This window comes from Macaca thibetana, chromosome X, assembly GCF_024542745.1.
Source record: "Macaca thibetana thibetana isolate TM-01 chromosome X, ASM2454274v1, whole genome shotgun sequence".
NCBI lineage: Eukaryota > Metazoa > Chordata > Mammalia > Primates > Cercopithecidae > Macaca > Macaca thibetana.
The window spans coordinates 86,860,418-87,148,775 of record NC_065598.1 but is presented as its reverse complement, the minus strand read 5'-3'; the positions used below and the strand labels follow the sequence as shown (position 1 = coordinate 87,148,775).

Here is a 288,358-nt window from a genome sequence, read left to right as displayed (position 1 = left end):
GGAGATCAGTGAGCCAGCTGCAGAAGAAACATAAACAAGCTTTCAGATTGTGCTCCACAGTACTTCAAAGTTTCAATAGCCCTTAAAGGGGAAGGTCTTTGAAGGCAGCATCCTCACAGAGGAGAGGTTTAATACCTTTTCCTCTATGTTCCGGAGTATCACATTCTGGCTCTAGAAAAATAACACAAATCGTAAGTTGTAAATCAAGGCAAGAAAGACAAATGATTTCAGGATTTAGACAAAATTAAAAAAAGAACGAACCTGGCAGGTTATAAAACATTAAGTAGTACTGAAGAATTTTGCATGCACTATGTAAAGATATGCCAATTCTAGAGATGCGTATCTTTTTTAAAACACTGTGGGAGCCAAATAAAAATCACTTGAATGTAGTTCCTTATCTGACAGTAGCAGCCTCTGTCAACTAAACAAAGTTATGGCTTGATTATCAAATATGATTTAGTCTAAACTTTTCCTGTATGAATATAAGGATTTTGAGAAATGTCAAATTTTTTATTATTTTTTTTTAGAAACAGGGCCTCGCTGTGTTGCCTAGACTGATCTTGAACTCCTGGGCTCAAGCGATCCTCCCCTGCCTTGGCCTTCCGAAGTTCTGAGATTACAGGTGTGAGCAACTGTGCCTAGACTATCTTCTTAAAAAAAAAAAATAGCTATTGCTATATTATAAATGTACATATTTGTGGAGTAGATATGATATTTCAACAACTGTATACAACATGTAATGATCAAATCGGGGTAACTGGGATACCCATTACTTCGAGTATTTATCTATTCTTTGTGTTGGGAACATTACAATTATGTTCTTCCAGCTATTTTGAAATATACAATAAATTGTCATTAACTAAAATTTTCCTACTACACTATTGAATACTATAACTTATGCCAGTTTCTTTTTATCTCTTCCTTCTCTCATGTTTTCCCAGCTTCTGGTAACAATCTTCTACTCTCTACCTCCGTGAAATCCACTTTTTTAGCTCCCACATATGAGTGAGAACATGCAGTATTTGTCTTTCTGTGCTTGGCTTATTTCACTTAGTTCCATCTATGTTGCTGCAAATAAGAGTGTTTCATTCATTTTTACAGCTGAATAATATTCCATTGTGTTTATATATTACATTTTTATTACCCATTCATCTGTTGATGGACACAGGCTGATTTCATATATTGGCTATTGTGAATAGTGCTGCAATAAACATGGGAATGCAGATATCCCTTTGATATACTGATTTCACCAGCCTATTTAACAAGGCAGCCTCCATATCCACTTCTTTTTGTCTCTCTTCCATCTTATTCAAACTCTTAGAATCCTTTAAGGGTGTTTGGCTAGTTGGTATACAAATAATATTCATTTTATAACCCAAATTACTGATGTTTTAGGCAAGAAGAGTGAGTAATGTGAAAAAACCAAGGGCCATTGGAGCAGACATATTTAGTTAGGGGAGTGCTTTTTAAGTGTTTTACAAAGGTCATATAGTTTGTCTGTCACGGTGGCTAGAATGTCACAGGAGGGTGGGGAAAATTGAAAAGGTATTCTTGTCACATTACATAATATGTTCTGTATTATTTAAAAAAATCATCTACTAATTATCATTTCCAAAACTAGTAAACCTTAAGAGAAAAATGGAGAAGGTTTTATTACACAATGCATTTGAAATTTGGGAAAAGAACATTTAATTTTATGTAACTAATTTTATGTGACTTTTTTTTTTTTTTACAGTAGTCTACCACCCTCCCCACATTGATAAACTAAAGAATAGTTTTCCTGTCATATGTAGCAGGGTCAGATCAAATTTCTTTAGTGAGGAAAATACAATTGATAAGATTTTTGTATAAAAGAAAAGTAAGGAAAAGTAAATAGAAGATCCAAATACATAATGTGTGAAGTACAACTAGCAATTTGTGACCAAGTGATCAATATCATAAAATCTGTCTATAGATATAGGTAACATTTTGATACAGTCTTTATAAGCGTTCATACTCTATTTCTCACATCATGTACCCAACGAAACATATTATGTCTGTAATGTCTTCAGTTGATTTTGTAATATCTGAATATGTAAGACGTTTGAAGCAGTTTTAACTTAAACAGACCAATTCTCAAGAAAATATTTTCTTTATGTATTTTATCTCTCTATTGAAATATATATTTGAAAGTAAAAGATATTGTATTAGTCCGTTTTCACACTGCTTATAAAGATACCACTTTCACACTGCTTATAATACACTAGGCTGGGCCATTTACAAGAGAAAGAGGTTTCTTGGACTTACAGTTCCACATAGATGGGGAGGCCTTGCACTCATGGTGGAAGGCAAGGTAGAGCAAGTCACATCTTACATGGATGGCAGCAGGCAAAGAGAGAGCTTGTGCAGAGAAACTCCCATTTTAAAAACCATCAGATCTCATGAGACCCACTCACTATCACAAGAACAGCACAGGAAAGACCAACCCTATGATTCAATCATCTCCAACTGGGTCCCTCCCACAACACATGGGAATTATGGGAGCTACAAGAAGAGATTTGGATGGGGACACAGAGCCAAACCATATCATTCCACCCCCGTCCCTCCCAAATCTCATATCTTCACATTTTAAAACCAATTATGCCTTCCCAACAGTCCCCCAAAGTCTCAAAAGTTCAAAGTCTTAACTGAGACAAGGTAAGTCCCTTCTGCCTATGAGCCTGTAAAATCAAAAGCAAGTTAGTAACTTCCCACATACAATGGGGGTACAGGCATTGGGTAAATGCATTCATTCAAAATGGAAGAAATTGGACGAAAGAAGGAGCTACAGGCCCCATGAAAGACCAAAATCCAGTGGGGCAGTCAAATCTTGAAGCTCCAAAATTATGTCCTTTGACTCCGTGTCTCACATCGAGGTCACACTGATGCCAAAGGTAGGTTCTCATATTCTTGGGCAGCTATACCCCTGTGCCTTTGCAGGGTGTAGCCTCTCTCCCAGCTGCCTTCACAGGCTTTTCCATGTGGATGATGCAAGCTGTCAGTGAATCTACCATTCTGGGGTCTGGAGGACAGTGGCCCTCTTCTCACAGCTCCACTAGGCAGTGCCCAGTAGGGACTCTGTGAGGTGACTCTCACCTGACATTTCCCTCTGCACTGCTCTAGCAGAGGTTCTCCATGAGGACCCCACCCCTACATCAAACTTCTGCCTAGGCATTTAGGCATTTCCATACATCTTCTGAAATATAGGTAGAGGTTCCCAATACCTAATTCTTGACTTCTGTGCACCCAGAGGCTCAATACCATGTGGAAGCTGCCAAGGCTTGAGGCTTACACCCTTTGAAGTCATGGCCCAATCTCTACATTTTACCCTTTCAGCCACGGCTGGAGTGGCTGGAACTCAGTGCCTAGGCTGCACACAGCATGGGAACACTGGGACAGGTTCACAAAATCACTTTTTCCTCCTAGGCCACCAGGCCTGTGATGGGAGGGTCTGCCACAAAGGTCTTTAATATGCCCTGGAGAAATTCTTCCCCATTGTCTTGGTAATTAACATTCTGCTCCTTGTTACTTATGAAATTTCTGAAGCTGGCTTGAATTTCTCATCAGAAAATGGGATTTACTTTTCTATCACATTGTCTGGCTGCAAATTTTCCAAACTTTTATTCTCTGCTTCCCTTATAAAATTGAATGCCTTTAATTGCACCCAAGTCACTTCTTGAATACTTTACTGCTTAGAAATTTCTTCTGTCAGATACCCTAAATCGTCTCTCTATAGTTCAAAGTTCCACAGATCTCTAGGGTAGGGGCAAAATGCCACCAGTCTCTTTACTACGTAACATAGCAAGAGTCACCTTTACTCCAGTTCCCAACAAGTTCCTCATCTCCATTTGAGACCACTTCAGCCTGGACTTTATTGTCCATATCACTATCAGCATTTTGAGCAAAGCCATTCAACAAGTCTCTAGGAAGTTCCAAATTTTCCCACATTTTCCTGCCTTCCTGAGCCCTCCAAACTGTTCCAACCTCTGCCTGTTACACAGTTCCAAAGTTGCTTCAACATTTTCGGGTATTTTTTCAGCAGCACCCCACTCTACTGGTACCAATTTACTGTATTAGTGCGTTTTCGTTGTGCTGATAAAGACATATCCGAGACCGGGCAATTTACAAAAGGAAGAAGTTTAATGGACTTACAGTTCCACGTGGCTGGGGGAGCCTTGCAATCATGGTGGAAGGCAAGGAGGAGCAAGTCACATCTTATGTGGATGGCAGCAGGCAAAGAGAGCGCTTGTGCAGAAAAACTTCCATTTTTAAGACCATCAGATCTCGTGAAACCCATTCACCATCACGAGAACAGCACAGTAAAGACCCACTCCCTTGAATCAGTCATCTCCCACTGGCTCCCTCCCACAACACGTAGGAATTATGGGAGCTACAAGATGAGATTTGAGTGGGGACACAGAGCCAAACCATATCAGATACTTTGTTTTCAGAATGGTCTGAAACAGTTGACAGACTTTTTGTTATAATAAAATTAATATTAGAAATTTTTCTTAAATAATTCTATTTTATATCTAAGTAATACCTAATAGCAAATTTTCATAAAAAGATAACATCTGATAGAAAACATTTATTATAAGGCAACATAATAGACTCTTTAGAATGGCTGAATATGCAGCTATTGTGTACTAAGTAGATTTGTAAAATATAGCGTAAATGTATACACACACAATTGTATGTGGAGTAAATTAGGTGGGAGAGAGAGCAGTTTTAATACAAATTAATTAGTCTTTTTGAAAAATAACTGAAATCTCTGAACTATAGACTTATTTATGTACTATATAGCCATCATGTTTTTAATGCTTATATGTGTAAGCAAATAGTTTAGAGAGAAAACAATTACTAGATGAGATTTTGTTGTGTATTTCTGCAGGCAACTTTCCAACAGACAAAGAAACTTCCTTCAAAGGAACTGAAAACCTTCAGGTCTCCTATATTTGTTTTTATACATGGTCTGCAAGGTGATTAGAGGCAGATGTTGTAATAATATTCTGTATCTATTATAATTTAATTTCATAGGTACAATGTATTAGTCCGTATTTATGCTGCTAATAAAGACATATCTGAGACTGGGCAATTTACAAAAGAAAGAGGTTTAATGGATTCACAGTTCCCCATGGCTGGGGAGGCCTCACAATTATGATGGCAGGCAAGGAGGAGCAAGTCAAATCTTAAGTGGATGGTGGTGAGCAAAGAAAGAGTTTTTGCAGGGGAACTCCTCTTTATTAAACCATCCGATCTCGTGAGGCTTATTCACTATCACGAGAACAGCATAGGAAAGAACTGCCCCTATGATTCAATTACCTCCCAATGAGTCCCTCCCATGACACGTTAGAATTGTGGGAGCTACAGTTCAAGATGAGATTTGGGTGGGGACACAGCCAAACCATATCATACAATAAAAAGTCATAGGCTGAAATAACCTGGACTTGGATAACAAGATTGTGTAAACATCAGATGGAGCTTTAAATCGGCCTAAATGATTGGCTTCATGGATCTTGAATCTAGGAAGTTTTCCAAGTGACACAGATGAACATGGAAATCAACATATAAGATTTGCTAAACAGCAAGGTTTGGATGGGAACATAGGTCACAGGTTGCCTCAAACTAAATCCTAGCTTCTAACTGAAAGGTTCTTCGAAGTCTAAAGCAAAGAAATTGTTTTAGCAAATTAGAAAGTCTTGTCAAGTGCGCATTTTATTGTAATCCAAAATAATGTCATGAAGAGCATGGCTTTAAGTAAATTAAACACTTCAGAAGTTTTAAGGAAAAGAAGCCTGACTTTTGTCCTCCTCCACAGTGTCTGTCATTGCCATCTTCATGTTCGTGGGTATCCAATGTTCAGCTCCTACTTATAAGTGAGAACAAGTAATATTTGGTTTTCTGTTCCTGCATTAATTCACTTAGCATAATGGCTTCCAGCTACATCCATGTTGCTGGAAAGGACATGAGTTTGGTATTTATTTATGGCTGTGTAGTATTCCACTGTGTATACATATTGCATTTTCTTTATCTAATCCACTGTTAATAAGCAGCTAGATTGATTCCATTCATTTGCTATTATAAACAGTGCTGTGATGAACATAGAAGCACAGGTATCTTTTTGGTATAATGTAATGGGATTGTTGGATCAAATGGTAGTTTTAAGTTCTTTGAGAAATATCCAAACTACTTTTCACTGTGGCTGCAATAATTTACATTCTCTCCAATAGTGTATAATTCCCTTTTCTCCTCAACTTGGCCAGTATTTGCTGTTTTTGACTTTTTATAGTAGCCATTCTGCCTGGTGTGAGATAGTATCTCATTATGGTTTTGATTTGCATCTCCCTGATGATTAGTGATGTTGAGCATTTTACATTTGTTTGCTGGACACGTGTATGTCTTATTTTGAGAAGGGTTTCTTCATGTTTTTTGCCTACTTTTAAAAAATTTTTAACTTTAATTTTAGATACAGAGAGTACATGTGCAGTTTAGTAATATGCATATATTGTACTCAGGTAGTGAGCATAGTGTCCAATAATTAGTTTTTCAACTCATTTTCCCTCTCTCTCCCATCTAGTTGTGATATGGTTTGGCTCTGTGTCCCCACCCACACCTCATCTTGAATTTTGCTCCCATAATTCTCACATACTATGAGAGGGAGCTGGTGGGAGATAATTTGAAACATGCAGACAGTTTTCCCCACATTGTTCTTGTGGTAGTGAGTAAGTCTCATGAGATCTGATGGTTTTATCATGGATTTCCACTTTTGCATCCTTCTCATCTTTCTGTTGCCACCACCAGGTAAGAAGTACCTTTTGCCTCTTGCCATAATTGTGAGGCCTCCCCAGCCATGTGAAACTGCAAATCAAATTAAACCCCTTTTTGTTCTGAGTTTCGGGTATGTCTTTATCAGCAGCATGAAAACGAACTAATACAGTAAATTGGTACCAGTGCAGTGGGGTGTTGCTGAAAAGATACCCAAAAATGTGGGAGCGATTTTGGAACTGGTAACAGGCAGAGGTTAGAACAATTCGGAGGGTTCAGAAGAAGACAGAAAAATGTAGGAAAGTTTGGAACTTCCTAAAGACTTGTTGAATGGCTTTGACAAAAATGCTGATAATAATATGAACAATAAGGTCCAGGCTGAGGTGGTCTCAGACAGAGCTGAGGAACTTGTTGGCAACTGGAGCAAAGGTGGCTCCTGTTATGTTTTAGTAAAGAGACCAGTGGCATTTTGCCCCTGCCCTAGAGATTTGTGGAACTTTGAACTTCAGAGAGATGATTTAGGGTATCTGGTGGAAGAAATTTCTAAACAGCAAAGCATTCGAAAGGTGACTTGGGTACTGTTAAAAGCATTCCATTTTAAAAGGGAAACAGATCATAAAAGTTAAGAAAATTTGCAGCCTGATGATGCAGTAGAAAAGAAAAAAAAAACATTTTTTAATGAAAAATTCAAGCCAGCTGCAGAAATTTGCATAAACAGCAAGGAGCCTAATGTTAATCCTCAAGACCATGGGGAAAATGTCTCCAGGCCATGTCAGATACCTTCATGGCAGCCCCTCCCATCACAGGCCCAGAGGCCTAGGAGGAAAAAGTGGTTTCATGGGTCGGGTCCAGGGTCCCCGTGCAGTGTGCAGCCTAAGGACTCGTTGCCCTGTGTCCCAGCCACTTGAGCCGTGGCTGAAAGAGGCCGATATAGAGCTTGGGCTGTGGCTTTAGAGGGTGGAAGTCCCATGTCCTGGTAGCTTCCACATGGTGTTGAGCCTGAGGGTGCAGAGAAGTCAAGAATTGAAGTTTGGGGACCTCTGCCTAGATTTCAAAAGATGGATGGAAATGCCTGGATGTGGAGGCAAATGTTTGTTACAGGGGCAAGGCCCTCATGGAGAACCTCTGTTAGGGCAGTGTGGAAGGGAAATGTGGGTTTGCAGCCTTCACATATAGTCCCTACTGGACACTGCCTAGTGAAGCTGTGAGAAGAGAGCCACCATCCTCCAGACTCCAGAATGGTAGATCCACTGACAGCTTGCACCATGCACCTGGAAAAGCTGCAGGCACTAAATGTCAGCCCATGCAAGCAGCCAGGAGGGAGGCTATACCCTGCAAAGCCACAGTGGCAGAGCTGCCAAAGACCATGGAAACCTACTTCTTGCATCAGTGTGACTTGGGTGTGAGACTTGGAGTCAAAAGAGATCATTTTGGAGCTTTAAAATTTGACTACTCCACTAGATTTTGGACTTGCATGGGCCCTGTAACCCCTTTGTTTGGTCAATTTCTCCTATATGGAACAGCCGTATTTACCCAATACCTGTACCCTCATTGTATCCATTAGCTTGCTTTTGACTTTACAGGCTCATAGGCAGAAGGGACTTGCCTTGTCTCAGATCAGACTTTGGACTGTGGACTTTCAGGTTAATGCTGAAATGAGTTAAGACTTTGACAGACTGTTGGGAAGGTATGATTGGTTTTGAAATATGAGGACATGAGATTTGGAGGGCCAGGGGTAGAATGATACGGTTTGGCTATGCCCCCACCCAAATCTCAACTTGAATTGTATCTCCCACAGTTCCCACAGGTTTTGGGAGGGACACAGCAGGAGATAATAGAATCATGGGAGCCAGTCTTTTCCGTGCTATTTTCATGATTGTGAATAAGTATCATGAGATGTGATGGGTTTATCAGGGGTTTCTGCTTTTGCTTCTTCCTCATTTTTCTCTTGCCACCACCATGTAAGAAGTGTCTTTCACCTCCTGCCATGATTCTGAGGCCTCCCCAGCCATATGGAACTGTAAGTCCAATTAATCCTCTTTTTCTTCCAAGTCTCAGGTATGTCTTTATCAGCAGCATGAAAACAGATTAATACAAGTAGTCTGCAGTGTCTATTGTTCCTATGTTTATGTCCATGTGTGCTCAACATTTAGCTCCCACTTATAAGTGAGAATATGTCGTTTTTGGTTTACTGTTCCTTCATTAATTTGCTGAGGAGCATGGCCTCCAATTCTATCCATGTTGCTGCAATGGACATGGTTTCAGTATTTTCGGGGCTACATGGTATTCCACGATGTATATGTACCACATTTTCTTTGTGAAATCCTTTGATGGGCACCTAAGATGATTTTCATGTTTTTGCTGTTGTCCACTTTTTAATTGGGTCGTGTGTTTTCTCTAGTGTCTTTCTTAACATTTCATGTCTCTGGATTTCACTAGCACTTGAATTATGAACTTCAAATCCTAGCAGTAAATAAAATATTGCCTTCCAGAACATATTATTTTAAACAATTATGCTTGTTTTACTGTCTTACATATTCTCAAGAAAAGTTATTTGTATATGTTTTTCCCATTCACCCAGCATCTACCATGGCAATCAGTTTATAAATCTTAAATGTTCTTAAATTGCATTTAAGAATTAAATGCTGAATTCAGCATTTGCTTTATCAAATATAAGTAATGTTTGGGGGGATTGACATTAACTCAGGAATCAAAAAGCTCATGCACAATATTTGTTCATTATGCTGTTACCATGACAATCCAGTTGGAATGTGCAAACTTATAAGACAAATCTCTTCTATACAGATCAATGTTCATTACTTCTCAAGGTTGGACAAGATTTTATGTAGTCTGTGCAGCCCGTTAGTAATAAAGAAAGCAGCAAAAGCAGTAGTCAGCAATTTGGGCCAACTATTTTACTTTTCTGATCTCTTTCAACAGCTCTGCTAGATACAGGTGACAGAAAATTGATGAACTCTTGCAGGAATTCTATCCCAACCTCTGGAATTCAAGAATGCCCTCTGTTTTGGCTAGTTAGAATTGTTAGTCATTCTCCATGGAAAATGACTTGATTCATAGTTATTCTATTATTGAGAAAAGAATGACTATGATAGAACACACTATTCTGACTGCTTATTTTTTTCTGGAATGGATTTAAAAGGGTGTTAAACTTACTTCTTATTTTTAATTTGCCTTAAGACTTCAAGTAAAGAGAACAAAGGAAGTCACAATAAGAAGGGAATTTGTGACTAAACTAGCAGAATGTGAAAGTATGTCAAAATTAAGAGTATAATCATTTGAAAAATGTTTTTTGTAAGATTAATGTGTAGAAAAAAAAATGATATTAAAGTAGAGATACCAGAGATATTGGAACATTTCAACTTAAAAAATAATCAATGAATAATTGAAAAGATGAATTAAGTAGGTGAAGCATATGGAGTGGTGTATATTTGGTAAACTTTAAATGCTTCTCAAACACACTGCAAACAGATTAAATGGATGAAACAGGAACTTTTTTTACAAAGCAGAAAAAAGCAAGAAGGGAATCATACCCATAGAAACAAAATGGTTTGTTTGGAATGTGGCCTGAGCTGTGAGGTTATATCTGCTTTTGTGTAAAGTACTAGAGGTAATTTAATGCCTAAAAGTAGGAGCTGTGAAAATATTTTGACTTATTTTCCAGACTCTAAGTAGTTAGATAGGAGACTAAACCACAGGAAAGGGTAATCTGTTAGATGTAGTCCTTTCAACAACTAGAAAAAATATTTTGTGTTAACTGACGACATTTTATAAACTCATATAGTTTTATGTTATAGGAAATTAGATTGAGAAATTACTGATGGTTGCACATTATAAATTTAATTCTTAAAAATAAAAAAAAGAAATTAAGCATTGCAATTTTATAGTGAAAAATAACCATGGGATACAAAGAAGTTATTAAACTCAGGTTTTCAAGATGAAAAAGTCCTAGAAATCTATTGCACAACAATGTGAATACACTGAGCACTACCTAACAGTACATGTAAAAATAATTAAGATGGTAAATTTGATGCTGTATTTTTTACCATAATTGTATATATTATTTTAATATATTACTAAGACTATAGATTATATTTCATGTATTATGTAATATATATCAAATTTGTTAAAGGTATTGGAAAACTAAAAACACAAGAAAAACTATTTTGACTGAACACAGCTTAGAGTAAACTCAGGTAAGGTCTTTCCCATTGGAGTCAAAAATTTCAAAACAAATCATGTACAATAAATTATGAAAGACATGAAACTTTAATAATAATAAATTAACCTTTTAAAGACATTTTTGTTCTTCTGCACTTAAGAATGCATGTTTCCAAGGTCTGAGTCTATATTACTAAGACTACAAATATAAACATCCATGTGTATTTATTCCATAATGTTCTTTCTTAAGCCAAGAAAATACATATTAAAACCATAAACTTTATGTAGGTTGCCAAAATTCTTAAAATTATATAATTAATTTTAATGTACTTTAGCCTTGCTTAAAAGAGGGTATAATATATATTTTTGATGTTTTTAACAAAGTAATGACAATATGGAACTTTTCCACAGGAATTCCATGAATATTTTATTGTAGTAATTTGTTGGTAATACTATTTGTTTCCATAAAATTGAAAATGTACTACAAACACAGGTGAGTGCTGTTTTCCAATAACATATGTAAATGATCTTTTAGATAAACTTTCACACTGTTAGCAGTGGAAGGTATCTGAGTTACATTGCCCCAAAATATGTTACTGGCAGAAAATCTATACAGGCCTGCAGCAACCTCACTTCTTGCCCCCTCCGAAGAAAGAATTCAACTGAGTGGCATTAGGCAGACCGAGGCAAGTTTTAGAGCAGGAATGAAAGTTTATTACAAAGCTTTAGAGCAGAAACAAAAGGAAGGAAATACACCTGGAAGAGGGCTAAGTGGGCAACTTGAAAGATAAGTGCACTATTTGACCTATTGACTTGGGGTTTTATATGTTGGCATACTTCTTCCAACTTCTGAGTCTTTACTGAGAAGCTGCTGATCAGTTTCAGGTGTTTTCCATCGAGTACGAGCCAGCCTTTCCCTTGTGTCAGCTGTGACCAATTATTAGTTTAGCGAGCCCGTTAACAACTGCCTGACCATCACCTGGTTGACTGACACTCCTGGCATTTGTCGGGGAAGGGTAGGGGTAGCCCTCTCCCGTCCTGCTCATACAAGACTAGCTAACTTCTGTAACGTTTCTTCCCTCAAGAGTCCAAGACACCAATTCTTTGGCGAAAATGGATGAAGGTCAGTCTTCTGTAACTGCTTCCTGCTGATAGAGGGGTGGCAGTCATGGTGATTTCTGTGGGTCTTATCCTCTTGCTGTTAGGACAGGGTTGGCTCTCTGGGTTGGTGAAAGTGGTATGCGGTGAAGTCCAAGGGGTACAGGAGCAGGATTTCACCTCTGTCATGTCCCACTGATGGGAAGTCTAGAGGTCCCTTGTAGAAGGGTGACTCTTGAATATTGAAAGAACGGTATCCCTCACTGAGGATAATCTGCAAATTGATGGCCCATCCCTCTTGTTTCTTCTGAGCTGCAGCCAGAGATCACTAGTTGGTTCACAGGAATAAGCAGGGTTAGTCTAAATTGAAGTCTGTGAAGGTGGAACAGAAAAGGAAGTTAACTAAGTAGTGTAGATGCTCTCCCCCATCAAGAGATTGCTTGGTTGCATTTTTATTAAGGCTTTTCCAAATAAATGCGAGATATTTCTAAACCCCTGAGGTGGGACTGACTAGATTTAAGTTGTCAGTTATAGATTTTGGTAGCTTCCTGAGGAGAAATAGGGATATTAAATGGAAAGATGATTTCAGAGGTTGGGTAAATATGAAGCAGACACCCATATTGGAAAGTGTATTTTTGCCCCAAAGATGTGTCAGGTATTTAGACACTACCAGGGACTAGTGGGAGAATGGTAACCGGTACCTTAAGTGATATAAAGAGGTGTGAATCTTTTCTTTTTTGACGGGGGATACCATTTGCCTCAATTATCCAACAGGATTTGGAGGAGAGTTGCTTAGAGAAGATTAGCACAGAGTAGGCAGCTTTTGAACCCGAAAGGGCAACTTTTAATTTTGTTTGCTGCCTCCAGAGTTACCCTTGACTTTGTCTTGTTGATGATGATGATGTCTGATTTGGAATCCAGCTGGAGCAGAGAGCCCTTCAGCTCAAAGCCATCAGGGGTTGGGATTCTGTCCTGGGGACCCTTCAGCCCTCAGGGCCGTTCTATTCCAGTGGCCGAGCTTGTGACAAAGGGGGCAAGCTGTGTGGGGCTTTTTCCTATTTATCTCTTTTGGGCAGTTTGCCTTCCAGTTGCCTGGCTACCCACAAAAATGATGGTTACCTGAAGGAGTGTCCTTAGGGCAACCTGAAGAGAGCTGGAGAGCTTGGAAAGCAGCCAACAGTTGAATCTGCCTCTTGCCCCTGCATTTCTTCTTTTTTCTTAGCCCGGTTCTTATTCTACTCTCTGTTATAAGAGACTGAGGCGGCTAATCTGAGAACCTCCTGCACAGGGGCACTGGGTTCTAAGGCTGACTTTTGTAGTATCCTCCTAGTTCATTTTTAGGCCAAACAGTATTACAAAGTAAAACTAATTTTTTTGTTGTTGTTTTAAAGTTTGGGGAAATCAAAGTTTTCCTGGTTTTGGAGGATGCATCCAAGGGACATGTCCTGTAGTATGGAGACAGGATTACCCATCTATGAAGAGAGAACAGAGGAGAAAAAGGATAAAGGAAAAATAAGGTGTTCCCTCTATTTTTCTATTATACTGAATGGACATCCTCAATCGTCCTGTGAGTTCCAGAATTTACCGATCTTACTGTGTACCGTCTATCCCATCACATCACAATTACTCACTTGAGAACAGAGGAGATATTAAAGTGAACAGCAGGCCCCTTGTCTATCCTTGGGATTCTGGAATGAACTGGTCTTATTGTGTACCCCTGACCTTTCTTCTCTGTTCTAATGATAATCTGTTAGCCTGAGACTAACTTTTATCTCTGTCCTATAGTTCTCTTGCACCTGTGGCTTTAGTCCAGCCTAAATCCTTGTCTCCATGACCTTTTGGTGATTCTCTGAGTATTTTAGCAAAAAATATTATCTCTTTTCTTAGATTCCCATTTCCCATGTTCTTTCAGTAGACAAAAAGCCTCTTTTACAGCTAACTGCTGCAGGGGGCTACACTTTCTTCCCTATTTCTTTCAGATATGACCTTGAAGGTCTTGATACATGTTAATGAGGGTGTAGAAGTAATTAGAGAAATGGAGGCTGCAGGAGGAAGTTGGAGGAAGGGAGATGAATACTCTGCTCGCAAAAACAGCAGCCCTTGAATTCAAGAGGGCATCATTTATTTGCCCTTTTGATGCAAATAAGAAACTCCAGTGGACTTGGGGCTTGGGGATAGAACTCACAAATGTCAAAGGAAGAATTTTCTCTCCTCCAAAAGTGTTGCTCACTCAAAAAATCCAGGAGCTGGGGTCCTTAAAGGGACAGAGTAAGACCCTATGAAGGCAGACAAACTGCTTCATAAACCACTGCAAAACTTGGCCCTGGCGTGCGACAGGAACAAAAAGTGTATGATAAGTAATAAGGAGCTGGCAGAGCTGAAGTTCCAGTTAGTGTCCTGGCAATGGGCCAACAGACATCCAAAAGGGAGCCCACTTCTCTGCTGCTGAGTAAACACAGCAAAAGCCATGGGCGCATGAATAACAGGGGGTGTGTATTTTCAGGCAGGGTACAAAGTCAAGCAGCACGCGGAGTGAAACCAGAGAAAAGGCAGACTTGCCCCTGAGGTGAACCATCTGGCAGGTGCGCAAAGCCGCTTCAGAACATACAGAGAGAAAACAGGAGAATAAATGGTGTGGGATTTGGGGGAGAGTTGATTTTAGTTGAAAAAGCCGAGAAAGCCCCAGATGTCGCACAGTTTTAGGCTTTAGCCCTACCACTCTCATGAGCCTCCTGTCCAGGAGGGCCATTAGTACCTCAGTTCTACTTGGTGTGGACTTCAAGTTCCTTTCTACCTCCATGAGACGCCCCTCAGGGTGAGCTGAGAGATCAGCTGCGGGGAGCAGAATCGCTTATGGCTGAGAAGACTTGTTCTGGGGGTTGGTTAGTAAGCAGGAGAGAGAAAAGGAGAAGAAAACCATGTACAGGGGTTGAAAGCCTCCAGCCAAAGAAGGTCTGTTACCACTAGGGAATATATCTGAGTCATGCAGCATCAGAGTATGTTAGTGGTGGAAGTTATACAAGTCACAAGGTACCAAAGTATGTTGGCGGTGATGGCTGTCCTAGTCACACACCACCAAAATATGTTAGTGGTGGAAACACTGTACCGGTCTATAGCAACTTCAATTCTTGCCTCCTCTGAAGAAAAATTCAACTGAGGGGCAGAAGGCAGAAGGAGAGACCGAGGCAAAGTTTAAAGCAGGAGTGAAAGTTGATTACAAAGCTTTAGAGCAGGAAGGAAAGGAAGGAAATGTACCTGGAAGAGGGCCACGTGGACAACTTGAAAGATATTGCGCTATTTGACCTTTTGACTTGGGGTTTTATACTTTGACATAATTCCAGGGTCTTGCATCACTTCTTCCAACTTCTGCAATCTTATTGGAAAGCTGCTGATCAGTTTCAGGTGTTTTCTATCTATCATGAGACTGCGTTTCCCTGGTGCCGGCTGTGACTAATTATTACTTTAGAGAGACAGTTAACAACTGCCTGACCACTACCTGATGGTCGACTGACACTCCTGGTGTGTGTGCGCGTTCAGGGGAGCCCTCTTCCTCCCTGCTCGTACCAGACTAGCTACATACTGTAACAACACTACTTCTCCTGGAAATAGATGAGTAGATTGTATCACTGAGCCACAACTGATATTTTTATCAAGAAGAATGGCAGCAGTTTTTTTCATCTACTAAAATTTTTAAATAACAAGTTGCAATAATGGTAATAATTTAGGACACAAAAACTAGAATTCTGATGTTTCTTTCTGATTAGAGTAGATGTGTATTAACCTGAAACATAGCTCTCACTTTCTAAATATTTGCAGAGGTAAACAAGTCTATTTCTATAGGCTAAAATTATAGAAGCCTATGCTTTAGACCAGTGCAATTCAGAGTGACAAAGAAGCAAAGCTGTATGTTTTGAAATCACAGTAGGCACTAATTGTTCTGGAAAAATTGCCTGGGGTTAGCATGTTTCAACCCATCTTGTGGTATTTAGATAGGAACCTTTCAGCAGCATGTGGCATGGTCGAATATCATAGCAACACATTAGGGAGGACTACTTTTAGCACTTCTGCATTAATCAAAAGCGTTCTGAATTGTTCAACTTCACTGGGGAAAAAAAAAAACAGGATTCAGTGATCTGCTTTCCATTGAGCATGAACAAAGGCTTTTTTTCATCTTGGTCAAGGAAAGTAGAATCAGTATATGAGAGCCTGGAATAGAAATGGCTTTAAGGAATTTTACAAGCTCATAAATCTGGAACTGACCTTCAGAGGTCAACTGCACATTTAGACCACACCTAAGTCAATCCTGAAGAGAAGAGACTCTGCCCAGACAAATGAGTTCTTAAAATTCTTTGGCAATAGAAATGAAATGTATTGTGGGATCTTTCTCTCCAAGAATAATCTCTTCTTTTGAGCTTGGATTCCTTATTCCTTCCTGTGAAATCAATGAAAATTCCACATGTGGTAAGATTTTATCAAACACAAAGTGGAAAAAAAATATTACTTTCCTTTAAAGCATCATTTGTTGTAAAGAGACTCACTTTAAATAGTAGGGTGTAAAATATTGGGGGCAGTGAAGAAAATGCAAGATTGCTTTTATCTTTCCTCTGTTTTGTTATTAATTGCTTGATGCTATTTTATAAATTGAATTTACACTGGGAATAGTGGATTTTGTTGTATTTTTTTCTTCACTATTGAAGCATTTCCTAATTTTATTGTTATTATAGCACTAAAGAAAACTTTCACTTTAAGTGTATTTGTAAAAACACAGTGCTGTCATTATCTCTTAAAAATACAAATTATATCTTCCATGTATCAGTAGAAACAGTGGTTTGGGGCCAGTATTTCTTTCTTTTTTTTTTTTTTTTTTTTTTTTAATAGCAAGCCTGTCATAATGCTTTGTTTGACTCATTATTTTCTTTTATACCACATGAAGTGGGAATTATTTTCTATGTGTTAATGTCTTAGGAATCAAAGATTTATTTAACTTAAGTGGCAAGGGTTACAATATTAAAAGATTGTTTTTATATTCTTTACAATGAATGTCCTCCTTCAGTGACCATTTTTTTAATTAAAAAATATTAAGTCAGAATAAATTTGCTATCTTATTTGAAAATTATCTGATAAATTATTAAGATAATGTAACACTTTTACATGTTCCGGCCAGGTTGGAAGAAGCTAGCATATGTGCATTTGTCATGAAATTTCTAGAAATCTCTCACCATTGTAGTGCTATATTTATACTTTAACTTGTACCTAATTAAAGTAATTTTAATATTGCAATGGTCAGTCATTTTCTTGACCTAGCAATTCAAAATAAATTGATGCTCCCAAAGAAGCCACAAATACATAGTATATCTCTTTTAATGTAAGGAGAAATAACAAGAGAAAGTAATTAGACATATGTTGGCATTTAATATTATTTACATAGCAGAACTTATCCATATTGCAAAAGTGAGTTTAAATTGTGTGTGTGTGTGTGTGTTAATATTTTTATTACTTGAAATAGGTAGATTTCCATTTTACCAGGCAGAAGAGAAGAATAATCCCATGACACAGTGTGGATACTATCTTTATTGATCATAACTTACTAAAAGAAAATCATATTAACATCTAATCTCATATCTATAATCTTTCATCTATATCTTGTAACTGGTGTATATATGTATGTGTGTGTATCTATATATATGATTTTATAATTATACAAAATATATATATATAATTATAACAAATACATGTATTATATATAAGTGTATATTATAATTTATATATATTTGACTTTATAATTATACCAGATAGATAGATAGATAGATAGATAGATAGATAGATAGATAGATAGATAGATTTGGTATAATTTATGGACTGTTGCCACCATGGAAAGAAAATGAATAATTTATCTCATATTTATCTCCTTGAACATGTAGAGTGGCAACATACTAACACAGATGTTTTAGAGTAAATAGTTCTTCAGGGAGAGTCTTTGTTCACTTAAGAAAAATTCAATTACTCCTAATGCCTATCCATTGCAGAATTTTTGCTTATTTCAATGAGCTAGCTCCCCATAAGGGTTAGGTAACCTGAGGCCATGATGCTAAGAAAATGACAGAACACCGAACTTATCAAGACATACAGCATAAATTTTAAAAACTACAAGCATTTAAAAATGTTTCCAATGTTTTAAGAAATTGTATAGTAGTAAAATATCACCCAAGACAAATAAGGGAGCTGATTAAAAGGCATTGTAATCTAAAAATGCCACATTAATCTCATAACATTAGTGTAATGTAATTAAGCATAGCACTAAAATATTATGAATATGTTTTATATACATGTAAATAACTACAAAATTAGCTGGTGTATATGGATGAATAATAGTATCAATTTTGAAAATATTGGACCAGTCTCATATCTTCCAATTATCAGGCAATTTATATTATCCTATGCTGTAAGTCACTTTCTTTTAATAATTTGTCATGAATTAAATATCAAATAATTTCTTTACTATTAATAGAAGAGGGTTAGTAAATAAGATTGCGTTTTTAAATTCATCATATTGTTCAGCTTTGTCATTTTGGCAAGACATGACCTTAATTTAAAAATTGTCATCAGAGAGAGTCAAGTGACCAGTTTCCTTTATCACCATCAATATTGATTTTCAGAATATTAAATAATTCTATTTTTCATTAGATGAAGTTTAATTGAGGACAGCATCAATTGTGAACTGATTTCAAAAGACAGTTGCTCAGAGGAAACTTGTAACCAAGGGAAGATGAGATCATATCAGAAATGTTTACAAAAATCTATAGATACGGAGATAAAGAACATTATCCAACTTACCTAGACTCTATGAAATGCTTGCAAGTTTCCAAGAAAATTTATTGGAAAAAAGCTCTCCTGTTTGCTACATAAAGAAGAAATTGTAAATGAAATGCACTGTGACGTTGTTTTTGTAAGTCAACAAAACATTTTGCTTCTTTTCTTGTTCTTTTGGCCTCAAGTAGTATATAAGGAAATCTTGCCCCCCACCCTTCCTTTTCAGCATACTTTAAAGGCTCAAGCATAATAAAGCCTGACAAATTGAATATCGGTTCACTTGCTATATTTTACTGGTTGAGTTGTGTGGCCTGTAATTTTTTGCTTATGCAAAAATGTAATATAATAGGTTTTTGCCATTAATAAAAGGAAATATGTTTAATTGAATGAGCAGCAATGTCTAGATAATTCCTGTCATGTATAGCAATGCAGATCAGATCATTATAAAGCATATATTATAAAGTAAAACATTGTTTTGATACATTAACAAGCAACATAGTTGCAAGCATTTTTTCTCCTATTTTTATTAAGTTTTCACTAACAAACCAACCTGCCAACATTTTTGACCTGTGGGTTTTATGGAGGTTTTTGATGATACTCATTTCTACCAGAAATATATATATATATATATATATATATATAAAATTAGCCTGGTTATAAAGCTCATTCACTTCCTATAAATTTTGGTGAAGTGGTAGCAGGTTGCCTCAAGTACAGGGGCAACTACATGTTTATTAAAAAATTTCCAGACCCCTTAATCTTGAAAAACTTCCTTTCAAAAGCACTATTGATACTGTTATCAAATAAATTCTGGTGAAGGACATCTGGATTGTTTCCAAATCTTAACTGTTGTAAATAGTGATGCAACAGACATAGAAGTACATCTCATGTACTCCATAAATATACACACTTACTATACACCCACAAAAACAATAAATAAAAATAAAAAAGGAAAAAAGTAATTCTGGTGAAAATTAAGTGTACTTTATACATAAATACCTATTTATACACATGGCAATAACAAGAGTCTTAAAAGTATCTTTCTCTTTCTAGGTTTTTACTCCCTTGTTTAAGTGGAACATAAACACCCTAGAACAGGTTACATAGTAATTCTCCTATTTAAAGCTTAAAAATCTAAATCTGTTTCAGTTATCCCTTCACATTTGAGTAACAGACTCTTTGAACGTAGGTTTCTAAGTGGGAACATATTTTCTTCACTATTACGAAAGCACTGATTAACTGTCTTATATCACCCACGCCCTCTTTGAGAATATCAAGGCCATTCTACTATTCTTCTTAATCTTTCCTTGAAGCCTTTCTTTTTTTTCTCCATTCTATAGGAAATGCAGAGTCATTTATTTTTCTCCAGTATTATGAGATTTTATAGTAATGTGCCTTGATAAAGGTTAATTTTTATTTTATCCTCTGGCCATTTGATGGCCTCTGCCAATATAAAAGCTATAAATATCAGTTCTATGACATTCTCTCAATTTTTCTTTTCATTTATTCTCTTACATTTCTTCTTATACTCTTTCTGTAACTTACAATTTAGTAAAATTAGGGGACAGATGCTGGAATCTGTCCCCTAATTTTACTCTATTGTATCATTATCTATTTTTATCTGTCTTTTAGTTCTGCTTCCTGAAAAATATTTTTATCTTTCAAACCTTCCATTGAGTTTTACATATTTGCAATAACATTTTTTTCATTACCATGAGTAATATTTGGTCCTCTGAATATTATTATTGTAGCTATTTTGTTTAATAAAATAATATATTTTTATCACAGTGAGAATATTATTTGCAGTTTTAAAATATTTTTCCCTGCATATTCTTTGTGTCCTAAATACTCTTTTCTCTGTTTTTGCTTGTCTTTTGTATTGAATATTTCCCAAACTTCTAATGATATATGGCTACATTTCCTTCAAAAGTGGGCACTGAAAATCTTCACAGAAGCTCTGTGCACATGAGTGGGACATGTTCACTGTAGTTTTCACATTAGAGTCATCTGCTAGGGCCATTTCCTTAAGGGATCAATAATATAAATACATTTAAAGTATTTTTGTCTTGGAGTAGTCAGTTTTCTCAGAAAGGATTGTTTCCAAATCTTGCCAAGATAATATATTCCTAAATGCTAAGTTTCTAGGAACTGAATGGGGGAAAAAGTTGAATACATAATTTAGTATGTAAATTTTCACTTAACCCACTAGTTTTCAGTATGAACCTACTGTGTTCTATTCTGCTTTGTGTCCCCAAATTCAGAAAATCTGTTTTATTCTTTTCAGCAAATAAACTATTAGTGTTCTACTGAGGAGGGAAGGAGTGTTTGTTGGGAAGAGAAAGTTGCCAGGTTAATTGAGAATCGAAGATCTGGGGATGCAACTCCTTCTTCGAATTTGTTTTTGTTTTGTTTGTTTACCATTTTTTAAAATTTTATTTTAAAAAGATTTAAAATCAATGTACTTTACTAAGATTTACATTGTCAAAATAGTGCTGTTTAGGGATCACTATAAAACATCTATTAACTTTCCAAAGTCAAAATGAAACAATTATACAAAATTAGTACAGATAAAAAATCTACAGATAAAACGTCTACATTGAAAATCATAATTTAATTTTTAATTTTTTATTTAGCTTTTAGGTTCAGGAATCCATGTACAGGTTTGTTACATAGGTAAATTGTTTGTCACGGGTATTTGGTGTACAGATTATTTCATCACCCAGGTAATATGCATAGTACTGTATAGGTTGTTTTTCAGTCTTCCCCTCCAGTCACCCTCCACCTTTAAGCAGACCCCAGTGTCTGTCACTCCCTACTTTGTATCCATGTGTACTCAATATTTAGCTGCCACTTATAAGTGAGAACATATGGTATTTGGCTTTCTGTTCCCGCATCAATTTGCTTAGGATAACAGCTCCATCCATGTTGTTGCAAATGACATGATCTCATTTCTTTTTATGTCTGCATATTATTTTATTGGGTATATGCACCACATATTCTTTATTCAGTCTACCATTAATGGGCATTTAGGTTGATTCTATGTCTTCGCTCTTGTGATTTGCTTCTTCTAATTAATCCATCTGTTTTTACATTGACCTTTCCCCAGTCTGAATGGTATCTGGTGACACCAATTCCCAAGCCTTTTTGGGATTTGCGAATGAAAATGGATTGTTTTTAAGTGTTTCCTTTTGCAAATTTAGGATTTAGCTTACTTGCTCTGTGAAAACAGTGACTGCTTTTGTGCATCCTTCTGCTTTTCTGTAAAATGTTTCTTCTGCTACCTCTGATCCCATTCTCTGTGCTATTGTTGGATTTACACCTTAAACACTTCTTTACTCTCTTGGAGTAAGTTGTCAGAATTTCATTAACAAAGTCTCATTCTTAGCTTTAACATAAAAATGGGAAAATATTGGATTGAGCATTATTTTGAACCACGATTAAAATGATACATTATATCACACTTTATAGTGTGATTTTTCAGGCATATTCTATGTTGTTGATATTGATAAAAATTTCAGTTTTTAGGAAGCACCCACTAATAAGTTATTTCATTAATATGCTACAGATACTGTGCTTTATACTGGAGCCTATTGGAAGAAAAACTTCCAAAGATATTTCTTAGTTTTAAGGCAGATGTGTCACATTAATATCATTAACTGGAAACCCAAATTAATTATGACAAATTTGAATTACAAAAAACTCTGACTTGTTTTATGAGCATTGATATTACTCTGTGGGTTAGGATTCATTAACAATTTATTACAGAAATAATGGAAAGAATATTTTAAGAAGGGATAACACTTCAAAAAATGTTGCTTTATTTGAGAGGGAGTAAAGCCTAGAAGATGATGTATAAAAGTAGGAATAAATATCATGAATTTTATAGCTTTTAATCCACTGATTCTGTAATTAGTGGTTATTTGGCATATTTTTCTCTATTTTGTTTATTGAGGTTTTATTTACATATAACATGTATTAGTTTTAATAATTTGAGGACATTTTATAATTTTATACAATCATGTAACCTTCAACATAATCAGTATATACAATTTTTATTTCCCCTCTAAGAAGTTTCCTTTTGCCCTTTCACATTTAATAGCCTCCTCTATTTTTGATTCTATACAAGCAGTGATTGGCTTTCTGTTATAATACTTTTTGCCTTTTCTAGAATTTCATTAATAGAAGCATGCTATGCTTAGTCTTGTATTTAATTTCTTTCTTGAGATTATATATGTTGTATGTATTTACATTTTCATTTTTTCTGCATAGTAATACGTGGTATTGATATACCACACTTTTCTTTCCTATTCTCTGGTTGACGTTTGGATTGCTTTTAGATTTTGTCATTCTAGAGAATGAGTATTGGTTTCTTATTGTGGCTTTAATTTGTATTTCTCAAAATGTTATTGACCATCTTTTCATCGGCTCATTGGCTGTCTTGTTTTGAAGGGTCTATTAAAATTATTTTGCCTATTTTATATTGAATTTTCTCTGTTTTTACAGAATTGTAGGTTTCTTTATACATTTTGGATGTAAGCACTTTATGAGACATATAATTTGCAAACATTTTACTTCCAGTCTGTAGCTGAAGTTTTCTTAAAATTCAGTCATTTTAATACTAGTGATATACATTTCATCAACTTTGATCAACTTAGTTATTTTATAATCTGTGCTTTTGCTGTCTACTTTAAGAAATTCTTGCTTACTCCAATGATACTTTATTGATTTCTATTACTAGCAAAAACTTAGGGTCTTAAGACAACACGAATATATTATCTTACAGATTTGTAGGTCAGAAATCTGACACACATTTCACCGAATTAAAACCACTATGTTGATAGGACTCTTTTGGTTTTTAGAGCTTGTACGATAGAATTTGTTTCCTTGCTTTGTTCAGCTTCTTCAGACTGCCCATATTCCTTTGCTCATGGCTTCCTTTTTGGATCTTCAAAGACAGCAGTGCAGTCTCTCTGATCATACGTTCACAGTCACATTTCCCCTGACTTTGACCTCAACTGGGAAAGTTCTTTGCTTTTAAGGACTCATTTAATTAGTTTCGGCTCACTTGGGTAATCCAGGAGGATCTCCTTATCTCTAAGACATAAACTTAATTACAACCTCATAGTGTGTTTGGCCACTTTAAACCAGCATATTATCAGGTCCAGAAATTAGGATTTAAACATCTTTTGGGGGCATCAGGGAGGTGGATTAGTCTGCCTATCACAGTCGGAAAAAATTTCTTCTGTTTTCTTTGTGAAGTTTAATACATTTAGTTGTTTTATGTTAAGGTATTTGAGCGACTTTCAATTAATGTTTATTTATGGTGTGAGATAAAAGTAGAAGTTAATTTTTGTCCATATAGTCATCTAGTTGTTCCAACAATATTTCTTGAAAAGACTACTTACTTTTCACTAAATTACCTTTATTGAGAATCAATTGAACATGTAAGTTTGAGTCTATGTATAGACTCTATTCTGCTCTATTGATCTATGTTGACTCTCACGTCATTTAATTTTATACTCTCTTGATTGGTGTGGCTTTATAGTAAGTCTTAAACAAGAGATTGTGTAATTTTTTCTATTCTTAACAGCTTTATTGAGGTGTAATTTATATACAAAACAATTCACTCATTTTTAGACATAAAATTCAATGATTTTTGATAAATTAGCTATTGTAGGTCATTTAACTTTCCATATAAATTTCTGAACCAGCTTGTTAATTTCTTTTAAAAGTCCAATAGTGTCCTGATTGGTATTAAAAGTCTCTGTAGATCAATTTGGATAAATACCATTTTAATAATATTGTCTTCCAATTCACGAGCGTATCTGTTTAGTTGTTTAGATGTTCTTTAATTTACTTCTGCAATGTTTTGTAGTTTACAGTGTACATTTTTATTAAAATTTATTTCTAATTATATCATTTTAATGCTATTTTTCATAATTTTAATTTTTATTATGGATTAAATGGTACTCATGCAGTTTTGCTACATGGGTAAAGTGTATAACACTGAGGCTTGAGATCCCAATGATGCTATTGCCCAGGAAGTAAGCATGGTACCCAACAGCTGGTTCTTAGTCCCATGACCCCCTCCCTCCCTTCCCTATCTAGAGGTCCCCAGTGTCTGTTGTTCCTATCTTTACATCGATGTGTATTCAATGTTTAGCTCCAATTTATAAGAACCTACAGTGTTTGGTTTTCTGATCTTGTGTTAGTTCACTTAGGATAATGCCTCCAGCTCCATCCATGTTACTGCACAGGCCATGATTTCATTCTTTTTTATGGCTGTGTGGTATTCCATGGTGTATATGCAGCATATTTTCTTTATTCAATCCACCATTGATTGCCACCTAGGTTGATTTCATATCCTTGCTATTGTGAATAGTGCTGCAATGAACATATGAGTGCATGTGTCTTTTTGACAGGACGAATTGTTTTCTTTGAATGTGTGCCCTGTAGTGGGATGGCTGTGTCAAACCATAGTTCTATTTTAAGTTCTTTGAGAAATCACTAAACTGCTTTCCACAGTGGTTGACTGGTTTGCACTCCCACCAACAGTGTATAAGCATTCCCTTTTCTCTGTAGCCTCATCAGTATCATGTTTGATGCTTTTTTGAAAGAATTTTTAAATTATGATTTCTAATTGTTTATTGTTAATATTTAAATGTGGAGTTGATTTTTATATTGGCCTTTCAGAATACCAAGTTGGTAAATCAGTATTTTAGTTCTAGTAGATTTCTGTGAATTCCATACAATCAAATTATGTTCAAATAATGGAAGTCTTTCTACCTCCCAATCCAATCAGTGCATTCTTTATTTCTTTCTCTTGCACTGGTTAGGATATCCAGCACAATGTTAAAGGTATTCAGAGGGGATATCCTTGATATTTTCTTAAACGTAGGTAGAAAATATTGACACTTTAATCACTGCGTATCATGCTACTTGTAGATTTTTCATACAAATACTTAATCAATTTGAGAATGTCCCCATCTATTTGTAGTTGGCTGAGAAATTTTTATCATAAAAAGAGATTAATTTTGTCAAATACTTTTTGTGCATCTTCTGAAATGGTAATATGATATTTTTCTTAATTCTATCAATGTGATGTATCTCCTTGAGTGTTTTTCAAATGCAAAACCAACCTTACATTCTCAAGATAAATCCCACATGACCGTGATGTAGTGCTATTTTTTAAATTATTATTTGATTTGATTTGATATTTAATTTTTTGTATCCATGTTCACAAGGGATATTGGTCTGTAGTTTTCTTATGATGTTTTCAACTGGTTTTAGAATCAAGGTAATGCTGCCTTCATAAAATGAGGTGAGAAATGTTTCTTGATTCTCTATATTCTGAAAGGGTTTAAGTAAGATTGATATTATGTCTTCCTTAAATAGTTGATAAAATTCACCAGTGAAACCATCAGGACACAAATTTATATTGAAAATATTTTTAATAAAATTTGATTTTATTAATTGATGTAAGGCTTAAAAATTGAGACAGATTTGATAATTTGTGTCTCTCAATTATTTATTCCATTTAATGTAGGTTGTCAAAATTATCTGCATAAACTTATTCATAATAAGTCCTTTACAATGTCTGAAAGTCTGCAGTGATATTCCACCCTTAATTTCTTATATTGGCTGATTAAATTTCCATTCTGTTTTTCCTGAAGTTACTAACAAGTATTTTGAACACTTTTACTGATTTTTCCAAAAAATCCCCCTGGGAACATAACTCTATTGGCCTGAGAACCACTCTCCCAAAACCCACAGTGACTGCCGCAAGTCCCACCAAAAGGACAGTCTGAGCTCCAACCTGCCTAACCCTGGCCCCATCTAATGGATTTTTTTCTATTAGCCCTGTTAAGCAAAGACAAAAGACACAAACTCTTGGGAGCTGTGGGGCCCCATCCATCACCTGAGTACTTACCTTGTTCAAAATAGGGCATGCTTACCTCTGTCTTCTACTACCGCAGATGGTGCTCTCTTAAAACTGCCACCTCCTGGCTGGAGGCCAACTAACTCAAGCCATTACAGAAATTCATAACAGAACAATCCTGTTCCAAAGGAGAAAATAACAGATAATTCCACCGCCTACAACACCTTGGCTAATCAGAGGTCCTTTATCTGTCCAAGTGACAAATTCACTGCTAGCATAACCAGCATTAAAAAACAAAAAACAAAAAACAAAAAAACAATGCACTAAACAAAACTTCAATCAAGGACTCCTACAGAATCCTCTTCACTGCCCTGCCACCTCCATCAGAGCAGGTGTTATTATCCATGGTTGGGAGACCTGTAGATAAATCATATCACAGGACTCTTTGTAGACATTCCCCAACACCAGCCCAGAGGCCGATAGTCCCTCTGAGTGGCTAGACCCAGAAGTGCAATAACACTCACTGCAGTCTGGCTCTCAGGATCCCCACTCCTAGGGGAAGGGGGAGAGCACCACATCAAGGGATAACCTCATGGAACCAAAGAATCTGAACAGCAGCTCTTGAGTTCCAGATACTTCCACTGAAACAGTTGACCCAAATGAGAAAAAAAAAAAAAAAAAAGAAAAGAAAAGAAAAATAATTCAGGTAATACGACCAAACTGGGTTCTATAACATCCCCAAAAGATCACAGTAGCTATCAGCAGTGAATCCAAACAAAAGAAGAAATCTCTGAATTGCCAGAAAAAAATTCAGAGTGTTGATTATTAGACCTATTCAAGGAGGTACCAGAGAAAGGTGCAAACCAACTTAAATAAAATTTTTAAAAATACAAGATATTAATTTTAAAAATCTCCAGAGAAATAAATATCATAAAGAAAAGACAATCACAACTTCTAGAAATGAAAGACAAACCTAGAAATATGCAAAATACACTGGAAAGTTTCAACAATAGAATCAAATAAGGATAATAAATAGATTCAGCACTAAAAGACAAGGGCTGAATCAACCCAATCCAACAATGACAAAGATAAAAGAATTTTAAAAAAATGAACACAGCCTCCAAGAAATTTGGTATTATGTTAAAACACTGAATATAAGAATAATTGGTGTTCTTGAGTAAGAAGAGAAATCTAAACGTTTGGAAGTTTTATTTGAGAAAATAATCAAGACAAACCTCCCTGGTCTTGCAAGAGATCTAGGTATTCAAATACAAGAAGCTCAAAGAATTGAGCCCGGGAAATTCATTGCAAAAAAAATCATCACCTAGGCACATAGTTATCAGGTTATCTAAAGTCAAGACAAGGAAAAGAATCTTAAGAGATGTGTTGCAAAAGCATCAGGTGATGTGTAAAGAAAAACCATTCAGATTAACAGCAGAATTTTAGCAGAAATCCTAAACACCAGAAGGGATTGGGGTTCTATCCTTAGCCACCTTAAACAAAATAATTATCAGCCAAGAATTTTGTATCCAGCAAAACTAAACTTCATAAATAAAGGAGAAATAGTGCATTTTTCAGACAAACAAATGCTGAGAGAATTTGCCACTACCATCTCAGTGAGGGAGAATGGAAAGGAAAAATCAGTTAGGCAGACAGGAAAGGCCAGTCCTTGGAAAAGCAGCCTGCCTTAAAATTCACGACTACAAGCAAAAAATAGAACAGCCTGGAGAAAACTTAGACTGCAGCTGCACAGATAAGTGGGTACCCAACATAGAAGCCTTTTGTTCTTTGTGTGATTAGAGAGCTCCCAGGAAAAGTTTCTTCCTCATGTCAGGCATGTACATGATGGGCTCCATGGGAATTTGCACAGGGATGGAGGAGGCTTGCCTAAAACACACCCACTGTTATACAAACAAGGGAAGCTGTGCTTTGTATGCCCACAACTACAAAGATAAGGAGAGTTACACAGACAGCTTTACAGATAAGAGAATTTACTCAAACTGTTACAGAGATGAAAGGAGTTTCATATAAAAGCTCTTGAATTCAGCTGTAAAAATGGTAACCCACTTGGGCTCCCCTCACCACTATAGAGGGCTTTCTACTTTTGCTTATTAAACTTTTGCTAAACCTCACCCTTTGTGTCCATACTCCTTACATTTCTTGGCAGTGAGACAACAAGCTCAGATAACACCTCAGACAACGAGACCATGGACCATCTACCTGTTTAATTAGTACTACTAGAAATGCGAAATTGGGTTCTAAATCTTGAAACAAAGTGTCTAAATACACACACATAGAACCTCCTTAAACCATAAATCTCACAGGGCCTGTAAAACAATAACACAACAAAAGTTATTCAGGCAACAACTAGCATAATATATAGAATGGTATATCACATCTCAATATTAATGTTAAATGTTAATAGCCTAAATGATCTCACATAAAAGTTACAGAATGGCAGAATGGATAGAAATTCACCAACCAACCAAGCATCTTCAGTCTTCAAGAGACTCACTTAACACATAAAATTCTGTTCACATAAATGTAAGGTAAAGAGGTGGAAAAAGACCTTCTATACAAATGGAAAACAAAAGCAAGCAGGAGTAGGTATTCTCATATCAAGCAAAACACAATTTAAAGCAACAACAGTTAAAAAAGACAGAGGGGCCAGGCTCACACCTGTAATCCCAGCACTTTGGGAGGCCGAGGCGGGTGGATCACAAAGTCAGGAGATTGAGACCATCCTGGCTAACACAATGAAACCCCGTGTCTATTAAAAATACAAAAAATTATCCGGGTGTGGTGCCAGGCACCTGTAGTCCCAGCTACTCGGGAGGCTGAGGCAGGAGAATGGCGTGAATCCCAGAGATGGAGCTTGCAGTGAGCCTAGATTGCGCCACTGCACTCCAGCCTGGGTGACAGAGCGAGACTCCGTTTCAAAAAAAAAAAAAAAAAAAAAAAAAGAAAAGAAGTCATTATTTGAGAAGGATACTTGCATATGCCTGTTTGTAGCAGTATAATTTGCAATTGCAGAAATATGGAACTATGCTCAATGTCCATCAACCAACGAGTTGATAAAAATGGTATACATACACACACCATGGAATACTACTCAACCATAAAAAGGAATGAAATAAATACATTCACAGGAACCTGGATGGAGTTAGAGACCATTGTTCTAAGTGAAATAACTCAGGAATGGAAAAGCAAGCATATGTTCTCACTTATCAGTGGAAGCTAAGTTATGAGGATACAAAGGCATATAAATGATACAATGAACTCATGGGGAATGATGAGAGAGGGTGAGGGAAAAAGTGTATACACTGAGTACAGTGTATACTGCCTGGGTAATGAGTGTACCAAAATCTCAGAAATCACCACTAAATAACTTATCCATGTAACCAAACAACACCCGTTACCCCAAAACTATTGAAATAATAAAAAAAGAATACATGAAGATTTTTATGTTTTAGCAAATCCCATATATACAAATATTAAAATAAAAATTGACATTAAAGTAGCTACTTATCACTTAGTGCTAAAAAACAAATAAAATGAACAAAACATTAAAAAAGTATAAATAACATAAAGCATGATACATGACATATGGCAAAATAATTAGTAAAATTAATTCTTACTGAACTAAAATAAAATTGACAAATAAGCACATCGTATTATTTTATTTTATTTAAATATTGTACTTTCATCTGCTTCAGATCTGTTTTGGAAATGCGAAATAGATAAAATGCAAATATATTGACTTATTTTAATTATTTATAATATCCAGTGAATAAGAATTTTAAAAAAATGTAATTGTAACATCATGTTTTTAGTTCTATTACTCCATTATTTTTCACCAGCCTTACATTTTATAAAGTTAAAAACTGCACTTTGATGGACAAATTCAAAATTTAATTCTCGTCTTGGAGTGGTCAAATACATGTTACTTAATTTTACTGAGACAAATTCTACTGACTTAATATGTCAGGTTTATATGTTGCTTCATCAACTCTCTATAGGTATAATACATTCAAGTGGACAGATACCTTCTTGGTCAAATATTTAAAAATATACAAACTGCAAGTTGTGGAGAAGGAGAAAGTTTAGTTATATTGTATATTTGAAAAATACAATACTTTCTCTTCTCACTGTTAAACAGTCATACTAACAAATTCAAGATTATTTAAATAGTATCAATTCTAGATTTTTACTTAGTTATTTGAAGAATTTGGTTTTATAATAATAAGGTAAATAAATAGATCCTTGATTCCTCAAAAATATTTTAAAAGGCTAAATTATCAACTTATATTGTATTTTTATTAAATATATTTATACACAATGTCAAATTTAAAGAAAGTAAATTATTGGTCTCAAAAAAATGCTTGGATTCACTTGAAATATGTAAGTGAAAAATGTCTAATTATTGAATAGCTATATATGATAAAGCTAATAAGTTTGGTATATCTTCCACTTTCTAACTTAAAAGTTTAACTTAGACACCTGAGATGTCCTAATGCTATTGTATTGCTAGGGTGCATACGATATTAAATAGAAGATTTATGTTAACTTTTAACTCGATCAGGAGACACAAATGGAAGTGTTCATAAAATTTAAAAATGAAATTAAAGAAATTCATTTGCATATACCATAAAACTAAGTTTTAATCAGATCATACAATGTCAAGTTTAGTATTCTAGCTGCATTCCGATGAACTAACTAGGTGACTCAAACATATTAATCAAGTAAATCCTGATTCAAATAGGTGGGCCTTGCATTCATATATGATGGCCAAAACCCTAGGATGTTACTTAACTCTTTTAAGAAGGAAAGAATGATGTTCTACAGAAAACAGTGCTTGTTCTCTGAACCTCAACATTATTTCATTTTAATTTGTGCCAGTATGTATTGTGTGAAACTTAACTTGTAGCTATTAGATTCTAATGACTTTAAAATATGCCACCCAAATCTCTGTAGAAAGAAAACTTAATTGGCTTCAGCTATGATTGTTGCTTTATGTGAGTAGGTTGGACGTGTGTATGTTGAGGATATGTGTGTGTTTATGGGGGTGTGTTATGCCACCCTGGCTTTGGCGCTGTTACAGTTCTATTTCATTAGAATGATGTTATCTTATAGGAGGACTTCTTCAATGGAAAATATTATGCCCAATGATGACTTCTTCCGAAACTACAGAATTTGAGGAAAGACAAGTGATTTTGTTAAATGCAATACATTTGGTTTGTAGTTATTGCTATAAATCTGACCTTCAATTCACAAATATTAACTCATTAATAAAATACACAAAAAAAGTAAGAGTATTTTAGATCATACAAATGCACAATCTGGATTGAAAAGACTAGGACACAAATGGTTTTTCTTCCTTCTGCCTTCTGATTTTGGTTTTCTTATATTTATTGGCACACATTAAAAGTAATTATTTAATATCTGATGCAGTTCTCAGCTAGTATACATATTACTTAATCTCATGAACAAATGCTTTATTTTATATTCCTATCTTCTTTCATCTTTCTCAGGATTGTTGTGAAGAATGTATAAAATAATGAAAGTTAAATAAGTATCATAGTTTCTGGCACAGAATAATCTATTAAGAAATGGTATACATTTGACCCAGCAATCCCATTACTGGGTATATACCCAAAGGAATATAAATGATTCTTTTCAAAGATACATGCACACATATGTTCATCGTAACACTATTCACAATAGCAAAAACATGGAATCAATCCAAATGTCCATCAATGATACACTGGACAAGGAAAATATGGAACACTACGCATCCATAAAAAGGAACAAGACCATGTTCTTTACAGGGATATGGATGGAGCTGGATGCCATTATCCTCAGCAAACAATTGCAGGAAAGGAAAACCAATCACTGCATGTAGTCAATTATAAGTGGAAGCTTAACAATAAGAACACATGGACACGAGGAGGGGAACAACACACACTTGGGCTTGTTGCGGGGGTGGGATGTGGAGATGGAGAGCATTTGGAAAAATAGCTAATGCATGCTGGTCTTGATAGCTAGATGATGGGTTGATAGGTGCAGCAAACAGCCATGACACACAAACCTGTACATACTGAACATCCTTTGTAACAAACCTGAACATCCTGAACATGTACCCTGGAAGGTAAAATAAAAATTAAAATTAATAAAAGAAGTGGTATATACTATTATTAAAATCTCCCTCCCCTATTCCTTCTTTTCATTCCTTTATATGAATGTTTATTAACTGCCTACTCCATGCATGCCACTGTATTAACCTGTGGAGCATGCAAAGATGAAAAGGCATAGCTCTTAACTTCCATGGTATGTATCTCATTAATTCTTATCTATGTTTACAAAAGGTTTAGTTTGAATTTCATATCAAGTGTATTCTAAATGAAGTTCATATCTCATAAGAATAACTTTTTTTACAGTGTGTTTTTCATTTCTCTTGTAATTTTAGTCACATGAGGAGTAGAGGAAATACATTGGTAATTGAGCACAGCGTTGACAAGTATGAAGCACTCTCTCCTTCCCAAACTATTTCTGGGCATTGATTCTTAATTAAGAGCTCTTTTTAATGAAGCATAGAATGGGCTTACAGCTGTTCTCAGAGCAAATCTTTAAGGAGTAGCTATGCTTCAATAAAGCTAATACATCTCATTAGGATTATTTTTGCAAAACCTTCATAATATTCTCTATTCCCTGAATCCCTGAGAAATTGGGGGCAATGAAAAATATAGTGTAGATCATTTTTCTATTAATTCAGTGATGATTTTAGAGCTAGCTATTCAGCCATGGGGAACTTTCTTAAATCCAGTAAAATTCACTGATGTATTCAAAAATTATCTTCTAGGAGATGTGTAAGTCTGCAATTTTTGCCCATATTTCCATACAAACTTGAAAGATGGGTTAATATAAAGCAATACTTACATAGCACTTCTACATCATTGTAAGGCACATACACATATATAAAAACCAAATATGGCCAGCCATGGTGGCTCATGCCTATAATCCCAGCACTTTGGGAGGCCAAGGTGGGAGAATTGCTTGAGGCCAAGAGAGTTGCAGACCAGCCTGAACAACATAGCAAGACACTGTCTCTGCTAAAAATAATAATTAAAAATAAAACTAGCTCGGATTGTGGCACATACCTGTAGTCTAAGCTACTCTGAATGCTGTGGCGGGAGAATTGCTTGAGCCCAGGAGGTTGAGGCTGCAGTGAGCCGTGATCATGCCACTGCACTGCAATCTGGGCAACAGAATAAAACCTTGTCTCAAAAAAGAAAAATGTATGTATAATTATTGTGAATCTTTACTGACTTTGCAGTACATTTAACTGACTATGAATTGCCTCTGATGTTCAGCAAAATTCACTTATTAGAGAAGCTCCAAAATAGTCTTTTGAACATAAATGCCACGTTTTCTTATTGGTACTCTTGTAAACAAATCTAAAAAGTAAATATAAAATATCTTAATACACACATCTTACTCCGGGCCGTTTTTGGGTTAATATTTTATTTAATGAAGAAGTTGAAGATGTTTTTGGGTAGATAATCCTGCCTGCTTTCTTCTTCATGAAAGTTCTTAGTTGATATTGGGTATATGCGTATGTTAGACACTGGTGCTCTTATTTTAGCTTTAAGGAAGCTGCAGAGTCAGAGCTCCAATAATTTTTGTTCTTAGTCTAGGTTTGTTATTGTTTTTGGAGGCAACTTGGGCCTTAAAACCTCCTAACCCACTAAGTGGAAAGATAAGATTATTTGGAGATTGACGCAAAAGTAATTGCGATATTTGCATTGTTGAATTTTGCCATTTGATGTTGGAGTATAATATTAAATAATTTGGTTACATTATACACCATTTTAATGTGCATTTCGCATTTTATTTTTCTGCTAATGACATTACTTGCTATTTATTTTAGACTATGAAAATGATGTTAGACAAAAAGCAAATTTGAAGCTGTATGCGATGGCTCACACCTATAATCCCAGCACTTTGGAAGGCTGAGGCAGGCAGATCATCTGAGGTCAGGAGTTCGAGACCAGTCTGGCCAATATGGCAAAACCCTGTCTCCACTAAAAAATACAAAAAATAGCCAAGCGTGTTGGCATGTGCCTGTAATCCCAGCTACTCGGGAAGCTGAGGCAGGAGAATTGCTTGAGTCCAGGAGACAGAGGTTGGAGTGAGCCTAGAACAGGCCACTGCACTCCATCCTGGGTGACAGAGTGAGACTGTCTCAAAAAATATAATAAAAAAGCAAATTTGAGCAATTTTCTTATTTGAGTTCAAAATAGGTCATAAAGTAGCAGAGACAACTCACAATATAACTGCTAAGGAGCATACGGTGCACTGGTGATTCAAGATGTTTTGCAGACTGGGCGGGGTGGCTCAAGACAGTAATCCCAGCACTTTGGGAGGCTGAGGTGGATGGATCACCTGAGGTCAGGAGTTTGAGACCAGGCTGGCCAACATGGTGAAACTCCGTCTCTAGTAAAAATACAAAAAAGTTAGCCAGGTGTGGTGGCACACAACTGTAATCCCAGCTACTTAGGAGGCTGAGGCAGGAGAATCGCTTGAACCCAGGAGGCGGAGGTTACAGTGAGGCGAGGTCACACCTCTGCACTCCAGCATGGGTGACAGAGGGAGACTCTGTCTCAAAAATAAAATAAAGATGAGAGCCTTGAAGTTTAGGAGCCTAGTGTCTGGCCATTGGAAGTTGACAATGACCAACTGAGAGCAATCATTGAAGCTTATCCTCTTACAAGTATACAAGACCTTGCCAAAAAACCTATTGTCTACCATTCTATGATTATTCAGCATATGAAGCATATTGGAAAAGTGAAAAAACTCGATAAGTGGGGGCCTCATGAGCTGAGCAAAAATTTTAAAAAAAATGTTTGAAGAGTTGTCTTCTCTTATTTATGCAACAATGAACCATTTCTCAATCTGATTGTGATGTAGGAAGAAAAGTGGATTTTATATGACAACCATCAATGACCAGCTCAGTGGTTAGACTGAGAAGAAGCTTCAAATCCCTTCCCAAAGCCAAACTTGCACCAAAAAAATGTCATGGTCATGGTTTCGTGGTCTGCTGCTGATCTGATCCACTACAGCTTTCTGAATCCCACTGAAACCATTATATCTAAGAAGTATGTTTAACAAATCAATGAGATGTATGGAAAACAGCAATGCCTGCAGCTGGCATTGGTCAATAGAACGGGCCCAATCCTTCATGGCAATGCCTGATTGCACATTGCATGACCAATGCTTCGAAAATTGAACAAATTGGGCTATAGTTTTGCCTCATCTGTCATATTCACCTGACCTCTTGCCAACTGAATACAACTTCTTCCAGCATCTCCACAATGTTTTGTCTAGAAAATGCTTCCACAAACAGCAAGATGCAGAAAATGTTTTCCAGGTGTTCATAGAATTCTGAAGCATGGATTTTTATGCTACAAAAATAAGCAAACTTATTTCTTGTTGGTAAAAATGGACTGATTGTAATGGTTCCTATTTGGATTAATAAATATGTGTTTGAGCCTAGTTTTAATGATTTAAAATTCATGATCTAAAACTGCAATTACTTTTGCACCAACCTTGGAAGAACACTAAAAAAGAAACCATTGAAAATGTTTTAGCTTTCCTGCTGTGACACAATATAGTTATTTCACTGCTGATGCATGATGCTCTTTTTCATAAATATAAACATAAAATTATAAAACAAAGTAATTACACATTTTCCCTGGGAATCATGCAAGACTTGGGAATGAGAATAAAAGTGTCTAAAATATGGGCATCACTGTAGATATCTGGTACTCTGGAGCAACATGTGGTGGTAGCCAAGGCTAGGGTACATTAGAAACTATGAAACCTTTATAATGGTCAGAATTTTAATGTGAATCTGCTAGTGGTGAGCTTTCAGGCTCTACTAGACAGGTGCATGCATCTCCAATATAACCAATGACATGTACAATACATAAATAGGACAATTTGCTTTCTGAAGTGGTCCACTTGAAACAGGTTGATGTACAATTACTACAGGACAGTACATAAGCTCATACCTGATAAACTATGAATAAATAGATGTGAATAAATAAAACTAGATTCTGGAGAATCTCAGCCCAATATTGTATAAATGGTTATTTTCTGTTATGTGACATCTTTTGACTCTATACAGTCATTTTTCTGGGTCATCAAGGTATTTGAAGCATCTGCCATGTGTCAAAAGATTAGACAGTGAAGATATGAAAACAACTAAGATACATTTTGTGCTCCTGGAAAGCATATACACTAGTCACTGAGAATGTGCATATAACTGATTTATAACATTAGGAAGAGATGAAGACATCTATTTAAAAAGTGTATAATGAAAGTGAAGTATAGATTCATTCCAATTGTGAGGATAATAAAAAAGCTCATCAAAGAGGTATCCATTAATTTGGATCTTTAAGGATGAGTAAAGTATTAAGAAGTGTGGATGAGGACATTACTTTTGGATGAGGTACTTTGATAAAATGACAAAAGTATAAAAGTGTATGCATAAAATGTTCCAGGAATAGTAAAAGTTATAGTGTACCAGAAGAGTACTGGGCATTGAGTGGAGATGGTGGTTTGTTCAAGGTAAGTCTGTAAAAGAATGTGTGTGAAGGGTAGCGTATTATACAGTTTTTTAGAATGCTACAATAAATGTTTTCTTCTGGGTTCAGTACAGAAAAAAAGGAAATGCTAAATGGAGCAGTAATTTTGACAGACTTGTGTGTTATAAAAGAATAATTTGAAACTATTTGAAGAGCATGTTGAAGTCATAGTGTCTGGATAGAAGATCAGTCTAGAAGGCGTAAGACAATGAGGGCTTGAACAAAGTCAAACTTCTCCCAGAGTTCCGTGTCCACTACCTTCTCAATATGTCTGTTTTTAAAATCCGTTTGTTTTCAAATGAGTCCGATTATGCAGATTCTGCTTCTGAAAATCTTTCAAACCTAAAGAAAGACTTTTAATTAGATGTTGTATGTATGTCTCATTGGAATATAAGGCCGCAATAACAATGCTCATTGGAGGTTATACAAACAAACAGTTGCAAATGCTATTTACTTATAGGGTGTTTCTTATAGTTTGATCAATCTACAGTCTAATGCAAATTTTAATTAGAAGATTAAATAAATGCCTAGAAAATGAAACTCACCAAAATGGAACCAGTTTTTTCCTGCTCTCTTAAGAGCATGGCTTCTTCAGTTGAGCATCTTAGCATTGGAAGCCTGTCGTTGTGGTTTCTTTGCCTACTGGCCAAAAGTACAGTCTTAAAAATGACATATAATTTTTATAGTGAGAAAACATGCCAGACAATGCTTTAATTAAGTGGCTGAATTTAACATCACCAGTACTGGGGCAAACCAACTCTCTTTGCCTAATAATACCATACACTGAAAAGAACATGTAATTTATCCAGTATTCCTGCTAAAACTGCATAACTTGAATCTAATCATAAACAGCAAATAAATACAATTGCAAGAAAAGTCTACAAAATAAGCAGCCTGTAATTTTTAAAAATATCAAGGTTATGAAAACTTTCCACCTTTCTACCTCCCCTGCAAAATAGACTAATGAACTATTCCAGATTAAAGGAGAGCAAAAGGACATTATAGTTAAATGCAGTGCAACTAATATTGGATCAGGATTAATCTGTTTTCTAAAGTATATAATTGAAAATTTGAAAAATATCCTAATTATGATAATTTGTACTGATGTGAGACAATTCTCTGTTTTTAGGAAATAAATGCTTACGTATTTATGGCTAAAGAAGCATCATGTCTTCAGTGTATTTACAAACGATTTTGAAAATAATGTGTATGTGTATGAATAAAGACAAAAAAGAAAGCAAACAGAAAATAGTTACAAATGGAGAATCTAAGGCAAGAGTAAATGGGAATTAATGCAGCTTTTCTAGGTTTGAAGCTATTTAGAAATAAAAAGTTACAAAAAGGAAAAAAAAAATCACATCAAGTGACAGATAATGTCCTTATTCCAATGGAAATTTCAACCAAAGCTTATTGTGCTTATAAACCTTAAAGGTGTTTCAGAAGTGGAATTAATTAGTGGGTGAATACTATTTCTCTTCTACTAGCTTTAGTAAATTTAAGTAAGCTTATAAGCACAACAGAAATAGACCCAGTTCTATGTAATCAATGCTGGTATTTTTTTTCTAGTGGTATAGTAGCTGTTTCTTACAATTCAGAAGATCATGGAAGACTGTACATAAAAAGAAAAAAATGAAATTATTAAAGATATTTTTATAAATCTTCATATCAGGTGGAACACTACAAAGGCAAAGAGAAGAGTCAGTTGAGCCATATATGCATGAGACTTTAAGAAAGTGTTAGGATTGTGGAAAACTAAAAGCTAATGCAGTGTTTACAGCATAGCTGATCCTGAAGGAACCCACTCTGTTACTCTGGCCCAGCATACATCAGACACTCTTTGAACCTTTAGCTTGAAAGCTGGGGTTGGTGACTTTCAAGGAGGCAGGGCTGGCTCAGTGAAGGGGATTTATATATTTCTTGTAGGTGCTTCTTTGCAAAGGGCCCACATTTTAAAGTTTTTGGCATGAGCCATCCACTGCACAACTATCTGCCTCAAATCAACCCAGAGCATTATTTAAAAATTAAAGCATTATTTTATAAACATGTTTAAGTTACTAGAGTTCTTTCTTATTAGCTGTGCCTGTGTATTTTTAGGGCAATCATACTGAGCAAAAGATTTCTATAATATTAAATATTACTCACAGAGTAGACAATGCTCAAAAGATTGGCCAGAGATATTCAGGACGTGGAGGGAGAGAGGGAACTTAACTATTTATTGGCCATGATCTTCTTCTCTCCCATTAAAAAAATATAATTATACAGTAATTAAAGCCCTGCTATTTTAAAAATGATGTTTTAAGAGCTGTTTACTGAAAACACTAAATCTTAAGAAAAAGAAAATCGATGTCTATGAGGTATACAGATTTGTCAGGTAAATCACTACTCTGATGAAGACTATGAAGATGAAATTACATAAGTGATTTCACTTCATTCATAGTAGTTTAGTAGTAGTAGTAGTCATGTAACTTTATTATATTAATAGTTCAATGGGTCTGAAAAGATTTTCATGCTGATAGATTAAAATACATATGACATATATATTACCGTGTGTATAACTAAGTTTTTCAAGTACTTTCCTTCTCATATAATACTGAATTGAATTTTATGCAAATAGAAAGTTATAGAAACAAAATGCTATGCACTGTTTTAAATATGTACCTTCAACTCATTCAGAGATTACATGAGCACAGTCTTCTGGGAATTTATTTTGCCAAAATATATTGGAACATGTCATAAATCAATCTAATATAACAGGATGTGTACTGAAATACCATGGCCTGTGACAAAGACCATGGAAGCTGTACGATAGATGCAGTCATCATAATGACTTTTCAATTTAAAACATTGTGTTATATTCTTGCAGAAATATCATTTTGTAAAATAGTCATAAAATTGAAGATAATTATTAATTGATATAAATTCTGGGAATTGTTGACATGTTTCACATTCTTATTGCTTCAACATTATGACAATATCAATATAAAAAAATCTATGATAATAGAAAATGAGTTAACAGACTGAATACTTATTATCCAATATGTAGTAATAATCAATTTCATAAATCCTTATTCCAAATCTGTGTTAATAGTTGGAAACAGACCTCCCAACTGGGGCCTCCAGCTACTTATTACAGGTGCCTTTGGGCCAGCAACAGGTCTGTGCTTCCCTGGGACAAAGCTCCCAGAGAAAGAGACAGGCTGCCATCTTTGCCATTTTACAGCCTCCACTAGTGAGCCCCAAGCATACTGTAGCAGCCCTACAAAAGAGTGTCCAGATGGTTACATGTACAGTCTACTCAAGAAGAAGAGGCCAGTTTGTCTCCCACAGGTCCCACACACCCCTGATGGCTTATCTCCAGACAGGGAACCCTTGGTGTGCACTCACAATACAAACCCTCCATCTTGGGCTGACAACACTGAGCAATTGCTGGCCTGCATTTCTCTGGGGTGGAGCCCCCAGGAATCAAACAAACAACCCTTGGCTACTACCACTACTAAGATCTCTTGCTCTACTGTCTCTAAGCTGGGGAAGAAACATAAACACTGAGATCACCCAAATCTACAGTGGGCAGCCCAGGAGTGCCAAATTGTGAACTACAGCCTGCACTAAAGTGGGGAGAAGAACCCACAGTTTCAGAACACTGGGAGGTAACACGGCTGCAGCTGTGAGAAAACATAGGATTGCCACACAGGAGTCTATCAACTGACGAGTAAACCTAAGTGTCACCTGCTGGATTAAAACCCAAAACTTCAACACCAAAAATACCTCACCAACATACCCCACTCTGAAGCCAGAGACAAAAAGTCAACTTCAAATACAGATACTACACAAAGCTTTGGCCCAGTGAAAACATCCAGAAAAGTATATTGACTGTACTCAATCTACATTTCAGTTAAAGGAACACACACATGCAGAGGTAAGAAAGAACCAATGCAAGAACTCTGGTAACTCAAATGGCCAGAGTGTCATATGTCCTCCAAATGACCACATCAGTTCTACAACAAGAGTTTTTAACAAGGCCAAACTAACTGGAATGACAGAAATAGAATTTAGAATATGGCTAGACACGAAGATCAAGATTCAGGTGGATAACAAAACCCAATCCAAGGAAAATAAGAATTACATTGAAGTGATACAGGAGCTGAATGACAAAATAGCCAGTATGAAAAAGTACCTAATGGGACTGACAGAGCTGAATAACATAATACAAAATGTTTGCAATGCAATCACAAGTGTTAACATCAGAATAAGCCAAGAGGAGAAATGAATCTCAGAACTTGAAGACAGATTTAATGAAATAAGACAGTCAGAAAAAAAAAAGCATGAAAAAAACCTCTGAGCAGTATGGAATTTTGTAAAGAGGCCAAATCTATGATTCATTGGCATCCCTGAAAGGGAGGGGGAGAAAGCAAACAACTTGGAAAATAGATTGCAGGATATTATCCATGAAAACTTTCCCAACCTTGCTAGAGAGGTCAACAGTCAAATTCAGGAAATACAGAAAACTCCTGCAAGATTGACAAAGAAGATCATCTCCAAGACACATCATCATCAGATTTTCCAAGGTCAAAATGAAAGAATGTTAAAGGCCACTAGAGACAAAAGGCAGGACACCTACAAAAAGATCCCCATCAGGCTAACAACAGACCTCTCAGCTGAAACCCTACAAGTCAGGAAAGATTGGTAGCCTATAATCAACATTCTTAAAAAAAAAAAATCAACCAGAATTTCATATCCAGCCAAACTAAGCTTCTTAAGTGAAGGAGAGATAAGGCCCTTTTCAGATAAACAAACGTTGAGGGAGTTCTTTACCATCAGACCTGCCAGACGAGATCATGAAAGGTACACTAAATATAGAAAGAAAGAACCACTAACAGCTAATACAAAAACACACTTAAACACACAGATCAGTGCCACTGTAAAAGCAACCACACAAACAAGCCAACATAATAACAAACTAACAGTATAATGACAGGATCAAATTCACATATATTAATACTAACCTTGAATGTAAATAGGCTAAATGCCCCACTTAAAAGGCACAGAGTGGCAAGCTGGATATAAAAGCAAGACCCAATGGTATACTGTCTTCAAGAGACCCATATCACGTGTAATGACACTCATAGACTCAAATACAAGGATCAACAAAAATCTACCAAGCAAATGGAAAAAGAAAACAAACAAACAAACAAACAAAAAAACAGGAGTTGCAATTCTAATTTCAGACAAAACAGATTTCAAACCAAAAGAGATTTTTTTAAAAAAAGAACAGGAAGGAGGGCATTACATAATGGTAAAGGATTCAATTCAACAAGAAGACCTAACTATTCTAAATACATATACACCCAACACAGGAGCACCCAGATTCATTACGCAAGTTCTTAGAGACCTACAAAGAGACAGACTCCCACACAATAATAGTGAAAAATTTGAACATTCCACTGACAGTATTAGATCATCAAGGATGAAAATTAACAAAGATATTCAGGACATAAACTAAGCATTTAACCAAATGGAACTGATGGGCCTTTACAGAAGCCTCCACCCCAAAACCACAGACTAAACATTCTCCTAATAGTCACGTGAAACATACTATAAAATCAACCACATAATTGGACATAAAATAATCTTCAACAAATATAAAAGAACTGAAATTATGCCAAACACATTCTTGACTACAGTGAAATAAAAGTAAAAGTCAACACAATAAAAATCATTCAAAACCATACAATTACATGGAACTTAAACATGATCCTGAATGACTTTTAGGTAAATAATGAAATCAAGGCAGAAATCCAAGAATTTTTTTGAAAATGATGAGAACAAAGATACAACATACCAGAATCTCTGGGACATAACTAAGACAGTGTTAAGAGAGAAATTTGTAAAGCTAAATGCCAACTTCAAAAAGTGAGACCTCAAATGAACAATCTAACTTCACAACTGAAAATATTAGATAAGCAAGAATAAATCAACCCCAAAGCTAGCAGAAGAAAAATACAAAAATCAGAGCTGAACTGAGGAAAATTGAGACATGAAAAATAATTCAAATGATCAATAAATCTAGGAGTTGGTTTTTTGAAAAAATTAAGAAAATATGCCACTAGCTATACTAATTAAGAAGAGAGAGATAAAATCCAAATAAACAGAATTAGAAGTGATGAAGGAAATGTTACTACTGACCCCACAGAAATAAAAGATATATCAGAAACTACTATGAACACCTCTATGCACACAAACTAGGAAACATAGAAGAGATGGATACATTTTTCAATAAAGCTGACAAAAAATGGCAATGAGCAAAAGACTCCCTATTCAATAAGTGGTGCTTGGATAACTGACTAGCCATATGAAGAAGATTGAAGCTGGACTCCTTCCTTACACAATATACAAAATCAACTCTAGATGGTTTAACAACTTAAATGTAAAACCCAGAATTATGGCCGGGCATGGTGGCTCATTCCTGTAATCCCAGCACTTTGAGAGGCTGAAGCCGGCAGATCACCTGAGGTCAGGAGTTCAAGACCAGCCTGGCCAATATGGTGAAACCCTATCTCTACTAAAAAAAATACAAAAATTAACCAGCATGATGGCATGCACCTATAAGCCTAGCTACATGAGAGGCTGAGGCAGGAGAATCACTTGAACCCAGGAGGCAGAGGTTGCAGTGAACCAATATCACACCACTGCACTCCAGCCTGGGTGACAGAGTGAGACTCCATCTCAAAAAAAAAAAAAAAAAAAAAAAAAATTATAAAAACCCTGGAAAATAACCTAGGCAACACCATCCTGGACATAGTAACAGGCAAAGATTTCAAGACAAAGACACCAAAAGCAATTGCAACAAAAGCAAAAATTGACAAATGGGATCTAATTAAACTTAAACAGAAAAAGAAACTATCAACAGAGTAAACAGACAACCCACAGAAATAAAATAAAATAGTTGCAAACTATGCATCTGAGAAAGGTCTAATATCCAGAATCTACAAGGAACATAAATTTACAAGAGGAATACAATCCCATTAAAAAGTGTGCAAAGTTGGGAGGCCGAAGTGGGTGGATTACATGGTCAGAAGTTTGAGACCAGCCTGGCCAACATGGTGAAACCCTGTCTCTACTAAAAAATAAATAAATAAATAAATAAATTAGCCAGACATGGTGGTGTGCACCTGTAATCCCATCTACTTGGGAGGCTAAGGCAGGACAATTGCTTGAACCTAGGAGGCAGAGGTTGCAGTAAGCTGATGTCGCGCCACTGCACTCCAGCCTGGGTGACAGAGCAAGACTCTATCTCAAAAAAAAAAAAAAAAAAAAAAATGTGGGCAAAGGACATAAACAGAAACTTCTCAAAAGAAGATGTACATGTGGCCAACAAGCATGTGAAAAAAGGCTCAAAAAAAAGCCACTGATCATTAGAGAAATGCAAATAAAAACCACAGTGAGATACCATCTTATACCAGTCAGAAGGGCTATTAAAAAGTAAAAAAATAGACTAGGCACGGTGGCTCACGCCTGTAATCCCAGCACTTTGGGAGGCTGAGATGGGCAGATCACTTGAGGTCAGGAGTTTGAGGCCAGACTGGCCAACATGGTGAAAGCCCATCTCTACTAAAAATACCAAAATAAATAAATAAATAAATATATATATATATATATATATATATATAAGCCAGGCATGGTGGCGCATGCCTGTAATCCCAGCTATTCAGGAGGCTAAGGCAGAAGAATCGCTTGAAACCAGGAGGCGGAGGTTGCAGTGAGCCAAGACCATGCCATTGTGCTCCAGCTTGGGCTACAAGAGGGAAACTCAGACTCAAAAAAAAAAAAAAAAAAAAAAAAAAAAAAAGGTCAAAAAATAATAGATGCCAGCAAGGTTGCAGAAAAGGAGGAATATTTCTACACTGTTAGTGGGAGTGTAAATGAGTTCAACATTTGTGGAAAACAGTATGGTGATTCCTCAAAGAGCTAAAAGAACTACCATTCAACCTAGAAGTTCCGTTACTGAGTATATACCCAAAGGAATATAAAGCATTCCACCATAAAGACACATTCATGCAAATGTTCATTGCAGTACTGCTTACAATAACAAAGACATGGATTCAACCTAAAAGCACATCAATAACAGACTGCATAAAGAAATGTGGCACGTATACACCATGAAATAATATAGCCACAAAAAAAGGAATGAGATTATGTCTTTTGCAGGAACATGGATGGAGCTGGAGGCTATTATCCTTACCATACTAATGCAGAAACAGAAAACAAGTTACCACAGGTTCTCACTTATAAGTGGGAGCTAAATGATAAGAACTTGTGAACCCAAAGAAGGAAACAACAGATACTGGGGTCTACTTGAGGTGAGAGGGTGGGAGGAGAGAGAGAAGCAGAAAAGAGAACTACTGGGTACTGAGCTTAATATCTGGGTGATGTAATAATATGTGCAACAACCCCCCATAACACATGCTTATCTAGATTATCGACATTCACATGTACCCCCAAACCTAAAATACAAATTTAAAATAAAATTTTGAAACGTAAATATTAGATGCAACTTCTATTTTAAGTGTTGATTTTGAATGCATAGCAAGCTTAGGTCAACATACACATAAAGGACTTCTAAATAGGGTAGTGTGTAGTTTATTTAATTTGTATTTTATTTGTATACAGATTTATATGTATTGTCTAAAATAAAACTATCAATTGACTATTTGTTTATCCTCATTTTTTGTAATGTGGGTATTTCTAAGGGAATCAGAGATCTTTCAGAAATGTCTTCCATTGGCTCTTTGTTTGATCTCAAACTACTGGTCTGAAAGACATAAGGATGAATATCTAACTCAAGGTAACAAAGATTCTGATTTGCTAACATAAATTTTAGTTTGACTTAGATTTCTTGGGATTACTAAAAGAAAGAACCTGAAGCAGTTGGATGCATAGGCAAGGATTCCAAAGAGAGAACTATAAATATATTATCTGCTTCCCCCCTAAGCAAAAATATTGGGTAAATTTGGAGACAGAGTATGTATTTGATGGACTTATTCATAGAGATTCAAACACCCCATTAGTGTTAAACTATTACCTAGAGTCTCAAAGATCATGCAGATAGGGAAAAAAAAAATGGGAAAATAAATGCTCGCTAGCATTAGTGAGGAATACACAATAGGTAACATATGTCCCTTTACATTGCATTATTAATATTATAACTAAGTAATATTCCACATTTGTATATCTCTAAGTCTGGATACTTTTGAGAATAAAAAGACAGAGACCATTCCAGGCAAATCCAGACATATGGTCCTACTATGTATTAGGTTCTTTATTTATGCCTTTCACTGATGCTAGGCTTACTAAATACATTTTGTATTTATATCTTCACAGTAACTATTCAAAATGGTTACTGTTATTAACATTTCAATTTTTAAAAAAACACCTGAGGTTCAGGAGTGTTTGTAATCCACTTATTTTCTCACAGATAGCATGTGTCAGAGCTGAGATTTTTTCACAATCCTCACAATCCCTCTTACTATCCACCATTTTTTGTGCTGGTCTGATTCACCCATTTCTTTGTACATGGCCTGAGTTCTAGAGACCATTTGAATTTATGACCTCTGCTCCAAGTTGTAATAAACATTTCAACAAAGATACTAGCTATTTACTTTATACAAACAAAATGGAAAACATAATCATTGTTTTCCTACAAAAAAATATGTTTTAATGCAGTGATACAATGGAATATCTGAGTTTTGGAAAATTCCAATAGAATCATATTTATATTTTAGTCAGATATTAATATTCTTGGAATAGGACATTTGGATGGATAATTCTTTCATCTTGTTATTGTAACTTTTGATATGAGAAAAATTTTCCAGCTAATACATGGTGAGAATGTCTTTAATTTAATGGGAAATGATAGCATATTGAGTTATATAAATATTGATTTTCCATGTCAACCTTATTTTGTCTGAAGCATAGAATAAGGCAATCAAATAATTCTTTTAGCCAGGATTATGCTTAGTCAGAAAAGTCTCATTTTAACTCTGCTGGATAAGGAAGCAGTGAGTTGAATATCGATGAAAGCAAAATTCCTATGATGTTACTGAGGTCAATAAGAAAATGGGTTTCGATTCTTATTAAGTGGCATTAATTAATGCTGCAACTTTGTGTTACTAACTTGGCATGGTACTTGAAATCCTATCAAAATGAATACTAATATGCCTTCTTGTACTTTTAAATATATAAATAATAATATATTCAATTCTATATATAAAATGTAGATCCTTGTTATTATGGTACAGTGTAAAATGGTGAGTTCCTTGTATATTTGAAAAGACAACTTGATAATCTAAACTTTAGTTCATTGTTAAAATCAGTAACATCTTCTTAATAGACATTAAATATAATATTATTTTTGAAAGTTAATATTAACATTTAAGATATAAAACTCCTCACTAATCTTAGATTTCATATAATTTTTAACATGAAGAAAGCACCAGCCAATCATGGGTAACAATCTGTTTTAAGGCTTGAGCCATCCTGAGAAACATTCTATCACAATCGGGATTCTTGGAATAAGATCAAATTTATAATTAGACCATATACTTCTGAAATTACATATTTATCTGAGAATACAGGGTAAGATATATGATTAATTATGCAATGAATCAACTAACACTGAAGCACAGAGAGTTCTTAGCAACTTGTTTTTCTTCTTTTCCTAGTTACTAGTGTCACTTGTCCTCATACATAAAATAAATAAAAAGAAAACTTGGCATACTGCTTCAGGCCCATAGTTTATTCTGACCATTGTTTTGTTTCTGATAATGACCCTAAGGATTAAGAAAAATAGAATAAATGAAATCAAGTGCTATACTGACTTATCTGACATTGGAAGTTGTTGTGTGAATGTAGTTAACATAACACAGAAAGCTAGAGACACAGAGGGTGAATCTATGGATTGATTATCTAATTTACTTAATTAGGTGGCTTTGGGCAATTACATAGATTTTCTGAGCATCAGTTTCGTCCTATATAAATGGGAAGTAATTATATCACTCATGTATTTTGTAGAAGGATTAAACATACAATGTACAAGAATAGGTCTTCAAACTTTAAGGTTTCACACAAATGACAGTTATGTCACTCCCATCTTTTTTTTCTCAAGTATTTGAATGTGGCATAAGAAAACTAAGGATGTTTGAATTTTCTTTGCATGTAGAAGAAGAAAAGAAAAAGGGGGAAGCTCTAGTTTGTATATGGGAGAGTGAGATTATGAGGCTCAAATTATAGCAGTTTATCTGCCTGTCCCCAGCATTATTTTACTTCGCTTTTTGGAATTGGAATGTAATATAGTTTGGATTTGTGTCCCCATCCAAATCTCGTGTTGAATTGTAATCCCCAGTGTTGGAAGATGAGCCTGGTAGGAGGTGATTGGATCATGGAGAAGGATTTCCCCTTTGCTGTACTGGTAATAGTGAGTTCTCACAAGATCTGGTTGTTTAGAAGTGTGTAGCACTTCTCCCTGTTCTCTCTTCCTCCTGCTCCAGGCATATAAAATGAACTTGCTTTCCCATCCACCATGAGGCCTCCTCAGCCATGCTCCCCATACAGCCTGTGGAACTGTGAGCCAATTAAACCTCTTTTATTTGTAAATTACTTAGTCTCGGAGTTGTTCTTTATAGCAATGTGAGAATGGACCAATACAAAAAATTGGTACCTTGGAGTGGGGCATTGCTATAAAGATATCTGAAACTGTGGAAGTGACTTTGGAACTGGGTGATGGGAAGATGTTGAAACACTTTGGAGGGCTAAGAAGAAGACAAGAAGATGAGGGAAAGTTTGGAACTTCCTAAAACTTCATAAATTATTGTGACCAAAATGCTACTAGTGATATAGACAATGAAGTCCCGGCTGAGGTAAGTTTCAGATGGAGATAAGAAACTTATAGGGAACTGGAGTAAAGTTCACTCTTGCTATTCTTTAGCAAAGATATCAGTGGCATTGCGCCCCTGCTGTAAAGTTCTTTGGAACTTTGAACTTGAGAGAGATTATTTAGGTTATCTAGCAGACAAAAATTCTAAGCAGCAAAGCATCCAAGAGGTGTCCTGGCTGATTCTGCTGAACTATGCTCACATTCATGAGCAAAAAACAAAACAAAACAAAACAAAAAAATCCCATAAAACTGGAACTTATATTTAGGTGGAAGCAGAACACAGAGAAAAAACAAACAAACAAACAAACAAAAAAAAAAAAAAACATAAAACTGGAATTATATTTAAATAGAAGCAGAACATAAAAGTTTGTAAAATTTGCAGCCTGGCCATGTGATAGAAAAAAAAAATATCAAGGGAGGAATTCAAGCATGCTGCATAAATTTGCATAAGTAAAAAGGAGCTGAATATTAATAGTCAAGAAAATGAGGAAAATGCCTTGAAGGTATTTTAGAGACCTTTGCCGCAGCCTCTCCCATCACAGGTCCAGAGGCCTAGGAGGGAAGAATGGTTTCAAGGGCCAGGCCCAAGGCCTTTCTGCCCTGTGCAACCTTAGGACACTGTGCCATGGGATCCTTGGAGTATCTCTTTGCCAGCTGGAAACCTCTGTGGCTAGTGGCATCTTCTGTCTGAGTATTACTTACACCCACTGGGTTTCTTCCACCCACTCAGCCTGGCAGGCTGTGCTTGGCTTGTGCTCCCAACGTGGATCCCACACCTGTGAAGGGCAAGGCAGGTGTGGAGCAGTGAGGTATGTGTGGGGGAGTGAGTGCAGGATCCAGCCACAGTGCACAGCCAGGCATCCTGGCTGCTGTGGTGGAACAGGCAGCTCCAGGCACAGGCACAGATGCCAGCTCCATGCAAGTTTGCAGCTGGACCAGATGTACTGCATGTGGCTTTCACTGTGGGTACCTGTGTCTGGATGAGGAGAACACAGTGGTGCCTGGAAGCCTGGAGACATCAAGAACCACAGAACCCCAAAGAGGATGTTACAGCCTTGGCTCAGGGAGTCCCTAGGTCTGGGCTCCCTGAAGGTCAATATCTCTTCTCTCCTTCTGACTGCTCACAATGTGGCAAGTAGGGGGGCATGTTTTAGCCCTGTTTGTGTTACTGCTCTTTTAGTCATGCCATTCAGCAGGTCCTGAGTTTTGGTCCCATGTCTGGGAAGGATGATGTATGTGGAAAACTAGAGGGTGAGCAAGGCATAGCAGAGCTTCATTGAGCAGCAGAACAGTTCTCAGGAGACCCAAAGTGGGTAGCTCCTTTCTGCAGGCAGGTCATTCCAATGAGTGTCCAGCTCTCAGCAGAGAGGAAAATTACAGTGGGTAGCTCCTTTCCACAGGTAGGTCATCCCAATATCTGCAGCCCTCATCAAAGAGGAGACCCAGGTTGGATAGCTACTAACTGCAGGCAGGTCGTCCCGTCATCTGCCCAAGTCTGGCTGAGTCCAGGGTATTTATGAGTTTCAGAGGAGAGAAAGTGTGTGCTGATTGGTCCATGGGTAGCCATGGGCAGGTCTGGAAAAAGCACCTTAAGTTCTCAATCCAGTCTGCCGAAGTGGCAGCCAAGCCCCCAGGCTTCAGACATTCCCTGGTTTGAAGGTAAGGTTTCACCAGGGACCCGCCCCTTTCCACCTAGGAGACTGTCCTGCCTTCTCCACCATCAACCTGTCATCCATGGTGCCCAAGCAGTTCATGCCAAGGGGTGCCTGCATGCCCATGCTGAACCACCCTTAGCCACCCCTTGGCATCTCTCCCATGCTTATCAGCACCCAGAATCTGAAGGGGGCCGAGGCAGCAGGGGGCTGCTGTGTCAGCTCTGCCCCAAGCATGCACACACCCAGCCAGGTTGCAAGAGTACCAGGGCTCAGCCTCAACTTTGCTCCAAAATTGGAGTGGGTGGCAAGAGCAGGGAGACGCCAGTCAGCAAAAGTAGGCACTTCTAAGCCTGCAGGGACAGGGGGCCTTCTCAGGCCCCCAAGAGCACAGGGATGTCCGGGTCTGCAGCCACAGCTGGGCAGCTGCAGATGTGCCCACGAGGGCAGGGCTCTCCTCTCCCCCAACCCCCACATCCCACAACTCAGAAAGGGGCGGGACTCCTTCCTGTTCCTGGCCCGCGGCTGTCTCTGTGGAGCCCATGGCCCTGCCTGCGCCTCAGGCACTATAGCCGGCCTCATGAGGGCGGTGGCTCCAGATGTGCTGCCACTGCCGTCACCTGCATCCTAGTTGCTCCTGCTCCAGCTGTATCTAAAAAGGCCCCAGGTACATCTCAGGCCACTGCTCCAGAGAGTGCAAGCTATAAACCTTGGTGGCTTCCACGTGGTGTTAAGCCTGTGCATGTACACAGGGCAAGAGTTGCCGCTTGTGAACCTCTGCCTGAATTTCAGATAATGTATGGGAATGTGTGGATGTTCAAGCAAAAGCCTGCTGCAGGGTGTGGAGTCCTCATGTAGAAGCTCTACTAGGGCAGGACAGAGTGGAAATGTGGGGATGGAGCCCCCACACAGAGTCCCCACGGGGCACTGCCTAGTGAAGCTGTGAGAAGAGGGCCACCATCCTCCAGACCCGGGAATGGTAGATCCACTGACAGTTTGCACCATGTGCCTGCAAAAGCCACAGACACTCAAAGCCAGTCCTTGAGGGCAGCCACGGAAGCTGAGCCCTGCAAAGCCACAGGGGCAGAGCTGCCCAAGGCCTTGGGAGCCCACCCCTTGCATCAGTGTGGCCAGGATGTTAGACATGGAGTCAAAGGAGATTATTTAGGAGCTTTATGATTTCATGGCTGCACTGCTGAGTTTCCTATTTGCATGGGGTCTGCAGCCTTTTTTTTTTTTTTTGAAGCTCATAGGTGAAAGGGACTTGCCTTGTCTCATGTGACAGTTGGGGCTGTGGACTTTTGAGTTAATGCTAAAATGAGTTAAAACTTGAAGGACTTGAGAAGGGATTGTATTTTGCAATGTGAGAAGGACATAAAATTTGTGAGGGGCTAGGAGCAAGATGATTTAATTTGAATTTGTGTCCCTGAACAAATCTCATGTCAAATTGTAATGCCCAGTGTTGGAGGAGAGGTGTGTTGTGATGTTATTGCATCATGGGGGTGGATTTTCCCCCTTGCTATCTGCATGATAGTGAATGAGTTCTCATGAAATCTGATTGTTTAAAAGTCTGTAGCACCTCCCCCTCTATTCTCTTCCTCCTGCACTGACTGTGTTAAGACATGCCTTCTTCCCTTCACCTTCTGCCATGATTAAAAGTTTCCCGAGGCCTCCCCAGCCATGCTTCCTGTATAGGTTGTGCAACTATAAGACAATTAAACCTCCTTTCTTTATAAATTACCCAATCTCAGATAGCTCTCTGTAGAAATGCGAGAACAGACTATTATAGAACACATAAGCTTTGATGAGTGGGCCTTCTGAGCCAATACCCACTAATGACTATTTTACTTCAGTTTGCTGAAAATTCACTACAACAAAAACAAAATTTTAATGCTCTTATAAATTGTTAAGAGTTGATTAACAGAACATTGTAACAGAATCTTGTACTGTACCAAATGTCAGATTTCCTAATGAGATTATGAGGATAATGGCAGTTTTTGTTTGACACAATGAAATATGGATAACCTTTATATGGACAGTTGACAACCTACACTATATTTCTGAGAATAAAACTGCAGTAACTTGACAAATTAGAAAGCTAAATCAAAGAAACCAATGGACTTGCTCATACTGTGACCTAAGTGATAATTCCAACAGAAGCAACTATATGCTTTAAACTAAATTATACTACTCAAACCGTAGCTATTGTGAGTCACCTAACCTTAAATTTCTAAAACTTCTTGCTTAATGTAAAAATTGTGCTGAGTGTTGTAGATTCTGTATGAAGACAAAAATGAATCATAGAACCAGAATGATAGATAACTTTTTTAAAAACTATAAGGCAATAACTGGCCTTTCCGCCTCATTTTGCTATTTTACTTTGTTGATTTGTATTTTGATTATGTTTTCTTAGCCTGTACCACACCAAGAGGTGGAACAATACTGAAAAGTGAATAATAACTCAAGGGTAGAGAAAACACATTTATGTTCCCTCATATTCACCACACATCTCTATGATGGAAAGTGAGTATTCAGAGGCAGGAATGAACTAGTGCTCACGGGTGAGGGCAGCAGTGTCTTAATGTGCAAACCCGATCCATCCCACAGGCGGACATACTTCATGAAAATGTTTCTTTCAAACCTAGTATTCTGTCATTCAGGAAGGGTTTCCAGCCAAAACATTTGCTGGCTGTCAAGAGAAAATGAAAAGCATTCTGTCAGTTCACTGCCTTTGGCATTAAAGGGGAAAAAAAAAAACAGCTGTAAGTCTTTGTATAGTTCTTGTCCCATGGCTGCTAGAAGGGGTGACAATGCTCAGTTCCCAGAGAGAGAAAGAGACAAAGGCTATGAAACTGTGTGATTGCTTGCTGCTTCCATGCCACTTTGTCAGGTCTTATGGATATGAGCTGAAACAGCAGCTACTAAAATTGTTGCCCCATTCTCCAATTCTCTTCCAACCTGCTCCACTTTTTCTAGTAATTAAAAGCCTCAAAGGCATATGACTCACTTCGTAACCACAGGAGGCTAGATCAAAACATGAGTAAAGTAAGCAGTGGCACGTGTGGTATAACCTGCAGGAGTATCAGAGTCCCTTGTTTTACATTTTCTGAAATTTCAACATTAGACATTCTTTTTAAATTAATAATTAAATGTCTCAACAGAGAAGGAAGCCCATTAAACATATTCAGACCACATTTTTACATGTCCTGACAAGAGCATCCTCAGCAAATAAGAAAATGACAAGCCTCCAGCAGGAGAAAAAGTATTGATGAGAGGGAGTAGTGGAAGGGGTCAAGGCAGAAATGGCAACTGAATGAGAAAACGAGCATGCCTAAGACAAAAAATAACCGTATGTCTAGTTCTGTTAGAATCGTTTGTAAGTCAAAGGCACCTTTACTAACAGGTGGAAAGGAAAAAATCCTAAGAGTTCTCTGGAATAGTAAAAATAACGACCTTAATAAAAAATTTGTACCACACTTTGAATTTCTTAAAACATATGCATTTATTGACAAGGCAATAAATATGAATAAGATTAGCATTTTATTTGCTTTCACATATGCAATTGTGTGTTACATCTTGCCTCAACTACTGGTAGTTAATGCTCTTGCTCTCCACAGGCAAAAAATTAAGAAGTTTGTGTGTGTGTGTGTGTGTGTGTGTGTGTGTGTGTGTGTGAATGTATGGGAGGAGATGAAGTGGTGATTAAGCACATTCTCTTAACTACAAGAGAGTTAGGTAAAGCGCATGTTGTTCAATATTTAATCAACTTCATACTCTTGGAGAAATCTTTGCATATGTATTTTTTCTACATTATTGTGATATTTTGCTAAGAGATTCAGCATTTGTTTTTACTTTCAGGTAATGACTCAATAATTATAAAATAATTTGTAGTTTCTGCATAGATCTAAATGTTACTCAGAACTTTTAAAATATTTTTATCATAATCGTAATTCACAATTCACTAATGATGATTTATTATTATAGAAGCATACATAGCCATAGTCTGTGAATGATGACAGTTTTATTTTTTCTTTTTAAACTTTGTACCTCTTATTATTTAATTTCTTGCTTTCTTACAGTAGCTGAAAACTCCAGTACAACATCGAGTAAATATTATGATAGTAAATATCTTCCTATCATTCCTGATTTCAACAGGAAATTTTTCACTAGTTCACCATTAAGCATCACAATTGCTATAGATTTTTTTGTTGATACTTTCTTTGGTGATTTAAGTGTTTTATTTTTCAGTAGTTGTGTTCACAGCATATACATTTCTCCTTCAACAAGCAAATATTTTTAAATTTTTGGAGACTCTTTCTCTCACTAGGTAAGAGGAAGGAGATCCCTTGCTATAAAAGCAGTTGTTGAGACCTAACAACCTGTTACCATAACCAATGGGCCATCTGCTTGTTGCCACAGTAGTGTGATTTCTGAGGCTGAGGTTAATATTTTAAATGATAATATTATTATATTAATTTTATAAGGTTATCTTGTAAAACATACTGTTAGTTAATTTTATGTGTCAGCTTGACTGGGCTAAGAAATTTCCAGGTAACTGGTTACACATTATTTCTGGGCATGTGTGTTAGGGCATTTCCAGAGAGATTGCCTTTTGAATCAGTTGATAATTTTGATTGACTAAAAGCATTTAAAAGTACCAAGTCATTGGTTTTTTAACGTTAAAACGTTTATTCTATTTAACTTTATTTTAGAATAAAGGGGTACGTGGGCAGGTTGTTAAATGGGTATATTGTATAATGTTGGGGCTTAGGCTATTAAATGATATTGACATGATCATATGATGTTTTTCTCCTTCTCTTTGTTAATTTGGTAAATTAACCTCATTGATATTTAAATGTTTAACTAATCCTGCATTCCTGCAATAAATCAATGAAGTTATGTATTTCATAGTTCATGGTAGAGATCTGTTATATCAAATTACTTTCTCTTATATAACCTTGTGTTCTAGTTCTCTTGATCTAGCAACCTCACGTACTCCCATACGTAGTAGTCCAGTTATTGTATAGGTTGCCTAGGTGCTACAGCTCCTTGATGTCATTTTCTCTTTTAGTTTATCAGGGACTTTCCTAACAGGATTATGTTATGATTTAATCTTAATTATCTGGTAACCAGAAGGAGAAATGAGGCTAGATCTTAAAGGACTGCATGTATTGTCTTGCAAGACAGAGGACTTTGATTCATGTTAAGGCAGGAATAGAGTTCTAGCCTTTAACAGAGAACAGGGAGCAAATATTGCAGATCCACAAAGTTTCAGAAAATAGAGAGATTTAAGATTGTCTAATGCATCAACCCTGATGCACACATCCAATCCCTCAAAGTCCCAATCTTCCCAATCCTGTTTCCAAATTGAGCATAGCAGACTTGCTACTGTTGCTGGGAATTCAACTTCCTCTAAAGTTCTGCAATTATAATTTTTACAAGTAAGTTTTTGCTTTGCTTTTTTGTTCTTTCTAATGCCTGTAAGAGATGAGAAGCTCGTGATATGCAACAAGGGAAATTCGCTCATTTTCAAAATTAGCCAAAAACACAGTCAGTCTTTCATTATCTTCAAGGCATCAATTGCTTTAGTAAGAGCCATATAATTACCAGTCCCTGTGTACAGCTCAATTTACCAGTGCATCCTCTTACACCATGAAACTACCACATGCTGGGGCCTACCCTCTCACTGCCAGTGATGGGATTCACATTGATTACTGGCCAGTGAGTGATCCAACTGCAAATATATATTTTATGGTCTGCTTCCTCCAGCCACTCCTCGCACCAAGTGTCATAGGTTATGTTCCCCAGAAAAGAAATTCGAAAAGGAACTTTGCATGCTGACATTTTATTGAGATGTGACCCCCATAATCCGCAACTGTGCAGATGTGAATTAGGCTAGATAGGGCAATAAGGGAAGTTGAATTGTGATAAAAAGGTTTCAGTCAATTTCACAGGAAGCTGTGAAGCTGGGATGGCTCTACAGACTTGTCTCAAATTGCAGCAAAAGTATTCTGGCCTCTGTATCCCTTCATTTTACAGTCATTGGATGCAGGTTGCCCCAAGGACGTGCATATGACCTTGAAAGAAATGTTTTCTGTCCACTGAAAGCAATTCCTGAAGCTGCAGCAATCAAGAATCCCATCAGCTGCGGAAATGAGTGTTTTAGTCCTGAAAGAATGGTGTCTGGGAGGCACATCACAGCATCCTCTTCTTTAAGTATACATTTTCCTACTGTTCTAGTGTTTACCCTAGAATTCAAACATGCCTTGACCTATTAATGCCTATTTTAAAATAGTATCTTTACTGCTTCCCAGACAATGTGAGGACTTTAAAACCCTTTAACATCATTTACTTTTTCTACATTTTTGGTATTGTTGCCATGTATTTAGAATCTAACTGTATTTTAAACTCTATAAGATGTTTGTATTATTGTTTTAAACAGTCAATGATCATTTCTACTTATAGAGATTTTAATTTTTACTGGTGCTTTTAAATTTCTATTAAAAACATTAGTATTTTTCCATCTGTGATTAGTTTTATCCTGTTTGAAAAAAAAATCTAGTATTGCAGTTCTGAAGATAACAAATTCTCTTAGTTTTTGTATATATTTTTCTGAAAACACGTTATTTCACCTTGTACTTTTAATTGACATTTTTGAAGTACCACTTACATGTGATTAAAAAAATCACATATTTTAAACAGAATGATAATTTTTGACAAATATATACCCTTGCTTATCCACCAACCAAATACTGATGTAGAATATTTCAATTGCTTCAGAAAGTTTTCCTCTCTTCCCTTTCAGTCAATCCCCTCTCCTACTTTTACTCAGGTGAACAGATTATTACTGTCACTATTAATTATATCACTGTTAGGTAGTTTTGTAAGCTATATAATATAATTTGAATGAAGTCATACCCTATTGAGACTGGTTTCATTCATTCAGCACTGATGCCTTTGAGATTTATCTAAGTTAATGTGTGGATCAATGTTTGTTCATTTTAAATTTGAATGAGATTCGCCTGTAGACGTACACAATTTATTTATCCATTCACTTATGGATGGACATGTATGTTGTTTCCAGTTTGGGGTTGTTATGAATTAAGTTGCCATAATTATTTATATACAGGTCATATGGATATATCCTTTCATTTCTGTTGATAAATGCCTAGAGATGGAATTGCTGGGTCACATGATGTTTATGATTTTTTTTTTTTTTTTTTTTTTTTTTATGAAAAGCAGCCAAAATATTTCCCAAAGCATCTCTACCATTTACTTTTCCAATTGGCTGTGAGTGAAAGCTTCTTTGGTCCATATTATCCCCAACATTAGGTATTGTCAGTCTTTTACATTTTGTCATTCTAGTAGCTGTGAAGAGGCGTGTCTTGCTAATTTTAATGTACATTTCGCTACTAACTACACTGAGCATATTTTCATGTGCTTATTGATTATTAGTGTATTTTATTTAGCGAAATGTTTGTCCAGGCTTTGGTTTATATTTTGTTGGATTGCTTGCACTTTTATTATTACATTGTAAAAGTTTGCCGAATATTCTATGCGTAAGATATTTGACATGTAAATGCTTTGTAACTATTTTTCCCCTGGTTCAGCTTACATTTTCATTTTCTGAATGAAGTCTTTTGAAGAGAAGTTTTAAGCTTGAAGTCCAATTTGTCAATTTTTACTTTTCCAGTTAGTGCTTTTTGTATGTGTTTAAGTAACATTGCCTGTTGTAAGGTTACAAAAGTTTCTCTTCTGTTTGCTTTTAGGTGTTTACTAGATTTAGTTTTTAGGTTTGAGTTAGTGATCTATTTTTTGATAGTTTTCATTTTTTAGTTATATTTTTAAATTAACATATAGTAAAATGGAATTTTGTGGTAGACATTACATAAATTTTAACACGTGTAAGGATTTATGTAACCACCACCACAGACAGAATACAAAACAATTGCATCATAGCCAAAATTTCCTCCTGTTGTGCCTTTGTAGTTATTTTCTCCCACCGTTTACCCCTAACAACTAATAATCTGTTATCTATCACTCTAGTTTTCTATTTTTGAGGATATCACACAACAGCCCATGTCATGACTATGCAACCTGTACAGTTCCATATCTAGATGGTCCTTACTCTTGTTCTGCAGCTAAAATGTTTTTGAATTTTTAATAGTTTATGAACAAAGGGACTTGCATCTTTTTGTTGCACAGGAATGCATAAAGAATATAGCCAGTCTTTATGTCATATAAGTAGAATCATATAGATTATCACTACTTGTGATTAACTTTCCTCACTTAGAATAATTCCCCAGAGACTTATGCAAATTATTGTATGTATAAATAATTTGTTCCTTTTAAATGCTTTGGAACATTCCATTTTGTGGATATACAAGTTTGTTTATTCATTCATCCATTGAAGAACATTAGGGTGGTTTCCAGTTATTGGCAATTATAAACAGAGCTGCTCAAAACATTTATTTACAGATATCTTTGTGAGGAAAATTCTTCAATTAACTTTTGTAAGTACCTAGGAATGAGATCAATGAGTCATATAGCAAGCACATGTTTAACTTTTTAAGAACCTACATTTTTTTTCAATGTGGGTATATTATTGTACATTCCCATCAGCAAGGTATGTGAATTCCAGTTGCTATGCACTATCATTAGCACTTGGTATTGTCAGTATATTTTGTTTTAGCCTTTCCAATAGATGTACAATGTTACTGCATGGTCTTTTCATATGTTTATTCACCATTTATAGGTTTTCATTGGTGAAGTGTACAAGTATTTTGCCCACTTTAAAATAGGGATATTTGCTTCCTTACTGTTGAGTTTTGACTTATGGATACAGTCTGGATACAAATCTTTTGTCACATAAGTGATGTTTTGAAAACATTTTATTCAAGTCTCCAACCTATATTTTATTCTCTTAGAGGTGTGTTTTGCCAAACTCATGTTTTTAATTTGATGATGTCGAATTTATTATTTTATACATTTCTTGATTGTGTTTTTGGTTTCATGGCTAAGAACACCCTGTCTAACTCTTGGTCACAAAGGTTTTCTCCAGTGTTTTCTTCTAATAGTTTTATAATTTTACATATTACATTTAAATCTGTGACTCATTCTTTGTTAATTTTTTAAAAAGGTATGAGGTTTTCCTCAAAGCTAACTTATTTGCATATGAATGTCCGATGTCCCAAAACCATTGCTTTTGCACCTTTGTCAAAAATATATTGGCCATGTTAGTGTCAGCCTATTTCAATCTCTTTCTTGACTATCTCTTCTGTCCATTTATCTATGTTCCTATCTCTTAGCCAGTACCATACCATCTTGTATATTGCAGCTCTAAATTAAGTCTTAAAACAAAGTAATGTTATTCCTACAAATTTAATCATTTCTTTTTTTTTTATTTTTTGCTATTATAATTTTTGGGGTCTTTCTATATAAATTTAAAAATAGCTCGTCTATATCTGTAAAAATTTTTGCAAGTTTTTTCTTTGGATTGATGTCCAGCATGTAGCTCAAACTTGGGAGAAGTAATATTTTTACTGTGTTGAGTGTTCCAATCCAAGGAGATGATATGTCACTCCAATTATTTAGCACTTTGGTTTCTTTTCTAAACTTTTACTTTAAGGGAGTACATGTCCAAGAATGTTACAGAGGTATATTGCATGATGCTGAGGTTTGGGGAATTGACACAGAAGTGGGGAAGGGAAGGGTGTGGTACTTTTAAATGATATTGAATAGGGGAAGGGAAGTGCTGGATAGAGAAGGGCATGGTCTCCAGCTAGGGCTCCACCCCTGAGCCTGTATCCACAGACCTAGGTGAAAACAGGCATTTTTGTTTTCCTGTCCAAATGTTGCATTTCCCAAGACAACCCTGGCCTGCAACGCCGCCATCCTGTGCCTATAAAAATCCTGACACCCTAGCAGGCAGACATACAGGTGGCTGGATGGCGAGAGGAGCATATCAGCAGAGGAACACACAAGCAGCTAGATGTCAAGAGGAACATATCAGTAGAAGACCGAAGCGGCTAGATGTGGAGAGGACGTTGAGGGGAGCATGCCAGCTTGCTGGCAGGCCATAAACCGGTGGAACGAGGCAGAGTTTGGCAAGATCAGTTGGCGGAGAGCCCGGGCCACTGAGCAGCCGAACTCCAATGGAAAACCATCTCCCTTCGGGCTCCCCCATCTGCTGAGAGCTACTTCCATTCATAAAACCTTGTACTCATTCTCCAAGCGCACGTGTGATCTGATTCTTCTGGTACACTCAAGGCAAGAACCCTGGGATACAGAATGCCCTCTGTCCTTGAGATAAGGCAGTGGTCTAATTGAGCTAACACAGCCACCTATGGATAGCTTAAACTAAAAGAACACCCTGTAACACACACCCACTGGGGCTTCAGCTGTAAACATTCACCCCTAGACACTGCCATAGGTTCAGAGTCCCACAGCCTACCCATCTGTATTCTCCCCTAGAGGTCTGAGCAGTGGGGCACTGAAGAAATGAGCCACACCCCCACTGCATGCCGTGTGAGGGGCACAAGAGAACTTATCCTGTTTCAGTATGATTGAACCTATTACATTGGTATCAAGCATAGTATACATTAGGTAGTTTTCCATCCCTTGCAGCCATCTTATCCTTGCCCCTCTACTAGTCACAAGTGTCTGTTGTTCCCATATTTATGTCCATGTGTACCCAATATTTAGCTCCTACTTGTAAGTGAAAGCATGAGGTATTCCGTTTTCTGTTCCTGCATTAGTTCTCTTAGGATAATGTGCTTCAGCTGAATCTATGTTGATGCAAAGGACATGATTTTTTTTTTTCATGGCTGCATAGCATTTCATGGTGTATACGTACATTTTCTTTATCCAGTTCACTGCTGATGGGCACCTGGGTTGATTCCATGTTTTTGCTGTTGTGAATAGTGCTGCAATGGACATACAGGTGCATGTGTGTCTTTGGTAGAAAATTTTCTTTTCATTTAGATATATACCCCGTATTGAGATCACTAGGTTGTATGGTAGTTCAACTTTTGTTCATTGAGAAATCTCCAAACTGTTTCCCACAGTAGCTGGATGAATTTACATTCCCACAAACAGTGCATGTGTCCCATTTTTCTGAAGCCTTGCCAACATCTGTTATTTTTTGACTTTGTATCAAAAGCCATCCTGAATGGTGTGAGATGGTGCTACATTCTGGTTTTGGTTCACACTTCTCTAATGATTAGTGATGATGAGCATTTTCTTCATGTGTGTTGACCAGTTGTATGTCTTCTTTTAAGAAATGTTTATTTACGTCCTTTGCTCACTTTTTAATGGGGTTAGTTGTTTTTTGCTTGTTCTTTTGTTTGAGGTCCTTACAGATTCTGGATATTGATCCTTTGTCAGATGCATAGTTTGTTAATATTTTCTCCCATTCAATAGATTACCTGTTTAATTCTTTGATAGTTCCTCTTGCTGTGAAAAAGCTGTTTAGTTCAATTACATCTCACTTATACATTTTTTTTTTTTTGTTACAGTGCCTTTTGAGACCTTAGCTATAAATTATTTGCTAAGACTGATATTGAGAAAGGTATTTCCTGTGTATCCTTCAAAGATTTTTATAGTTTTAGGTCTTATATTTAAGACTTTAAACCATCTTCAGTTATGTTTTATATGGTGATAATTAGGGATCCAATTTTATTCTTCTGTATATGAATATCCAATTATCCCAGCAACATTTATTGAATAGGGAGCCTTTTCCCCATTGCTTACTTTCTTGAGTTTGTCAAAGATCACATAGTTGTCAGTGAACAGCTTTATTTCTATATTCTTTATTCTATTCCTTTGGTCTTTGTGTGTTTTTGTAACAGCACCATGCTGTTTTGGTTACTGTAGACTTCTAGCATAGTTTAAAATCAGGTAACGTGATGCCTCTGTTTTGTTCCTTTTGCTTATGATTACTATGATTATTCAGGCTCCTTTTTTATTCTATATAAATTATGGTATATGTTTTTCTAATTCTGCACAAAATGACATTGGTAATTTTCGAGGAATAGCAATGAATCTGTACATTTCTTTGGGCAGTATGTGCACTTTAACAATATTGATTCTTTTAATTGTTGAGCATAGAATTTTTTCCATTTATTTGTGTTGTCTCTGATTTCTTTCAGCAGTGTTTTGTAATTCTCCTTGTAGAGATATTTCACCTCCTTGGTTAGATGAATGCTTAGGTATTTCATTTTTGGTGGTTATTAAAAATGGAATTGGGTTTTGTTTCGGCTCAATTGTTACGTTATTCATGTATATAAATGTTACTGGTTTTTGTGCATTGATGTTTTATACTGACATTTTACTGAAGTCTTTTTATCAGTTCTAGGAGCATTTTGGCAGAATCTTTAGGGTATAGAATCATCTCATCAGTGAAGAGAGATATTTTGACTTCTCCTTTTTTCTATTTTGATACTTTTTATTTATTTCTCTTGCTTGATCCTCTGACTAGGACTTCCAGTATTAGGTTGAATAAGAGTGGTGAGAGTGGGCATTCTTTTCTTCTTCCAATTCTCAAAAATAATGGTTCCAGCTTTTACCTGTTCAGTATGATGTTGGCTGTGTGTTTGTCATATATAGCTGTTACTATTTTGAGGTATGTTCTTTCAATGCCTGGTTTGTTGAGTGCTTTTATAATGAAGGAATGTTAGATTTTATTGAAAATGTTTTCTGCATCTATTCAGATGATTATATGGTTATGTTTTAATTTTGTTAATGTGATGAATCACATTTATTGATTTGCATATGTTGAACCAGTCTTGCATAACAGAAATACAGCTTACTTTATCATGGTGAGTTAACTTTTTGATGTGCTGCTGGATATGGTTTGCGGATATTGTGTTGATGATTTTTGCATCTACATTTAGCAGGAATATTGGCCTGAAGTGTTTTTGTTTTTGTTTTTCCATTGTTGCTTTGCCAGATTTTGGTATCAGGATGAGGCTGGCTTCATAGAATGATTTAGAGAGGAGTCCTTTCTGTTCAATATTTTGGAATAGTTTCACTATATAGCTGGTAGATTTAGGCTGTAAATCCATCTGGTCCAGGGCTTTTGTTGGGTAATAGGTTTTTAAAAATTATTATTGCTTATTCAGTTTCGGAACTCATTACTGGTCTGTTTAGATTTTCACTTTCTTTCTGGTTCAGTCTTGGCAGGTTGTGTTTTTCCAGGAATTTATTCATTTACTGTAGACTTTCTAATTTTTGCACATGGAATTTTTCACAGTAGTCTCTTGAGTATCTTTTGTATTTCTCTGGTATCAGTTGTAATGTCGTCTTTTAAATTTCTGACTGTGTTTATTTGGATATTTTCTCTTTTGTCTCTGTTAATCTAGGTAGTAGTCAATCAATCTTATTTATTCTTTTGCAAAACCAACTTTTGGTTTCATTGATCTTTTTATGTATTTTTGCATCTCAATTTTATTCAGTTCTTCTCTGATTTTATTTATTTGTTTTCTGCTGCTGGCTTTCTGGTTGGTTTGTTATTTTAAGTTCAAGGTGCAATGATAAGTTGTTAAAATTGAGATTTTTCTGATTTTTTCATGTAGGCATTTATGGCTATAAACTTTCCTCTTAACACTGTTTTAACATTATCTCAAATATTTTCATAAGTTTTGTCTTTATATTAGTTTTAAAGAATGTTTTGATTTCTGCCTTAATTTTGTGGTTGTTTCAAGAGTCATTCAAGAGCAAGTTGTTTCATATCCACGTAGTAGTGGGATTTTGAGAGGTCTTCTTGGTATTGATTTGTATTTTCATTGCACTGTTATTGGAGAGTGTACTTCATATAATTTTAATTTTTTTAAATTTATTGAGATTTGTTTTATGGCCAAACATGTATTCATTCATTCTTAGAATATGTTCTGTGTGGGGATGAGTAGAACATGTTTGTATAGTGTTAGATGAAGGATTCTGAACATGTCTCTTAGTTCCAGTTGGTCAAGTGGTGATTTTAAGTCCACAATTTCTTAGTCAGTTTCCTGCCACAATGATCTGTCTAACACCATCAGTGGAGTGTTAACGTGTCCAACTATTATTATGTGCCTAGCTAAGTCTTTTTGTAGACCAAGGAGAAGGTGTTTTATGAATCTGGGCGTTTCAATGTTGTGTACATATATATTTAGAATAGTTAAGTCTTCTTGTTGTATTGAGTCATTTATCATTATGTAGTTCCCACCTTTGTCCTTCTTAATTTTTACTGGTTTAAAGTCTGTTTCATCTGACATAGGAATAATGACTCCTGCTCTTTTTTCTGTTTGCATTATAGATCTTTCTCCATCTCTTTACTTTGAGATTGTGGGTGTCATTACATGTAAGGAAGTCTCTTAAAGACAATTGGTTCTTTTTTTTTTTTTAATGTATAGATTTTTTTTTTTATTATACTTTAAGTTCTAGGGTACATGTGCATAACGTGCAGGTTTGTTACATATGTATAATTGTGCCATGTTGCTGTGCTGCACCCATCAACTCGTCAGCACCCATCAACTCGTCATTTACATCAGGTATAACTCCCAATGCAATCTCTCCCCCCTCCCCCCTCCCCATGATAGGCCCCGGTGTGTGATGTTCCCCTTCCCGAGTCCAAGTGATCTCAGACAATTGGTTCTTATATTGTAATCCAATTTGCCACTCTGTGCCTTTTAATGGAGACATTTATACTGTTTACATTCATTGATGTGTTCGATTTTGATCCTGTCATCATGTTATTAGCTGAGTGTTTTGTAGACTTGATCGTATAGTTGCTTTATAGTACCTGTGGGCTATATGCTTACGTGTTTTTGTGGTAGCATATATCTTTCTGTCATTTCTGTGTTCAGCACCCCCTTAAGGACTTCTTATAAAGCTGATTTAGTGGTGATAAATTCCCCTAGTATTTCCTTGTCTGAAAAGGACTTTATTTCTCCTTTGCTTATGAAGCTTGGTTTGTTGGGATTTTGACTTTCTGGTTGGAATTTCTTTTCTTTAAGGATGCTGAATAAAAATCCCTAATTGCTTCTGCCTTGTAAGGTTTCTGCTGGATGTTTGCTTGCTAGCCTGATGGAATTTCCTCAGTAAGTGACCTGATCCTTATCTCTAGCTGCCTTTGAGAGTTTTAAATTTCTCATTGACCTTGGTGACTCCGATAACATGTGCCTTGGATTGTCATCTTTTATAGTAGTCTTACAAGGGTTTTCTGTATTTATTGAAATTTCATATCAACCTATTTAGTAAGATAGCAGATATTTTTATAGAGTATATTCTCAAATATATTTTCCAAGTTGCTTACTCTCTCTCCTTCTCTCTGAGAAATGCCAGTATAAAATAGGTTTGGTCTTGTTACATAACATTTTGTGGAGGTTTCGTCTTTTTTTTAAAATTTTTTTGTTCATTTTTGTCTGACTGAGTTAATTTGATGAACTGGTCTTGGAACTCTGAGATTCTTTCCTCAGCTTGGTCTACTGTGTGATTAATGCTTTCAACTATACTATAAAATTCTTGTAGTGAATATGTCCATTCCCAAAGGTCAGATTGGTTCTCTCTTAACATGGCTATTTCATCTTTCAAACATTTCACCATTTTACTGGATTCTTTGGATTCTTTGGATTGGGTTTTTGCCTTCTCCTGTATCTTGATAAGATTCTTTGCTATCCAGATTTTGAATTCTATGTCTGTCATTTCAGTCATTTCAATCTGCTTAAGTATCATTGCTGGGGAGCTAGGGTGCTAGTTTAAACATAAGGGGCACTCTGACTTTTTTAATCATCAAAGTTCTTGAAGTTCCTCATCTGAGATTTCTGGTGTTTTATGTTTTTGACTTTTTGATTTTTAGTCTTTACTTCTGTGGAGGGTTTAGCTTAAGTGTAAGTTGAGTATCATCAATTGTCTTCATTTCTCGATGCTTTCTGAGGGCCAAGGCTCTGTACCAGATCTTTATTTGTAGTCAGATTCTTACCCTGAGTTTCACAGGTGCGGTAGGTATACTAGCAGAATATTTTGGTGTTGTCATTTTGGCCACAATCCAATAGATGGGCTTAAGATCAATGGACTGCAGACAGGCTCTTAGTCACTTGGCTCTTTTATATTTCAGCATATTCACAGTGGTGCTCTGTGTTGGGAGAAGGGAGAGAAAAGACCATCTCTCCAGGTCTACTCCAGGGCCTTAGGAGAGCCCCTTCCAATCACTGGTGCCATCTCCACATTTTCTTTCTCATGTTTTCTGGGCTGTGGGACTCCTTCAGGCAGGGGCCATGGTTGGCATATAGGCTACATCCTTCTGGGTCTGACCCTGAGGAGGGAGGCACGCCCCACTCCCATGCAGGCCCACAAACCTGCATTTCATCCCTTTCCAATATTCTGAGAACGGGGACTCCTCCTCAACTTGAGCACTGACCACATATTTCAGCTTGGTACTCCCCATCTGTGTGCTGAAACCCTAGGGCATTAGGACCAGGCCTGCAGCTCTATCTTCTATTCCCTTTGGGTTAGGCACTAGCTGTCCTGGGGGATCTGAAGTGCTCCCAGGCCACCAAAAAAGCACTCAGTGGGGACCAATGGCAAAGCACCCAGGCTGGGCATCAGAGGCTGTGCTGTGCACATGTTCCTGCTAGAGTGGCTAGGGAGGGGAATTTGGAGGGGCTGGCAGGCAGGGGGCACCTCTAGGACAGAGGCACCACAATCCTGTGGGAAAGATGGCTCTACTCTCTTTGGCTCACCAGTCAGCTGGAGTTAGAGCTACTCAGACGAAAATGGGGAGCCTTGGGGGACGGGTGCCTATGACTATGCTATGCTACCTTGGCCTGGCTACCTTGGCCTATGCTACTCCCCTGGTCTCCATGCAACTCGGAGCTCTGTCTCTGCCTACTCTTCAGACAGATATCCCTTACAATTCAAATGCCCTATGGTGGTGGGGAGCATAGGATCTTTGTAGCTAGGAGTCCAGAAGTCCACAGCAAGTGTGGGCTGCCCTGCATCATCTCACTCATCTCTTCCCTAGGAGCCATTCAGGGCCAGGAACTCATCCTGGTCCTATGCAGTTCTATGCAGGGTTCCCTACTTCCTCCCTCTTTGGCCTCAGTATCTATATTGTCTCCCTATAGATTATCAGTGTTTTCTCTCTGAAGATGTGTTTGAAGCATGTTGGTTTACTCCATATTTTGGCCTCTTGGTGGGAGCAGTACTTCCTGGCTGTCTAGTCAGATATCTTGTATGCCTTACATTTATTTCATCAGCATTTCGTAGTTTTAACGTATAGGCCCTGCATATATTTTGGTAGATTTATACCTAAATATTTCTCTTTGAACTGTTGTAAGTGGTATAAGTTATTTTTAAATTCTGATTTTCAATTGTCCACTGAATATGAACATATTAGGAATATGATTAATTTTTGTGTTTTGGCCTTATATTCTATTACATTATTAAAGTCACTGATTAATTCTAAAAGTTTTTTTGTAGATATCTCTGCATTTTTTGCAGATAATCATGTCATCTGTGAATAGCAGAAATTTTATTTCATTTTTTTTCTAATTAGTATGTCTTTTTTTCTCACTTTTTTTTTTTTTTTGGTAGTAGTTGAACTTCCAGCATAATGTTGAATAAGAGTAGTGAGAACAGGCATTCTTGCCTTTTTCCTGATGTTAGGAAGAAAGTATTAAGTTTTCACCATTTACTATTGTGGTGCCTGTACATATTTTGCAGATTCACCATTTACTATTGTACCTGTACATATTTTACAGATAGATTGAGGAAGTTTCTTTCTACTCTTTGCAGAGAGTTTTTATGATGAGTATTTTAGTCAGGGTTCCCTTAGAGGGACAGAACTAATAGGATCTCTCTCTCTCTCTCTTTCTATATATATATATATATATATATATATATACACACACATATATATATATATAATATATATATAATATATACACACACACACACACATATATGTATGTTTATAAAGGGGAGTTTATTAAGTATTAACTTACATGACCACAAGGTCCCACAATAGGTTGTCTGCAAGCTGAGAAGCAAGGAGAGTCAGTACGTGTCCCAAAACTAAAGAACTTGGAGTACAATGTCCTAGGGCAGGAAGCATCCAGCATGGGAGAAAGTTGTAGGCTGGAAGGCTAAGCCCGTAGTCTCCTTTTCACATTTTTCTGCCTGCTTTATATTCGCTGGAAGCTGATTAGATCGTGCTCAGTATATTACAGGTGGATCTGCCTTCCCCAGCCCACCGACTCAAATGTTAATCTCTTTTGGCAACACCTACACAGACACACCCAGGACTAATACTTTGTATCCCTCAATCAAATCCAGTTGACATTCAGTATTAACCATCACAAGTCCACCCCTTGTCAACTTGAACCCATACACATCTCCTGAGATCATATGTAATCTTCAAATAAAGACAATACTGAAGTTGTAATTACACCTAACATAATACAACTGTCCTTTGTATAACCAGAAATGCACCAATTCCAAACCCAAATACTATTACATAAAGTTAACAATACTTAAATGCTGATATGAAGTCAATAAATCTTATGTCATATGATAAAATAAAAAGAAATGAAGATATTTTCTTAGTACAAGTATATACATGCACAAACATGTTTTTAACAAAAGAAAGAGGAAATATTCATGAGAATTACAGTCCTCATTTCTGCAGTTGGTCTTGTGGTTGTAGCCAGAATTGATGACTACCTTCTTCTACTGCCCATTCTGTATTCCCTTTGCCTTCAGCAAGCACCTCAGCAGGTCATGTCTTTTTTTTTTTTCCTGTGGAGTGACCCAAACTTTCATTCCTGAAGGGTCTGGGACATTTGTAGTCCTGCTTGGATTAGGCTGTTGTAGTTTCTCATTGACCTGAATCACAGGGCATGGTAATATTAAGAGACATCCTAATGAATCTCCTGTATTCCATACGTACTCTTCCTTACCTCCATTGTAGAGTTGTAGACTGATTTCATCTGATAGTCCAGGTCAATCACCCCAGACAGCACTGTAATTCCTTTCTTAGCCTGTTGACTTAAAGGTAGGAGGAGCCCAAAGTGTCCAAGTGGCAATCTTAACTTGCAATTAATGGAATCATTGATGTGTCTCCTGGTGGCTATGTTCCTCCCTCTGGAACTAAGACCTCTAGGGCAGCAGAATGTAATGTCACAGGAACAGGAAGCAAAAATTTTGGTAGTGGATCACTAGGGGTGATGGTGAGTGGTGCCACTTCCTTTCCACCCCTTGATTCCTGGACCCATCAATCCTGGCTATGGGAGAAACAGTACCATATGTCAGATGCTGATTCAGAGCATATGCGGCCTTCTGGAGAACGTTGCCCCAGCCCTGCAAAGTATTGTCACCTAGTTGGTGTTGTAATTGTGACTTCAAAAGGCCATGCCACCCTTCTGCCAACCCACCTGCTTCAGGATGATGGGGAACATGATAAGACCAGTGTCCATGAGCATGAGCCCGCTGCCACACCTCTTTAGCCATAAAATGAGTGCCTTGGTCAGAAGCAATGCTGTGTGGAATACTATGATGATGGATAAGACATTCCTTGAGTCCACGGGTGGTAGCCTTGGCAGAAGCATTGCGTGAAGGATAGGCAGACCCATATCCGGAATAAGTGCCTATTCCAGTCAGGACAAAACTCTGCCCTTTCCATGATGGAAGAGGTCCAATATAATTAACCTGCCACCAGATGGCTGGCTGATCACCCCAAGGAATGGGGCCATATTGAGGGCTCAGTGTTGGTCTCTGCTGCTGGCAATTTGGGCACTCAACAGTGACCACAGTCAAGTCAGCCTTGTTGAGTGGAAGTCGATGTTGCTGAGCCCATGCGTAACCTCCACCCCTGCCACTATGGCCACTTCGTTTCTGGGCCCATTGGGTGATGACAGGGGTGGCTGAGGAAATAGGTTGAGTGGTGTCCTCAGAACGGGTCATCTTATCCACTTGATTATTAAACTCCTCATCCGCTGAGGTCATCCATTGGTGAGTACTCACATGGTATACAAATATCTTCACAGTTTTTGAGCACTCAGAGAGATCCATCCACATACCTCTTCCCCACATTTCTTTGTCACCAAATTTCCAATCATGTGTTTTTCAAGTCCCTGACCATCCAGCCAAACCATTGGCTAAAGCCCATGAATCAGTATATAATCGTACATCTGGCCATTTCTCTTTCCATGCAAAGTGCACAACCAGGTGCACTGCTCAAAGTTCTGCCCACTGGGAAGATTTCCCTTCACCACTGTCATTCAGGGATGTCCTAGAAAGGGGTTGTAGTGCCGCAGCTGTCCACTTTCAGGTGGTGCCTGCATATCGTGCAGAACCATCTGTGAACCAGACCCTAGTTTTCTCTTCCTCTGTCAACTGATCGTGGGGAACTCCCCATGAGAGCATTGGTTCCGGATGGGGTAGAGAAGGCAGGATGTCAGGAGTGGATACCATAGGTATTTGGGCTACTTACTCATGTAACTTATGTGTACCTTCAAGACCTACTCGAGCCCGATCACATATATACCACTTCAATTTCATGATGCTGCTGTGCATGGCCTACTTCGTGACCTGATGGGTCAGAAAGTATCCAGTTCATGATAGGCAGTTCAGGTCACATGATGACTTGATGACCCATAGTCAAACGTTCAGTTTCCATGAAAGCACAGTAACAGGCCAAGAGCAGTCTCTCAAAAGGAGAGTAGTTATCTGCAGAAGATGGCAGGGCCTTACTCCAAAATCCTAGAGGCCTCTGCTGTGATTCACCTATGGGTGCCTGCCAAAGGATCCAAACAGCATCCCTATCTGCCACTAACACCTCAAGCACCATTGAATCTGCTGGGTCATATGGCCTAAGTGGCAGAGCAGTTTGCACAACCTGGTCCTGTTGCAGAGCCTTCTCCTGTTCTGGACCCCACACAAAACTGGCAGCCTTTCAGGTCACTTGATAAATGGGCCATAGTAACACACCCAAATGAAGAATGTGTTACCTCCAAAGTCTTAATAGGCCCACTAGGCGTTGTGCCTCTTTCTTGGATGTAGGAGGAGCCAAATGCAGCAACTTATCCTTTACCTTAGAAGGAATATTTCAACATGTCCCACACCACTGGATCCGTAGAAGTTTCCCTGAATTGTAGTTGTATTTATTTTCCATCCTCTAGCATGCCAATGTCTCACCAATAAGTCCAGTGTGTTTGTCACTTCTTGTCACTGGATCCAATCAGCATAATGTCATCAATGTAATATACCAGTGTGATATCTTGCAGAAGCAAAAAGCAATCAAAGTCTCTCTCAATAAGATTATGATACAAAGCTGGAAAGTTGATATACACCTGAAGTAGGACAGCAAAGATATATTGCTGGCCTTGCCAGCTGAAGGCAAATTGCTTCTGGTGGGTGTTATGGACAGGGATGGAGAAAAAAACATTTCCCAAGTCAAAGGCTGCCTACCAGGTAGCAGGAAATGTGTTAATTTGCTCAAGCAATGAAACCACATCTGGTACAGCACCTGCAAATGGAGTACAGCACCTGCAAATGGAGTAACCACTTGGTTAAGGTTATGATAATCTACTGTCATTCTCCAAGATCCATCGGTCCTCCGCACAGGCCAAATGGGAGTGTTGAACGGGGATGTGGCATCCCCTCCAGGGATGTCATATTGTTTTTGAATTACTATATTTCTAGGTAGGGGCAGCTGTAATGGCTTCTATTTGGCCTTTCCCACCGTAGTAGCCCCCACCCTACCAGTCAGGGAGCCAACGTGGGGGTTCTGCCAGTTGCTAAGTATGTCTCTATGCCAATTATGCATTCTGGCACTGGGAAAATGACCACAGGATAAGATTGGGAACTCACTGGACCCACTGTCAGTCAGACCTGAGCTAAAACTCCATTAATTATCTGACCTCCATAAGCCCCTACTTTAACTGGAGGACCAAAATGACATTTTGGGTCCGCTGGAATCAATATCAGCTCAAAGCCAGTGTACAATAGTCTCCAAAATATCTGATCATTTCCCTTTCCTCAATGCACAGTTACCCTGGTTAAAGGCCAGAGGTCTGCTTGGGGAAGGATGGGAGAAAGTCTCACTGCTTACATTGTTGGTAATATAATGGGGACCTTCCTCAAAGGGATCTCGCCTCCCCTTCATTCAAGAGGTCCTGGGTCTGTAAACTGGTTCAAGTCTGGAAATTGATTGAGGGGCTATGATTCTCTGTTTGTATAACTAAAATTAGTATTTTGTCCATTCAACCTAGAAGTTTTCTGTTTGTATAATTGAAGTAGAAATGCAGTAGGCTTCCTATTAATTTCACTTCTAGGAACACCATGATTAATTAGCCAATGCCAGAGCTCTACACGAGTCAGACAATTCTGATTGTGGCTTTGCCTCTGCTGCCCATTGTGGTAGCTATGCCCACCTTGACTTTGACAGATGAGTGCTGCCACGTGGCCCCTAACACCTCAGAATCCAATTATTCCCATTGTATTTAAATTTTGTAGTTGAGTGACTGCAGTTCCCACCATTAGATCTGACATACAGAGAAGAGCAATTATAAAGCTCTTCAAAGACGCAGGTGCAGCCCTCACAAATCTGTTTCACAAGGCATTAGTCAAGGACCTCCCCTCAAGCTGGGATGAGTAGGTATAAAGTGACTAATCCACTCCACCATCCCAATCTCTGTAAGCCTTTAGATCCCTTCCCCTACATTAACCCAAGAGAGATCAGGCGTTTCCAGCTCACTCACAGTGGGCCATCTTTTAATCCATATTTCAGCTAACCAAGCAAGCAAATAAACTATTAGAACCCTTTTAAACTCCATGAGCTGCAACATTAAATGCAGAGTTTCAACTTAGTGGACCCAAATCAATAAGTTCAGCCTGATCCAACTATGTTCCTTCCACCATTATCCCATACCCTTAATATCCATTCCCATAACTGTTCTCCAGATTGGCTGTTTATATAAATTAGAGAACTCAAACAGTTGGTTTTTTTTTTTTTTTGAGTGTAGCGTACCTCCTCATGGGTCACACTCTCAACCTCACCTCTAGGGGCTTGCAGGGATTTTAGTCCAGTTATACATCTAGAAGTAAACACAGGTGTTGGGGTTGGCTTCTCTGGATAATCAACATTATCTTGCCTGGCAACTGCCTCAGGTAGTGCAGGGTTTATCTCCTCAGACAAAGATGGGAAGGCTGATGGTAATATGGGTTGGGGTGCGGGGGATGTTGCTAGTACTGGAGATGGGGTAGCTGTTCCTTATGGCAAAAAAGGTTCATCAGAATTTACAAACTCAGTGCCGTCAGCTTCATCAGGGTCCTCCCACACATCCCTGTGCCAAGTTGCAGGGTCCCATTCTTTTCCAATCAATGTCCTCACTTTAATGGAAAGCAGCTGGCATACACCTTTTATTGCAGGTCAGCCACTTGCATGATAAGAGCTTGTGTCTGTTTTTCCACAATTTTAGTCCTTTCTCTATAGGGGATAAAACTCTCACTCAGGGAAATCTTAGCAGATTTGAGGCTTATTATTTGCTTCTGAAGCTGGAAGACAGAATCCCTGAGTTCATCACTTTCTTTCATTACTTTGTCTACTGAACTTAGGAGCAATCAACCAGCTTCACTACGTTCCTTAGTTCTCCACATCTGGTCAAAGGTATTATATATAGAGCTACTAAACTCCTTGCCTCTCACAAGCAGTGAATCAGGAGTGTCAAATTCATTTATTTTGCATAACTCTCTATACAGTTCATGCCAAGGACTATCAGTGTTCATACTATTAGAAGTTGAGTCCAACTTACACACTCACAAGATTCCACAACAGGCTGTCTGCAAGCTGGGGAGCTAGGAGAGCCAGTCCAAACTCCAAAACTGAAGAACTTGGAGCCTGATGTTTGAGGGCAGGAAGCATCCAGCACAGTAGAAAGATGTAGGCTGGGAGACTAGGCCTGTCATTTCCTTTTCACGTTTTTCTGCCTGCTTCATATTTCCCGGCAGCTATTTAGATTATGTCCACCAGATTAAGCGTGGATCTGCCTTCCCCAGCCTACTGACTCAAATGTTAATTTATTTTGGCAACATCCACACAGACACACCCAGAATAAATACTTTGTATCTCTCAATGCAATCAAGTTGACCCTCAATATTAACTTTCACAATTAGTAAATGTTCAATTTTGTCAAAAATGTTATTGATCTCTTGATATGTTCACATGATTGCTATCTGGGCTTAGAGATTTTATTTCTGTAAATTTTTGACTACAAGTTTAGGTTTTTTGATGTTTATGACTACTCAGATTATCCATTTTATTTTAGTGGAGTTTTGGTATTATGTGTTTTTCAAGGAATTGGCCTGTTTTATTTAGTTTGCCAAATATATGTGGTTAGAGTTGTCTGCGGTATTTCTTTTTTATTCTTTTCCTTTTTTTTTTTTTTTTTTGAGATGGAGTCTCGCTCTGTCACCCAGGCTGGAGTGCAGTGGCACCATCTCAGCTCACTGCAACCTCCACCTCCTGGGTTCAAGCAGTTCTCTGCCTCAACCTCCTGAGTAACTGGGATTACAGGCACCCACCACCACACCCAGCTAATTTTTGTGTTTTTAGTAGAAACAGGGTTTCACCATCTTGGCCAGGCTGGTCTTGAACTCCTGACCTTGTGATCCACCCTCCTTGGCCTCCAAAAGTGCTGGGATTACAGGCGTGAGCCACTGCACCCAGCCTGCAGTATTTCTTTATTATCCTTTTAATGTCTGCATCATCTGTAATGGTATTCATCATTTCATTCAATATATTTGTTATCCATGTACTGTTTCATTTTAGTCTCATTAATAAAATAAAATAAAAATTGGTTAGCCAATTTATGAATATTTTTACAGAAACATGCCTGATTATATTGCTTTTCTGCATTATTTGTTTTCAAATATGTTGCTTTCTGATCTCAAATTTGTAAATTTCTTCATTCTTTTGGATTGTGTTTATTTTTCTTTTTCTAGTTTCTGGAGGTGACAGCTTAGATTTGTAATTGACAGCTTAGATCGCTGATTACAGTCTTTTACTCTTTAACTTTTTTGCCATACGTTTTCACTCTGCATTGTTTTAGCTATATTGTTCAAATTTGACATGTTGAGTTTCCATTATCATTGAGCTAAAATATAATTTTTAATTTTTTTGAGACTTCTCTGACACATAGATTATTTATATTTGTACTAATTTTGCAGTGTTTGGAGGTTTTTGTATTATCATTCCTTTTCTAATTTCTAGTCTAATTCCATTATGGATATATAGCAGAGTTTAACTCATAAATTTGTTAAAGTATGTTTTATAACCCAACGCATTGGTTAATATATATTTTTGTTGTTCACTAAGCTTCTGAAATCTATATATTTATATATTTGATTTAAATGTTTTTGATGTACTTTATTTTTCTCTTTTTTGGCAACTTCAATTACATAAATGTTAGACCTTTTAATATTATGCCAGTTGGTGTTGGGGCTCTGCTTGTTTTTTATCAGCCTTTTTCTGTTTGCTCACATGGGATAATTTGTATTAACCTTTCTTTAAGTTTACTGATTTTTCTGTCATCTTTTTCTACTGTGTAGCCTATCTAATAAGTTTTTATTTTGATTATTCTGTAAGTCTGTAATTCACATTTTTTATGTCTTTTATATTTTGTCGAGCTTTTTAACAGCATTTTTCTATTTAAATAATATTTTAATTTCTGTTGGTGCATTATTAAATAGTTGCTTAAAATATTTTTCGGCTAATTCCAACATCTTTGTCATCTTAGCTTTACCATTCATTGAGTGTCTTTTCCCATTTGAATTTGTGATTTCCCTAGTTTTTGTATCAAGTAATTTTTTTAAATTTTACTTTAAATTCCAGGGTACATGTGCAGAATGTGCAGGTTTGTTACATAGGTATACATGTGCCCTGGTGGTTTGCTGCACCTATCAACCTGTCATCTAGGTTTTAAGCCCCGCATGCATTAGATATTTGTCCTAACACTTTCCCTCCCCTTGCCCCTCACCCCCCAACAGACCCCAGTGTTTGTTGTTTCCCTCTCTGTGTCCATGTGTTCTCATGGTTCAACTCCCACTTATGAGTTAGAACATGCAGTGTTTGGTTTTCTGTTCCTGCGTTTCTTTGCTGAGGATGATGACTTCCAACTTCATCCATGTCCCTCTAAAGGAATGATCTCATTTTTTTAACGACTGCATAGTATTCCATGGTGTATATGTGCCGCATTTTCCTTATCCAGTATATCATTGATGGGCATTTGGGTTGGTTTCATGTCTTTGCTATTGTAAATAGTGCTGCAATAAACATACATATGCATGTGTCTTTATAGCAGAATAATTTATATTCCTTTGGGTATATACCCCGTAATGGGACTGCTGGGTCAAATGGTATTTCTTGGTCTAGACCCTTGAGGAATTGCCATACTGTCTTACACAATGGTTAAACTAATTTAGATTCCCACCAACAGTATAAAAGCATTCCTATTTCTCCACAGCCTCAACAGCATCTATTGTTTCTTGACTTTTTAATAACCACCATTCTGACTGGCATGAGATGGTATCTCATTGTGGTTTTGATTCGCATTTCTCTAATGATCAGTGATGATGAGCTTTTTTTCATATGTTTGTTGGCCACATAATGAGAAGTGTCTTTTCATGTCCTTTGCCCACTTTTTGATGGGTTTGCTATTTTCTTGTAAATTTATTTAAGTTCCTTGTGGATTCTGGATACTAGACCTTGTTCAGATGCGTAGATTGCAAAAAATTTCTCCCATTCTGTAGGTTGTCTGTTTACTCTGATGCTAGTTTCTTTTGCTGTGCAGAAGCTCTTAAGTTTAATTAAATTCCATTTGTTAATTTTGGCTTTTGTTCCCATTGCTTTTGGTGTTTTCATCATGAAGTCTTTGCCCATGCCTATGTCCTGAATGGTATTGCCAAAGTTTTCTTTTAGGGATTTTATGGTTTTGAGTTTTAAATTTAAGTCTTTAATCTATCTTGAGTTAATTTTTATTTAAGGTGTAAGAAAGGGGTTCAGTTTTAGTTTTCTACATATTGTGCCAAGTAAGTTTGAATTGTATTCTGGGTATTGTTAGAATATGAAGTCTTCTTTAGCTGATGGAGAAGACTTATCCAGTGATTACTTTTGTTATAGCAAGCAATCTCCCCTGTTGTGTTCAGGACACAAGTTCTGAAGTCATTTGTGGGTTGTGCTTTTAATGCAAGTACAGTGGTATTTGCTTTTGTTTTAAAATAGTTTATAAAGGTATGATTAACACAAAAAGCTGTACATATTTAATGTATACAATGTAGTGAGTTTGGAGATATACACCCATAAAACTATCACTAAAATTAATGCCATAAACATATACATCACCTACAAAAGTTTTTTCTTGCCTTTTTCCTTTCTTTTTTTGTGGTGAAGAGACATACAATTAGATTCACCCTCTTAGTAAATTTTTAAGTGTATAATTCCGTATTGCTAATTATAGGCACTATGCTGTACAGTAGCTCTCCAGGATCTATTCATATTGAATAACTGAAATTTTGTAAACTTTGAAAAATACATCTCTGTTTTCACCTCCCCCAAGCCCCTGGAAACCATCATTCCACAATCTCTTTTTTCAATGAAACCGAAAATAGACAAATGGATTGGATCAAACTAAAAAGCTTCTGCAATGAAAGAAGTTCAGTGTTATTTTGATCTCTTCCGCATGTGTATCATTCACTTAGATCTTAGCAGTGATCTGTGTTTAGAATAAAATCTGTGGGTGTACAGCTTTGAGGTAAATTTAGAACTTCATAAACAACTTTTTGGGTTCACTTGTTTGGCCATTTCCCCCTCCAAAATATCCCCAATACTTTCCATTTTCTTGGTATTCCTCATTTTAATCCTCTGGCCGTGTATATATATACAGGGCCATATTTACCCTGCTCTGCTGCATACTTTTTGTGTCTAGGCCGAGTACAGGTGCAAAGAGCAGGAAGAGAGAAAAAAAAATGTTTACATAAAGTTTTTCCTGTCTTTGGGTTTCAGTCTCCTTGAAGACCCTGTTTCGCTATTGGCATCATATATAATAATAATAATATGATATAATATAACATAATATAAATCTTTAATATTTTTTCAATTATTTTGTTATTTTGTCCATATAAATCCTGTCTCCTACCACCACCAATGCCAACTCCTTTGTATAGATGCACTAATCAGTGTGTTCAACTCTGATTCCACACACCAGACTATTTTTCTGCATTGATGTTGTCCTCACGCTTCTCAGGCTATTTTGCAGATATATTTTAAGCCCACAGTGTTTCCTTGGCTCCTCTAATCAGATGGATTCAGTCTTCAAACCTTATTTCTTCTGAATATTCTATCAGTGTTGGGTTTCAGGCTTTGTTAGCATACATCTAGGTTAACTGTTAACCTAGGGCATTTTTCAAACTCGTCAATTGTGGCATTTCTGGGGTCACATGCTTGGGAGTTAATCAGAATATAAGATAGTCCCTGAACTCAACAAGGTCTGGCTTTTCAACATTCCTAAAGACTGTTTGACCTTTGTTATCTCTCTTCCATTCTTATGATCATAGAAGTTGTTCCGACATAAGCCTCATATCATCTCACCCAGAGCATGAAAAGTCTAGTTCTTGGCCAAGGACTTATACAGAATACAGATTTCCGGGTCACCACTGGGTAGCTTCCTCCCTTTCATTGTTCTGTTCCACAGATTGTAATCCCTTTAGCTGATCTGAATCTGTGATCAGAACCACTATGTTCAGCTATGGCTAATGTTACTATCACTAAATAGTTTGTCATATTTAAAAACAGTCTTTCGACTTAGTATCTGCATATCTATGACAAAAAAATTCAGAAAATAGTTAAGGAAAAGCTCATTTTTACAGAAAGTGGCTTCTCAAATGTCTAATTCCTTAACATTCTTATCTGGAAGAATTTTGTCACTTTATGGTCTTTATTATTCTCTCCTATCAAACACAATAAAGTCAGATTTCTGTTTTGGACTATGAGAGTGTAGCTGGCATCAGCATAACCGTTTCTGCTGAGAACAAATATGAAAGTTGGATACACTTTTAAGAAGAATTATATTGGAATATAATTCATATACCAAAAGCGTCACTCATTTAAAGTGTATAAATCAATGATTTTTTAGTAATTTACAGATGTGTAAAACCTTTACCACAGTCAATTTTAGAATATTTTTATTACCCCAAAGAAATAGCAGCTCTGTACCTTTTATCTATTGCTTCTATTCACCCATATCCCAACCCTAGGAAACCACTAATTTACTTTATCTACTGAATTGTCTATTCTTGACATTTTATATAAATTAATCATATAATATATGGTCTTGTGACTGACTTCTTTCACTTTACATAATATTTTTAAGATTAATCCTTGTTGTATCATGTTCCAGTAAGTATATCATTCCTTTTTACGTTTGAGTGATATATACCACATTTGGTTTATCATTTCAACAGTCAAAGAACATTTGAATTTCTATTTTTTGTCTAATATGAATAATGCTGCTATGAACATTTATGTGTAAGTTTGTATCTTTATGTATGTTTTTATTTCTATTGGGTAGACACCTAGGAGTGAAATAATTGCTGGATCGTATGGTATTACTCTATTTACTTATTTGTGGAATTGACATCCTATTTTACAAAAGGCCTGTGCTATTTTTCATTCTCACCAGAAATGTATGAATGTTCAAATTTCTCCACATCTTCAACATTTCTTATTACCTGACTTTTTGATTAAAGCCATCCTAGTGCATGTGAGATGTTTTATCATGACCATTTTGCTCCACATTACCATGATTAGTAATGATTTTGAACAATTTTTTCACATGCTTATTGGCTATTTGTATATCTTTTTGGAGAAATCTCTATTCAACTCTGTTGCCCATCTTTTGGTTGGGTCATATTTTTTATTGTTAAATTGTGAGTGTTCTTTATATATTTTAGTTTTAAGTTCATTAACAAAAATATGATTTGCAAATATTTTATCCCATACTTTGGGTACCGTTTTCACATTCTTGATAGTGTCACTTGAATTATAAAAGTTTTTCATTTTGATAAAGTCCTATTCATTTTTTTCTTGTGTTACTTATGCTTCTGGTGTCGTATCTAATAATTCATTTCAAAATTCAAGTTCAAAAATTTTTCTCTTGTTTTCTTCTATGAGTTTTATAGATTTAGCACTTATACTTACATATTCGATCCATTTAAAGTTAATTTTTGATATGTTGTCATGTAAGACTCCAAGTTCACTCTTTTGCATGTGGTTCTTTTGTTGTCTCAAACAATTTGTTGAGGACTATTTACAAATTGAATGATCTTGCCACCCTTGTCAAAAATTGATACATTATAAAAAGTTGACTGAAGGTATTAGAGAATAACTAAGGAAAGCAGAAGATGAGAAACCAACACTTTGAGGAAAGATCTGCATTGTCCTTTTTACTCTTGGTACATTTGTCAATTCCCCATTCAATGTATAAATGCTAAACAGAATGCAGCAGCCTGTATGTTACAGCAGGCTCCTTGGGCTGGAGCAACAAAATTGGAATTTACTGCTACAAAGTAGTTTGGAGACACAGGGTCAAAATCTCAGAGAAAAGGAAGTTTCAGAGAACTGACCCTGATTTTGTGCATGAAATTCTCTCTTGAGTTGGTATTGGACCGATGACATGGGTTAGAGGCAGATAAGTAAAGGAGATGTTATAATAGCTTTATAGAACCAGAATGTATAGAAAAGAATTCACGAAATATGTTATCCTGGGGAAACAAGAATTTAGATTCAGGGTTTTTTTTTCTTTTCTTCTGAGGTCCAGGAAGGGCTTTATCCTATGTATAAAGTCAAACCATATATAGACCAATATTTTATGCATCAAAATTATCCATTCCTACTCTACTTGCCAGAGAGAAAAAATATATAAATCTTCGTGGAGAAAAATGAAATGATATAAAGCTTTTACGATTTTTGATACAGCATGTCCAGCATCAAAAAAACATTGCCAGGAAATAGGGCCATGATATGGTAGGCTTTGTGTCCCCACCCAAATCTCATTTAAATTGTAATCCCCAGGTGTTTAGGGAGAGACCTGGAGGGAAGTGATTGGATTAAGGGGGCATTTCCCCCCATGTTGTTCTCCTAATAGTGAGTGAGTTCTCATGAAATCTGATGGTTTTATAAGGCAATTTCCCCTGCTCTTGCTGGCACTCTCTCTGCTGCCTCCATGTGAAAAGGTCCAAGTTTGCAACCCCTTCACCTTCCACCATGATTGCAAGTTTCCTAGGCCTCTCTGCAGACATGTGGAACTGTGAGTCAATTATACCTCTTTGTTTTTTATAAATTACCCAGTCTCTGGTGGTATCTTTATACGAGTGTGAGAATAGACTAATACAGGCCACATGGTTGAAAACCAGTAGAAAAAAAACAGGATATAATATACAAAGATATCACAGAATACCAAAGTTATCAGGGTCATCTGACCCAGGCATGAAAAGAACTACATGGAATATTTTCAAGAAAATTGATTAAAAGATAGAGACTTTTAATAGAAATATGAAATGTATAGCAAAAAATCAAATATAAACACTAAAACTTAAACATACAAAAATTGATATTAAGAAGTAAATATTAAGATGTAAATAGTAGGGTACACATAACAAAAGAAATATCAGTGCAGTTGAAATAAAATGAAGAGATTTCTGATTCCTTGCAGCTGCAAGTTTGCCAGGCTTAGCACACAAAAGTACAGGATACTCAGTCAAATTTGAACTTTATACAAACAATGAATAATTTTAGTAGAAAAATCACTTAAATATTATTTAGAAGCTTACTTATTGTGAATTTGAATTTCAAATTTATTTGGACCTCCCTCATTTTATCTCAGAATCCTAATCTATTTAACTTTTCATTACATGAATTTGCAATATTCTTGCGTTTTGAAATATATAGGTTCATGGGTGCCTTAAAATATATTCACTGTGTGACTCATTTGAAATATTATTTTCCTGTTTCTCAAAATATATAAAATATTTTCTAACAAGATCTAGGCATAATTACCTTAAGGTATTTGCTGTTGTTTATATTTTCTGTAAACACAATATTTTCCCAGTAACTGCAATGTTTTCCCATTGTTTCTAGAGCATTTTACTTCATCATATAACTTATCTTCTCACGAATTTCTTCTGGCACTGCTTTAAAAATACATATAAACAATCAAGTTAATATTGACCGTGTCCTCCTACCTCATGACTATCTTCTACCACAGTATCCAATTTAATAATTTCATAATTGCACCAAGCTGTTAATTTTTGTAAAGTTGTTGATTCTCATTTTGTAATACATATATGCACATTAATGGTTTGTGCATGTGTTCCTTTTACATATATATGTGTGTGGGTGTGTTTCTTTTATCTATTTGTTGATTATGTCATTTGCAAATTTGTGCAACTGTCTACCCATCAGAAAGATTCATTTGCTTTCTCAACCAGTCTGTTGATTCTGACTTCAGAGGATAAGGCTAAACAAACTATTCATATAATGGGGACTCATTCTGACAAGTGTATCTCTGACATTTTGAACTTATAAAAATCAGGTTTATGATAACTACGTGTCTGACAAATTACTTCCAATGACTTTCATTTTATTTTTCTCTTCCTTATGCCTGTACCACTACCACTTTTTAAAATGTGCATTGATATTTTAGTGGATTCCAAATGACTTTTTATTTCTTTTTTGGCAATTTTTATGGAGCACCTACCTGAAAAATATTTCCTCTTTTCAAAATTTGGCTGTAAAATATGCACAGAGGTACCATAAGGACACACTCTGAATTTAACTACTCATCTTCCAAGTTGTAGTTACAGATATAGGAAAATATTAAAAATGTATATTTCTTTAGAGCTAGTGATTAGTATGTTATTCTGACACAATATATATTTATAACAGCTGTGTTCTGTCTATAGCTTTTCTGTTGCATGCTAACCAACATGTACTGGAATAACTTGAAAAGCATTAAGAGATTTGCAGTCTTTCCAGGTATGAAAATTCAGTAAGTAAATATTTTGATTCATAGAATTCATGTGAATGAAAATGATTATTCCCTAAAAAGTATTTGCCTATTTCTGAGGTATTTCTTGGTACTGATGAAAATCTTCCAAAACCGTTAAGCCAAGGAAAGATCAGATTTATATAATCACATTTGCACATTATATACTAGGCTTTAATTCAAAAACTGTAAATTACTGAAGCATGCAACATTTCCAACAGCTCTCTGTAGAAGTATTGAATAGGATTTTCCAAATCGTAGAAGTCTGGTAAACAAATGAACACTATGAGCTGTACTCATCTTCCTAAAGAAAGAGCCAATTTATATATCAAATAATGTGACCTTGTGTATGCTATTTCAATAACATGTTTTTAGTCCAATGCTATATAAACGTTTGTAATAGTTAAAATCATACTGACTAAATGATTTATAGTTTCCAAAACAAAACCAGATGTATTTCTAGGCTTTTGACAGAAAAAAAAGTTTAAATGAATTATGTTGTATATAGAAGTGTGAGTACATATATTTATAAATATATATGATATATATATATACATGTATGCATATTTGCAATAATATGTATATATACACAAAAATGTAATGTTTCCTTATACATCATCTTCTTATCTTGAAAATTCAAGGTCTGAGACATTGGGGCATGGAATATGTATTTAATTTCTAGTTACCTAAAATTAAAGAACTTTCCTGAATAAGATTTACTTTGTATGAGGGACAGGCTCTGGAAATTTTTAGACTATGCAGATAATTTATGATACATTTACATAATAGTAGATAATGAAATCTATTATACTCCTAGTGCAATTGGTTTTTATACAAATGTTATATAATTCTGCTTGTTATGTTTTTATGTGCATTATTGTTAAACAAATTATGAATTAAACAAGTTGATCAACATATTTTAATTCCATGTGATATTGGTACATACATCAGCTATTTATTTTTAACTAAAGTTTTTATTATTAAAAGCACGTTCTCAAGGTAAAAATGCAAAAGCACGGGAATGTCTAGAATGAAAAATCTTATATTCCCTCACTACTATCATTCCAATCTACAAAGATAGTATTAAAAATTTTGCGTGTCTATCCTTCAAGAAATGGTTTACAGAGGTACAAATCTATGCACACAGATAATAGGTTGAGAGAGAGGGAGAAAGTAGATAGGTAGTTATACAGCTATATATAAATACACATGTGTACACACACACACTACAACAAATAGTATAATGGTCTCTAGGCCAGTATATGAGTACATGCATAAATAAATTCCCAGATGTAGAATAAAATATGTATTTTAAATTCTAATAGGTATAGTGAGGTCCTCCTTCCCCTCACATAAGTAACAACTTACTTTTCTACTACAAATGTCAAAATATTAGTTTTTCATTCTACTCCACAGTGAACTTTATCAAAATTAACTCATTACTGCTTTGATAGATAAAATATAATACCTCTTTGGTACTATTTCAACAGTTGTGTTTTTTTCAAGTCCACATAGCACTTGTGATAATGAAATAAATTGCAGATTGGATAAAGATATAAACATGGATAAATTATTTTTATAATTTTGGAAGTCTTGGATCTTCCTAAGAATAACTAAAATCCTACAAATCATATTAAAAGTTTATTCAATTGGATATCATTTATATTGAAGTCCAATATATATTCGAGAGTATTTCTAAAATGCCTGTGCTCTTATATTTTTTAATCTATTCAAAAAGAGTATCATATGATTATTATTTTTTTTTTCTGAGATGGGGTCTCACTCTGTCACCCAGACTGGAGTGCAGAGGCATGATCTCAGCTCACAGCAACCCACGCTTCCCGGGCTCAAGTCATTCTCCCACCTCAGCCTCCCAAGTAGCTGAGACTACAGGTGCATGCCACCGCACCAAGCTAATTTTTGTATTTTTTGTAGAGATGGAGTTTCACAATGTAGCCCAGAGGTAAGCAATCTGCCTACCTCAGCTTCCCAAAGTGCTGGGATTGCAGGCATGAACCACCGCACCCAGACACAAGGAAGACTATCAAATTCTTAATTGCCATATCTTATTTCAAAATCTGGAAGAAGGGCCAATGTGACTAATGAATATTTTTTATTAGTGGTCATCTGGGTAATTTATAGATACATTTCAATGTAAATTTGTCAGGCTACTTAACATATTATTATTTTTATTTGAAAAATATTTAATTTTGATATTACTATAAGGAACGGGGATCTCTTCTCTGATTTTTTAAGACTCAAAGCAAAGAATATCTGTGTATTCATTTCGTTCTTAATTCTTTCAAGAGAGTTTTAAATGCCATGCACCAAACTTGGTAAATATCTCAGTGTTTCATGTCTGTTGCTGATGTAAATGATACATTTTCTTTCCTTATATTTTCCAATTAATTACTTTCTATATATTGAAAATCTATTACACTTTGTATATGAATTTTGTACCCAGCTACCATACTGAATTACATTATTGATGTTAATTGCTGTGCAAAGACTGCTTTCAAGAATGCAATCATATAATCTAAAAATATCATTCATGTTTTTCTAAGTATTTATTCCTTATTTCTTGTATTTATCTAATGGTGTTATCCAGAACATTCAGAAAAGCATATGGGTGGTGTAAAATGCATTGTTGCTTTACTCATAGCTAGAGTTTTCTAATAAAAATTATGCTGGTTTTGTTGTGAGATATGTATATCGAGATATGGCTAGCACTTTGAAAGAAATATCAAACTACTGCTATCTTATTAAGAGGTTTTTTTTTGTTGTTTAATTTTAGGTCTGTGGGGAACATGCACAGGTTTGATACATGTGTATATTGTATAATGGTGGAGTTTGGGTTTCTAGTGAGCACATTACCCAAATAGTAAACATAGTACCCAATAGGTAGTTTTTCAAGCCCTGCCATCCTCCCTGTTTCTCCTGTCTTGTAGTCCCTAGTGTCTATTGTTTCCATTTTTAGGTCCATGGGTACCCATTGTTTAGCTCCCACTTATAAATGCAAACATGCCATATTTTATTTTGTTTCTGCATTGCTTCACTTAGAATAATAGCCTAGAGCTGCATCCATGTTGCTGAAAAAAAGCATAATTTCATTATTTTTTGTAAAAGTGTAGTATTTTATGATGCATTTATACCATTTTTTATCCACTCTACCATTGATGGAAATTTAAGTTGATTGTACACCTTTGTTGATTCAATCACTATTGTGAATAGTGCTGTGCTAAACATATGAGTGCTATTGTCTTTTGGTAGAAATATTTATTTTTCTTTGGGTAGATACACAGTAGTGGGATTTCTGGGTCAAATGGTAGTTCTACTTTTAGTTCTTTGAGAAATCTCCATACTATTCTCTGTAGGGGTTGTACTAATTTACACTCCCACCAACAGGATATAAGCATACCAATTTCCCACAACCTCACCAACATCTGTTATTTTTTCACTTTCTTAATAATAGCCATTTGACTGGTGTCAGATGGTATCTCATTATGATTTTGATTTGCATTTCTCTGATGATTAGTGATGCTGAAAATTTTTTTCGTATGTTTGTTGGCCACATGTGTTTCTTCTTTGAAGGTGTGTTTCCTTTGGAGAAGTGTCTTCTCATGTTCTTTGCCCACTTTTTAATGTGGTTATTTGTTTTTTACATGTTGATTTATTTAAGTTCCTTATAGATATTGAATATTATTCCTTTTCTGGATGCATACTTTACAAATATTGTTTTTGTATTCTGTAGCTTGTCTGTTTAATCTATCGATTTTTGTTTTGCTGTGCAGAAGTTCTTTAGTTTAATTAAGTACCATTTGTCTATTTTTGTTTTTGATACATTTGCACTTGATGTGTTAGTCATAAATTCTTTGCCTAGGCCAATATCCAGAAAAGGTTTTTCTAAGTTTTCTTCTATGATTTTTTACAGTTTCAGGTCTTACATTTAAGTCTTTATCCACCTTGAGTTAGTTTTCGTGAGAAGTAAGGGTCCAGTTTCAATCTCCTGCACATGGCTAGTCAGTTTTTCCAGCATCATTTATTGAATAGGGTGTCATTTCCTCATTGTTTGCTTTTTTTTTTAACCTTCTCAAAGATCAGTTGTTTGTGTGAGGCTTCATTTCTGGGTTGTCTTTTCTGTTTCATTTATCTGTGTATCTATTTTTGTACCAGTACTATAATGTTTTGGTTGCTATAGGCTTGAAGAATTTAAAGTCATGTGAAGTGATACCTCCAGTTTTGTTCTTTTTGCTTGGGATTGCTTTGGCTATCTGAGCTTTTTGGGGAGTTACACATTAATTTTAGGGTTATTTTCCCGAATTCTGTGAATGACATTACTAATTATATTATTCAGGGTTCTCTAGAGGAACAGAACTAACAGGACATATATGGTAGTTTATTGAGTATTATTAACTTACATGATCACAAGGTTCCACAATAGGCCATCTGCAAGCTGAGGAGCAAGGAAGCCAGTCTGAGTCCCAAAGCTGAATAACTTGGAGTCCAATGTTCGAGGGCAGGAAGCATCCAGCACAGGAGAAAGATGTAGGCTGGGAGGCTAGGCCAGTCTAGCCTTTTCACATTTTTCTGCCTGCTTTATATTTGTGGACAGCTGATTAGATGGTACTCACCCAGATTAAGGGTAGATCTGCCTTCCCCAGCCCACTGACTCAATGTTAATCTCTTTTAGCAAAACCCTTACAGACACACCCAATCTCAATACTTTGCATCCTTCAATCCAATCAAGTTGACACTCAGTATTAACCATCACAGTAGTTTGGTAAAAATTGCTTTGAATCTCTATATTGCACTGGGAGGTATGGTCATTTTAACAATATTGATCTTTCGAATCCATGAGTACGGAAAGTTTTTACAGAGGTGTGTGTCTGTCATCTACTATTTTTTTCATTAATGTGTTTTAGTTCTCCTTGTAGAGATATTTCACCAATTTGGTTAAATGTGTTCCTAGGAATTTTATTTTTGTGTGATTATTGTAAATGGGATTGAGATTTTTATTTGGTTCTCAGCTTGAACATTATTGGTGTATAGAAGAGCTACTAACTTTGTATGTTGATTTTGTATCCTGAAACTTTATTGAATTTGTTTATCGGGGAGGGAGTCTTTGGAGGAGCCTTTGGGCCTTCTAGATGTAGAATCATGCCATCGTAGGCAGAGATAATCTGACTTGCTCTTTTCCAATTTGAATGACTTTTATTTCTTTCTCTTGCCTGGTTTCTCTGGCTGTGACTTCCAGTGATATGTTGAGTAGGAGTGGTGACAGTGGACATCCTTGTTTTGTTCCACTTCTTATGAGAAATACTTTTAGTCTTTTCCCAGTTAGTATGATGTTAGCCATGGATGTGTCATGCATGGCTTTTATTATTTTGAGGTATGTTCCTTCAATGCCAAGTTTGTTGAGGGTTTTTATCATGAAGGGATGTTGGATTTTATTAAATGTTTTTTCTGCATCCAATGAGATGATCATATTTTGTTTAGTTCTGTTTATGTGGTGAATTGTATTTATTTATTTGTATTCCAGGGATAAAGGTCACTTAATTGTGAAGAATTATCTTGGTTTTTTTTTTTTTTTTTTTTGATATACTGCTGTATTTGGTTTGCTAGTGTTTCATTGAAGATTTTTGTATCTTTGTTTATCAGGGATATTGGTCTGTAGCTTTCTACTTTTTAGAGTCCTTACCTGATTTTGGAATCAGAATTATATTGTTTTTGTAGATTGAGTTAGAGAAGAATCCCTTGTTCTTAACTTTTTGTTATACTTTCAGCGTGATTGGTGTCAACTCTTCTTTATATGTCTTGTAGGATTCAGCTGTGAATTCATCTGATCCAGGGATTTTTGGAATTGGTAGTTTTTTGTTTGTTTGTTTGTTTGTTTTTAGATATTGACTTAATTTCGTAGCTAATTACTGGTTTGTTCAGGATTTGAGTTTCTTTTTGGTTCAATCTTGAGAGGTTGTATATTCTCAGGAATATATCCATTTTCTCTGTTTTCTAGTTTGTGTGCATAGAGATGTTCATTATAATCTCTGAGGATCCTTTGTATTTTTGTAGTATGAATTGTAATGTCACCTTTGTCATTTCTTATTGTGCTTATTTAAATCTTCTCTCTTTTTTATCGGATAATCCAACTAGAGGTCTATCACTTTTTTATACTTTCAGATAACCACCTTTTGTTTCATTGATCATTTGTAATGTTTTTTGTCTCAATTTCTTTTAGTTCTCCCCTGATCTTTGTTATTTCTCTTGTTCAGCTGGCTTCAGACTTGGTTTGTTCCTGATTTTCTAGTTCCTTGAGGTGCAACGTTAGGCTGTTAATTTTAAATCTTTCTAAATCTTTGATGTAGGGATTTAGTGCTGTAATCTTTCCTCTTAAAACTACCTTTGCTCTATCCCAGAGATTTGGTATAGTATGTCTTTATGTTCATCTGTTTCTAAAATGTTTTAATTTCTACCTTAATTTTGTTGTTCACCAAAAAGTTATTTGGGAGCAAGTTGTTTAGTTTCCATGTATTTATGTGGTTTTGAGAATTCCTTTTAGTATCAATTTCAAATTTTATTCCACTACTGTCAGTGAACATGCTTAATATGATTTCAATTTTCCAATTTATTAAGGCTTGCTCTATGACCAAGCATGTGGTCAATTTTACAGAATGTTCCATGCACAGATGATAGAAATGTATATTCTTTGGTGTTGGATGGAGTATTCTGTTGATGTCTATTAGGTCCATTTCATCAAAAATACAGTTTAAGTCCAGTGTTTTTTCATTACTTTTCTACTTGGATGATCTGTCTTGTGCAGTCAGGGGTGTGTTGAAGTCACCCACTATTAGTCTGTGGCTGTCTGTCTCTTTTCTTAGTTCTAGTAGTATTTGTTTTATAAATCTGGATTCTCTGATGTTGGTTGCATATATATTTAGAATAATTAAATTTTCTTGTTGAATTGAATCCTGTTTCTTCATGTGAAGCCTTTGTCCTTTTAAATAGCTTTTGGTTTAAAATCTGTTTTATGTGTTACAAGAATAGCAATCCATACTCTTTTGCGTTTTCCATTTGCATGATTGATCTTTCTCCACTTTTTAGCTTGAGTCTGTTGGTGTCATTTTACATGAAATGGGTTTCTTGAAGGAAACAAAAGGTTGAATCTTGTAAATTTTTTGGATCTTTTAAATGAAGTATTTAGGCTATTTATGTTCAAAGTTAATATTGATATGTAAAGTATTGTTCCTATCATAATGTTGTTAGCTAGTTTCTTTGTAGTCTCAATTATGTAATTGCTTTATAGAATCTGTGAGCTTTGTATTCATGTGTGCTTTAATGGTAGCATATATCATTCTTTCATTTCCGTCATTAGAATTCCTTTGAGCATTTCTTGCAGGAGCAGTCTGGTGTTGATTTATTCCATTAATGTTTGCTTATCTGGGAAATACTTTATTTCTTATTCCTTTGTAAAGCTTCATTTCACAGGGCATTAAATTATTGGCTAGCATTTTTTTCTTTTATGAAGGCTAAAAATAGGTACCCTTATCTCTTCTGTTTTATACAGTTTCTACTGAGAAGCCTGCTGTTAGGCTGATGGGATTTCTTTTATAGGTGATTTGACGCTGTTCTCAAGTTGCCTTCAATATTTTTTCTTTAGTGTTGACTTTGGATAGTCTGATAACTATACGCCTTGGGGACCATCATCTTCTATGGTGTTTCACAGGTGTTTTCTGAATTTATTGTATCTGAATGTCAACTTTTCTAGCAAGATTAGATAAATTCTCCTGAAGTATTCCCCCAAATATGTTTTCAAAGTTGCTCATTTTTAAAAAACATTCTTTTAGAAATGCCAATAAGTCTAGATTTGGTCACTTTACATAATTTAAAATTTCTCAAAATTTTCATTCATTGTTAATTATTTTTTTTTTATTGTCTGAAAGGTTTAATTTGAGAAATCTTTCTTGAAGATATGAAATTCTTTCTTCTGCTTGGTCTAATTTACTGTTAAAGCTTCCAACTGTATTTTGAAATTCCTGTAATAAAATTTTCAATTCTAGTCAGGGGGCTGGCAAGATGGCCAAATAGGAACAGCTCTGGTCTGCAGCTCTGAGTGAGATCAACTCAGAAGGCAGGTGATTTCTGCACTTCCAACTGAGGTACCCCACTCATCTCACTGTGACTGGTTATACAGTGGGTGCAGCTGACACAGGGTGAGCCAAATAAAGGTGGGGATATCACCTCACCTGGGAAATGCAAGGGGTTGAGGAACTCCCTCCCCAGCCAAGGGAAGCCGTGAGGGACCATGCTGTGAAGAATGGTGCATTCCAGCCCAGACACTATACTTTTCCCATGGTCTTCGAAACCCACAGACCAGGAGATTCCCTCGGGTGTCTACACCACCAGGGGCCTTGGGTTTCAAGCACAAAATTAGGCGGCCATTTGGGCAGACACTGAACTCACTGCAGGAGTTTTTTCTTCATACCCTAGTGGCACCTGGAATGCCAGTGAGACAGTACTGTTTACACCCCTGGAAAGGGGCTGAAGTCAGGGAGCCAAGTGGTCTAGCTTAGCGGATCCAACCCCCATAGAGCCCAGCAAATTAAGATCCACTGGTTTAAAATTCTCACTGCCAGCAGAGCAGTCTGAAGTTGACCTGGGACACTAAAGCTTGGTGGTGGGAAGGGCGTCTGCCATTACTAAGGCTTGAGTAGATGGTTTTTCCCTCGCAGTGTAAACAAAGCCGCTGGGAAGTTCAAACTGGGCAGAGGCCACTGTAGCTTGGCAAAGCTGCTGTAGCCAGACTGCCTCTCTAGTTTCCTCCTCTCTGGGCAGGGCATCTCAGAAAGAAAGGCAGCAGCCCCGATCAGAAGCTTATAGATAAAGCTCCCCATCTTCCTGGGACAGAGCATCTGGGGCAAGGGGCAGCTGTGGCTCAACTTTAGCAGACTTAGATGTTCCTGCCTACTGGCTCTGAAGAGAGCAGTGGATCCCCCAGCACAGTGCTTGACCTCTGCTAAGGCACGGACTGCCTCCTCAAGTGGGTCCCTGACCTCCATGCCTCCTGACTGGGAGACATCTCCCAGGAGGGGTCGACAGACATCTCATACAGGAGAGCTCCAGCAGGCATCTGTCAGGTGCCCTTCTGGGATGAAGTTTCCAGAGGAAGGTACAGGCAGCAATCTTTGCTGTTCTGCAGCCTCTGCTGGTGATACTCAGGCAAACGGGGTCTCAAGTGGACCTCCAGCAAACTCTAGCAGACCTTCATTAGAGGAGCCTAACTGTTAGAAGGAAAACTAACAAACAGAAAGGAATAGCATCCTTTCTGTTTTTAAATTAACAAAAAAGGATATCTATACAAAAACCCCATTCAAAGGTCACCAACATGAAAGATGAAAGGTAGACAAATCCATGATGAGGAAAAACCAGTGCAAAAATACTGAAAATTCCAAAAACCAGAAAGCCTCCTATCCTGCAAAGGATCAAAACTCCTTGCCAGCAAAAGAACAAAACTGGATGGAGAGTGAGTTTGATAAATTGACAGAAATAAGCTTCAGAAGGTGGGTAATAACAAACTCCTCCGAGCTAAAGAAGCATGTTCTAACCCAATGCAAGAAAGCTAAGAACCTTGCAAAACAGTTAGAGAAATTGTTAACTAGAATAACCAGTTTAGAGGAGAATATAACCTGATGGAGCTGAAAAACACAGTATGAGAATTTTGTGAAGCATACACAAGTAGTAATAGCTGAATTGATCAAGTGGAAGAAAGAATATCAGAGACTGAAGATTAACTTAATACAATAAAGCATGAAGATAAGATTAGAAAAAAAGAATAAAAGGTAATGAACAAAGCCTCCAAGTAATATTGGACTATGTGAAAAGATCAAACCTACGTTTGATTGGTGTACCTGAAAGTGACAGGGAGAATGAAATAAAGTTGGAAAACACTCTTCAGGATATTATCCAGGACAACTTTCCCAACCTAGCAGGTTGGGAAACATTCAGGTCAACATTCAAATGCACGAAATACAGAGAACACCACAAAGATACTTCTTGAGAAGAGTAACCTCAAGACACATAATCATCAGATTCACCGAGGTTGAAATGAAGGGGAAAAAAATGTTAAGGGCAGCCAGAGAGAAAGGTTGGGTTACCCACAAAGGGAAGCCCATCAGACTAACCGTGGATCTCTCTGAAGAAACCGTACAAGCCAGAAGAGAGTGGGGGCCAATATTCAACATTCTTAAAGAAAAGAATTATCAATGCAGAATTTCATGTCCAGCCAAATTAAGCTTCATAACCGAAGGAGAAATAAAAAGACAAGCAAATACTGAGAGATTTTGTCACCACCAGCCCTGCCTTAAAAGATCTCCTGAAAGAAGCACTAAATATGGAAAGAAAAAACCGGTACCAGCCACTGTAACAACATATCAAATTCTAAAGACCATCGACACTATGAAGAAACTGCATCGACTAATGGCATCATAATGACAGAATCAAATTCACACATAACAATATTAACCTTAAAAGTAAACAGGCTAAATGCGCAAATGAAAAGACACAGACTGACAAATTGGATAAAGAGTCAAGACCCATGGGTGTGCTGTGTTCAGGAGACCCATCTCATGTGCAAAGACACATATAGACTCAATATAAAGGGATGGAGGAATATTTACCAAGCAAATGGAAAGAAAGAGAAAACAAAAGCAGGGGCTGCAATCCTAGTCTCTGATGAAAAAAAAAAAATTAAACCAACAAAGATCAAAACAGACAAAGAAGGGCATTACCAAATGGTAAAGGGATCAATGCAACAAGAAGAGCTAAGTATCCTAAATATATATGTGCCCAATACAGGAGCACCCAGATTCATAAAGCAAGTTATTAGAGACCTACAAAGAGACTTAGACTCCCACACAATAATAGGGGGAGACTTTGACACCCCACTGTCAATATTAGACAGATCAATGAGACAGAAAGTTAACAAGAATATTCAGGACTTGAACTCAGCTCTGGACAAAGCATACCTCATGGACACGTACAGAACTCTCCACTTCTAATCAACAGAATATACATTCATCTCAGTACCACATCACACTTATTCTAAAATTGATATCATATTTGGAAGTAAAACATTCCTTAGCAAATGCAAAACAATGGAAATCATAACAGTCTTTCAGACCACAGGGCAATCCAATTAGATCTCAGGATTAAGAAACTCAATAAAAACCATGCAACTGCATGGAAACATAACAACCTGCTCCTGGATGAGTACTGGGTAAATAACTAAATTAAGGCAGAAATAAATAAGTTATTTGAAACCAATGAGAACAAAGGCACAACATACCAGAAACTCTTGGACACATCTAAAGCAGTGTTTAGAGGGAAATTTATAGCACTAAATGCCCACAAGACAAAGCAGGAAAGATCTAAAATCAACACCCTAACATCACAATTAAAAGAAGTAGAGAACCAAGAACAAACAAATTCAAAAGCTAGAAGACATGAAATAACTAAGATCAGAGAAGAACTGAAGGAAATAGAGAAAAGAAAAACCCTTCAAAAAATCATGAATCCAGGAGCTGATTTTTGAAAAGATTAACAAAATAAATAGACCACTAGCCAGACTAATAAAGAAGAAAAGAGAGAAGAATCAAATAGACACAGTAAAAAATAATAAAGAAGATCTCACCACTGATCCCACAGAAACACAAACTACCATCAGAGAAGACTATAAACACCTCTATACAAATAAACTAGAAAATCTAGAAGAAATGGATAAATTCCTAGACACATACACCCTCCCAAGACTAAACCAGGAAGAAGTCAAATTCCTGAATAGACCAATAACCAGTTATGAAATTGAGGGAGTAATATAATAGTCTACCAATCAAAAAAATCCCAGGACCAGACAGATTCACAGCCAAATTCTACCAGAGGTACAAAGAGAAGCTGGTACCATTCCTTCTGAAACTATTCCAAAAAATAGAGAAAGAAGTATTCCTCCTTAACTAATTTTATGAGGCCAGCATCATCCTGATACCAAAACCTGGCAGAGACACAACAAAAAAAGAAAATTTCAGGCCAATATCCCTGATGAACATCGATGCAAAGATCCTCAATAAAATACTGGTAAACAAATTCAGTAGCAAATCAAAAGCTTATCCACCATGATCATGTCAGCTTCATTCCTGAGATGTAAGGCTGGTTCAACATACACAAATCAATAAACGTAATCCATCTCATAAACACAACCAATGACAAAAACCACATGATTATCTCAACAGATGCAGAAAAGGCCATTGATAAAATTCAACACCCCTTCATGCTAAAAACTCTCAATAAACTAGATATCGATGGAGCATATCTCAAAATAATAAGAACTATTTATGATAAACCCACAGCCATTATCATACTGAGTGGGCAAAAGCTGGAAGCATTCCCTTTGAAAACCAGCACAAGACAAGGATGTCCTCTCTCACCACTCCTATTCAGCATAGTATTGGAAGTTCTGGCCAAAAGGGTATTCAAATAGGAAGATAGGTAGTCAAATTGTCTCTGTTTGCAGATGACATGATTCGATATTTAGAAAACCTCATCATCTCAGCCCAATATGTCCTTAAGCTGATAAGCAACTTCAGCACAGTCTCAGGATACAAAATCAATGTGCAAAAATCACAAGCATTCCTATACACCAATAATAGGCAAACATGGAGCCAAATCTGGAGGGCACTCCCATTCACAATTGCTATGAAGAGAATAAAATACCTAGGAATACAACTTAAAAGGGATGTGAAGGACCTCTTCCAGGGAACTACAAACCACCACTCAAGAAAATAAGAGAGGACACAAAGAAATGGAAAAATTCCATACTCATGAATAGGAAGAATCAATATAGTGAAAATGGCCATACTGCTCAAAGTAATTTATAGATTCAATGCTATCCCCATCAAGCTACCATTGACTTTCTTCACAGCATTAGAAAAAATTACTGTAAATTTCATATGGAACCAAAAAAGACCTTGTATAGCCAAGACAATCCTAAGTGAATAGAACAAAGCTGGAGGCATCATCCTACCTGAATTCAAATTACACTACAAGGCTATAGTAACAAAAGCAGCATGGTGCTGGTACCAAAACAGATATGTAGACCAATGGAGCAGAACAGAGGCTTCAGAAATAATGCCACACATCTAAAACCATCTCATGTTTGACAAATCTGACAAAAACAAGCAATGGAGAAAGGATTCCCTATTTAATAAATGGTGTTGAGAAAATTGGCTAGCTGTATGCAGAAAACTGAAACTGGATGCCTTTCTTTCACCTTATACAAAAATTAACTCAATATAGATTAAAGACTTAAACATAAGTCCTAAAACCAGGCTGGGCACAGTGGCTCATGCCTATAATCCCAACACTTTGGGAGGCCGAGGCAGGTCGATCACGTGAGGTCAGGAGTTCAACACCAGCCTGGCCAATGTGAGGAAACCCCACCTCTACTGAAAAAAAAAAAAAAAAAAAAAAAAAGCCAGGCATGATAGTGGGTGTCTGTAGTCCTGGCTACTTGGAAGGCTGAGGCAGGAGAATTGCTTAAACCCGGGAGGCAGAGTTTGCAGTGAGCTGAGATAGCGCCATTAAACTTCAGCCTGGGTGACAAGAACAAAAAACTCCTTCTCAAAAATAAAAATAAAAATAAATTAATTAATTTTAAAAAATATCTAAAACCATAAAAACTCTAGAAGAAAACTTAGACAATACTATTAAGGACATAGGCATGGGCAAAAACTTCATGACTAAAATACCAAAAGCAACAGCAACAAAAGTCAAAATTAACAAATGGGATCTAATTAAACTAAAGAGCTTCTGCAGAGCAAAAGAAACTACCATCAGAGTGAACAGGCAACCTACAGAATGGGAGAACATATTTGCAATCTATCCATCTGACAAAGGGCTAATATCCAAAAGCTACAAGGAACTTAAACAAATTTACAAGAAAAAAATAAATAACCCCATCAAAAAGTGGGTGAAGGATATGAACAGGAAGTTCTCAAAAGAAGACATTTATGTGGCCAACAAGCATATGAAAAAAAGCTCATCATCACTGGTCATTAGAGAAATGCAAATCAAAACCACAATGAGTTATCATCTCACGCCAGTTAGAATGGCAATCATTAAAAAGTCGGGAAACAACAGATGCTGGAGAGGATGCAGAGAAATAGGAATGCTTTTTCACTGTTGGTGGGAGTGTAAATCAGTTCAACCATTGTAGAAGACAGTATGATTTCTCAAGGATCTAGAACCAGAAATACCGTTTGACCCAGCAATCCCCTTACTGGGTATATACTCAAAGGATTATAAATCATTCTGCTATAAAGACACATGCACATGTATTTTTGTTGCAGCACTATTCACAATAGCAACGACTTGGAACCAACTCAAATGCCCATCAATGATAGCCTGGATAAAGAAAATGTGGCACATATACACCATGGAATACTATGCTGCCATAAAAGAGGATGAGTTCATGTCTTTTGCAGGGACATGAATGAAGCTGGAAACCATTATTCTCAGCAAACTAACACAGGAACAGAAAACGAAACACTGCATGTTCTCACTCATAAGTGGAGTTGAACAATGAGAACACATTGACACAGTGAGGGAAAGATCACACACCAGCACCTGTCTCGGGGTGGGGGGCTAGGGGGAGGATAGTATTTGGAGAAATACCTAATGTAGATGACAGATTGATGGGTGTAGCAAACCACCATTGCAGGTGTATGCCTATGTAAGAAACCTGCACGTTCTGCACATGTATCCCAGAACTTAAAGTATAATAATAATAATAATTCAATTCTTGAAGATCTACTTTTTGTTAATATAGCTGTCTCACCTTTTATATCCTGAATTGTTGTTTTGGTGTCTTTGTTTAGGTTTTGTACTTTGTCTTCGATCTCATGATATTTATTTGCAGTTTGTACTTTGAATTTTTTATTTGTCGTTTCAGGCTTTTCAATTTGGTTATTATCCATTGCTAGAGAGCTAGTGCAATTCTTTGGAGGTGTCAGGACACTCCGGCTTTTTGTAATGCTGGAGTTCTTGTGCTGATTTCTTCTCGTGTGAGGGATGTGTCACTTCTTATTTTTCAATTTGCTATCATTTGAATGGAACTTCGTATTTTATTTCTTTTTATTTTTTCTCTTGAAGGTATGACTGTTTCGTATGTTTTGCATAATCATTTTGCTTCACTTCTGGATGCTCTCAAGGGGCCAAAGATCTGTTTGTGTTCTTTTGTTGTGGATAGCTTCTGTGTGGAGACTTTCTCATATCCTGCTTGTTATAGCAATCTATTGGACATATGAGTTGACACAGTATTTCGTGCAGTGCTGAGAGTGCGGAATACTCAGGAAGCTTATCTCATGTACTAGTACTAAGCCATTCTGGCAACAATTTTGTTTGGTAGTGCAGATCAGCCTGTGGTCCAGTACGTGGTGCTTAAGAACAAGAGCCAGCTAACCCAGGGTAGGGTGGTTAGAAAAGATCTTCCTGGGTGAGCTGAGATCTTGGAGGAAGGGACAGAGAAGCGTGCAGGATCTCCTTGTTCTGAGCTGGTAGGAACATAATCTGCTTCCTTATCACTTCCGTTTTCAGGGCTCATTGCCTTCAGTTTGTAAAGACTCTTTCCTTTAGTTCCTGGCTGCAGTACTGCTGCAGTCTGCAGATAAATGTCTCTGATGGCTACTACCCAAATGGGCTCAGGATAGAGCCTCTTCCCCTAGCCCAGGGTAGGCAATTCTGTGACTTGTCTGTCCTCTTTTTCTGGCATGCTGCTGTTCTGTGTAGGAAGAAGGAGTTAGGTCCCACACTCTGAGTACACCCAAGAGGTGTGGGCTCACTTGCAGTGGAGGTAGAGTCACCATGAAAAATGCAAACTCTTCCTCTGAGTGCACACAGGCTAGCCCTTAGTGGGAAGAATCACTGCTGCATCCACTGAGGGCTAAATCTCACAGGTTCCTGCAGAGACCTAGGAATCTGCCCGTCCGCTATACTTGCCAGTGTCACAGCAGGTTGTGGGATATGTTTGTGGGAAGTCTAGTGCTGTGACAACTAAAGGGCAGAGAATCTCCAGGCATGGCAGTGGCTTGCCATGGGTGCATAACCAGTCTGGTGCCTGACATCTCAGTGTAGGTATGAGGGGAGTGCAGGCAATACCTGCATGAACTGGCCACTCAGTTCTCTTTTACCGGGAAGTTTTTAAATCACCGTCAATAGCATTGCCCTAGGTTACAAAGGCAGAGGGGCTCCCCAACAGTTTGGCAGTCAGCAGATTGTCACAGGGGTGAGGGGAGGAACGAAGTACTCCCACAGAACCTTTCCATGGGGCTCTGAGTTCCCCAGGGGTTGATCTCGGTTACACTCTTGCTGCTTCCCTTTTCTGCATCTGGGCTTCTTCCTGTAGGCTCTCCAACAGGCCCTGGGTCTCTTCTCTCAGTTTTCCATTTGGAACTTGTCCATTCACCAGTAAATTTGATTTTCTTTCTGAGGAGAAGAGGCATTAGATGGCCCGAGTTAGCCATCTTGAAAAACATAATTGGAATTACACCGTAATTTTGACTTTTGTAAAATATCTTCAGATATTTTTTTAAGAACATTGTGTGTTTTCAGTTTTGTAAGTTTTTAAATTTAAAGACATTTAATTGACAAATGAAGATTACATATTTTCAAGGTGTACAATGTGATAACTTGATATATGTATATATTGTGTAATGATTATCAGAATGAAATTAATTACAACATCCTTCACTACCCATGCTGTACATTAGATTTTTAGAAGTTGTTTATTTTATGACTGGAAGTTTGTGCCATTTGACCAATATCTCCACATTTTTCCCACGCCCAGCACCTGGGAAACACAGTTCTACACTCTATTTCTAAGTGTTCCACTTTTTTTAGATTCCACATATAAATGAGATCATACAGTATTGGTTGTTCTGTGTCTAGCATATTGCACTTAGCAATAATAGCTCCATGCTGTCAGAAATGAAACTGTCTTTTTCCTGTTTTAAGCTGAATAATATTTATTATGACACACACACACACACACACACACACACACATATATATATGAAATTATAGGCAGGGTGCAGTGGCTCACGCCTGTAATCTCAACACTTTGGGAGGCTGAAGCTGGCAGATCACAAGGTCAGGAGTTCAAGACCAGCCTGGCCAACATGGTGAAACCCCATTTCTACTAAAAATACAAAAAATTAACTGGGTGTGATGACACACACCTGTAATCCCAGCTACTCGAGAGGCTGAGGCAGGAGAATCCGTTGAACCTGGGAGGTGGAAGTTGCAGTGAGTCAAGATCATGTCATTGCACTCCAGTCTGGGCAACAGAGCAAGATTCCATCTCAAAAAAAATTATATATATGAAATATTTAGTGTATATATACATATATATACACACATATATGTGTATACATACACACATATATGTATATAATTAAAAAAATACATATATGTGTATATATACCTATGTGTATATATGTGTGTATATATACATACATATGTATATGTGTGTATATATACATATGTGTGTATATGTGTGTATATATATACATATGTATGTGTATATATGTGTATATATACATACGTATGTGTATATATGTGTGTATATATACACAAAATATTTCATATATATAATTTTTTTGAGATGGAATCTTGCTCTGTCACCCAGGATATGTGTGTGTGTATATATATATCAGTCAGCATATATATATATATATATATACACATCAGTGAACACTTAGTTGGATTCCATAACTTAGCCACTGTGAATAAAGCTCAATGAACATGTAAATCCAGATATCACTTTGACATACTAATTTTATTTCTTTTGGATATGTAACCAGAAATTGGATTGCCTATAATTTCATTGTATTGTCTTTGTAAATTACCCAGTCTCAGGTATTTCTTTGTAGCAATGCAAGAATTAACTAATATGGGTAGTCTACTTAAAGGTTTGTCAGATTTCTTCTTTTCAAAAAACCAACTCTTAGTTTTATTGATCTTTCATATTGCTTTTCTTGCCTCTCTTTTATTTTTGTTCTGATGTTTACATTTTCTTATTTATCCTGACTTTTAGCTAAGTTCTTCTTTTTCTTGATGTGTAAAATTTGACTGTTATTTGAGATCTTTTTTTCTTAATGAAAGCATTTATTGCTATAAACTTTACTCTTAGAACTGCTTATGCTGAATCTTATAAGTTTTTGTATGTTATGTTTCCATTTTTGGTGTTCTCATAATGGTTTTAAACTTCCCTTTTAATTTTTTTTTTTTTTGGCCCTTAATTGTTTAGGAACAAGTTGTTTAATTTTCACACATTTCTGAATTTTACAAAATTTCTCCTATTGTTGATATCTAGTTTTGTAACATAGTGGTCACATAATTACAATATTTTTAAATGTGTTAAGGATTGTTTTGTGGCCCAAAATATGATATATTCTGATGAAGATTCCATATATACTTGAGAAAAAATTTGTGCTACTGCTATTGGATAAAATGTTCCATATATATCTCTTAGGTCCATTTGTTCTATGCATTTGAATGAGCAAACACTTCTTTCAGTATTTACAGACTACTTTTGGCAGATGAAGACCTTCTCCTGTTGATTTCCTGTGCTGACTGGATTATCTCCAAGATTGTGGCCAAGTCATGTTTGAACCAGGTCATGAGACTGCTACTGGTTTTGCAGTAGAATTTGCAGTTAGTGGGCCTGTTACCAGGGGGTCTAGGGAGTATGAATCCTATATGTTTTTCAAATGGACTGAACTGACTCCAGGTCTTTGGTCAGCAGATCTGGCACTGGAATAAGGATCTACTTCAAAATCTGCAGATGGGTTTCCTGTTTCCAGGTAATGAACGGGTACTGCTTCTTCTAGGTCCCTGGGAGGGCTTATGCTGGGTAATTCTGAGAATCCTCAAACAGGTAATACTGACCCTAGACCATGGCTGGAAGGGCTTTGAATTGAGTCCACGGCTGGTTCAAGTCTGTAGCCATGACTGAGGCCTGTAAGCCTGCCATTGGTGTCACAAGTGGGTATGTATTCTAGTGGCTCCCTGGGAAAGCAGGACTGTTCTCAGACCATAGCTGACATGAGCTGGGGTCAATTGACAGGGCTGTTTTAAGATTCACAGTGAGGCCAAGGTCAGTAGGCTTGCCTACAGCGGCAATGCTGGGTGAATTGCCTACAGAGGAAATGCTAGGTCCCTCTGCAGTGTGGAAAGAACTGCTCTCAAACTGCAGCTTAGAGGGGCTGGGCTGAGTTACAGAACTATGTCAGGATCTGCTGGGGGGCCAATGTCAGCTGGCTTGGCTACAGGGACATGGACAGGCATGTATTCCTTCAGGCAGAGCTGCTCTCAAACTACAGTAAGAAGGACTGGGGCTAAATTTGCAAGCCATTTTAGTATCTACTGTGGGACTGAAGTCAGAAAGCCTTCCCCAGTGACACTAGTGTGCACGATTCCTCCTGGGCCTTTGGCAGATAGTTTTGGTCACAGGAACAAGGTAAAATAGTGCTGTAGACAAGTCCACAGGGAAATAAGGCTGTTTCCAGGTTTGGCACCAGGACAATGGTTTTTGAGTCTAGCACTGAGGCATGGGTCTTGCCTCTTAAAAAGGCATTCTTAGGTCCTAGGTGCCACCAGAGTTTCACAACCTCCTACCTCAATCCCGATATTTCCAAAAATGCACTTTTGTTCATGGATGCCTGCAAAATTATTGTTGTTGTAAGGAGATATGAGTTCACCAGCTCCTAATTCTCCATCTTGCTGAATATCACTCTTCTCATTTTATGATTTTTATCCACTGGCTTTTGATTAGTATGATAAAGTATGTTAAATATTTACTTAAGACTAAACCTTTTCTAGCTGATATTTTATTTAAGGTTTTGCATCTGAAATTTTACCGTATTTTTCTTTTTTATCTATTTGCTATGTCAGTTTTGCTATCAGTATTATGTGAGCTTTAAAATAAAGGTTTGCAATTTTTTTTTTTATTCGTGTTCTGCAACTGTTAGCTTGATAAGGCTGTTACAATGTTATAGGAGTTATTAAGAAACTATTTTAGGCAGATAGAGAGGCAAAGAGGTCCTTGGGAAGTTTTTGTTTTAAAGCAGCTCCAGAAATGTTTCTCTTGTCTAGCAGGAAAGCACAGGCTCTTAGAGCCAGGCTGGCAACCTTTGATATGCAAATGCTGGCCATTAGAAACTGGATCTGCCCAAACATGGCTATTCCCACCACCTTCTTGCCCTTGCCCTGACATGTGTCTGGCAACATGGCCTCCCCCACATATCCCCATGTGTAGAATATCATGGCGCCCTGCATTTGCATATTAAAAGGCTAGGGTGGGAGGGCCAGTTTTTTCATGGGCTATGTGAATGACATGCCTGGTCAAACCAATCCGCTGAGCCCTATGCAAATCAGACACCACCTCCTCCAGCCTACTCATATAAGCAGCCACTTTTCTGTGGCACATGGGGTCTCCTCTCCTGGCTTTGGGGACCCCTCCCTCTGTCTCTGTACAGGGGAGCTTCTTCCTTCTTTCTTCTCCGTTCTTTCTTGCCTATTAAACTCTCCACTCTTTTAAACCACTCCACATGTGTCCATGTCGTTTTATCCAATTCCCACTAAACAAGAGCCCCGTTGTTCCTCCGCTCATCGGAGCTGTATCAATAACAACATACCAAAGACTTGGGTGGATTAAACAAGAGAAATTTATTTCTCACAGTTCTAGAGGAATAGAAGTATAGATCAAGGAATCCACAAGTTTAGTTTTTTTCTAAAGCCTCACTCCTTGGCTGACAGTGGCTGTCATCTTGCTGCGTCCTCACATGATCTTTTATCTGTGCCCACATGTTCTTGCTGTCGCTCTGTGTGTGCAATTTTTCTCTTCTTATAAGAACACCGGTCAGATTAAATTAGGCTTGACACTAATGCCCTCATTTTGACTTAATTACATCTTTAGGGGCTACATCTGAATAGTCACATTCTGAGATATGGAGTGTTAGAGTTTCAACATCTGAATTTTGGGGGAACACAATTCAGCCCATCACAGAAAGAGTTAAAACAATATTGGATTCATCTGTGTTCTAAAGATTTAAGATAATTGACCTACAAAAACTTATTCCATGACTAATAAGTTTTAAGTAGTTATTTTACTACTTTTTCAAATCTGATTTCTTCAATGACAATTTGTCTGTTTAGATTTTCTAGCTTTTTAAAGAAACAATTTTGTCATTTTATATTTCCCAGAAAGTCAGGTATTTCATCTATATCTTTGATATTATTTTTATAAACTTGAGTTAATTATGTTATTATATCATTTTTCTTCTTCTGTATCAGTGTTCACTTTCCCATTTATATTTTTTAATGTGTGTATTTTGTGCTTTCTTTTTTTTTTTTTTCAGATTTTCAGGCATGTTAGTGATGTATCTATATTTAAGGAACAAATTATTTGATTTACTTATGAGATCTACTGTTTATTTTTCAAATTTTTTCTTTATTTTCATTGTGGTCAATATTTTGGCTTAAAACTGTGATATTCTGTGGTCTTGAGTTCATCCTGGGGCTGTGTGAGAAATAAGTAAACTCTTCGCAAGTTGGAGAATTGTAATATTGTTGGTAATTTAAGAGCCAGGTTTTCAGAGTCAAATAGGCATGAAAATAGATCCTGAACATGTATGATTTCAGACAAGTTATTTAAACTCCAATACCTCCATTTATTTGGAAAAGAAGTGTAAGTGTACCTATCAATGTGGATGATGAAAGGACTACATAAGATGGCAGAGGAGTTAAGAGGAAAGGTTCTGCAGAGTCATTGGTCTTAAATCCTCAATCCATTTACTCTCTGTGTGACTGTGTTTAAATGATTTATCTTTTCTCTGCCTGAGTTTCTTCATTTGTAAAATAGAAATAATAATAATACTTATCCAGACTACTTTTGAAAACATAATTAGGATTAGTATTTTTAAGCATTTCAGAGAGTGACTGGCCCTTAGTAAAACAGTAAAAGAAATGAGGAATTAGTATTACTACTAGTGTATTTGGGCCCCGATATTTAGAAGTAGCCTCAATAAACAATAAATGACTATTAATGGGAAAGGAAATGTTAATATATTAGAACTGCCTATGTCTACATTTATCTGAGAACCTGACCTACAAATATGTTGTCAATTAACTCTAATTGGCTTAACCAATACTTTCCATGAAATCAACATTTATTTTATTTTTTGTCATTTACTTTTTAAAAATTGTGGTAAGATATACTAATACAAAATTTCCCATTCTAACAATTTTTAAGTGTACAGTTCAGTGGCATTAACTATATTTACATTGTTGTGGAGACATCACCACGGTCTACCTCTAGAACTTTTTATATTCACAAACTGAGAATCTACCCATTAAACAATAATTAACCATTTCTCCTACATCCATCCCCTGGCAACTACCATTATACTTTCTGTCTCTGTGAATTTGACTACTCTAGTACTTCTATACCAAATATAAGTGTATTTGTCCTTTTATAACTAGCTTATCTCAGTAAATCTTGCACAATGTATTTAAGATTTATCCATGTTGTAGCATGTGTCAGAACTGTCTTCCTCTTTAAGGCTGAATAATATTGCATTGTTCATATATTAGGCCCTCCATATTTTTTGGTTATGCATCCATAGGTTCAAATTGCTGTGAATCAAAACTATTTTGAAAAAATGGATAAATTCCTCTGTACTGAGCTTGTATAAATATTTTTCCTTGACATTATTTGCTGAACAGTAGAATATAACAACTATTTACAGTGCACTTACATTGTATGGGGAATTATAAGTAATCTAGAGATAATTAAAAATGCAAAAGAACATGTGCATAGGTTAAATGCAAATACTACATCTTTTTATATTAAGGACTTGGGCATCCATAGATTTTGGTATCCACAAAAGGCCCTAAAACCAATCCTCCATAGATACTGAGAGACTACTGTATATACCACATTTTGTGTATGTCTGTGAATGGACACTTGGGTTGCTTCTACCTTTTGACTCTTGTGAATACTGCTGCTATGAACATGAGTGTACAAATATCTGATTGAGTCCATGATTTCAGTTCTTTTGCTGATATACACAGAAGTGGAATTACTACATCATGTGGTAATTCTATACTTAATTTTTTGAAGAATTACCAAACTGTGTTTTGCAGCAGCTGCAATACTTTACATTCTAATGGCAGTGCACAAGGATTCCAATTTCTCCACATTCTCAACAACACATATTTTCTTTTTTTTTTTTCTTTCTTTTTTGCTTTGAGGATAATCATTATAAGGGTGTAATATGTGATCTCATTATGGTTTTTACGTGCATTTCCCTAATAATTAGTCATCTCGAACATATGTTATATGCTTATTGGCCATTTGTATCTTCAATGTCTATTCAAGCCTTTTACCCATTTTATAATTTGTGTTTTTTTGGTTTTTTAAGTTGTTGAATTCTAGGTGTTCTTTACATATTCTGGCTACTAACCTGTTATATATGATTTACAAATATTTTCTCCCATTCTCTGGATTGACTTTTCCTTCTGTTGATAGCACCCTTTGATGCCAAAAAACTTAATGTTGATGTAACCTAATTCATCCTGTTTTTTTTTCTTTTGTCTACTGTGCTTTTTTTGTTTACTGTGCTATTCAAGATATCATTACCAAATCCAATGACACAAATCATGTCCTTATATGGTCTTCTAAAAGTTTTATAGTTTTAGTGTTTAAATATACGTTTTTGCTACATTTTTGTTTTTTGTATATAAAGTAAGGTAAGGGCCCTACTTTATTATTCTTTTTTATATAGATACTCAGTTTTCTCAACATTTGGTGAAACACTCTCTTATTCCCCATGGAATGGGTCTCGGCATCCTTGTCAAAAATCATATGAACATTATACAATTTTTTCCTACAATCTCTATTCAATTCTATTGGTATATATATCTTTCTTTATGCCAGTCGCAGACTGTTTTGATTGCTTTAGTTTTGTAATAGGTTTGCTATCAGAAACTATAAGAGCTCCAATTTTCTTTCAATATCGCTTTAGCTATTTGGTGTCCCTTGAAATTTCATATTAATTTTAGGAAGTATATTTCTATTTCTATAAAAACCTTTATGGGGAATTTAAAAGAATTTCATTTAATTCTCAGATTTCTTTGGGTAGTACTGCAGCAGCTTAACAATATGAAGTCTTTAAATCCATGAACGAAAGGTGTCTTCCTAATTACTGGTGTATTTTTCAATTATATTCAGCAATAATTTTAGTTTTGAGTGTACAAGTTTTTCACCTCTTATTTTGAATTTTATTCCTAAGTAGTTTTATTATTTCTGATGCTATTTTCAATGGACGTCTTGTCTTGATTTTCTTTTCAGATTTTTTGTTGGTAGTATACAGAATAGCCACTGGTATTTGTGGGTTAATTTTTCTTTTAATCTTGCAATTTTGCTAAATTGATTAGTTCTAAGAGTATTTTGGGAATCTTCAGAGTTATCTATATATGGATTATGTCATCTTCAATAAAAAATAATGACTTTCTTTTCCAACTTGGATGTCATTTATTTCTTCTTTTTTCTTTCTTTTTTTTTTTTTTTGCCTAATTGTTCTAGCTAAAACTTCCATTACTTTGTTGAATAGAAGTGGCACAAATAGGCATCTTTGTTTTGTTAATGTATTATTAATACATTATTAAAATTAATATAAAAACAGTTCATTAATATTAATATTAAAACATTTTATATTAATATTTTATTAAAAGGCATCCATAATTATTATAGCAATAAGATATTCAGACATCAAAGGTTGTTTGTGTATAATAGACACAATCTATAAGTAACTTTTTAAAAAATATTGAATTTTCTTCTAACACGTGGCATATAGAATTTGGACATTGAGAGGACACAATTGACATTATTTTTGTGAAGATCAAAGATTAGGTATTTTTAAAGTTAGTCCTGTTAGCAGAGTTTATAATAAAAAGAAAACACTATAAAAGGCATCTTATAGTTGTGCTAAACTATATGTAATATTGCTTGCATATTTAATTTGTAGATCATTTGACATACATACTGTATAATTTAAATTTTAAGGTGCATAAAAACTGCATATCTCATCCATGCAATTAATTGATGAGCTGTAGCATGAGTCCAAAACTACTTTCTTGGAACAAAAAGATAGATGCTTAAATAAATATGCATACATCCCAAAAATAAGCTACATTTAAGCTATGAGGATAATGTATCAAAAATATAGTTGTGTCCTCTGTTTCATGTTGTTATACTTGAGTAATATATGATAAATGTGTCTCAAAATAAAAATACCATGGGTACTATGCTAGTTAAAATTAATAACCTTATACATTATTGAAATAATACTTGAGTTATGTATTTGTTATATTACTAATAATTTCAACACTTAAAAATATCATAAATTTGGTCATATGATGTGCATACATTTATTTGTATCAGTATTTCTATGCCTGTTGTGGTATATAAATTCCTTGAGGGCATGCATTTTGTATATTTAATTTGCATTGTTATTATATCTGACAAAGTAGCATTAACTAGTGTTTGCATGATAATATATTTGCTAGTAAATCAATTATTAAGGAACTTAGAATCATTAATGTGATTATTTTACAATCAAATTATAATATAGAGCAATCAAGTTTCTCTCACAACATTTATTTTGTTCTTTCAATTTTACCAAGTTAAGGCACTAAAGTTAAAATTTAGTAAAAGGTCACCAAAACTGAAAAGGACACAACAGATAGGAGTTTAGAGCTGACTCAAAATTTTAGCTCAATTGTCAAATGAAATCTGCTTAATTTTAAAACTCTTAGCTTTTTAGCACCCAGAAAATATGGGCAAAAGCTGTTTCAATCTGAGATAATAGAAGCAAAGCACTGTCACTGCATTTTGGCCAGAAGAATTGCTCGGAGTTGACTGCTGTAAGCAAATGTCAGTATACTATGCTTAAGTTAATACAGATGTAGTTAAATTTATTTTTCCAATAAGACATCTCTTGAACAATTCATTCAGTCACCTTCACATTAGCATATTTCACTTTTGGAAATAATACTTTCGCAAATCTCAAGCTTTATCTGCAATGAAAGGAAATACGATTTCAGACAATTACGAGGAATGTGTGTTATCTAACATTGCTCTTTATAACTTAAACTAAATCTTTTCTTGAAATGCAACTCCATATGGAATCTTACAACATATTTTCTTTGTGTATATGTAAAATCAAGATTATATAGATATAGGTAGATATTATATATATACACACACATAGATTTTGTTATTTTGATTTCATTGAGGAACTCATTTTCCCAGTATTTTAGTTAAAACTACTTATTGACAAATTGTTCTCATGTGTCCCATCCATCTAGATTTATATTAATTTGTGTAAGAATATTATCTTGTCTGTTTGTGCTGGTATAACAAAATACCTGAGACTAGGTAATTTATAAAGAACAGAAATTTATTTCCTCCCATTTCTGGGAGATGGAAAGTCCAATCTCCAGGCACTGGTACATTTGGTTTCCAGTGAAGGCCTGGGATGGGAAGGACAAAAAGGGGATGAACATTGTATCACCATATGGTAGAAAAGCCCAGGAGAGTGAACTCATTCCCCCAAGCCTTTTTTATAAGGGCCCCAATTCAATCCATGTGGACTTTCTCCCTCAATTTAATCACTTCCTAAAGACCCCACCTCTTAATACCACTATGTCGGTGATTTAGTCTCAAGATACAAATTCTGGGAGGCACATTGAGACAAGGCAAATGCTTATGTCTTACATTGATAGCCATTTCAGACATTAGTCAAAGTAAAGCCGAGATTATAAAGATGTTTACACACAGAATGAAAGACAGTATTTGCAGATCATGAATCTGATGAGAGACTTGTGTCAAGATTATCTGGAGAACTCATACAACTGAATAATAAAAAGACAAATAATATAGGCAAAAACATTAATAAACATTTCTTCAATTTGTATATAAAATGTCCAATTAGCACATATAAAAGATATTCAATATTGTTAGTCATCAGGGATATGAAAATAGAAACAAAGATGAGTAACCATTTCATAGCAACGAGGAAGGCTATCATTTAAAAAAAAAAACATAAAAACAAGTGTTGTGAGGATGTGGAAAAATTAAAACCCTCACACATTGGCTGTAAAAATGTAAAATGTAGCAGGTACTTTGTAAAACACTTTGAAAGTTATTCTAAATTTTACATATACTTACTACATAACCCAGCTATTCTTCATTCCACTTTAGGTATATACTCAAGAGAAACAAAAACTTGTGTCCACTGAAAATGTTTTACATGAGTGTTCACATCAGTATTATAAATAACAGCCTGAAAGTGGAAAGAATCAAATGTTCATCAAAAGATGATCAGATAAACAGACTGTTATATAGGCATACAGTGGAATATTATTTAACCATAAAACGGAATAGCATACTGATACATACTAGATAAATGTTGAAAACATAATGTTCGGCAAAAGAAGGCAGTCACAAAGACCACATATATGATAATATTTATATGAAATGAAAAAGTCTGGAGAAAACATAAAACAAATATTTTATTAACTAGTATTCCCTATAACAGTTAACATTAGATTTTAACATGCAAAAATAAAATTAAAGAACATATTCTGTGCATGACAATTCTGAAAATAGGGCTTTAGTTTTCCAGTTCTGCATGTAAGGAGCTTGGAAGATGCCACTTTTTTCTAGCAAGGAAAAAAATTGAGAAGCCTGAAAAATGTACTACTCTTCCGGATAAATAAGAAATGCAAACACACAGGGAAAACCATTGCCCCCAAGATTGGAGATGCAGATAGGCTTACTGAGAGTCAGAACTTATTGGGGAAGAAACTCATAGGCAGAAACCACAACAGGTAACAGTGAAGGAGTAGGAAAACACAAGCTATAATTGATACATTGCTCAAGGCTTTGTGTGTACGAGTCTGATAGTTAAAACTCCAGGAGGACCCAGTCAAAGCAGGTACACCATACTCACGTGAGTTACATTTACCTCCAGAAGCTGGAGCAGGTCTCACACTAAATATGGGAGAAGCTCTCCCTGTTCAGGATGGCTGACTAGAAGCAGCTAGTGAATGCCTATATCATGGAGAAGAATTAAAATAGTAAGTACATATTGGCACTTCCAGTGGATTGTCTAAGGGAGTATCCTTAAATTCACCAGAGAAGCACTGGGAACCATAGAAAGCAGAGGAGAGTGAAGCCATGCAGCCTGAAGAGCCAGTACTGGTGTGAACCTGGGAGAGGCCTCCTAACATATGGAAAGCGTGAGTGAGTGAGAGACCCCAGGGGCTCCACACTTCCATCATGGACCTTTACAACCCTCATGACAGGAGAGTCCTTTTGAACCCCCTCCCCCAGCAGGTCTCCAGATTGAAACAGGGAGCTACCTGGAGACCGAGCAAAGGTACCGCTCAAGCCCACATGGAATTCAACAAGCTTTTGATACCCAAGCAGCTCCATAACAGCTGCCACCGCTTTGCCAAGGAGAGAGGCCAGGCACTTTTGCATACTCTCAGGACAGATACTACCCTCAGGACAGATGCCACTCCCATTGTACAAAGCAGCAGGCAGATGACACATTACATGACCCTTCACCTCCATTGAACCCCACCAAATTGGGTTTGTCTGCTTTGGAGACAGGCCTCCAGCACACCAGCCCCATCCCCACCTGAACACTGCAACTGCAGCTTAACTCCCAGAGACTGGCAATACGCTCTCTGCAGCCTCTGACACCGCTGCCCTTGCCTCTGCTATCCACGGGGGCAGGGCACCTTTGGGAACTGTCAAAGTAGATCCCAAAATCAAGGCACATGGGCATGGGCAGACCATGCAATGCATGATCCTCCACCTCTGTGGCTTCCTCCCATGCAGGGCTTGCCTGTTTCAGTGACAACCTTGTGATGCAGTGCAGCTCCCCTTCCCCAGGTTGAACACTGTGACCACAGCTCGGCATTCCTCTGAGGGCCTAAGTGCTACCACGCCTGCCTCTGCCACTGCCACCCACAGGCTAGAAATGTAATGAGGAGGTGGGGCATTTTTGCATGCGTGTAAGACAGAACCTGCAGCCACAGTATGGTGGAGAAGGTAGACTGCACACTGCGTGACCCCTTGACTTTGTAGCTCTATTCCGGGTGGAGCTTACTTACACAGCAACTGTCTCCCAATGCACCCACCCTATCCCCATCTGAAGACTGTGGCTGTAGCTGAACTTGATAGGCCATCCTGCGCATGTGTCACTGCTGCCTCTGCCCACCCCTGCCACCCTAGGACCAGGGAAGATAAGGGTAGGCCAGGCAACTGTACATGCTCCCAACAGTGAAACCCAGTGCTCCTTCTATGGCAGGAAACTGCAGGCAGGCCATATGCCCCACAGTTGCCAGTCTTCACTGCCCATGGGGTCCTAACTTTCCCAGCAAGAAGCCCGCAGCACAGCCATGCTGCTCTTTTCTGACCATTTCACCTGCAGCCCAGCCCCTAAAACCTGTGATCTTCCCTCTGGCTTCCACTGCCTGAGCATTCTGCCTGCCCTAACCTGACAGTTCTGTCAGTGACCCAGAGACCAACCCATCCCTCCTAATCACAGCAGCTCCTAAATTCTGGGATAATATAATCCTTGTCTAGCCCCTTCTGGACTCATGTATGCCATCCAGTGGGACACTTAGGGGCCTGAAAGTCAAGAAATTATCTAGCCCAGTCCACTACTCCTGGCACCTGCCTACCCACCAGAGGTCAGGCCAGCCCAACTAGCAGACACCATCACAACTGCCGCCCACCTGCATGGGTCAAAATGTGGAGCCCTTACCCTTCTTAACACAAAGCATCAGCCTTGCGACGTTGGAGAAGAGGTGAGCCGTAAAGCTGTCTGTATTGGGCTGAGTAAAGAGGTTCCATCCTGTAACCACTCCCACAGAGAGCTACAGGATAGGTATTTTCCATGTGTCTCAGCTACACCGTAGCCTGAAGGTAGACAAAAGTGTGAATCGGAATCATAAGCAGTGGGACAGAAGTGTGATAGAAAAGCTAACCACATTCCTGCCTATCCAGCACACGAAGCTGGCACAACCATTCACCCCGTGCAATGACTTCAGTGCATCTCACCAGGAGCTCCCCCAGCCACCACAGTCATCTGTGCTTGTCACTGGGGAAACAGTGAGGAAGTCAGGGAGTCAAGCTCTGCTCAGCTGTGTTCCCCCCACCGCACTGAACCCGAAGCTCAGGGTACTAGACATTCCAATGTGCAGCGCATCACCTAAGGAAAGCAGAAGATACTTCAAGATAAACACAAATCAAATACATTCACAGCTGCTCCTGCCTCTATTGCCTCTTATGCATAAGCATCACCTACTGGCCTGCAGGTCAAACTGCACAGACCAAGAAAAATACCTGCTGAAGGAAGTGCAAATAGCCATAGGAGCAAAGACAAAAGGCCCTACCCAACATACTCTATAGTCACACTCCCTAAAAGAAGAATATATATATGGGGGGAGAGAGAGAGAGACCATCCAAGCAAAAATAAATTCAAAAGGAAGTGCCAACTTCTCCAGATGAGAAAGAAGCAGCACGAAAATTCTGGCATCATGAAAAACCAGAATGTAGTCACACCACCAAGAAATCATATTAGCTCTCTAGCAACAGACCCGAAAACCAGTTAAAACTCAGAAATGACAGATAAGGTATTCAAAGCACGGATTACAAGGAAGTATAATGAAGTACAAGAGAAGGCTGAAAATTAACACAAAGAAATCATGAAAGCAATTGAGGAAATAAAGGTAGAGATGAATATATTTTTTTAAAAAAAATGAAGAGAATTTCTTAAAATTAAACAAAAATCACTTAAGAAACTTCAGGATACAGTGGAAAGCTTTAGCAGTAGACTAGACTAAGCAGAAGAAAGAATTTCAGAGCCTGGAGACCAGTCTTTTGAATTAAGATAAACAAAAATAAAGAAAAAATAATTTTTAAAAAAAAGCTTTCAGAAATATAGAATTATGTGAAGTGATCAAACCTATGACTTATAGACATTCCTGAGAATGAAGAAAAAGTAAACCACCTAGAAAACATAATAATTCAAGAAAACTTCCATAATCTCTGTAGGGAATCAGTTGTGCAGATACAAGAATTTTAGAGAAAACCTTCAAGCTATTGTAAAAATACACACATGAACAAGGCATATAGTTATCAGACTATCCAACGTCAATGATACAGAAAAATTCTTAAAGGCAGCCAGAGAAAAGGGTCAAATCATCTATAAAGTTTATATGGTTTGAATCTGTGTCCTCATCCAAATCTCATGTGAAATTATAACCCTCAGTGTTGAAGGTGAGGTCTGTGGGAGGTAATGGGATCATGGTGGAAGTGTCTTGTATTAGTCAGGGTTCTCTCAGAGGGACAGAACTAATAGGATATATATATTTATATTTATATATATCTATAAAACTGTACAAGCTGTCAGTGGCTTTACTATTCCAGGGTCTGGAGGACAGTGGTCATTTTGTCACAGCTCCTATATAACATATATGTATATTCCATATTAACTTACATGATCACAAGGTCTCAGAATAGGCTGTCCGCAAGTTGAGGAGCAAGGAGAGCCAGTCCAAGTACCAAAATTGAAGACCTTGGAGTCCTATGTTCAAGGGCAGGAAGCATGCAGCATGAGCAAAAGTTGTAGGCTGGGAGGCTATGCCCATCTCGTTTCTTCATGTTTTCTGCCTGCTTTACATACGCGGGAAGCTGATTAGATTGTGCTCACCAGATTAAGGGTGGATCTGCCTTCCCCAGCCTACTGAATCAAATGTTAATCTCTTTTGGCAACACCCATACAGACACATCCAGGGCTACTACTTTGTATCCCTCAATTCAATCAAGTTAACTATCACATTGCTCATGAATGGTTTACCACTATCCTCTTGTTGCTATTCTTGTGAAAGTGACTTTTCATGAGACCTGGTTGTTTAAAAGTGTGTGGCAGTTTCTCCCTCTCTCTCTTGCTCCTGCTCTGGCCATGTAAGATGTGCCTGCTTCCCCTTTACCTTCTGTCATGATTGAAAGTTTCCTGAGGCCTCTCCAGAAGCCAAGCAGATATCAGCATCACTATCTGTACAGCTTGCAGAACTGTGATCAAATTAAGTTTTTTTCTTTATAAATTACCCAGCGTCAGGTATTTCTTTATATCAATGTGAGAACACACTAATACAGAAAATTGGTACCAAGTAGTGGGAAACCGCTCTAAAGATTTCTAAAAATGTCAAAGCAGTGTTGGAACTGGACAATGGGCAGAGGTTGGAAGATTGTGGAGAGGTCAGAAGAAGACAAACATGAGGGAAATTTTGGAAATTCTTAGGGACTTGTTAAATTGTTGTGACCAAAATGCCTGTAGTGATATGGACGATGAAGTCCTGGCTGATGAAGTTTCAGATGGGGATGAGGAACTTATTGGGAAGTGGAGCAAAAATCACTTTTGTTATGCATTAGCAAAGAACCTGGTGGCACTGTGCACCTGCCCTAAGGATCTGTAAAACTTTGAACTTGAGAGTGATGATTTAGGGTATTTGGTGGAATAAATTTCTAAGCAGCAAAGCATTCAAGGTATGACCTGGCCACGTCTAACAGCCTATGTTCATATGTGTGAGCAAAGCAATGATGTAAAACTGGAGCATATATTTAAAAGGGAAGCAGAGCATAAAAGTTTTGAAACTTTGCAGCTTGGTCATGCATTAGAAAAGAAAAGCCTGTTTTCATGGGAAGAATTCAAGCAGGCTGCAGATATTTGCATAACTAAAAAGATTGCAAATGCTGATAGCCAAGACAAAGGGGAAAAGGCCTCAAAGCCATTTCACAGGCCTTCATAGAAGCCCTTCCCATCACATGACCAGAGGCTTAAGAGGAAAAGATGGTTTGGAGGGTCAAGTCCAGGGCCCTGCCACCCTGTACAGCCTCAGGAAATTGATCCCTGTATCCAAGCCTTTCCAGCTCCAGCCATGGCCAAAAGGGGTCAAGGTACAACTCATGCTGCTGCTGCAGAGGGTGCAACCTCTAAGCCTTGACAGTTTCTATGTGGTGTTAAGCCTGTGGAGTCCATAGAGTGCAAGAGTTGAGGCTAGGGATTCTACTACTAGATTTCAGAGGATGTGTGGGAAAGCCTAGATGTCCAGGTAGAAACCTGCTGCAGGGGCAGAGCCCTCATAGAGAACCTCTACTAAGGGAGTGGGAGGGGAAATGTCAGGTTGGATCCCCCACACAGAGTACACACTGAGACACTGCCTAGTGAAGCTGTACAAGATGACCACTGTCTTCCAGAACCTGGAATAGTAGAGCCACTGATAGCTTCTACCATACACCTGAAAAGGCCACAGGCACTCAGCACCAGCACATGAGAGCAGCTGCACAGGCTGTTCCCTGCAAAGCTGCCCAAGGGGTAGAGCTGTCCAAGGACTTGGGAGCCCACCCCTAGCATCAGTATGTCCTGGATGTGGAGCATGGAGGCAAAGGAGGTTATTTTGGAGCTTTAAAATTTAATGACTGCTCTTCTGGGTTTCAGACTTGCATGGAGCCTATATCGTCTTTCTTTTGGCTGATTTCTTCCTTTTAGAACAGGATTATTTAGTCAATGCCTATCCCTCCATTGTATCTTGCAAGTAACTAACTCCTTTTTCTTTTATTTTACAAGCACATAGGTGGAAGGGACTAGCCTTGTCTCATATGAGACTTGGGACTGTGAACTTTTGTGTTAATGCTGGAATAAGTTAAGTCTTTGGGGGACTGTTGGGAAGGCATGATTGTATTTTGACATGTGAGAAAAACATGAGATTTGGAGGGGCCATTGGAGGAATGATATTGTTTGGATCTGTTTCCTCACCTAAATCTCATGTAGAATTGTAGCCACCAATGTTTGAGGAAGGGCCTGGTGACAGGTAATTGGATCATGGCAGTGGTTTCTCATGAATGATTTAGCACCATCATTTTGGTGCTCTTCTTGTGATAGTGAGTTCTCCTAAGATCTAGTTGTTTAAAAGATTTTGGCACCTTCCTCCTCACTCTATTGCTCCCACTCTGAACATATAAGTCAAGCCTGCTTCCCCTTTGCCTTTCACCATGATTGGAGATTTCCTGAGGCCTTTCCAGAAGTGATAAGATACCAGTATCATGCAACCATGCAACTACGAGGCAATTAAAACTGTTTTTTTGTTTGTTTGTTTTTTTGTTTTTTTTAAATAACCTATCCGGTCTCTGGTATTTTTTACAGCCATGTTAGAATGCACTAACACAAAAGTAAAACTTACCTGATTAACAGCAGAATTGTCACCAGAAACCCTAATAGCCAGGAGAGATTGGGGGCCTATTTTTAGTCACCTTAGAGAAGAAGAAAATAATGTCAGCTAATAATTTTCTGTGCTGTCAAACTAAGCTTCTTAAATGAAGGAGAAATGAAGTCATTCTCAGACAAGTAAACTCTAAGGAAATATGTCATCACAAGAGAATTCCCACAAGAAATGCTTAAAGGAGTTTTAAACATGGAAACAAGAGGATAATAATCACCATCAGAAAAGCACACACAGCTATAAAACTCATAGATCTTATTTAAAAAAAAAACTCCAGAATTGAAACTCTAAAACATATCCCTTGCAAACATCTCACTATTTTAGGAACAAAACTTCACACATCAATATTGACTTTGAATGAAACTGACCTTAATGGTTTACTCAAAAGATACAGACTGGCAAATTAGATAAAAAATAAATAAATAAATAAAAATAACACCCAACCATCTACTGTCTACAAGAGACCCATGTACTGTTTCAAGGTACATTAGGACTCAAAGTAAAAGGGCGGAAAAAGAAATATCACACAAATGCAAAATAAATGTGATCAGGAGTAATCTTGATCATATTGGATAAAATAGATTTTAGGCCAACAGCAGAAAACAAGACAGAGAAGGCCATTATAAGATAAAGGTTTCTACACAACAGAAAGATTTAACTATTCTAAATATATATGCACCCAACACCAGAGCACCCAGATTAATAAAACTAGTACGACCCAATCTAAGAAAACAGATTAACAACAATGCAATAATAATAGCGGACATCAACACCACAATGACATCACTAGCCAGATTATTGATGCAGAAAATCAACAGAGCAACTCTGGATATAAACTGTACTATTGACCAAATACAACTAATAGACATTTACAGAACATTTTACCCCCAAACCACACAATACATATTCTTTTCACCTGTGCACAGAACATCCCCTGAAATTTACCACATGCGTGGTAAAAAACCAAATCTCAATAAATTCAAAAACATCAAAGTCATGTCAAGCATCCACTTCGACCACAGTAGAAAAAATCAGAAATCAATTCCAAGAAGAACTCTAAAAACGAAACAAATACATGGAAACTAAACAACTTGCTCGCAAATGGCTCCTGTTTAAACAATAAAATTAAAACAGACATCAACAATTTTTTTAACAGGAATGAAAATAGAGACAAAACATACCAAAATATCTGGGATACAGAAAAACCAGTGCTCAGAGCAAGTTTATAGCATTAAACACCTACATGAAAAAAGCTAAAAATATTTTAAATTAACAATGTGGGTTGCATCATAAGAAAATAGAAAAGCAAGAACAAACAAAACTAAAAGCTATGGGAAAAAAGAATTAACAGAGAACACAGAAGAATTAGATACGATTGAGGAAAAAAAAAAAAAACTATCCAAATAATCAATTAAATGTATATGTGGTTCTTTGAAAGAATAGACAATATTGACTGACTGCTAGCTAGACTAAACTAGGAAAAAAAAAGAGAGAAGAAATGATAAAGATGACATTACAATTGATATCACAAAAATACAATAGATCATCAGAGACTACTGTGAACATCTCTAAATGCACAAACTGGAAAACCTAGAAGAAATGGATACTTTGCTGGAAACATACAACCTCCCAAGATTGAACCAGGAAGAAATAGAAACTCTGAACAGATCAATATTGAGCAATGAAGTCAAATTAGTAATAAAAATCTTCCAGCAAATAAAAGGACAGGACCAGACAGATTCACAGCCAGTTTTTACCAAATGTACATACAAAAGCTGATACCAAAATAATTTCAACAAAATTGAAGAGGCGGGATCCCTCTGTAACTTATTCTACAAATCCAGTATCACTTTTGTACCAAAACTAGGCAGTGATACAACAGCAGCAAAAAGGATAGCACAGACCAATATCCTTGATGAACATAGATGCAAAATCCTCAACATAATACTAGCAAATTAAATCCATCAGCATGTCAAATAAATAATTTATTATGATCAAGTGAGTTTCATCCTTGGAATTGTGTGCGTGTGTGTGTGTGTCTCTGTGTGTGTGTAGAGAGAGAGATTATCAGGCTCAATCTATATTCCCACCTCAGCATCCTTAGCAGCTGGAATTACAGGCAAGCGTCACCATTCCTGGCCTAATTAGCGATTATAGTAAGGTTGCAGGATATAATACAAGATTAATATAAAAAACAATTACTTTCCTATATACCAGCAACAAACAAGGACAATTTGAAATTTAAAATACAATACCGACTAAATTAACACTCTCCAAAATGAAATTTTTAGGTATGATTCTAACAAAACGTGTACAAGATTTTTACAGGAAATTTATAAACTCTGTTGAACAAAATCAGTGAAGAACTTAATATATTTGGAGATATTTGGTGTTCATAGATAGGAGACGAATATTGTAAATATGTCAGGTCTTCCCAATAATCTCTGCAAGTTATTTGGTGGTTATCAGCAACTTGATCCTAAAGTTTATATGAAAAGGCAGAATATCCAAAATAGCCAGTACCATAGTAAGGATAAACAAAATGGTAACTAATCCTTAGAGATATGCAAATTTAAACCTTAATGATAAACCACGTAATACTCATTTTAATGACTATTATGAAAACACAGACAGGCATACACATAACAGAAAATAACAAATGTTGGTAATAATATGGAGAAATAGAAACCCTTTTGGACTGCTGAAAGGAATGTAAAACAATGAAGACACTATGAAAACAGTACGGCAGTTCCTCAAATAATTTAACATAGAATTACTACATATTAAAGCAATTTTATTGCTCAGTATATATCCAAAAGAACTTAAAGCAAAGTTCAAATAAATATTTGCACGTTTGTGTTTAGGACAGCATTATTTACATTAGCCAATAAATGGAAGCAAGACAAGTGTTCATTCATAGATGAATGAATACACAAAATGTGGTATAAACATAAAAGAGAGTACTTGTTAATCCTAAAAAGACAGGAAATTCTGACACATACCACAACATAGATGAACCTTAAATACAGCGTGTAAGACTTAGTAAAATAAGCCAGTAACAACAGAATAAATATGAGGTGTCGACGAAAAGAGTCAAACTCGGTAAAATATTTTAAGAGGTTCATTCTGAGCCAAATATAAGTGACCATGGCCCATGACACAGCCCTCAGGAGGTACTGAGAACATGTGCCCAAGGTGGTTGGGGTACAGCTTGGTTTTATGTATTTTAGGAAGGCATGAGACATCAAATACATTTAAGAAATACATTGGTTTGGTTCAGAAAAGTGGGACAAGTCAAAGCGGGGGCTTCCAGGTTATTGGTAAATTTAAACATTTTCTGGTTGACAATTGGTTGAGTTTATCTGAAGACCTGGGATTAATGGAAAGGAATGTTAATGCTAAGATAAAGGATTGTGGAGACCAAGTATTATTGTGCAGAGGAATCTCTCAGATAGCAGTCTTCAGAGAGAGAGAGAGCAGGTTGTAAAATGTTTCTTATTGAACCTAAAAGGGTGCCTGGCTTTTACTTGATTATCACCTGTATCAGAAAGAAAGGAGGGAAAACAAAGGGGAAAAGATATTCTGTATAGAACGTGAGTTTTTTCCACAAGAGACTTTGAAGGGCAATTTCTAGGTATGGCAAGGAAATATATTTTGGGGTAAAATGCTTAGATTTTTCCCTTGTTGTGCCAGAGTCAGATTGGAAAGTAAGTCACAATATACAGGGTTAAATAAAACCCATCTAATGAAAATTTATGGTTTGTAGGGCATGACTCCCCAGACCCCTTAGAAAGGAATTTGGACATGATAAAAAATCAGAGCTTAGTCCTCAGAGGTAACTAGGGTAGTCAAATCTATAAAGAAGAAAAGTAGAGTAATGCTTCCCAGCAGTTGTTATTAGGAGAAAATGGTGAGTTACTGTTTAAAGGATTTTGGGTTTTAACCTGAGAGGAAGAAAACTGTCTGGAGATGGAGGTAGCGATGGTTGAATAACAATGTGAATACACTCAATGCCACTGAACTATACCCTTAAAAATAGTTAAAATAATAAGTTTTAAGTTATGTACATTTTACCACAATAAAAAATGTACAAAGAAAAATAGAGAAGATTAAAATTTACAGAAAATATCATAAAGGAGAATGCAGACATGAAAAATTTTCCCCCAGTGATGACTATGTGTTGCTGGACACAAATTTAAGAAAAAGCAGAAACTAGGAAATACCATAATCCTAGTGTCTCGGTTCTTTCATGATTCTATCACAAAATTCCAGATTGCATAATCCATAAATACTAGATATTTATGTCTCACAGTTTTGGAGGCTGAGAAGTTGAAGTTCAAAGCATGAGCATGTTAGTTGTCTGTTTAGGGCCCTTTTCTCAGAGTTGATGCTGTCTATGTGCCCTAACATGGTGAAAGGGCAGAAAGAGGCAGCTCTCCAAAGCCTTTTATAGGCATTAATCCCATCCATGAGAACAGAGCCTTCGGAGTTTAATTACCTCTCGAGGACTTGACTTCTTAACACCATCACCTAAGGGGTTCAGTTTTAACATATGACCATCACATGTGCATACACATTGCAACCTTAGCATTCTACCCCTAGACCCCCAAAATTTATGTTCATATTGCACACAGAATACATTCATTCAATCCCAATAGCCCAAAAATGTAGTAACTCATTCCATCATTACTTCTAAAGTCTAAGTCCAGAGTATCCTTTAAATATTATAGGTTAGATATGAGTGAGACTCAAAGTACAATGTTTCCTGAGAAAAACTCCCCCTCCAGTTGTGAGCCTGTGAAATCATAGAAATTTTCTATTTCCAGAACACAATGGCATACAAGAGACATTTTCACTCAAAAAGGGAGAAATAGGCAGAAGGAAAAGAGTGACAAATCCCAGATAGTCCAAAATTTAACATGACAAAAGAAATTATTAAATCATGAGACTTGAGAATAATCTTCTTTGTCCCCATGTCTTGCCTTCTGAATGCACTGGGGTGGGAATTGGGCCCTGAGGCTCTAGGTGATTCTGCCCCTATATTTTTGTGAGACAAAGCCCATACAACTGTTCTCACTGGTGGAAGTCTTATGCCTGTGGTTCTGCTCAGTTGCTATTACATATTGGTTTATCTACAGTTCTAGGGTCTTAGGGTCAAACCTGACCCCATGGATCTACTAAACATTGCCTACATCAGGTTCCTCTTAGGTGGCTCCATCCTCCGAGATCTACTGAGCATTTCATTAGTGGGATCTCTCTTTGGTTGTCCTAACCCCATTGTAATTCTCTGCCTGGGCCCTAAGATGCTCTCAGGCATCCTTTTTAATCTAGGCAGAAATAACTATGGCTCCACAGCTCACACATGCTGTGTATCTGCAGAGTTCACGCCATGTGGAAACCACCAAGGTCTGTGGTCTATACCTTATAGAAGGGTGGTCCGATATGCACCTGAGTCCACTTGAGCCACAGCTCGGGCAGCTGCAGAGCACTCTGCCAAATAAAGAGAACAGAGGATTGAAGTGGTGCTGAGACATGATCCCCAAGTTTCCCAGGGAAACTGAGGCCTCTTTTTTGACATAGTTGTGTCTCCCAGGCCATTGCACTCTGGGCTTGTGATGGGAGCAGTAGCTTTTGATGATCTCGGAAATGCCTTTGAGATCATTCTTCCATTTCTTAATGAATAGTATCTGGGTGTCTTCTATCCATAATAATCTTTTAATCAAATGGTCACTTTTCCATTCTCTTGGTTTTCTTTCCTAAACATTCCTTTTGATCCTTTGGAACATATCCAGGCAGAGAATTTTCAAAATTATTTAGTTATATTTCTTTTTTGATTAAAAAACTCTATCTTTAATTTGTTTTTTCTCTTCTCACATTTTATTGTAAGCTGTCAAGAGAAGCCATGTCACATCCTTAACATTTTGCTTGGATAATTCTTCTCCCAAATATCCCAATTCATGGCTCAGTTCTATTTTCCACAAACACTAGGACAAAGGCATAATTCAGCTAAGTTATTTGCCACTTTATAACAATGATGTCTTTTCACTCAATATTCAATACCTTGTCACTCATTTCCATCTGAGACCTAATCAGAGTTGATTTTACTATTCATATTTCTACCAGCAGCTGGATTATGACCATTTATGTAATCTCTAGAAACTTTCCCCCTTTCCCCACAGTTCCCACCTTCTTCTGATCCCTCAACAGAATAGCCCTTAACACTCTTTTCACAGCAATATAGATTGTTTCTAGCAATCACTCTCAAACTCTTCCAGTTTCTACTTATTATCCAGTCCCAAATCCCCATGGCAACTCCCACCATGCTGCCTATCTTTCCTTGTTCCAAGGGCATTCAAGATATTCTGCCAAGACTCAGGTTAGCCTGCAGTCTAGCTTTGCCTATTTGCCCATTGCCTTTGAACCTTTTCTGAAAATCAGTATATCATGTCTGTGAGTTTATTGCTGGACTCCATTCTGATTTGTTGATTTTTCCAAATGACCACATACTCTTGATTACTATAGAATCAACATGACACTTAATATTAGATAGTGTGAGTTCCCCAAAGTCATGGTTCAGAATTTTTAGGTATTTGCTATAGTAATATGCCACTTCTTTGTACCAATTTGTTTCTCAATCTTTATGCAGCTATAAAAATACCACAAACTAGAAAATTTGTAAATAGTAAAAATTTGTTTCTCACAGTTCTGAAAGTTAGACAGTTCAAGATTAAGATACTGGCAGGTTCTGTTTCTGGTGAAAACCCTTTCCTCATAGATGACACCATCCAAACGTCTTTCTATGGAAGAGGGGTAAAAGTTGGAGGCAACTCTCTGAAGCTTCTTATATAAGGGCATTAAACCTATCCATGAGTGCATAGTCCTCATGGCTTAATTACCTCCCGATGATACCATGGTTTAATATCATCATTGTGAGTCTTAAGTTCCAACATGTGGATTTTGAAGGGACATCTACATTCGAACCACAGCAATCCACCTTTTTAGAATTCTAATATAAAATGCAAGGGAGCCTTCTGTGGGGTGACACTAGAATGTGTTTTTTCTTGCCATTTTTTTTTTAAGAAAAACAAACACACAAAAATCATTCCTTGTTTACTTTCTTCCAGTAATTTAAATGTGTTTTTTATATAACTAGAGCTGTTTGTGACTTCTTAAAATAATTTTAATAATAAGAAATGTTCATTGCATAATTGTATGCTTCAACAGATACCTACATAAGTAAATTGTAATATACTCATGCAATGGAATAGTATACAGCAGCTAAAATCATTGAGTTAGATTTCTAGGTATCAACAGGAGCCAATCCTGAAAAAAATGCTGAGTGAAAGAAAACGCCATGGGATCATACATTCTGTAAAATATCAGATACAAAGAAGTTTGTTCAGTAAAAAAGTATATATATTATAAACATAACAAAAATCCATAGTTTCTTTGCAAATATTTCTTTATACAGGAAAAAAAATAGAAATATGAAACAGAAATGTAACATTTACAGCATAACACTTGATCTTTGAAGAGGAAAGGAATGAGGTTGATGAAGGCATATAAGTTAGATCTGAACTACATGTATAGTTTCGTAATTATTTTGCTTTAAATATAAGTATGAGAAAATGTTAATGCTATGCTCTGAATCTTTGTGTCTCCCCCAAATTCATATGTTGAAATCCTAAACCCCAAAATGATGACTTTAGGAGGTGAACCCTTTGGGAAACAATGAAATCACTGAGGTGGAGTATGGAGCTCTCATAAATGGAACTTTATAATGGCTTCATAAAAGAATCCCAAAGGAGACCCCTTATCCTGAAACCACCATTGAAAAATTATAACTAGGACAGTGAAAGAGATCTGACCTAACCAACTCCATCTTACTTCTAACTAACCTCCAAGCTGTCCTTCTCATTCGTGAGCATAGGCTGAACTAACTTTGGTAAGAACTTAGTATATAGTCTATAGTTTGAAACAAAAACAGTAACAGCACTTTCCCAGAACAAACCTCCTTCTTGCCTGAGGACTAGATTGCCTTTGTAGGAGTAACAAATTAGCCACAAGATTAGAAATGATGGTTTAGGAGTCATGCATCTGGAGGCTACAAGTTTCCGAACCTCCTCAAATTGCTCCTGGGGATAACATCACTATTGTAAACTCTAAGATCAGTGCTAGAAATATTTTGCGGACTCTGCACTTGATGGATTAGCTGGCACCACCCAGATTGATAAACTGGCTCATCTGCTCTTGTGGCCCACCCAGGAACTTACCCAGCACAAAGAGAAACAGCTTTGACTCCCTATGATTGTGTCTCCAACCTGATCAATCAGAACTCCAGTTTCACTGGCTCCCTATGCACCAAATTTTCCTTAAAATCTCTGATTCCTGAATTCTCAGGGAGATTGATTCAAGTAATAATAAAACATCAGTCTCCCGCACATCCAGCTGTGCAGGAATTACTCTTTTTCTATTGTAATTCCCCTGTCCTGATAAATCGGCTCTGTCTAGGCAGTGGACAAGGTGAACCCATTGCACGGTTACAATCCATTCTACCCTGTGATATTACATTGAGAAGATAGCCATCTATGAGGCAGTGGGATATTAAGAGACACCAAATTTGCTAACACCTTGATCTTGGAGTTCCAAAACTCCAGAACTGTGAGAAATAAATTTCTGTTGTTCATATGCTACCCAGTATATGGTATCTTGTGATAGCATCCCAAATGGATGAAAACAAAAAAACAAAATTATCAAGAAGTTGAGTTACTGCTGGAATAAACACCTAAAAATATGAAAGGGGCTTTGGAATGGGGTGATAGACATTGAAGAGTTTTGATTTGCATGCTGAAAAAAATCTACACTGCTATTAGTGGATTGTTTAGGGTATTTCTAGTCATGACCTAGAAAGAGACGAGGAGAGCTATAAAGAGAGACTCACTCTTCTAAAAGAATACTTAAATGATTGTAAACAGAATGTTGGTAGAAATATAGAAAGTAAATGTCATTCTGATATCTCAGATGAAAATGAGGGACATGTTATTGGAAACTAGAGGAAAGGTGGTTCTTGCTGTAACGTAACAATGAACGTGGCTGAATTGTGTCCTAGAGTTTTGGAGAAAGCAGAAGTTGGTATTTAGCTGATGCTATTTCTAAGCAAAGGGTTTAAGGTGTGGCTTAGTTTCCTTTGGCTTGTTGTAAAATGAAAGAAGGTAAAAATGATTGAAAAATGGAATTGTTAATCAAAAGTGAAGCAGATATTACAGATTTGGTGAATTTTTAACTTACCCATATTGTGAAGAATAAGAAAGTGTCTTTGGGAGAGAAAAACAAGGGTGTGGCTAAATGAACACCTGATAAAAATATTAGTCAGCCTTTTAAATGGAAGCCAGGACCTACTATTCAAGAAAACAAAAGAATGACCCCCAAATAAAGTCAGAAATCATCAGGGTTGCCCTTTCTATTATAGGTCTAGAGTGCAAAAGACCCAGTGAACTCAGAACCATGAAAGAGAACCACTATTAGAAAACTGTCCAGCAAAGCAGAGGGAATGAGGCTGTTTCCATTACTGCATACTGGTAGAGACACTGGCATATGATTCCAGCCTGGGGGATCCATGGGCATACAACTCAAACACAAATTCACATCGGAATTGGGATGACTACAGAGATCTAACATGGTGGTGAGGCCACCCATTGCATTGGGGCAGGTCCACACACCCCAGTGTATCTAAAAGGCAGGATCCCAACTCCAGTGTGTCCAGAAGGTTGAGTCCTGCCCCAGTATGTCTGGAAGGTGTGCCCACCTCCAATATCCAGTTGGCCTGGAGGGCAAAGCACTAAACCAAAGAAGATTATTCTCAAGCTGTACAATTTAATGCTGTTTACCCTGTTGTATTTCAGACTTACTTAGAAACTGTTAGTTTTTATTCTCATACATTTCTCCATTTTGGAATAAGAATGTTTATCCTATATCTGTTTAACCACTGTATTTTGGAAGCACATCACATGTTTGATTTTACAATTTCACAGTTGGAGAGCAATGTTTCACAGAATGAAACTTACCTTGAATTTCACCCACAAATAATTTAGGTGATATTCAGATGAGACTTTGTACTTTACAGTTTTGTGTTGGTGCTGGAAGAAGTGAAGACTTTTAGGGCTTTGGTGATGTCATGAATGTATTTTGTAGGTAAAGAAGACAAAAATTCAGGGGGATCAGGGGAAAATGCTATGATCTAAATGTTTGTATTCTCCCCAAAATTCATATGTTCAAATCCTAACCCTCAAGTTTATAGTAGTAGGAGGTGATTAGGTTATGGGGATAAAGCTGTCATGAATGAGACTAGTGCCCTTATAAAAGAGATCCAAGAGAGATTCCCATCACTTCTGGTATGTGAGTTTACAGTGGAAAGGTGGCCATCTATGAGGAAATGGGCCCTCATTAGACACTGAATCTGCTGATATCTTGGACAGCACCCCCCTCTCCAAAATTGTAAGAAACAAATTTCTGTCATATATGAGCTACCCAGCAGGCTACAAAGACTAAGAGAATTAACATTTGTTTTTTCATGGGGTATCTGGGTTTGTACCTTATTCTCTAAATACATTTGTTAGTAATTTTCTGTTGCCATAACATTATTCCATAGACTAGATAATTTATATATAAAATACTTTTATTTAGCTCACAGTTCTGGAGTCTGGGACATCTACAAGCATGGCACTGGCATCTGGTAGGTGCCTTCTTGCTGAATTGTAAAATGGTGGAGGGCATCACATCACCAGAGGGCAAGAGTGTGCCAGCTCAGGCCTCTCTTTATCTTCTAATAAAGTCACTAACCCATCATGAGGATTCCACACTCAGGACCCCATCTAACCCTAATTACCTCCAAAAGGCCCTATGTCCATCTATATATGATCAATATATAAGTTTTGAGATTAAGTTTCAAACACATAAACTTTGGGATACATATTCAAACCACAGCAATATTTATATTTTAAAATATACTTTCATCATAAGTAAAATAAAGTAAGTATATTAATACTGGGAATGTTAGAAATCACTGTATAGTACATAGCCTTAATACTGTAAGGTTAAATATATTTTGAAGCAGGTTTACCCAGATGACTAATATATTCATAAAATAATTTAGTGCACCACCCGATAATATCTTAGTTTGAGTCATGTAAGTGCCCAAAACCCTACAAAATCCTAAGTAAGATAATCAATAATTAATAAATACATGTGGAACAAATTCAAAAAGGAGAAAAATGTATATAAAATAAAAAATTAATAAAGAAAGCCAACAACCATAAGAAAAGATGCTCATATAACTAAGGAAATGAAAATCAAAACCACAATAAGATATTACTTCACACCCATCAGAATAGTTATTTTAAAGAAAATAAAAAGCGGCTGGACGCGATGGCTCATGCCTGTAATCCCAGCACTTTGGGAGGCCAAGGCAGGTGGATCACCTGAGGTCAGGAGTTCGAGACCAGCCTGACCAATATGGTGAAACCCCATCTCTACTAAATACAAAAAATTAGCTGGGCATAGTGGTGCATGCCTGTAATCCTAGCTACTTGGGAGGCTGAGGCAGGAGTATCAGTTGAACCCAGGAAGTATAGGTTGCAGTGAGCCAAGATTGTGCCATTGCACTTCAGCCTGGGTAACAAGAGTGAAACTCCATCTCAAAAAAAAAAAAAAAAAAAAAGAAAAGAAAAGAGAAAGAAAACAAGAAAAACAAAAAGTAACAAACATTGACGAGGATGTGGAAAAATCAGATCACCTGTGCACTGTTGGTGGGAATGAAAAGTCATATAGCCGTTGTGAAACACATTATGGTGATTCCTCAGAAAGTTACAAATATTACCATAGGATTAAGCAATACCACTTCTGAGTATATATCAAAAGAATTTAAAGTTGGATCTCAAAGAGATATTTGTACACTCACATTTATAGCAGTGTTATTCATAATGAACAAAAGGTGAAGCAACCTTAATGTCATATGCATTTATGATTAAACCAAATGTGGTATGTCCATATAATAAAATATTAGCCTTAAAAAAAGTCCGACACATTACACAAGATAGATGAACCTTGAGGATGTTATGCTAAGCAAAATACACAAGTCAGAAAAATACATATAACATGTCGTTCCACTTAAGTGATGCACATGGACTAGTCAAATTTATAGACACATAAGGTAAAATGGTGGTTTCCAGGAGTTCAAGAAGGGAAAAATGGGCAGTTGTAATTACTGGGGATAGAGTTTCAGATTTGCAAGATGAAAAAGTTTAACAGGTTGATTGCACAATTATATGAATGTATTTAATATTACTGAACTGCAAACTTTCAATGGTTAAGATGGTAAATTTTATGTATTGTGTGTGTATTTTACCACACTTTAAGAAAATTAATAAAATTTACCACACTTTTCATTAAGATAGGAAGAGATATTTTAAATGGAAAGCACACATGGTCCAAAAATATATAAAAATGTACTGTATATGTTCATAGTTTATGCATATATACAAATTAAAAGGATAAAGTAATTTTTGCTTGTTAAATTAATAAAGGTCTAAAAATGGTGTTTTGTGTTTGTGAAGATATAAAACAAGACTAACTGATTTTTAAGTGTGGAGCTACTGTAAGCTTGATTTTAGTTACAGACTTATAGCAATTAGCTATAAAAAACATAAGCATTGTTCTGGAAAAAAATTATATATATATTTATGCATATAATAATATATTATATATATTTATTTATATTATATATAATTAAATATATAATATATTATTATATATTTATATATAAATATATATATTTTATATTTTTATAAATATAAATATATATAAATATAAATATATATAAAATATATAAATATAAATATAAATATATAAATATATTATATAAATATATATATAAATATATATAAAAATATATAACAATAAATATAATAATAAATATATAATTTTTATATAAAATTAAAAATTTTATTAAAAATTATATATAATTTTTATATAAAAATTTTTATATAAAAATTTTATTAAAAATAAATATATAATATATTTAATTATATATTATGTATCTATATTTCATGGCAAGAGGATGGCCAGAGGATGAACACAGCAGAAGACAGAGAGACAACCAGCTGCGGAGAGGAGTACTCTCTCTGCTGATAGCTGGAGATGATGGGATGACCAGTCTCTGCTGAGAGCTGCAGAGACAACCTGCCAACAAAGAGGCACTACCCTCTCTGTTGAGAGCTTCAGAGACCTGCAGTGATGTCAAAATGACTTGCTGCGGAGAGGAGTCGCCCTCTCCAGAGTCTCCTCTCTGCTAAGATCTTAACGTTTCACTGGGCAACCTGCCTACAGAGAGGAGCTACCCACTCATCTGAGCTGTTCTAACATTAAATAAAACTCTTCTTCTTCACCTTTCACTTGTTTGCATATCTCATTATTCCTGGAGGCAGGACAAAAACTCAGGCAAAGGCGCTGCGGCCATAGAGGTTTCCAACAAGAAAAACTGACACCCCAGATATCCTGTAAAATTACCACTGAGTCATTGCTGCCCTCCTACATGTGTCTTTCCCTCTCCAGAGGTCTATTACATGTCTCTTTCCCTCTCCAGAGGTCTATTACATGTGTCTTTCCCTCTCCAGAGGTCTAAGCCCCGTCAGCAGGGCTCAAAGCAGGAAGTGACCAGCTCCTGTATACACTTCCAGGACGAGCCTATTTTGAACTAATTTCACTGGGGGTTCCCTGTAGGACTGCTGTAAATCATGGAAGATCAACACCCCAGACAATCCCACGAGACCCCCAGTAACCCAGGGGTGCCTTTCAGCTGGAAGGAACAAAATGCCCTTTCTTTTCCAAGCTGAGTAAACTCAGTCTCTCATTTACCTATGAAAACAACAGTACAGTTCCTCATGCAAATACGCCCAGCCAAGCCAAATCAAGATTAATTTCAGGAGAAAAAGCAGTGGAGAAGACCCTTTAAAATGCACCTCTGAACCAGAATTAGGATCCTTAAACAACAGCTTCCTAGGAGAGCAAAAATAAAAGCTCAGAATACATCGAGGACCTTTAATCAAAGGGAGGTTCTGGGCTCAGGAGCACTTACCAGTTCCACTAGAGGAGAAGCTCAAAGTCGTGGAGGCTTCAATGGGCCCCTGCTGATACCTTAGCTCTGAGTTCGGGCAACTCCTTTGGAGTCCTGAATCTTCTCTGAGGCCCCACGTGTTTGGGTGCCAGATTATTATCGATGAAAAGAATCAAACTCTGTAAAATATTTGAAGAGATTTATTCTGAGTCAAATTTGAGTGTCCATGACCCAGGATACAGCCCTTAGTAGGTCCTGAAAATGTGCCCAAGGTGGTCACGATGCAGCTTAGTTTTATACATTTTAGAGAGGTATGAGACTTCAATCAAATACATTTATGAAATACTTCTGTTTGATCAAGAAAAGTGGACTTGAAGTGGGGCGTCTTCCGGCTTATAGGGAGATTTCAAATTTTTCTGATTGACAATTGGTTGAGTTTATCCAAATACCTGAGATCAATAGAAAGGACCGTCTGGGTTGCAATAAGGTTGTGGAGGTGAAAGTTTTGTCATGCAGATGAAGCCTCTAGGTAGCAGGCTTTAGGGAGAATAGGTTGTAAAATGTTTTTTATCAGACTTAACATCTGTGTTGATATTAATGCCAGAGAGGTATAATAAGGATGTCCGACCGCTATTTTCTGTCATGGCCTGAACCAGTCTTTCAAGTTAAATTTTAAGAGCCCTGGCTGAGAGGACCATTCAGATGGTTGGGGGCCTTAGAATTTTAATTTTGTTTTCCACAGTGCATTGCCAGCCAAGAAAACTCACCTGAGCTTTAGTTTCCATATTTTTGGAGAGCTTAATTATATAGGTGTGACTGACCAAATAATTGGTTATTTGACTGAGCTCAATCTTCAGCCTCATTCCATTCTCTGGAGGTTAGACAAAGACATCAAGTAGCCCAAAGCCCCAACTCTATGATGGCGCTTGCTTTTTCTTTTATGACAAGCCCCCATTCTGCTGGTCATTTTACTACCATAAACTATTTAGTGTTCTGACATGATCCACCTCATTAGCATAAACTTAAGTTGGTTCCAGATCCCACAATTAATAACAAAAGCCTTCTATCATTTGAAAAACTCCACGGGTTTAGAGGTTACCTCTCAGGAACCAGGGACAAAGTCCCAGATAGTGATCTTCTTTATGCAAGTTTTCAATAAACAAACTGCATGTGGAGCATAGTTCCAATTATTTCAACATTTGAATGGAAATATAATGGGAAATATATGCAAAATTATCATATGTGCCAATTTCTCTGTTGTTAGATTGTATACGTTTTTATTTTCCACTTTTCTAAAATGAGCATACATTAAATGTATAATTACATATATATTAATTAGAAATGACTTTGGAAGAAATGCATTTGGAGAAAAGTGTTAGTAAAGGTGACATTTCCTTTCTTGGAATTGTTTTAGATAATTTTCAAGTTACTGAAAATTGACTAGAAAAAGTCTTAAGGTAAAACTTTCAAAATTCTATTCCATAAAAGATATTGAAACTATGTGGACTCTTTTGATCTACTAATGTGAGATATAGTTGCTTTTAAATAATAAATTTCTGCTTTGGTAGATCCAGTAGCAAGCTTTGTTTTCAAAAAAGTGTCTTTGCAAATTGCATAAAAGATATTAAAATAAAAGCATCTGAACTGCAGTAGTAGCTCTCAACATAGTTATTATCTTGCACTATGTTAAAATTTGAACTTAAAAATGATTCTTAAAACTAGTATATGTAATGAATGTCTTATTAGACAACATCTTATTCTCTACATCTCAGCATGTTCAACTCTAAAAATATATGCAAATTGTTCCTTTTCAAACTTTAAACCAGAATGTGAGGAACATCTTGAATCATCACAGGAGACTAACAAATTACAGTGGTGTTCACTTAAATGAATACCTGTTAAAGAGCTAAGGCACTTTTGTGGAACACTTATTCTATGAATCAAACCAAAATATATACAGAAAATACATGTGAATGATTTTTCAATACAAATGAATATTAAAAATGCTGTCTGTTTGAAAACGTACAAACATACGCACACATACAAATCCAAGATAAAAGTAAAAATAACAAAAATGACTTGAAAAAATGATAACAAAATAAACGTAACTGTGTATTATATATACCTGAATCAAGTGCTCTTCAAAAAAGGCTTGAAAATGGTTTAGTAATTGATTTCCAGTTAATACATGAAATGAAGAGAAGACAAAAGACCAGAAATCTATCTGAGGTCAAAAATAAAATCAATGGCAAAATCAGACTCCTAGTTATTTACTTTACTCCCAGAGAGAACCATTATGTTTGTACTTCTGTTTTTCAGGTCATGTACCATCACAGAAAGATTCTTTGTAAAAGCTCTTAATACAGAATGGAGATTTTTGTTTGCTCATTGTTCGTATGTTTTAACAAAAATGTTTACGTCACTACATTTTTGTATGTACATTTGCCTTGTTAAGAAAGAGGCATCCATTAATTTTTTAAAAATGTGTGTGTGTGTTTTTCACAATTCATAGGGTAACAACAAATTCAAAGTTCTCTCTGTAGAAACAAGAAAATTAGAAATTAAAAATCTATTATAATAAAGTAACTTTATAATCTGAACAGACTTTGATATTTCATTTTAATCAAGAGGCAAACCAATTTATTTAAGAAAAACATGCAAAAGGTCATGAAAAGTAGCAAGTTACTACCTGTACAAAGATATATCTTCTTTGTACCTGTAAGATAGCTCATAAAAGCACTGCCAAATCAGAACATTGTGGCATTGGCATTAAGGCATATTGTTTCGTATAGGCTCTGACTAAACAATAATTATACATATTTTCTGGAGATAATCTGTTATCCCAACTAGTGAAGTTATAGAATGAATAAAATATGTTATAGAGCCTACAGAAGAAGGTTATATAAACAATGTAACCTTCATCCTACAATTCTGATTACAGCTTTCCAGGTTGCCTCTTTGTTCTGGTCTTAAAATTTAGTTGTTTTTCACAAAGAGATTGCAATTACGCATTTTAGCTCTTCAGTGTCTGTGACATTTGCACAAACTACTTTACTTCATGAATGTATAAAACATTTAAAATCAATGTCGCATTCCTTGTGTTCCTATTTTGAATTTTTTCTCCCATGTTTATTTTTAAACTCCAAGCACAAATTTAGAAAAAAAGAGACTTGGGTGAGTAAATGTATTTGTTTGTCAATATTTATAATGTAATTTATTTTAAAATATTCTGGTAATTGAAAAATACCGCAATAAGAAAATGTACATACATAAAATAACAAAGAAAACAATTAAAAAAATAGAAATGGTGATCAAATTTATATTCACTTTAAATACTCTGAGAAACCTCATGTAACTGTAAGCAATGTTAAAAATCATGTATTTTTAAATTAGCATTATAACATCGTTCGAAATATGTGTTCCCATATTAAGTAACACTATCCAGGTTTTGATAATTCTAGTGTATTTCAAATTGTTCACTGCATTTCTGGTTCATGTTAAACTGAGAAGTCATACCAAGGAACTATTTATTTCAGCTTTTGGCTCTTATTCGTGTATGAAGTTCATAACATATTTAAATTAGCCACATACTGAACTGTGATTACACAGTAAAATGCAATGTGAACAATCTACTTGTGTAGATTTTTTAGTCTCAGTTGATGCTTGCTTTCAGAAATGATTTTTAAAAATTGATAAAATTTTAACTTGGTTTCTTTTTGATTCAAAAACTAATTAAAATGTGTATTCATATTACTGATTTACTCTGCCAAGAAAAAATTATATGTTTTACGAAATTCTATTTTTTCTGTCAGTATGGTAATTGAGAGAATATAAGGTTTTCCTAGCTCTTTATTACATATTTAAAAACTGTTTTCAAGGAGACTGCTTTAATGTTTTCCCATATAATATTTATTATATACAAAACATTTATATTTTCAAAATGTACAGTTAGTATTGAGGGAATGAGAAGATCACATAAAAAAGAAAACAATGAACAGACCATTGAAAAATTAATGTACTAAGTAAATAGATTATATTGGGGAAAAGAAAAGAAAAAAAAAAACAGGAGAAAACTAGCATGTATAAAGAAGACAATGGAATAAAATGGTAATTAATCTTGCTAAAAGAGTGAAAAGATACCTTTAGAAGTTATGATTCAAACTGAGTTTTATCAATATAGAAACACAAAAGAAGAAAAATGTTATTTTCTATACAATTACATAAATAGTTACTCACTAGGTTTATTTATTCTTAATGGGAAAATATTTTCAAAAGGTCAACAAAGACATGACTTCTAAAATGTGTTTTCAATATTCAAGAACATTGCTCGTGATTGACCAAAGGTAATAACTTGGAGAAAAAAAAATTAAGGCATCAGAAAACGTGGGTTCGATTCTTTTAAAAGTTGAAATTATATTCAGCAGATTTATGCTTTCACAATTTTTTTAAAAGTTTAATTTTTATATATTTTCATTTGTTTTTCAAATATTTTTTCTAAATTTTGCTGAATATAATTTCCAATGGGGTTTTGTCCATCCAAGCTTTAATCTGGTTATTCATCATTCAAAAGTAGAGTAAGCTTCTAATATGAAAATGCCCTATATCAATGTTATTTGTTGATTGGAAGAGTTTAAAATGAAAAATTACACATTACTTATGTTTGTGGGTAAATTCTAGATACATTAATTATTATTACAAGTTATAGATAATTTACTAACTTAAAGATAGCAGAGCTATGAGTTACGAAAAGTTACTAATAAGTAGAAATAAGTACTGTTTCCAGATTCTGTCCATTGACTCTATTGTTTGTGTAACATTCATATGTGGATGACTTTTTCTTTAACTGTTTTTTAAGTTTTAAACACAGTTGCCATCTTAAATCAATTTAACTAATAACAAAAAAAATTTATTTTTCAAATGTTGTTTATTAAGACAATAGATTTCTCACAATTTGCACTTTGAGTTTAGAAAATGTATCTCAATTGTTTTTTGTTTTTTGTTTTTTTTTCCCAGAATCATCCGAATCACAGGAAAGGAGATAAATTATTATCTACTTAAAGTAATGGGCTAGGGAGGAGCTTCAAGATATCCAATAGGGAGTATCTCAACTATAACTATATTTTGTAGACTTTTTAATTTAGTGATCAATTTTCTCTGTAAAATTTGAATAAGTGAACAGATAAATTCATTAAAAGTATATATAACATACAGAGTATGTTTATATACATATAAAGTGTATATAGTATATGGTATATATACATTACATATGAGAAATACATCCTTGTATTTTTTTATATTAGCCCTAAAATGAAGAAATGATTGATTTTATAAATCAGCATGGAACTGAGATGAGAGTGTCAAAAAGAATAAAACTGACAAAAAAATCCGCATAACTTCTGAATAGGGTCAGAATCAAGAACAATTTACCTGGCCACCCAGGCTTATAATTTTTAATTAATTATCTACTATGGAAGGAATTATATTAACACCAACACATAACAGTATTTTTTTTCTTTTTTCAAAATTTATTTTATTTTAGGTTCCGGGGTACATGTGCAGAAGGTGCAGGTTTTTTCCATAGGTAAACCTGTGCCATGGTGGTCTGCTGTACCTGTCAACCCATCACCTAGGTATTAAACCCCACATGCATGAGCTATTTGTTCTGATTCTTTCCCCTCTGCCACACCCCTGACAGGCCCCAGTGTGTGTTGTTCCGTTCCCTGTGTCCATGTGTTCTCATTGTTCAACTCCCACTTATGAGTGAGAACATACGGTGTTTAATTTTCTGTTCCTGTGTTAGTTTGCTGAGGATGATGGCTTCCAGCTTCATCCATGTCCCTGCAAAGGACATGATCTCATTCCTTTTTATGGCTGCATAGTATTCCATGGTGTATATGTACCATATTTTTTTATCCAGTCTATCATTGATGGTGATTTGAGTTGGTTCCAAGTCTTTGCTATTGTGAATATTGCTACAATAAATATATGTGTGCATGTATCTTTAAAATAGAATGATTTTTATCCCTTTGGGTATTATACCCCGTAATGGGATTGCTGGGTCAAATGGTATTTCTGGTTCTAGATCCTTGAGGAATCGCCACATTGTCTTGCACAGTTGTTGAACTAATTTGAATTCCAGCCAACAGTGTAAAATCATTCCTATTTCTCTGCAGCCTCTCCAGCATCTGTTGTTTCCTGACTTTTTAATGATTGCCATTCTAACTGGCATGAGATGGTATCTAACTGTGATTTTGAAATGTATTTCTCTAATGACCATTAACTGAATTTTTACCATTATATTACAAAGGTAGTAATGCTTACACATTTGGTTCATCTGATGAACTAATAATTTAGCTGCTACATATCAAAACTGTCAGTGCAGATTATATCTCCCATGGAAGATTTTTTTAATCTTTTGATTCACTGAAAGTTTCTTGTTTGAAACCGAATTTCATACAGTTCTAAAAACTCCTTTAGAAAGTTACCATTGTAGTTTTGTTTTTTAGACTAAAGCAATTTACTGTCCACCATCATATGTCTTATTTTTTTAAAAAATGCCTTTTTTCTACAGAAAAAAAGGTATAAAATTATAGGTTTAACAAGCAGGATTTCAAGATTATACAAGGTTGTTTTGTGCTAGGTAAAAAGAAAAGAAGATATGTTTTTACCAAATAAGAACATTTTATATATATATATATATACACATACACACACACATATATACACATATAATATATATACACACATATAATATATATACACACATATAATACATATTTAACATTGAGTTTTTATCTGGGAAAAAGGTTGTGGTATAAATCATGAAAAAGAAGAGAGCTGGGAGGCATTTCAGGCATTCTGAAAACATCTTTATTCACATCATAACCTTGTTACATACAGAACAGTGAGGATATGCTTTCCTATAACTGGCTATATCTCCCTAATTGGCTATGTAAATTTTATTAATGTCATTGCTAACTTATAGAGTAGTAACACATAAAGGATCTTGACTGCTTTCAAATACTATGGATAATAAAAAGATAATTAAACTCGCCATTCCATTTCATGTATTTAAGTATTATAACTAATTAATTAAGCTATGTGACTATTATGAAGTCACAGGCAAGCAGAAAGAAATGTTCTTGTTCAAGTTCTAGGCAGTGGTCCTGTGGTAAACTGACTACACGATGTACATACCTGCTTCCTATTGTTGGTCTGGATTCAGGTGAACGGCTTCCACCAGGAGATGCGTCTGTAGTCTGTCAAACTATGTAGATACATATGGCAAACTGATTTGACCACATTCTAGAACTGCAGTTTAATTTGCTTGTTGGTACACTTGGTCTTATAACCCAGTCACTTACTCAGCCTAATCCTAAAGTTATTCCTTCCTGTGAGTTGGAGAATGGTATCTTCAAATACAGCTTCACATAGCAAACATTTCATAAGGATCAATTCACCTTGAGATAACTAAAAGGTTCTGTCTACTTCAGCTCATTCTAGATGTCATTTCTCTCACAAACATCTCTGTCCTACCCTTACGTCCATTTATTTGCTTCATGCATTACTATTCATGAGTTTCTCACAAAACTAATCTCTGCCTGCAGAGATTGTTCTGTTTGAGATTTTTCTAAACCCCTAAGTAATAATAAATTCATGTAATAGAGAAGTTGAAACTTTCTGTGATAGTCTTAATGATGTCTTTACAGTGAAAGATATTTAAAGATATTATCCTGAAAAGAAACATTTGCTAAAGAATTTATCTTTCTTTTCAATTTACCTCCCAAATGCAAAAGCATGATAGTATGAAATAGTAATACATGTGAAAAAAAAAAAAAAAAAAAAAAACATTTTTCTAAATAAGAAAAGCCCCTCTGGCATTCTTTCTGCAGGGACTAATGGACCCAACTGTAGCTTTATGTTGATGAAGCACAGTTAGTTGGGTGGTCAATGCATCTCCACAGTGGAATGAGATTCAATCGTTCTTTTTAATCTCTACTTCTAGATTCTCTGATCAAATATCAATACTTGACAATTTTAACCAGTTATATTTAAAAAACAGAAAACTACACATAGGAAAGAGAAATAAATACATAAATAAAATGTGTAGGAAGCAACGTTTACTCAGACTAAAAGTTCTGAATAAATTGTAGGGGATGGTATATCTTAAGGCCTTAACGTTAAATTATAACTTCCTAAACAGGAACTGCATATAAAGAGCTGTTTCTCTTACTGGTGGTACAGTTTTATCAGATGCTTTTTATTAAGTAGATTATATTGTTCTACTTAATAAATAGAAATATATGGAAACATATAAAAAATGCTCAACACCATTAATTATTAGGGAAATGCAAATTAAAACCACAATGCACTACACAAGTATAAGAGTAGCAACAAAACAAACACACACACACATACCTGACAAGATCAAATTCTGGTGAGGATGCAGAGCAACAGGTTTCTGGGAAAGTTTTAATAACATAACTAGAAATAGCTACTTCCAAATTTAAAATATGATTAGAACTTTTTTGTTATTTAAATTGGACAGAAGATGAAAGTTTACACAGATAATCTTTCACTTAAAGTTAAATGCAATGAGAAGCAGCCTATTAAATAACACTGAACATACCCACAGATAACATCTATACATAATGGTGAAAGAATGAATGCTATTGTAATATCAAGGTCAAGACAAATATCTGCTTTCACTACTATTAGCATCACATTGGGGATCTTAGCCTGCAAAATAAGACAAAATGAAGAACTGACATATAAAGTGTATACTAAGAAACAAAACTGCCTCTCTTTTCAGAGGACATGTCAGTCAGCATACAAAATGTACAAACAGTTCTTAGATCTCATAAGTGAACTTAGCAAGGTCTCATAATACAAGAAAAATATACAGAAATCAATCATATTATTATATTACAGCAATTAATAGTTGGAGTTTGAAGTTTTTAAATGACATCAGTTAGAATAGTACTAAATAAAATTAAGTACTTGGGTATAAATTTAACACAACATGTGAAGAATGTCTGCACTGAAACTTACAAAACACTAGTGAAAGAAATCAAATATCTAAATCTATAGAGATGAAAAAGATATTTTCCATGCTCATGAATTAGAAGATGCAATATTGTTAAGATGTCCATTCTTTCTCATTTGCTATATGCACTTAATGATATTTCTATCATAATCCCAGCAAGTTTTTATTCAGATATCAGAAGCTGATTCTGAAATATATATGGCAAAACAAAGAAACTACAATAGTTAAATCAACTCAGAAAAAGAAGAAAAAAGCTAAAGGGCCCCCACTATCCAATTTCAGGATTTATTATAAAACTATAATAATTAAAACAGTGTGGTATTGGAAAAAAATAAACATACACATCAACAGAATAGAATAGAGAGCCGAGAAATAGATCTATATGAATATCATTTATTGCTTCTTTTTATAAAAATTCAATAATTTAATAAAGATTTTTTCAACAAATATTGCTGTATCAACTGTAAATCCCTATGCAAAATAATAAACCACAGCATATACCATACATTATCAAAAAATTAATTGAAATATGTAATTTACCATAATGTATAGCAAAACTATAAAACTTTTAAAAGAAAACATAAGATAATCTACATAATCTTTAATTTAACAATAAGATTTAAAGATAAAATGCAAAGCATGATCTACTTTAAAAATGTTAAATTAGGCTTTATCAAGATTAGAATACTTTCCTCTGTAAAAGACACTGTAAAGAGAATGAAAAGGTAACACACATTAAGAGAAAGTATTTGCAAATCAAATAACATATCCAATAAAATCTTACATGCATAATATATAAATAACACTAAAAAGTCAACAAGGCAAAAAGCAACAAAATTAACAAATTTTAATAAATTTAATAAAATTTTTAAAAGTCTAAACAGACACTTCACCAAAATAGATATGTGAAAGCATATGAAAAAATGCTCAACATCATTAGTTATTAGGGAAACACAAATTAAAACCACAATGTACTACACAAGTATTAGAATGGCAACAAAACAAACACACACACACCTGACAAGATAAAATTCTGGCAATGATGCAGGTTAACAGCAACTTTAGTTGCTAGATGATACGCAAAATTGTTCAGCGACTTCTGAAGATGGTTTAGCAATTTTTTACAAATGTAAACATACATTTATCATATGATCCAGTAATTCCACTCTTAGATATTTAACAAAAAGTATTGGAAACTAGTATTTACTAAAAGCATACAAACACATGTTTGTAGCAGTTTGTTTTATAATCACAAAAAGAAGAACCAAGACAAGCTTCAACAGGTTAACGGATAAACAACCTGTAGCATATCCATAGAATGTACTAATACTTAGCAAGAAAATGGAACAGTTGATTCACACAACAGTATGGCTAAATCTGATATACATTTTGCTAAGTATTGTATTATTTCGTTTGAAAGGCATTTGGGTAAAGGTAAAACTATAGGAATGCTAAACAGACCTGTAATTGCCAAGGATTGTGAGAAGGAAGATTATTTGACTACAAACAGGCCACACAGGAAAATTTTAGGAGGATGGAACTGTTTTGCATGGCACTACGGTGGTGGATACACGACTAAGCATTTTTCAAAACCCATAGAACTACACAATACAAAATATGAACTTTACTGTATGGAAATTGCAAACAAAACAAAAGCAGGATGTCAGGAAATCCCAGGATGGATTGTAGACAAGAAAAATGAACCCAATTGTATTATAAATGTATAACATAACTTCACTGAATGGGGTTGAAGATAAAAATAACAAAGCTAAGTAACTTTGGCAACCAGTGTTTTGACTAGGTAAAATAAACAAGGAAGGCAAGAATAAACCCTGTGGGGTAAACTAGCTGAGAAATATCAGTGTTGATGTTAACATAGACACGAATGTATAAATACATAAATAACTATAGATGTATGTATTTATATATGGATTAGTATACATGCACTCATGTATATTCTTTCTGGCTCAGTACACAGAAGCTTAGAAAGGAAAGAAAGAGGGAAGGAAGGAAGGAAGGAAGGAAGGAAGGAAGGAAGGAAGGAAGGAAGGAAGGAAGGAAGGAAGGAAGGAAGGAAGGAAGGAAGGAAGGAAGGAAGGGAAGGGAAGAAAGAAAGGCGGGCAGGCGGACTCACGCTAAAAAGACGCAGGAGCCAACATGAAAGAGCAGCTCCAATGACAAAATCTGAAATAATTTGAGAAACAAAGCTAATAGTGATAGTTTTGGATTATAGGTTGGAAACAGATAAACATTAGTAGTTCCATGGTATCTCATTGTGGTTTTGATTTGCATTTCTCTAACGACCAGTGATGATGAGCTTTTTTTCATGTTTCTTGGCTGCATACATGTTTTCTTTTGAGAAGTGTCTGTTCATATATTTGCCCACTTTTTGATGGGGTTGTTGATTTTTATTCTTTTAAGTTTGTTTAACTTCCTTGTAGATTCTGGATATTAGCCCTTTGTCAGATGGAGAGATTGCAAACATTTTCTCTCATTCTCTAGGCTGCCTGTTCACTCTGATGATAGTTTTGTTTTTGGTTGTTTGTTTGTTTTGCTGTGCAGAACCTCTTTAGTTTAAGTAGATCCCATTTGTCAATTTTGGCATTTGTTGCCATTGCTTTTGGTGTTTTAGTCATGAATTCTTTGCCCATGCCTATGTCCTGAATGGTATTGCCTAGGTTTTCTTCTAAGGTTTTTATGGTTTTAGGTCTTACATTTAAGCCTTTAATCTATCTTGAGTCAATCTTTGTATAAGGTATAAAGAAGGGGTCCAGTATTAGTTTTCTGCATATGGCTAGCCAGTTTTCCTAACACCATTTATTACATAGGAGATCTTTTCCCCATTGCTTGTTTTTGTCAGGTTTGTCAAAGATCAGATGGTTGTAGATGTATGGCATTATTGCTGAGGACTCTGTTCTGTTCCATTGGTCTATATATCTATTTTGGTACCAGAACCATGCTGTTTTGGTTATGATAGTCTTGTAGTGTAGTTTGAAGTGAAGTAGTGTGATGCCTCCAACTTTGTTATTTTTGCTTAAGATTGTCTTGACTATATGGGCTATTTTTTCGTTCCATATGAAATTTAAAGCAGTTTTCATCTAATTCTGTGAAGAAAGCCAATGGAAGCTTGATGGGGATAACACAGAATCTATAAATTACTTTCAGCAGTATTGCCATTTTCACAATATTGATTCTTCCTATCCATGAGCATGGAATGTTTTTCCTTTTGTTTATGTCCTCTCTTATTTACCTGAGCAGCAGTTTGTGGTTCTCCTTGAAGACTTCCTTCACATCCCTTGGAAGTTGTATTCCTATATATTTTATTATCTTTGTAGCAATCATGAATGGTAGTTCACTCATGATTTGGTTCTCTGTCTACTATTGGTGTATAGGAATGCTTGTGATATTTGCACATTGATTTTGTATCCTGAGACTTTGCTGAAGTTGCTTATCAGCTTAAAGAGATTTTGGGCTGAGATGACGGGGTTTCCTAAATATACTATCATGTCATCTGCAAACAGAGACAATCTGACTTCCTCTCTTTCTGTTTGAATGCCCTTTGTTTCTTTTTCTTGCCTGATTGTCCTGGTCAGAACTTCCAATCTATGTTGAATAGGAGTGGTGAGAGAGGGTATCCTTGTCTTTTGCCAGTTTTCAAAGGGAATGCTTCCAGCTTTTGCCCATTAAGTATGATATTGGCTGTGGGTTTGTCATAAATAGCTCTTATTATTTTGAGATACGTCCCATCAATACCTAGTTTATTGAGAGTTTTTAGCATTAAGGAATGTTGAATTTTATCAAAGGCATTTTCTGCATCTATTGAGATACTCATGTGGTCTTTGTCATTGGTTCTGTTTATACGATGGATTACATTTATTGATTTGTGTATGTCGAACCAGCCTTGCATCCCAGGGATGAACTAGGTGGTGGAATCTTGATCGTGGTGGATAAGATTTTTGATGTGCTGCTGGATTCAGTTAGCCAGTATTTTATTGAGGATCTTCACATTGAAGTATATCAGGGATATTGGCCTGAAATTTTTGCTGTTGTTTTTGTGTCTGTGCCAGGTTTTGCTATCAGGATGATGCTGGCCTCATAAAATGAGTTAGGGAGAAATCTCTTTTTCCTACTTTTTGGAATAGTTTCAGAAGTAATGCTCCAGCTCCTATTTACACCTCTGGTAGAATTCGGCTGTGAATCTGCCTAGTCCTGGGCCCTTTTTTTTGTTTGTTTGTTTGGTTGGTAGGCTATTAATTATTGCCTCAATTTCAGAACTTGTTATTGATCTATTCAGGGATTCAACTTCTTCCTGATTTAGTCTTGGGAGGGTGTATGTGCTCAGGAATTCATTCATTTCTTCTAGATTTTCTAGCTTATTTGTAGAGCAGTGTTTATAGTATTCTTTGATGGTAGTTGGTATTTCTGTGGGATCAGTGGTGATATCCCCTTTATCATTTTTTATTGTATTAATTTGATTCTTCTCTCTTTTCTTGTTTATTAGTCTTGCTAGTGGTCTATTTTGTTAATCTTTTCAAAAACCTGGATTCATTAATTTTTTGAAGAATTTTTTGTGTCTCTGTCTCCTTCAGTTCTGCTCTCATCTTTGTTATTTCTTGTCTTCTGCTAGCTTTTGAATTTGTTTGCTCTTGCTTCTCTACTTCTGTTAATTGTGATGTTATGGTGTCGATTTTAGATCTTTCCCACTTTCTCTTGTGGGAAATTAGTGCTATAAATTTCCCTGTAAACACTGCTTTACCTGTGTCATAGAGATTCTGGTATGTTGTGTCTTTGTTCTCATTGTTTTCAAATAACTTATTTATTTCTGCCTTAATTTCCTTATGTACCCAGTAGTAATTCAGGAGCAGATTGTTCAGTTTCCATGTAGTTTTGCGGTTTTTGAGTGAGTTTCTTAATCCTGATTTCTAATTTGATTGCACTGTGGTCCGACAGACTGTTTGTTATGATTTCCATTCTTTTGCATTTGCTGAGAAGTGTTTTACTTCCAATTATGATGTCAATTTTATAATAAGTGCAGTCTGGTGCTAAGAACAATGTAGATTCTGTTGATTTGGGGTACAGAGTTCTGTAGATGTCTATTTGGTCCACTTGGTCCAGAGCTGAGTTCAAGTCCTGAATATCCTTGTTAATGTTCTGTCTCATTTATCTGTCTAATATTGACAGTGGAGTGTTACAGTCTCCCACTATTATTGTGAGGGAATCAAAGTCTATTTATAGGTCTCTAAGAATTTGCTTTATGAATCTGGGTGCTCCTGCATTGGGTACATATATACTTAGGCTACTTAGCTCTTCTTGTTGCATTGATCCTTTTACCATTATGTAATGTCCTTCTTTGTCATTTTGATCTCTGTTGGTTTAAAGCGTGTTTTATCAGAGACTAGAATTGCAACCTCTCCTATTTTTTTTTTTTTTTTTTGGTTTGGCTTTCCATTTGCATGGTAAATATTCCTCTATCCCTTTATTTTGAGCCTATGTGTGTCTTTGCATGTGAGATGGGTCTCCTGAATACAGCACACCAATAGGTCTTGATTCTTTATCCAATTTGCCAGTCTGTGTCTTTTAATTGGGGCATTTAGCTTGCTTACATTTAAGGTTAATATTGTTATGTGTGAATTTGATCCTGTTGTTATGATGCTAGCTGATTATTTTGACCATTAGTTGAGGTTGCTTCTTCATAGTGTCAATGGTCTTTAGAATTTTGTATGTTTTTGCAGTGGCTCGTACCATTTTTTCTGTCTATATTTAGTACTTTCCTCAGGAGCTCTTGTAAGGCAGGCCTGGTGGTGACAAAATCTCTCAACTTTCACTCGTCTGCAAAGGATTTTATTTCTCCTTCATTTATGAAGCTTAGTTTGGCTGGGTATGAGATTCTGGGTTGAAAATTCTTTCTTTAAGAATGTTGAATATTGATCCCCACTCTCTTCTGGCTTGTAAGGTTTCTGCTGAGAGATCTGCTGTTAGTCTGATGAGCTTCCCTTTGTGGGTAACCGGACCTTCCTTCTGGTTTCCCTTCACATTTTTTCCTTCATTTCAACCTTGCTGAATCTGACGATTATGTGTCTTGGTGTTGCTCTTCTTGAGGAGTACCTTTGTGGTGTTCTCTCTATTTCCTGAATTTGAATATTGGCCTGTCTTGGTAGGTTGGGGAAGTTCTCATGAATAATATCCTTTAGAGTGTTTTCCAACTTGGTTCCATTCTCCCCATCACTTTCAGGTACACCAATCAAACACAGCTTTGGTCTTTTCACATAGTCCCATATTTCTTGGAAGCTATGTTCGTTCCTTTTCATTCTTTCTTCTCTAATCTTGTCTTCATGCTTTATTTCATTAAGTTGATCTTCAGTCTCTGATATCCTTTCTTCCACTTGATCGATTCAGCTATTGATACTTGTGTATGCTTCACAAAGTTCTCATACTGTGTTTTTCAGGTTCATCAGGTCATTTATGTTCTTCCCTAAACTGGTTATTCTAATTAGGAATTCCTCTAATTTTTTTTCCAGGTTCTTAGCTTCTTTGCATTGGGTTAGAACACACTCCTTTGGCTTGCAGGGGTTTGTTATTACCCACCTTCTGAAGCCTACTTCTATCAATTCATCAGACTCATTCTTTGTCTAGTTTTGTTCCCTTGCTGGCGAGCAATTGTGATTCTTTGAAGGACAAGAGACATTCTGGTTTTTTGAATTTTCAGACTTTTTGTGCTGGTTTTTCCTCATCTTCGTGGATTTGTCTACCTTTGGTCTTTGATGTTGGTAACCTTCAAATAGTGTTTTTGTGTGGATGTCATTTTTGCTGATGTTGCTGCTATTCTTTTCTGTTTGTTAGTTTTCTTTCTAACACTCAGGCCCCTCTGCTGCAGGTCTGCTGGAGTTTGCCAGAGTTCCACTCTAGACCCTGTTTGCCTGGGTATCACCAGCAGTGGCTGCAGAATAGCAAAGATTGCTGCCTGTTCCTTCTTCTGGAAGCTTCGTCCCAGAGGGCCACCTGCCAGATGCCAGCCAGAGCTCTCCTGTATGAGGAGTCTGTTTACCTCTGCTAGGAGGTGTCTCCCAGTCAGGAGGCACAGGGGTCAGGGACCCACTGTAGGAGGCAGTCTGTCCCTTAGCAGAGCTCACACACTGTGCTGGAAGATCTGCTGCTCTCTTCAGAGCCAGCAGGCAGGAACGTTTAAGTCTGCCGAAGCAGCACCCACAGCCACCCCTTCCTCCAGGTGCTCTGTCTCAGGGAGATGTGAGTTTTATATATAAGCCCCTTACTGGGGCTCCTGCCTTTCTTTCAGAGATGTCCTGCCCAGAGAGGAGGAGTCTAGAGAGGCAGTGTGACTACAGCAGCTTTGTAGAACTGCAGTGGGCTCTGCCCAGTTTGAACCACTTGGTGGCTTTGTTTACACTGTGAGGGGAAAACTGCCTACTCAAGTCTTAGTAATGGGGATCGCCCATCCCTCCACCAAGCTCAAATTTTGTCTATAAGTCCCTGAATGGGGCTGCTGCCTTTCTTTCAGAGGTGCCCTGCCCAGAGAGGAGGAATCTAGAGAGGCAGTTTGGCTCCAGCAGCTTTGCCAAGCTGCAGTGGGTTCCACTCAGTTTGAACTGCTTGGAGGCTTTGGTTACACTGTGAGGGGAAAACCACCTACTCAACCCTCATTAATGGTGGACGCCCCTCCATCCACCAAGCTCGAGTGTCCCAGGTCAACTTCAGACTGCTGTGCTGGCAGCGAGAATTTCAAGTTAGTAGATCTTATCTTGCTGAGCTCTGTATTCATAGTATTTGCGGAGCTAGACCACTTGGCTTTCTGGCTTCAGCCCCCTTTCCCCCTTTCCAGGGGAGTGAACAGTACTGTCTCACTGACATTCCAGGCAACACTGGGGTATTAAAGAAATCTCCTGCAGCTAGCTCAGTGTCTGCCAAAACAGCTGCCCTGTTTTGTGCTTGAAACCCAGGGTCCTGGTGGTATAGGCACCCGAGGGAATCTCCTGGTCTGCAGGTTGTGAAGACCATGGAATAAGTGTAGTGTTTGGGCCGGAATGCACCGTTCCTCAAGGCATGGTGAGGAAGTTTCCCTTGGCTAGGGCAGGGAATTCCTCGACCCCTTGCACTTCCCGCCTGAGGCAACACCCCACCCTGCTTTTGCTCACCCCTCGTGGGCTGCAGCCACTGTCTAACCAGTCCCAATGAGATGAATCAGGTTCCTCAGTTGGAAATGGAGAAATCACTGAACTTCTACATTGATCTTGCTGGTAGTTGCAGACAGGAGCTCTTCCTGTTCAGCCATCTTGCCACCCATCCCTCAACAGTATTTTTTACTTTGTTTATTATTGGTGGTTTCTTGTGAATATTATGCACTGATTTGATAAATATAGGTTCTTTTATGACTGACCATAGTTCTTATTAAATGTAACCCTTATGATAAGCAGAACTTGATGTACTGGGCACATTTGATAAGCCATAATAAAACTTTTGGTAACCAAATTAGATAAAGGAATAAACAGCAACTCCTCCAGAATGGTGGCTAAATAGGGTTATTTGAATTTGTGCCTCACTTGTAGAAACATTTTATTTACACAATCATAGAAGCTTGTTTGTGTAATTTTTTGTTGTTGCAAAAATTCCCATTCTATTTGAAAGCATTTTAAGATAATATGAACATTGGTGTGTGTAATAATGTGTATCTTATTAATAAGTCACTAAGCAAAAGTGAAATGGCTTCTTTGGGCTGAGTTTGAAAAAATGTTATTGTAAACAAATTCAGTTCCTGAACAACAATGATTATTAGTTTTATTTACTACCAGTAATTGCTAAAAGATTTCCCAAATTATTGTCATATCAAAATCATTTTCTCTTTCAGAATAACATAACTAAATTGCAGAAAAGAAGCTAACCTCCATTTTTTAAATGTTAAAGAATATGAAAGTCCAATAACAAGTAAGCACACCTAATATTAAGAATAGCAAATGTTTATGCCAAGTGGAAAAACTGATTCTGATACTTGGCCACACTTTTTATGAGCATGAAAAACATTGTTCAAAAACTTTTCTTTATGTTTCAGCTGATTTTTTTTTTTTTCAACCCATGTAGCCACCTACTTTTCACACACAAAAATAAGTTTTGGGTGCATGGAGAAATCTCTTAGAAATGGGAGAGAGAGAGTATTAGCATCAGTATTTATAAACTAATAGAAATATATGAGTTTCAGAGCTATAGGGAAAACGGTATTTATTTCTTCATGAAGTGTCATTGCAACTAACATCTAACTAGTATTGTGGTTTATTGATAAATGTAACACAATATTTTTTATGCAACAATTAACATTAATATTGACCTTACAATAAGAAGTTTTCATCTTAAAACAGTAAAAATAAAAACTGTAAAAAAAAAAAAAAAAAGAAAACAAAAGGCACACATAGGATAAAAAATGATGCACTTTCTGAGTATGTACATTTTCACTAAGACAAATAACTTCTTAAGTTTTTTAAAGACAAAAAGGTTGATACTTTTAAAATGTTTAGTTGCATGTTGGTGACATTTTACCACATTTCATATGCATCAATTGTGCATTATATTTTTAGAAATTTAAAAACTATGTTTTTAGTATGAGAAGCTCTCCATGCTTTCAAGAGCATATGTTTTTATTAAAATTTAAATAAGGAAGAAATCTAAGGGCTTAAATAAGTGTGTTCAATCAAGAAAAGTCCTTGAAAAATGAACAAGCCAAAAAAGATAACAAGAAAACAGTCTCATTCATGATAGCTATTAAAACAAAAAACAAAACAAGACAAAACAAAAAACCTCTAAGAATAAATTTTACCAAGTAGGTGAGAGATCTCTACAAGAAAAATTATAAATTAATAATGAAAGAAATTGAAGAGGACACAAACAAATAAAAAGACATCCTGTGCTTATAGATTGGAAGAACTAGTATTTAAAATGAAGATACTATCCGATGCAATCTACAGATTAAATGCAACCTCTATCAAGGTACAAGTTAACGCTGTTCACAGAAATAGAAAGAAAGTTACTAAACTTTGTATAGAACCACAAAAGACCTCACATAGCTAATGCAATCCTGAGCAAATTGAAGAAAGCTGGAGACATCATATTAAAAGACATCAAAATATACTACAAAGCTACAATAACCAAAATAGCATGGGATTGCCATAGAAACAGACATATAACCAATGAAACAAAATAGAGGATCCAAAAATTGATGCAAATATTGATAGCCAATCGATTTTTGACAAAGTTGCCAAAAATACTCATTGGGGAAAGCACAGTCTCTTCAATAAATGGTGCCTGGGAAACTAGATATCCATATGCAGAACAATGAAACTACACTCCCTCCTCACTCTATACACAAATAAACTCAAACATAGATCAATGACCTAAATGTAATTCCCCAAAAGATAATATACAAGGAACTCAAACGTCTCAACAGCAAAAGAACAAACAGTCCGATTAAAAAATGGACAAATAATCTGAACAGATGTTTCCCAGAGGAAGGTATATGAAAGGTTAGAAAATATATGAAAAGATTCTCAGCATCACTAATCATCAGGAAGACGCAAGTCAGGAGCACAATGAGGTATGATCTCACTCCTGTTAGGATGGCTATTATTACAAAGACGAAAAATAACAAGTGCTGTTGAGGACGCAGAGAAAATGAAACTGTTGTACACTATTGGTGGGAATGTGGAGTGGTGTAGTGCTAAGGAGAACATTTTGTAGGTTGCTCAGAAAACTACAAATAGGTCGGGGGTAGTGGCTCACACTTGTAATTTCTGCATTTTGGGAGGCTGAAGCAGGTGAATCACTTGAGGTCAGGAATTTGAGAGCAGACTGGGCAATATGGAGAAACCCCATCTCTACTAAAAATACAAAAATTAGCTGGGCATGGTGATGGGCACCTGTAATCCCAACAACTTGGGAGGCTGAGGCAGGAGAATTGATTTAACCCAGGAGGCAGAGGTTGCAGTGAGCCCAGATCACGCCACTGCAAAACCAACTCATGATTCAGCAATCCCACTACTAAGAATGCATCCAAAGTAAAGGAAATCATTATATCAAAAGACGTCTGCACTCTCATTTTTGTTCACAATGACCAAAATATGGAGTCAACATAGGTGTACAACAAAAGATGAATAAATAAAGGAACTGTGGTATATATACACAATGGAGAGCTATTCAGCCATAAGAGACACTGAAACCCTGTCATTTGTGGCAAAATGAGTGGAACTAGAGGACGTTATGTTGGGTGACATAAGCCAGAAACAGAAAGTTAAACACCACATGTTCTCACTCATATGTGGAAGCTAAAAAAAACAAGTTGATTTCACAGAAGTAAAAAGTAGAACAGAGAATACTAGAGGTGTTAAAGGGTGTGGGAAAGAAAGAGATAGAAAGAGATTTGTTAAAGGCAACAAAATTATAGCAAGATACGAGCAATAATCTGTAGTGTTCTATACTAACATAGGATGTTAACAATAATATACTATGTTTTCAAATAACTAGAAGCAGAATATTGAAAATTTCCAACACAAAGAAATAATATATATTTGAATTGATGGATATGTTGATTACATTGGTCTGATCAGTATACATTATATGTATCAAAATATCACTATGTACTCCATGAATATGTACAATTATTACTTGCCAATTTAAAAAGTAAATTAAAATAAAAATTAAACTTCTAAATTTTGTTTGAAAATATGTTCCCTCTATTTTCTGCTTCTTACCAAATTATGTTCACAAAAACTCTTATTAAAATTAAATCTGGAGGCTTTATTCAGGTAGTTGAAATGAATACTAATAAGAAACATCTTTTTGGACTGGTAAAATGGCTGAATAAGAATACCTCTGGTCTGCAGCTTCCAGCAAGATCAATGCAGAAGAGGGTGATTTCTGAATTTCCAAATGAGGTACACAGCTCATCTCATTTGGACTGATTAGACAGTGAGTACAGCCCAAGGAGGGTGAGCAGAAGCAGGGTGGGGCATTGCCTCACCAGGGGGAGTGCAAGGGGTGGGGGAACTCCCTACCTTAGCCAAGGGAAGCCGAGAGGGATTGTACCATGAGGAATGTGCATTCCGGCCCAGACACTATGCTTTTCCCACAGTCTTCACAACCCGTAGACCAGGAGATTCCCTTAAGTGCCTACACCACCAGAGCCCTCAGTTTCAACCACAAAACTGGGCAGCCATTTGGGCAGACACTCAGCTAGCTGCGGGAGTTTATTTTCACACCCTAGTGGCACCACGAATGCCTGTGAGACAGAATCGTTCACTCCCCTGAAAAGGGGACTGAAGTCAGGAAGCCAAGTAGTCTGGCTCAGCACATCCCACCCCCATGGAGCCCAGCAAGGTAAGATCCACTGGGTTGAAATTCTCGCTGCCAGCAGAGAAGTCTGAAGGTAGTTTACACTTATAGTGTAAACAAAGCTGCCTGGAAGTTCAAACTGAATAGAGCCCACTGCAGCTCGGCAAAGCTGCTATAGCCAGAGTGCCTCTCTAGATTCCTCCTCTCTGGGCAGGGAATCTCTGAAAGAAAGGCAGCAGCCCCAGTCAGTGGCTTACAGATAAAACTCCCGTCTCCCTGGGACAGAGCACCTAGGGGAAGGGGCAGCTGTGGGTGCAGCTTCAGCAGACTTAAACGTTTCTGCCTGCTGGCTCTGAAGTGAGCAGCGGATCTCCCAACACAGCACTCAAGCTCTGCTAAGGGGTAATCTGCCTCCTCAAGTGGGTCCCTGACAACTGTGTCACCTGACTAGGAGACACCTCCCAGCTGGAATAGACAGATGCCTCATACAGGAGAGCTCCAGCTGGCATCTGGTGCATGCCCCTCAGGAATGAAGCTTCCAGAAGAAGGAACAGGCAGCAATCTTTGCTGTTCTGCAGCCACCACTAGTGATACCCAGGCAAACAGAGTCTGGAGTGGACCTTCAGCAAACTCCAGCAGACCTGAAGCAGAGGGGCCTGACTGGTAGAGGGAAAATTAACAAACAGAAAGAAATGAAAGGAACAGCCTCAACATAAAGAATAAGACATCCACACAAAGTCCCATCCAAAGGTCACCAACATCAAAGACTAAAGGTAGATAAATCCGCGAAGATGAGGAAAAGCCAGCATAAAGAGGCTGAAAATTCAAAACACCAAAATGCCTCTTCTACTTCAAAGGATGGCAACTCCTTGCCAACAAAGCGACAAAACTGGACAGAGAATCAGTTGATGAATTGACAGAAGTAGGCCTTAGACGGTGGATAACAACAGACTCCTCCAAACTAAAGGAGCATGTTCTAACCCGATTCAAGGAAACTTGATAAAATGTTAGAGGAATTGCTGACTAGAATAATGAGTTTAGAGAAGAATATAAATAACTGATGGAGCTGAAAAACACAGCAGGAGAACTCCATGAAGCATATACAAAGTATCAATAGCCAAATCGATCAAGTGGAAGAAAGGATATCAGAAATTGAAGATCAACTTAATGAAATAAAGTGTGAAGAAAAGAGTAGAGAAAAAAGAATGAAAAGGAACGAACAAAGCCTCTAAGAAATATGGGACTATGTGAGAAGATCAAACCTATCTTTGATTGGTGTACCTGAAAGTGACGAGGAGAATGGAACCAAGTTGGAAAACACTCTAAAGGATATTATCCAGGAGAACTTCCCCAACCTACCAAGACAGGCCAACATTCAAATTCAGGAAATACAGAGAACACAACAAAGATACTCCTCGAGAAAAGCAACCCCAAAACATATAATTGTAAGATTCAGCAAGGTTGAAATGAAGGAAAAAATGTGAAGGGCAGCCAGAGAGAAAGGTCAGGTTACCCACAAATGGAAGCCCATCAGACTAACAGTGGATCTCTCATCAGAAACCTTAAAAGCCAGAAAAGAGTGGGGGCCATTATTCAACATTCTTAAAGAAAAGAATTTTCAACCGAGAATCTCATGTCCAGCCAAACTAAGCTTCGTAAGTGAAGGACAAATAAAATCCTTTATAGACAAGCAAATGCTGAGAGATTTTGTCACCACCAGGCCTGGCTTACAAGAGCTCCTGAAGAAATCACTAAATATGGAAAGAAAAAACTGGTACCAGCCACTGCAAAAACATATCAAACTGGAAAGATCATCAACACTATGAAGAAACTGCATCAACTAACAGGCAAAATAACCAGCTAGCATCATATTGATAGGATCAAATTCACACATAACAATATTAACCTTAGATGTAAACAAGCTACATGCCCCAATTAAGATACAGACTGGCAAACTGGATAAAGAGTCAAGACTCATTGGTGTGCTGTATTTAGGAGCACACGATCTTTGCACCATCTCACGTGCAAAGACACACATAGGCTCAAAATAAAGGGATGGAGGAATATTTATCAAGCAAATGGAAAGAAAAAAAAAAAAAGCAGGGGTTACAAATCTAGTCTCTGATAAAACAGACTTTAAACCAACAAAGATCAAAAGAGACAAAGAAGGATATTACATAATGGTAAACGGATCAATTCATCAAGAAGAGCTAAATATCCTAAATATGTATGCACCCAATACAGGAGTACCCAGATTCATAAAGCAAGTTCTTAGAGACCTACAAAGAGACTTAGACTCCCCCACAATAATAGTGGGAGACTGTACCACTCCACTGTCAACATTAGACAGAAAGTTAACAAGGATATTCAGGACTTGAACTCAGCTCTGGACCAAGTGGACCTAATAGACATCTGCAGAACTCTGTACCACAAATCAGCAGAATAAACATTCTTCTAATCACCACATCACACTTAGTCTAAAATTGACATCATAATTGGAAGTAAAACACTCCTCAGCAAATGCAAAAGAATGGAAATCATAACAAACAGTCTCTTAGACCACAGTGCAATCAAATTAGAATTCATGATTAAGAAACTCACTCCAAACTGCACAACAACATGGAAATTGAACAACCTGCTCCTGAATGACTACTGGGTATATAACGAAATTAAGGCAGAAATAAATAAGTTATTTGAAACCAATGAGAACAAAGACACAATGTGCCAGAATCTCTGGGACACAGCTAAAGCAGTGTTTACAGGAAAATTTATATCACTAAATGCCCACAGGAAAAAGTGAGAAAGATCTAAAATTGACACTCTAACATCACAATTGAAAGAACTGGAGAAGCAAGAACAAACAAATTAAAAAGCTAGAAGAAGACAAGAAATAACTAAGATCAGAGAAGAACTGAAGGAGATAGAGACAAGAAAAACCATTTGGGATTATATTAAATGACCAAACCCAAGAATATTTGGTGTTCCTAAGGAAGAAAAGAAATCTAAAAATTGGGAAATCATATTTGAGTATGATGGTTATTCCTGATTCATTAACTAAAAAGATTCTATGGAATCCATTTCCTCCAGAATCACACTAAGGATTAATATCATTCAACAATTTTATTTATGTCTTATAAAATGGAATAGACAACTGGCTATTTTAAAATAATTTTTGGAAATGAAAATATTTAATAATAAAGACATTAAAGAAAGCTTGAGCTTTAGACTCCATCACAAAGTATCAGTTTCACTTTAGCCAATACATTATTGTCACATCTTTCTGTGTGTGCGTATTTTAACATTCAGCATTTTGCCATATGGGTATAAGAATATTCATGCAATACTTTGGTAATATTTAATGTTTGAAAGAAAGGTTTGGTCTACATTTCCACATCTGACCTTTTTAAATGTTCTATTTATTTCAAAGAACAAATATTTTTCAAGCAGCATGGAATGCAAGATATTCTAAAAGTCTCTGCAACTAAAAACGAAGTACATCCTGGGTGAATGATCACTAGTATGTACTTTATTTCTGAGCTCCTTATATATTAGAAAAATCTCTACAAGGAGGGACATGAAAGCACCACCTGAAACTAGAGTAGGAGTGTATGAACTATATAAGAAAATACAGGGCCAGGCATAGTGACTCATGCCTGTAATCCCAGAGGGTGGATCACCTGAGGTCAGGAGTTCAAGACCAACCTGGCCTAAAAAAAAAAAAAAAATTAGCTGGGCGTGGTGGCGGGTGCCTGTAATCCCAGCTACTCAGGAGGCTGAGGCACAAGAATCACTTGAACCCAGGAGGTGTTGGTTGCAGTAAGCCAATATTGCACCATTGCACTCCAGCCTGGGCAAGAAGAGTGAAACTCCATCTCAAAAAATAAATAAATAAAAATAAAATACAATTAGGGTTCCCATATGTCAATGCCTCTATTATTGTTTCCACTTTAATCCAAATCTTGGTTTCCACCAAGATGAGGAACAAATTATAAGAATCTCCTCTTCAGTTGCTATACCTTAATCGGTTCTAAAGAAGCTCCACGTTAGTAGTGCCTACTAATTCTTGGCAGAAGCAAATACAAACCCCAAACAAAAGAATTTTAGTGCATTTTAGACATTCAGGATTTCCACAGATTAAGGTAAAAAACAAATAAAAACAAATAAATCAAAGAAGTACAGAGAGTTATCTGAAATAACCACACAAAGAAAGAAAAACATATTTAGATGACCAAAAACTTCAGATTTTAGTAATATCACATACAGAACATAACCTAGCTATGTATGAAATAGCTAATAAAATAAATGAATGAATGATGAAATAAAAAAAAAACAAGGAAAAAGAGACCATTGAGGGCAGAAAAATTGGAAAAACAATAGAATTTCTAGAAATGAAAAGTATTCTGATTGGGATAAGATCTCTGTGGAAAAAATAAAATATCAATTGATGGTTTAAATATTAGTAGCAGAGATGATGAAATAGACAGTAAACTTGAAAGAGATATATATATATATATACACACACATATATACACACACACACCACACACACACACACACAACTAAAGATACTAAATGTACTAAGGAGATATATATATATATATATCTTAAGATATGTATCTTAAGGCTAATGATAAAATTAAAACAGTATTTAACAAGATTTATGGGAATAGGCTAAAGCTATCATAAGATTAAATTCATAACTTTATAAATCATATTCCCCCAAAACAGAATAAATGCATGATGAAACTAATACAAGAACTTTTAAAAAATAAACTCACAATTAAGGAGAGAAGCAGGAAGCAATTAATGAATTAGAAAATAGAAAATAAAATTATAAATGAAAGAAATCCTTTATCAAAATACACAACATATAATCTATTACTGTCCTCAGATACAAATAAAAAAAAATGAGAACAATGTATAAATACAGAAATACTGGAAATTTAAATTCTTCATTCACACAACACTGCAAATTAATGAATTAAACCACTTAGACCAAAAAAGAGAAAAAATAAACTAAATTGAAAAGAATAAACACATTGACAATATATCATTTCACCCCACAAATACAGGATAGACCCAGATGTTAACATAAGGCTATTCTTAAAATTATTAAGGAAGAGATAATGTCTATGCTATTTAAACTATTCCACAAAACATAGTAGAGTGACATCTTCTCATCCTATTTTACTTTATTTCTGTGTAAAAAAAACCTTAATGATGAAAGCAAAAAAATGAGAAAATAAGCCACATAAAATCTCAAAAATATTAATACAAATATGGTCTATAATACATTAAGAGATGGGTAAATAAATCTTACCAGTCAGAAAAAGAATAATTTAGCAAATATGATTGAGAATATATCAAAGGACAAAACAACATAACTGGCCATATTAATCAGCCAGTTATCAAAAAATACTTTGACATTAAAAGGACTTTGTAAATGAGATGTGAATAATAGAAATGTAAAATGGCATGACATGCTGTCAAAGACTAAAGAAAAATAGAAATAATTAATGTTGGTCAAGAAATGGGAAGTGTAAATTTATATACTCCAAAACATTTTAGTATAATAGTACTTAAAATTGGGTTAGATTTGACCAAGCAATACTCTTCAAGGAATTTATATTAGTGATCATTGATCAAATATGAAAATATCTAAGTGCAAAAAATGGTCACAGCAAAAAATAATAGCAAAAAAGATAAGAGCAGCTATTGGCAATTATTGAAAGAAATTTAGAATATATATATATATATAGAGAGAGAGAGAGAGAGAGCTATGAAAACTCTAGGCTTTAAAAATAATAAAATAGATTTGTGTTACTGATATCTAAGTTATATATCAAAAATAATTTAATGCTTAATTGCAAAACGTGTAACAGTTTGTGTAGTGTGAAACTATTAATATAAAATCGCATTTGGGTATCTCTGTAGAGGAAGAAAATATATAGATAGATAGGGACAGAGAAAGAGACAGATTAGTATCAATTGATATTTAGAACTATATTCTCCAAAGTGTTTTCAGTAGTTACTCTAGGTGGTAGAAGTTAGGGGGATTTTTGTTTCCTTCATTATGTTTTTCCGTATTAAATTTTTATAATGAACATATATTAACAGTACACTAAAATGTCTGGTCTATATTGTGTAGTTAAATTGTTTTATCCCAGAAGATACTTGGGTAAATGGAGGGAAAATTCTTTGAAGCTTCATATCTACTTTTTTCTATAACTTTCATACCATAAAACACTGTAATTTTGGGATGCTCAATAGTCACTGAATAGTCATGGTACACAAAGAATAGCTCCAAATTAGAAATGATTGCTAAAACCGCCAAAAGCTGAACTAGAATTCAGAGTGACCCTAAATATTAGTAATGTATTTTTTCCAAATAAGACTGACTTCTGAAATGACATACAAAATAAAATGAATAATAATAAAATGAAAAATACTATCATTTACATAAAATATAAATTAACATACTTAGATAAAATAGTAGATAAATTAAATGTGCAAATATGTTTTAAAAGCTAAATAGAAGAAAGTATATATGGAAGTCTGAAAGATTTTCTTTAGAGAGTTAGCCTCATCCTCTTAACAAACATGCACACAAATGCACAAATTTTTTTTATAAAAGTTTAAGATGTCTAAGAACCTTGTTTTCCTTAAAGAAACAAAGCTGAATTAAGAAGCTAGTATTTGTGTTATTCATTTAATATCTGCCAAGATGACTAATATAATCTTCAGATCTTCAAATAGTACATAGACTAAAAACCAAAAAATATTGTTTATTACCTGTAATGAGAAAATTGTCACTGTTTTCTCTATTTATTCTAATTCCTCTTTCAAAGCATGTTTTTTTCAAATCCATATTTAATTTTAAAACTAACTCATCTTCTGGGGATAGGAAAGAGGAAATTTATTCATTAGAGTTTCTTAATGTAATATGATTATGTTTATATTTTTTATTTTTTTAATTAAAAATATTAACAATGCATCTTTTCTGAAATGTTGCTCCAATGTATATTTATGTTTATATGATTTTCAGTTTAGTTGTTAGTTATGCATCTTATAGCTTAAAACATGTAAAGATTGTGAAATGGAAGCAAAAAAGTAATGTATGTCATTAGGCATGTAAAAATTATTCAGAGAATTAAAACTAGCTAGTACACACATGGATCAAAGAAAGAAGAAGAAGAAAGAAGTTTCAGATGTAACTTATGAAACTGAGGGTGAATATAAGATAGTATTTTATTTATGTGTTTATTTTAATTTTTGTGGATACATAGTAGGTGTATATATTGATGGAATACATGAGATATGATACAGACATACAGTGCATAATAATTACACCAGAGAAAATGGGATATTCATCAACTCAAGCATTTATCCTTTTTGTTACAAAAAATCTAATTATACTCTTAGTTATTTTAAAATGTACAGTTAATTTTTTACTATATTCACCCTGTTATGCTACCAAATACTAGGACTTATTTATTATTTCTAACTAATTTTGTATCCATTAATCATTCCCACTTACCCTCTACCCTCTCACTACCCTTCATAGCTTCTAGCAGTTGTCTTTCTACTCTCTATCTCCATGAGTCCAATTGTTTTGAGTTTTAGATCCCACAAATAAGTGAAAACATGTAATATTTGTCTTTCTGTGCCTGGCTTATTTCGCTTAGCATAATGACCTCCGGTTCCATCCATGCTATTGCAAATGACAGGATCTCATTTTTTTGTAATGGCCGAATAGCACTTCATTGTGTATACATAGCACATTTTCTTGATGCGTTCATCTATTGATAGATATAGGTTGCTTCCAAATCTTAGCTATTGTGAATAGTGCTCGAATAAACATGAGAGTCCAGATATGTCCTCGACATAATGATTTCCTTTCTTTTGAGTACATACCTAGGGGTAGGATTGCTAGATTGTATGGCAGCTCTATTTTTAGTTTTCTGCTTAAACTTCACACCGTTCTCCACAGTGATTGTACTGTCATTCCCACCAACAGACAAAGGTGATTAAAGGCAGAAATAAAAATAGATTTTTACAGGGTTTTTGAATAAAACAGAATATATTTTTTCTTTTTTTTTTTACTTTTTATTTAATACATTTTTAAGTTACAGAAAAAATGTAAGAAGTGTACATCTTTCACCTAGTTTCACCATTTTGCTTGATTTCTTTCTTTCTCATTTGTATATTTGTGCATGCATGTATTTGTGACTCTGTGTGGGCTTAAATACATAAATATATATAAGTATATACAATTAATATATTATGTATGAAAGTACATATAATTAATATATTATATATATAATTATTTTTTGTCAAGCTATTGAGAGTAATTTGCAACTTTCATGACTCTTTATCCCTAATACTACTAGCATCTGTGCATCTGTCTTCTAAGAGCAAGGATATTCTTTTACATAACTATTATACAATTTCAAATTAAGAAAATTTAAACATAGTATAAGGTATTGACGACTCAACAGTTTATAAAAATTTCACTGATTTTCCCAATAATATCTTTAAAATATGATTTTTTAAATTCATGAATTAATTCAAGATTGAGCATTGCATTTAGTTTTCATGCTCTCTTTTGTCCCTACTAATTTAGAAGAATTCCCCAAACTTTTTTTCTCATGGCATTAACATTTTTAAGAAATTCAGAGCTGTTTTGTAAATTGCTCTCACTTTTGGTTTGTCTGATTGTTTCCTCATGATTAGAGTGAGCTTGTGTGTTTTTAGCCAGAACCTCAGAGAAGTCATGTATATTCTCCTCATAGCATCACATCACGAGGCACAGGATGTCAATTTGTTCTAATACTGGTTTTAATACTGATTAACTTTTACCACTTGATTGCAGTTGTGTCTATTATATTTCTCGCACCGTAATGGAATCTCTTCCTCCTCTTTGTAATTGATAAATAATCTCTGGAAAATTCCCTGAATTATGTTTCCCTTATTTAACCTAGTGGCATGGTTACTTTTAGAAACAGTAAGCACCAAGTGCCATAGTCTAGAAAAAACTAAATCAAAGAGTGTTCCATACATAAGATGATCTTAAAAATTGAGAAACCTCATGTTTCCATTGGAATAGATAACACTTGGAATATATAATATCAACAAAAGCATATGAAAATATCCCAGTGCAAAAGCAGGAAAAATTTGCTACAAATATATTACATGAACATGTACAAAATGCTATGGACTGGAAAAGTCTCAAATTATTCTTCAATAAAGGATCCTGTGAGTTCTGAATAATATAATTTTCATATAATAGAAGTATAGCTAATAAATATTTCAGCTAGTATAATAAACTCCCTCATATTTTCTTAGAGAGAAAAAAATATGAAAAAGCAGAAAACAGAAAGTGTGGTTTCTTCAGATATTAAGAATATTTAAAAGTTTCTGTGTAAGAAGCTATTAAAAATGAGTCAGCACGGGAATTTGAAAACAAAATATTTGAGTTTATCCTCATACTTGCTTCAAGAGCCAAAAAATTGACAGGAGTATTAATAGAACAATTAGTTAGTGAGAAAGATGACAGTGGTAGCCACAGTGGATTGGTTACACAAAGGAGGGGTAACTAGGTAAGTAAATATATTTACATGAACCTTATTCCTCCTTGCTGAAAAAGAGAATTAGAAATAAGAAAAGAGATAATATTAGACTGAACCTGTGGTGTCGAGGTTTGGGATTGAGTTAGCATCCAGATACCAGTTTCTAAACACCATTTTCCGCTAAAAAGAACCAGAATTTCTTGGAGCAAGGATAATTTTAGATCTGGGACATGGAGAGCACAAGAAAATCCTCATACATATTCTGATTCTGGTAAAGAAGGACATGCTAAAGAAATGATGGGAATGTATCAAAAGCATATTGGAGGCACTTTAAAGGGTCTCTTACTGCTGAATCAGACAATTTGAGCATTAAAATAAATAACTATTGTAGCATATTATAACTCACTAAATAAATTACAGAACTATGAAACCATAACTGTATAAATTTAAAAAATAAATCAAACATTAGATAAAGAATGGGATATTTACATCAATTAAATTATTAAAATACTTTATGATTACAAAGAGGGAAAAACACAAAGTTTACAGTGGAGAAGTCTTGTGAACACTCTCTTAAATGATCAAAATGAACATCATTAGTGATCAAACAAATTAGAATGGCATGCCACCTCATTGGTCACAGTAAGAAGAACACAATAATTCTCCCAGGATAATGCTACAAAAGATGCATGACCTGAATCAAATTATAAGAAACCATCAAATAAACCCAAATCGAGAGACAAACCACAATGTAACTTGTCTGTACTTTGCCAAAGTGCCAAGATCACGAAAACCATCAAGAAGGAGAATAAGGAAATATGATAAATAAAGTCAATGTGTATATTCTGAAACAAATTCTGTCACTATAAAGGATGTTTTATTGGGACATTTGACACAACTTCAATGGGGTCTGATGATTAGCTGATAGTATTGTGTTTAGGATAATTTACCAATGTTGATAGTTGTGCTGTGATTGATTGTCCTTGTTGGTAGGAAATATGCACAAAACAAGAGCTGGGGTTCATGGGGTATCATCAGCCAGCAATTCACTCTCAAATAGATTATGGAAAAAGTGATTTGTACTGTACTTGCAAATTTTCTTTAAGCTTCAGCTTGTTTCAAAATTTTTAAAAAGCACAAGATATCTATCTGAATAGATCATATTTTCCTTATTGATACACTTTTGGCAAATTATTGTAATCATTTTTGTTGCTTATTTTATTTCAGTATGTGAAGAAGAAAAAGATAAACATGCATTTTAAGCATGCAATAAAGGTTTCGGGCAAGAGTATAGTTTTCACATTCAATGTACAGCTCTAAGACTAAGACAAGCCTAGAAACTTTTGTTTAAGGAAGCTTGATGGGTGCCCAAAAATAGTCTCAAGAGGATAATTTGACCAAAAGATAACTTATTGAAACTTCCAGGCAAATATTTTTTTTTAAAAATGAAATATATTTTTAAATTGATAATTTGTAAACTATCCCTATTAAAATAATATAGAATAAAGTAAATTAAGCCATTTTGATTGCTCTTCCTCCCTCTGCCTTTTCTGTTCTTGTTGGTATAATAAATTCTGGTTCTTACCATTACAATATTCAGATGTCCCAACACTAGTACAGTATGTAGCAGAAAGGCAGTTTTCGTATTTTCTCCTAGAGGTTGTGAGAGTTTGCAAATGAATGATGTGTGAATTGCATGTATTTATGTAAGCCATCTTACATCCCCTCTGTAAAAATATGGGGTCAAAATTACAAAAGCAAATATATTAACAAATAAAGAAAGAAAATTTGGAGATGCCCAGTAAATAAATATTTTATTAAGACTAATGTCAAGCAAAGATATTGGAAAAGAAAAAAGGAACATATCATATAACCTGTTAAAAGAGAAGGATCAAATCAGAATACATTTCAAAGGGCTCAAATCTCAGAGATTTAGCTTTTCTAAAAGAAATATGGGGATTCACAGAAAAGCCAGAACATTTGATTTCACACTAAAATTGCAAAAATAATGTAGAAAAGTGATAGCTTTGGACATAACTGAATCTATAAGGAAACAACAGTTATATGTAGTGACTATACATGCGAGTTAGAAAATAATAAATAAGAAAAGCAATGCAGATTATAATTAAAAAGAAGAATGAAAACACTAAATCAGAACTAATTGCTTTTTTTTTTTTTTTTTTTTTTTAAAGACGGAATCTCGCTCTGTTGGCCGGGCTGGAGTGCGGTGGCAAGATCTCGGCTCACTGAAAGCTCCGCCTCCCGGGTTCACGCCATTTTCCTGCCTCAGCCTCCCGAGTAGCTGAGACTACAGGCACCTGCCACCACGCCCGGCTAATTTTTCGTATTTTTTTAGTAGAGACGAGGTTTCATCGTGTTAGCCAGGATGGTCTTGATCTCCTGACCTCATGATCCGCCTGCCTCGGCCTCCTAAAGTGCTGGGATTACGGGCATGAGCCACTGTACTCGGCCAACTAATTGCTTTTTTTAAGAGAGTGGAAGACAGCAGGTTATCTGGTCCTGACGACAATACATAGAATACAAAAAAAAAAAAAAAAGGAATAAAATAAAGACAAAAATACAAAATTGAACTTGTAAGGGAAAATGTATGTTAAACTAAAAGAAATTTTGCAAAGATGCCAGTCTTTAAAATTTATATATATATTAGAAAGGGTATCCACTTAAAATGAAAATATTTGTTAGAGGAGTAAGTCATAAAATTATTTTTAAGAAAAATCCACGTGCCCACTTTTAAACAATAACAACAACAGAAAAGCTGGTTCAGTAGCAAAAATATTTGGTAGGTTAATCATAAAAGATAAACAATTGTTTCAGATCATTTTCCCCAAAGAAAAAGGAAGAAAAGATAAATAAGTAATATAATGAGGAAAATCTCTTGGGTTCCTTAGGATTACACAATCATAAATATTAGTTAATAATTTTTAAAGAGAGCAGTATGTAAGAGAATCAAGAAGAAATAAAATAAGAAAAGTAAAATATAGAACATTTGGATTCACAAAATGATAATACGAGCTTTAACCACAACAAAACACAACTTCATGAAACATTATTTCCATTGTGAATGATGAATGGTGCAATGATTATGTCTAAGGAAAGCATTATTGTCTGATTCATACTGCAAGTAAAACAAACGCTAATTTACTATGCATCATTGCTATTGTTGTCAGTGGGCCAGTTCAAGTTCTTCATTTAACTGCACAGAATAATTTGAGAGCAAATTTAAAGTAAGAGTAGGCAAAGAAGCCTATTGTAAACTGAAAGCATACTCTGAGAGTATGCTGGCTGCCAAAGGGAGACAGCAGCTATTGCCTTAAGAGGAATTGCTTGTATGGGACTTGTACATACATACCTACATATTTATTTATTCATCTATTTATGCTTATTTGTATTTGTTCTTTTAACTTTTATTTTAGGCTCAGGGGTGCATTGGCAGGTTATATAGGTGAACACATGTCATGGGGGTTTGGTGTATAGATTATTTTATCACCGAGATACTAAGCCTAGTACCTGATAGATATTTTTTTCTGATGCTCTCCCTCCTCCCACCCTCCACCCTCAAGTAGGCTCTGGTGTCAGTTGTTAGCCTCTTGGTTTCTATGTGTTCTCATCATTTAGCTCCTATATATGAGAGAACATGCAGTATTTGGTTTTCCATTTCTGCATTAGTTTGCTAAGAATAATGGTCTCCAGTTCCACCCATGTTACTGAAAAGAAAATTATATCATTCTTTGTATGGCTGCATAGTATTCCTTGGCCTATAGGTAATACATTTTTCTGTCCGGTCTACCGTTGATGTGCATTTAGGCTGATTAAATGTCATTGATACTGGGAATAGTGCTTCAATGAACACACACGTGCATATGTCTTTATGTTAGAACAATTTATTATATTCCTTTGGGTATATAGCCAGTAATGGGTTTGACGGGTAAAATGATAGGTCTGTTTTTAGGTCTTTGAGGAATCACCATACTCTTTTCCACAATAATTAAACTAATCTACACTCCCAACAGCAGGGTAAAAGTGATCCCTTTTCTCTGCAACCTTGCCAGCATCTGTTATATTTTGTCTTTTTAATGATTAGCCATTCTGACTGGGTTAGATGGTATCTCATTGTGGTTTTGATTTGTATTTCTCTAATGATCAGTGATACTGAGCTTTTGTTCATATGCTCCTTGACCACATGTATGTCTTCTTTTGAAAAGTGTCTGTTTATGTCCTTTGCCCACTTTTTAATGTTTTTTTGTTTTGTTTTTTGTGGTTTTTTTTTGCTTGTAAATTTAAGTTCCTTCTAGATACTGGATATTAGACCTTTGTCAGATGAGAGTTTGCAAAATTTTCTCCCATTCGGTAGGTTGTCTGTTAACTCTGTTGATAGTTTCCTTTGCTGTGCAGAAGCTCATTCGTTTAATTAGATCATATGTATCGATTTTGCTTTTGTTGTAATGGCTTTTGGTGTCTTTGTAATGAAATCTTTGCCACTTTCTATTTCCAGAATGGTATTTCCTTGGTTATGTTATGTGGATTTTATAGTTTTAGCTGTTACATTTAACTATTTTATCCATCTTGAGTCGATTTTTGTGTATAGTGTAAGTAAGAGATCCAGTTTCAATCTTCTGCATATGACTACCCAGTTATCTCAGCACTATTTATTGAAGAGAATCCTTTCTCCATTGCATGTTTTTGTCACCTTTGTCAAAGATGAGATCATTGTAGGTGTGTGGCATTATTGCTGGGCTGTCTGTTCTGTTCCATTGTTCTACGTGTCTGTTTTTTTGTTTGTTTGTTTTTATTTTTTTTACCAGTACCATCCTGTTTTGGTTACTTTAACCCGTAGTATAGCTTGAATTTGGGTAACATAATGCCTTCACCTTTGTTCTTTCTGCTAAAGATTGATTTGGCTATGCAGGCTTCTTTTTTGTTCCATATGAATTTTAAAATAGTGTTTTCTAATTTTGTGAAGAATGTCATTGGTAGTTTCATAAGAATAACTTTGAATCCGTATGTTGGTTTTGGCAGTATGACCATTTTAAAGATATGAATTATTCCTATCCATGAGCATAATTTTTAAAAATTTGTTTGTGTTATCTCTGATTTCTTTGAGCAGTGGTTTGTAATTTTTATTGTAGAGATCTTTCACCTCCTTGGTTAGCTGTATTACTAGATATTTTATCTAATTTGTGGCCATTGTGAATGGGATTGCATGCCTGATTTGGCTCTCGGCTTGGATATTGTTGGAGTACAGGAATGCTACTGATTTCTATATGTTTATTTTGTATCTTTAAATGTTGCTGGAGTTGTTTATCATCTCTAAGAGCTTTCGTGCGGAGACTATGTTTTAAGACATAGAATCATGTCATCCGCAAAAAGGGATAGTTTGACTTGCTCTCATCCTATTTGGATGTCTTTTATTTATGTATGTATTTATGTATGTATGTATGTATGTATGTATTTATTTTTTGCCTGATTGCCTGGTTAGGACTTTCATACTATGTGGAATAGAAATGGTGAAAGAGGGTATCCTTGTCTTGTGCTGGTTATAAATCAGAATGTTTTCAGCTTTTGCTCATTCAGTATGATGTTGGCTGTGGGTTTGTCAGATAGCTCTTATTATTTTAAAGTATGTTCCTTTAATGCATAGTTTGTTGATAGTTTTTCTTACATAAAGCGATTTTGAATTTTATTGAAAGCCATTTGTGTGTCTACTGAGAAAATCATATGTATTTTTCTTTAGCACTGTTTTTGTGATGAATTAAATTTAGTGATTTTTGTATGTCGAACCAATATTGCATCTCAGGGATAAAGATTATTGGATCATGGTGGATTAGCTTTTTGATGTGCTGCTGGATTTGATTTTCTAATATTTTGTTGAGAATTTTTTCATCTATGTTTATCAAGAATATTGGCCTTAACTTTTCATTTTTGTGTGTGTCTCTGTCTGGTATTAATATTGAGGTGATGCTGGCCTCATAGAATGAGTTAGGGAGGGGTCCCTCCTCATTTTTTTAAAGAATAGTTTCAGTAGGAATGGTACCAGCTTTTCTTTGTATACCTGATATAACTTGACTCTGAATCTATCTGGTTCTAGGCCTTTTTTGGTTGGTAGTACATTTATTACTATTTTAATTTCAGAGCTTTATATTGGCCTATTCAGGGATTCAGTGTTTTTCTGTTTCAGATTTTGAAGGGTGTCCAGGAATTTCCCCATTTCTTCTAGATTTTCTAGTTTTTGTGCATAGAGATATTCATGGTAGTCTCTGATGGTTATTGGTATTTCTGTGGGGTCAGTGGTAATGGCTTAATTCTTTCAAATTGTGTTTATTTTTATCTTCTCTCTTTTCTTCTTTATTAGTCTAACTAGTGGTCAGTCTTATAATTTATTTTCTAAAAACCAACTCTTGGTTTTGTTGATTGTGTATGGATTTTTAAGCCTCAGTCTCCTTCAGTTCAGCCTTATTTTGGTTATTTCTTGTCTTTTTGTAGTTCTGGGGTTGACTTGCTTTCGCTTCTTTACTTCTTCCAGTTGTGACGTTAGGTTGTTAGTCTGAGATCATTCCAACTTTCTGATGTGGGTGTTTCTTGCTATATATTTCCCTTTAACACTGACATAGCTGTTTCCCAGAGATTCAACTAATTTGTCTCTTTGTTCTCATTAGTTTCAAAAAAGTTGATTTCTGCCTCAATTTCATTATTTACCCAAAAGTCAATCAAGAGGAGGCTGATTAATTCCCATGTAATTGTGTGGTTTTGAGCAATTTTCTTTGTATTGAATTCTATTTTTATTGTGCTGTGGTCTGAGAGTGTGATTGGTATGATTTCATTTTCTTTGAATTTTATGAGGATAATTTTATGTCTGATTATGTGGTCAGTTTTGGTGTGTGTGCTATGTGGTGATGAGAATACTGTACAATTTGTTGTTTTAGGATGAAGAGTTCTGCAGATGTCTATTAGATCCATGTGGTCAAGTATTGAGTTCAGGTCCTGAGTACCTTTGTTAATTTTCTGCTTGGCTCTGTCTAATACTTTCAATGGAGTGTTGAAGCCTCCAACTATTATTGTATGGATATCTAATAAGGAGTTTATTTCTCCTTCACCTACTAAGTTTATTTGGCCGAATATGAAATTCTTTGTTTAAGATTTTTCTTTAAGAATGTTGAGTACAGGTCTCTTGTCTTTTCTGGCTTATAGAATTTCTGCTGAAAGATCTACTGTTAGCCTGATGGAGTTCTCTTTGTAGGTGACCTGCTGTTTGTAACTGCCTCTAATATTTTTTCTTTCATTTTGTCCTTGGAATGCCTGATGATTAGATGTCTTGGTGATGGTCTTCTTTTGTAGTATCTTGTAGGGGCTCTCTGCATTTCCTGAATTTGAATGTTGGCCTCCCTAGTGAGTTTGTGAATGTTTTTATGGACAATAACCTGAAATATGTTTTCTAAGTTGCTTGCTTTCCCCCCATCTCTTCCAAGTACATACTCCAATAAGTCATAGATTTTTATCTCATTATATAATCCCATATTTATCAGAGGTTTTGTTTGTTCCTTTTCATTATTTTTTTCATTTTTATTTCTGTCTGTCTTATTTCAGAGAGCTTGTCTTCAAGCTCTGAGTTTATTTCTGCAGCTTCGTCTAGTCTGCTGTTCATACTTGCAATTGCATTATGAAATTCTTATAGTGTGTTCTTAGCTCTATCAGACTACTTTGGTTCTTTTTTAATACTAACTGTTTTATCTATAAGATCCTCCGTCATTTTTTGTGATCCTTTTCTTCCTTGGATTGAATTTTCATGTTCTCCTGAATCTCAATGACCTTCATTTCTATCCATATTCTGAACTCTACTTCTGATATTTCAGCCATCTCAGCTCAGTTGAGAACCCTTGCTGGGGAACTATTGTAATCATTTTGAGGAAAGGAAACACTTTGGCATTTTGAGTTGCCAGATATTGTGTTGGTATTTTTCTCACCTGCACTTGTGGGTGTTTCTTTAACTGCAGTGTAAATTGAGTAGTCAGTAGACTCCTTTTCTTGGGGTTTTCAGATGGTTGAGACTTTGAACATGGCCTTTATCAGTAACTGAATTCTTGTCTTTGGTTTCAAAGGAAGGTATGCTTAGAAAGTATTTTTGGTGTTTTAAGTTTTGGTGTGTGATCCAGTAGGTGGTGCTTAGGCATAATGGTTAGTTAGTAAGTGGTGGTTCTGTTATGTGGCTCCTGTTTTTCTTTTTTCTTTTCTTTTTTTCTTCTGTTGGTTGCAGCTACATTCTCTCTTAATGCTCTGAAAATGTGATCTCCTCTCTGATTTGAGTGCTGGTTACAGATCACAGCTTAGCAGTTTTGGGCTGCACACCCAAGCCATGGAATAATCTCAGACATCATTTTTCCTCCCCAGCTTGGGAGGCAGCAGGGAAAAGAAGCTTAGCAGTAGTTGTGGTCAATGCTACTCCACTTGTTCCTGGGGCTCCGACCCAGAGAAATGTAAAGCTTCAGTCAATCAGTGTGATTGGCTCAGAATGGGGTGGCTGCACTATGGGCCCAAACTGGGGGTCCCCTCCTGGTAATAAGCAGTGGAGTGTGTATGATATGTGGGAGACAGCCTGGCCTCTCCTTAGGGCAACTACAGCTTGCTTGAGGTATGGATGAGGCACTCAAACTCTTTGCTCTTTCCTTAGTCCGAGGGCAGCATGATCAGTTTCACTGGAGAGGCAATGGCAAAGGGGATTTTCATCTTCCCTGGGAGCTCCACCTGTGAGAAAGGCAGAGCCATTGCTACTGGGAGTATTCAGCCAGTGAGTGGGGGTAGCTTTACTGCTGGTCTGAGCCTGAGCTAGGGGCTCTGATTGTCAAGAGGAAGTGTGTCTAGGGCTCACAGGGAAGAGAGACAGGGTTGTTCTCCATATTTCGGCTGAGATGTGCTGTAAGCTCAGGTGAAGGCCTCAAGCTCTTTGTTTCTTCTCCAGACTGAGGTCAGATGGGACAGAACCACTACTGTGGCAGTGGCAGAGGGGCTGTCAGTTGGTTCTGGGAGCTCCTACCCAAAGAAACTTAGAGCCACTACCAGGGAGTATGCTCAGCAATGATTGGGGTGGCTGTTCTGCAGTCCTGAGCCACGGGACCTACCTGGTGAAGAGGGGGCACAGGGGCTCCCAGGGAAGAGAGACTGGACTCCTCTATGTATGCTGGCTGCACTGTACTGGAGGTGCCAGTGTAATGACTAGTCTCTCTGTTCTTTTCCCAGCTTGAAGGCAGTTAAGGCTGTACTACTGCAGCTGCAATGGTGGAGGAGTTGTGGATGGAATCTGGGATTTCCTCCTTGGAGAAGGCAAGGACAGGGGTTAGGCTGGAGTCCCAGATCAGGAAGTCCTGCCCAGTGAGGACAAGTATGGACAGGGACCTGCATGGGAAACAGTCAGGTCACTTTTCTGTGGGGCAGCTGCACCGCACTGGGGGTCTGTGCCAAGTTCTAGTCGCCATGGACTCTCCAGAGGCCGAAGGCGACAATGGCAAAGTATGTAAATAAGTAAAGATGGCAACCCACTCCTCCCTCTGGGATCTCGGTCTCAGGGAGGTCCAGAGCTGCTGATGGCGCAAGAACTCCAGTAAGGAATGGCTGGATTCTCAGATCTGGAGGTCCTGGCCAGTGAGGAGAACTGGGATAAAGGCCTGCATTAAAAACAGTCTGGATGCTTTTTTGTAAGGCAGCTTCACTGTGCTAGGGGTCCCAGAAAGACCCTAGTTACCTCAGAATCTCCAGAGCATGAAGGTAACAGACATCAAAGCGTGAGAGCTAACAAAGATGACAGCCCACCCCTCCCTCCAAGAACTTTGTCCCAGGGAAGTGTGGAGCTGTTACTGGCCTCAGAGTTCCAGTAGGAGGTGGCTTGGGTCCCAAATTAGTGGTCTTTATTCTCTGAAGTAGAGTGGAAGCGCAGCCTTCAGACTGGTGCTTCTCAGCCCTTCAGGTTCAGCCCTTTTCCCCAGGGTAGGTAAGGGAGCCTAACCTGCCACTTTGCTGGAGCTGCAGCTGCTAATGCTGTGATATCCAGGATCCAAGGCTCCCAGGATTACTGTGTGTGCTTGAGTGGTGGCTCTGTCCAGACTCCACATAGCTCTGCACAGCAAACTGAAGGCCCAGGTTGAGTGGGCTCCTGAGAGAATCTCCCGACCCAACAGTGGCAAAGATACATAAAAGAAGTGTGGGTCCGTGAGATTTCTCAATCCCTTGCCATTTCCACATGGAAGGGACTCTGTTTGGCTCAGTGCCACTTCTTTGTTGGCAGTTGTTCAGTCTTGCGTCTCTCCATTATCTCTGGGTCAAGTTGTTTACTTAATGAATCCCATTGTGTTCACTGGAATGTTTTAGTGGAAGGAATGGTATTTACTCACTACTGTTTCTTCTCTCTATGAGGACGGCACACATTAGCTGCTTCTAGTCAACCATCTTGACCCTCTCCCTACGTATTTATAAAATACGGGTGAGGTAAGCTATACAAAGGCAGATCTGCAGTTGGCACATGCACTTCGCATCTATAAACCCTCAAATGCATTACATGTGTTATTAGCATATAAAACCTGCACCTAAAGATGTGTTTTACTGTTAAAATGAGAAAAAAAAAAAAAAAAAAAGTCACTATAAGCTAAACCTTGAGCCCAGCTGAGCAAGTAGGACAAAGAAAGAAAAAGAAAATTCTTAGCTCCAAGGCAGGAATTTGTAGCTATTAATTTATTGGGTTTCTTGTGCAGATTGGCTGGATATTGGAGAAGATACATCAGGAATAAGGAGTTTTTGTTCTTTTTCCTGGACCTATATCAGGTATCAGAATCTTGTAAGTATCTTGCACTCTGCTGGTATCCTGTGGGACTGCTTATCTTGCAAAAGAGTTAGGTGCTGACACAGAAGGGTGCAAGGGATGGAGCCTGAAGGGTTTCAAATAAGGAATCAAGTCAGTATTGCCATCTAACCTAACTTATTATGCCCCATTATGAAATTCAAGATGTATCAATATTAAAATAAATTTTCATTGTTTATATTTCTTGTGTATAATGAAAAAAATATACATATTCCCCCAAATAAATGTGAGCTGTGAGCTTTATGACTACGTATATAAACAACACTCAAAACAATATTGTTGTCAATATTAGCTAGTGTATACTGAAAAGTATCTGAGTCAGAAACTAACACATGTTTACAGAATATCCTACCAAAGAGCTACAGAATATAAATTCTTCTCATCAGCACATAGAACATTCTTTAAGATATGTCATATGATAGTTCACAAAACAAGTCTCAAAAATTTAAAAAAAATAAAAATTATATCAAGTATCTTCTCAGACCACAGTAAAATAGAATAAAAAATCAACTCCAAAAGAAACTACAAATCCATAGAAATTAAATAATCTCCTCCTAAATAATTTTTAGGTTAACAATAATGTCAAGATGAAATTTTAAAAATGTAAATGTCGAAATGAATGATAATAGTGACAAAAGTTATCAAAACCCCTACAAAACAGCGAAAGCACTGCTAAGAGGAATGTTTGCAGTGCTCAATGCCTACATCAAAAAGTCTGAAAGGACACAAACTGACTACCTAATTTCACACTTCAAGAAACTAGAGAAACAAGAACAATACAAATCCAAAACTAACACATCAAAAGAAATAAAGATTAAAGCAGAACTAAATGAAATTAAAACAAAAAATCCCAAAAGATCAATAGAACAAAAAACTGTTTCTTTGAAAAGAAACAAAACTGATAAGCCATTGGCTAGATTAACCAATATATAAGAGAATTTCAAATGAACTATAATGAAATGAAACTGGAGACTTTACAACCAACACACAATATAGAACACAATATAGAAATACACACAACCAACACAATATAAAAATACGAAAGACCATTCAAGACTACTGTGAACGTTTCTATGTACACAAACTAGAAAATCTAGAGGAAATAGATAAAGTCCTGGAAACATACTACCCTCCTAAAATAAAGGAAGAAAAATATAGCAACCCTGTACAAACCAATAACAAGCAGCAAGATTTAATCAGTAATTTTTTTAAAATGCCAAGAAAAAAATAAGCCCATGGCCAGATAAACCTAGAGCTAAATTTTATCAGACACTCAAAGAAGAATTAGTACCAAGTCTACTGAAACTATTCCAAAGGATTGAGAAAGAGACAATGATCTCTACGTCATGCTATGAACCCAGTATCACCCTCATAGCAAAACCAGGAATAAGCATAACAAGAAAAGGAAACCACAGACAATTTTTCTTCATGAACGTAAATGCAAAAATTCTCAAAGAAATACTAGTTAACCTAATCCAACAGCACACCAAAAAGATAATATGCCATGATCAATTATGTTTCATCTCAGGGATACAAGGATGGTTTAACATACACAAGTCAATAAATGTGATACTTCACATAAACAGAACTAAAAGAAATTATACAATTATCTAAATATAGGCAGAAAAAGCACTTGATAAAATCTTATATCACTTTATGATAAAAACACTCAACAAACTAAGCATCGAATGAACTTATCTCAAAATAATAAAAGCCGTATATGACAAACCCACAGCCAACATCACACTGAATATAATGATTTACCCTAAGAACTGGAATAAGAAAAGGATATCCACTTAGACCACTTCCATTCAATGGAGTACTGGAAGTTCTAGTCAGAGCAATCCAGCAGGATAAAAAACATAGGGTATCCAAATTGGAAAGGAGAAAGTCAAACTATCACCATTTGCTAATGATATAATTTTATACCTATAAAACCCTAAAGATTCCTCCAAAAGATTCCTAGATTTGATAAACAAATATAGTGAAGTCCCAGGATACAAAATCAATGTACACAAATCAGTGGCACTGCTATACATCAACAATGACCAAGCTGAGAATCAAATCAAGAAGTCTCTTTTACGATTGCTGAAACAATATAAAAATATCTAGGAATATAAGTAAACCAAGAAAGTGAAGAATCCGTAGAAGGAGAAATACAAAACATTGCTGGAAGGAAACAGAGATGGCAGGCTGGGGACAGTGACTCACGCCTGTAATCCCAGAACTTTGGGAGGATGAGGCAGGCAGATCACGAGGTCAGGAGATCAAGACCATCTTGGCTAACACAGTGAAAACCCATCTCTACTAAAAATACCAAAAAATTAGCTGAGCGTGGTGGCACACACTTGTAGTTCCATCGACTCAGGAGGCTAAGGCAGGAGAATCGCTTGAACCCAGGAGACGAAGGTTTCAGTGAGCCAAGATCACACTACCACACACCAACTTGGGCAACAGAATGAGAATCTATCTCAAAACACACACACACACACACACACACACACAGAGAGATGACACAAACAAATGTAGATGCATCTGATGCTCATAGATAGAAATTCAATCAACATTGTGAAAATCACCATACTGTCCAAAGCAATCTGCAGATTAAATGCAATTTCCATCAAGATACCAACATTATTTTTTACAGAATAGACAAAACAATCTTAAAATTTATATAGAATTGAAAAAGAGCCTTAATATGCAAAAGAATGCTAAAGAAAGAGAAAAAATTTGGAAATATTACACTACCAGACTACAAGTTATACTACAAGGCTGTATTTACCAAAACAGCATGATACTTGTATAAAAGTGGGCACACAGACCAGTGGAACAGAAGAAAATACTCAGGAATAAGGTCAGATACTCATAAACAACTGATATTTGATAAAACGTACAATAACATAAAATGGAGAAAGGGCATTCTATTTAATAAATTGTGCTTAGAAAACTGGCTAGCCAGGCCGGGTGCAGTGGCTCACACCTGTGATCCAAGCACTTTAGGAGGCTGAGGCACCTGAGATCAGGAGTTTGAGACTAGCCTGGCCAACATGGTGAAACCCCGTCTCTACCAAAAATATAAAAAATTGCCGGATGTGGTGGTGAGAGACAGGACTAGCTGGATATCCTAGGCCAACTAAGAATCCCTAAGCCTAGCTGGGAAGGTGACCGCATCCACCTTTAAATACGGGGCTTGCAACTTAGCCCACACTCGACCAATCAGAGAGCTCACTAAAATTCTAATTAGGCAAAAACAGGAGGTAAAGAAATAGCCAATCATCTATTTCCTGAGAGCATAGTGGGAGGGACAAGGATCAGGATATAAACCCAGGCATTTGAGCCAGCAATGGCAACCCCCTTTGGGTCCCCTCCCTTTATATGGGAGATCTGTTTTCACTCTATTAAATCTTGCAGCTGCACTCTTCTGGTCCGTCAGTGTTTTCTTAGGGTTTCAGCTGACCTTTCACTCTCCATCCACCACTGCTGTTTGCCGCTGTCACAGACCCGCTGCTGACTTCCATCCCTCCGCATCCAGCAGGGTGTCCACTGTGCTCCCGATCCAGCGAGGCATCCATTGCCACTCCCGGACTAAAGGCTTGCCATTGTTCCTGCATGGCTAAGTGCCTGGGTTGGTCCTAATCAAGCTGAACACTAGTCACTGGGTTCCACGGTTCTCTTCCATGATCCACGGCTTCTAGTAGAGCTGTAACACTCACCGCATGGCCCAAGATTCCATTCCTTGGAATCTGTGAGGCCAAGAACCCCAGGTCAGAGAACATGAGGCTTGTCACCATCTTGGAAGTGGCCTGCTGCCATTTTGGAAGTGGCCCACCACGCCACCATCTTGGGAGCTCTGGTAGCAAGGACCCCAGTAACAGTGGCATGTGCCTGTAATCCCAGCTACTTAGCAGGCTGAGGCAGGATGATTGCTTGATCCGTGGAGGCAGAGATTACAGTGAGCCAAGATCATGCCAGAACATTCCAGCCTGGGCAATAGAGCAAGACTCCATCTCAGAAACAAACAAACAAACAAGCAAAAAAGCAAAGCAAGACAAAAGAAAACTGGCTAGCCACATGTAGAAGAATGAAACTGGATACCTATCTTTCACCTTATACAAAAATCAACTCAAGATGAATCAAAGATGTAAATCTAAGACCTGAAACCATAACAATTCTAGAATATATCCTTGGAAAATCTCTTCTGGATATTGGCTTAGGCAGAGAATTCATGGCCAATATCCTGTATTAGTCTCTTCTCCCATTATGATAAAGAAATACCTGAGACCAGAAAATTTATAAAGAAAAGAGGCTTCATTGGCTCTTGGTTCTGCATGCTGTACAGGAAGCATAATGACATCAGCTTCTGGGAAGACCTCAGGGAACTTACGCTCATGGAAAAAACTGAAATGGGAGCCAGCACATCACAAGGCTGGAGTAGGAGAAAGAAAACGAAGAGGTGCTACACACTTTTCAACAAGCAGTTTTTGTAATAACTCACTCCTTATCACAAGAACAGCACTGAGGAAATGGTGCTAACCAATTTATGAGAACTTCGCCCCCATGATCCAGTCGCCTCCCAGCAGGCCCCACCTTCAAAACTGGGGATTACAATTAGACATGAGATTTGGGGAAACACAGATCCAAACCTTATTATTCTGACCATGGCCTCACCAAGTCTCATATCTTTCTCACATTTCAAAATACAATTATTTCTCCTCAACAGTTCCCCAAAATCTTAACTCATTCCAGCGTTAACTCAAAAGTCCAAAGTTCAAAGTTGTCAGGCCTCTGAGCCCAAGCTAAGCCATCATATCCCTTGTGACCTGCACGTATACATCCAGAGGGCCTGAAGTAACTGAAGAATCACAAAAGAAGTGAAAATGGCTTATTCCTGCATTAACTGATGACATTATCTTGTGAAATTCGTTCTCCTGGCTTATCCTGACTCAAAAGCTCCCCAACTGAGCACCTTGCGTCCCCTGCCCCTGCCAGCCAGAGAACAACTTGCTTTGACTGTAATTTTCCACTACTACCCAAATCCTATAAAATGGCCCCACCCCCATCTCCCTTTGCTGACTCTCTTTTGGGACTCAGCCCACCTGCACCCAGGTGAAATAAACAGCCTTGTTGCTCACACAAAGCCTGTTTGGTGGTCTCTTCACATGGACGCGAGTGAAAAACGTCTCATCTGAGACAAGACAAGTGTCTTCCACCCATGAGCCTCTAAAATCAAAAGCACGCTATTTACTTCCAAGATACAATGGTGATACAAGCATATGATAGATACTTCCATTTTAAAGTGGAGGAGTTGGCCAAAGAAAGGAGCTGCAGGACCCATGCAAGTCCAAAACCCAGCAGGGCAGTCGTTAATCCTTAAAGCTCCAAAATAATCTCCTTTGACTCCGTGTCTCACATACAGGTCATACTTGTGCAAAAGGTGTGCTCCCCAGGCCTTGGACAGCCCCACACTTGTGAATTTCCAGTTTCAGCCCCCACAGCTGCTTCTTATAGGCTCTGCAGCTTTTCCAGAAGCACAGTGCAAGCTGTCAGCCTATCAACCATTCTGGGATCTGGAGGATGCTGGTCCTCTTTTTACATCTCTGCTAGGCAATGCCTCAGCGGGTTCTCTATGTGGGGGATACAACCCCATATTTCCCCTTCATGCTTCTTCATTAGAAGTTGCCCATAAAGGTTCTGCCACTGCAGCAGGTTTCTGCCTAGACATTCACGCTTTTCCATACATCTTCTGAAATCTAGGTGAAGGCTCCAAATTCTCAACTCTTGCACTCTGTGCACCCACAGGCTTCAACAACACATGAAAGCTGCCAAGGCTTATGGCTTGCGCCCTCTGAAGCAGCACCCTGAGTTTTACCTGAACCCGTTTGAGCTGTGGCTGGATGGCTGGAGCTGAAGTAACTAGCATGCAGGGAGCAGTGTCTTGAGGCTGCATAGGGCAATGGGGCCCTGGGTCCAGCCCAGTAAACCATTGTTCCCTCCCAAGTCTCAGGGCATGTTATTAAGGGGGCTGCAGTGAAGGAATCTGAAATGCTTTGTAGGTCTTTTCCCCGTTGTCTTGGATATAACCACTTGCCTTCCTTTTAGTTATGCTGATTTGTACAGCCTGCTTGAATTTCTCCCCTGAAAATTAGCTTTTCTTTTCTATTACATGGGTAAGCTACAAATTTTCCAAACGTTTACCTCTGCTTCCCTTTTAAATATAAGTTCCAGTCTCAGGTCATTTGTTTGTTCACATGTATAAACTTAGGTGCTTAGAAGCAGCCAGGTCACATTTTGGACACTCTGCTGCTCAGAAATTTCTTCCACCCAATACCCTAAATCAACTCTCTCAACTCTCTCAAGTTCAAAGTTTCTCAAAATCCTAGGGCAGGGGCAAAATTCCTTCAACTTCTTTTTTAAGGCATAACAAAAGTGACTTTAGCTCCAGTTCTCAACAAGTTCCTCATCTTCATCTAAGACCTCCTTAGCCTGGCTTTCACTGTCCATATTACTATCCACATTTTGATCCCAGTTTAAGCAGTCTCTAGGAAGTTCCAAATTTTCCCTCATTCTCCTTTCTTCTTCTGAACCCTCCAGACTCTTTTAACCTCTGACCATTACATAGTTCCAACATTGCTTCCGCATTTTCATGTATCTTGATAGCAGTGCCCCACTCCTTGGCACCAATTTTCTTTATTAATTCAATCTTGCATTGCCATAAAGAAATACCTGAGACTGGTTAATTTATAAAGAAAAGATGTTTAATTGACTCAAGGCTCTGCAAACTGTGTAAAAAGCATGGCAGCATAATCTTCTGGGAAAGCCTCAAGGAACTTACAATCATGGTGACAAGTGAAGGGAGAGCCAGCACTTCTCATGGCTGAAGCAGGAGAAAAAGAAAGAGGGAGGAGGGACCACATGATTTTAAATGACCACGTTGTCCAATAACTCACTCACTCACTCACTCACTCACTCACTCACTCACTCACTATCACAAGAGTAGCATTGAGGAGATGATGTTAATCCATTCATGAGGACTTTGCCCCAAAGATTCAATCACCTCTTACCATGCCCTACCTCCAACACTGGAGATTACAATTTGACGTGAGATTTGGTGAGAACACAGACGCAAATCATATCAGCCCCTGAAAGCAAATGCAACAAAAACAAAAATAAATAAATGGGACCAAATTTAATTAAAAAGCTTCTGCAAAACAGAAGACATTATCATCAGAAAAAAAGACAACACACAGTACGGGAGAAAGTATTTGCAAACTATATGGTAAACAAAGAACTAGTATCCAGAATCTAAAAGAAACTTTAACAAATTCGCAAGAAAAAAACAAATAATCCCATTAAAAAGTTGGCAATTGACATTGTGAACTCAAAATATCTGAGACAGGTCTCAATTTGTAAAGTTTATTTTGCCAAAGTTAAGGACATGTACCCATGACACAGCCTCAGGTTGTCCCAGTGACGTGTGCCCAAGGTGGTCAGAGCACAACTTGGTTTTATATATTTTTAGGGAGACATAAGACATTAATCAACATGTGTAAGTTGTACGTTGGTTCAGCCCAGGAAGGTGGAATAACTCAAAGCAGGGATGGGGTTTTCAGGTCATAAGTAGGTAAAGGACAAACGGTTGCATTTCTTTGATTTTCTGATTAGCCTTTCCAAAGAAGGCAATCAGATATGCATTTATCTCATTGAGCAGAGGGATGACTTTGTACAGAATGGGAGTCAGATTTGCCCTAAGCAGTTTCCAGTTTGATTTTTCCCTTCAGTGTAGTTATTTTGAGGCCCAAGATTCATTTTCCTTTTACATTTCTCCCCTTTTCTTTATAAAATCTTTCAGAGAAAGCATTTTTTTTTTTTTTTTTTTTTTGTCTCTGGCCTCAGGTTTCCTCTTATTTCTCATGGCTAGGGTGGTTTATTTCTAGATGCGTAGGTCCCATGTTATTAGCCAAACTCATTTTTAGCAGGTTGTGAAGTCCAATGTTCTAGGAAGAGATAATAGAAGGAGAAAGAGACCAAAAAAAAAAAAAAAAAATGAACAAAAAATAGAAATCCTGGAAAGTTGATATAGGCCATATTGCTCTGCCATACATTAGTAGGTAGGTATAAAAGTGGCTTATACATGTAAATAGGTTGCTGTTATTTTCTTCTGAAGTATAAGTTGCATAGCTTCTATTTGCAGGGATTTAAGAAAGCACAGACTAGTATTCAGTGATTTCAAATTAGAAAAAATTGGAGGAAAAGAAAACAAAGAAAGAAAAAATATAAAAATGTTATTTTGGAGACTTGTAGCCAGGAAAAATTAGAATTTAGTCCAAACTGCAGAAAATAATAAAAATGTAAAAACATTAGGCAAGACTAGAATCTAACAAGTTTGCTGTAGTTTTTGAAACATAATTTTTCTCTCCTCAGTTTCCCATTTTTCAATTCTATTTCACTTGCTTTTTTATACTTGGCCTGATTATAGAAAAGTGCAGGAAGAACAATTATTTTTTAAATAGGCTTTTTAACAATTGGCTTTGATGAAACTTTGTTCCATAGAAGAAATCTCAGATAAAACTTTTTTAAAGTCGAGCCAAGCCATGACTTTGTAACATCAAATACCTATGAGTCGGGTAAATTCCTCTGCTCTTGAGATTCCACGATAATTTCGAGCTCCCAGGCCTGTCAGAAAGTGACATTCTTTACTGACTACAGGTAAGGAGCCCTGTACAGGGACTGTGTAGACAAGATATAAGGCCAGATTTCTCAAGGGGCTTTTTATTGGCTCTATAAGTCAAGTTTGATTCCTTAAAAGAAAGCACACTATTCCAGTCAATACCTTGGTAAAATAACCAGTTTCTCCAACTGTGTTCTGTTACAAAGAAATACAAATGGCCTAGACATTTAATGCATATCTGTTATTTATCTTACTATAACTTTAGATTTTAAATTATATGACAAGATTATCTAAAAGCATTTATTCTATTACATTTACCGAATTATTTTTTTAAAATAGTTCACCCAGATTACTTATGAAAACTGTGATAATTATTTAAAGTTATTTCCTTGTTGTCTAGGTTTTCCTCAGTAAGAAATTTAAGTTTAGGTAATTTTTTATTTGCCAATAACTCCTGATTTAGTTCTTTTCATTAACCAAACAATATTAACTACCTTATTTATTAAATTTCACATAAACAAGAATACTTTTCTTTTGAGCTGCATTTATAGCTTTATAAACTTCATGACAAATTTTGATATATAGCAGAGATAAATAATGTGCGTTGACAATTCTGAAGCCATTTCTAATTCTATTTCATTAAACATTCTAAAAACCAGCTTATTTAATAAAGATTTACTTAAGTCATGTGAACTTCAAAAAACATTAGGCTCAAAGCCTCTATTTTTTTCATAAAGTATTTGATTTAAGTTTTTGTAAGCAAATTAATTAGAACTTCTTTATACGTTTTTAGTATGAAACATCGCATACATGACACATAAATGCATAGACGTATTAGACATGTAGATAGAAGTAGATCTTATAGATTTATAAGACATCTATTTTTTCTCCTAGTTTAGATTTCCAATTTCTTGATAACCTATTTTATTACCCTAGGCATTTGTCAGCTAGATAGCCCTAAATGTGCATATTAAAGGAACTCTTTGGTGAAAAATCAGATAGCAAAATTTACATCTCAAAGTACAGAGAGAGTCTTGTGGTGCTAGAGAAAGATTAAAGATAGATGCCAAACCAAACATGAAATTATAGAAATATAGGATTGTATAAGGAGACCCATTTGTTTTTAGATAGGGACTATCTATCTTTTAATTGGATCCCTAAGCTCTAGGCAGAGCCCACATCAAATCCTGGGGCTCCAAAAAGGGAGAATTATTATGAGTCTAGACCACATGTTGCTTTTACAGTGCACTTAAAAAATTATTTTAAACAAAACCATTTTAAGTGTCTAAACTATGTTCTTCTTTAAAAACTCAAGAATAGCTTCTGTTGTAATGTAGCAGGACGAGCGGCAGACAAAACTCCTCAGACACCGAGTTAAAGAAGGAAGGGGTTTATTCGGCAAGCGGCGTCCGCAAGACTCCTGTCTCAAGAGCCGAGCTCCCCAAGTGAGCAATTCCTGTCCCTTTAAGGGCTCACAACTCTAAGGCGGTGCATGTGAGAGGGTCATGATTGATTGAACAAGCAGGGGGTAGGTACGTGACTAGGGGCTGCATGCACCAGTAATTAGATCGGAACAAAACAAGATAGGGATTTTCACAGTGCATTTCTATACAATGTCTGTAATCTATAGATAACATAACCGATTAGGTCCGCGGTAGATCTGTAACTACCAGACCCAGGGTGTGGCGCCGGGCTGTCTGCCTGTGGATTTCATTTCTGCCTTATAGTTTTTACTTCTTCTTTCTTTGGAGGCAGAAATTGGGCATAAGATGATATGAGGGGTGGTCTCCTCTCTTAGTAATAACTATTATAGTCAAAAATCAGCTAACACAATATAAAAGCAAGCAATTTAAGATCTGAGCCAAATTTGTTTGTTTACACCCTTGGAGTACCATAAAGAACAACAGAGGTTACTCCCGAAAAGGGAGTCTGGCACCATCTCCCCCAACTTTTTTTTTTTTTTTTTAAGAAACTCCAGGCTATTATAAACTAGTTTAGGTCTCTCATGCAACAGAGGGTGGTAAGAGAAAGGAGAGACAACAGAAGTAAATGAAGAAACATAATTCAGTCAGCTGGGAAGAAAAAAACTTTTGTTCAAAAAAAAAAAAAAAAAAAGGGACAAGGTCCAAGGAGAGAAAAGGAAAAATAAATAAATAAAAACCTTTTAATACAAACACACACATGCAATGCACACATACACACACACATCCTGGATGTTAACTTTAAGCTGGCTTTTAACCATTGATCTCCTTAAAAAAATCTTTTAAAATCTATTTGCTATATTTTAGCTAGACCAAATTGCTGATATTTTAAAAGTAGCAAATATCCAACTAGAAAGGGCTTGATTTAGGAAACAAAACATGCTGTCCTGGTGGGGAAAAAAAAAAAAGGCAAACAGAACTTTAGCTATGGAACTACAGCATGGGGAAACAGTCATTGCTCTCTCAGTTTCTCTTGGCTAGCAAAAAGGTGGCCTTGTTATGTAAATAAAGCCCCTTAAGTAGTCATAATAAAAATCTTCCCTTGTTTCTTTTGCTGGCCGTTTTTCTCCACACCCCCTTTTTTTTTTTTTTTTTTTTTTTTTGCAGAAATTTAGCCAATTCAGATGTCTTCTTCCCAATAATTTGGAACTTTCCTTCAGATTTGATGAAGTCAGATAGAGCCGGTAAAACCCAATGGGAAAAAGACCAAAAACAATAACCAAAATAGAAATAAACAAGTAAAAACAACAACAACAAAGCAGTTAAGCAAAACAAAGAAATGATTGAGCACTGTAATGATAATGAGAAATTAAGACCAGTTGGTTGTTAATCTTAACTTTAGCTGAGACCAAATCCCAATTAAACTATGTACATAGGGATGGGTCTCAGGCTGAAGACTGCTCTCTACCATTCTAGAAGCAGAAAAAATCATCTCAAACTTGCCTTCCCTTTTAGAAGTGAGCTCAAATTCCAGAAAAGAGTTATCTTCTTTGCATCCTCATGGAAGCAGGAAATCTTGCCTTCTTTGTTGGAAGCAAGTAAAACTCCAGAGAAGGAGTTGTACAGAAAAATAAACTGTTGATTTCATGCAAATTTTGGGAGACCAGAGGTCCTCTGGAGGGAGGGTAGCTTCCAAGCCTCAGCAAATTGTCTTATAGGTTTGAGCCATAAAGATAGCTCAAGCTGGTACCAAGCCCCCATAAGAGATTTGTTAGAGGTCAGGGCCACCTCCACTCAGAGTTCCTTCCGTTGGTCACCAAATATGAACTGAAAATATCTGAGACAGGTCTCAGTCAACTTAGAAAGTTTATTTTGCCAAAATTAAGGATGTATGCTCATGATACAGTCTCAGGAGGTTGTGGTATATGCCTAAGGTGGTCAGGACACAGATGGGTTTTATACATTTTTGATGAGACATCAATCAATATGTGTAAGTTGTATGTTAGTTCAGGTGGGACAACTCAAAGCATCAAGGGAATTTCCAGGTCATAAGTAGGTGAGAAACAAATGGTTGCATTCTTTTGAGTTTTTGATTAGCCTTTCCAAAGAAGGCAATCAGACAATGCATTTATCTCAGTGAGCAGAGGGATGACTTTGAATAGAATGGGAATCAGGTTTTCCTTAAGTAGTTTCCAACTTGACTTTTCCCTTTAGTGTAGCAATTTGGGGCCCCAATATTTATTTTCCTTTTGCAATGTGAATAAACATTGCTTAAAAGATATACAAGTGGAAAACAAACATATAAAAAATGCTCAGCATCATTAATTATCAGGGAAATGCAAATTAAAACCACAATAAAATACCACCATATTCCTGTAAGAATGATCATTATTAAAAAGTCAAAAGAAAACAAGATGTTGGCATGGATGTGGTGAAAGGGGTATTCTTTTAAACTGCTGGTGGGAATGTACATTAGTACAAACTCCATCGAAAACAGTGTAAAGATTCTTTAAAGAACTAAAAGTAGATCTACCATTCAGTCCAGGATTCCCACTACTTGGCATCTACGCAAAGGAAAATAAGTCATTATATGAAAAAGACACATGTACACAAATGTTTATTGCAGCACAATTTACAATTTCAAAGATATAAAACAAATCTAAGTGTTCATCAACCAATTAGTAGATTAAGAAAATGGGGTATATTTACACTATGGAATACTACTCAGTCATAAAAAGACATAAAATATTGCCTTTTGTAGCAGCTTTGATGAAGCTGGAGGCCACTATTCTGAGTGAAATTTGGTAGGCCAAATACTATATGTTCTCACTTACAAGTGTGTGCTAAGCTATGAGAATGCAAAGGCATACACAATGATATAATGAGCTTTGGAGACTCAGAATTGGGAGAGAGGAAGAGATCTGAGGGATAAAAGACTACATATTGGGTATAATAAACACTATTTAGGTGAGAGTTGCATTAAAATCTCAGAATTTACCACAATATAATTTATCTTTGTAGCCACCAGCATTTGTACTCCAGAAGCTATTGAAGTAAAAAAAAAATTAAAAACCCAAAATATTCTCTGATAATTAGCATCTATTTTGCATGAACCCTTTTTTGTAATAGTTACAAAATTACAGTTTTCTAATTCTATTTATAGGTTATTCCTTGATATTCTATTTATGTATCTATTTATTAATAGGGTAAACTCATAGGTTTTTATATTTTATCCACTGGTTTATAATTTATTACTATACTTACTTTGGTATTAAATTGCCCAGATTTGACTAGTGACACATTTTTCAAGCTAGAAACTCTCTCATTGTACCACATTCCCAACCTAATAAGATGTTCTAGGTTTATTTTGTACACATACTGCAGCAGGCCAGAAATCAGATACTTCTGTCAGGAAACCCTTGTTCCTTATAGAATGGTATTAGAAATCAAAATTTCGGTGTTAGTTGTGCCCATTGCTGTTGGAGTGACTGTGCTTCTAGGTTGTCCCAGTGCTAGGGATAGAAAATATATGCATGTTAATACACATATGTACATGTGCTAGGGATAGAAAATATATGCATGTTAATACACATATGTACATGTGCTAGGGATAGAAAATATATGAGTGTTAATACACATATGTACATGTACACATACACTTTCATGAATATGTTCAGATGGATAGATACATACATAGACAGACACACAGATACACAGATAGAAATATTTTATAGTAATATCTCTAATAACAGTCCATCCTCCAGGGTTCATTCTTGATTTAACACATTTGATATTTTTATTTTTCTTCCACCACAGTGAAAAACCTGGTTCAGTCAATCTATTTTAACCACAAATATCATTTCTAATTTTCAAATATTTGTGTTGGGAGTTCCCAAGTCCACTTTTACATTTTGAATCACTGCATCAGTGATTCAAATTGTTATTGTTACTGATTGTTACAGAAAAAGGATACAGATCAGAATAAGTAAAGAGGAAAGGGACATGAGGCCATGTCCAGGAGAAACCAGATGCAATATTCCCTTCTGTGTTAGTCTGTTGTGCATTGCTCTAAAGAAATACCTGAGGCTAGGTAATTTATAAAGAATTTTATTTGACTCACACTTCCACAGGTTATAGAAGAAGTGTAGTGATCACATCTGCTTCTGGTGAGGGCCTCTGGATGCTTACACATGATCATGATGGAAGGTAAAAGAGGAGCAGGCATGCCACATGGCATAAAAGGGAGAAAGAGAGAATAGGGTGATACCATTCTCTTTAACAACCACATCTAACATGAACTCACTTGCTGTAGGGAGGGCATCAAGCCATTCATGAAGAATCCACTCTCATGACCCAAACACCTACCGTGAGACCCCAACTCCAACCTTGGAGATCATATTTTGATATGCGATTTGGAGGGGAAAAATATCCAAACTATATTCTTCTACCCCTAGCCCCCAAAAATCTTATGCTCTTCTCACATAGCTAAATACAATATGTTTCCAATAATCCCAAAATGTCTTAACTTATTCCAGCATCAACTCAAAAGTCCCATTTTCCACCTAAATTTCAGAGTATGTATTGTTACTGGGGGGTCCTTGCTCCCAGAGCTCCAAAGATAGTGGCGGGTCACTTCCAAAATAGCGGCAGGCCACTTCCAAGATGGTGGCAAGCCTCATGTTCTCTGACCTGGGGTTCTTGGCCTCACAGATTCCAAGGAATGGAATCTTGGGCCATGCGGTGAGTGCTATAGCCCTATTAGAAGCCGAGGGTCATGGAAGAGAACCATGGAACCCAGTGATTAGTGCTCAGCTCCATTAGGATGAAACCAGGTACTTAACCATGCAGGAACAATGGCAAGCCTTTAGCCTGACTGGAAGTGGCAATGGGTGCCTCACTGGATCAGGAGCACAGTGGACACCCTGCTGAATCCGGAGGGATGGAAGTCAGTGACGGGTCTGTGATGGTGGCAAACAGCAGTGGTGGATGGCGAGCGAAAGCTCAGCTCCAGTCGTAACAAAACATGGACCAGAAGAGTGCAGTTGCGAGATTTAATAGAGTGAAAACATAGCTCCGATATAAGGGGAGGGGACCCAAAGGGGGTTGCTGTTGCCAGCTGGAATGCCTGGGTTTATATCCCGATCCTTGTCCCTCCCACTGTGCTCTCAGGAAATAGATGATTGGCTATTTCTTTACCTCCTGTTTATGCCCAATCAGCATTTTAGTGAGCTCCCTGATTGGTCCAGTGTGGGCTAGGTTGCAAGCCCCGTATTTAAAGGTGGATGCGGTCACCTTCCCAGCTAGGCGTAGGGATTCTTAGTCTGCCTAGGAAATGCCAGCTAGTCCTGTCTCTCAGTAAGAAAATGGCTGGATGTCTAGGCAGAGGTCTGATGCAGAGGTGGAGACCTCATGGAGAACATCTGTTGGGGCAGTGCAGAAAGGAAATGTGAGGTCAGAGCTCCCACACAGAGTCCCAACTGAGGCAATACCTAGTGGAGTTGTAAGAAGAGGGGCACTGTCCTTCAGAATCCAGAATGGTAGATATACCATCAGCTTGCACCATGCACCTGGAAAAGCCGCAGGCACTCAATGCCAGCTCATGAGAACAGCCACAGGGGCTGAAACCTGCAAAGCCACAGGGGTGGAGCTCCCCAGGTCTTGGGAACCCAGTCTTTGCATCAGCATGTGCTGGATGTGAGACAAGGAGTCAAATGATATTATTTGGGGGCTTTAACATTTAATGAATGCCATGGCTATTAGGGATTTTTTTTGGTTCCATATGAATTTTAAAATAATTTCTTCAAATTCTGTGAAGAATGTTAATCATAGCTTAATGGAAATAGCCTTAAATCTACAAATTACTTTGGGCAGTATGGCCATTTTCATGATATTGATTCTTGCTATCCATAGCATGGAATGTTTTTCCCATTTATTTGTGCTCTCTCTGAATTCCTTCAACAGTAGTTTGTAGTCCTCCTTGAAAAGGTCCTACACTTCCCTTGTTAGTTGTGTTCTTAGATATCATATTCTCTTTGAAGCAATTGTGATTGAGAGTTCATTATTATTTGTCTCTCTGCTTCCCTGTTGTTGGTGTATAGAAATGTTAGCAATTTTTGCATAGATTTTGAATCCTGAGACTTTGCCGAAGTTGCTTATCAGCTTAAGAAGATTTTAGCCTGAGATGATAGGGTTTTCTAGATATGGGATCATGTTATCTACAAATAGAAATAATTTGACTTTCTCTGTCCCTATTTCAAAACCCTTTATTTCTTTCACTTGGAAGGCCAGAACTTCCAATACTATGTTGAATAGGAGTGGTGAGAGAGGGCATCCTTGTCTTGGGCCAGTTTTCTAGGGGCATGCTTCCAGATTTTTCCATTCAGTATGATATTGCCTGTGAGCTTGTCATATATTGCTTTTATTATTTTGAGATATGTTCCTTCAATATCTAGTTTATTGAGAGATTTATTTATTTATTTTTATTTTTTTTGGAGACGGAGTTCGCCCAGGCTGGAGTGCAGTGGCCGGATCTCAGCTCACTGCAAGTTCCGCCTCCCGGGTTCACGCCATTCTCCTGCCTCAGCCTCCCGAGTAGCTGGGACTACAGGCACCCGCCACCTCGCCCGGCTAGTTTTTTGTATTTTTTAGTAGAGACCACCGTGTTAGCCAGGATGGTCTCGATCTCCTGACCTCGTGATCCGCCCGTCTCGGCCTCCCAAAGTGCTGGTATTACAGGCGTGAGCCACCGCGCCCGGCCGAGAGATTTTAACATAAAGGGATGTTAAATTTTATCAAAGGTTTTTTTCTGCATCTATTGATATAATCATGTGGTTTTTGCCTTTAGTTCTCTTTATGTAATGAATTTACATTTACATTTATTGATTTGTGTATAAATCTGGAGGCTAAAAATAAAATGATGGAGAAATACCTGCCATTCAAATGAAAACCAAAAATGAGCGGAAGTTGATATTATCGTACTAGATAAAATAGATTTTAAACCAATATAAATTAAGGACAATGAAGCATCTTACCTAATTTTAAAGGCCACAAACCCACAAGAAGTCTTAAGTATCCTAAATATATATGGACCCAACATTGGAGCACCAGGATTTATAAAACATGCTTTTCCTAATCTTCAACCAGACCTACAAAACCACAGAATAATAGTGGAAGATTTCAACACCTCACTGTCAGCATTAGAAATATCATTGAGGCAGAAAACTTGCAAAGAAACTCTGGGCTTAAACTCAGCACTTGACTAAATGGACCTGATACATATCTAAAGAACATTCTACTGAACAACCACAGAATATAAATGATTATCAACAAAATATCTCAAAACTAAACAAATATATTAAAATAACAACTTGCTCCTGAACAATTTCTGGGTAAACATCAAAATTAAAGCAAATTCAAAAAATTCTTAGAAAATAATGAAAATAAGAACACAATTTACCAAAATCTATGGGATGCAGTGAAAGCTTTATTGAGAGGAGAGATTATAGCCCTAAACACCCTCATCAAGAAGTTCTCAAATTGAAAATCTAACTTTACACCTAAATAAACTAGAAAATAAAGTAAATAAAATAGAAAAAAAAGAACAAACCAACCCCAAAGCTAGGAAAAGAATATAAATAACTGAAATTAGATGACTCAGTATAAAAGAGATGCAAACATCAGTCCAAAAGTCAATAAAACCAATAGCTGGTTCTTCCAAAAAAAAAAAAAAAAAAAAAAAAAAGAAGAAGAAGATTGATATACCACTAGCTAAACTGACAAAGAAAAAAAAAAAAGAGAGAGAAGATCCAAATAAGTACAATCAGAAATGACAACATTACAACTGATCCAACAGAAATACAAAATATCCTCAGAGAATGCTATAAACAACTTTGCAAATGAATTAGAAAATCTAGAGGAAATGGATAAATTTCTAGAAACACAATCTCCAAGGACTGAATCAAGAAGAAGTTGAAACCCTGAGTAGACCAATACTGAGCTCTGAAGTTGAATCAGTAAAAAAAAAAAAAAAAAAAAAAAAAAAAAAAAAAAAAAAATCAGGAAAAGCCCTAGACTAGATAGAGTCACAGCCTAATTCTACCAGACGTATAAAGAAGAACTGGTACCAATTTGACTGAAACAATTCCAAAAAATCAAGGAGGAGGGACTCCTCCTTATACTGTTCTGGGAGGCCAACATCAGCCTAGTAACAAAATCTGTCAAGGACACAAGAAACATAAGAAAATAAACTTCAGATTAATATCCCTAATCTCTCTCTCTCTGCCTCTCTCTCTCTCTCTCTATATATATATATATATATATATATATATATCTCCTCAACAAAATACTGACAAACTGAATCTAGCAGCACATCACAATTATAATTCATCATGAAAAGTTCGCCTTTATTCCTGTGATGCAATCAATAAATGCTATTCACCACATGAACAAAGTTAAAAGCAAAATCCCTATGATAATCTCAATAGATTCAGAAAAAGCTTTAAATAAAACCCAACATTTCTTCATGATAAAAACCTCAACAGACAAGGCATCTAATAAACATACCTCAAAATAATAAGAGCCATCTATGACAAACCAATAGTCAACGACATACTGAATAGGCAAAAGCTGGAAGCATTCCCCTTAAGAACTGGAACAAGGTAAAGATGGCAACTATCTTCACTCTTATTCAACATGGTACTGCAAGTCCTACCAAGAGCAGTCAGGTGAGAGAAAGAAATAAAAGGCATCCAAAAATGAAAAAACAAAACAAAACACAAATTCTGTCTCTTTGCTGATGATCTGATTTTATACCTAAAAAATCCTAAAGACTCTGACAAAAAACTAATGGACTGGATGAACAATTTTAGCAAGGTTTCAAGATACAAAATCAACATACAAAAAGCAATAACATTTTTATACACTAATAATGTCCAGGCTAAGATTCAAATCAAGAACACAATTCCATTTATAATAGCCATAAGCAATGAAAACCTAAGAATACAGCTATCAAAGAACATACAAGATCTTTATAAAGAGAACTACAAAACGCTGCTGAAAAAAATCAGCAATGGTATAAATAAATGGAAAAACATTCCATGGACTGGAAGAATTAATATAAATAAAATGGCCATGCTGCCCAAAGGAATTTACAGATTCAACAATATTCCTATCAAACTACCAATGACATTCTTCACAAAAGTAGATACAAATTATTCTAAAATTCATATGAAACAAAAAAAGAGCCCAAATAACCAAAGAAATCCTAAGACAAAAAAATGCCCGGGACATCACACTACTGAACTTCAAATTATACTATGAGACTACAGTAACCAAAACAGTGTTGTCCTGATATAAAAACAAGCACATAGACCAATGGAAAATAATAGATGACTCAAATTATTATTATTCCTGTGTTAATTTGCTTATAAATTAATATTTTATTATAATTATAATTATTAATAATTTATAATAATTTATAAGCCACACACCTAAAACCATCTAATCTTCAACAAGGTTGGCAAAAACAAGCAATGGAGAAAAAAACTGTCTATTCAAAAAAATGGTACTGTGATAACTGTCTAGCCATATGCAGAAGAAAGAAACCAGACCCTTACTTTTTACCATATACAAAAATTAACTAGCAATTTGTTGAATATTTAAATGTAAGACCCAAAACCATAAATATCCTAGAAGAACACCTAGAAAATACTCTTCTCAACATGAGCCTTAACATAGAATTTATGCTAATTTCCAAGAAGCAACTGCAACAAAAACAAACCTACAAGTGGCACCTAATTAATCTGAAGAACTTTTGCACATCCCAAAAATAAAGAGAATAAACAGACAACCTACATAATGGTAGAAAATATTGGAAAACTGTAAATCTGACAAGGGTCTAATATCCAAAATGTATAAAAAAGTTAAACAAATCAATAAGCAAAAACAAATAACATCGTAGAGATGATGGAATATTTGGGGGGATGGAGAATGGGGGCCATGAGTTGAAAAAGTACCCATTAGATATTATGCTCAGTTTTCAGGCCCAATATACTCATGTAAATATTTTTTAATATGTACCTACTGTAACTAAAAGGTGTTTTTTTAAGGTGCTGTAAAAATGTTCTAAAGAACAATAGACACAACTCTAGATAATTTATTTTCTGATGAAAAGATAATTAATCATTTATTTGTTTTGTCCCAAAAGTCACAACACATCTCCTGCAAAACCATAATATTTGATAAATTTGCTATAATAGTAATATAATGATACCTTATGACCAATTTTTTTTTTTGAGATGGAGTTTCACTCTTGTTGCCCAGGCTGGAGTGCAATGGCTCAATCTCTGCTCACCGCAACCTCCACTTCCCGGGTTCAAGCAATTCTCCTGCCTCAGCCGCCCAAGTACTAGGATCACAGATGTGTACCACCACCCCTGGCTAATTTTGTATTTTTAGTAGAGATGGGGTTTCTCCATGTTGGTCAGGCTGGTCTCGAACTCCCCATCTCAGATGATCTGCCTGCCTCGGCCTCCCAAAATGCTGGGATTACAAGTGTGAGCCACCACTCCCGGTCATGTTTTTCTTATTAACTCACTATCAGGGTTGGTATAATATTCAATTCTGAGAGACAGTTTGATACATTATCAAGTACTATTCAGTTTGGACCTTTTTCAGTTTGGCTTGGACTAAAGGATAAAAGTGAAAGAAAAAATGACTGGGCACAGTGGCTCATGCCAGTAATCCCAGCACTTTGGGAGACTGAGGTGGGCAGCTCACCTGAGGTCAAGAGTTCGAGACCAGCCTGGCCAACATGGTGAAACCCCATCTCTACTAAAAATACAAAAATTAGCCGGGCGTGGTGGTGCATGCCTGTAATCCCAGCTACTTGGGAGGCTGAGGCAGTAGAATTGCTTGAACTTGGGAGGTGGAGATTGCAGTGAGCCGAGATTGTGCCACTACACTCCAGACTGGGCAACAAATGGAAACTCGTTCTCAAAAAAAAAAAAAAAAAAAAAAAAAAAATTAAGTAAAAAAAATTATAACACAGGCAGCAGTATTAAATATAGAAGGAAAAGAAGTAACTGGGGAATACTGTTAATGGATAATATTTAGACTTAAACATTTCACAACTACAAGTTTTCAGGTAAGTATATTAATTTTGCCCCCTACTTTTAAATTTTTACTATGAAAGAGGTTGGTTTCCATAATTTATTTGTTGTAAGTTATTCTTACATACCTAAAAGTCTCTTTAGTGATATTTAATCTTACAGTGGAACTATGCAATATTATTTAAAGGAACAGAAAATATGATGTTATTTTCTTTATGAGTTCAAATAATTTAAATATGTCAGTTGGAGGAAATACATGTTGATCATTTATTAAAGATGCATAAATATTCACATATACAGGTACTTGCTTCTTAAATCTTGATATTTAAAAAGATTTTAATTTTATTTTCTCCTTGTGACTACACCTTGTAAGTACTTGAGAGTTCGTTTCTTTCATTTATAAGTGACAGAATGTCAAACACAGGCATAGTAATTATCAGCTTCCTTTCCACCTCTATATATGTCAGAGATATAATGTATTTCTTTCAGTAACAAAGCTTTAGAACGTCAGTGATTCTCTAAAGAAATAGAAGGTAGGAAGGTGAGTGGAGGTGATAATGAAAGGAACTCCACCACTTTGGGAGACAATAGAGTCTCTGAGAGTTATGGACTAGAAAAAAAAAATCCCAGATTTTTATAACATGCTTCAAACTTCCTCCTAACTCTTGGTTGAGAATAATTGTTTTGAAGAAAGTACTCAAATTTTATTGTGTACTCTCATTTATTCAGAATCCAAACATTTATACATTTTAAAGCATTAAACATTTTTAGACATTTTAAACACTTATAACGTTTTAAAACATTAATCATTAAACATTTTTCATATTATATTTCTATAAGCCATAAAGAAATGGTAAACAATTTATTATTAACAATACAGTTTTTAAATTACCTTCTGAAGTTGTATATATGTCTATATCCATTGCCCTGTACAATAATTATTGTTTTCAAATTATATTCAGTTTAATTTTAATGAGAACATTTTTATTTGCCTGTCTTTTCATTTTGAAATTATATATCTATTTACAGCATAAGATAACACTCTTGATAAAACACCCCTACTCAGAGCATTTCAGGACATATAGGAATGTTTAAATAATTGGGTAACTTAGTAAATCATGTGAAGGTGATATTAGCTATGATTTATTAAGCATCTGTGATCTACCAGAAAAAAAACTTAGCACTTTATTATTTTTATCTCTATATGAAGCTTTTTCAACACTAATCAACTCTCCAATACCATCTAGGCATCCTGCAAATCAATTCAATTTTGACACTAACTGCCCAGGGTCAACAGAGAACCCACAGGCTGAGGGCTCAGTCCCACAAAATGATAACCACCTCAGACATCAGTCACAAGTCTTGAGTATGCCCAAGTTAACTGCACTCTACCCAGCTTACTACAGATTTGAGAGTTCCCATGAATCTCTCCTCAAGTTCAATTATTTGATAGAATTAGGCACAGAAATCCAGGCGCGGTGGCTCACGCCTGTAATCCTAGCACTTTGGGAGGCAAAGACGAGAGATTCACGTGAGGTCAGGTGTATGAGACCAGCCTGGTCAACATGGTGAAAACTCGTCTCTACTAAAAATATGAAAGTCAGCCTGGCGTGGTGGTGGCCGCCTGTAATCCCAGCTACTCAGGAGGCTGGGGCAGGAGAGTTGCTTAAACCCAGGAGGCGGAGTGAGTGGAGATCGCATCACTGCAGTCCAGCCTAGGCAACAAAGTGAGACTCTGTCTCAAAAAAAAAAAAAAAAAAAAATATGCACAGAACTCAGGAAAAACATGTACTTGTGATTGCAATTTTATTATAAAGGAAATCAACTAGAAATAGCCAAAAGGAAGACATTCACAAGACAAGGAATAATTGGGGACGAAGGGAAAACGTTCGTGACTTCTGACATGCCACTCTCCCAGCACATATGCATCCGTTGTGTTTACCCATTCAGAATCTCTCTGAAACTCATTGTTAAGAGATTCTTATCAAGACCTTGTAAAATAGGCATGATTGATTAAATCATGGGTAATTGGTTCAAATTAAAGTAATTCACATATCCGTAAACTAATATTTATTATTTCTTTGTATTGGGAATATTCAATTCTGAATTCAATCACCATCCCTCCTCCCATCCCTGGAGGCTGGTGGATGGTGCTAAAAGTTTCAACCCTCTAATCACCTGCATGGCCAGTCCCTCCCTTGAAAATATTATCTAAGTTCCCACAATGAGTTACCTTGTTCGCATAAACTCAGGTATGATCAAAAGGGACCTGTTGTGAATATCAAAAGATGCTTTTGTCACTCAGAAAATTGCAAGGGTTTTTGACGTACTGTATGAGAAACTGGTGACAAAAAGCAAATATATATTTTTATTATACCACACTCTGGTAATACCAGCAGCACAGTTTTAAGAGGCAAATACTCTTAGCCCCATTTAAATATGAAAATTAAAGATTAGAGAGGAAAAATATCTTGCTGCTAACCATACAACTAGCAAGTGGCAGAATCATGACTTGACATCAAGTCTTTGGGAATCCAAAGACTTCCATTTTGTTTAGTTATAGCTTCCATGTATTTCAGAATGTTGTAAAATATTAGATTTATAATGAATCTTAAAATCATAAATATTGTTATATTTTATAAGATGAAAAATGTGTTTAACCCAACTTCTATTTCTGATTGACTGATGAAGATGTGGCTAAACTATTGTGTTGAGACGATTCCGTGGTTCTGGAATAAAGTGTAGCAACACAAATATCATTTTTTTAACTCTGGAAAAAAATAAATTTAACTTTTTGTTTGCTCTTCTGTGCACTGATAATAACTTGTGTATATTATATTTTACATGTAAATTTGATTATCATTTCCTTCAGAGAAATATGTTCTAGTCATTAGCACAATGGGTGCAGTGTCAGGACTGCCTAAATAAGATTTGTGGTTTTATCACTTATTATGTAAGTGTACTTAGGATGTTTTCTTAAATTCTCCATGCTTCAGAGAGATTTTTAAAATAAAATACACTAATAATATTTGTGAAGATTAAATGAGATAATGCATGTAAGGCAATTAAACATGAGATTAGCACTCCATAAATGTCAAGATCATTATTATCACCATTAGTTTAAAATCAACCTAATAAGTAATGTTGTCAGCAAAACAACAGACAAGGAAGATCCAAGACCCCATTAAGACATCAAAAGCAAAACAAAAGAAAATAAAATGGTTTAAATTATGTTATTGGAGGCCTGGGAAACAATCAGAGATCTACAGCAACAAAGCAAATACTCATTTTTTAAAAGGCCATTTTAAAAACAGTAGGAAATTTCATTGCATTTCTGGCCACCCCGTCCTATACCTTGTCCAGTATGGTGTGGCTATGTAATTTCCAATTCCCTCCCTTGAACCAGAGAGAGTAAGGCAGACCTTATTTGCTAGTTCCTTTTATTATTATTATTATTTTATTTTTTATTTGTATCAATTCAAGGGTTATAAGTGCAACCTTATTTGCTATGTTCTAATATGTCTGAGGGCTTTCTGAATAACTTGTCTTTGAATTGCATAACTCAGATCTCAGGTAGTGGGGAGGTGAAATGGCATAACTCAAGCCTCAGGCAGAGAGAAACACAGGCACTGCCCAGGAACACGAAAGGGGACACACACCTACAAATGTCTGGAGCAAGAGATTATAGGTGGAGCCCAACAGCAAACGATATAAGGCAGCATCCCAGTTACCAATGCCATTCTTCAAATGGAAGGTAGTAGAGCAGATTTCATTTATAATGTTCTAACCTGTCTCGGTGTTTAAGTAACTGGTCTCTATTTTGCATAACTCAGATTACAGGCAGGGAGAAGCAGTGGGCCCTTCTTGGGAAATCTTCAAGGTGAGCAAGACCCACAGATGCCTGAAGCAAGAGATTATGGGTGGAGACTTGCAAAAGACGATCTAAGGCCCAAGAGGAGGCTGAGGTAAAACAATTTAGAAAATTAAGACATTTAAAAGTAGCCATGTATAGCCATGTATACAGAGAATCAAAAAGCACACACAGGCCAGTAAAGATGTATACTTAGAAAATATCTGAGAGACCTTAATCATTCAATTTGGCTAATCACAAGACATATGTGATGGTTGATACTATGTGTCAAATTGACTGGGTTATGATGTGCCAAAGCAACTTCTTTTTTTTTTGAGAAGGAGTTTTGCTCTTGTTGCCCAGGCTAGAGTGCAATGGCGTGATTTTGGCTTACTGCAACCTCCGCCTCTCAGGTTCAAGCGATTCTCCTGCCTCAGCCCTCCCAAGTAGCTGGGATTATAGACATGCGCCACCAAGCCCGGCTAATTTTGTATTTTTAGTAGAGATGGGGTTTCTCCATGTGGGTCGGGCTGGTCTCGAACTCCTGACCTCAGGTGATCCACCCACCTCAGCCTCCCAAAGTGCTGGGATTACAGGCATGAGCCACTGCGCCGGGCCCCAAGCAACTTCTTAAGCATTAGTTTTTAGTGTATATGTAATGGTGCTTCTGGAAGAGATTAGCATTTGAATTGGTGATGTGAGTAAAGAAAATTGCCATCACTACCATAGGTGGCATTATCTAATTCTTGAGAGCCTTAATAGAACAAAAAGGCAAAGTAAGCTTGAATTCACTCTCTGTTTGACTGCTTGCTCTGGGACATCAATATCCTCCTGCCCTTGGTGCTCCTGGTTCTCAGGTCTTCAAACTTGGACCAGAATCTACGTCATTGGCTCTCTGGCTCTCAGGCCTTCAAACTGCACCACCAACATTCCTGGGTTGCCAGCTTGCACATGGCAGATTTCAGGACTTCTTGGTCTCCATAATTCTGTAAGCCAATAATTTTGTAAGCCATAATATCATAAGCCAATATCTTATAAATTGTGTGTGTGTGTGTGTCTCCTAATGGTCCTGTTTGTTTGGAGAACCTGACCTAACACAGCCTAGAACATGCCCAGCTAATTAGTGAAAGATATTTTCTAGGCACAGAGCCAGTTCAAAAAGACTAGGAGAGGTGACTGATTTAAAAAAAAAAAAAAAATGCCCAACTTTCAGCAAAATATATCCACAGGCCGACACAGAAACATAAACACGCCCTGTTCAAAGGAAGAAAATAAAATAGCAGAAATTATTTCTGAAAAATAGACACTCATCTGACTTACCAGCCAAAAAACATAAAACAATTACAAATATAATCGAAGAATTAATAAAAAGCATTAACAAAGGACTAAGGAAAACCAGGAAAATAATCTATAAACAAAACGAGAATACCAACAAGAAATATAAATTATGAAGAGGAACCACACAAAAATTTTGAAGATGAAAATATAACACCATATTTAAAAATTTCCCTGAGAGAATGAGCAGCAGGCTCACACAGGTTAAAGAAATAATTAATGAAATTAAAGATAGGATATTTGATAATGTCTTGTCTAAGGGTCAAAAGGAAAGAAACAGGGATGAATAAACGTGAAGAGAGCCTAAAAAATTATTGAACACCATTAAGCAAAACGATATTTGTGCTATGGGAGTTCTAGGAAAATATAGACAGAGAAAGGGGAAGAGTGCTTATTTGAAGAAAGGGCGGCCCAAAATTTTGCTTATTTGAGGAAAGACATAAAGCATCAAATCCAAGACGCGAAGCAAACTCTATATAAGTAAACCCATAAAGACCCACAAAAAGATACATGATAATCAAACTATCAAAAGGCAAAAACAAAGAATATTAAAGCAGCAAGAGTAAAGGGACTAATATACAATGGGTATATATTTTTCAATTAAAAAAATGCAGCAGATTTCTCAGCAGAAACATTGGAGAACAGAGACAATGGAATGATGCATTTAAAGTATGGAAGAAAAAAACTATCAAATGAGATATTTTATATTTGATAAAACTGCCCTTCAAATTGAAGAAAATGAAGACATTCTCAGGTAAACCAAAACTGCAAAATGCTATTTTCACTAGAACTTCCTTTCATGAATTGCTAAAGAAAGTCTCTCAGTTGAAATAAAATTATGCTAGATAGTAAATTAAACATTTATGAAAATATAAATATCTTCACCAAAGGTAAATACATGAATAAATACAAAAACCAATATTATTGTAATTTTTATTTGTAACTTCACTTTTTATTTTATATAGGATAAATAAATAAAAAATTATAAACACATGTTGATGGGCACAGACTATATTAAAAATACCATTTGTGGCATCAATACCATAGAATGAGGATGGACAGAACTGTAAATAAGAAGAGTGCAGCAAAAGCAGTGCTGAGGGAAAAATTTACACCTGTAAATAATTATGTTAAATCAAAGAAGAAAGATCTGAAATCAACAACACAACTTTATATGCTAAGGAACTACAAAAAGAAGAAGAAACTGAACCCAAAAGTAGTAGAAAAAATACATAATAAAGACCAGAGTAATAAAAAAGAGAAATAGAAAAATGATATAGAAAAATTTATGTATCCAAAAGTTTGCTCCTCAAAAACATGAACAAAGTTGTGAAACATTTAGCTAAATTAACGAATAAGAAAAGAGAAATTTCTCAAGTTACTAAAATGAGCATTGAAAGTGGGTACATTACTACTGACTTCATAAAATAAATAGAATAAATAAAATAATGATTTAGTAAATATAAGGCTTAAAATAATGTTCTATGAACAATGGTATGCCAACAAATTGGATAATCTAAACTAAACAGACAAATTCCTAGATACACATAACTTATCAAAACAATAAAGAAGAATAAAAATGTGCATATATTGATAATTAATAATCAAAAACCTTGCAGCAAGAAAAGTCCTAGACAAAATGGCTTCATTGATGAATGCTACTGAACATTTAAATAAGAATTGACATGATTCTGGCTCAAACTCTGAAAAATTTGAAGGAAGAATACACTTTCAAATTCTTTCTATGAGACCAGCATTACCCAGATATCAAAGCCAGTCAAGGACGCGCACACACACACACACACACACACACACACACACACACACAAATGTTTGTACAGGATATGCGACATTGCTGCCCCACTGCTGCTGACACATGTGCATGAAAACAGACCTCACTGCTACTGCGCCTATAAAGCACTTTTTTTGGCACCTCCAATTTGAGTGTTGTGGCCAGTGGACTGGGAACACCTTGGCCCCTCCAGCTTAGGAAGTGGTTAACCTCAAGGGGTAAGAGAACGAAGCAGTGGGTCTGGTCCCAGCTCCTCAGGGATGGAGCATGCAGCCCAGGGGTGCTGACCTGAGCCTGGGTCCCATGAAATTATCTAGAAATGAAGCCACGTGACTGAATCCAACTTATATCACCATCAAACACTGAAGGGCATAAAATAATACAAAAACTAAAAGCCCTATTCAGAAGATGGTGACTTCAAAAATTAAAGGAACATTCACACACAAGATGAGAAAGAAGCAGTGCAAGATCTCTGACAACCAAAAAAGTCAGTGTCTTTTATCTCCAGATGACTGAACTAGCTCCCCAGCAATGGTTCTTCACCAGTCTTAAATGTCTTAAATGTCAGACATAGGAATTGGAATCTAGATGGTAATGAAGATCATAGAGATTTAGGATTAAGTTGAAATGCAATCCAAGGCATCCGGGAAAATAATACAAAATCTGACAGACAAAAAGAGTCATTTTAAGAAAGAACCAAGCTGATCTTCTAGAACTGAAAAACTAACTACAACAATTTCATATTACAATTGAAAGTATTAACAGCAAAATAGGTGAAGCGGAGGAAAGAAACTCGCAGTTTGAAGAATGGATATTTGAATGAACTAAGTCATACAAAAATAAAGAAAAAAATAAAAAAGAATCAGCAAATTTTCTGATAAATGTAAGATTGAGTAAAGAGACCAAAGCTATGACACATTGGCATCACTGAAAGAGAGAGAGAGTGAAAGCAAGCAACTTGCAAAGCATATTTGAAGATGTTGTGCATAAAAAATTTTCCAACCTCACCAGAGGGGTCAAATGTTAAACAAAAAATTCAGAGAATCTTGTGAGATCCTATAGAGAACAACCATCTCAAAGACAGACAGTAATCACTTTCACCAAAGGTCAATGCAAAAGAAAAATATTAAAGTAAGCTAGTAATCTTTTAGAAAATGTCTGTTTGTCCTTTGCCCACTTTGTTATGGGGTTGCTTGTTTTTCTTGTAAATTTGTTAAGGTCCTCATAGATGCTGGATATTAGATTTTTGTTGGATGCATAGTTTGCAAAAAAATTCTCTCATTCTATAGGCTATCTGTTTACTCTGTTGATAGCTTTCATTTGCTGTGCAGAAGCTCTTTAGTTTAATTAGATCTAATTTTTAAACCTTTGTTTTTGTTGTAATTACTTTTGGCATCTTCATCATGAAATTCCTGCCTGTGCCTATGTCCTGAATGGTATTGCCTAGGTAGTCTTCCATGGTTTTTACAGTTTAGGGTTTTACATTTAAGTCTTTTAGCCATTTGAGTTAATTTTTGTATACGGTATAAGGAAGAGGTCCAGTTTCAATCTTCACCATATGGCTAGCCAGTTATCCCAGCACTATTTGTTTAACAGAAAATATTTTCCTTTTTTTTTTTGTCAGGTTTGTTGAAGATCAGATAGTTGTAGGGGTGTGGTACTATTTCTGGGCTCTCTATTCTGTTCTATTGTTCTATATATCTCTTCTTGTACCAGTACCGTGTTGTTTTGGTTACTGTAGCCTTGTAGTATAGTTTGAAGTAAGGTAGCATGATGCCTCCAGCTTTGCTCTTTATGTTTAGGATTGCCTCAGCAATTCTGGATTCTTTTTGGTTTCATATGAATTTTACAATAGTGTTTTCTCATTCTATAAAGGATGCCATGTGTAGTGTGATAGGTATACCATTGAATCTATTAATCACTTTTTGACTTGACTGTTGTTGGTATATAAGGATCCTAGTAATTTTTGCATATTGATTTTGTATCCTTAGACTTTGGTGAATTTGTTTATCATATTAAGAATCTTTTGGGCTTAGACTATGGGGTTTTGTAGGTATAGAATCATGTCATCTGCAAACAGAGATAGTTTGACTTATTCTCTCCCTATTTGGATGTCCTTTATTTCTTTCTCTTGCCTGACTGCCCTGGCCAGAAATTCCAATACTATGTGGAATAAGAGTGGTAAGAGATGTCATCTTTGTCTTGTGCCATTTTTCAAGGGGAATGTTTCCAGATTTTGCCCATTCATTATAATGTTGGCTGTGGGTTTGTCATATATGACTCTCACTATCGTGAGGTATGTTCCTTCAACACCTAGTTTATTGAGAGTTTTTTCTTTTCTAACATGAATGGGTGTTAAATTTTGTTGAGAGCCTTTTATGCGTCTATTAAAATAATCATGTGTTTTTTGTCTCTACTTCTGTTTATGTGATGAATCACATGCATTGATTTGTGTATGTTGAATCAACATTGCATCCCTGTGATAAAGCCTACTTGATCATGGTGGATAAACTTTCTGATGTGCTGCTGTATTCAGTTGCCAGTATTTTGTTGAGGATTTTTACATCGATGTTCATCAAAATTCTTGGCCTGAAGTTTTTTTTATTGTTGTGTCTCTGCCAGGTTTTAATATCAGCTTAATGCTGGCCTCATAGAATGAGTTAAGGAGAAGTTCCTCTGCCTTAATTTTTGGAATAGTTTCAGTAGAAATGGTACCAGCTCTTCTTTGTACATCTGGTAGAGTTTGGCTGTTAATCCATTATATCCTAGGCTTTTTTTGGTTGGTAGGCTATTTATTACTGATTCAAATTCAGAGCTCATTATTGGTTTGTTTAGGGAATCAATTTCTTTCTGTCTCAGTCTTGTGAGGGTGTATGTGTTCAGGATTTGATCTATTCTTCTAGATTTTCTAGTTTATGTGCATAAAAGTGTTCATAATATTTGATGGTTGTTTGTATTTCTGTGGGGTTAGTGGTAATACCTCCTTATTGTTTCTGATTATGTTTGTTTGAATCTTCTTTCTTGTCTTCTTCATTAGTTTAGTGATCTATTTTAGCAATTTTTTTTTTAAGTGGCTCCTAAGTTCATTAATCTAGTGAATAGTTTTTCATGCTTCTATCTCCTTAAGTTCATTTCTGAGCATGTTTATTTCTTGTCTTCTGCAAACTTTGGGATTTGTTTGTTCTAGGTTCTACAGTTATTTTAGTTCTGATGTCAGATTGATAGCTTGAGATCTTTCTAACTTTTTGATGTGGGCATTCAGTGCTATAAATTGCTATCTTAACACTGCCTTAGCTATGTCCCAAAGGTTCTGGTATCTGTATTTTTGTTCTCATTAGTTTCAAACAACTTCTGGATTTCTGCCCGTCAGAAACTAGAATTGTAACCCCTGCCTTTTTTGAGTTTTCATTTGCTTGGAAGATTTTCTTCCATTCTTTTATTTGGAGCCAATACGTGTCATTGTTTGTGAGTTGGTTATCTTGAAGATAGCATACCAGTGGGTCTTAGGTCTTTATTCAGCTTGCCACTTTGTGTCTTTTAATTGGAGTATTCAGCCTATTTCAATTCAAGGTTAGTATTAATATGTGTGGATTTTATCTATTATGTTTGCTGGTTATTTTGCAGACTTGTTTATGTGGATGCTCTGTAGTGTCACTAGTCTGTTTACTTCAGTGTGTTTTTGTAGTGGCTGGTAACAGCCTTTCCTTTCCATATTTAATGCTTCCTTCAGGAGCTATTTTAAGGCAGGTCTGGTGGTAACAAATTCCCTCAGCATTTTCTTGTCTGAAAATAATCTTATTTCTCCTTCACTTATGAAACTTAGTTTAACCAGATATAAAATTCTTGGTTGGAATATCATTTCTTTAAGAATAATGAATATTGGTTCGCAATCTCTTTTGGCTTGTATGACTGCAGCTGAGAGGTCTGCTGTTAGTCTGATAGACATCCCTTTGTAGAAGAGCTGTCCTTTCTCTCCAGCTGCCTTTAACATTTTTAATTTCATTTAGAACTTGGAGAATCTGATGATTATATATCTTGGGGATGATCTTCCCATGGAGTATCATACTAGGATTCTCTGCATTTCCTGAATTTTAATGTTGGCCTCTGTAGCTAAGTTGGGGAAGTTCTCACGGACGATGATATGGTTTGACTCTGTGTCCCCACCCAAATCTCATCTCGAATTGTAATCCTCACATGTTACAGGAGGACCCTGGTGGGAGATAATTGAATCATGGGGGCGAATTTCTCTCTTGCTGTTCTTGTGATAGTGATTGAGATCTCATGAGAGCCGATGATTTTAAAGTGTGGCACTTCTGTCCTTGTTCTCTCTTTCTCCTGCTGCCATGTGAAGAAAGTCTTTGCTTTCCCTTCACCCTCCACCATGATTCTAAGTTTCCTGAGGCCTCCCGAGCCATGCGGGACTGTCAGTCAATTAAACTTTTTTTTTCTCAAGAATTACCCAGTCTCAGGTAGTTCTTCATAGCAGTGTAAGAATGGACTAATATAGAGGATATTCTGAAACATGTTTTCCAAATCGGTTTTATTCTCCCCATCTTTTTCAGGCACACCAATCAGTCATACTTTATGCCACTTTAAATAATTTTATATTTCTCAGAAGTTTTGTTGATTTCTTTTCATTCTTTTTTATCTATTGTTGTCTTTCTGTCTTATTTCGGAAAGATAGTTTTCAACCTCTGAGAGTTTTTTCCTTCACTGGGCCTATTCTGCTATTAATACTTGTGATTTCTTTATGGAATTGTTGTAGCTTGTCTTTCAGCTCTATCATGTCAGTACATTCTTCTTTATACTGAGTGGCTAGTTTGCCTGTCAGCTCCTGCAATGCTCTGTCATAATTTTTAGCTTATTTGCATTGGGTTACAATGTACTACTTTAGCTCAGTAAACTTTGTTTTTAGCCATATTCTGAATTACAATTCTGCCATTTCAGCCATTTCAGCCTCAGCCCAATTCCAAACCTTTGCTGGAGAGATGACATAATCATTTGGATTGAAATGATTACGTCATTTCCTCATGAAAGAGGAAACTCTGGATTTTTTTGTTTTTAGCATTTTTGAACTGATTATTTTTCTCATCTTTATGGACTTATCTACTTTCAATGTTTGAGGTTTCTAATCCCTGGATGAATTTCTTTTTTCTTTTAAAATTCTGGCCACTTTTCCATAGGCTGATGCAGGTTGCTGGGGTCTGCTACAGTCCCTAGTTACCTCGCGTTTTCCAGTACCTGGAGGTATCACCAGTGAATGTTAGGAAACTGCAAAGATGGCAGCCTGCCTGGTCCTCTGGGAGCTTTGTCTCAGGGATGTACGGACATTTTACTGGGTGAAATGCACCTGTAGAAAGTGGCTGGATATTCTGGATCAGAAAAACATATATTGCGTATTCTCACTATTCTCACTTACAAGTAGGAGCTACATAATAACACATGGACACAAAGAAGGGAACAAGAGACACTACAGTCTACTAGAGGGAAGAGGGTGGGAGGAGGGAGAGGATCAAAAAATAACTATTGGGAACTATGCTTAAAACCGGGTGATGAAATAATCTGTACACCAAACCCCTGTGACACGTGTTTACCTATATAACAAACCTGCACATGTAACCCCAAACATAAAAGTTAAATAAAATATAATCTTCATTATTTCCAGAAAGAGACATAATACAAGAGAAGATAATATTAAGAATTAGGAAGCCCAGGGTTAAATTTGAGACCTATTTTTAATTATTTTGTAGGATATTATGATTTAGATTTCCGCATACTATTTTTCTATCTGGTTTCATCTTATAAGTTTGCCTTTACTTTTTTTCACCTTAATTTATTGATTTCATATCTTATTTTGTATTGCATACAATTTTGTAAATCATTAGTGCACCATAATATTTATTTTATGGTTTCACAGTCTATGATCTTCATTTTAGTAATAATTTTACATATAAATTAATTTTTAACGGTGTATTTTACAATACTTACATTCATTTGCTTAGTTTTATCTTTGATATTTAAAAAAATGCTGCAGAAAAAGATTAAATCCTTTGATATTGTCCTATATGGTTATTTAATAAAAACTTTGGGACTTGAAAAGTAAATCATATATAACATTTAATATCGATCCTGAAATGAAATTTTTCCCATCAAATACTAAAAGATAATATTTTACCATGTTGAATATTTACATAAGTAAACATGTTACAGTTATATTATTTTATTTCACAAAACCACACAAGAAACCACTGGAATGGCTTTAAGTATATTAAATGCAATGTTCTTTGACATGTATATATCTATTTCTATAAATAGTGTTTTACTAGTTGTTGAAAAAGTAAAAATAAACTCATTGTTTTGTGGCATTTAGTAATTAAAAATTGTATTTTCAAAATAATTTGAGTAATCATGTCCCATTCGTCTGAATTGATTGGATAATATTAAATATTGGCTATAGAATGGGAAAATGGTAGAATACTCTCTTATTTAATATCTCCATTTTAGGTAACAGTAAGCTGATATTTATAAATGTTTCTGTTTCACTTAAAATTTTAAGCCATATATGCCAACAAAAACTAACCAATTGGCCGGGTGCGGTGGCTCACGCCTGTAATCCCAGCACTTTGGGAGGCAGAGATAGGTGGATCACGAGGTCAGGAGATCAAGACCATCCTGGCTAACACTGTGAAACCCCGTCTCTACTAAAAATACAAAAAAAAATTAGCCAGGCGTGGTGGCGGGCGCCTGTAGTCCCAGCTTCTAGGGAGGCCGAGGCAGGAGAATGGCGTGAACCCGGTGGGGGGCGGAGATTGCAGTGAGCCGAGATCGCGCCACTGCACTCCAGCCTGGGCGACAGAGCGAGGCTCCGTTTAAAAGAAAAAAAAAACAATTATTGCAATTATTGGTTATTATTACCTATGTGAAAGGAAAATAAATCTTGGGACCCCCAAAATCACTAAGCTAAAGGGAAAAGTCAAGCTGGAAACTTCTTAGGGCAAACTTGCCTCCCATTCTATTCAAAGTCATTCCTCTGCTCACTGAGATAAATGCATATCTGATTACTTCCTTTGGAAAGAGTAATCAGAAACTTAAAATAATGCAATTATTTGTCTTTTATCTACCTTGGAAGCCTCCTCCCCACTTGGAGTTGTCCTGCCTTTACGGAGGGAAGCAATGTGCATCTTACATACATTAAATGATGTCTCCTGTCTCCCTAAAATGTATAAAACCAAGCTGTGCTTTGACCACCTTGAGCACATGTCGTCAGCACCTCCTGAGGTTGTGTTGTGGGCACGCGTCCTTAACTTTGGCAAAATAAACTTCTTAAACTTCTTAAATTGACTGAGACCTGTCTCAGGTATTTAAGCTCCACACCTAATTATGTAAATTTGCAGTGCTGAATTAACTCAGCTTGGCACAGAATTGCATTAACTTATTTTCCAACATCTCCCTACGGTACTGCCAAACACTTCCTTTAGCAATTGCTTACACTATTGAGAAATGGATGCTACTGGTATGGATTCTTCTCTGGGACACACTGCTGAGTTTCTTCCAGCACAATGAAGGGAACTCGTTAAAGTCAGGTTCTCCAACCATAAATAAAAAAAATTGTCACCCATGATAGTAAATGTGCTGGTTACTTAGGGGGAGAAGAAAAAAAAAAAAAAAAAAACACCTTGTAATAGCATGAGAAATGCTGATACAGTACAGAGAAACTGAAATATTTTCTTCTATCACTAACCCCCTACATCTCACTAGTCACCTTTTTTTAGACCTTTTTTATTTACACTACTATCCATGCACTTTTTTCTATATGTTTCTTCCCAAATCATCTTATTAGTTTTAAATATCACGTCTCTTAATGAAAGAAGGAAATATGGGATGAAGCACTTTACATTGATATCCTAGAAGGTTCTAGGTGTATTTGTCATATTACTGTATTGATTAAAAGCAGACAAACCTTGAATTGCTGTTTTGGAAATGAAAATAGGGTCAGAAAAGAAACCATCCCTTTGACAGGACTCTGAAATCAAGAAGAAGGCGAAGGAGCCTAATGAATTCCACACGGCAAGTAAACTTTATTACTTGCTTCTAGATATGAGCCATACTAATCACATTGCCTGTTTTTATAAAGTTAACAAATCAAGTCGACCTTTTATGCCATTCTCTACAGTTCTCTACTGCTTTTCTGCAATCATTTTGTATATGGTACATGCCACTGGGACCTGAGAGCAACAATATAAGTATATATCTATGAGCACAGCAGTTCTGTGTAGTAAGCAACTGAGCAAGCATTTCAGCAATGATCTGGAAATGTAGATAATATCTGACAATTCCAGCAGATGACCACCATTAATGGGTAGCTATTATCTCGTTTGTGAAATCAGAGCAGTAGAATTGATTCTATCCATTTACAAAATGAGTAGTTTCTTTCAAAATTTGTGTATGCATTGACTTTCAGTAATACTTGTACTTAGAGATGCCGGTGTTATACTTTGCATAATTTTTTAAAAAGTATGCTTGAAGATTATGTTTAAAATTCAAAAGTATAAAAACGTATGATCTCAAAATAATAAGTTTGCTTTTTTCCACTTCAATTTTTAGTCCCACTTCTCAGAGTTACTCCAAATTAATTAATATGCACATGTTTGAAGATTTTACTTCAAATGCAGAAAACTGCTATGGCATATTGTATTTTTCAAAAATTGCCACAACATTTAGATCAGAGATCCATTCTCTTATGTTCTTCTAGAATTTTGCTACTCTTCATTAAGGGTTATAATCTACTTCCCCTTCCCTTTAACCTAGGGAGGGCTATGCTTTTGCCTAAAAAATATAATGTGATGGAAATCATACTGCTTTGACCTCCAATACAATTATAAAATGCACTGTGGCTTCTGTCTCTCTTCCTCTTTATTTTGGAATGACAGTCCTTATCACCCACTCACCATGTGGTGAGGAAGCCCAGGTAATGTAGAATAGACATAGGTCTCAACCAGCAGCACACATCAATTACTAAACATATGAATGCACAAGCCTTTAGATAAATCCAGCCCCCAAATCCATACTTTAAATCATTCCACCTTAAGCCAAGTAGAGCAGAGATGAGCTAATCTCAGTCACGCGCTGCAGAGATTGCAAATGTTTGAGCACAATAATATTATTTTAAGCCACTAAGATTTTGAGTTATTTGTTACTCAGGAACAGTATCTGGAATATTTGCCAATTCTACGATAGCATCCCTGGTATCTCTTCTTCTTCTTCTTACGAGGACGTCAGCCATATTGGATTCAGGCCCCATTTAACTTTAACTCTTTAAATGCTACATCTCAAAATACACTCATATTGTGGATTAGAGTTTCAACGTATGAATTTGGGAGGGACACAATTCCATCCATAACTATGTGCATGTGTATATATGTAAATATATTTCAAATATACACATATATATTAAAATTTTATCTGACCGTATACTTAAGATATATGTTTTTTATTATATGTCAGCTAAACCTCAATAAATTGAAAAATTATGGCATAAAGTTATTTTTATATGCATCTTCGTGAAATGTATTCTATTCATGAAATAAAAGTTTTATTATTTTCCTATTCCATCTTGGATGCTACTACTTTTTAAAGAAATTGTAACTAATCAGCCCAAACATATACAGACTCTCCAAAACAATAAATCAATCTGTAAATTCCAATGTATAATTTCTCTCCTCCTGAAAGGATCTCAATTAAACTAACCTATTTGATGCAGAATAAAATGTTGTTCATTTTCTTCATGACTTGTTCACTGTTGTTTAAGCCTGTTTGATTTTCTTTTTCCCAGCATAATCTGTCTATTAACGGCAAGTCTGATCATATCCAGCCTAGCTGGCTGCCCCAGGTATAAAAGCTGCCATGAATCTCAGTTTACATACCAAGGGCTTGTTTCTTTCTGGGATTCAGTTCATCAAGATATTGTTGAATTCACCACTCTTCAATAGCCCCATAGGGTAAGTTTTAATTTGTCTGATTTTTCATGTGTGAACCCTAGACAAAAGATCTTTTCTATCCTATCTAAATCCCAACCATAAGAAAAACTCTTAGCAGTTAAATTTAATAGTATGATGTGTTTGCAAATTGTGGGAATTAAATTTATTGGATTTTCTCTTGGCAAAGTACAAGAAAATCTAAGATAGGACAGGGACCAATAACTGTGCAAGACTACATCAATTTTGAGCAGTGTGTCTTTTAGTTATACAGTGAAACTTCAAATGATAGATAAAATTGAAAATATTATAATCATTTTAAGGTGTTTTTTTTGGCCTGAATAAAAAAATAATTTTATGTAGAGATTTTATTTTTTAATTATAAAGATGTTTTATAAAAATTATATAATCAGCATGATGTAGAGATACTTTTTCATGTAACTGCATTAGTAAAGTCTAGAGGAACTGGCTGATCATCTGTTTTCTATTAGAAATATTCTGTCAATGATCACACAATTTCAGCATTAAAATTAGACAAACCACATGGGTTTGAAATGTCTTGAAATTGAAAAAATAATAGAGGTTCTGTTAAATTACCAGTATGTAAATTTCAGGAGATACTATGTCATAATTTGTTTTGCTCCCACATTATAGAAGAATCATTATTGTTGCCTGCATAAGTTGAAAGAAACAGAATCTTGTAAATATTGACTCATTAAAGTACAGAATTGTAAATTAAGTTTCAGGTGTGCCTTATTCTGACATAGAACTAATCAATATATACTCAATAATTATATCCAATACATGCAAATAAATGAAAATAGACATGGAAAAATTTTGAAGCTTGACAATCTCTGATATAAAGCCTTTATGAAAGTTCTTGATTTCCTATAATGCCTATGATAGGAAAGGAAAATAAAGGCTACTGAAGATCAATTCCTGATGAATGCAATGTATCTATCAATGTTAACTATCTTCTACATGTCAAAGAGAAAGGACAGGAATATGAAGTACCTTTAAACTACATCTGTAATCCCCAACTATTTATATATCTGTGGCATGCTAGAGGCTTTGATATGTGGCTGGCTGATATTTACATAAGGGGAAGAAATGCCATAAATTTTTAATATGTAATTCTCTACTATTGTTGTATCACTTAATTGTAATTTCAAAATAATCAAATTATTGATGGCCCTACCCAAAGTCAACTACTTTTTTTTTTTTTTTTTTTTGAGACAGGGTCTCATTATGTTGCCTAGGCTGGAGTGTAGTGGCACAATCACAGCTTATTGCAGCACAGGCTTCCCTGGATAAAGTTATCCTCTCACCTTAGCCTCCCAAGTGGCTGGAACTACAGACTCATGTTGCCACACCTGGCTAATTTTTAATTTATTTTTATTTATTTATTTTTTTGTAGAGATGGGGTCTTGCTATGTTGCCTAGGCTAACCTCAAACTCCTGGACTCACGTGATCCTCCTGCTTCAGCCTCCCAAGTGCTGGGATTACAGGCATAAACCATTGCACTCAAACCGCTACTCCATTCTTTATTAAAAGAACTTCAAGTTTATTTAGGGTGTCAATGAGTCCAAATAGAAATACCTAATTTCCCAGCCTCCCTTGAAGTTGCAGTGAATGTGTGACACAATTCTAGCCAATGAGATATAGGCAGGAATTTCTGGGGAGGAAATCCATTTTTAATAAAAAGACAACATGTCTCTAGGAAGAATCTCTTCATCATTTCACCTTTTACCCTTTTGCCTGTCTAACTGGTTTTAAAGCCAGCAGGTCTTATATGACTACTCGATACCCTTGAGCATGAAAGCCTCTACACTCTAAGATAAGCAGCATTGAAAGTCGGAAAGATCTTGGCTCCCTGTTGGCATTGGTGAATCTCATTAACAACCCTGAACTTCCTGCCACTGGGCTTCTTTCATGTCATAAAAATAAATTCTTCTCTGTTTAGCCGTGTTCTTTGAGTTTGCTATTACTCATAACTGAACATATCCTGACCTGATGGCAGAAGAAGTGAAATTTTATAAATCAAACCTGTTCTATTGTGGATGTGGTTTATGAATTGTAAGATTCAAAAAGAAAACCCTGTTAAGGAGTTGTTTATTGTAAAGTTCTGAGGACTCATGTATAAATTCTCCTGGACATCATTAAGTCTTCATATTTGGTACAGATATATTTAATGGAGTGGTCTGTTTATAACTGCTAAGAGAAGACAATAGGGGTGCAAGTTGTTTAAAAATATGAGGGAAGCGTTAGAAATTTTAAGTATTGAAATTTTCAACTTAATTTAATTAATGAATCATGAGAAACAGAAATTGCATTATGAGCTAAAAATAGGTATGTAGAAAAAGCAAAAAAATATCTTCTTGTGGTGCATTCAAAGTAGAATCTCATTTGTTGGATGGGATCTCTGTAAAAAACAGCATAGCACAAAATGGGGAAAGGGAACCTAGTATTGCAATTAACTGGTGCAGTTTAATTGCACTAATAAGGGGTGCAATTAAAAATGTAATGAATCTTTTCAAGGGCTTTTGTTTATGGTATGAACATAAATACTTATGTTTTAGAAATTACATGAAAACCTTTGAAATTATCTTTAAAACTGGGTGATATAGAGGACTTTCTATGTTGTTGTTGATTCAGGAAAGTTCAGAAATCTCAGTGAACAGTCTGATCTTCTTGATAAGAGCAAAGAGATCATCAGTGGTCATGCATGCTAGTTTTTATATGGAATATGCAACCTAGACCTAAAAGTGCCTGAGAGCAAGAAGTGTATAATTGTGATCTACAGGACATATTATGGGGCAGGTATATGCAGAAGGACAGGAAAACTCATATTGAAATTGCTATGTCATTAATATATGAGCAAGTTCCTCATATGGTACCAGATTCTAGCAAATATATCATCAAATATCAGATTTGTTCCTTTTGCCCATGAATATGCAGCATAGGTCAGAAACAGCTTTTGACTACAAAGAGTTCCTTCTTGAATGTGTTTATTACTTTTCCTTGCTGGAGGCCCTGTTATATGGCAGACGTGTGTATAAGGACAGGCAAAGTTATGGTGAATTTGCTCTGTCTAAAGAATTTGCCTATGAAGCATAGGCATTTAAATGTAATTTGAATAAAACACATTGCTAGAGAGGCTGATTTGGTTAATCACAGCAACTCTTTTTAAGGAATTTTGTATATCTTCAGTTGAAGAGTCTTCTTTAAATGGTTGGCTAATATAAAATATTTAGAATCTTTCTATGAAACTTAAATTTCTGTAATAAGATAAAAAATCTTTGGGATTCTCTCAGGTTCCGGAGAGGGAAAACGTATTAATAAGTTTAAAGGGATTCCAGGGTTTTAGATGTCTGAAGAGAAGTTACGTAGAAAAAAATGTTCAAAGCAATGAAAATGTTCTTTAAACATGATGTGTGTGTGTGTGTGTGTGTGTGTGTGTGTGTGTGCATGCACAGATGTGTATGTGGGAGTGTGTACGTTCAAGTTAGAATGGTTTCCACTGTTGGTGAAATGGGTTCATAATTTGTAGGGATTTTATTCATTGTATGGGTCCTCTACAAAGGGTAACATATTCCAGGATGGGGACAGAGATTTATATGCTTACTTAGGACTACATTCAATACATAATTTGTTGTTTAGCAGCATGAGAAGAGTTTGGTGACTACTTGATCATAAAGTAATAACCTCCTTCTAGTAGATTGTGCTTTTTGAGCAAAACAAAACTCTTTTATGACAAAACTAGTCTTTCAATACAAGTTCAAATACTATGAAATAAAAATGAAAATTGTAAAAAGTGAAGTAGAAGTTCCTCTTCAAAGACTTTCCTCCCCGTCTAATTAGGAATAAATAGTAACTTCTCTTAAAAGCAAAATTTATTCAAAGACCTGTACTAACATTCTTAAATATCTGCTAGCTGTAATAAAGAAATCAATGTACTTTATGTTCTTAGCTCCCTCAATTTAGCCTAAATATTTGCCCTGGCATGCTTATACTGGTTCAAGCAAGCATTTGGTCATAGCCTGTTCCTCTTCCTTACTTAAAAGTGTTTTTACCCTTCTCAGCATTCCACAAGTTACTTCCTCCGTCCTTTGTTCTCCTCTGCCTTTGCCTCTTTTAAAAAGTTATAAGTTGCTAGCCAATCAGGACAAACACAGAATGTGAGGTCCCATTCCAGCCAAAGGAAACTGGACACAGCAGTAGGGTGGACGCGTCAGGTTATAAATGACCCTGACTCCTTTCTTCAGTGTACTCTCGTGGCAAAACTTCTGGCGAGTGTACCCTTTCTGCAGGAAGTAAAAATGGCCTTACTAAATAAATTAAATTTATGTTCAAGTGCTATTTTTTAACAGCACCAGGGAAGAAGTGTTTCAAACAAAAATGAAATGTTTAAATGAAATTGTTGAAGTCCCTTTGAAAGTAATCCTGCATAATCTCTTTCCTTAAAGGATCAACCCAAGGGAAATTTCGGATCTCTCTAAGCTTAAGTTCCCATTTTGTTTGTACTTATGTACCATATTGGAGCCCTGCTAAGTAACCAGTTATATATAATTGTAGGACCTACTATTCTTAATTTGATAAAATGTGAAGGAAATAAATTTATGGGAATCGTGATATGTTAAGTCATATATTTCAAATCGAAAGAGACTAGAATGTGATGTCTATTTCCTTTGTTCAATCAATCAGCTTAAAGGGAATGAAGACTATTTGAGATTCAGAGATCACATCTTTGGTCAGCTATGTGCACATGTAGGAACACTCTTCCTATCTTAGTGGGTAAGTCTGTGAGTTATAGAGAAGGCTTATATTGAGTGAGCCCTGTAAAGGAAAGGAGACCACAAGCAGGGGCAAGGTTCTGTTAGGTTACACAGTAACACGTTGAGAAAAGATGGCTTTATTTTAGCTGCATGGAGTAACTTGAAAGGACTGGTGTCAATGAAAATTGTAAAGGCCTCCCTCAAGAGGCTCGTGTCTTTTGTGTGAACTGTAGGACATTTATAGGGGAGGACACTAGTTTGATACATTGTTGAGTAGAACTTTGAAAGAGTGTGGAGTTGGAAGGATGTTAAAGGTATCTCTATGGTGTCTGTGGATCGATAAGGCACAGAGGACCTGTCAAGAGTTTTGTGATCCTGCTGTGAGAAAAGAAAAAGCCAAGGTCAGTTTCTTTGGCATGTAAAGGAACATGCAATAAAAATCTGAAGAGCGTCTGTTCCGGAAGAAGAGGTGGATAAAGTTATTATTAGCAAAGCCTTAAAAGCACCAAACATAAAGATAAACATTATTAGATTTGACTATGTTAAACTCAAGATATCTATTCTGCAAAGGATGCTATAATCAAAATTAAGAGAGAGGTGGTTGAGTGGGAGAAGATATTTATAATATTAATCACTGGCAAAGCATTAATAATCTCTTGAATATTACAAGGAACTCACTGAAAATTGGCAAAAATAAAGATCAAAGCATGAGATCATTTAAGTAAAGTAAAAATAAAATTGCTTATTTCCTAAAACACTGGTTTTTCTAGAGACTTTTTCAATAGGTAAATAATCTTATGGAGGGTAGATTGAAAGAACATGGTATGAAAGAGAAAATGTTAATAGTAAATATAAGAGTAATTCATGTATTAATGGTAGTACACTATGAAATGAAAAATATAATTAACTTAATCTCAGGTTCAAAGCAAACAATTATAACAAAGAAATGGACCAGCATTCTACCCTATGTTTTCATACTAGATTAAATGCTTTTATAAATTTCATGCTCTTATGAAGGTAAAAAATAACATAATATATGGCTTCTATATTCAAAATGGCAAGAATTTGTTAGATGTCTCAGGATCCATTCTTTGGCATATATATTCAAGATGATACTTTGTCCACAATCAACTATACATAAAGGCAATCATACTTGTGAATTTTAATGAATGGAACATAATAGAGGTTTGATTGTCTATAAATGAAGGATATGTTTAACTTTCAGATGGGGTTATGTTTGCAAATGGAAGTGGGAAAGTAGGTTATTTGAAATATTATACTCTTCAATTCATGGCACACCATTTATCTCTTTTTTATTTCCTTAACAAAAAAAAGTCTAGAGCTAATATAATAAATTGTTAGTCTTAACTCAGACTGATCTACTACTGACTGCTTTCTTTTCTACCTTGCAGATGGTCTATGGTGGGACTTTGCCTTGAGTTTGTGTGCGTCAATTCTCCCTATAAACTACCTTTCACATATACATATATTCTATTAGATCTGTCACTCTGGACAATCCTGACTAATACAGATGTCAAACCGAGAGCCAAGGGAAGTACAGCTTTTAGCCAATAGAACAGGACTGGGGTAAATAATATTTCAAATAATAAAAATGATGTACCAAAGGCCTACAGTGAGAGAACCTATTGTGTCACAGAAACTGAAAGCCTTATATTTTAACGTGATTGGTGTAATTGCTATGTTGAAAATAGATAGTCAAGAGGGTCAAGAGTAAACAATGGAAGAACAGTTAGGAGGCTCTTGTAGTTTTCCGTGTAAAATATGATGGTGGCTTGGGCTAGGGTGGTTACAGTGGAGGTAGTGACAAGTAGTCAGATTTGTGATATACTTTGAAGACTGAGCCCAATGGCCTTGAGAATGGACTGGATTTGGGGGATGAGAAAAAGAAAGGGGTCAAGGATCTCCTCAAATGTTTTGGCCTGAGAACCTGAATGAGTAATAATATCATTTACTGAACTTTGACAATCTGTTAGCAGAACAAATTTAGAAGGAAATCAAAGATTCAGTTGCAGATAAGTTAAATTTAAAGTCACTTTTATATGCACAAGTGAAGCTTTTGGGTATCCAGTTGAATATGGTAATGTGAATTTCAGGGGCAAAGTCTGTTCTGGAAATATGAATTCAGGAATCATGAAGACAGGGTGTTTTGCAAGCCGTTGGGCTGAATTAGATGACCTAGTAAATGAATGTAGATAGAGAAGTCCTAGAACTCTGCCTTAGGACACTCACACATTCAAAGCAGCAAGAGAAAGAGTATATAGCCAAGAAGAGTGAGAAAAGACAGCCAGTTAGGTACGAGGCAGAAAATCAACTGAGAAACCATTTACAAATAGTTTTTATAACGTTAGGCTATTCTAAGCCTCTCAGAACTACCAGGTTGTAATTGTTAGTACTTCAGTTTTGACCAATAAATGTATGTTTCAGTCTACAAATTTGTGTATTTAATGACTAGCCAGGCAGAAAAACAACAACAACAAAAGTAGACAAAGATTATAAAAAATCTGTAAAACAATTTTAGGACGTTTCTGGCAACATGCAATTTAGCAATAAGGATGAAATTTCTGATGACATCCTTTCCAAAGACACTGAAGTAAGTAACTCATAAGTATGTGTATTAGTCAAGGTTTTCTAAAGGGACAGAACTAATAGGGCATATGTATATATGAAGGGGAGTTTATTGAGGAGTATTGACTCACACAATCACAAGGTGAAGTCCCAAAATAGGCATTCTGCAAGCTAAAGAGCAAGGAAGCCAGTCTGAATCCCAAAACCTCAAAAGTAGGGAAGCCGACTGTGCAGCCTTCACCCTGGCAAATCACTGGTATAAGTCTGAGTCCAATAGCTGAAGCACTTGGAGTCTGATGTTTGAGGGCAGGAAGCATCCAACATGGGAGATAGATGAAGGCCAGAAGACTCAGCAAGTCTCCTTGTTCCACTTTCTTCTGTCTGCTCTATTCTAGCCATACTGGCAGCTTATTAGATGGTGAACACCCAGATTGAGGTGGGTCTGCCACTCCCAGTCCACTGACTCAAATGTTAATCTCTTTTGGTGACACCCTCACAGACATACCCAGGAACGATACTTTGCATCCTTCAATCCAATCAAGTTGACACTCAATATTAACCATCGCAGTATATAAGTAAATAAAAAATAAATTTATAAAATATCAGGCAGTTAAAAAAGGTAGATACCAGATTTAGTCAGTAAAGTCACATCTTGCCTATGATTACACACTTATAAATTTGTACATAAGGAGGAAATCTATTTCATAACAGGTAGAAATATATGCAAAAGGAAATAACATGACAGCATATTAGCTACCTAATTATTAAGATATTATAGAGTAATTATCAATCCATAAAAGGAAACCAGAGTTAGATAACATTTTCATTGAACAGGTAGTTATTAGAAATACATTTATAGAATTTCGTAAATAGCTATGTGACTCAGAAAATGACTAATGTTCCCAAGTGATTTATCTTGTAATCTTTAAATTGATGCCCCTTTCAGCTATGTAGAAAATGATGCCAAATGCCAATTAGTTTACAGGAAATTATCAAAGACTGAAATAAACAGATCTTCTTCTAAATATCATGTCACTTTGACTAATACGTGGATGAAATGTCAGAAAGCTCTAAGCAGCTGATATATTTGGAAAGGTTGTTCCATTGATGTCATTCCTTTTTTCTAACTAAAATTTATAAGAAGTTTTCAAGCCACATTGGTTTACAAAGTATTAGGTGATTCAGTTCCTTAAGAAGTTACTATTTATTTTATTACACAACATTCATAGACATATGACATGTCAAGCTGGTCTCTGGGTTATGCCTCTGCAGTTGACGTAAAGATCTAGATATGAGGAGACTTAAGCTTTTATTAGTAGAGTCCAGAAGAGTGGTTAAGACTCAAAACGAAGATGTGAATTATAATATGTAGGTGTTACTTGAAGCATCAATGGATAATATTGCCCGGAAAGCACGCAAAAGTAAAAGGAGAAGAGAAGTTCATGGATAATTCTGGGGCAGATACAAAAAGCACTCCCCATGGAGATAGACAATGCGAGAACCAAGAATTTAATTAAAAAATAACAAAAGAATAATGGTGTTGAAATCAAGGACAAAGATATCTCAGGCAGAAAGAAGAGGCCAATAGTATGTAAACCAAAAGTATTTGAGGCAGCTCTCAGTCGGTTTAGAAAGATTTTGCCAAAGTTAAGAATGCATGCCTGAGAAGCATGTCTGTGCCTGTCTCCAAAGATGATTTTGAGAGCTTTAATGCTTATAGGGTAAAGGGTGGATATGGGGAAAGAGGAAGACAGTTTAAAAAGTTGTGGGTAGATAAGAGAAAAAAGGTTGCATTCTTTTGAGTCTTGGATTAGCCTTTCACTGAATACACAATTTAAATTTGAGAGAGGTGTAGCATAGTCACTTATGCCGTTGTCTAGCTCAGTAAATCTGCATTTTTATATCAGAGGAAGTAATCAGATAAACATTTGTCTCAGGTGAGCAGACAGAATACAGCATTCTATCTTTTGTGTTGCACCTGTGAAGATAAGCTATCAATTTATGTTGTCAGGGTAAAATTCAACAGAACCATTTTAGATAAAGATCCTGGGGCTCATGAGGCATTTCCTAGTGGGAAAATTGTGAGGGAGGTATATAGCTATTTTATCTTTGCAGGTATCTTATTTAGGAATATAATGGGAGGTAGATTTGCAGTTCCCACACTGATTTTTCCCCTTTGTCTTAGTGATTTTGAAATCCCAATGTTTATTTTCCTTTCACAAGTATCAAATGTTGGAATCATTCCATAGGAATTGTCCATTGCCTTTAGCTCTAGCGAGTTTATTAGTAACTTGGTGATAGCAGATTCAGATAGAGTGAAAGCAAGTTTGTAGTGATTTGAGCTGTGAACAAGATTAGAGAATCAATTCATTTTTTAATGAACTCCTCTGCAAAATGAAGAAGAGAGATTGTAGATGACCATGTTTTCTGGAGTTTCCTTGAAACATTGAAACCTTTTAAAATGTCTGTTACTCATTTTCCATGAAATTTGTTGGAAAATGTATTACAAACTACTCTATACTCTTACCTTACACATGCATAAATTAATCATTTGATAACTCAAGACAATCGATGTGATAATCAATTACTCTCCAGTATTGTAATAATGTACTGTTTCAAGGACCTGCCAATGTTTGTAGACTACTCTGCTTATATTAAATTATATTGTGCATTTTGATTTATTATACATGTTTTCTCATTGTATTTTTTTTCTGCTTTTTCTCTTCCTATTAGTGCTACTTTTCAAGAAAGTTATTATATAAACTTATAGCAGTCCCCTTCCTTATTTTCTGTATTGCTTCTTCTATGAAACTTATATTAAACTACAGCAGTGTTGACCAGCAGGGGGCATTATGACATTTAGGATAAAACAATGTTTTCAGGTGTGTGGGGCTATCTAAAAGTTTACAGAATATTAAAAATTATTAGCCCTTAGCTACTTAACAACTCCAGATTTCTAAACACCTCCTGAGGCGTGATATTACTCTCAGTTGACACTGTGCTATAATCTCAGAAACCAAATAAGCTAGAATTGTGTGTTAAGATTAAGCAGCCTCTAAGCAAGTTTTTAACACCAGAAATGTTATAATAGAGTGCTACAAACACCACTTCACTTTCCTATACATCTGGAAAATGTGGCTAATTTATTAGAGCAATATTTCTCCTCAGAAGCCAAATATGACTTCACTGTTCTTCTCAACATACTATTTTAAGAAGCCATTCACAATAAGTAAAATATGTCATAGGAGATGAAACTTCATTTCTAGTCTTAGTATAATGACTCCCTTTTGAATACAATTTATAAAGCCAACTGGCTTAACTTGATTTACACCTGTTGGCTAGTATCTATTCTGATTGAAATTATTTTGATTGGCCAGTGCCTATATAATACTGGCTGTTAGTAATTAAAGTATCACTCGTGCTATACTACTAATTTTATGCATGAGAAAATGGAGGCTGAAAAGTTTAAGAAACTCTCTCTGGTCACTGAGTCAGCAGCAGCATAAGCTTGGAATTGAAAATCCTGAAAAGAAGCTTTGAATTATCTCTACTATATAGGTGCTATAAATAAAAACTTTCACCTATGTCAAATCATCCTTCATTCTGAACTTCTAGAGATTTAAATACACAAATTCAGAAAAGTCTAAAATTATTTTAGAAATGTGGGAATTGTGAAATCGTCTTTTTAAACTACCATTATAAAGTTTAAATCTACCAAGAATGAGATATTTCTAAACTTAGGCCCAAATCAATTTTTTCCTACTCTGTGTTGTCTCTCTTGGGATCTGGAGGAGGTACTAAAGGCAAGCTGATTAATTTATAGTCATTGGAATATCCTGTGGTGAACTGAACTATATTTTCCTGACTCCAACAGTTCCATTGGTTTTATACAGGTACTATCTGTATTTGATCATGTTGCAGGCTCAATAGGTTTCATGAATAATATTCTAGATTCATACAGCATGGGGAATTCATACTCCAGAGGTGATCATATAATAAGAATGAATTTATCTTTAGAGAAATCACATTGTCCACCATGGTCTTGGATTATGGTAGCTGCTTTCTGGCAGATGGCAAAAAATAGTTTGCTCAAGGTGAATTTAAGAAATTAAATTACTTGGGAGAGTTCAAAGGGAATAAGATAAAGTAAAATATGAACCTACAAGCTTGCTAGCATTTCAAGACTTTGAAAGAAAAAGTGTTTTTAATGAGATATGATCAATATGATAGCTTAAAGTTTTAAGATAAATAAACTCTTCTGCAGATTATGATTCTAAGAACTTCATCTGAGAAATAGCAATGCATATTTAAAGTGAGAATGTTTAGAATTATTTTTCTCTTGGAATTTTTTTTTTTTCTCTCTCTTTACGGGTCCGAAGTGAAGACTGTTGAAAATAGTCTTGTGAGAGTATTGAATGTTGGAGATTTTAGGGAACGCTTGCTGACAGATCTAAGAACAAGATAGGAGGAATCAAAATACCTATCGGGGAAGCACTTTTATTTCTACCATCATCTTTTCTTTGCTCAATATTTCTGAGCTTTATGGTTCATAAGAAAACAGCATACCTGGATAAATGAACAAAATTCATTAAAGCATAAGTGTAAATGTGTAAGCAAGTTCTAGGTAAAGCGATTACTGATCTTAGTAATATCGACATCGATAATATGAATAAGGAGTTCACTTGGAGCAGAGCGTATAATTAGAATATGGCGCACAGATATTCATGAGGCTGGCAGAAGGAGTTGACAGAAAATATAGAGGCAGGGGCAAAGTAAAGAAAATCTCCAATTGGAAATATTTAATGGAGGCAAAAGACAATCTCTGATACGATATACTCTTTTTTATTTACACATATAAAACCCATATTGTTTCTGAAAGACATTTTGCACAATGTTACTTTTTGTGAAAGGAAAATATCCTGGACTCCCACAATCACGAAGCTAAAGGGAAAATTCACGCTAGGAACTGCTTAGGGCAAACCTGCCTCCCATTCTATTCAAAGTTATCCCTCTGCTCACTGAGATAAATGCATATGTGATTGCCTCCTTTGGAAAGGCTAATCCGAAACTCAAAAGAATGCAACCTTTTGCCTCTCACCTATCTGTGACCTGGAAGCCCCCTCCCCACTTCAAGACTTCCGGCCTTTGCTTTGAGTTATCCCGCCTTTCCAGACAGAACCAATGTGCTTTTTACATATATTGATTGATGTCTCATGTCTATCTAAAATGTAAAAAACCAAGCTGTTCTCTGACCACCTTGGGCACATGTCATTAGGCGCTCCTGAGGCTGTATCGTGGGCCTGTGTCCTCAACCTTCACAAAATAAACTTTCTAAATTAACAGAGACCTGACTCTGATTTTCTGGGTCCACATCTTGAATTCACTCAATATTACAGGTTTTCCTGTCTCTTCATTATAATTCACATTGTTTTTGAATTGCTTTTTCTTTAATTTATTTGGGGCACTTGTAATTATATTTGTGTTTTCTAAGGCATTGAAAGCTATTTTTTCTTATCACCTGCTAATGCAAAGAAACACATCTCTAATTCAGTTTGTCACAGAAAAAAATAAATTTTATTCTTCTTGGTATCGCAGGGTTGATTAAAAGTTTTTAAAGAAAATATTTATGGTCTGGACATCCAAGAGTAATGCCTCCATTAAAAGCCATACCTAACATAGGACATTTGAGTTTAATTTAAATATAGTTTATTTTTAAAATTAGCAAGGAGATTAATTTTAGCTACTGTGTTCTCTCAAGTATAGGTTTCTTTAATTCCACATACAACCAAATTTGATGATTTTTGTGTTGCATTGTTTACTCTCTAATTAAAAAGGAAATATCTAAAATGAGGTATTCATTCAAGAGAATATAATCACAGTTATAAATAATCAAGCCATTTTTACAATATCATAGTACTGAATTTTGCAAAATCCTCAGTTAGTGTTACAAAAATGGTTAGTTGTTACATAAGAGAACATTATCAAATCCCTAGGTTATATTTCTGAACTAGAATGGGTTTTGTCACTCTGTTTTCTTCTGTACTTTGATCCTTTAATGTTATAGTGATAAGCTGACACTTGAAATGTCATTGTTTGAACTTGTTCTTCTGTGATAACTAGCAGTATGCACAATATTTTTAATATTAGTTAATTCCTATCTGCCTGTCCTCTAGAAAGCATGACTTCAAGGCATCCCACTTACTAATTCTATATTAAGTGTCTCATTTTCCACTCCTGCCTAAGTAACCTTGTTGTGCCTGCTCTTTCTGGGAAAACGTGTATTCACTTTTTTAATCAGAAAAAGTGCCCTTATCCAATTGGGAGCTACAATTGTAATTTTAAATGAAGATGTAAAAATATAAGATTTTATTTATTTGTATTTTTAAATAAATATCTTTCTTTTTTAATCCAGTGTCACTGTATGATTTTTTTTCTTCTTTTCTTTTTTTTTTTTATTATACTTAAGTTCTGGGATACATGAGCAGAATGTGCAGGTTTGTTACATAGGTATACACATGCCATGGTGGTTTGCTGCACCCATCAACCAGTCACCTACATTAGGTATTTCTCCTAATGCTATCCCTCCCCCAACCCTCCACCCACCGACAGGCCCCGGTGTGTGATGTTCACCTCCCTGTGCCCATATTCTCATTGTTCATCTCCCACTTATGAGTGAGAACATGCACTGTTTGGTTTTCTGTTGCTGTGTTAGTTTGCTGAGAATGACGGTTTCCAGCTTCATCCATGTCCCTGCAAAGGACATGAACTCATTCTTTTTTATGGCTGCATAGTATTCCATGGTTTATATATGCCAATTTTCTTTATCCAGTCTATCATTGATGGGCATTAGGGTTAGTTCCAAGTCTTTGCTATTGAAAACACCAGATTTTAAATCAGTGATTTTGTATAAGTTAGCTTTAAGTAATTCCTCAATTTCTAACCACCATAGGATGTACATGAATACAAACATACAAACACACATTTTAGATTTGAAAGGTTGATACTGATCTAGTGCTGGCTATATGCTAGGTACTGCTCTAAAGATTTACATGTAAATACATATATTAACCCAGGTAAACTTTCCAATAACCCTATGATGTGTATATTATTAGTATTTCCATTTTACAAATGGGAAATTGAGGCATTGAGAGATTATTAACTAGTTGAAAAGTATATACTTACAAGTGATAAAACTAGAATTAGACTAAGGCAGTCTGGCTCAGAAATATAGAAATAGATCACAAGAATCAATGAAAATAAAATGAAACTGTATAGATCTACAAAGATAAGTACAGAGATAAGGTCTGATGTATTTCTCCACTTTGGTCATTCTTACTGTTTGATTTGGTATGAATTTTGTGTCTCCCCAAAAATGTTGAAATCTAATTCCCAAAGTGAGGAAGCGAGGCTTTTTGGAGGTGATTAAATCATGAGAGCAGGAGCCTCATGAATGGGATTTGTCCCCTTATTAAAAAAAAAAAAAAAAAGAAGAAGAAGCCCCCAAAGAGCTGCCTTGCCCCTTCTGTGATCAAGAAAGCAGGCCCTTATCAGACAGCAAATCTGCTGTCACCTTGACCTTGAAATTCCAAGGCCCCAAAATAGTGAAAAAATAGTTTCTCTTGTTTATAAGCCACCTAGTTTATAGTACAAATGAAGATATTGTTGTTCATTTTTGTTTTTCTCATCAATAGTCCTTCCATGAAGAAGGAAAAAGATGCTAAATTCTTTTAAGTGCATAAAAGGTATTGCTCAGCTTCAGTTACAAGCCTTTCTTGACATTCTCAAAGCTGTAATTTTACCAGAGTAAACCACAGAATCAAAAAGATGACAATGTGAAGTAAAGAAGATTGTCACACACTAGAAGTATTGCCTCTCTGATGGTTGGAGAAAGAATATGGAGATATAGAAATAGAAACAGGGCGACAGGGTGCGGTGGCTCACGCTTGTAATCCCAGCACTTTGGGAGGCTGAGGTAGGTGGATCACCTGAGATCAGGCGTTCAAGACCAGCGTGACCAGCATAGAGAAACCCTATCTCTACTAAAAATACACAAGTTAGCCGGGCATTGTGGCACACACCTGTAGTCCCAGCTACTCGGGAGGCTGAGGAATGAGAATGGCTTGAACCTGAGAGGCAGAGGTTGCAGTGAGCCAATATTGCACCACTGCACTCCAGCAACAGAGTGAGACTGTCTCAAAAAAAAAAAAAAAAAAAAAGAAAAGAAAAAAAGAAAAGGAGGAAGAAAATAATAGAATTTCAGCTGTGAATTTCCTAGGTTATTATTTAAGGTTAAAATGAAAGAAACAGAGGCAGAGAAAGATAAATGAATAGTAGCCTACATCATTTGCCCTGCTCCCCCCTATGGACCTTGGGCTCTGAGAAGTGCTGGCTTAAGATGTAACCCAGCAGATTTACAGCAAGGTTCACTATAATTAAAAACAATTTGTTTGAGAAAAGCTGGAGAAAAAGTAATGAGGACTCTCATGTACCTTGGGTACGACTTAAGCTACAGTAGTAGAGCACCACCACTCTTGGTGTCCCTGAGCCCAGGCCTAGACTCTTCACCAACGTTTATGGACATTACCTGGGCCAGAGGGGAGTCCACTGCCCTGAAGGGTAAATTCCAGGCCTGGTAGCATTCACTGAAAGGTGACTGAGAGTCTTTGGGCTTTAAGTGAACATCAGCAGTAGACTGGAAGAACCCTTTGTGAATCAGTAGTGGTGCTGGCCATAGGGGGAGGCTCCTCTGCCTATGAAAAAGGGAGGAAAGAGTGTCAAGGACTTTGTCTTGTGGTTTAAGTGTCAGCTTAGCTGCAGCAGAATAGCACTCCAGGTACATTTCTAAGGTTTTTTACTTTAATACTTGGCTCCCAGACAACATCTCTGGACACAATGGTGGCCTGGAAGAACTTGCAACCCTGATGGAAGGGACACAAACATGGCTGGCTTTACCAACTGCTAACTATAAAGCCCTAGGGCATTGAGTTATCTTAAGTGGTAGTGAGATAGTGGTTACAGGAGGCCTTGAGAGAGTCCTGGTGCTGTGTTTGCTTTAGGTCTGAACCAGCACAGTCCCTGTGGTGGTGGCCACAGCAATGCTCATGTCCCCATATCCCCAGTTCAAGGTGGCTCAGCAGAGAGAGAGAAAAAAAAATTGTGGTTTTTTTGGGGGAGAAAATAAGGTATGATAACAAGAGTTTCTGCATTATGATAATCCAGAGAATTCTTCTGAATCCTTATCCAATACCAGCAAGGCGCTATCACTGTGAGTATGCAAGAACCACAGCATTATTGAGCTTGGGGCCCAACTTTCTTCAAATGCCTAGAAAGCCTTCCCAAAAAGCACAAAGAAGCTCGGATTGCAAAGACTGCAATAAGTGCCTAACCCTTAAATGCTGAAACATCAATGAACATCTACAAGCATCAAGACCAATCAAGACAAAATGACATCACCAGACAAATTAAATAAGGCATCAGGGACCAATCCTGGAGAAGCAGAGATACGTGATTTTTCAGATGGAGAATTCAAAATAGTAACTTGAGAAAACTCAAATAAATTCAAAATAACCCAGAGAAGGAATCCAGGAATCTATCAGATAAGTTTAACAAAGAGATTAAAATTTGTAAATAGAATCAAGCAGAAATTCTAGAGTAGAAAAATGCAATTGACATACTGAATAATGTATCAGTCTCTTATTAACAGATTTGGTCAAGCAGAAGAAAAAAATAGTGAGCTTCAAGACAGACTGTTTGAAAATACATAGTAAGAAGAGACAAAAAAAAAAAAAAAAAAAGACGCATGCCTAAAGATCTAAGATTTAAAAAATACCTGAAAAGAGCAAATTTAAGAGTTACTGGTCTTACAGAGAAGGTAAAAAAAGACATAGCAGTAAAAAGCTTATTCAAAGGGATAATATCAGAGAAATTCCAAAACCTAGAGAAAGATATCCATATTTAAGTACAAGAAAGTAATAGAACACAACCCAAAAAGAAATACCTCAAAGCATTTAGTAATCAAACTTCTAAATGTCAAAGTTTTTTAAAAAATCCTAAAAGCAGCAAGAGAAAACAAATAAAACCTAATGACATACAATGGAGCTCCAATACATCTGGCAGCAGACATTTCAGTAGAGACTTTACAGGAGAGGTGAGAGTGCCATGACTTATTAAGTGATGAAGAAAAAAAACTTTTACCCTAGAATAGTATGTCTAGCAAAATCTTATTCAACCATGAAAGAGAAACAAAGACTTTTCCAGACAAACAAAAGCTGAGGGATTTCATCAACACTAGATCAGTCCTATAAGAAATAATAAAAGAAGTTCTGCAATCTGAAAAAACAGAAAACATGTTCATGATCAATAAAAAAGTCAATGAAGTTACAAAACTCACTAGTAATAGCACAGAGCAAAACGTATAATACTATAACATGGTAATTTTGGTTTGTAAAACACTCTTACCTTACATAGAAAGACTAAATAATGAAACAATTAAAATAATAACTATGATTTTTCAAGAAACATTGCAATAAGACATAAAGAGAAAAAATAAGAAGTTAAAAAGTGTAGGGGGGCGGGGATAGACTTAAAGTGTGGACTTTTTATTACTTGTTTTCTTACTTGTTTGTTTATGCTATCAGGGTTAAATTGTCACCAGTAAAAATAATATAGTATATGCAAACTTCATGATAGCCTCAAATTGAAAAACATACAATGGATACACAAAATATAAAAAGCAAGGAATTAAATAATACCAGCAGTGGAAATCAGCTTTACCAAAAGGAAGACAGGAATAGTAGTGAGAAGACCATAAAACATACCAGAAAACAAATAACAAAATGGCAGGAGTAAGTTCTTACTTATCAATAAAAATGTTAAAAGAAAATGGGCTAAACATTTCAATCAAAATACAGAGATGGCTGAATGGATAAAAAAGGAAGATAAAACAATCTGTTGCCTACAAAAAAAAAAAAAAACACATACAATGGGTATAAAGATACACATACGTGAAAAGTAAAGAGATGGAAAAAGATATTTCATGTCAATGGAAACAAAAAAAGAGCAGCAGTAGCTAAATGTATATCAGACAAAATAGATTTCAAGACAAAAACTGTATGAAAAACAAAGAAGGTCACCACATAACATTAAAGGAGTCAATTCAGTAGGATGATGTAACAATCGTAAATAAATATGCACCCAACACTGGAACACACAGATCTATAAAGCAAGTGTTATAAGAGCTAAAGAGATAGACCTCAATACAATAATAACTAGAGACTTCAAGACCTTTCTTTAAGCATTGGACAGATCTTCCAGACAAAAAAAAAGAAAACAAACAAACAAAAACCATGGGACTTAATCTGCACTACAGACAAAATGAACCCAGTGGATATGTATACAACATTTCATCCAACAGTTGCAGAATACACATTCTTCTCAGGACATAGGTTATTCCTGATAACATGTTAGGTCACAAAGCAGGTTTTAAAAGATTCAAAAAATTAAAATAATATCAAGTATTTTATCTGACCACAATGAAATAAACCTACAAATCAGTAAGAGAAATATTGAAAACTATACAAACACATGGAAATTACACAAGATGTTCCCGAATGGTCAATGGGCCAATAAAGAAATTAAGAAGAAAATTGAAAACTTTGTTGAAACAAATGATAATGAAAACAAAACATTCCAAAAGCTGTAAGATAAAATGAAAGCAATAAGGGAAATTTATAGTGATAAGTACCTACATCAAAAAAAGAAGAAAAACTTCAAATAAATAATTTAACAATGCATGTTAAAAACCTAGAAAAGAAAAAGCAAGCCAAAACCAAATTTAGGAAAAGAAAAGCAATAATAAAAATAGGAGCAAAAATAAATAAATTCAACATGAAGAAAACAATACAAATGATAAATAAAATGAACAGTTGGTCTTTGAATAGATAAAAAAAATTGACAAATCTTTAGCCAGACTAAGAAAACCAAGAAAAGGCGCAAGTAAATAAAATTAGAGATGTAAAAAATAGGCATTACAACTGAAATCAAAGGATCACTAAGAGCAACTGTATGCCAACAAATTGGAAAATCTAGAGGAAATGGGTAAATTCCGAGACACATATGACCTACCAAGTTTGAACCGTGAAGAAGTCCAAAACCCGAACAGACCAACAGGTGACAAGATTGAAGCCATAATAAAATGCTATTAGAAAAAAAAAAAAAAAGCTATTAGAACTTGTAAACAAATTCAGTGAAGTTGCAGGATACAAAATTTACATGTAAACTTAGTAGCATTTCTTATGTGAACATTAAACAATTTAAAACAGAAATCAAGAAAGTAATCTCGTTTATAATAGCTACAAATAAAATTACATACCTAGAAAATAACCAAAGAAGGAAAAGATCTTTACAATAAAAATTATAAAATTCTGAGGTAATAAATTGGAGAGGATACAAAAACATGCAAAGATATTCCATGTTCATGAATTGGAAGAATCAATATCGTTAACATGTCCATACTGCACAAGGCAATCTACAGATTCAATGCAATCCCTATCAAATTACCAATGATATTCTTCACAGAAACAGAAACAACCATTCCTACAATTTATATGAATCCACAAGATTTATATTAGCCAAAACTATCCTGAGCAAAAAGAACAAAACTGGAGGAATCACATAACCTGACTTTAAATTGTACTATAAAGCTATAGCAACCAAAATAGCATGGTATTTGCATAAAAACAGAAACATAGATCAATACAACATAATAGAAAACCCAGAAAGAAATCCATAGACCTAGAGTGAACTAATTTTCCACAAATATGCCAAGGACATACATTGAAGAAATGAGAGTCTCTTCTATAAATCATGCTGGAAAACGTGATATCCATATGCAGAAGAATAAGACTTGACTCCTATCTTGCAGCTTATACAAAAATAAAATCAAAATGCATTAAGTACTTAAATCTAAGACCTCAAACTATAAAACTAGTACAAGAAAACTTTGGGGATGCTCTGTAGGACATCGGACTGGGCAAAAATTTCTTGAACAATACCCCACAAGCACATGCAACCAACGCAAAAATTGATAAATGGAATCACGTCAAGTTAAAAAGCTACTGCACAGCAAAGGAAGCAATCAACGAAATGAAGAGAAAACCCACAGAATGGGAGAAAGCATTTGCAGACTGCTCATCTGACAAGAGATTATAAACCAGAATATAGAAGGAACTCAAGCAACTCTAGGAAAAAAATCTAATAATCTGACTTTTAAAATGGGCAAACAATTTGAATAGATATTTCGCAAAAGAAGATATACAAATGTGAAACAAGCATGTGAAAAGGTATTCAACATTATTGATAATCAAAGACGTGCAATTCAAAACTACAATGAAATATTATCTCATTGCAGTTAAAATGACCTTTATCCTAAAGACAGTCAGTAATATATGCTGAAAAGGATGTGGAGAAAAGGTAACCCTTGTACATTGTTTGTGGGAATGTAAATTAGTAAAACCACTATGGAGAATGGTTTGGAGGTTTTTCAGAGAACTAAAAATAGAAGTACTATAGTATCCAGCAATCCCATTGATGGGTATATACCTAGAAGAAAGAAAAATCAATATATAGAAGAGATATCTGTACTCTCATGTGTGTTACAGCACTGTTCTCAATACCCAGAATTTGGAAGAAACCTAAGTATCCATCAACAAATAATTTGATAAAGAATATACAGTACCTACACATAATGGAGTACTGTGCAGCTGAAAAAAAAAATAATGTGATTCTGTCATTTGCAACAACATGGATGGAATTGGAGGTCATTGTGTAAAGTGAAATAAGTGAAGCACATGAAGACAAACTTTGCATGTACTCACTTATTTGTGGGAGCTAAAAATCAAAACAATTGAACTCATGGAGGTAGGGAGTAGAATGATGTTTATTAGAGGCTGGGAATAGTATTGGGAGTCTTGGGGAGAAGTGGAAATGGTTAATGAGAACAAAAAATAGAATTAGAAACAGTAAATAAGACCTAGTATTTGATAACAAAACAGGGTGACTACAGTCAATAATAATCCAGTTGTACATTTAAAAATGAGTAAAGGGTATGATTGGATTGTTTGTAATACAAAGAATAAATGCTTGAGGGGCTGGATACCCCATTTTCCATGAAGTGATTATTGCTTATTGCATGCCTGTATCAAAGTATCTCATGTATCCTATAAATATACACAGCTACTATACTATGTATGCAGAAAAATCAATCAATCAATACAAATAAAACAAAAAGAAATAAAAAGCAAAAGTTAATATAAAGCTACACAAATGAGTTTTTGAAAATATAATAAAATTCAGCTCTTCTGCCCATATCATGAGTATTCTGGAAGCCTGTGTTTGACACTGTTGAATTCAATATGGCGCAGACACAGTAGTATAGCTAGAGCTGAGATAAGGGTCTGGGTTCATAGATCTCAGGGAAAGCCTCAAGCTCCTATGTGATGCAAAGAAAGCAGTCAAAAAATCTTTGGTCTCTAAGACAGCCACCAAGATGACTAAAAGGGTGAGCATTATAGCTTTGCCTTGGCCCAGAGCAAGGTAGAAGCAGGAGGGCTCAACTAAACTAAAAAACAATACAGTGAGTACAGAGAGATGATATCAAATGACTTTTCCATAATTCTATGAGAATATATAAACTGCCCTTGTTCTCAGATGCTATCTTACAAGAAACCATTGCAGGTTTCTGCAAATGGTTCTTATTCCTTGAATGGAACCATTCAAAGAAACATTTCTTCTTATTCAAAGAATAAGAAACCACAAAGACTAGATCTTACCATCAAATAAATAAGGTTTGATCTACACAGTGCTTGTGATAATATTTGAATTTTGCAAAAAAGAAAAAAAAAGACTAGATCAAATTAAATATGACAAATTGGGGTAGGATAGAATGCTTTTGGAAACCAGCAGCTTGACAGATTTTTTTTCTTCAGTTACAGAAAATAAAGAAATGTTTATTAAGTTTTATTCATCAAGTTTAGAACATGTAAATTTCAATTAAGCCCCTATATGGAAAATCAGGCATTCAAGAAAAAAACATACAACACATGCTATTTAGACATATTTTTCTGCATACTCTGGAGTGACTTACGCTTTTTAAAATAAGACTCTAGTGTACTTGTGCTAAGAATATGCTTTTATCCCTGGTTAATATCCTTGTAGCAAGTCTTTATTACTCTAAAGACCTGTGAATTGAGTTCAATATGGGAGGAGAGGTTTCAGTAGAATGTTTCTTCAACAAGTCCTTGCTCTTTTATTTCAAAACCAGTCACCTCATTTACTGCAGATCAAGTCAGGCTTTTCAGTTTTGGCTATTTACTTAATGAAGCATTGTCATGTGTTGGCACTGGTCACTAACATGTAGTCAGAAATATGAGTTTTCAGAATGACTGTGGAGTGACAAATCAGGCCTTTGTAAATATTTCCTATATCCCTAATTAGATATGAGGATTAAAGGAGAGGGAGCAATCAAAAAATGGCTTTGGAGTTTTAGGCCCCAAAATTTGGGAAAATAATTGTGGAATTAACAAAAATGAGAAAGGTGGGAAAGGAAGCACTGTGACTACCCTACAACAAACAGGTAAACCTCAAGATTTTTGAGAGCAATAAAGAATGTTTTCCTTAGAAGAAACATGTATGCCTTCTGGACTCATGAGGTAGTCCTTTATCGACACTTAATGCCAGCAGCTCTCCATTGAACTCATATATTATCAAACCTTTTCTCACACCAGACCTGTACTCTTCAACACAGGTATGGGTACACCTATGATTTTGGAATGACCTGGCCATTAGCTGTTTAAGTGATACCTTCCATTTTTCTTGTTAGACGGTATTAAATTAAAGCCAATTGAGATGTAAAGCTTGCCAGATGTTGTATATTAGTGCTTTCTCGGGAGTGCGTTGGTTCTCAGTGATAATCACACTATTTTCCGTGAAAATTGTCCTTAAATTTTTGACTGAATAGATTGTGTTTCTCCCTATTTTTCCTAGATATAAAAAGCAGCATGATCCTTTGATGAAATGACCATTATTAACTAGATACTGGAGAATTATGGCCTTCAGTGTATCTGTGGGATACACAATACTGATAAGAATATAGTTGAGAACAGTGAAGGAGCACATGGTACTTTTGGCATTGCTTCTTCTGATGTTATCCCCAATTTCTTCAAAATGATTGTCTAGCTCATCATGATTGGCATGTCCTTATTTTCACAAATGCACTTCTCTAAGAAGAATAGATGGTTTATCAATAGATGAAGTGTTTTCGTCTTCCCTGAAATTTTTCTAAAAGAATATTGAATCCTGGGCAGGGCGTGGTAGCTCATACCTTTAATCCCAGCATTTTGGAGGCCGAGGTGGGCAGATCGCTTGCGCTCAGGAGTTCAAGATCAGCCTGGGCAACATGGTGAATCCTTGTCTCTACAAAAGATACAAATAATTAACCTGGCGTGGCTGCACCTGTAGTCTCAGCTACTCAGGAGACTAAGGTGGGAGAAGCACTTGAGCCTGGGAGGCAGAGGTTTCAGTGAGCCAAGATTGCACCACTGCACTCTCCAGCCTAGGTGACAGAGCAAGAACCCTATCTCAGAAAAAAAAAAAAAAAAAATATATATATATATATATATATATATATATATATATATAAAAAGCCTGTGGCTATGTTCCTTAAAGTCCTGAAATTGGGCAGAAGCCAAAATATTTTGTTGAGGTGTTTTCCCTCAGCTTCTTGCTTATTCTCTTTTCCTTTATTTGGAATACATACACACACACACACACACACACACACAATATTGTATATTATTATATATGTATTTATATGTATATAAAGCAATATTCTTGTTACTCCTAGGGATGCCATTCTCTTTTAACTATCTCTACTACCACCTCATCTCTATTACTCGTGGTTGGAAGGAGTGAAAGACATCATCCCCATGGATATTAATGAGCCCAGATCTGTGACTACCTATCCTACTCTGAGTCCCAGCCTGCAGAGGAGATCCACCCCTCAAGTTCTAGTGCCTCTCTCCTCAGTGCCTCTCTTCTCAGTGAGGAAAACTAGTGCCTCTCTCCTCAGTGCATACCCAGTGGCTTCAATGAATGGTGTGTCCTCTGGGTCCTCCAATGGAATATAATACTCTGCTAGGTCTTCTGGCTTCACATAATGTATCTATTCCAAATTTTCCAAGTCCATAGGCCCTTTAGTTCTTCCTTTACCACATGCCAGCACAAATCAGACATTTCCACTTCACTCAGCATGGATCACCACTCTCTCTAATTTTCTAGGGACCATCTTAGCTGTGTGTTTGCCTTACTAGGGACCCTGACAGGCAATACATTCTGTATCTTGAGAGAACCTAAGAATCTAAATCTATATGTATTCCCATGGAATGTCAATAGTAGAGTTATGCTGTGGATCACCCCTAATACTTGGCCTGGCATCTACAAAAGATGTAGGTGCAGTTTTGGAGGGGAACTATATCCGTCCAGGGAAAACAGCTCTGTAGTATCTTCCCAAATGGTGGGAATTGTAGTCCTTATGAAAATCGGCGTCACTGTTGTGGGTCCTGAGGATCAGAGGTGCCTAAGGAGTAAAATTCTTCATGGCTAGCTACTCAGTTGCCTCAATACAATGAGTCATAGTCTCAGATTTTTCTCAACAAGTCTCCAGACTTTGACATAACAGATCTTGGTTATGCATTTACTAACTATTTTAGCTTACTTACTGTAACTATTATACCAGAGCTTTGTTTGTAGATTTTCTGTTTTTCCTCTATGGAGATAAGGGCCACTTGGTGAACTGCCAAAAAAGCCCCTTGGTCTTTAGGTTTATTTTTAAATTGTATATTAACTACTCTTGTAGAGCACCAATGCAACTTAGTAACAACCAACAAATTCTACTGTACTTTTTTACACATAATTTCCCCAACATCTTTACTTTTCAAGAGGCTAAATCATCACATAGGAGAAGACAATTTCAACCACTGGAAACTTTCTCCCAATTCACCACTGGTGAATGTCTTAGAAACTGAGCCATCACCTTGTGTTAGGGACTCCATGCCTCACATACCTCCTGGAATAAAGTACTAATTGTCAATTCTCATCTTATCATCTGATTTTTTAGTTGACTTCAGTCACCAGTTTTGTCTGTCAGTTACCCTGTAAGGCAGACCCTGAGAGACAGTTGAGACAGTTACTGCAGTCCATCCCCTCACACGTCAATTTATCTTGTGGAAGTTGGGCAAAAGTATCACACCTGAGATTATCCAATGTTGCCTATAGTGAGGCAGATAACTTCTTGATAACTAAATGTAATTACTTCTTAAGTTAAGCTGAGGTAGATTTGGAGTGTCAAAGTGAACACTGGGGGTGCGGGGTAGCAATGCCTGTGTGTGATACAATGGGGAGAAAGCAAAATTCAATATTCTTATGATTTCATGTGGATGTAATATGCATGGAGGGAAAGGCAGGAGGAAGCAAAATTGGGTAGACACTCTTCAGACTCTGATGAAAGGTTTTGACCAAACCTACAGAGTGACCTGTAGCAAATATTGTCCCTTAATGAAGCATCTCATCAGGTAGATATACCTAGGCCCTAGATCTGTCATGCTCAGTTATGGCTTGGGGGCTACCTGGAAAGAGGAAAGGCATGACTCAAACACTAAGCTCATCCTGAAGATACTGACAGAGGCTGTCAAAAAAAGGCACTTTTGTAACTGAATTGTAAATTTCTTCTTGAACAGTTTGAGCTGTGCATGTCCATGATGTTTATTAATGAGGACTTAGCAACAAAAAAAGGTAGAAGAGAAAACAGGCTCATAGAATAGTTGAGAGAGAACTAAACATTAGGAAAAAAAATATTATTAGGAGAGATAGGAGATAGCAAATTAAATGTATAATACTAATAATAAAGAAGCCATGGAACTATAGATAATAATATTTTGTTATATTTTAGCTATTTTCTATGTGCCTTCTATTTTCTCATTTAATGCAATGATCACTGAGATATAGAGAAAATAGGTAACCTGACCAAGGTCACAAAATTAAGGAGTGATTGATCCAGGATTCAAACTAAACAGTCTATCTCCACATTACATGTCCTAACCACTAGGTGATACTGTCAATTTATATTTTTATATATGAAAATAAGTTTTTCTCTTTAAGTTCTTGTTGTAAATATATTTGCAAACACATATATATGTATATAATGTATATATGATTACCAGTGTAGAAATATCAACATATCTAAAAGCATCACAATTTTCAAATTTTATATTTCCACATGAAGAATAGTCATATTGGAGTCATCAACTTTCCTAGAAAATATAATAAGCCTAATTAAAAGTGATCTTATTTATTTATAGACAAAATATACATTTAACAGCTTTTTCTTGAACTTTGGATAAAAATAGTTTTCTATCCCTTTTCATTATTACTGAAACTACCCAGAAATCCTCTAGATATTCTTTGGAAATAGTAGTTCTGCAGAAATATTTTATCTACACTATATCGAGCTATTAAAATCTTTCCAAAATCCAAAAGTAATTCTTCACAAATTACTACCAAATACTTTCAATTTTCTTTCTGGAGTCATAGAAACACTATGAAATACAAATAACGTTTTCTGAATGTTTTCACTTAACCCATCAAGATGTATTGCTTAACAAAAAATGTAATATTTTCAAAATACTTTTAATTGAACTAGGAACACAAACACAGCTTACATGTCATAAAATGTATACAAGCCTGAGCTACGTAAATATTATTATCTAATCCTAAATTTCCTCCTCTTCCCACCATCTGCAAGTCATGTTATAGTAGAGCACCAAGAAAAGGGTGTAAATTTGGAGTGTTAATTCTTGCTTTGTTTCTGTCTAATAAACTCTTTTAAAAAATAGAAAAACATAGAGCTAAAGACAAGACATATGAAGTAGCTCCAAGCATTCAAAACAGAGTTTTATCTACTTGTGTTGGAGGGTATCTGATAGCATATCAGTAATGCAGGTTTACCTTTAAATAAGAAACACATATGTGCATAAAATATGTCTTATAAAACATTTTACATCAAGCTTGTATCTCTTTTGATGCCCATTATATAAGTTAAAGTACATCTTAAAGACCTTTTTAAAAGATAAAGAAAATATTAGTTCTCTCTTTTTTCAACTAGTTGAGACAGTTACTGCAGTCCATCCCCTCACACGTTAATTTATCTTGTGGAAGTCGGGTAAAAGTATCACACCTGAGATTATCCAATGTTGCCTATAGTGAGGCAGATAACTTCTTGATAACTAAATGTAATTACTTCTTAAGTTAAGGCGTGGCAAAGTGGCCATAAAGTGGATTATATATAGCCCAGGGATTGAATACTAATCTTGGAAAAAGAGGCAAAGTAACTGGGCATATGGTATGCTTGAGGGTGATACAATGAATTTAGCACGTATTGTCTTACACTCTGTTAAATTCAAAGACTTATGTTAACTACATGGCTTCTCAACATTTGAGCTTTAAATTTCTGTTTTAATTTTACAAGCAAAAATAGTAGGAGGAAGATAAATGGGGCAAATAGACTCAAAGGAGATCAACTGAAATTATTTTACAAGTACTGTAAGATAATATAAATTCAAGAAGAATCATGGGGGAAATTGAGAAGAGGATCCAATGGAGATACCAAACTGTAATATTTAGAAAAAGAGTATCTAAGGGCAAAGTTATTCAGTAGTACATCAGATCAACTCTTGTTTTGTATTTTATAGTGAATGCCATTTTTTATGAAGAGAGTTTATTGATGATGTCATAACAATAGCATGACAACTTACTACAATTCTTAAATTTAGAAAAATAATGGAGCAAAAAGTGATACTGGAGGAAAATTCTATTATGTAATACATTTGGATGAATATATATGACTTTCTAACACATGGTGAGTAAGTACACGATATGTATTACTCCTATTTTGAACAAATGACAGGTATACCAATCCATTATGACCATTTTTCTCACTAAAATCAAAAGCAATGTCTTAATTATTTTTATGAGAACTTCAGGCATCCATTATCAGTAATTTGGAGCTTGCACATAAGTTAAAAACCGCTTGTCATCCCTCATCTAATATTTTATTTTAATTTTTTCAAAGTGAGTTTATATTGAATGGCCTGACCGGATGGGGCATATGCAATTAGAAAACATTTGGAGTAACAGATGCATTTGCTGAGCAATACTTGTGTAATTAACTCTTAGATAATGTGCATTATTTTCACTTATGCTATTTACATGTACATTTGAATAACTTTCATTCTACTAAAGTTCACTGGGCTTCAGTAAGTTTCTATTATATACAAGTTTTCCATGATTTGAGAGACAGTGTATTTCTTACAGCAGATTCTTAAATAGGTTGTCATAAGGCAAAATATCTTGGCTCCATATATGTTATTGTTCAGGCATGAGGAAATCTGACAGAGAGTGAATATGTTGAGCAAAAAGAGAATGAAAAGGTAGTTAATAGGAAGCATTTAAATTCAGGCCTACCCATATTAGTTATAGAAAGATTTGAGTATTTTATACCTGAATTATCTCCATTTTCTTTATTTCTGTTAAAATATATAGATTATATGAAATTTATCCTCTCTGTCTCTCACTTTCTCTCTCTCCCCCGTCTTCCTCTCCCTTTGTTTCCCCCATCCATCTTTTTGCAATTCTGCTAAAAGAAAAAATTTTCTTCAGTGAAGTGAAACATCTATAAAACCAAGAAAAAAAGATTAATATTGAGGTGAAATATGCCAAATATTGTTGCTATAAATAAATTGAAACAAACATGTTAGGACTCTGCTTATGATCCTGAGGCCATAAATTCATATTTTGAAGGACTAACAACTAGGTAATGCTCACTTATATTTGGCAGTTTTGATTAATCAACCATACCTTTCTTTTTAGGTAAAGCCACAACAAAGCTAGAACTATAAAATATATTTTTAAATTGTTAAGCTTGTTAGTATTCAAATGAAATGTGTGCAGCAAGTTCTTAGAAGATATCAAGGACGATATGAGAAAAATAAAATGGATTTTAAGTTTCTAAGCTTGAATAAGGATCAGACATCTATTTTTAAATGTATATAATTATATTAGTTCATTTTCACACTGCTGATAAAGACATACCCAAGACTGGGCAATTTGCAAAAGAAAGAGGTTTAAGGGACTTACAGTTCCACATGGGTGGGGAGGCCTCACAATCATGGTAGAGCAAAAGGAGGAGCAAGTCACATCTTACATGGATGGCAGCAGGCAAGGAGAGAAAGAGAATTTGTGCAGGAAATCTCCCCCTTATAAAACCATCAGATCTTGGGAGACTTATTCACTATCATGAGAACAGTATGAGGGAAATTGCTGCCATGATTCATTTGTCTTCCACCAGATCCTTTCCACAATATGTGGGAATTATGAGAGATACAATTCAAGATGACATTTGGATGTGGACACAGCCAAACTATATCAATTTTCCCAGATATGGGATAATAATCTATGATAGAATCTTTCCTTGCCAGTTGCCTGTTTGGAGCCTATCATTTGGTGAGCTGCAAAGTATGAATACTTGTATTGAAAGGCACTGCTTTTTTGTTAAACTCTCGGTTTACTACAATTTTTCAACAAGTCTATAATGAATCAGTTTCCTAAGACAATTATTGAGATATTTGAGAAATTTAATCCTGTATTTCTACATTTCTTCAGGAGTTCCTCAGTTTCTGATTAAAGAGTATTCCAAGGCACTATGGGGAAAGTAACATTTATTTTTATATTTTTAATCTCATCTTTGTTCATTTAAAAGACAACAACAAGGGAAGTGCTTTACCTTCTGGTTGGGTAATTTGTCTTACTTGCCCATGAAATATTTATTTTATTTAGCCCCAGGCTCACATGTGTTTTAATGATGCTTTTACTTCACAAAAGGCACTCTTTTTCTTTTAACCTTTGTTACATTTAAAAGAGTATACATTTAAAAGACTATTTTAAATGTATACAGCCAAATTACATTTAAAAGAGTATAATTTAGCAATGAATTACTTGAGAATTGGACAGCCCTCAGAATCACAGCAGGATCAGAAAGACTCCAGCAGAATCAGAAAGACTCCACATGGTGGAAGAAGATTTAAGGACAGCAAAAGGAAACTGAAGTCCAAAAAATGGGAGTGAGGTACAGAAAGAACTGGATTAGTTACTGCTCAGCATTTGCCTTACTTGAACACAGTTTGAGTAGTTGCCTACATTTGAATGGCCAAAACTTAGTGATTGGCACAGGTGTGGGCTGTGGTTTGTTTACACCTCCACTTGGTATAGCTCATGATGTACAGAAAAACCATTAGGCTGAACTTAAATATGTAAGGAGGCAGCTTTAGGCTAAACTTTTTAACAATTTCCCCTTTAGGTCATTTTCTCAATTATAAGAGATTAATGGCAACTTTAGTTATTGATGTCAATATCACCATTGATTTTGAAACCCACTGGGAAACAGTAGAACAGTGAGTTTTGCAAAGGTGAGAACAAGAACTGAGTGGAGGGTACCTCCTTATGATAGAACTTCCTGTTTGCAGGAGAAAAACAAAAACCTGGTCTGTTCTAGGATCTGTGTGTTTCCTTAAAGTCTTAGTTTGACTATGTCACATTTAGCATGAGTGACTCAATTTTTGTTTGTTTGGTCTGTTAGGGCCTAGTGAATGAATAAGCGCACTCCAAAACAATGGCCTCCCATAATTTTGTTCAAAAGAAAATTCCCCCTTTTTGGTCAGGTTCTCAATTAGGTGAGAGTGTGACTGAAATTTAGGGCCTTAGCACCACTCTCAGTTACCATCATTTTGGGTTTTCAGTCTCAGCATGTCATTCATAGGTTATGGTGTCCTCATGATTGCACATTTATTTCAGCTCTTGTCATTTCAGTTGAAAACAGATCATTTGACATTCTAGACACGGCTGCAAGCAAACATTTAAAACCTTTGAGAGAATACAGCACACAAGGGAGACTACTATTATGACTATGAGGAAGATAATACCAAGAGTTTGGAGTATGCTCCTTACCCAGGGTACCCATAAACAAAATCACCTAAAATAAAATAGATCAAAGAATAAGCTAGATAAAGAGTCTGCTCACTGAACTAAGCAGTCTCTTTTTAATCCACTGCAACTGAATCTCTGTAATCTACACTTGATATACTTCTCCACAGGCCACAAGTGTCAGCACCTGCACAGATACTTTTCTGTTTAGCAAATTCTATTGTTTAGCAAATCTTTTACAAGAGAATTTAAAGTCTGTTGTGTAACTGTAGGCTTTACAATAGAATCTGCTATAGAGCGTATCATGGGGAATCCATTTCTAATCATTGCTTATTTTACTCAAAACCATCAAAAAGGACCTAAAAAATGATGGCTCTTTAGAAGAGTGAAAGATTTCTGGCAATCCAATGTTCTGTTTCTGACTGATTGTGAAGCAACGTATGTACTGTTTAAGTTTCTTGCTTCCCTTGGCCCTTCATTTTTTATCTATCAAGGTATAAGGTTATCCATGTATAAAGCTGACTGCAAAATCCTTCGCAAATAGAAGTTTTCCCCCAAAGTGTACACAACAGACCCTCTTTTTACTTCTGTGGTTCATATAGGCAAAAATAAGAAAAAATATTTAAAGATAAGAGTCTCATGAGAATAGAGAAGTCTTGATCCATGATCTTGGAAAAAAGCTGTTCACATCAAGGATGGCATCTTCTTACGGTGAGAAATTTTCCTGGATAGTTTTACCTTAAGGGTTCCAATGAATGTACAGTTCCAAGAGTGTGAAGGCGCTCTTCTCAGTTGTGGGATTAGGAACCTAAAATTCAAAGCACCGAAGGTTTGTTGTAGTGTGGATGTCAAGGGTAGTCTTTCTCCAATTTTCTCAGAAGATCCAGTCTTCGGGTTCTAGATTGTGAAGGGGTTGATTGTCCTCAGTCAGTAAATCGTAAAGAGTTTTCTTTGAAAATACACTGTGGCATAACAATTTAGTATTATAACACCAGCCCTCTTGCACAGAAAAGCTTTTATATAACCAGAAAACATGCATTGAAAATGACAATTGAATGAAATCCCTCTATAAATGTTTAAATGGCCCATCAAGTAGCCAAATGTACTCAAAGCTTTTATTGTTTCCCCAGGAATATGAATTTGAAAAACCAAATATTTGTCATAAACTATTTTAGCAATTTAGAAGTCACGACACCAACACATATTTAATTTGGATAATTTTAACTTTTCCATGATGAGTCATGGAATACGAAATATTTAATAACAAAGCTTTAAGGACTCAGGAAGGACAAGGTTGCTGTCCTGGTTCTCCATGAGTTCACAGTTAACATTGGACTTACGGTTTCTTGAATATCAGTTGTTTCTCCCATTTAGGTGCATGGCACTGAAAACTGATGATTTTCATAGGCAATTTGAGTTAGACCATGGACTTCATTCAAATTGTATATGTAAACAATTTCAATATTGGCTAATTTAGTATGAAAATCTGGCAAAGTATTTTCTTGGTATTCAATTAATTTTTGTTCTACTTGGGTTAGCAGTTTTAAAAACTAGTCAGTCTTTTAATTAAAGTCTCAGGAATTCTTACCCAGTACAAATGATATGATTTTAAAGTGATTAGAAACCTGTATTCAAGAATGATTTTCAGGGTCCTTTCTATCCTTTCATGAACCTCCTAAAAGACACCATATTCTATAATTTTGGAAGTTTTTGAAGTTTTCAGAAACTGTATCATCATTAAGCAATTAACTGTGGAAACAAATTTAAATGGTTATAGTTAAAAACACAATTGACAAAGAAATGTGGTCATTTCTGTGGTGTACAATAACAACATAATAATCATAATTATGATTGCTAGCATATACTCAGACATATTAGAATTCTAGAAATCCCATATGATTTTGGAACATATATTAATATCATTTACTAAAATATAACCTGAAGAAAGTTAAATATTATTTTTTATTTTGACAATGCTTGTCATGTAACTTAACATGTCAAGTAATCCTATTTCTCTCTCTTTTGAATGCTTCGGGGACCCGTTGTAGCATCCTAAAGTTAGAGGTCAGAAGAGACCATTTTGAAGCTGAAATCTAATTTTGAGAAGCCTATTAAATATGTTAAAGGTTTCAGGAGGCTGAGGCAGGAGAATCGCTTGAACCTGGGAGGCAGAGGTTGCTGTGAGCCGAGATGATGCCATTGCACTCCAGCCTGGGCGACAGGGCTAGACTCCATCTCAAACAAACAAATGAACAAAAAAAACCACACACTTGATATTATAAAGTAGAATTCTAGGTTACCATAAGTCATTCATTTATCCAAAATTATGACTGAATAACTTTAAAAAGACACAAACATTTACTCATTGATATAGGAAAGACTTAGCTTTTCAAACAATCTGTCTCTTGCCTTTTCCTTCTTTTTTTAGTAGTTTATTCAAAAGACAAACAGACATATTTCATTATCCTTTCATATTACATGAAAATCTTGTTCAAGAGAGAAGCCAGATTTCTCCCTTGTGCTAGTGTACTAATAATATCAACCCCAATTTTTAATAAAATGTTATAGACAAATTGATTTTATCTTAATCAGTTTGACCATAAGGTGAGATTCTCATAAATCTTTTATAACACTTTACAATTTTTTTTTTTTTTAAAGAGCACATCAGTGCTCTAAGAAAACCCTACTCTGCTTTTTTTCTAATGTTCAATTTAAGGAAAAACTGAAGAATACTCCTTTAAATTTAGTCAGTATGTTCACACACTGAATTTCTTTTACAAGATTTTACAAGCCTCTTGCAACTTGCTCAAACCTTTAGCTTTATCTTATTTAATTTAAAATAATCCTTTAACCCTCTAAACTAGCAAAAATCTGCATTCTTATGTCTTTATATAATTTTTTACCAAAAACACATTTCAATCTTCTCATGCACCTTGCATCTGAAACTGTTTATTTAGTAGTTCCAATTACATGTTATAATGGTAACTTTTAACAATTTTAAATTTTGGCTAAAAACATGGTAGGTTATTTTAATTATGTACTAAGTGTGGAGCCTAGGGCACCAGACAAAAATGTAGATAAGGTCCAACTCTTTCCAGCATAGCTAGGGGCGTGGCTAACTCCACACGTCTCCAAGCCTTACCCAGCTGTTAAAGCAGGCAATTTAACAATTTTTAAAAGTCAAAAGAGTTTATAACTTTAAATCATTTAGTAAACCTAATATCTGACCTTCCTAATTTAGACCAAATGTCTCTATTTTACCAATAATCTTTAAAGCTCTTTATTTCCTTGTTTACTAAAGTCACATGTACTACATGACACTACAGTTTTTATTTTTCTTTCAAAATATTTGATTTAAGTGCTTATTTTTATTTGAGCCAATTAATTAGAACACTTTTATATAAACCTTGCACACACAACACATATCAAACTATACAGACAGACAGAAGAAGATCCAGCAGTTGTAAGCTTTTTGATTTGTCAGTTTTTAAGTTTCTTCATTGGATCACTGGTTTTAGATTGGAGTCCTTCGAGGAACAGGGACAGGAAAACATGCAGTTCTTAGGGCCTAATATGTAGGCACAGCTGGAAGGCAAAACAGATCCCCAAAAATTAAGAGTCCTATTTTTATATCAGATCTTAGCTTCCAAAAAAGAGAAATGCTACAGAAATAGATAGTGCAATGATTTTACCATGCATTTCATTGCAAAACAGTCCAAAGCCAATCAGCCCATCCTGTGATTAGCCCATTCCCCATAGAAGTCTTATCTCTCACTAAAGGTGGAGATGTTACCATACTTTCCAAGTGAGCAGGAGCATGCTTCTCTCCAAACATGAAAAGAGTCAAGTATTCCCTCATAACTGCCATTAGCCATCCCCAAAATACATATCCTACCTACTTATTACACACCTAAGCTTTCTCATAATGAGAAGTAATTTCTGATAACCCCAACAGTCAAACAAAGTCAGATAATGCAATGCATATTACAACAGAGACTTAGATTTTGAGAGGGATCTGCTTACTTTCAATTCCTGGGCTTTCATGAGGAAAACGGAAGTTTTTCCACAAACAGGGTATGTGGCACCTCCTCTGTTTTTCCCAAGGAGTCCCAGTCTGTTAGAGCTTGAGTATCTGCTTTCAATTCAGCTGACTTTTAATGATAGCACTCTTTTTTTTTCTTTTCTTTTTTCTTTTTTTCTTTTTTTTGTGTGTACTTTTAAATTTCTTGTTAGCAGACTGTGTAGCCACACCAAACACCCAATTTTCCTGGCTTTTGAACTTCACCAAGGGTAACGTCCTGGGGGTTTGGAGAAAGGAACATTCAAGAAAGGAAGCCAGAAATGATTCATGAAGAGGAAGAGAATCAACAAATGGTAAAGGTCACACGAATATCAAGCAGAAGGTACACATTCCCTAAGCCAGGATTGAATCCAGACCACTATTGTAAAATGGCAAAGCCTTAGCTGCTGAGCTACAGCATTGGGCGGTTTTCATTGTTCCTTCCAGGAGTCTAGAACAGTCAATTTACAGCTTGCAATGGCTTTTAACTGCTCAAGGTAATTTTTAGATCTATTACCTGAACTCCAAAATTCCTGTCCTCTCAACGGCAGAGACCAAGAGAAAGTTTTTTTTTTTTTTTTTCCTGGTGGTGGGAGACCTGCAGCAACGTCTGTAACTGACCAGTTTGCTGGGCTGGTTGAACAGTGGGCTTATGGGATCCTAGGCCTGCATTTTATTTTAAGGCACCCCTCTCCATTATAGAACAACACAGAAAGACTAGCCTCACAAATTCCACTCCCCACTAATCAAAACTGTATAGAGGAGAAAAACAGTGATTTTTATCATTCATTCCACTGGCTTGCCCAGAGAGAGTGAGAGTGGAAAATCTTTACCCTTTATCCGGCATATCAGGTTTCTGGGTCCTCTTTCCCTGAGTATCCCTAGCAATGCTGCTCACCACACCACAGTTCTGGGGTGCCAAGCCACATTCACAAAGGAAAATCATGGAACCACAGGCAGAATCCTCTCAATTTTGCAAACTGCTGCTCAACTCACTACATGGAAGAACCAAATTAACATTTTCCATTCTGGCCAGAGCAAAATACATGTGAAAAAACAGACATTAGCCACTCCACTTCGCACCCAATATCAAATTGGCAAGGCTCAAAATTGCCCCCAATGGGCCCTGTCATCTTTAATCTATTTAAAGTGGATTAAAGGAGTTTCAACATGTGGTCTCTGGGCAAGATGGTTTCCCTGAGTAACAGAAACGATAGGAAAGGGAAAAGAGAGAAAGAGAGAGAGAGAAGCATTGCCTGTGGCAGGTTGGGGAGGGCAAGGAGCTCAGGGAGGCCAGAGAAAGACCCACCCATCCCAGAAATGCTGAATCAATAATTCAGACAGCTGCTTATCAGTTGTGAAGGGGCCTTTTCCAGCATTCCCATCAGCTCTCAAGTTTCCCCCTTTGGCGGGGGGATCCCCATGTCTGATGATTCTGTACATACCTAATCTTGTCACCCACTGCCATTAGTAAAAAGTGCAAAACATTTTTAATTTTTAAAATCAATTAGTTGCTTAAACTTTTTATTTGCCTTTCATAAGGTCTTTAAATAAAAATATTGAAAATTTTTAAGAAACTTCTGCATACCAATAGACATCCCTAGATGAGACTAATTTGGGAGCCCTCATGTTTTTTACATACACTTCAGAGCATCGTTATTCCTTCAGAACATTTCACTATAAGTTATCTTTAGTAATATTTTTGCCATTTCTGTAAGTCTTTGCTGCTTCCAGGGCCTGACACTTATGCATGTATAAGTCAGAAGAAACTCAGTCCTTCAGAAACTAAGGATTCCATTTTTACCTTAAATATTGACTTTGATTTCAGATTCCCTTGATTAACTTGGCCAGTGATTTTTTTTCTACCTAAGCAAGCAAGAAAAATGAAACAAAGGGGTAGAACAAAAAAAAATACCCCCAAATTTCCAAAAGCCAAATTTTACAACCCCTGCAATATTGCCATTTACTACCAGTTTCTTTGTTACCCAGTCAGACTTAAGAGGCCTCTAACTGGATCCAAGCCAGTTAATTACTGGGTCAAATCTGATCCTGAACTCAGCCAAGTTTCTGTCATGACTTCCAAACCCAGTTTGGAACAGAATTTGCTGAAAAAAACTCAAAGAGCTCAAAACACAAATCCCTGGAACTTCAGAATCTGAGAGGGAACTTATCATAATCCCCAGATGTTTTGAGAGATCAATGGCCACAAGTGCATCTAGCATGTACCTTGCTTGGTCACTCAGTGATCCTGGGGGTTTTTAGAAGCTCGACTTCCGACCCTGCTTCTAGCACTGTCTGTTAAAAGAAAAGCTTCAGCAGAACTAGATTTAAAGGAGTTTTATTGAACAATGACTGACTCATGAAATGGGCAGTCCTCAGAATCACAACAGATTCAAAAAGAGTCCAGTGCAGCTACGTGGTGAAAGAAAATTTATGGACAACAAAAAGAAAGTGACGTACAGAAAATGGAATCGGGTACAGAAGCAATTGAATTGGTTCCAGCTCAGCATTTGCCTTGTTTGAATACGGTTTGAGTAGTTGGCTACATATGATTACCCAAAACTCAGTGATTGGCACAAATGTAGGCTATGGTCTGTTTATACCTCCACTCGTGATAATTCATGATGTGCAGAAAAAATCTTTAGGCTGAACTTAAATATGTAAGGAGGCAGGTTTAGGCTAAACTTGATTTAGTACCTCTACGGTCCTTAAAATCTTTGATTACCTAGTGGCAATCAGCATTGGATTGAAATTTCTTTATTTTAAGCATAGTGGACTGCACTATATTTCTTTAAAAGGATATGAGTTTTTTTCATGCTACGACTTTATCAGAATAGCACTACTCTTTTAAATTTCTGCCTCAAGTGTTTGGTTACTGTAATTCTTTCACCCAGGACACTAAAATTTAGTTACCATTGACCTGTTTATAATACAAATAACTTACTATTTATGTATTTGCTTAGTGAATGAACTCCTGTTATATCCTATATAGTTTTATCTATGTCAACCATTTTTTTTCCCTTAGATTAATAAGTGGCAAGGAAACAAATTTTAATTCTACACAGTTCTCTCCATACACACCTAAAAAAACACCATGCCTACTTAAAAAATGGCCTCCCTTATGGTAATGATAATTAATTAGACATCACATTAAGTACAAAAATTTTAAGGTGTGTTTGTCTTAATGAAATTTATAAGCAAGTTCACATACGTAGCCATTATAAGAGAATCTATGAAAAGGATTGCTGTGTTAATGGTATCAGGAAAGCTTGATCCTAGGAACTCAATGCATTTACCCGCATCCTAAGAAGTACTCTGTCCACTATCACTGTTACCATGTTTTTAAGTTTTTATTGGTATAAATTTAAGAGGTACTAGTACAGTTTTGTTACATCAATTCATTGCATAGTGGTGAAGTCCCTGCTTTTACTGTAACTAACACCTGAACAGTGTGCACTGTACTCATTAAGCAATTTCACAGCCCTAACCTTCCTCCCACACTCCCTCTTTTTCAAGTCTCCAATGATTTTTATTCCACATGCTATATACATTTAGCCCCCACTGATAACTGAGAACAGGTGGCATTTTGCTTTCTGTTTCTAAGTTGTTTTACTTAAGATAACAGCCTCCAGTTCCATCCATGTTGCTGCAAGAGACATAACTTCACTCTTTTTTATGGTTGAATACTATTATATTGGATATATATGTTACATTTTCTTTATGAACTTATCCATTAATGGATACTTAGGTTTATTCTGTGTTTTTACTATTGTAAATTGTGATGCAGTAAATACACAAGTGCAGGAATCTTTTTAATATAATAATTTCTTTTCCTGTGGGTAGACCCAGTAGTGGAATTAGTGACTCAAATGATAGTTTTATTTTTCATTCTTTGAGAAAACTCCATACTTTTTTCTAAAGATTGTACTAATTTTGATTTCCATCATCAACTTTCTCTTTTCTCCACATCCTCGCCATCATGTCTTTGTTTTTGACTTTTTAATAATAGCAATGCTGACTGGTGTAAGACAATATTTCATTGTGGTTTTATTTTGCAATTTCTGATGATTAGTGCTGTTGATATTTTCTTCGTATACTTCTTGGCCATTTGCAGGTTTTCTTTTGAGAAATGGTCTATTTGATATGGTTTGGTTCTGTGTCCCCACCTAAATCTCATGTTGAATTGTAATCCCTTATGTTGGGGGAGGGACCTCCTGGGAGATGACTAAATCATGGGGGTAGATTTTCCCCTTGCTATTCTCACGATAGTGAGTGAGTTGTCATGAGATCTGGTTGTTTGAAAGTGTGTAGCACTTTTCACTTTACTCTCCCTTCCTCCTGCTCCAGCCATGCAGGACGTGCCTCCTTCCTTTTTGCCTTCCATCACGATTGTAAGTTTCCTGAGGCCTCCCCAACCATGCTTTCTGTATAGCCTTTGGAATTGTGAGTCAATTAAACCTCTCTTTTTTATAAGTTACCCAGGAGTTATTGCTATAACTCCTTATAGCAATGTAAGAATGAACTAATATACCATTTATGTCCTTTGTGCACTTTTTAATAGGGTTATTTATTTTTTTGTTGCTGTTTAGTTTGAGTCAGTTGTCTATTCTAGGTATCAGTGCCCTATCAGATGCATAGCTTGTAAATACTTTTCTCCCATTTTTCTAGTGGTCTGTTTACTCTGTTGAATATTTCTTTTGTGGTGCAGAAATTTTTTATTTAAATTAAATCTTATTTGTCTATTTTGTTTACTGTGATTTTTTGGCCTTAGTCATAAATTCTTTGCCTAGACCATTATCCAGGGGCATTTCCCCCAGGTTTTCATCTAATCTTTTTATAGTTTTTGGTCTTACATTTAAATATTTGTTCTATCTAGAGATGATCTTTATATATGGTGAGATAAAGGGGTCCAGATTCAATCTGTATGTAGTAATCCCAGTAACATTTATTGAAAAGGGTATCCTCTCTCTAGTGTATGATTTTGTTGACTTTGTCAAGAATCAATTGGCTTTAGATATGTGGCTTTATCTCTAGGTTCTCTGTGTTGTTCCATTTATCTATGTGTCTATTTTTATATCGGTATTTACTATACATGTTCTGGTTACTGTAGCCCTGTAACATAATTTGAGCCCATACAATGTGATGGCTCCAGATTTGTGCTTTTTCTTGGGGTTGCTTTCACTATTTGAGCTCCTTTTTAGTTTCATGTACATTTGGGGATAGTTATTTCTAACTTTGTGAAAAATTATGTTGGTATTTTGATAGAGACTGCATTGAATCTGAAGCTTGCTTTGGGCAGTATGGTCATTTAAATGCTTTGGGCAGTATGGTCATTTAAATGCTATTAATTTATCTGTTCCATGAGCACGGGATGTTTTTCCACTTGTTTGTGTCATCTACAATATATTTAATCAGTATTTTGTAGTTCTGCCTGTAGGTATCTTTAACCTCCTTGATTGTTTATTCCTAGGTATTTTATTTTATTTTTGTAGCTATCTTTAAGTACTACTGCCTTTTTGATTTGTTTCTCAGCTTGATTGTCACTGGTGTATAAAAATGCCACTGATTTGGCATGTGGCATTGGCAAAAAATAAATAAATTTTGCAAACTTTGTTTTTTCTTCTTTCTTGGGAATATAGACAGTTTGTACGTATGGTCATTTTATGTCATCCCAAACTTCTTAGTAGGTTTCTTCATTCTTTTTTATTACTTCATTTTTTTAAATTGTCCGACTAGACTAGTTGAAAAGACTTCCCTTCAAGTTCTGAGATTCTTTCTTCTGTCTTACCTATGTTATGAAAGATGTATGTTAATTTTGTATCCTAATACATTAGTGAATTTATATCAAATCTAAGAGTTGTTGAGAAGAGTTTATAGCATTTTCTAGGTATAAGACTCTACCTTCGGCAAACAGAGCTAGTTTTGCTCCCTCTTTTCCAATTAGGATACCTTTTAATTTCTTTCTCTAGCCTGATTGCTCTGGCTAGGGCTTACAGCACTGTGCTGAATAGGCATGGTGAGGGTAGGTATCCTTGTCTTGTTCCAGTTTTTAGAGTGATTTATTTAAACTTTTTGCTGTTCAGTATGATATTGGTTGTGGGGTTTTAATATATGGCTTTTGTTATTTTGAGGTATGCTCCTTCTATGCCTAGTTTGTTGCCGGTGTTTATCATAAAGAGATGCTGAACTTATCAAATCTTTTTACTTCATGTAATAACTACATACTTTTTGTTTTTATTTCTGTGTATGTGATGAATCACATTTACTAATTTATATCGTTGAACCATCCTTTCAATACTCGAAAAAACCCACTTGATTATAAATAATTATATTTAGGATATGCTATTGGATTCGGGTGCTTTTATTTTTGTTAAGGAGTTTTGCATGTATGTACATCAGGGATATTAGTTTGTAGTTTTTTTGTTGTTGTTGTTTTATTCTTGTCTGTTTTTTGTAGCAAGGTGATACAGGATTCATAAGGTGAGTTAGGGAGTATTCCCTACCCCTTGATTTTTTGGAAACAGTTTCAGCAATGTTGATACCTCTTCTTTTTTGTATATTTGGTAGAATTTGTCTTTGAATAAACAATACTAAGATTTTTTTGCATAAAATAAATAAAATACACAAATCAGTGTCTAGACTAAGGGAAAAAAGTTAATGCAACCAGAAATGAGAGAAATTTTACAACTGCTTCCACAGAAATACATACGATAGTAAGATACTACTGTGATCCATTCTATGCCAACAGAGTTGATAACCTAGAAGAAATGGATAAATTCCAAGAAATGTAAAACCTACCAAGATTAAATAATGAATAAATAAAAAACCTTTACATACCAATAATGATTAAGGAGTTATCAAAAATCTCCCAACAAAGAAAACTCCAAGACAAGACAATATCATTGGTGAATTCTACCAAATACTTAGAGAATAATTAATACCAATACTTTTTAAATTCTTCCAAAATTGAAGAGAAGGGAACATTTTATTTATTTAATAAGGGCAGTTTACTTCATTCTCAAAATCAGACAGATATACATATAAAAAAATTAATTTGAAAGCCAATAGTCCTGATAAACTTAGATGAAAAAAATCATTTCATAATACTAGGAAAAAATTCAACACTATATTAAAATAATTATACACCATGATCAAGTGGGATTCATCTCTGGGATGCAAGGATGTTTTAACATATGAAAGTCAATCACTGTGATACACCATATTATCAGAATAAAGAATAAAAATTACATTTGTATCTCAGCAGACACAGAGAAAGCACTGGAGAATGTTCAACACCATTTTATGATTAAAACACTTTTAATCATTTAACTGTAAAAGAAATGTACTTCAACACAATAAAAGCCATATAAAATCACCCATGGCTGACATCATACTCAGTAATGAAATGCTGAAACTTTTTTCCTCCATAATCTGAAAGAAGACAAGGATGTTCATTCTCATCACTGCTTTTATCCAGCATAATACTGGAAATCCTAGCTAGAGGCATTAGTCAAGGAAAAGAAACAAAGTCATCCAAATCAGAAAGAAATGAGTATAATGATTTCTATTTACAGATGACAAAATCTTATATGTAGAAAATAAAAAAGATTACATGAAAAAAATTATTAGAAATAATAAACAATTTTAGTCATGTTGCAGGATACATAATCAACATACAAAATTTGCTGCATTTATATACACTGAAAACAAAACTGACCAAAAAATTAAGAAAGCAACCCCATTTACAATAGAATCAAAACTACTAAAATGTTTAAGAATTTAACCAAAGAGTTTAAAGATCTGTACACTAAAAGTATAAAACTCTGATATATGAAAATAAAGAGGACATAAATAAATGAAAAGATATCACATGTTCATACATTGGAAGAATTAATATTGTTAAAATATTTATACTACTTAAAGCAGTCTATAGAGTCAATGTAATTTTTTTTTCAAAATTTCAGTGACATTTTTTACAAAAATAGAAAAAGCAATTCTAAAATTTATATAAAACCACAAAATACTCTAAATACCCAAAGCAATCTTAACTAAGAAGAAGGAAGCTGGAGGTATCACACTGCCTGATTTCAAAACCCACTTAAGGCTATAGAAATCCAAACAACATTGTATTGGCATAAACAAAGACACATTGAATAGAATTGAAAGCCAAGAAATAAATGCACACATTTAAAGTCATTTGGTTTTCAACAAACTGCTAGGACCACACAATGGGAGAAAGGACAGTTTCTTTGATAATTAGTGCCAAGAAAGCTGAATATCCATATGCGAAAAAAAAGTTGAATTCTTATCTTGTATCTCCAAATAGATTAATATCTTCAGTGTAAGTTCTGAAACCATAAAACTTCTGGAAGAAAACAGGGGAAAAGCTCAATGGTATCAGTCTTGGGAGCAATTTCTTGGATATGACACCAAAATCATAGGTAGCGAAAGCAAAAACAAATCAGCGGGATCACAGGAAACTAAAAAGTTTATGCACAGAAAGAAAATATTCAACAAAATGAAATGGCAACTTATACAATAAGTAACAAAATTATAAACTATATATCCAATAACAAGTTAATATCCAAAATATATAAGAAATTCATACAACTCCATAGCACAAAACAAACACATGAATAAACAAGAAAAATAAAACCTGATTAAAAATAGGCCAAAACCTGAATACATATTTTTCCAAAGATGACATACGGATGGCCAACGGATTTTTGAAAAGTTGCTTAATATTGCTAATCATTAGCAAAATACAAACCAAAACCACAATGGGATATCACCACAGATTAGTTAGGATGACTAATATGAAAATAAACAAAGAATAACAAGTGTTGACAAGGTTGTGTTGTAGAAAACAAAACTCTTGTACAAAGTTGGTAGAAACATAAACTAATACAACTACTATGGACGTCATTGCGGGGGGTTTTAAAAAAATGGAACTACCACGTGATCCAGCAACCCTACTTCTTGGTATAAAGTGCGAAGGAAATAGTAACACCATGTTGAAGAGTTATCTGCACTCCCACCATCATTACACCATTATTCACAAGGTATGAAGACACACTATGTGTCTACTGATGGGTGAATTAATATTGAAAATGTGACACACACATACACACACACAGGGGAATATTATTTGCCCTTAAAAATAATAATATCCTGTCTTTGCAATGACATAGAGGAAACTGGAGGATATTCTGCTAGGTAAAATAAGCCAATCAAAGAAAGGCAAATGCTGCATGATCCCACTTATGTGTGGAATACATAAAAATCAAGCTAATATTAGATTGGTGCAAAAGTAATTGCTTTCCAATTGAAAGTAATGGTAAAAACTGCAATTACTTTTGCACCAACCCAATAGAAGCAGAGAGTTGAAGCTGGCTATAAGGGCCAGGGAATGGGGAAAATGTAAGAAGTCAGAGAGAAGAGACTTCAATTGTAAGATTAATAAATTATGGAGACCTAATATACAGCATGGTCACTATAGTTAGTAATAATGTATTGTATACTTGAAATTTGCGAAGAGAGTAAGTAGATCTTTATTCTCACCACAAAAGAGTAACTGTGTGAGGTGGTGGATATGTTAGTTAGCTTGATTGTGGTAAGCATTTCACCATGTATACCTATGTCATATTTATTTTTCAATTATACCTAAATAAAGCAAAAAGTAGAATGAATAAACTGAAATTTCTTTATTTAATAGAATGCTACATAGCAACAAAATGAAAAAAAGCACCAGCAGGTATAAAGTGAGATGCACCTCAGAAAAGTCATGCTGAATAGAGAAACTAGACAAAATACAGATAAACTGTAAATTTTTAAAAAAAATTCTAAAATAAATAAAACTCTGTATATGTAAAAATCATATAATTGTTAGCTTCAGAACAAGATTCCCTGGGAAGGCACATGAAGACATTTTCTGAAAGTATGGAAATTCTCCGTATCTTGATAAAAGTGTGGGTGGCATAAATATATTCATTTGTCAAAAATGAACAAACTATATGCAGTCAGTCTTTCATATCCACAAGTTTTGCATTTGTAGATACAACCAACCACAGTTCAAAGATGTTTTAAAGAAACCCTAAAAGTAACAATACCATCATAAAAATAATACAAATTTTAAAAATCGATACAATGTAAAACCTGTTTACATCATATTTACATTGCATTTGGAATCATAAGTAATGTAGAGATTATTTAAAGTATATAGGAGAATGGGTGTAGGTTATCTACAAATACTATGCCATATTTTATAAAAAATTGTGCATCTGTAAATTTTTTTATCTGAATGAGGGACATGTTGTTGAAACAATTTTCTACAGATGTTATGAAACAATAGTATTTAGCATTTGAGTATTTCATCACTTGCAAATTATACCCTGATAAAGTTAAAAGGTAAAAAGTTAAACAGATCTCCAGAGTTCTGAATAAATTAACAAATTAAAATGTATATAGAAATGTAATGCACTTAGAATACCTGACATACTTAAAAAAAAAAATTGAAGGATTACACTGCAATATTTCAAGACATAATATAAATCTATAGTATCTTAGATTGTATCTTGTTGCCACTGATTATAGACAAAGAGACCAGTGAGATAGAATAGAATCCTGTAGTAGAACCACATGTATTTAGTCTTTTTTTTTTTTTTTTTTTTTTTGAGACGGAGTCTCGCTCTGTCACCCAGGCTGGAGTGCGGTGGCCAGATCTCAGCTCACTGCAAGCTCCGCCTCCCGGGTTCACGCCATTCTCCTGCCTCAGCCTCCCGAGTAGCTGGGACTACAGGCGCCTGCCACTTTGCCCGGCTAAGTTTTTTTGTATTTTTAGTAGAGACGGGGTTTCACTGTGTTAGCCAGGATGGTCTCGATCTCCTGACCTCGTGATCCGCCCGTCTCGGCCTCCCAAAGTGCTAGGATTACAGGCTTGAGCCACCGCGCCCGGCCTATTTAGTCATTTTATACTATAAAAATGTCATGGAAATTCAAAGAGGAGCTGGCTGCCTCATCAAAAATTGTGCTGGAAATAATTTTTGCATTGCAGGGCAAAAAGGAAAGACCAAAAAAAGGCCCAGAATCTTGATTAGCTAAGCAAACAGACAGTGGAGTTTGGAGAGATATAGGTGGCTAAACTTTAAGATGCAGCATATCCTTAGAGATTTAGGAAAGGAAAGAGTTCTACAAATCTGCCTAAGTGTTCCTTTGAGCCTTTGCTGTATGCCAATCTGTGCATGTGTAGATGACATCCCACGAGATCAGACAAAAACAAAACAAAACAAAACAAAAACAAAGAACAAAACAAAACAAAACAAAAAAAAACTTTAAGTATGATCATCAACGAAGTGTAAGAAATATACAATTCACAAACTCACCTGTCTGAGAAAAACTTGTTATTAATATTCATCATGGAGGAGGAGGGGCCAAGATGGCTGACTAGAAGCAGCTAGTGTACACCACTCAAGTGGAGAGAAGAAAGAGTATGAATAATTACTACATACTCAAACGGAACATCCAGGAGAATACACTGGGATTCATCAAGGAAGCAATTTGACCCACAGAGAATGGAGAGGAGTGAGACAGGATGACTGCCCACCCGGAAATGACATGTAACCTGGAGACACTTCCCCACCATGGGGAAATGGTAAGTGAGTAAGACTCCTTCGGGACCTACACTTCTGCCATGAACTTTTGCAACCCTGGGCTCAGGTGATCCTCTCATGAGCCCACCCAACTGGGGCCACCAGACTTACGTGGAGAACTACGTAGAGTCTGGGCAGAGCCACTGCTCAGTCACACCTAAAGTCCTGGGAGCTTTGAATCCCTGGGCATTCTGGTACTAGTGGTTGCAGTTCTGGCAGCGCAGGAGGTAAGTATCGATAGCATGCAGCCAGAAAGGGACTGAATCCAGGAAGCTGACCAGCAACAGACCACATGCCTCAGTGCCAATGCATTTTGAAGATTAAGGCCCACTGTCCTGGGTCTACAGCTCTGCCCCCACCCGGTCTGTGCTCTCTGGTCGGTAGCTGCTCTGCAGTTCCCCAGAATAAAACTCCCAGAGTGAGAGGTCAGCCACCATTTTTGCTGTCTTGTATCCTCCACTGCTATAGAGTTCAGGCTCTGGGGAGTATGTGGTGATATGGGGGTGGCACGAATTCACTGCACAACGCAGCCATCCCATGGAAAAGTGGCCAGGCTTGTGTGTGTGTGTGTGTGTGTGTGTGTGTGTGTGTGTGTGTGTGTGTGTGTTTGGGTCCTTGATCCCACTTCTCACTGGACAGAATCCCGGACCTGGGACTTCAGCCATTCTCCACCGGGGCTCTTGAGCCCGTATCAGCTCTGCACTTTCTGAAATGGAGCTCACTGAGGGAGAGGCCGGCTGCCATTTGCTGGTATAGCGTTCAGGCCTTGGAAAGTACATGGGGATTAGGGAGTGGTGTGGATCTCCAGCAATGTGCAGCCGTCCCATGGAAAAGCAGCTGGACTGTTTTTTAGTGTGTCCCTGATCCTGTTTCTCCGCTCTGAGTAGGAACTCCAAACTGAGACTCCGGCCAAACCTTGCGGAGGCTCTTGGGCTGGTAGTAGCCCTGAACCTCCCTGGAACAGAGCTCCTGAAAAAGAGTCCAGCCACTATTTTGGCTGTCTCTAAGCACCTGCCACTATTGCCTCCAGGCTCTAAAGAGTATGTGATCATTAGGAAGTGAGCCGATTCTCCAGCACAGTGCAGCCTTCCCGCAGAAAAGCGGTCAGTTTTTTCTCCACATGGACCTTCATGCTGGCTCCTCATCGCTTGGCAGGGTGTCCTGACCTGAGACGCCAGCACAACTACCCTGCCCCTGCCTGAACACTTCAACTGAAAGTGCCTCTGCATTTCTCTGAGGAGGGAATCCCAGAGATAACCTACAACCCCTCTGCCATTGTAGCTGCAGTGGTACCCTCCTAACTGCCCTCTGCCGGAAGGAAAAAAGGGACAAGTTGCTATGCCTGCACCACCAGCACATTGCAGCCGCCATATGAAGAGGAATTCAGTCTCTTTTCCCTGTGAGCCCCAACACCCCCGTTTTCACCAGACAGGGCCCCAGGTTCAGGACTGCAGAACAGACACCCCAACCACAGCTGAGCACGCCCACTTGCACTGTGTTTTCTAGGTAGGGACTCACAGAGGCAACCAACAGCTCCTCTACCACTGCTACAGCAGAGGCTCTGCCCTTGCTCCTCACTGTCTGAGGAAGAAACATCGACTGTGAGGGCTTCAGTCAAACTTCCACCATGCCACAATCACGATACAGAGAGGAGCCCAGTCTCTCATCCCTGTGAGCCCTTGATCTTCTGCTCTTCAACAGGCAGAGGCCCCAGCTCAGGCCAATAGAGCAGCTGCCTCAACCCGTGGTTGAATATTCGCAGTAGCAATGGTTCTGCATTTCTCCGAGGTGAAACTCCCAGAGGCAAACAAATGCCACTCTGCCACAGCCACTGCAGTGCTACCGCCCTGGCTGTCTTCAGACTTAGAAAGGAGCAAAGACCCTGAGTATTTTAATCATACCTCCAGCAATCTTCAGTTGCCCTGAAGAGAAGAAGCAGTTCTGTCTCCAATGTGACCCACTCCACTTAAATTATTAGATCGTCAAGGCAGAGAGCTAACAAAGATATTGAGGAGCTGAGCTCCACACTTGACCAAATGGATCTTATAGAACTCTACAGAACTCTCCACTGGAAAATAACAAAATATAAATTCTTCTTATCGTATGGTACCTACTGTGAAATTAACCACATAATCTGCCATAAAACAAACCTCAGCAAATTCAAAAAAATCAATATCATACCAACCATATTATCAGACCACAGTGCAATAAAAACAAAACTCAATGCTAATAAAGTTGCTGAAAATCATAGAATTAAATAGAAATTAAATAACTTGCTATGGAATGACTTTTGAATAACTAATGGAATTAATTCAGAAATCAAGAAGTTCTTTGAAACTAATGAGAATAAAGATGCATCAGAATCTCTGGGACATAGCTAAGGAAGAGTTGTGAAGGAATTTCATAGTACTAAATGTTCACATCAAAAAGTTAGAAAGATCTCATATTAACATCCTCATATCAAAACTAAAGGACTAAAAGAATCAACAGCAAATCAACCCCAAAGCCAGAAGAAGATGACAAATAACCAACATCAGAGCCAAACTGCAGGAAATTTAGACATGCAAAACCATATGAAAGATTGATGAATTAGGAGTTTATTCTTTGAAAAAAATCAATAAAATAGACCACTAGCAAGAGTAATGAATAAAAAAAGAGAGATGTTACAAATAAACACAATTTGAAATGCCAAAGAGGACATTAAGAATTGCAAAGAACCCTCAGAAACTACTACGAACATCTATATGCACACAAACAAGAAAACCTAGAAAAAAATAAATTATTGGACACATACAAATTCCCAAGACAGAACCAGAAAGAAATTCAATTTCTGAACAGACCAATAGCAAGTTTCAAAATTGAATCAGTGGTAAAAAGCCTACCAACCGGAAAAAGCCCATGACCAGATGGATTCACAGCCAAATTCAACCAGATATATAAAGAATTGATAACATTTCTACTAAAATCATTCCAAAAAGTTTACAAGCAAGTACTCATCCCCAATTCCTTCTATGAGACCACCATCATTCTGATATTAAAACCTGGCAGAGACCAAACAAACAAAAATGTCAGGCCAATATCCTTTATGATCAAAGATACAAAAATCCTCAACAAAATACTAGTGAATTGAATCCAGCAGCACATCAAAAACAAGTCCGGAAAGATAAAGTAGGCTTTTTACCTGGGATGCGAGATTGATTCAACATACACAAATCAATAAATGTGATTCATCACATAAACAGAACTTAAAAAACAAAAACCACATGATCATCTAAATAGATGAAAAGCCTTTCAATAACATTGAGCATCCCTTTATATTAAAAACTCTCAATAAATCTGGCATTAAAGGAACACACTTCAAAATAGAAAAAGCCATCTATGACAAACCCACAGACAACATTGTATTGAATGGAAAAAAGTGGGAAGCATTCCTCTTGAAAACACGAAAAGGACATGGATGGCTTCTATCACCACTCTTATTCAACATAATACTGAAAGTCCCTTCCAGGGCAATCAGGAAAGATAAAGAAACAAAAGGCATCCACATAGGAAAATAAAAAGCCAGATTATCCTTATTTGAAGATGATGTCATTGTATATCCAGAAAATCCCATAGTCTTGATTCAAAAGCTTCATCACGTGAGAAACAACTTCAGCAAAGTTTCAGGATATAAAATCAGTGTGCACAAATTAGTAGCATTTTTGAACACCAGCAACATACAAGCTGAGACTCAAATCAGGAATGTATTTTCATTCAAAATTGCCATAGAAAGAACTAAATACCTGGGAATACAGCTAACCAGGGAGGTAAATTATATCTACAAAGAGAACTACAAAACACTGCTCTGAGAAATAAGAAATTACACAAACAAATGAAAAAACATTCCAGGCTCATGGGAGGAAAGAATCAATATTGTTCAAATGACAATATTGCCCAAAGCAATTATAGTTTTAATGCTATTCCCATTAGATTGCCAATGATGATCTGCACAGAATTAGCAAAAATGCATGTTAAAAATTATATGGAACAACAACAACAAAAAGCCTGAATAGCCAAGGCAACCCTAAGCAAAAAGCAAAACAAAAACAAACAACCAAAGCTGGAGGCATTATGCTACTTGACTTCAAACTTTATTAGAAGGCCACAGTAAGGAAGAGAGACTGAGACTGGTACCAAAATATACACATAGACCAATGGAGCAGAATAGAGAGCCTAGAAATAATGCTGCACACCTACAATCATGTGATCTTTGACAACGTTCATCAAAGCAAGCAATAGAGAAAGGACTCCCTATACAATAAATGATCCTGGGATAACTGGCTAGCCATGTGCAAAATATTAATATGATCCCTGTCTTACATTACATAAAAAAATCAATTCAAGATAGATTAAATACTTAAACATAAAACCTAGAACGAAAATATCTGGAAGATAATCTAATACATACCATTCTGGACATAAGAACTGATAAAGATTTTATGAAGAAGATACCAAAAGCCATTGGAACAAAAGCAAAAATTGACAGAAAGGATCTAATTCAATTAAAGAGCTTCTGCACAGCAAAAGATACTACCAACAGCATAAACTAACAACCTATGCAATGGGAAAAAATATTTTCAAATTATGCATCCAGAAAACATCTAAACTCCAGAATCCATAAGACACTTATACAAATTTACAAGCCAAAAAACCCCAAAAAACAAATCACCTCACTAAAAAGTGGGCGGCCGGGTGCGGTGGCTCACGCCTGTAATCCCAACACTTTAGGAGGCCGAGGCAGGTTGATAATGAGGTCAGGAGATCAAGACCATCCTGGCTAACACGGTGAAACCCCGTCTCTACTAAAAATACAAAAATTTATCTGGGTGTGGTGGCGGGAGCCTGTAGTCCCAGCTACTCCGGAGGCTGAGGCAGGAGAATGGAACCCGGGAGGTGGAGCTTGCAGTGAGCCGAGATCATGCCACTGCACTCCAGCGTGGGTGAGAGAGCTGAGACTCTGTCTGGAAACATAAAAAATAAAAATAAAAAATAAAACATAAAATAAAACGTGGGCAAAAGACATGATCAGACACTTTTCAAATGAAGACATATGTGTGACCAACAAGCATATGAAAAAAATACTCAACATCGCTGATCATTAGATAAATGCAAATGAAAAACAAAAAAGATACTATCTAACACCAGTCAGAATGGCAATTATTTTAAAAAGTTAAAGTATAACAGATGCTGATGAGGTTGTGAAGAAAGGGGCATGCTTTTACACTGCTGGTGGGACTGTAAATTAGTAGAGTCATTGTGGAAACCTGCATAACAATTCCTCAAATGACTTTAAACACAATTATCATTCAACCCAGCAATCCCATTTTGGAATACATACCTAAAATAATACAAATTGTGCTACCATAAAGACATAAGCACATGTATGTTCACTGCAGCAATATTTAGAATAGCAAAGATATGGGATCAGCCTAGATGCCTATCTGCAGTAAACTGAATTAAAAAATATGGTCCATATGCACCATGGGATACTACACAGCCAGAAAAAGAATTAGATTATGTTCTTTGCAGCAACATGAATGGAGCTAAAGGCCATTATCCTAAGCAAACTCACACAATAACAGAAAACCAAATACCACACATTCTCATTTATAAGTAGGAGCTAATCAGTGAGAACGCATGAACACAAAGAGGGGAACAACACATACTGGGGCCCACTTGAAAATGGAAGGTGGGAAGAGGGAGAGAATCAGAAAAATTACCTATTGGGTACTATGCTTATTACCTGGGTGATAAAATAATCTCTACACCAAGCTCCAATGACATGCAGTCTACCTATATAACAAAACTGCATATGTATCCCTAAACCTAAAATGAAACTTATAATCAAAAAAAGTACAACATGAGGAGACCTTCTGAATACATGATGTCTCTCAATAGAGATCCCTCAAGTGTTGTTCCTTAGAAGTAAAACTACATTGGGCCTAAAGTAAATTCCTCCTCAGCAGACCTGAGCTACATAAACTCTTAAAGGACAATCTTTAGACAGAATAAAAATGACACCAGATGGAAGCTTTTGTCTATTCTAAATGATGAAGGGTGTTGAAAAAAAAAAAATACATTTGTGGGCAAATACAAAAGATATATTTTCTCATTGAATAATTTTTAAAATAAAATTACTCAAAGCACAAAACATTATCAATGTATCGTGTATTTTATAGCATACGTGGTAATAAATTTTATGGCAATAATAACATAATAGTCAGAAGAAGGCAAATGAAAGTAAAGTGTTAAACAGTCAGATATTATACATAAAGAATAAAGTAAAAACCTGTATGTTGATTCATATTATATTTATATTATAAATGCAAGATTGGTTGCTAAAAAGTAAGTAGGAGGCAAATAATGGTGGTTAAATTAAAATACCAAAACTACTTAATTCAAAGGAAGGCAGGAAAATAGAAAAATGCAGGAAGAACAGGTGGGACAAATAGAACACAAATAACTAAATGATTAATTTAAATCTATACATATCAGTAAGTATATTACATGTAAACTGTATAAACACATCTATGAAAGGTCAGGATTAACAGACTGTTTTAAAAAGTAAGACCTAACTATACATTGTTTACAAGGAATTGACTCTAAATACCAGTAATGGATTTACTTAAAGCCAAAAAACATAAAAAATGATATATAAGGCAAGCCCTAAGTATAAGAAAGCTGTAATGTTGATATAAAAATGAAATGTGTAGACTTCAGAATAAGAAGTAACTCCAGTAGTAAACAGGGTCATTTCATATAATGAAAAAGTCAACCAATTAAGAAGTCGTTAAAATCCTAATGTGTCTGCACAATATATAGTTTCAAAATCGTTAATATAAAGCCTGATTAAAGGGACAAAATTACCGTAATAGTTGAAAATTGAAATACTATTCTTTCGGTAATCGATAGGAACAAGTACACAGAAAGATCAGTAAGAATACAGAACACCTGAACAACATTATCAGCCATGAAAGACTAATTGACATTTATAGGACACTCCATCCAACAGCAACAAACTAGACTGCATATTCTTTTAACATTCATAGGAAATATTCACAAAAATAGATTATATACTGGATAATAAGCAAGGTCCAGTGTATGTTAAAGGATTGAAATCATACATATTCTTTTACTAAAATGCAGTCAAATTGGAAACAATAGAAACTATCTGATAAAAATGCCAAATAATAGGAAATTAAATAATAATTTTTTAATTCCTTGGATCAAAGAGGAAATTATAAGTAAAATTATAAAATAATCTCAAATTAAATGGAAATAAAAACATAACATAAAAATATGTATTGAAATGCTGCTATAGCAATGATTATAGGGAAAATTGTGGCATTCAATGCTCTATTAGAAATTCTAAAAAAATCTTAAATAATCTGTTTCCACCCAAAAACACCTAAAAAATATCACATTAAATCCAAAATAAGCAGAAGTAAGGAAATAAAATATAAAACCATAAAATGAAAAACTGAAAAATAAAGTAAAGCAAATGTGAAACCAAAAGAAGGCTTTATTTTTAAAAAGCAGCCAAGTGTGGTGGCTCACGCCTGTAATCCCATCACTTTGGGAGGCCAAGGCAGGTGGATCACCTGAGGTCGGGAGTTCGAGACCAGCCTGGCCAACACGGTGAAACCTTGTCTCTACTAAAAATACAAAAATTAGCCTGGCGTGGTGGCGTGTGCCTGTAATCTCAGCTACTCGGAAGGCTGAGGCAGGAGAATCACTTGAACCCAGGAGGTAGAGGTTGCAGTGAGCAGAGATCGTGCCATTGCACTCCAGCCTGGGAAACAAGAGTGAAACACCATCTCAAAATAAATAAATCAATTAAATAAATAAATAAGCAGTAAAAATTGATACAGTCTACGTTTGCCGATTAAGAGAAAAATGGGAGAAACACACACAATCAACATCACAAATGAAAGAATAAACACACCGATTCTACAGACATTAAAAAAATAATAACAAAAATAATTTAAACCACTAAATTTTACCACTCAGATGATATGGAGAATTTTTTGAAAGACACAGAATGCCAAAAGACACTGAAGAAGTAATCAGATTTCTTAATAGACTTAAAACTATCAAAATGAATTATTTAAAACATTCTTACAGCCTATTTCACTGTTGAATTCTATGAAATCTTTAAGAAAAAAAAATGCTATGAAAACTATTTCAAAAAATAGAGGGGGAAACATTTTCCAATTATTTTTATAAGGTCAGCATTATCCAGATGTCAAAACCAGACATATATATTCTAAACAAAAACAACAGCAAAAGCTGTGTACAACTATTGTTCGTTAGTATTGATGCAATTTTTAACAAAATATTATCAAATTTAAACAAAGTTAAAATGATAACACAGCATGAAAAAGTGGGTTTTATATGAGAAATTCCAGGTTAACTTTCAAATGTCAATCAATTTAATTTATCATGTTTAAAGAATAAAAAAGGAATACCATGTATTCTTCTCTAAACATGTAGAAAAGCATTGAACAACAACCATTACCCATTTATAATAAAACAGATGTATGCCAGTAAAGTAGAAATGTGTGATAATATTATCATCCTTTTTATAAATGAATGTCATGGTATAATTACATTTTATTTGAAAAAGCTGCTGAAAAAGTCAAATCAGCTATTTCAGTCTGTAACTTGCTTTTCACAAAGTAATGCACTGTGTGTGTTTACAATCTATTATTTCAAATTATTTTCACTGGCTATTTAAACATTCTAAACACTTTAATCTATTCAATAATTCCTTGATATAAAACATACTATGTAAATTTAGTTTTAAAATAATATTAATAATGTTATGTGGTTAATCAGCTTGTTTTGTCAATATCACTTTAAGATATTAATATTATCCACAATTTGACTAAGTTTAAAGAGAAATCAAGTAGTATGTGTATTGTCATTAAAAATTTACTTTTGCAGTTTAATTCACAAATCAAGGAAGACAGGATATAGTATTTTAAACTATCAACTGAATACATACATCTGTTGGTAAGCCACGAAAGTGTCTATCAAAACAATTTCTGAATTTTCCTTTTTTAAAAAAATTATATTTTATGTTAAGTTCCAGGATACATGAGCAAGACATGCAGGTTTGTTACACAGGTAAACATGTGCCATGGTGGTTTGCTGTACCTGTCAACCCGTCACCTAAGTATTAAGCCCTGCGTGCATTAGCTATTTATTTTGATGCTCTCTCTTCCCCAGCCCTCCTGACAGGAACCAGTGTGCAGTTATTCCCCTCTTTTTGTCCATGTGTTCTCATTGTTCAGCTCCCACTAGTAAGTGAGAACATGGGGTGTTTGGTTTTTTCTTTCTTTTCTATTTTGCTGAGACTAATGGCTTCCAGCTCCATTCATGTTACTGCAAAGGACATGATCTCATTTCTTTTTAATGGTTGCATAGGATTCCATGATGTATATGTACCACGTTTTCTTTATCCAGGCTATCATTGATGTGCATTTGGGTTGATTCCATGTCTTTGCTATTGTGAATAGTGCTGCAATTAACAGATGTGTACATGTATCTTTATAATGGAAAAATTTATATTATTTTGGGCATATATCCAGTAATGGGACTGCTGGGTTAAATGGTATTTCTGATTCTAGACTGTGACGAATTGCCACACTGTCTTCCACAATGGTTGAACTAATTTACATTCCCATCAACAGTGTAAAAACATCTCTATTTCTCCACAGCCTCACCAGCATCTGTTTTTTCTTGACTTTTTAATAATCACCATTCTGACTGACATGAGATGGCATCTCATTGTTGTTTTGATTTGCATCTCTCTAATGATCAGTGATGTTGAGCTTTTTTTCATGTATTTGTTGGCTACATAAGTGTCTTCTTTTGAGAAATGTCTGTTCATGTTCTTTGCCCACTTTTTAATGGGGTTGTTTGCTTTTTACTTGTACATTTGTTTAACTTCCTTGTAGATTTTGGATATAAGATCTTTGTCAGATGGATAGATTGCAAAATTTTCTCCCATTCCATAAGTTGTCTGTTCATTGTGATGATAGTTTATTTTGCTGTCCAAAAATCTTTAGTTTAATTAGATCCCATTTCTCAATTTTTGAATTTGTTACAATTACATCTGATTTTTTTTTTCATGAAATATTTGTGCATGCCTATGTCCTGAATAGTATTGTCTAGATTTTCTTTTAGGGTTTTTATGGTTTGGGGTTTTACATTTAAACCTTTAATCCATCTTGATTTAATTTTTGTATAAAGTGTAAGGAAGGGGTCCAGTTTCAATTTTCTGCAGATGGATAGCCAGTTTTCTTAGCATCATTTATTAAATAGAGAGTCATTTTTCCATTGCTTGTTTTTGTCAGGTTTGTCAAAGATCAGATGGTTGTAGATGTGTGGTCTTATTTATAAGATCTCTATTCAGTTGCATGGCTCTATGTGTCTGTTTTTGTACCAGTACCATGTTGTTTTGGTTACCGTAGGCTTGTAGTATAGTTCGAAGTCAGGTAGCATGATGCCTCCACCTTTGTTGTTATTGTTTAGGATTTTCTTGGCTATACAGGCTTGTTTTTGGTTCCATATGAACTTTTAAGTAGTTTTTTTTCTGATTCTGTGAAGAAAGTCAATGATAGTTTAATGGAAATAGCATCAAATCTACAAATTAATTTGGAGAGTATGGCCATTTTTATGATATTGATTCTTTCTATCCATGAGCATGAAATGTTTTTCCATTTGTTTGTGTGTCCTCTCCTATTTCCTTGAAGAGTGGTTTGTAGTCATCTTTGAAAAGGTCTTATGCTTCCTCTGTTAGCAATATTCCTAAGTACTTTATTCTCTTTGCAGCAATTGCAAATGCAAGTTCATTTTTTATTTGGCTCTCTGCTTGTCTATTGTTTATGTATAGAAATGCATGTGATTTTTGCACATTGATTTTATATAGTGAGACTTTGCTGAAGTTGCTTATCAGCTCAAGGAGCTTTTGAGCTGAGATGATGGGGTTTTCTAGATATAGGATCATGTCATCTGCAAGCAGAGACAGTTTGACTTCCTCTCTTCCTATTTGAATATCCTTTATTTCTTTCTCTTGCCTGACTGCCCTGGCCAGAACTTGAAATACTATGTTGAATAGGAGTGGTGAGAGAGGGCATTCTTGTCTTGTGCCAGTTTTCAAGGGGAATGCTTCCAGCTTTTGCCCATTCAGCATGATATTGACTGTGAGTTTGTTATAAATGGCTTTTATTATTTCGAAATATGTTCCATCAATACTTAGTTTATTGAGAGTTTTTAACATGCAGTGATGTTGAATTTTATCAAAGGTCTTTTCTGTATCTATTGAGATAATCATGTGGCTTTTGTCTTTAGTTCTGTTTATGTGATAAATTACATTTCTTGATTTGTGTATGTTGAAGTAGCCTTGCATCCCAGGGATGAAGCTAACTTGATCATGGTGGATAAGCTTTTTGATGTGCTGCTGGATTTGATTTACAAGTATTTTATTGAGGATTTTCACATCAATGATGTATTAGTCTATTTTCTTGCTGCTGATAAAGATATACCTGAGACTGGGCAATACAAAAGAAAAATGTTTAACAGCCTTACAGTTCCACATGACTGGAGAGGCCTCACAATCATGGCAGAAGGCAAGGAGGAGCAAGTCACAGTTTACATGGATGGCAGCAGGCAAAGAGGGAGAGCTCCTGTTGGGAAACTACCCATTATAAAACTATCAGATCTCATAGGACTTATTCACGATCATGAGAACAACATGGGAAAGATCTGCCCTCCTGATTCAGTTACCTTCTACTGGGTCCCTCCCACAATACATGGGAATTCAAGATGAGATTTGGGTGGGAACACAGCCAAAGCATATCCTTCCACTCCTGTCCCCTCCCAAATCTCATGTCCTTTCATTTCAAACAACCATGCCTTCCCAACAGTCACACAAAGTCTTAACTCATTTCAGCATTAACTTAAAAGCCCACACTCCAAAGTCTCATCTGAGACAAGGCAAGTCTTTTCTGCCTATGAGCCTGTAAAATGAAAAGTAAGTTAGTTACTTCCTAGATACAATGGGAGTATAGGTATTGGGTAAATACAGCCATTCCAAATGGGAGAAATTGGCCAAAATAAAGGGGCTAAAGGATCTAGAGGGTCCAAAATCCAGCAGGACAGTCAAACTTTAAAGCTCAAAAATGATCTCCTTTGACTCCAAGTCTCATGTCCAGGTCACACTGATGCAAGAGGTGGGTTCCCATGGTCTTGGGCAGCATCACCCTGAGACTTTTCAGGGTACAGCTACCCTCATGGCTGCTTTCATGAGCTGGTGTTGAGTGTCTATGGCTTTTCCAGGCACACAATACAAGCTGTCAGGGGACTTAACATTCTTGGGTCTGGAGAATGGTGGCCCTCTTCTCACAGCTCCACTAGGCAGGCAACCAGTGGTAACACTGCATGGGAGCTTCACCCCCACATTTCCCTTCCACAGAGGTTCTCCATGAGGGTCCTGCCCCTGCAGCAAACTTCTGCCTGGATATCCAGGCATTTCTGTACATCCTCTGAAATCCAGGTGGAGGTTCCAAAACCTCAATCTTGACTTCTGTGCACCCTCAGGATCACCACCACATGGAAGCTGCAGAGGCTTGGAGCTTGTACCCTTTCTCCATGGCTAGAGTGGCTGGGATGCAGGGCACCAAGTTCCTAGGCTGCACAGAGGATCTGGAATGCAGGGCACCAAGTCCCCATGTTGAACAGCAGGGGTTCCTGGCTCCATCCCACAAAACCATTTTTTCATCGTAGGCTTCTGGGCCCATGATGGGAGGGGCTGCTGTGAAGGTCTCTGACATGCCCTGGAGACATTTTCCCCATTGTCATGGAAATTAACATTTGTCTCCTCATTACTTATGGAAGTTTCTGTAGCTGGCTTGAATTTCTCCTCATAAAAATGTGTTTTTCTTTTCCATCACATCATCAGGTTGCACATTTTTTGAACTTTCATGCTCTGTTTTCCTTTTAAAACTGAATGCCTTTAACAGCACCCAAGTCACCTCTTGAATACTTTGTTTTTCTGCCAGATACCCAAAATCATCTCCCTCAAGTTCAAAGTTGCACAAATCTCTAGGGCAGGGACAACATGCTCCCAGTCTCTTTGCTAAAACAGCAAGGATCACCTTACTCCAGTTCCCAAGAAATTGGTCATCTTCATCTGAGACCACCTCAACCTGGATTTCATTGTCCATATCATTATCAACATTGTGGTCAACGCCATTCAACAAATTTCTAGGAAGTTTCAAACTTTTCCACATTTTCCTGTCTTCTTCTGAGCTCTCTAAACTATTTCAGCCTCTGCCTGTTACCCAGTTTCAAAGTTGCTTCCACATTTTGGGGTATCTTTACAGTAGTGCCCCATGCTACTGGTACAAATTCACCATATTAGTTCATTTTCACACTGTTGATAAAGACATACTTGAGACTGGGCAATTTACAAAAGAAAGAGGTTTAATGGACTTACAGTTCCACGTGGCCAGGGAGGTTTCAAAATTATGGCAGAAGGCAAGGAGGAGAAAGTCATGTCTTACACAGATGGCAACAGGCAAAGACAGAAAGCTTGTGCTGGAAAACCCCCCTTTATAAAACCATCAGATTCCTTGTGACTTATTCATTATCACAAGAACTACACAGGAAAGATCTGACCCCATGATTCAGTTACCCCCCACTGGGTCCCTACCACAACACAAGAAAATTCAAGATGAGATTTGGGTGGGGAAGATGAGATTTGGGTGGGGACACAGCCAAACCATGTCAAATGTTCATCAGGGATATTGGCCTAAAGTTCTCTTTATTTGTTATATCTCTGCCAGGCTTTGTTATCAGGATGATGCTGGCTTCATAAAATGAGTTTCAAAGAAGTCCATTCTTTTCAATTGTTTAGAATAGTTTCAGAAGGAATGGTACTAAAACAGCCTTGTTGTTTGGGGTAAATACTAAGGTTCTTGCTATCACAGCTGAGGAAATCAGGAACATGGATGCATGCACACAGAGTGAGAGTGGAGCAGGATTTTAATAGGAAAAAAGAAAGAACAGCTCTGTCACAGACAGGGGTTCTGGACAGGTTTGCAGGTTGTAGTAAAAATATCAGGATTTTTTATAAATAAGTAGTGAGGTGGGGGCATCTTATCTTTATAGGGACTGAAGAACCCATTAGGACCAGGTGTGCTATCTGCATAGAACAGTGTTTCTAGCAGCCCCCACCCTATTCTTTGATCATGTAGGCAGGTCTTTAGTTTGAGCTGCTTATCTGCATGCGCTGAAAGAAAAGCAGGGAGTTTCTGTGTCTGTTTCCAGGAACCTTCTTGCAGCTGCAGGCATCCCCCACTACTTCCCCCACCTTGTAAGCTTCCAGCTTCCCTATTTTAGTGTGCCTAAAGAAAGGGAAAGGAATGTGCTTATTAAGGCCTACTGTTTTTACTGGAGCCCATCATGTGTATGTGAAGTTTAGTAATTACCTAAGAAGCTCCTCCTATGTGCCTGAGTTGCTTATCTGTGTTTTCCAGCTTGATCTTCCAGACTGCTCTTTGTTAGTCTTTGAACTATATGTGGTTAGAAAGGGATCAATTTCCGATCTGCTTTTTGTTAGAAGGAAAATTTTCTGCTGAGGACTCTCTTTAACCTAACTGTATACCTAAATAATTTCTTTCTATTTCCTGTAACAGTACCAGCTCCTCTTTGTACCTCTGGTACAATTTGGTTGTAAATCCATCTGGTCCTGTGCTTTTTCTGGTTGGTAGTCTATTTATTACTGCCTTGATTTCAGAAACTGTCATTAATCTATTCAGGGATTTGATTTCTTCCTGGTTTAGTCTTAGGAGGGTGTATGTGTCCAGAAATTCATCCTTTTTTTTTTTTTTTTTTTTTTTGTAGATTTTCTAGTTTATTTGTTTAGAGGTGTTTATAGTATTCTCTGATGGTTGTTTGCATGTCTATGGGGTCAGTCTTGATATTCCCTTTTTCATTTTTATTGTGTCTATTTCATTATTCTCTCTTTTCTTCTTTATGAGTCTAGCTAGCAGTCTATTTTATTAATAAAAAAATAAAACAGCTCATGGATTCATTTATTTTATAAAGGGTTTTTCTAGTCTCTATCTCCTTCTGTTGTGCCCTAATCATAGATGTTTCTTGTCTCCTGCTAGCTTTTGGGATTGTTTACTCTTGGTTTGCTAGTTCTTTCAGGTATAATGTTAGGGTGTCAATTTGAGATCTTTCTAGCGTTCTGATGTCGGCATTTAGTGCTTTAATTTCTCTCTTAACACTGCTTTAGCTGCATCCCATAGATTCTGGTACAATGTCTCTTTGTTCTCATTGGTTTTAAAGAACTTCTTTATTTTTGTCTTAATTTCATTATTTACCTAGGAGTCTTTCAAGATCAGTCGTTCAATTTCCTTAATGTTGTGTGCTTTTGAGTGAATTTCTTAATCTTAAGTTCCAGTTTGAATGAACTGTGGTTTGAGATACTGCTTGTTATTATTTAAGTAATTTTGCATTTGCTGAGGAATGTTTTACTTCCAACTATGTGATCAATTTTAGAGTAAGTGCCATGTGGCACTAAGAAGAATGTATATTCTGCTGCTTTGGGGTGGAGAGTTCTTTAGATATCTATCAGGTTCATGTAATTCAGAGCTGAGTTTAAGTCCTGAATATCCTGGTTAGCTTCTTGTCTTGATGATATGTCTAATATTGGCAGTGGGGTGTTAAAGTCTCCCACTGTTATTGTGAGGGGGTCTAAGTCTTTTTAATGTCTCTAAGAACTTGTTTTACACATCTGAGTGCTCCTGTATTGGATGCATATATATTTAGGATTGTTAGTTCTTCTAGTTGAACTTATTCCTTTACTATTATGTCTTGCCCTTCTTTGTCTTTTTTGATCGTTGTTGGTTTAAGGTCTATTTTGTCAGAAACTAGGATTGCAGCCCCTGATTTTTTTCTACTATTTGCTTGGTAAATTTTCTCCATCCCTTTATTTTGAGCATATGTGTTTCAAAATGAGATAAGTCTTTTGAATACAGCACAAAAATGGGTCTTGACTCTTTTCCAGTTTGCCTTTCTGTGTCTTTAAATTGGAGCATTTAGCCCATTTACATTTGATGTTAATATTGTTATGTGTGAATTTGATGCCGTTGTCATGATGCTACCTGGTCATTTTGCAGACTAGTTAGTTGATGCAGTTTCTTCATAGTGTTATTGGTCTTTGTACTTCAGTGTGTTTTTCCAGTGGCTGGTACCAGTTTGTCTTTTCTTATTTAGTGCTTCCTTCATAAGCTCTTGCAAGGCTGGCCTAGTGGTGGTGAATTCCCTCAGCATTTGATTGTCTTAAGAGGATTTTGTTTTCCTTCAGTTATGAAGCTTAGTTTGGTCAGACATGAAATTCTAAGTTGGAAATTCTTTTGTTTAAGAATGTTTAATAGGGGTGGGGGGGGGGGGGGGGGGGGGGTTGGGGGTGTTGGGGGGGGGGGGGGGGGGGGGGGGGGGGGGGGGGGGGGGGGGGGGGTGGGGGTGGGGGGGGGGGGGGGGGGGGGGGGGGGGTGGGTGGGTTGGGGGGGGGGTGTGGGGGTGGGTGGGGGGGGGGGGGGGGGGGGGTGGGGGGGGGGGGGGGGGCTTGTAGAGTTTCTGCTGAGAGGTCTGCTATTAGTCTGATGGGCTTTCCTTTTAGGTGACCTGGACTTTCTCTCTGGCTGTCCCTCACATTTTTTTTTTTTCTTCATTTCAACCTTGAGAATTGATGATTATGTGTCTTATGGTGATCTTCTCAAGAAGTATCTTATTGGAGTTCTCTGGATTTCCTGAATTTAAATGTTGGCCTGTTTTGCTATGTTGTGGAAGTTCTCCTGGATGATATCCTGAAGTGTGTTGTCCAACATGGTTCCATTCTCTCCATCTCTTTCAGGTACTCCAAACAGTTGTAGGCTTGGTCTTTTTTCATAGTTCCATAGTACTTGGAGGTTTCATTCAATACTTTTTTTTTTCTTTTTTCTGTAATCTTGTCTGCCTGCTTTATTTCAGCAAGATTATCTTCAAGCTCTGATATTCTTTCTTCCACTTGATTAATTCAGTTATTGATATTTGTGTGTGTGCATCATGAAGTTCTCATGCTGTGTTTTTCAGCTCCATTAGGTCATTTATGTTTCTCTCTAAACTGGTTATTCTAGTTGGCAGTTCCTGTACCTCTTGTCAAGGTTCTTAGATGCCTTTCATTGGGTTTGAATATGCTCCTTTAGCTCAGTAAAGTTTATTATTACCCACCTTCTGAAGCCTACTTCTGTCAATTTATCTCAACCTCCGCCCAGTTCTGTGCCCTTGCTGGAGAGGAGGTGTGATCATTTGTAGGAGGAGGGGCCCTCTGTGCTTTTGAGGTTTCAACATTTTTTCATTGAATCCTTCTCATCTTAATTAGTTTGTCTAGTTTTGTTCTTTGGTGCTGCTGACCTTTGGATGTGGTTATTGTGAGGACTTTATTATTGATGCTGTTGTTGTTACTTGCTGTTTGTCTGTTTTTTAACAATCAGGCCCCTCTTCTGCTGGGCTGCTGCAGTTTTCTGGGGGTTCACTTTAGGACCTATTCACCTGGGTCCCCCCTGCACCTAGAGATGTCACCCAAGGAGGCTGCAGAACAGCAAAGATTGGTGCTTGCTCCTTCCTCTGGAACCTCTGTCCCTGAGGGGCACAGAGTTAATGCCAGCAGGAATGCTCCTGTATAAAGTTTCTGGTGACACCTGTTGGGGTGTCTCACCCAGTCAGGGGCCTCAGGATCCAGGATTTGCTTAATGAAGCACACTGGCTGCCCCTTGGTGGAGGGGGTGTGCTGTGCTGGGGGAAACCCACCTCATCTGGGTTGACCAGATTCCCACTCCCACTGGGGGCTCAGGCCCAGAGTGATCGAAGTTCTGTCCCTAAACCCCTGGCTGGAGTTGCTGAAGTTCCTGCAGGGAGGCCCCACTGAGGAGGGATAGGTTGGTGTCTGCCCTAAAGAGGCAGTCTGGCCACAACCTGCCACAGCCAGTGTGAGGCACCATGGGGAATCCATCCTATGTCCAAAATGTCTAGTCTCCCTGGCACCAGCAGGGAAAAAAAATGGCAGCCTGGAGGTGCAGTGATGGATGCCACCCCTCCTCCCAGGAGTTCAGACATCTTAGGCAGTATGCAGCCACAGTGATGGCTGCCACCCCTCCCCTGGGGAGCTCAGTCACCTTAGGCAGCAGGCAGGTGCTGTGAGGATGGCCATCTCTCCCCCGGGGAACTCAGTTGTCTTAGGCAGCAGTCAGCTGCAGTGATAATGGCCACCCCTCTACCCAGCAACTTGGTAGTCTTAAGTGGTCTCCAGCCAAGTGGCCGTTGAGAATCTGCACAGCTCTGTGGTTGTGACTCAAGGCCTTGGTGGCATGGACGCATGAGTGGGATCTCCTCATCCATGGGTTACACAGATTCAAGAAAAAACAAAACAAAACAAAACATGGTTTTCCAGGCTGAATAGCACGATTACTCACCACCTCCTTTGGCTGAGGTTTGGGGATCACCTTGCCTTGTGTAGCTCCCAGTGGGCCATTGCCCCACCCTACTCTTCCTTGTTCTCCGAGGGCCATGCCAAGTGCCTAGTTAGTCTTGATGAGAGAACCTGGATACCTCTGTTGCCAGTTCAGAATTTGCTCTAAGTGGGAGCCTCCGATTGCAGCTGTTTCTAGTCTGCCATTTTGGCCAGGCCCCCAATTTTTCTTAATTATTCTCTCCACTGCAAAAATATTTTTGTACATATTCAAAGTTTTAGTCACAGTACTCCCTGAAACCTAAATATCCAACTGCTTCTGAGTGCAATCGTAAAACTATTGCAAAGAAGAGTTTATGTAGCTGAAAAAAATGAGTTACGAACTGTGCTAGACTCTTGACCTTACAGTAGCTATTTTTTCCATAACCATGTCTGTTTCCTATGTTTCTTTTAGAGCATTGTTAGAAATTTTTGGTGCCAGAAACCACAGAGGATTCTAGCTCCAAGGAAGCAATTTGGAAATGCACTTTTTGAGGAAAATAGAGAAAATTTTCCTCCCTCTATATTAAGTAAGTAATACTGCTTTCATCCTTAAGATGACAAAACAATCCACTTGAGAAATGAATTGGGATCTGTCATCCTCAATATTAAAATGGAATATTCTAATATTCCATTATAGTATTAAAAATGATTGAGATATGTATACTTGAAATTAAATTTGTTGGAATCAAGTATTATTTGTCCAGCTGGGTAGAAACAGAATGGCTATCAATAATCTAGTTGTTTGCATATAATACCTTTTTTACTAGTGCATCAAGAAGGTAGCATAGTGTAACTTTTATTCACAGTGAATTTGGTATGGAATTTAGAAAATAATTTCTTCTTTACTCATATCTGTCTATTGAGACTTTGTAAAAAAATGATTGCAGAAATTATTTATGTGAGAGAAGAGAGAAATGTTGGTGATTTGAGAAAAAAGAGAAGGGTTCTTGAGACTTACCGCGGAATTTCATACTTGGATGTAATTGTTCCTCAACTTTTTGATATTAAAATAACAACGTGTAACAACTGCTTCTACCATCACTTTATAGACTGTATTGGAACAAAAAATTTCTAAGGGAGATGTGAAAACCTGTTAAAGTTTTACTGTTTCTTTTTATCCCACTTGGCACATACGGCCTGTGGAAATAACATAATGTGCTTCAGATTCTAATTGATATGAGGAAAATTAAATACAAAGATGAGTAGCTTTTCTCAGAGAACTGCTACAAATTAAACATTTGTTTAGAAAAAAGCAGTCTGTTTAGTGAGTATTATTCATATGACATAAGACTGAAATACTGAGGACAAAAACATATTCAAGAAACTCTACAGCAGGATAAAAAGTAATTTACAAAGTATGGACATAACCAAGTTAACCTTATACTATTTCTAAACCTCACAAGAGACTTACTGAATTAATATTTTCCCACAGTAAGGGGTAAAATAATACTCACTAAAGAGTAAACCTCTTTATAACACTGCCACTATACACCCCAAGATATAGACAATTAGCAACACATAAGGAGGCATTAGTGACCCCTTAATATTATGAATACACTTGTTAAACTTTTCAATTGTCTTTTCCTTGCTGTTTTACCTCATGTTTTATAATTGGCAGGGATGTAGCACTTACACAAAATGTATTTGAATAATCTCTAATGTGGCTACTACTTTAAAAACTTCTCTAATGGAAGATTAACAGTTAAGAATAATGCATTATCATAGCTATTTCACATCCTAAAATGAGATAAATATTTTATTAGTTTTATTGTTTGTTATTTATTATTATCAGTTCAACTTACTCTATAGTCTTGAATGGACATTCTATAAATCTCGGAGCATAATAGAATTTAGAAAATTTTTACTGAGTAACCTCAAATTTTGCAAATGAAGGTTATTATTATAGAACAAGAATTATGAGGTCATTTTTTTTTCCTCTTAGTGAGAAAATCCAGTGAAGAAATTGACAGCAGACACATTCCCAAAGTTTACCTCTGATCCATTCTTTCTGAATTTCTACCTCCAGACTTTTCCTAAAGGTAAAATCTCACTCAATGTGCCAGCAAATATAGGCCAGAAGTGTGTGTGTGTGGGATGAGGTGGAGGGGAGGGTATTAATATTTTGGAGAGTAAACATTCAAATCAATTGAAGATGAGAGTATGGAGGGACAATTATGAGTTGCATTTTCCTTTATTCCTCACTGGGTTTCCAACAGCGTTATGTTCCACTTTTCCACAGTGGTAAGCAGCTCTAACATGCTGCTATATATCGGCTTTCACTTGTTTTCTCTTTGTCACCCTCCCGCCTTCTCACTTTGGCTTCCTGGAGCTACCTTTCCCCAAAACCATCTGCCTCAAATCGTTGTCTCAGGTTCTGCTTTCAGGTAAAGCCAAATTAATAAAATAATTTAGCAATCTCATCTCCGTTAAGAAATATATCCTCATATTACATTTTATATATATATAGTGATGCATTGGAATTGCATAAAATCATAACCCACTGGGCATGGAATTTCTGTGTAGTCATCTGATTTTAATATTTCAAATATTCCCAAAGCTCTACCTCTAGTTTCTAAGTCTTGCCATGCAGATAGTCCTACTAGACAGATTCACAGCAATTGATTTTTACACTGTCACTTCTTCCCACCACAAACACATGCACTCATGTGCAAACAGGTCTTTTTCTTAAATTGTCAATCTTGGGGAAATTAGCAAAAAGCAGTGGTGATTAGTATGGCAGTAAAATACTTACACATGTGCATCAGGATTGGTAGTATAAATAATTAGGGATATTGTTGGGGGATTTGGTTTAAAAATATCAAAATTTTAAATATGCATACATTTCAACTAAATATTATTATAAGAGTCTCTTTGTTATAAGGAAATAGTCATATAGGTACACTAAACACAAATCTCTTTTTTGTAGTATTATATTTTTAATAGTGAAATGTTGCAAAAACATTAATGTACATCTGTAGAATAATAGTTTAAAATGCTGTATGTTGGGAGGTTCCAGTTCAACATGGCTGACTGAAGACATCAGATGCCTGTTTTTTCTAGAAAAAGAACCAAAATTATGAACAGATAATCACATTTTGAATAGAGTATTAAAGAAGAAAATATTCAGAGTCCAACAGAGAACTCAGGGGAAATGCCTAAGGCACAGAAGTAGGAGGAAACAAGAAGCCAATTTGTCTGAGAATTGGTCAGGCGCCTGTAGAGGTTTGGTGTTGTACGGAGAGGGTGAGTGGGAGAGTTTTGATGTTCACATTCTTGCCGTAGACTGTTGGGATCCATACCACAGGAGAGTTCCTCTACCATCACAAACCTTGGCATTAGTATGAGTGGTAATTTGGAGACCTCTTGAGAGCATTGCTCCAGACTGGGAACTCATGCCAAGTCACTCCTCTCCCCTCGGACCTGAGAGGCTGTGGCGGGGCGCCGTTGTGAAGTGCAGCTATCATGGGACTGCATCCTGTCCTGAGAACTACAACACCCCATCTCTACATTCTGAAAGCTACTGCTGACATTCCCCAATGTCTACCCAGAGAGCTGCAGTGGCACAGCATTGGCTGAACCAAAAGGTGCTTCAGGGTCCCCAGTAATCTAGCCTAGAGAGAGTTTTCCTCCCTGGGGAAAGGGCAGTGCAGCACACCAAAAAGGCAGTCCCTGGCCCAGAGAAAACTGGCATGCATACATTCCAGAGCCTGAAAGCTCTCTGTTTGGCATTTTACGAAATGACTCCATCCCCAGCAGTGGCGCAAACTCTGTGTTTGGCTTTTCAAGGGACATGCAACATCTCCTCCTACCTGCCAAGCCACCTTTTTGCTTATGATTATGAATAGAGAATGAAATCCTTTCTCCCCCACTGCATATAGTTGCAGGCATAGCTGCTGTTGCTGCTGTAGTTGGAGGCTGATGTGTGGGTGAGCTGAAGTGCTGCAAGTCTGGGACTGTGAGTGGCAACTGTGACGTCACTGGTTGCATGTCTTTGGAGCTTAGGATCATGTATGGGTTGGGGTCTCTCCCACTCTCTGTACGGAGCTACGGTATTGCTACCATAGAAAGCAGGAGAACCTGAGAGCTGTGTGTTTGAAGCTGTGGGTGAACACTGCAGTGCAGCCACTGCCAGCTACTTCAGAAGTTTAGTACTGAGCAATAAGGCTAGTGACTTTTATGACACTGGGTTACATTTCAGACTAGAAGTAAACTTCAGCAGTTCATGGATTATCTTAAATGTGGCCACAGTCAGGACAAGAAAGTGAGCCCTGCCAGGACAAAGGCATGAGAGGTAAGCAGGTTATACTTCTGCCTATCAAGCCTGTGGCTCTGAGACAGGCCCTCTCTCTCTATGCTGAGACTTCAGTGCATTAGCAATCAACCCTCACACAAATATTTTGCCAGGGGCCTGAGAAATCTTCTGCCACCCCTGTCAAGGCTGGAGTTCACATCTTCCATAGGAGTGCCTGATCCCTCGCTTGCCCAGTCCAATTCTACAAAGCTTCACCTACCACTGTGAAACAGAGCGTAGGATCCAAGCTTCTGGGGAGTCCACAGCCCAATCCATCACCTGGAAAGCAGAGCATTTTTCCTGGGGAACAGAGGTCAAGAGTAAGTTCTACTGCCACCACTACAGCTAATTCTTACTTCAGAGTACCACCTACTAGCCTGGGGGTTGTCTTATGCAACCCATTAGAACAACCGCCAACACCAGAGCAAAGCTCTCTGAACAGGAAAAGCTGCTCATGACCACTGCTACCCCCATCACCCACACCACACTGGCTACAAAGAAGGTCATCAGCAAGCTCACCCATGTGGTACACTGCTACTACAACTGGCATTTGAGAAAGCCACCAAACTAATGCTATTTATAATTGACAAAATCCTGCAGAGTCTTTGCCAATGCAGGCACCCAGAAGCAAAACTAAATTGCCCTACCCAACATACAGCATAGTCATATCTTCAAGAAAGAAAATTTACTCCCACTAAATTAAGTTGCAAAATAAGTGACCATTGGATGCACATAAATTAACATAAAGATACAGAAAGTATTAAAAAGCAAGGTATTATGACACCACCAAAGAAACACAATTCTCCAGCAATAGATTCTAAAAAATTAAATATAACAATTTTTGATATGCTAGATGTAAAAATAAAATATTTATTTTAAAAAAGCTCAATGAAATACAAGAAATGTGATTCCAATACAAATACACCAGAAAATCAATTCAAGATATGAACAAGAAATTTACTAAGGAGAGAGATATCTTTTAAAAAGGTAAATATAACATAGAAATACAAAAATTAACTGAAGGAATTACAATATATACTCAAAACCTTCAAAAATAGAGTAGGCCAAGAAGAAGGAAGAATCTCAGATGTTGAAGGCAGGTCTTTTGAAACAATACTGTCAGACAAAAATGAAGAAAAAAAGAATAAAGAGAATGAACAAGACATTAGAGACATATGAGACTACCTAAAGTAATTGAACTAATAAATTATTGGTATTCTTGATGGGAAAGAAAAATCTAAAATTTAGAAAATATATTTAAGAGAATATTTGATGAAAACTTTCCAAGTTTAGCAAGACATATAAATATCCAGACTCAAGAGGCCCAATGATCTCCAAGAAAATATATGACATAAAGGATTTCAAAATGGCTGATTGATATCAGACTATCTAAAGTCAAGATGAAGGAATTAATTTTATAATCAGTGTATTAGGCTGTTCTCACATTTCCATAAAGAAATACCTGAAGCTGGATAATTTACGAAGAAAAGAGGTTTAATTGGCTCATGGTTCCACAGGCTTTACATAAAGCATGATGCTGGCATCTGCTTGGCTTACGGAGATGCCTCGGGTAACTTACAATCATTGCAGAAGGCAAAGAGGAAGCCAGCACTTCACATGGCCAGAACAAGAGGAAAAGAAGGGGAGGTGCTAAACATTTTCAAACAACTAGATCTGCTGATAACTCACTCACTCAATATCACAAGAACAGCACCACAGGGATGGTGCTAAACCACTCAAGAGAAACTGCCTCCATGATCCAATCATCCTCCATTAGGCCTTACCTCCAGCATTGTGGATTACATTTCAATATGAAATTTGGGTTGGCACACAGATTCAAACCATATCATTCCACCCCTGGCCCTTCCAAAATCTCATGTCCTCACATTTCAAAATACAGTTGTGCCTTCCCAATAATTCCAAAGATGTAAACTTTTCCCATCAGTAACTCAAAAGTCTCATCTGAGGTAAGGCCAGTCCTTTCCATCTATGAGCCTGTAAAATCAAAAACAGGTTAGTTACTTCCAAGATGCACTTGTAGTATAGGCATTGGGTAAATATTGCCATTCCAGAAAGCAGAATCTGGCCAAATGAAAGGGGCTGCAGGCCCTATGCAAGTCCAAAATCCAGCAGGCCAGCCATTAAACCTTAAGCTCTAAAATAATCTACTTTGACTCCATGCCTCATATCCAGAGCACACTGGTACAAGGGATGGGCTCCCAAGGCCTTGGGAAGCTTCACGCTCCTGACTTTTCAGAGTTCAGCCTCAATAGCTGCTCTCAAGGACTGGCATTGAGTGACTGCAGCTTTTCCAGGTGCAGGATGCAAGCTGCCATTGGGTCTACCATTCTGGAGGGGTATGGAGTATGATGACCCTCTTCTGACAGCTCCACTATGCAGTGCCCCAGTTGGGATACTGTGTGGGGGCTCAAACCTCACATTTCTTTTCCACACTGCCATAGCAGAGATTCTTTGTAAGGGTGCTGCCCCTACTGCAGGCTTCTGCCTAGACATCCAGGCATTTTCACACATTCTCTGAAATCCAGTTGAAGTCTCTCAAGCCTCAACTCTTGCTCTCTGTGCAACCACAGGCTTAACTCCATGTGAAGGCAGCCAAGGTTTGTGGCCTACACCATCCGAAGCAGTGGCCTGAGCTGTACCTGGGTCCCTTTTAGCCAGAGCTGGAGCTGGAGTAACTGGCATGTGGGAAGCAGTGACCTGAGGCTGCACAGGGCAGCGGTGCCCTGGGCCTGGTACACAAAGTCATTCTTCCCTCCTAATCCTCCTGGCCTATGATGGGAGAGACTGTCACAAAATCTCTGAAATGCTTTCTAGTCCTTTTCCCCATTGTCTTGGCTATTATTCCTTGGCTCCTCTTTACTTATGCAAATTTCTGCAGCCTGCTTGAGTTTCTCCCCTGAAAATGGGCCTTTTTTTTCCTACCACATAATCAAGCTGCATGTTTTCCAAACTTTCATGCTTTGCTTCCCTTTTAAATGTTTAAGTTCCAGTCACAATATCCCACTCTTCAGTACCAATTTTCTATGTTAGGTCATGCTTGCTTGGCTATAAAGAAGCACCTTAGACTGGGTAACTTATGAAAAAAAGAGGCTTAGTTGGCTCATATTTCCACAGGCTGTACAGGAACCATAAGGCTGGCATCTGATTGGCTTCTGGGGAGGCCTCAGGAAACTTATAATTATGGAGAAAGGCAAAGGGTAAGCCAGCACTTCACATGGCCAGAGCAGGAGGAAGAGAAGTGGGAGGTGCTGTAAATTTTCAAAAAAAAAAACAAACCCATAACAATTCTAGATATGTGTGCACCCAATACCACAGCACCCAAATTTATAAAACAAATATTACTAGACCCATATAGAGACATAGACAGCAATATGATAATATTGAGAGAATTTAGAACTCCCATCACAGCACAGAGAAATCACCAGGAGATAAAATCTACTAAGAATTATTGGATTTAAATTGGACTTTAGACGAAATAGACCTAACAAACTGTACAGCATATTCTACTCAACAACTATAGACTATACACTCTTCTTATCAACACTTGAAACATTCTATAAGGTAGACCATATATTAGGCTACCAAACAAGTCTCAAAAAGCTCCTAAAAATTGAAATCATATAAAGTATCTTTTTAGACCACAACAAAATCCAACTATAAATCAATACTGAGAGAAACTTTGAAAACTATACAAAGGCATAAAAATTAACCAACATGCTCCTGAGTCATCCTTGAGTAAAGGAAAAATTAAGGTACATATTAACTTTTTTAAACACATGGAAATGGAAACACAACATACCCAAATCTCTGGAATACCTCAAAAGTAGTATCAAGGGGAAAGTTTATAGAATTAAATGCCTACATCAAAAAGTAGAAAGATCACAAGTTTACAATCTAACATTGCATCTCAACAAACTTGTAAAACAAGAAAATATCAAACTCAAAGTTGGGAAAAGAAAAGAAATGACAAAAATCAGGGCAGATTTAAATTGAATTGAGACAAAAAATACAAAGAGAATTATAAAGAATCAATGAAATGCAAAGTTGGTTCTTCAAAGAGATTTTAAAAGTTGGTAAACCTCTAGCTAGATTAATCAAGAAAATAAGAAAGAAGATCCATATGAACAAAATCATATATCAAAACAAATAAAGGCATTATGTGACAAACCCATAGCCAACATAACACTGAATAAGGAAAAGTTGAAACCATTCCCTCTATGAACTGGGACAAAACAAGGATGCCCACTTTCACCATTCCTATTCAACACAGTGCTAGAAATTCTAGGTAGAACAGAGAAAATAAAATTATCCTTGTTCACTGATGTCATAAACTTATATCTAAACAACCCTAAAGACTCCAATACAAAATCTCTGAGAATTGATAAATCAATCAATTTTCTGGATACAAAATCAATGTATAACCATTGGCAGCATTTAGCAATAATAATTCAACTAAGTAACAAATCAAGAAGACAACCCCATTTATAATAGCTACAAAACATCTAGAAATATATTTAACCAAGGCAGTAAAAGACCTCCACAAGGAAGTATACAAGACACTGATGAAAGAAATTGTAGATGACACAAACCAATGGAAAAATGCCACATGGTCATTAATCAGAAAGATCAGTACTGTTAAAACGACTATACTGCCCAAAAGATGCAATGCAAATCCTATCAAAATATCAATGTGATATTTCAAATAACTAAAGAAAACAATCCTAAAATCATATGGAACCAAAAAAGAGCCCAAATAGCAAAATAAATTCTAAGAAAAAAGAACAAAAAGGTAAGAATCACATTACATTGTTCAAATTATACTACATGGCTGTAGAAATCAAAACAGCATGGTATTGGTATAAAATGAACATATAAATCATTGGTATACAATATGGAAACCAGAAAAGGATCCACATACTTACAACAAACTGATTATTGACAAAGTCAACAAAAGAAGGCAATCTCGCTGGGGCGTTTTGGACAGTGGGGGCAGGACAGTGGGTGCGGCCCAACCAGCGAGAACCGAAGCAGGGCCAGGCATCACCTCATCCAGGAAGTGCAAGGGGGAAGGGAATTCCCTTTTCTAGCCAAGGGAAACCATCACACACAACACCTGGAAAACTGGGTCACTCCCACCCTAATATTGCCTTTACCAAGGGTCTTAGCAAACGGCACACTAAGGGATTATATCCCGCACCTAGCTCAGAGGGTACCATGCCCATGGAACCTCCCTCATTGCTAGCACAGCAGTCTGAGATCTAACTGCAAGGCCGCAGCGAGGCTGGGGGAGGGGCGCCCACCATTGCTGAGGCTTAAGTAGGTAAACAAAGTGGCTGGAAAGCTCAAACTGGGTGGAGTCCACCACAGCTCAAGGAGGCCTGAATTGTATTTGAAAGGACAGATAAAATTAATAAACCATTAGTGAGATTAACCAAGAAAAGAAAAGAGAAGAATCAAATAAGCTCAATGAGATGTTACAACTGATACCAGAGAAATACAAAAGCTAATTCAAGGGTACTATGAACAACTTGACATACAAAGTAGAAAATTTAGAGGAGACAGATAAATTGTTGGAAATATATAACTCCCCCCCCCCCCGATTACATCAGGAAGAAATAGAAGCTCTGAATAGAGCAATAACAAGTAGCTAGATTGAAACAGTAATTTAAAAAATTGCTGACAAATTCAGGACCAAATGGATTCATAA

At 36.3% G+C, this 288,358-nt stretch overlaps 1 pseudogene; it reads right to left on the bottom strand.

The window, feature by feature from the left end:
* Positions 1 to 70,123: 70,123 nt before the first annotated feature.
* On the bottom strand, positions 70,124 to 260,877 carry LOC126945836 (uncharacterized; annotated as a pseudogene).
* Positions 260,878 to 288,358: the final 27,481 nt, after the last annotated feature.